General features: G+C 57.6%; 1 protein-coding gene across 1 annotated transcript; it reads left to right on the top strand.

Annotated features, from left to right (window-relative positions):
• The first annotated feature begins 103,783 nt into the window (after positions 1-103,783).
• COL22A1 (collagen type XXII alpha 1 chain) lies at positions 103,784-279,956 on the top strand. Its single transcript, XM_037048599.1, has 63 exons — positions 103,784-104,152; positions 117,211-117,374; positions 120,734-121,300; positions 138,816-138,890; positions 142,682-142,793; positions 144,082-144,205; positions 148,156-148,431; positions 150,750-150,830; positions 151,845-151,961; positions 155,469-155,513; positions 156,541-156,603; positions 158,040-158,087; positions 169,267-169,320; positions 170,285-170,329; positions 171,382-171,435; positions 172,185-172,229; positions 176,755-176,808; positions 178,573-178,617; positions 181,241-181,285; positions 181,536-181,565; positions 181,858-181,911; positions 185,369-185,422; positions 195,124-195,177; positions 201,125-201,178; positions 201,799-201,852; positions 202,326-202,379; positions 203,334-203,387; positions 207,026-207,070; positions 207,606-207,668; positions 208,129-208,182; positions 210,365-210,406; positions 216,500-216,553; positions 216,820-216,873; positions 217,673-217,726; positions 218,497-218,550; positions 219,645-219,698; positions 222,143-222,247; positions 222,988-223,032; positions 225,750-225,827; positions 229,761-229,796; positions 230,553-230,606; positions 231,780-231,824; positions 235,909-235,956; positions 240,850-240,963; positions 241,274-241,327; positions 247,320-247,373; positions 248,950-249,003; positions 252,039-252,092; positions 254,945-254,998; positions 256,387-256,440; positions 259,400-259,453; positions 262,026-262,070; positions 262,539-262,592; positions 263,477-263,530; positions 267,436-267,489; positions 269,132-269,203; positions 269,806-269,841; positions 271,740-271,784; positions 274,482-274,661; positions 276,195-276,261; positions 276,813-276,995; positions 277,189-277,266; positions 278,846-279,956. Exons 2-63 carry the CDS (start codon positions 117,281-117,283, stop codon positions 279,031-279,033), a joined length of 4,785 nt encoding a protein of 1,594 aa, XP_036904494.1. The 5' UTR covers positions 103,784-104,152; positions 117,211-117,280; the 3' UTR covers positions 279,034-279,956.
• Positions 279,957-280,944: the final 988 nt, after the last annotated feature.

Here is a 280,944-nt window from a genome sequence, read left to right as displayed (position 1 = left end):
AGTTTCAAGGAGGTAACGGAACCTGTTACCTCCTGGAGGGCTATAACCTAACTTCCTCAGACTACAGCAGTTACTGCCTTGACCAAGTGCCTGTAAATATTAACAATACCGAAGAATCTAGGTTTCCCCAAGCACCTGAGGGAGTATGGTTCATTTGCACCCAAGGAATATTCAAATGCCTAATTCCTACCCGACCCGCGCTATGCGTTAGCGCGTACATTATTCCACAAGTATATCTCTATGGAGGAAACCCGACCTTTTTATTAGAACTGCCTCTCCAAGGCAGAAGGACTCCCCTCCTCATCCCTATCATGGCCACCATTGGAATATTAGGTTCTGCCGCCGTGGGGGGGGGGGGGGGAGCATATATCTATAGTGAGAACAGTTTAAAACTCCTATCTCAGACTTTTTCTAGGGACATATCCTTACTCCAAGACCAAGTAGTGTACTTAGAAAGACAAGTTGATTCCTTGGCAGAAGTAGCTTTACAAAATAGACGAGGCCTAGATTTATTATTCCTCAAACAAGGGGGTTTATGCGCCGCCCTAGGGGAGGAATGCTGTTTTTATGCGAACCACTCCGGCGTCATAAGGGAAAGCATAAACACACTCACCAAAAGACTTAGAGAAAGGGAAAGTGAACCAGACAGCCCCAACTGGTTTGCTTCACTGTTCAGAACTTCACCTTGGCTTACCACCTTAGTGTCGGCCTCAGTAGGTCCCCTCTTACTCCTCCTGCTGACCCTAACCCTAGGACCAGTCATTTTCAAAAGACTCCCAGCATTTATCAAAGATAGGATAGATGGGGTCAAACTTATGGTCCTGTCCCAACCTTATGCAATACTACCCCAAGAGGAACAGTCAATGGTTTGACTAATAACCTTGAGAAAGGGGGGAATGTAGGGTTACGAGGAAAAAAGATGGAAAATGCAACAGGGTGTAAAGCAGGATGTTATTGCTTAAGGCTGTACTCCCCGCCCCCAGGAGGTTCCAGGAAGATGGGGTGAGTGGTTAGCCAAGTGAATAGCCAAATAAGGTAAATATGTGGAGCAGGGCAGACCGCCAGAATCTGCCCGCCAACAAGTAACCCCGCCAATCAAAGAAAAAGCTGTGTTCAATGGCACCAATCGCTAACCGCCACATCTGCTTCTGGCTACTGCTTGCTTGCTGCGCTCTATAAAACCCCTGTAGTCTGTAAGCCAGGCGCAACTTCCATATTGTAGCTCAGGGGAGCTACGTGACTCCGGTCACAGTTGGGGAAGTTCGCCCCTGCGCAGATAAAGCTTTTGGCCAATAAATAACATCAGGAGCTCTGAGTGCCTGGACATTTGGTTTCTCGCGATTCGAATACAACAATGGGGTTGGTTCCTTGTGGGGGACAATCTATTCCATGGCCATCTGCCACCTTCTAGTGTTTGCCTGGCCATCCTTGCCTCCCTGGGCTTCACCTGGGTCAGCCCTGCCCTCTGTCCTCACCTAGCGCTCTCCCTGCGTCTCCCTGTCATCTTCTTCCCTCTGCACGTGACTCTGGGTCCAATGTTCCCCTTTTTAAAAATATGGACACCCGTCATATTGGACTGATGCTCACCCTCATGGCCCTGTTTTAACCAGGGACCATGGACCATCACCCTGTAAGGACCCTATTTCTAAATAAGGCCCTGTTTTGAGGTACTGGGAGTGAGGATTTAAACGTGCCCTCTGTGGGGGACAGAACCCCATAAGACTGGATTGTTCTGCCTCCAGAGCCCGTGCCTTCCTGAGGTAGAAACTGCATATAAATAGGGGGTGATGAATTCTGTGAGGGGAAGGATGGGCCGAGGGATGGGAGGCCTTCATGAGGGAGGTGACGCTAAGCAAGTGCTTGGTGAGGGACGCGGGGGCCCTGGCAGAGCCTGGAAGGGCATCTGCCAGTCTTCTCCTGGCAGTCAGGAGGCTACGTTCGTTCCCCGTTTCCGCTGCCTTCCTCCGGGCCGCCAGAGCCGTGGGAATGTGGAACCCTCCCAGGTCCCCAGAAACACCCATCCCACTGGGCACCTTTGGAAAGGGGTTGGTGGGCATTTGGGGCAAGAGCCTGTGGTCACACAACCCGGAAGCATAATTTTTCTTCAGTGAAGTGTAAGAGGCTTCATGATCGCCTGCTTCCCCCCTCGACTGTTTCCTGAGTAAATTCGTTTCTCTGCTCATTAGAGTGATGGAGGGGCTTTGGGGCAGTTTCTCCTCCTGGCTGAGCGGAGATGCATGGCAGGACCCTGGGAAACAGCCCTCTCCTCGCCTGATGGTGTGCATCACGCGTGCTCCGTGAAGGATGGCCAGGCGGAATTCTAGACGTCCCAGCCAGCTTAGTTTCCATGGTTAACTTGCTGTATTTTTCAGAACAGTGACAAGAGCTCTGGCTCAGAAACCCTGCTTTTCTGCCGAGCCTATTTGTCTAAGCCCATTCGTTCATCCACCCAGGAGCGCTGTGGGTGGTGTGTGTTGAGCAGGTGCACGGGGGAGTCAGGTGGGCACGAGGCTGGTAGCCCGCAGGGACCTCTGTCTGGTCTTTCCTGGTGGAGGGACGCGGGTGATTAAAGGCAGTAATATAGGGATGCCTGGCTTGTGGCAGGCACCTAATCTGTCTCCCACCCTCTCCCCTGCCTCCCCATGGGGGCTTCCACCCTTAGCTCTGTTGCTGGGTGGCTCTGTGGCCCCGAACAATGTGCCACCTCGGAGCACGTTTTCCAAGCTGGAGAGACAAGGAATGATGGGAATATTCCCCACCTGCCCACTTCTGCTCACTGCTGTAGAGGTCAAAGCGCACCCTGTTTTCTGCCACCAGAATCAACGGGAAGTTGGAAAGAAAAGGACTGATGGAGAAGACTTACAGACATTCCCTGTGCTTGGGGGAAAGTGCAGGGAAACTGCCCAGAGGGTCCTGAGCGGCTTCTCTTCCTCCGCCTCCTCCCGCTCACTGGCTCCCAGGCGCCCAGGGCTGTCCTTGGCTGATGGCTCTTCTGCTGACGGTTCCCAGGCCTCCCCCCCCCCCCCAGACTGCTTCTCCCGAACACCACCTGTAGGACTCGAGGCCCTGGGATTCACCTTCAGGGATGTGCCACAGACGCCTACAAGTCAAGGTGCTTGAACCTGAACTTGCTCCCTGGCCCACTCCAGGCCCTTGTTTCCTGCCCCATGACTGGCCCCCATGTAGTCAAGCCAGACACGCGCTCCCTGGAAGTCTTCCTCCTTCAACACTTGACCTGTTGCCACGTCCCGGAGTCGTCTTTTCGAACAGGAGCCTCACCCCGATTCCCCACTCATCCAGCCACTGTCTTAGGATAGGCTCTGGGACAGAAAGTCACAGTTCAGTGGTCTGGACATGGCCACGGCATGCTTGTCACAACCAGTGCCGACCCTGAGCACCTCCCATCACCTAGCCACATGTCAGCAGCACCTTGTGCCACCCGCTCCCCACTCATTGGGAACAGCCACACCCTCCAGACCAGACAGAGCCCCCTTCTGCCAAGGCCCCACCCCCTCTCTGCTCTGCTTTCTGGGGTGGCTGTTGGCTGCTATGGCGACAAGCTCACATCTGGAAGGAGCCTGGGAATGATTTTTGTGTCTTCAAGGGACCAGGACCAGGACCAGGACTCTGCTTCCCAGAAGTCCCAGGTGTGGTCTGCCCCCTCCCAGCCTCCACCCCTTCATCCCTGGGGACAGTGTTGGGCCCCTGCTGGAAGGCCCCGGTACGTGATGGGCTGCAATCTGTGGATGGGGAGAGGGGCCGGCAGTGAACTCAGGGGCCCTGAGCACCTTGTTTGGGCCGGGATTTCTCTGGACCCTTCACACCCCCTGTTCACTCACCACTGAGCGTCCCTGAGGTGGAGTTGACTACTTGTCTTTGTGTCTTCAGATAGAGGAACTGGGGCCCAAAACACGTCACCCTGTGGCGAAGCAGCAGACCTACGTCTGACCCCCAGCTCTCCTGAGTCAGCGTGGATGCGAAGACACTATTTTCAAACGTCAGTCTCCCGTGCAGGGAGCGCACGTCTGGAATTTACTCACCCTTGTTCATTGACACTTTATACCCGCTAGTCAGCAGCCCCCACCTCGCCTCCTCCAGGGGCGCTTTCTGCTCCTACGAGCTTGGCTACTGTAGGTTCTTCCGGCGCGGGGAACCCTGCAGGACTTGTCCTTCCTCGACTGGCGGGGTCACTCAGCACCATGTCTCCAAGGTCCGGCCATGGTGTCCCAAATGGCAGAACTTCTTTTTTGTGGCTGAATGCTATTCCATTGTATGTATGTATGCACCACACTTCCTTAAATCCACTCATCTGTCCACGGGCGTTCAGCTGGTCTCCTCGCCTTGGCCACTGTGAGCAACGCCACTGTGAGCAGGGAGTGTGGCCATCCCGCTGAGCTCCCAATCTCCGTAACTTGGGTGAACACCCAGAAGTGAGATGGCTGGATCCTGCGGTGGTTTGGTTTTTCACTCGTGGGGCTGCCCACTCTCTTTTTACGTTCCCACAGTGGCTCACCAGACTTGCCCTTTCTCCACAGCCCTGCGGGCACTGGACATCCTTTTTTTTTTTTTTTGGACAATGGCCATCTGCCTGGTGTGAGATTGTATCTCATTGTGGTTGTGATTTGCATGTCCTCAATGAAAAGATGTTTGTCATCAGTAATCACGTGTCTGTTGGCCATTGAGGTCCTCTTTGGAGAAGTGTCTATTCAAGACCCAGCCCTGGCTGGTGAAGCTCAGTGGATTGAGTGTGGGCCTGCGAACCAGACGATCGCGGTTTGATTCCCAGTCAGGGCACATGCCTGGGTTGCAGGCCAGTTCCCCACAGGGGCCAGTTCCCTGCAGGAGATGCACAAGAAGCAACCATACATTGATGTTTCCTTCCTCTCTCCTTCACTTCCCCTCTAAAGATAAATAAATTATATATATTTTTTAAAAAAGACCCTTGCCCATTTTTAATTGAGTGTTATTATTTCTATTAAGTTGCAGGAGTTCCTTGTATATTCTGGACATGAACCCCTTATCAGATGCGTGGTTCACAGGTATCTTCTCCCACTCTGTGGATAAACTCTTCATCTTGTTGGTGGTTTCCTAGGCAGGGTGGGAGCTCTCCGGTTTGCCGGAGTCCCCAAGTCCCATGTGTCTGTAGTTGCTGTCCTTTCCTGTGTTTCGGTGTCCTACTCAAGGAGTCATCATCAAGACCCATGTCACAAGAATTGCCCCCTTTGTTTTCTCCTAAGCATCTGAACATTTCAGGTCTCACATTTACGTATTTAATCCACATTGAGCTGATTTCTGCGCACGGTGCAAGACGAGGGTCTGACTCCATTCACTTGCATGTGGATCTTCAGCTTTCCTAACACCGTTTGTTGACGAGACCGTCTTTTCCCGTTGCGTATCCTTGACACCCTTGTTCAAGTCAGTGGACCGCGTATGTGTGGGTTTTGGGGGGGGCCTCTGTTCTGCTCCACTGGTCTGTGCATTTGTCTTTATCCCAGGAGGATACTGCTTTAAGTACCATAGCTTTGTGATATAGTTTGAATCAGTAAGTGTAATTCCTCCAGCTATATTCTTCATTATCAAGCTTGTTTTTGTTGGTTTGGAATCCATGGTACCATATGAAATCTGGGATTGGATTGCCCTGAATCAATAGATTACTTCAGGTCGAATGGATATTTTCACACTATCAAGTCTTTCGTCTGTGAACACAGGATGTCTTTGCATTTATCTGTATTTAATTTGCCGTGTTAGTGGGAAACTCATCCCTTTCCCCGCACGACGCCTTTGCTCTCGCACACCTGCTCTCTGAAATTGTTTCCCCGTGAACCTCCCTCTAGAAGCCCAGATGAACACAATCTGACCACGGTCTCCCTAATTGCCGGTGACATGGAACATCTTTTCCTGTGCTTATTTGCCATCTGTATATTCTCTCTGGTGAAATGTTTCCTCACGTCTTTGGCTTGTTTTCTAATTGAATTGTCTGTCTGTTTTTCCTGTTGGGTCTTGAGAATTCTTTCTGTACATTAGACACAAATCTTTTGTCTGATATGTGGTTGGCAAATATTTTCTCCCAGTCTCTAGTTAGTCTTCTTTCGAGGAGTTCTTTTGCAGAGAAGTTTTTAATTTTGTCATGTAGCATTTTTTCATTTTATGATTTCTTTTCTTTCTATAGATTCTGCCTTTGGTGTCGTATCTAAACACTCTTCACTAGCTCCCTCCCCATTGAGTGGGGAGGAAGTCCCAGGTCCCGAGGAGGTCCTCACAGACACCAGGGGGACTCTGCACTGCCCAGTGGGGATCAAAGCCCTGGCTCCCACCTGACCTATGCCCCCCTGGCGGGAGCGGTGGGAGGGAGGAAGGTAGGGGTCTGGGCTCTCTGTTGGGCCTTTGCTGGTGGGGTGGAGGTGAAGGCCACGGCTTCCCCCCCAAGGCAGAGCAGTCGTTGTGTGGAAGCCTCCCTCTCGGCCAGGCTGTGAATCTGGCCGGAGAGAGCCACCACATTGGGCTCTTGGCGGCTTCTACTCACTGGCATTTCTAGGTTGCCATTTTTTCCTAGGATCCCGTCTAGGATTTTTGGAGCGAAAAGGAAACCAGTTGTTTCTTGGATCCCGACATCCCTAGCCAGCTTGCCTCTGTTGTTTTATTTACAACATTCAGGGCTTTTGGTTGTCCTGAGAGAGATGCAGAGGGGAAAACATGTCCTCCCCTCTCCCCAGAACTCAAGCTGATCAAAGCAGCCTGCCCAGGATGCAGGATGGTGGAGGGGAGAGTGTTGCTGTCTGCCCAGCTTTCCTTTCAGCCTAACTGCCTGACAATATAGCCATCGGATAAAAGCCCTGGGCTTTGACTTTGAACTTCCCGGGTTGAAGTCGGGGCACTGCTGCCCCTTGCTGTTTTTCCTGGGCCTGATTGTTTGACCTGCCTGCCTCCTGTTCCTCGGCTGTCCCTGGGGAGAATAGCAGCATCTTTCTCACAGGGAGGAGTCTGAGGATGGTCTTAGATGACACGTGTCCATCAGACAGAAAGTAAAATAGATATTCCAGCCTCTGGCAAGGCGATTCATAAATATTAATCATTTTTGCTGAAAGGAAAATGTTTAGCAGTGCAGCACAGTGCACCTGGAGGCCGACAGTCCGATGCCCAGACCTCCCCGATTCTTCCTCTGTGCTTTCCCGGACCTGCCAACTTTCCATCTGCTCCCCTCCCCCCTCCCCTCACCACAGGCTTGTTGAGCACCAGCTGGGTGGGGCTCTGGGGGGCAGCGTAGAAGTGGGGCACCCTCCATGCCCTTGAGGGGACCGGAGGTTCACGGGGGCAACAGAAGTGTGTGTGTGTGTGTGTGTCATGGCCACCAAGAGCTCCAGCCCAGGCCTCCAGGGGGTGCAGACGTCGGGACTCTGAATCTGAGATGGCTGTTTGCTCTGGATTTTCCCATCACTTTCAGGGGGACATTGAGAATAAACCCTTCTGGCCCTGGCCAGGTAGTTCAGTTGGTTCGATTGTTTTCCCAGTACACCAAGGTTGTGGGTTTGATCCCTCGTTAGAGCACATATAGGAAGCAACCAATGAATGGATCAATAAGTGGAACTGACATCTCTCTTTCCCTCTCTAAAGAAAAATCAATGAAAAGAAAAGAATAAACTGTCCTGTAGGTAGCTTCGATGTTTACAGTTGAGCCCAGAGGCGCGCTGTGGGGGCACTGACCCCACGGAAGCTACTGAGGATGTGGGGAAGGAGAAGGGTTTCTGCGTGGTCCGAGTCCAGTCAGCTGCTGTCCGGCTGGGGGTGGGGTCACAGAGCCCGGGAGCCTCTGTCCATTAGATATCGCAGGCACCTCCAGCCAGTGGTATGGGTGTGGATTTGGGAGAGTGCTTTGAATCAACCTAACAGAATGGAGCCCGAACCAGACGTGCTTTGTTAAGGGGAGGGCCACGCATCAGAGCTCGGCAAACAGGGAGGGTGGAGCCCGGCAGCTGGGGCCCCCTGCTTGGTGGCCAGCTCTGGGCTGGGGACTCCTTGTCCCCTTTTCTCAGGATCTCGGGCTGCTCAGTCCTGCTGGTTTCCAGCAGCTAGAGCTTGTTGTGTGTGCAAAGCAATTGCATATACAAGGTCTGTCCAGACGGCGTCCAGCCTCGTAATATGGGAAGTCGTTTACTGAAGAAGACACAGATTCAAGAAACACTGCACATAGAACAATGACGCCTCAGTCCCCTTCCTACGAGGCATCTGGGGACCTCACACAGCTCCCAGTTGCCATCAGCTGCCCCGTGGTTTTCTCCCGAATCTCATCAATGGTCTGAAATCTCTTCCCTTTCAAAGGTGATTTTAGTTTGGGGGAAAGCCAGAAGTCACGGGGCACCAAATCTGGGATGTAGGGGGGCTGAGTCACCTGGGTGGCTTTTTTTTTTTGCCAAAGAACTCTTCATGGGACATGTGTGGGTGAGTGCATTATTGTGATGAAGCTGCCAGTCACCAGCTGCCCGTACCTGTGGCCTCTGCGTCACCTGAATAGTTTCCGAGGAGGAATGTTCAAGTTTAGCGCAAAATCTGATGCAGATTCATTGCTCTACTCGCTCATTTTGAATGTGACGGCCACACAGTACGCATGCTCACTCAATGGTGTCTACCGCCCCCACTGACTAGTGCAGTGAAGGTGTCATTGTTCACGCATGTGCGTCCCAGTCCACTCTCCTTGGCTGCCAGGTGACATGGAGGTCGTGCAAACTGTTCTCATATTAACAATGGCTGGACTTTTTCTGGACAGGCTTCTTATGTACGTTCAAATAAGATGTATTCATTTCCCTAGTTGTTTAAGGTGAAAAGTAAGTTTTGTTCCTTTTTCCTCTCTCCTGGTCATAAGTGAGAGTGTTTTTTATTTTTTCTGGTCCATCTTGAAATCTGCATGCTGCCGAGCTGCCCAAGGCCCCTGCCCCGCAGAGCTGGTCACTAACAGGATGAAAGTGTGTTGAGAGTGTTTGCCCTGTGGTTGGCCTGAGATGGTTCCTGCGAGCTTTTCTTCTTGACAAAAAGCCTGTCCTTCGTCTTGGGGACAGTAACATCTCGGTGCTTTCAGGACAGTTGGGGCTGAGAGCCAGGCAGGGCTTAGTCCTGGGGGCTGTAGCCCCACAGCAAGTTTGCGTTAAAGCTACACCAGGTCCATGACTTCAGGAGGCCTCGCCCGAAGCACCCTTCGGAGCTTTCACACATTGCCTCCCAGAGGCCTGGGGAGGGAGAAAATCGGAGCAAGTCAGAACAAAGTGTGATGTGGCAGGGACAGGCGTCTTGGCCCCTGGGCTGAGTCTGAGGCACGTGTGACTTAGGACGACTGGCCACGTCCCCCTGGGATACCGTGTTCCCCTCTGTGGGAATGAGGTTCGGGTAAGATGGTCTCCAGAACCCCTAATACGGTGTTTTAAAGATCTGAATTTACGCTTGTGCTCACATTCGCCCTGCTCGTTTCTGGACAGGTAGGTGGACTTTTTACCTTGTATGTCCCTTCAGATTCTCCTGTGATGGCAGGACACTGCTGGTAACAAGAGAAAGGCAATTTTACACAGACAGCCAACACCCAAATCATTTCAAGTGCCTAATAGGCACCCAGCAGATGCGTATTGTCCTTCACGCTTTCAGTATCTGAGTGCACGCCATTGTTTTCTCCCTGGGCCACAGGGGGTCCCCAGTGCTCGGGGAATGCCGGCTACCTGGCTTGTGGGGGGCAGTGTGGGCCTTTTAACCAGTTCTCTGACCCCAAAGCAGAGGCTGGTGTCTTCATTCACCATCACGCCGCCCAGGTGTCCTGAACTTTCCTCCTCCTTTGCTCTCTGGCAGTAAAGTTCTCCTACCACCTGGTTGCCACCTTACACCTGTTCCTTCCAGGGGGTGGACCTCATCAAGGACAGCCCCTGCAGCACCCTGGGGACAGGAAGACCAAGGTGGGGGACAAAGCTCCGTGGACAGGGTGCCACAGGGACCACCCCTCCCAGCCTGGGAGCTGGGTCACATCAGCCTCCAGAGAAGCTGTGATTTGGTGTCCCTGGTAGGAGCTGCCTGGTGGTGGCCATGAGCTTGGAGCCCGGGCGGGCTGGGTCCCATGCTTTCCTGGACAAGCCCCATGTGTGCCCAGCACAGAGACACTCAGCATGGTGCTGGCATCCCCTGTGTCCCCAGGCGGGAACAGAGGGTGCTGTGATGCATCCACTTCCACCGCCGTGGCACACACGAGGCCCCTGTCACAGTCCACAGTGCTGGGTGACAGCCATCAGTTCACAAGGACAGCCTGTGTGCTCCCGGGCCCCTGCGCACCCAGACTGCCTCTGGTGCGTCCTCGCCCCATGACTCCCAGGGAGGCACTGTGACAGAGTGGAAGGCGGCCAGGCCCGCATGTGGGGCTTTGTGTTGCCGCTCCCTGGTGGTGCGCCTTGGGTGAGCCCGTTAGCTGCTCAGCCTCAGTTTGCCCATCTGCAAAGTGACGGGGATTCTGCCCGTGGTGGGGGGTGCATGGAGAAAGACAGAGCCGAGTCAGCACCTGGGGGAGGGCTGCGGGCAGCTGATGCTCACGGAGTGCTTTGTGGCTGAGGGCTCCCACGGGGCCCACGCCAGCGGGGCGTAGGCTCCCAGCAAATACCAGCTCCCGCTCTCTGTCCGTCCTTCGGTGAGGCAGCAGCTTAGTGATGGTCGCCGCCTGTGAATGTGACCTCCTGTAAGAGGCCCAGTGGCCATGCTGGTGTGGAGTCCACTCTAAACCCGCGTCTTCACAGCGACTCCAGTGCAGTCAGCTTCAAATGGAGGTGTCTGTTACTGACAGTCCTGTGTCCCTCCCTTCCCTTCCAAGGCACTGGACGGGATTGGGTACCGGGCCAACCCCTGCTTCCTGAGCCTAACCAATGAGAATTCTGCTGTCGAGCAGGCGGGTGAGAAGGCTGTGGGAGCCACTAACTAGCCGGAGGTCCGGCGGCTGGCCTCCCTCATCAGGGAGCCAAATGGCCCTCCCGCCCGAGAAGGGCGAGTCATCAGGATGCAGGATCGCATCGAGTGGGGTCTCGGGGGGTTGGTTCTCCCCACTGAGGGTGACAGGAAGGAGCATCTTCTTACAGTGAGCCTGGTCACCAGGTCGCCTCTCTTCCTAGAGCCATGTTTGTGACTCCCCAGAGGTTTCATGTGACTAAAGCCCTTCCGAAATCCTAGAGATGAAAAACGATGCCCTCCCACAGGAGGGAGCTCCCTGTTCCCACTGGCAACCAAGCCCTGGCTGGAGGCACGTTGTTCCCAGCTGCTCCTCTGAGGAAAATTCTGCTGCCACCCGGCTGTCCCACAGCACCGGGCATCAACGCTGTGACCTGTGGCGAGCACCTTAACCAACTGGAACTTGTTTTCCCCAGTGGCACAGGGTGGGGGGCTGTCATGCAGGTGAGCAGAGGGGAGACCCCGAACTGCATGGGGTGCCTCTGAAGACTGTCTGCGCTCAGCCACCCTCAGACAGTCTTTGTGCTGAGCACACGGCCCTACCCAGCCCCCGGCTCCGCCTCTGTCCCCATTTCTGCACTGCCTGCCCAGCCCTCCCAGAGTCAGACAGCCGGGGAAGAGCCCACACAGAGAGCGCGCCGTGGGCGCTGGGAAGGCGCTGCCCAGACAGCCGCATCGCAGCAGGTGGGTTTCTCGTTGTGCCAGGGAGAAAAACACGTTCGGGGCTTAGATAGTTCAGGTACCTGTTTTCAATATCTCCCAAGGGGAGAGTCGTATTTAAAATTCAGGTGCCTTGGCAGCCCAGGGTGGCAACGAGGCAGGGGGTCCCCAGGGCCAGCAGAAGGAAGGGGAGGGGGCCCGAAGGCCCCGCTGGGGACCAGGCGGGAAGCAATCGCTGCCCATCCGTCACTCCCGCAGCTGCCGCTGCAGACAGCTAATCCCAGGCGAGGTGCTGCCTTTCGAGTGGGCAGGGAGGAGGCGGAGGTGAGTCAGACAGCGGCAGGCTCCCCCGGCCGCTGGCCCACGCCGGGGCAGGCGGGAGGGGCTGAAGTGGCAAAACCAGTGGCCACACAAGGCTGCCCGGACAGGACCTCAGAGTGATGCCTGCGGCAGCCCTGGTGGGACAGTGCAGAAGGGAACAGGGGCTCCAAGGTGTTAGCCTGCTGCCGATGTCACCAGTGGCCCGGGCAGCACCTGAGTGTGGGTCACCTGCCTGCCGCTGTGCCCCCCACGGCTCTGCTGTGGCCCGGGTCCCCGAGAACCCTGTCCTTGAGCCATCTCGCATCTCAGATTGCTCTCAGATTGCTGTGCACATTGCTCAGTCACTCTTTTCTGCTCCACGCGAGCATCTCTCAGCCCTCGACACCATGCTGGGCCGGGGGACCCCAAAGAGGCAGGTTTTCGAGGCCCTGACTCCCAGGGGGGAAGCGAGCAGGCAGGGCCGCCCGCCACTGTGGCTTGTGAACATTGGCAGGCAGGGAAGGACAGGTCCACTGTCCTTCAGGCTCAGCTTCCCTCAGACCTGCAGAGCGACAGTGGAGGATGTGAAGCTCAGATCTGCCACACACTTCACACACACACACACACACAACTTCACACACACATGCTTCCCCTTGAACCCCAGGCCTCAGCATGGTGTCGGGCTCCGAACCGTCACTCACACGGCATGCGGAGTGGATGCGTGTCAGCAGGCTGGAGCTGGGTGTCTGAGCAACCACAGACTGTATGCCACCTGCATCACTGCACCCTGCACGCCTGGCAGCATCCCTGGGCTGTGGGAAAGACGTCGAGCCTGAGGGGGGCTCACACCCAGCAAGGCCCAATCAAGGCCTCTGCCAGGTGACCTCGGGCCCTCTCGTGGTCTGAGCCTCGTCCACTCGAGGCTTTTTGGCTGGAAGGAGGGAGTGTGTGTCCAGTCCCTTATATAGGTTGGAGGTCACCGGGGAGTTTACGGTGCCCAGAGGCAGGCTGGTAGAAGAGGGAGGGACTCTGGTAACGAAAACAGCTCGACTCTAATGCCACTGGCGGGCCCAAGGCAGGGGTGTCACACTCGTCCTCTATCTCCTCAACACCTTCACCTGAGGGAGCAAATGTCCAGCAAGACGTGTGGTGGGTGACAAGCCCAAGGGGCAAGATCAAACCCTGGGCCTGTGACACCAGCGAGGGGCCTAGCCACCCCTGTCAGTGGGTGTCTCTCTTTGCAGTGTCTGAGCCGACCAGGGCTGCCATCCCTAAGGGCCACAGGCAGTGGCTCGGACCACAGAGGTTTGTGCCCCAGAGTCCCGAGGCCGGCTGTCTGAGAGGAAGACATCAGCAGGCGAGCACCTTCTGGAAGGAAGTGCCAGGCGCCCACCCTAGGCCCTTCCCCGGCTCCTTCCCATGGCAGCGCCCCGCCCCCCCCCCCCCTGCCGTGNGCCCCCCCCCCCCCCCCCCCCCCCGGCCGTGTGCTGGTCTCTCTGTGCAGAGCTCCCCTTTGGTCAGGGTGCCTGCCGCCCTGAGTGGGGGCCCGTCCCACTCCACCAGAGAGGAGCACGGCCACACTGGACTGGTCACACCTGCAGAGAGCCCACTTCCAAGTGAGGATGCACTGAGGTCCCGGGGGCAAGACTTCAACATGGACGTTTGGGGAGGACACAATTTGGCCCCCAGACACAGTAACCCCAGTTTCTTGGGCTTGTTACACTCGGCGGTGCCTATAAGGGTAAAGGCTGGAGATGCCATTTCCCGAGCAGGGACCTCTTGACTCTTTGACCCCAGCCGCTGAAATAGCAGTGTCCAGAGAGGTGGGTCAGATGATGAGGCCTTTCCCCATGGGACGAAAGCACCCCAAAATAGCTGCAGGAGTTGAAGGACCACAGGTTGCTCCAGGGGCATCATCTTGCCCAGTCAATAAAACTACGCCCTTTCGTGGGGTTCTAGTTTTTAAGTGGGAAGCACAGAACTTGAACTCAGGACATGATCCCAGAGCTCCGTGGGCCACACGAAGTGGGTTCCGTGAGTTCCATTTGTGTTTTGAACCAGGATGCACCAGGGGGCCAGGCTCCGGTCACAGTAACTCAGTGCACTTGGCGATGGCTTGACCTGCCCTCTGGTGTCCATGCCCTGCAGAAACGTGGGCGCAGTGCAAACACAAGGACAGGGGTTCTGGTGGGCTGAGGTGTTATTGGTGGGCCTGCGATAAATTGGTGGTCTGCAACATGGATCGTTAGCTCTCAAACCAGAGCATGATTTGCTGTGAAAACATGTTATCCGAGGAGAAACCTCCATGGATTTAGCTTTGTCTTGAGAAGACAGTGGTCACAGACAAGAATCCCGTCCACCCCAAGAATAACGCTGACTGCGAAAGCGCCCAGGGTCCTCTCAGCCCCTTCCAAGGCTCTCACCTCGGTTCTTACCACGCTCATGAGTTACAGTGATGGTTTCATTCGCCCATTTCAGAACCGTAAACAGAACTCCTCGTGGGGCACAAGAATTTCATAATCTGAATTTTGCTGGTCATTTTCATCACATCAATAACTTTCACGTTAGTGGAAATTCTCTGTCCATAACTTCTCCTGAAATATTGTCTTCTTTATCTCATAGCCAATGCTATTCTTCCTTAAAAACAAACCACCAATGTCACCTCCTCCAGGGAGTGCCCCCTGCTTTACTCAGGCAGGATCAGGGCTTCCCGGGTCCCTGCCTGCACTCGACATGTCGTCGGAGGACATGGACGTGTGCCCTTGTCTTTGATTGACTTTGCTGGATCCCTACCACAAAGGGTTGAATTGTGACCCTCTCCCCACAAAAAGACCGCTATCCAAACCCCCAGCATCTCAGAATGTGACCTTATTTGAAAATAGGGTCATCAGAGGGGTGACCAATAAATGTCCAGGCCCCTTAGGGATGAATGAACATACTGTGCCTGCCCCCACCTTCAGGGCTCCCCAAATAGTGGGAGGGAGGGAGGGAGGGAGGGAGGGAGGGAGGGACATGGGGAGGAAGGTTCCCATGCACCTGATCCCGAGCCAGTCCACTGGCAGCAGCTCACCACACGGGGTGGGGTGGAGTGGAGTGGGGTGGGGTGGGCACGGGTGGGCACGGGGGGGCATGGGGGGGCATGGGGGGGTACGGGGGGGGCACGCAGGTTTCCCCTGCACAGACCACCCGAAGGCAGCACAAAAGAGCCCCCCAGCAGGCGTTGACATGGGGAGACACGGCCCTCCACCAAGCAGCCAGGACCCCCAGCACGTCTGTGGCGGCAGCAAGCAGCCGACTGGACAAGGCACTGTCTTTTCTCGTTAAAGGATCGCTTCTCTCGAGAGGTGCCCTGCACTGTTGTCCTCGCACCTCGGGAACATTTTTCACTCTCCTTTGGGCCCTTGTTTATTTCAGGCAATTCATCTTTTCTCTGGGTGCCCTTTGCTGCCACCTAGTTAATTGGTTATTGTCCAGAGTTTTTCTTTTCATGCAGTTCCCAGAAGCAGAGTTTTTTAAGTTGTGGTAGACTTGCTAGAAACACTGCCTTTCTTACCCTGGCCTCTCCTGCTCGTGAATGCGTTCAAGGGGAATTTAGCGTAAGGCGAGGTCTTTGACTGTTTTATTGCGTTGTGAAGGGAGGCCCCCGTGCCCAGACCCCACTTGGGAGGGAAATAAACTCAGGCTCTGTTTTGTTGTGGGTCTTTGAAGTTCCCAAATGATTTAACACGCTCCATTATTCGAGGTGGGGCACTCAGGAAGAAGGACTGTTGGAAGGATGCGCTGCAGCCATTTTCGGGGGACAGGGTGGGCCCTGCAGACGCCTGTCTGCCCTCCCACCAGCAGCTCCAGGCCCCCTCTGCCTGGAACCCCCGGTCTCGCCATCCCGGACCAGGTCCTCCGAGGGTCAGGATGCGGCCCCCGATCCCTCCCCAGGGACATCTGCCCTGAACATCCCCTCCTGGATCCATCCCAGAGCCCTCACCCAACTAAGAGGGGCACCATAGCTCCTGCCTGAAAGGCCACATATGTCCTTATTGCCGTACTTATTTCTGGTACCACCCCCAAACAAATCCTATAAATTCCACAGAAGCAGGGACTTGGCCTTGCTGCCCACTATCTCCACGGCGGGCACTTGGAAACATCTGGTGAATGAGAACATGGAAGTGCCATGTCTCACACATCACACTTCTTTATGCAAAAATCACAATGTTATTGATATTAATAAAATAATAACCCTTAAGTAAACCGGTTTATTGGCTATGAAAGAAATCTTAGATATTAGATAAAGGAACTCTTGTGTACGAAATGAGTTACGCTTCATAACAACCCTATGAGCTTCCTATCACTGTTGTTCCCATTCCACAGATGGGGGAACTGAGGTTCCGAGAAGCCTGGGAACTCACCCAAGTTAACACAGGGCGGAACTCGTGGACGTGGTGCCGCCTTTCACCCCAGCGCTGAACCCAGTGGCTCCTTGCCTGTGGTTTCTTACACATCGGGGACCTGGAGCTCTGTGCCCAAGGACAACCCCAACGAGTCCAAGGTCAGACCTCTTGGACTGCCCACGACACAGCATGCCTGTCACCGTCTGGATGATCTGTCTGAATGGTCCATCAAGCGTCCTCTAGAACTCACAGCACCTCGGCAGGGAGTTGCTTGGGGAAGGAGGTCTCAGGAGCCAAAGCCAAAGGGACTCCGATCTCAAGAAGGGCAGCCTGCCCGCCGCTGGCCGGAGGGGTCAGGGCTGGCTTGGCAAAGGGTCGTGGCACCTTCGCACCAGAGGGGAGGCATCGTGAGGACAGTCAGGTGCAATAATAGTGAGATCGAGGGGGCTCAGACTTGGGGAAGACTGTTTGTTCAGGGCTTTCTGCGTGCGGTTTCAGCGCACTCTGGACAGCACCCCCGCCCCCTGCAGGCAGCTTTCCTCCTAATGGTGTGGCTGGCAGGCAGGCCCTGGGCGGTTATGCAAGGAGGCGGCCGCCCAGCTCGTGGGCCTCAGTGCCTGCACTCCTGCTCCCCGCCGACCTGGCCACTTCAATTGCTCTGCTCGTCCGAGGCACGTTACCGCCTCTATTATCACGTTTAAAAGGGATCTTTCGCCGTGTGCAGAGCTGAACGAGCCCCGTCATTTTTCCCATTCTCCTGCTTAACACAAAGCAATGACCTTAAACACTGCCGAGCAATCAGAGGAAAATTCAAGTGAATTAAAAGGAAAATAGAAGGAGAGATGGCAGCAAGGGAAGCCAGGGACTGCCGCTCTGCTCCAAGGCTACCTCCTCTGGGTGACACTAATGTGAGATGCTCTGCCGCCAGCGTAGCTCGGCCTTGACCCTGACCCAGGGCCTCCCCTTCTGCCTGAACTTTGCCAGGAAGCTCGGCGGCCTCAGAGAAAGGGAGCTTACCTGTCTTCCCACCGTGTCGTTTACTTTTCACGACGAGTGTGCTTTTGCACGTGTCTATTCTGGTCCCTATTTCTTTGGCAGCCTGGTTGAGATGTGATTGACATATGCAGAACTGCACACATTTGGTGTGTACAGTTGGGTGATTCTGGACAGGGGCCAATGCTCAGGATACTGTCGTGACAATTGAGGACACAGATACCCATCAGCTCCAGAGTACTCTAGTGTTACTTGAGCGTGTGTGTGTGTGTGTGTGTGTGTGTGTGTGTAATCGTGCTTCAGAGACCCTCCGCCCCTCATTCTGGAAGCACACGGGGTAGTATGCTTAGCTGCAGGCCAGAGTTGGCACCAGTCGCCAGCATGACTGGAACGGCATACCTCCTTGCACTGCTGACTGGAATGACTCCCCGGCTCTGCACTGCCTCCCCGTGGCTGAGATCTCTCGAGGTGTCTGAGGCTAGTTTGACCTTAGGTTCATCCCAACGCACGCCTTCCTACAGATAACCTTGAGGTGACTCAGACTCATCCTCCTTCATGGGCTGAGGACTTCTGACCTCTTGGCATGTTGGTGTCCCCCCTCTTCAGGGGCTTTCGGCCGCGCCTCGCAGGCTGTTGCCCTGCTTGCTATGAGAAGCCGGTGCACGCTGGGCCCGCTGCTCTGTGCCCTATTCTGCATGGGGTCCGGGACCCGCCTGAGCCCTGGCTGTGTCTACGGCCCCCTGTCACCCTCATCTCCCTCGTCTCTCCAGCCCTATGGGACTTCCCATCCTGCCTGCTCCCCGGGAGTGCCTTTTCGTGGCATTTCCCCCCCCCACCCCACGCCCCTGGGAGCTCGGATCGGCAGACACACACAGGGAAAAGCAGGTAGGGTGGGCTTTCCCCTTGCATTTCCCCCTCAGTGATCTTACTCTCCGAGACCTGAATGCTGGCCGGAGATCCCACACCTTCCAAGGGAGCGTTCAGGGGTTCATGCGACTCTTCCCTCAGCCCCCAGAGGGAGCCTGGCTCCTCGGGGGACACTTCCCAGCAGGGGGCGGGGCTTCTGATGAGCTCTAGAAAGAAGCTCCTGCTGGCAGGCACCGAAGCAGCTCCGGGAGAGGTGGGGGTGGGTGGGGACAACGAGCAAGATGAGGGGTGGCGAGCGCAGAGGCAGGAAGTGAACAGCTCAGAACCAACCGTGGGAGGCCAGACGCTAGTAAGCAGTGGGAAGGGACACACGGAAGGACCTGAATGACCAAGCAGAGCTGGGACTCACCTCCCCCCACCCTGGGGAGCAGGTGGAGGAGGTGGAGGGGTCTGACTGAAACTGGGGTTTCTAAGCCGAGTTCTTTCATGGCTGGTTCTGAGGTTGAAGCTGCCAGTGGGCTCGAGTTGGGGGAACCTGGGGGAGTTTGGGGGGTAGTCAGGAGGTGAATGTGGGAGCTCAGTGTGTTTTCAGGGGGGAACAGCAGGACTCGGCAGAAGGACAGAGGTGGGAATGGGGGGGTCCTTGAAGGTCACCCCCCGAGCTTCACGCTGCAGCCCCTTTAGCTCAGCGGCTGTCACCGAGGCGTGTACATCTCGGGACGCCCCTCCCTCCGAGAGGCGCGGGACAGCTGGGTTTGTGGCCCTGAGTGTCTGCCGAGGGCAGAGGCCTGTTAGATGCCACTTGTACACGCCGACTGGTCAGCAGCCATTGCTTCCCGCGGACAATGGTTCCAGCTGGAAAGCAATCACCTGGTGATTGTGTGGCTTTCTCAGTGGAGCCAAGTTCACAGGCAGGCAAGCAGGCAGGCAGCCTCACAGAGGCCTTCACCTTGATTAATTCTCCAGCTCCGGGGTTCACAAAAATAATTTCCACAGCCTGCAGGGGTGTGCGTTTTTGCTCAGAGGGCGCTCACATTAGCTCATCACTCAGGAGTGGGTACGTGAACTAAATGCCTCCTGATTGAACTCTAGTGGGAGGTGGTCTGGTCCCACCGGCAGACCTGTGTCGGCGCGGCGGTCCCCGGTCTCCCTCTGGGCAGGGAGGCCTGCGGGAAGCCACGGCGCACCCTGCACATTTGAATGAAGCCACAGCAGTAGAATGCCACGGTCAAGAAGATAACCAGAGACAAGCACGCGTCTCCCACGGTGGCTAGAAACAGGAAGCCTTGGGGTGGGAGAGCGGCTGCAGGCCATTGCAGTATAACTAGTGAGCCAGCACTCGATGACTGTTTGTACGTGTGTGAAATGCAGACACTGTAGTCCTTTTACAGAGCAGACTAGAAAAGCGTGGGTCATCGTGTGTGTGTGTGTGTGTGCGCGTATCTGTGTGCGGGGCTGTGTGTTTTGTGTGTCTGTGTGCGTCCACATGCGGGGTGTGTGCGGGCGGTGCACACAGGTAGAGGGGGAGCCTGGGCAACACTTTGTGCTATTTATCTCAGAGTGACAGTCCTTGTATTCGTTTGAGTTTTCTGCTTACTGTACGGTGAACACAACGGTTAGGTTTCGCTCACAGGAAGCACGGTTAGCCGCTGATACTTTATGACCTGGATGTTGACACAGCATTTTTGAAAACAGGACGTACGGAAGGTAAAAAAAGTTTGAGACAGCGGAGCATCCCAGGAAAAAACACTTCTTAAGCGAGGCTGCCCTTGTTTAAACCGAGACTGCTGATCACTAGGCTCCGGGTCTCAGGTCTGAGCACGCCGTTTCCCTGAGGGTCCCACTTCCCCGGGCGGGGGTTGCATGAGCCTCCCCCGCACACAGACTGTGAGACAGCGCGCCAAGCACCCAGTGCATCGCTGGCGCTCAAGGGAGGGAGCTGTTCTCCTCACGTTGGCGATGCTCTCCCGGGGTTCTCCCAGGCGCAGACCCCCACGGTGGGATTTTGTGCGCACAGCCTGGCCTCAGGGCGCACCAGTCTCTAGGCCTTCGTTTACCTCCTGCCTGCCCTGCCTGCCAGACCTGTCCCGGGTGTGTTTGTGAGCGGTCAGGGCCCTGACGGCCCAGCGGAGAGGCCTCTGCTTCATCCCTTCTTCTCTTCCTTCTTGTGGACACCCCCGTGGCCTCAGATGTTACTTTATCACCATATTCCATACACAGGAACTTGCACTTAACGCCTCCTCCAAGGCGGAAGGACACCCATTCAGGGGCTGGCTGCAGTCACTGCCCGTTGGATGGGCTCTGACCCCCGCCTGGTCCTCCCCTGCACACCTGCTCTAAGCGGTAGTTAAACTCAGGCTCTTCCCCAGCTCAGCCCTGTGATTCGAGCTGAGTCACTCCCTCCTGCCGCCCAAAACTCAGACCTCCCCACCTGGGGAGGCCTTGGTGCGTCATCTCGCCCAAGCTCCTCGTTGTGTCAGATGAACAATCCCTCCGCCTCCAGCCCAATCACTCTGCAGTCCCATGGATCAGCCCCCACCCACTCTCCAGCACCCCCCCCCCCCCAGAAGGCTCGGGCGTCCCAGGGCAGAGGCAGCCGGTGACTCAGTGCAGACTGGGGGGCGGAGGGGGGGTGCTCCTTGGCTGAACAGCCTATTGGTTTCTACATGCAGAGGAAATTCACCAGCAGGACTCTGGTGCCTGATGAGCTGTATTTCTGGTTGCAGGTTTCTGTTAGCATTGTTTCTTGTGTCAGTTCCAGGTGTGACTAGTGTTTTGGTTCCCTAGTCTGTGCTGAGTGCTAGGTGTGCTAACTCTCAACACCTAATTCTTATTCACTGCTATGGGAATGTAAATGGTCTCCTCATTTCGAGGATGAGGCCACCGAAGTTTGGAGATTAGCTTTAGAGATTCCGGGCCTGCCAGCTGTCACACAGTGGCTATAAAATGCAATGGTGATGATTATTAAAATAAGGTGGAAAGTTTCTCATTTTTTCCTTTATGTTTTTTAAAAATCCTCACTCAAGGACATTTTTTGTGTGTGTGTGTGTGGCTTGGAGAAAGAAAGGGAACAAGAGAAACATCGATGGGAGAGAGGAGCACAGATCAGTTGCCTCTTGCACGCTCTCAGACTGGGATGGAACCCACACCTTTCAGTCATGGGGACGGCGCTCCCACCGACAGAACCACACCAGCCAGGGCTCATTTTTACCCTTTCACAGGCAAGGAAACTGAGGATTAGTGATGGCCGAACAGTAGTTCCCAGACCCAGACCTCCTGCTGCCCCTTCCTTGATGTCCCCCATCTCAGCGTTCCCTCCAAGACACCTGCTTGACGCCTGTGTCCCTGGGCTGCTTCTGCTCCTCACTCAGGCAGTGAACCCCTCTCCGGCCTTCCATGTGTCTGCAGACTCACCCTCACTTCCAAGGCTCTGCCTCAGTGACAAGGTCAGGAAGGGCCCCGAAGGAGACACCTGCAGCCTGAGCTGGGCCGTGGAGGGCGGGAAGGAGGGCGCAGACCCAGGCGGCCCTGGTATAAGTGGGGTGGGAGGAAACCTTCCTTTCTGAGCACTGCAAAGCAAGATCCACATCTCTGCTCGTTACTCTGCGTCACTTCCTTTCCCTTGTCACCTGTCGTTGGGAGTTGCTCTGCCTTCTTGGTTCCCGAGTGCTGGGAACAGCTCTGGTCTGAGAATCGCTGGACTTATTTAGGTCAGATTGCGTTGTCCGTGGATTCAGGGTGAACAGGCAGGTGGCAGGTGTTTGGGAAAAGCAGGGCCAGGGGAGTTTTATGGTGATGATTGTTTGAGATCTTCTTTCTAGATGTGGGCAATCTAACTGTACATCCTCAAGGAACTCAAAAAATAAACGAAGCCCAAAGTTTGCAGAAGGAAGGAAATTACAGATAAATAAAGACTAGAAAAAGAAGAGAAAGGATCAATGAACCTAGTAACTGTGCTTTGAAAGTGAAATTGACAAACTTAAATGAAGAAAGACTCAATTTGAGAAGAGGAGCTGTGGCCAGTGACACCACAGAAACAGTCTCATGAGGTGACCATGAGGATGAAACGGCAGCAAGACGAGTAAGTCCCAGAGCTCTGCTGTACAGCCTGGTCCCTGTGACCTTGACAATGGTGTTGTGTGCTTTAAAATATGCGAGGAGGACAGACCTCAGGTGAAGCGTTCCTGCCGACCCAGAGCCCCACCGAAGCACCCAAGGCGACTCGGGGAGGCGGTGGGTAGGTCCACTAGTGCCCTGGCTGGGGCGATGCCGTCCTGGGTGTGCGCTGCACCCAAACCCGTCGGGGCGTGTTGTTCAGTGGGCGTGGGCAGTTCTGTCTATCAAGCAGACCTCAGCGAAGCAAGTGGACGCGTTGCTGCTGAGCAAGTGAATGGCGGTCCCAACTTCCACGCGTCCAGGTTGCAAACTCAGGGGGAGCAGGCTGTCTTGGGTGCCAGACTCTGGTACCCCACAGACTTGACTGAGTGCCGGCTTAGACTCCTCCGTGGCTTCACTCTTTGGGGTCCGTTTCCTCGTCTCTGCAACCGTTCTGTGTAATGGCTGGGAGGAGAAGTGTTTGCTGGTGTTGATACTGCTCACTTGTCTTTGTAATTTTCCATATGATGAAGACGATGACAATAATGAGGCATTGTCACAGGGGCAGGGGATGGCCGAGGGGCTGGAATGTTTAGTCCAGATACATAGTCTTTGATATTCAGAAATGTAATAAAAAAAAGCCCACGGTGGGTGTTGGTATAAGGCTGCCTTCTGGGGGCAGCTGAGTCATCCGGTTTAGACGGATGGGGCGGGTGGATTCCACGGGGATAAGCAGTCCAGGGGCAGACAAGGATGTGGGCTGGTTTTGTTTGCTAAACTGGCTGTTTCCACTGAGCTCTATTGCAGTGACCGCGAGAAACCCTCTGCCTGCAGACCGAGCCAGATTTGGGGGAGGAAACGGGCACCTTCCCCTCTTCCTGGGCCCACAGCGCCCTCTAGTGGCTAGTCCCCTCCGAGTTCCCTCTGCTCCGGTGTTCTTGCTGAAGGGATGGATGGACGCTCCTGAGTTCTCCTCCCCTACGGGCTGTCCCTCTCCCCTGGGAGCCTGGAGCTCTAGCAGGGAGGGAAGGAAGACAGGTAGCCACCCCCCATCACGTTCAGACATGGCTCCTGCAATGGGTCTCAGCTGTACCTCCAACTTGCTGGATGAGCTGCCCTTGTTTGCCGGGGCTCTCTGAGCCTCAGTCTCCTCCTGGCTGTGTTGAGAGGCAGAAGCACCCAGGACATTTCCTGATGCCCAGTCGGTCACATGATGACACTCGTCACCTTGACCCCAGTGTTCTCCTGTCTCTGCTGGACGACATTGCTGAAGTTCGGAAAAAGGGGGTGTTTGTTCTTTCAAGAGAAGCTCGCTGAGCGAGAAAGAGCGGTGGGCCCACAGATCCCTAAAACCTGTGTCTCCCCCCAGGGAGCTTGCAAACCCACTGGAGAGAAGGAGCTAGACAAGAAAGGAGTTTTTAAGGTTTTATTTTTAGAGACAGGGGAAGGAAGAAAGAAGGAGTGAGAGAAACCTTATATGGTTGCCTCTCACGTGGCCCCCACTGAGGACCCGGCCCACAATCCAGGCATGTGCCCTGCTTGGGAATTGAACCGGTGACCCTTTGGTTCACAGCCCATGGTCAATCCACTGAGCCACCCCGGCAGCTGGAGCAGAAGCTTTGATTTTGGTTTCTGAGAGTTCATCTTCTTAGTGTCCCTCCGAGCTAGTTAGGCCATGTTCTCACCATTGTCCCAGACGGGGAAGGGGTTGATGGGTCCAGTGATCATCCTCTGGTCTATGGGGTACAGCAGGGAGGGTGGTAGCCCCAGAAACAGAGCAAAGTACCTTCAGGGTTAGCTAGGATCCCTGGAAGTCTACTTCACTGCCAAGGGAACAGTTAGAAATGGAATCCAGCACGCCACAGCCCTCGACCCAGTATGATACTCCCAAGGAATTATTCTAAGCAAATAATTTACATAAACATTAAAAAATTAATATCCTATGCAGAGAATATTGCTGTTAGCAGGCCTTTGGGAAGACCACACACAAAAGGAAATAGTCCAACAGTTAATAGGATCACATCTGTCAGAGGGACTATTATGCAGCCATATGAAATTTAATGAGGGAGGCACTAGCAGGTGGCAATGTGTGTATGATCATGACGTGAACTACGAGTGGCCTATGAAGCTGCACCTGCTTCCACCGAGGAGCCGGTAGGCACTGGGGAACACGCTGGAGTGTTAGGCATATGTCATGTGGGAGGGGAACGTCTTGCGATAAAGGATGAGAACTGGGCTTTTACATGAAGCTGCATACAGGCTTTAGGTAGAAAATCTTAATCCTAACACAAAACAAAGAATTCCGTTTGCCCTCGGTTGTGTGAGTGAGGACAAGGTGTGACCTGTCTCTGGAAGGCGAGAGATGTTGCCTAAGGAGGGCTGGGTGGCCCGTGCCCACACCGCAGAGAGGGCAGCTACCTGGCCCAGTGTGGCAAGTCACCGGGGAAAGACAACGCAGGGGGCAGGGACTCGGATTTGGGTGCCAACACCCCTTGATCTGAATCTGCACTTGTCCTGCTGTGTGGCCTGTAGCAAGTGACTTAAGTCCTTGGTGACGCAGGGTCCTCGTTGGTAGAGAGGTGGCTGATGGGACCCATCTCACTGGGTTCTCGTGAAGTTACATCAGGTGATGCTTGGAAAGGGGTTAGACCAGTGTGTTGAGTTAGCGTGTCTTTGTGTCTCGTGATTGTCACACTCCTCATCGCCTCTGCCATCCTGTTTGAGTTCCGTGAGAGGAGGAGAGCTTTGATCCGGAGACTGGAGAAGGCGTGGGGGCGGGGCTGCCTCCATTTCTGAGCAGTCCCGACTTCCTCGGAGCAGAGCCCTTATGTGGTGGGGGTTTAAGGGCCCAAGTGACTCTGGATTTTGTCCCACAGGGTCCTCGGAGACCAACCGGGAAGACTCGAGGACAGTCAGGCTACACGCCCCTCGAGACAAGCTTCTGTCGACAGGAGACTCAGGTTTGGTGGAGGCCGCATGACCAAGAGGCTGTTCCCTCAGCACCTCCACAGAAACGCGGATGGCAATAAATAAAACCTCCTGCGGATTTTATGCCCCAATTTCATGCTTGTGACCCTGGAAAAAGTTCAGCAAGCAAATAAAAGAAATTCAGCTGAATTTTATTGAGTGAGTTGACTCAGCAGCAGACAGAATTTTGGATTGAACAACCCCAAGTTCATTGTCTTTTACGGTTTTATTTCATTTTCATTGGAGCCATAAACCTGATAGGTGACAAGCATGAAGGGAGAGGAATCTGAGCTGAAATGACAGTCACAGTTGTCCCGTGTCCCAGGAGAGCCACCCTGCTGTGACCGCTGCTCTGGAGGGCGTGTGAGTGTTGTGCAGCAGGGGTCGAGGCCTGACGCCATGGTCCCCCGTGCAGGGGAGGGGCCACTTAGAAGGTGGGGGACGAAAACCGAGCAGGCCACCCAGAGAGCAGGCTCGTGCCCATTGGCCACAGGCCACGGCTGTGCCCTGCCATCAGACCCTCAGGCAGGTCTGGTTCTGGGCCTGTTCTAAATCCAGACCCGAGATCCGTAAAACATCTTTGTCCACTTCAAGTTTTGCTCCAAGGTCTTCAAGTCATCAGAAGCGAGGAGGGTCCTTCCCCCTCTGCTGTGGACTTTGAAGGCAGGTGACCTCTCAGAGGCCAAGAGACCCCAGTTTGGACACGGGTACGAACAGGAGACCGCAAGAGAGACCCTGCCACCCGCCTGGTGTAGCCCTGCTGAGAGTCCTGCTTCGGGCGTGGCACTGGGTGCCCTTTAAAACTTTGTTCTTCATGCTAAGTGGTTGTAGCGGGGGTGGGGGTGGGGAAAGAGGAGTTACAATCTTCAGCTGTGCCACTGACCGGACAACTATTTATTGAGTGCCTGCCACAGGCCACAGCTGTGTTAGCGGGTAGAGACCAAGTAAGATGCATTGTACTAGTTCGTTGGTGTGAAGAACTCCACACTGCCTTCTCAGGTTTTCTTAAAAAACAAGAAAGGCAAAAAGGAACTGATCCTGCCTCTTTCCTGGCAGGACCTTTCGCCAAGAGCAGGAGACACAGGGCGTCCAGGGGACAGCTGCTTCATGACGTCAAGGCGTGGGTGCTCCAGAAGCCCTCTGCTTGTCTGTGCGCGAGCTCCGATCTAGGGCACCTGCGTCCCCCTGGGAAAGAAGCTTCCAGAAAGCTGCTTGGAAGAGACATTTGAGCTCAGTAGAATTTAACTGAGTTTCTCAGTTTTAACACCACTGGCATTTGGTATCTTTTGGCCGGATAAATCTCCGTGGTGCGGGCTGCCTGTGCGTTGGGGAGGTTGAGCAGCATCCTGGCACTCTGCCCACACCGGGAAACAAGGAGGTCTTCCCAGGTGCTTCCCGATGTCCTCCCAGGGGGCAGGCAAGGCGCCCCTCACATCTGAGAGCCGCGGACGGAGCCACAGGAGACGGGGGCGGGGAGTGTATGAAGCACGTGGAAAGCAAAGGGACTTCAGCTTTATTTGTACGCAGTAGGGACTTCTTGTGAAGCTCTTAGTAGAAAAGGCTGTGTTTTAAGAGGTCATCCTTTTGCCGGGTGGCTCACGAGCAGTGGCAGTCGCAGGTGGTGGTGAGCCCCCTGAACCCAGTTTCTAATTAGAGGGGAGACCTCGGGCTGGCCCTGGTCTGATCCGTGCCAGGTGGGTTCCCTGCAGAACAGCTACAGTGAGGCCTCGGCCTTCCTTCAGGTCCTGCTTGGCCAGGCGCCCTCCGCGAGGTCAAGGTCTCCAATCTCAAAGTGACGTGGCTTCCTCTCCCAGTGTGAGCCACACAGGAGAGAAGGGGCTTTGAAACAGAACCTGGGTCTTTCTCTGATGTTTTTACAAAGCAAGGCTCTGTTTGGAATCGAGATTCAAAGACATCTGGGAGCTAAAGGGATCGAGTGGAGGGCGTGTAGGTCTGTTACGACGCGGGTGGGCTGTGAAGAGGAGGGAGGGGCCCGGGAGTCCTCCGTGCCTCAGCGGTGACTAGGCGTGGGCTTCGCACACCACAGAGGACTCGCACTTCCCCGGGGTGATGGTGCAGGTGAAGTACAAGGCGTGGGATGGACGATCGATGCGTGTTCTCTCCCACTGACCACGGCAGGAGTGTGGGCAGTAACGGGGCAGGTTTGTGGACCATGGGAAATCGGCTGGCCCACACTTTGATTTTATGGGTGTAGAGTGATTTCTTGCTTAAAAGGCATGCCTGGCTTTCACTGAGCAATCACTGTGTCATTCTACACTGTGAGGAGGAGCAGACCCCTTTTCGGAAGCTCCCGATAGTTGTCAAGAGAAGACACAACCCGTCCAAGGTCACACAGCTAGTAGGTGACGTGGGCGGTGCCGTCTGACGCTATGCCTATCTTATCTACCCCTGAGACGTCTTTAAGGGCTGGCAGAATTACTGACATTTAAAGTTATCTTGAAATAAAATAAAACTGTGCCACTCAGATGAAATAGCAGAACCCTCTTGGGGGACTTGTTAAAGCAGGCGTCTGGGCACCACCCCCAGAGTTTCAATTGAGGGGCCGCTGCCGCCGTTGGCCCAGGGACTTTGCAGCCTGAGGCATTCTGCCTCTGAGGCACATTCCAGGAGTCCCACACGCACAGTTCCCGATCCTGCGTGTTCACGGCTGTCTTCATCAGTGCCCTGTCTCCTATTCTTAGCCTGTGCATTAGTACGCATTATTCATGGTTATCGCGTTGGATAACTGTGGTTGAGGGCCTTCTCTTTTTAGAGTAATTAAAGGGTTTGGGGGAAATAAATCTAGTTGCCCACGTGCCCTCAAATAGCCTTGTCGGTTGTGGGCAGAGTGCCAGGAGTTGAAGCGGCTGCAGGCTCTGTCCATGGTGCTGAACGAGCCCTGAACGCAGGGGGCCTGTTCAGACACAGCCCCCCTGTGCCTTGCATTCTTCCCCTGCAAACTGACAGTGACGACAGTCACCTCAAGACAGCTGGTATGAGCCAGAGGTCTCTTCTCACTGCCATCGCTCCTGAGAGGCAGCGCAGACCTTCTGAGACCTTAGTGTGCGTACAAATCACGTGGGCGTCTTGTTAAAATGCCACCACCCGGCGTGCAGGCAGCCTCGCAGCCGCGGCAGGTTCAGGCCCAGGCCACTCCTATGAAGGGAATCACAGTTCTCTTCTGGGTGGGTGGGTGGGTTGGGGGGGGGTCCTGCCTTCAGTCTGTGAAAAGCACAGCATCTGTGAAGTCCAAAAACGTGAGGAGCGGTCCAGGAACTGGGAGCCGTGGCGTCACTGGGGAGCTTGTTAGGACTGGAGTGGTCCAGGGATCCACCCCAGACCTGTCACGTGGGACTCTGCCCTTTCACCGGCCCCCAGGGGGCTCCGAATGCACTTAAAGTCCGGGCTCAGAGAATGCTACGGGGAGACGCGAGGCGGCAGGCTGCGTGAGGGGCACGCCGCTCCNGTCTTGTTAAAATGCCACCACCCGGCGTGCAGGCAGCCTCGCAGCCGCGGCAGGTTCAGGCCCAGGCCACTCCTATGAAGGGAGTCACAGTTCTCTTCTGGGTGGGTGGGTGGGTGGGTGGGTGGGTGGGTGGGTTGGGGGGGTCCTGCCTTCAGTCTGTGAAAAGCACAGCATCTGTGAAGTCCAAAAACGTGAGGAGCGGTCCAGGAACTGGGAGCTGTGGCGTCACTGGGGAGCTTGTTAGGACTGGAGTGGTCCAGGGATCCACCCCAGACCTGTCACGTGGGACTCTGCCCTTTCACCGGCCCCCGGGGGGCTCCGAATGCACTTAAAGTCCCGGCTCAGAGAATGCTACGGGGAGACGCGAGGCGGCAGGCTGTGTGAGGGGCACGCCGCTCCTTGGCTCGCAGCTCATCTCCTCCACCCTCATCCACTTTACCTCCAACACTACTGCTTCCCAGCACTTGTGGTCAGGTGGCACATGTATTCTTCAGGACTTTAATCCCTAGAGCAATTCCGTGAGGTAGAGATCACATTCTGCAGGCCAGCGTGCTGGGAATGAGTAATTATGTAACCTCCAGCCAGTAGCGTTCCCTCCTCCGCCAATGGCAGGCCCAGGGTCCAGCTGAAGATCTTTCTTGCTGTGAGGTGTGTGTTTCAGTGCTTCTTTGCCCAGCAGTTACGCGGGAAAGACCTTTGTCATCTGGACAAGCCACCACCAAGATGGCTTACTTGGTGTCTGATTCCCAATAGATGAAACGAATTCTAGGTAATGTCACATCCTAACAAGGAGCAGTTTCTCTGAACATCCCCCACGGTGAAAGCTGACACGGAGCTGAAGGATGAGGAGACCTGACACCTGGCTGTTTTCCCAGGTGCTGTCCGTCCCGAGGCAGCTGGGGGTCCAGACAGTCCCTGGACCCTGAGATGGGGAGAGGGGGGTGGGTGTAAGTTTCTTTCTTGGTGTGGGCCCTCCAGTGAGGAGGAAGGGGGGGAGGACACTTCGGTGGGGCCTGGAACAGTTGTCCTCATACCGCACAGGTAAGACAAGCCAGAAATACTGTTTGTTTTATAGGAGAGAAGTAGGGGCTCAGACGTCACCCCCCAAACACCACCACCCAATGTCATCGCCATGTCAGTCTCCAAACACCTCCACAGGCACAGTCAGTGAAAGGTGTGCAGTTGTGGTCCTTGTCATTATGGCAGTGGCCGACTAGGTCCTTCAGCCCCAACAAGGCCCCTTCAGCTGTCAGCTTAAGGAGGTCTGTTCAGATTCGACTCCACCTGGGAGACTGAGCCATAACTCATCCTCTGTGGGGAAGGGCTGGTGTGGTTTTACCGTGCGTCACAGTCCCCTGTGAGGCCCACACCCGAGATCACTGGAAATCGATGGTAAGGCACGTTTTATGACTGAAACGGGAGAGCAGGTGCCTTAGGCAAGGGCACAAAGGTAGGTCACAGCCCCGACCAGAGCACAGTGGTTCCAAAGCCACGTGTCCACACCAGGGTTACTCAAAGGAGAGTCCACAAACTAATCACCCACAAGGGATGACTTCCAGCGCTTATTAAACTTCTGGTGCCCTGGTTCCTGCAAGGTGACACTGAGTCAGACTCTTGGGCAGGGCAGGGCCTGGGGTCTATTTCCCACAGCTCACCAGAAGTCTTCAGGCACACCCAGTGCTGGGAAACACCCTCCGCACCATTTTGCCTTCCACACTGTGCCATTATTTTTCTCTGGAATGTTCGCCCCCTCTCAACTGCCTCTCCCTGCAGCCACTCAGGGAGATTGCTGTCTGTCATCCTCCTCAACCACTGCTGATGCTCTCGGGCCACTCCCGTGGGCCTGTTCCGAGATGACTTGTCCTCGAACCTCAGTGATTGAGAAGACAGGGATCAGTAACCCCAACAACCAAGAGGTGTGACAACTAAGGAACGAGAAGAATTTCCACGAGGCGTCCCAAATAAGGAGAGATGGGCTGAACCTGGACTTCAACACAGGTGCATCAGATCCCAACGTCTAATGTTTTTGAGCTGAACTGCTCCAGCTGACGACACAGGACAGAGCTTAGCACATGCTGTGTTTGTTGAATGGCTGAGTGAGTGGCGAATGGCTGTTGGGAACCGTCCTGCCTGGTTTCAGGAGATGTAACCTCACCAACAGGTGAGAAGAGCGCACAGCTAGGGGGCCTTGGGGCCATAAGCCACTAAGGTGACAAAACGTAGTCTCCTGGCAGGGGTACAGCATCTGTTCCCTTTATTTCACCCTGCTTGGACCCTGGAGGATGGCTGGATAGTCAATGATGGGTAAGACTCCTCAAGAGAGGAACAACCTAAGACAGGCATGGTCATGAAGGAGCCATTGGGGAAGGACTTAGATTATAGAGGGACAAAAGACCCTCACCCCCTTGGCTTTGTCATAGCCTGAGTCCTCAATTCTATCTGTAAAAAGTCTCTTAATCTCTTGGCTGCTTTCCTTCCTCCACTTGATTCAGGCCTAAAACAATGCCAAAGGGGGTGTAGCCCTGTGTGGGGATGATGGTTTCTGGGAGCAAGGAGACCTGAGAAAGAATGCATTAAATCCTGTGAAGCCTGCTTTGCTAAGAATGGACCCTTAACATTTAAATTGCAGGCAAACAAAATGAGTTTGTTTCCCAGGTTTTATAGCCAATTGGTGTCACCCTGTCTACCAGACCCTGACTCAGAAGGACACCCCCGATCCCAGAAGTGTTATCTGTAAAGCCATACCCTCCTTTCTTTGATATGTGTCCCTATGCAAGCCAAAGCCAATACAAGCCCAGAGAAAGAGGTACTTGAGGCCCTTCTCTGAAAGACTGGTTGGCCTTTTCTCCCCCTGCAGATCGTGTCTTGGTAGGCTTATTCTCATCTGCAGCCACCAGGAGAGCTCTGCTGGATGGAGCTCTCCTACGAATGGCTGAGTGAATGGCTGAGTGTATGATCTTGCACTCGGATTACTCGTTTATTCTGAGATCCCTCATCCCATGTTAAGTGACAGGGCGGTGATGCCTGCGCTGTGGGGCCCCGAGTAGAGGACGCTGTTTGGTGTAGAGTACCTAGCACACGGTCTTTATCTCCCCACCCCGCGCTGCACCTGGCTGTTTGAACAGGTAGGTGTGTCAGCAGCAGAACTGCCCAGGAGAGCAGCAGCAGGAGGGCTTGAACCTGGGAGCGATATGACCATCGTCTCCTGGAGCCAACGAGCTTCCTACAGGGGAAGGTGTGGGTCCAGGGAGCTCCTTGTAAGTCGGTGCTTGTGGGTGGCCAGACCCATTGGCGCTCACCTGGAACAAGCTGTGACTCCATGGGCTGAGGCTAGGCTGACTGCTCGGCAGAGCTGTCCTGTTGCCTTTGGCATCGCGGGTGAGGAGGGACACCTGGGGCAGCTCAAGGCTGTGTTTGGGAGAGTGGGGTCGGGGCCAGCTGAGCAAACACGGGCATAAAGGAGCACTGTGAGGGTCCTGGGGGTAGAAGGTCCACATTGACTTTTAGAAACTTTTGAGAGTGTGGAGGACACTTTCTATACTTCAGAGCCAGGTTCCAAGAGTGCCCCGGTTGGGGCACAAAGGATGCCGCACTGGAAGTGGAAGAAACTCTTGACTTTGCTGAACCTGTGCCCATTTTTTCCCGCTCACTCCACCGTGTAAGTGCTTTTCCATGTTGTTAGGGTTTCCTTAATTCATTAAACGAGTTGCCAGTTTGCTGAGTGTGTATACCATAATTTACAAACCCATTTCCCTGTTATTATTTAAGGCTCTTTCTAGTTTCTCCCCCACTAAGAACAGTGCTTCAGGGAACAGATGTATACACAGAGGTTACTTTTGTTTCTCAGTCGTAACGTTATATCCTTAGGCTTCGTTCCCAGAAGTGAGTTATTGGGTCAAAGAATATAAATATTTCTGTGGTTTTGGAAGTGTGTTGCCAAATTGCTTTCCAAAATAGTCATTACAATAAAGAGGCAGGGAGAATTTTACCAACTCCACCAGTAATAATGTTTTTCTTCTTTAACTGTGGATATTTTCACAAGAAAAACCTCATTGATTGAATTAGAATGTCTTTGTGAGGTTGGCCATCCCTACCCTCCATAGTACTGGCTCCCTAGTTATACTTTCCATAAGTCCTGTATTTTTCCTTATAAAGTGAGGCCCCTAAGAGGCATTTGGTGTCTCTGCTAGCTCAGGCACAAGGCAGTTATGGCCAGCTGCAGAGACACGGGGGCCATGTAGTGGGGACAGTGGGGACAGCGGGGAAGATTCGAGCCTCAGGCTCTGTGGTGAGTGGGTTGGGGGAGCTGACCAGCTGCAGAAGGGCGAGGGGGGCGTGGAGACCCAGGGGCCACAGGGTGTGGTGTGTTTGGTTGTGATTTGATTCCCAAATAGCAATGATACCTGGGAATGAGGAGGTAGACAGTGGCCACTGCCCAGAGCGGGTTGTCCCTCACCCAGAGCGTGTGATGGGCAGAGTGACTCAGCCTGGGCATGTCTGCTGTGCCCCTGGGCCCAGCGGTCCTCACCGGGCTGGGAATGCCACTGCCGATGCTGAGACACAGGCCTGGCCACCAGGACCCAGTGGCCTAGTGGGCCTGACTGAAGTCCAAGAGGAAATGTCACGCATGTCTAAAGTCCCCAGAGCTTCCACACACTTGTCACAGGGCACACCCTGAGTACCTGTCAGATGAAGTAGCAGGTGAGCAACAGATGGCTGGGTGGCTAGCATCCTGGAGTCAGACCCCCACCAAGGACAAGAAGGAACCGCTGGCGCTGAAACTAGGTAGGCGGTCCTGGTCCATGACATGCCAGGCCAGACAGGGCCAGCCGCTCTGGAAAGACCGGAAGGAGGCTACGGCAGACCACCACTGCAGGCAGAACTCCCAGTAGCCGAACCCACAAATTCTTCATTGAAGGAAGGGCTGGGTGGCACCTTCTAGAACCATGGTGACCGTCCAGTAAACAGTCATTTTCCCTCTTGTTCTTCAGCAGGAACCCACCTGTGCACATACATTTAATTGGCGAAGCTGAAATACTACCTTGAAGGCATAAATCTGAGCATTATGGAGCTGGTAGGCATAGAAAAGACAGTCCAATGAAACCCTGGATTTTAGAGGTGGGGAGACAGAGGCCCAGAACACTCTGCTGTGCCCCATGTCACATCGTGAGTTATAAAGAAAACCAGGCTCGTGTATCCCAGGTCTCTGGGTTCCAGCCCTGGACTTGACCTTCTGTGGCCCATTAGAGTGTGAAGCACTAGGTTGGCCCTACCGGTCATCTCTCCCTCATCAGACGTGTTTCCCTACATGCCTACGCCAAGCCCTGAGTGGGCCTTGGAGGTTTACTGTGTCACCTGTGCTCAGCACCAGCCCCCACAGGGGTCCTTGGGTAGCAGAGGTGCCCCCCAGGGATGGAAAGGCCCGGGAGATGTGAACAGGAGATCAGATGAGCCCATTTTCGCTCCCCTGAAGGGTGAGGCTCAGTGGCCCTGACTGCACGTGGACATGCCCAGGTGACGAGAATGTCCCCATCTGCACCCTGGAGGCAGGGACACATCGTAGCAATGCAGGTTGCAGGTCAGGAGCTCTGGCTGCACTCAGCCTGGGCACACTTTCAGCTCTACCTGAGGTGCCTGTGACATGCCTCAGTCTCCCCCTCAGTCCCGTGAGGCGCCTGCAGGGAGCGCTCTCCCCCAGGCTCCCTTTCTGGCTGCGGTTGACTGAGCAGATTGACCGTGGAAACACTGTAACCACCCCAGCACCTCCTGTCTGAAGCATGGGGGTCAAGGTGAAGGGGTCAGCACCTACTTAGCTAGGGCACTCACATGTGAGAGCCGAAGCTTTAAATAACTTGAGATGGCCGATGTGGATTGTTGAAGTTCTGGCTGTATTTTCAGGAAAACTTGCTTTTACAACTGGCCCACTGTACAGTTTCAACAAAGAATGACAAGGTTTTTATGACACCACTGCATTATTCGGAGCGTGCTGGTCATGGACATGGTTTGATCAGTGACATTTGGAGTGTGGGGCCAACCAAGGGACCAGGAGGTAAAGCACTGACTTTGAAAGACCCACTGGATTGCTCTGCAGGCTGCCTGTCAGGAGCAGAGTGCTGGTTTCCCATCATGCATGTGGAGGGCTGGGGCGGGGGCCAGCTTGTCCGGCCCTGCCCGTGGAGTTGTCATTGTCGAAAACCCAGCAGATTCTGTGAAACTCGGAGGAGAGTCGTTCCTCAGGCACAGTGAGGAACGGCAGCTCCACCGCTGGGTGGGGATCACCACAGGAGCTGTGCGAGCAAGTGGGCTGTTCAGTGGTGACTCCCGGCTCTGTCTGCCAAGACGTCAGAGGACGCCGGGTGGGAGGACGCCGGGTGGGAGGACGCCGGGTGGGAGCAGATGCGCTCAGTCTGCTGAGAGAAGGCAGGGCGTGCCAAGTGCAGGGTGGACGGAAGGAGTCGTTGGGCAAAGAACCTATATGTTCAGTCTTCAGGGATTATATCTGGGGGAGACTGCGGGGAAGGGGACATGGGGACACATGGGGACAACTAGTAGCATAAAACAGTATTAAAAAGATTTCTGGATGAGGTAGGCCATGGAACAGGAGATCTGCGCCTTCTTCGTGGTGACAGTAGAATGTACACACACCGTACACTTTATCACCCACTACATGTCTGGCATTTTCTTGTGGTACCAACTGACCCTGAACGCCTGGAGACGAAGACTCATTTTACCAGTGAGTATCGCTCCGAGATGTCAGGCAAGTGTCCCTCATCATGCAGCTTGTACTGTCAAAGCTTTGGAAACAAGGCCTGTCTGTCCCCAGCACAGGCGGCCCTCGCCCACCCTGTGCTGCCTCCCAGTCCTGATTGGCTGATAGAAAGATGGAATGTGGGTGTGGCCAACGAGGGAGGCGGGCAGGATCAGAGTGGCTGATGGTGAGGTGGAGGCAGCAGGTACCTGCTGGGCCTGCGGGCAGTGGGGAGCCACAGAAGCTTGTGGCAGAGGAGGGGCCGGGGCCAGGTGAGAGTGTGTCCCGTGGAAAGCTGGGAGACCAGGCAGGGGCTGCAGAAGTGATCGCAGGGGGACCTCGAGACCTGAAGAGGAGGGGCCGGAGGGGCGCCATGCTTTCCTGTGCCGGGAAGCCTGCAGTAAGTGCAGCCGCTCGCTGGAGAAGCGGTCAGAACCTGCCACCCCCTGCGTGCTGCTTGGACACGTTGATTGTTTTGAGATGAAGGGCTCCTGACCTCCCCCCCGATTCTGCCCAAAAGCAGGTCGGCAGTGTTCCTGGAGAACACTGCCCACCTGCGGCAGGAGAAGGAAGTCCTCAGCACTGGAGACTGGGAGGGATTAGACCTAGGCAGGTCCAGGAGGAACGCAAGTCAGCAGGTGAGAAAATGGCACCGTGGGAAGCTGCCTGCAGACCCTGCCCAGAAAGATCAGGGTCTGGGGCCACTTATCCGCCATGACAGGATGCAGCTTTTTGCCCAGCAACCAAGCTCTAGCCAGTCAGACTCTAACACCCCAGCGCAGGTTTTTGCATTTAAAAACCGTGATTTAAGAACAACCGAGAGAGTCCCAACCTCGCTTGGCTGGCTTCACTTTCCCTCTTATTCCCCAGCTAATAAACCCCGTTTTTCTTCGCTTTCTGCTTCCATCCGGTTTCTTCAGCGACCTTGACCTAACAAGAGGGAAAGCCCGAATGGGCCTGTGCAAAGCAACCTACTAAACCCCCCTTCTCTTCTGCCGGCTTCCCCCCAAGTACCTTCTTGCCGTCCCATGGACTGCACTGAGGCAGAACACCCCCTTGTCTGGTCACTTCCCCCCAGTTTACCACTCAGTGGGTACAGATGTACACGTTTTGGGGACTGACAGCTTCCTTTGGGTCTTTATTTCCCTTCTCAAGACTCCTGTTGTGATTTCTAATGTTGTAGCTGATTGTATGTCATGGTGAATGTAAAGGTAACGTCTGTATTTTTCAGTTACACACTGACATAGGGGGAAGTCACATATTTGGAATTTGCTTAAAATTGCTTCAATAAAGAAAAGGACAAAAAGCTGGGAAGGGGAGGGGCAAAGAAGCCAGTGTAAGAAAGTATGGCTGTGGAAATGGAGAGATTGAAAGTCTTCATAGTGAGGTAAAAGTAAAACATAGTAGCGTGAATCAGATTGTATTCATTTAAGAAGCTGCTAGTGCTGTAATGAGTAAAATTCTGTGTGTCAGCTCGTCTGGGCCCAGACATCCACTTAGGTGCTATTTCTGGGTGAGTGTGTGGGGGTGTTTCCGGAAGAGATTGGCATTTGAAATGTGGACTCAGTAAGTAATGTGGCCGATTGACATAAATCGCCTTCTGTCACTACCACTCACTGCTGACACCAGCACAGACTAGATGACTGTGGGGACGATGGAAGCTGCGCGGGGGGCCGAGCTCCCCAGGCTCCCGCTGCCCAAGGCTGGTCTGACTACTTGAAGTTGACACCCAGCCTGCTGGCACTGGGGCAAGTGTCACTGGTGGGCACCGTCCATGTTCTGTTCAGCCATGAGCCACAGCCTCCACCTTGGAACATTGGGCTGCTTGCGTCCAGAGAGCAGCGGACAAGAGGAGACGTCACTGCCGGGGGAGAGCAATGGGTCCTGGCCAGCAGAAGCAGCTGGGACTGCCGCCTGTCAAGAGCAGGATGGGTACAGCCCGCACCCATGGAGGCCGCAGATCAGGGGAGGCTCGGGACCAGCTGCCGTAGTGAGGAATGCAGTTCACCTTGCCCTACCCTTCTAGGTCTCTGCCCTGGCCGCCCTGCAGCCGCCCAACCCTGTGTGAAGACCCCCACGTTGCTTCCTCCCCGAGGCCACACCCCCCGCCCCTCTGGCACAGGCTAAGGGTTCCCGTGAACTTAATCCCTGCTTGCTTCCTCCTTCCTGCAGGTGCCCGTTCTCCGAGCCCTTTCCTATGGAAGTTCTACCTGCTGAGCTCTCCCAGCATCTGAGTCCTGAAGAGCCCGGGGAAAGCCATTCTTGAACGTCCCCAGAGTGCCCACGGTCATTGTGTGGTCACCTCTGCAGTGGATGGCCACGTTTCAGGGACTCAGTGGTTTAACGAGGTTACAGCTGTGTTCTTCCCATTATTCTGTAGACAGGCATGTCCCTCCCCCCCCCTAGTCTGAGGAAACTGAACTCAAAGCTGCAGGAAATTGTCCAGTGAGCAGGAGTTGCAGTTGAAAATCAGATTTATTGGGATGTAAACAAAAAAAATTTTTTGCATGAATGAGTGGAAAAGTGAGACGCTGTTAGCTAATAAGACTTTTACTGTGTGTAGAATCTTACAACTCATGAATTGCTGTTTTTGGTTTGTACAAGAGTCCAGTGAGGCAGCACCATGGCTTTTGTGTTTCTGTCCTAGTGATCAGTCACAAACGAGGACCCCTCGGCCCCCCCCCATTTCTTCCTCTCCCTCCCACCAGCCCTTGGCATTTGGAAAATGATTGATCTCAGTAACGAAAACCCTACTTGATTATTTATCACACCATTTACACATTTTAGCGCAGTTCATTGAGAGAAAAAGGAGTGAGTCAGCGACTTGGAGATTCCAAACCCCCACTGAAAAAGCTGCGTGAGAACTCGTTTGCACACTGAGACGCAGTGTGTGCACTGACCATGGAACCTGACAACACAGGGACAGTCCCACGTAAGCTGGAGTCTCGAGGCAGCTCCATTTTCACGGCGAGGCTGGGGAGAGAGGTGGTGTGCATGGGGGTGGGTGGTGAGACACAGCCCCATGTTTCAGGACAAAGGGGTTCTCCCCCAGGTTTACCAATGGCCCTTTAAGAGAGATGAAGCGCCACAGGCTGGGGGTAGTTTATAAGATGGATGAGTTGTGAGCAGGTGGAACCCAGCTGAACCAAGATGGGTGAGCTGGGGTGTGTGTCGGGGGGTACTCATCTACTCATTGTCACTCGGCAGAGTTCAGGGCATGGTCACAGGCCGGCTCAGACCCGGTCCCACCATGTGCTGATAATCAAGAGGAGCAGCTTCGTCTGACACCGTCCAGATGCAAACAGGGTCCAGGTGTGCGCAGGTCAGTCCTTTGTTCCTGCTGGAAACCCTCAGACACGAGGAGAGAGCCTGCTCACTCTCCCGCACGGCCTTGCTCCTGGTTCACTTCTGGGGACTCGGTTCCCCCTCGTTCTAGGGTTTGTTTTTCCAGTGCTGTGTTTTGTGTTACTATATGTAAAAGCCACTATTAAACCTGGCAGCTGGTATGTCTGCAAACTCCTGTGAGGATTTTAACGTGCTCGACTCGGCTGTGTGGCGAGAACCTTGGTTTCTGTAATGCTGCTGGGTGTGTGCATGTTGCACATGTGTGTATCCACTTTCCCTTCTTTGACTCATGTTGCTCCTACTTAGGAACCAGATGCTCCAATGCACCACAAAGCAGGGGCAGAGGTGGCAGTGGGGGGGTGACATTTTTTCTAGGTTAGTCATTCAAATATTAGAAATGTCCTTGTTAGCTTAGGAGACTGAGTCTTGCAGGTCACCAGATACAGAGAGAATAACAGATACCTTACAGTTTGTCTATTCCCACCCCTCTCAGGTTCACAGGTGAGAAGACTGAGCACAGGTCCAGGTGACTTCCGAGGCCACTGGGATGACTCCTCGGCAGAGGGCTCAGGTTGCTCTGCATGGATGAGCGAGGACACAGACCCACACACGGGCTGCCTGCAGTTCTGTGCAGCACGCAGCCCACCGTGGAGATATGAGAACACATCTCCCGTGTAATGGAGAAATAAAAATGTTCAAGGAAAGATTCTGACCTCAAAACTTGCGCTGAGACTGAGAAAGTCACATGGAACCACAGGGGCATTTCAGAAGCGAGGGAGTTGATCTGTGTGGAGTGGACCCTCCCCCTGCTCACCCGGAGGGCAGGAGAGCCCTGTGGCACATGAGAGATGCCCTAGGCAGCTGGGGCGGTGTGCTGGCAGGTCCTTCCTGCATGGAGCTGAACGCCACACCAGGCCAGGAGGATGCCACATTGTCCTGACAGCACGTGTCAGTTGCTGGCTGTGGCCACCGGAGGGAGACAAGCTGCCGGGCACTTTCAGCCCCCTGAGAGTCCGGGCAGCCCAAGTGGCCCCAGGGCTGTGAGAGCTGCACAGTGACCTGCCTACCTTCCAAATGGCTCAGCCTGAGGCTCCGGGGGCGCTCAGCTCTCCCCGTCCACGGGGGCTGATGACGACCATTGGGGCCGGGCCACATGCTCCGCCAGGCCTTTCCACCGGGTCCGAGCACTGAGAGTCTGGCTGCCTGCTGACGGCTCCCATCCTGGTAAGGCATTTGGGAAGGGGCTGGCAGACGGGGCGGCAGAGCCCCATTCAGCACCCACCCTTTTACTCCAAGAACCTAAAAGCCAAACTCAGAAAACAATCTTGGCAGTGGGTGTGTGTATTCACTCAGCCATTTTATAAGGGCTCCGAGTTTCCGCCCTTCACCCTCTGTCCTATGCCCTTGGGGACTCAGGCTGTGTTCCTCTCCTGTGTGGCCTCCTCACAGGGGGGTGGGGAGGGGCTAGTGCAAACTATAGATTCTCTCGTAAGGCCTTGCTCCCACTGTGGGGCGGGGTGCCCTGAAGTCATCAGCTCACGCCTGCACACCCACACCTCTAGAAGTAAGTGTTCTTCCCCACTCGCCAGGGATGTGAGGAAGCAACTGCTCCTTTGAAGAACGAGAAAGTCGCTGCGACAGATGATTTGTCCAGGTTGCATTTAAATCACTAACTGCAGCTGTTACAACGCTCGGATGAATAGACTTCTGCCGTGGTCCGGCCGCAGCAGCGTCCAGGGGTCCCTCGAGGTGAGGACAGGCGTCGGCGCTGGGTAACAGGCTGGGTAACACAGCTCAAAGGCAGGTGAAGCACTGTTCCGTTTATTGCCAAGTACAAGCAGGTTTTTACATTTTCATTTCTGGTAGTGAATAACATTTACAGGTGCATAGCATGATCAGTTAAGCAGAAAAAGTCAATACAAAGGTAACCAGGAAAGTACAAAAGTTTTCATAGTGTCAGTTATGTTAAACAAGTTATTTTGACCAGGAGAATCATTAATCAGACAATTTGAAATAGCTCTATGTACACAGTTTGAATGTCTTGTTTATTAAAGTTCTCAGAGTTTGTCATGGGCAACAGGTACACTAGACTGAGCAGAGGTTAGGAAATTCATTATAAGCCTTTGTAATGTCTAACTTAGCTATCTTTCTATCTAAAATATTTCTGTGTATTATAAACTATTTCTCTAGTAACTGTTTTCTACATGCTTAATAGCTAACTAGCTTTTCCTATTTCTTTGCCTGTCTAATTCTAATAGATGTATGTCCCTATTCAAGGTAAAGGAGGGGCTGTTATTCCAACAACTTTAGACATTCAGGGGCTGTTTCATCAGAGGGGATTTGCCTCGGGACTTACTTAAGGGGGCTGCCTTGGGTGTTCCAGGCCCCCTACCAGCTGATACCATCTTATCCTACAGCTGCTTAATCAGGTCAGGGAAGGAGGGGTTATTTTGGGGAAAGGCCAAGGTGATACTGTTCTCAGTCTGACTTAGTTGCTGTTCAGCTCTGAGAATGGTCAGCATTTTAGGAGATTCCAAATTATCAGAAAGGTAGAGGTTAGAACACCAAGAGACAGCAAGATTAAAATCAACACCACACATCTATTCATGCCACGTCTGCCAGGCCGGAACACGCTTCTGTGAAGTCGTCCTCCCCATGGCTCGGACTTCGTCAGACAGCACGGTTGGCAGAGCTGGACGTGGCAGACTTCTCTCCCACTAAGTCCACGGTCAGGCTGAGCTGGCTCAGGGCTGCCAGCTGAGGGAGGGATCAAGTACTTCCCCGCAGCCTCCTGTTCCATCTCCCTTTCAACACGTGCGTGTGTGTGAGACAGGGTGTGGTCAAGGGGGGCCCAAATAGGGATTTGGAATGGGGTCCAGAACTCGGTGTCCAGGAAGTTAGAAAAAAAAATATATATAAGGGTGTCCTCACCCCAAGTCTGAGCTGGGGGATGGGATGAAGGAGCAGAGCCATGGAGAGTTGTTTTTGAATAGTAGCAGTTTCGCAGACAACCTCTAGAACGATCATTTAACATACCTGTGACCTTTAACTGGTTCCATGGATATATTAAACGGCTGTGGCCATGCTTTGAGCCAGGGGGTGGGAGTGACTTCAACCCAGGGTGTAACTGGGAGGCAGCTCCCCCTGGTTACAGCGCCTGCGTGAGAGCTTGGAGATGATTGGCTCCACCCCACAGGCCCACACCTGCCCGGACTTACTATGGCAGCCCAGTAAGTTTGGACAGGTATGGGAATGCTGGCAGGTGTAACCGATTGTGGGTGGAGTCAGAAATAGTGTGGCAGAGAAAGACTGGCGCAGGGATTTAAATCCAGGCACGGGGGGGTGGGGGCACGCGGCTTGGGCAAAGAACCAGGGTCTTCTATTTCATTTCCTGAGATACACCCGAACTGGGCAGAGGGGGGAAGGAAGGACTGTGTTTGTGGGTATTCTAGAGGACTTTGGGATCTCAGTGAAGACATTAAGTCATTACACTTACATTTGTATAACTCTTTAATCCCTTTCCTTCTCACCGATCGCTGGCATTGAGAGACGTCTTTCCCTGCTGGTAGGAAAGGCGAACCTAGAGCATGAGGGCAGGTCCATTTGGTAGTAGTGTATCCTTGGCCGCCCCCCAGCCCCTTCTGTAACATGTACAAATGCATTTATGTATCTTCACACAGTTATTTGTTGGCCACTTGATCTCGTGTAAGATGCATGTATGTAGTTCTTTTGTCGGCTCCCTGTGCCTCTTGCCCTTAGGAACTCCATAGTCTATGGGATGGCTGTGAGCCATGGCCCCAGTCACCCTGGTCAGCCCTGTGCCGTCCAGCACAGCCTTAGGTGAGCCTGGATCTCGAAGCTGGTTATGGTCCGTGTTGCCCTGCCCTGCAATCCCGTCAGCCCGCTCATGCTGGGGACCAGCTCCATAGCCACCCCTCCCAGCACCACCCTCCACCTGGAGATGAGATGCTTTCTCAGCAGCACCAAGGCCCTTCCCCACCTACACACATCACCAAAAAAGCTTTCTCCAGCCTTGGGCCCCTGCCCCAGAGTCATCAGCTGATAGGCTTTTTAGTCTCACAAGGTAGATTCTCTGCTGTGCCATCTTGCTTGAGCCTCTTGGGTCGCCTCCCTCCCTAGACTGACACTGTTGTAGCGTCTCAACCTCCTTTCAGCTCCAGGCTTTTCCCCTGCAGCCCCACCCAGCATGGAGAACTGTTGGACCCTTGCCAGTGGAGAGTGTCCTTTGTCACCACCACTCACTCCCCTTTCACACCTGTTCCGGCCCAGCACCCTGGAGCTCTGCTCCTGGCTATGCAGTCCTGGTTCCTAATATGTGTGGGTGAGGCCTTGCAGCTGCTTTGATAAACAATTGCTACTCTGAACAGTTAGCTGTACCCCAACTGGGTCATCGTGAGACTTGACTGCAGGGGTAGGGCAGATACTGCAAGGGCAAGAGTTATTACAGGGTGTCTACCCCAGGGGAGCTTCTACATGTCCTCCAGCAAGTGTGGATGGGCCAAGTCCTGCATGCCCAGAGGCCCAGGGGGAGCTGGGTTGCCACCTCAATGCCCCGTGTGGTGCCTTTCCCCACAGACCTCCTTGCGAGCTTCAGGATCCATTTCTTCCCTATCAGGGCCTTGGCTCGACCTCCACCCACTGCAGAGACAGCTTTCTCCAAAGCTTTGCTGCTTTTACATTCATGTCCTTGGCCTCAGCCATCTGCCCAGTGATCATGAGATGAGGGTCTTAGGTGCTGTCACGAAGGTCGTGCGCACACGATGGTACAGCTCATGCATCTGGGCTGCCTCCCAGGGCACACACCTGCATGGCACTGTGCCCTGAGGTGTATAGGGGTGTGTGTGGACAGATGGACTCATCTGTGGGTTTATAAAGCTGCGGTTTGACTGGTAACAGACAGCCTTCCCAGCAGCACGCAGCATCCCTGGGAGAAATGCTCTCCGACAGGGGGAGAGCATTAAACAGGTCTAAGTAACTTTCTCCACCGGATACTCTCGGCAGCCTGTGCGAGGCTCGCTTGGTTCACCTGAGTCTACCTGCTGTGGAGAGTGCCTACATGCTCACAGGGACCAGTGAGTGGGGCCATGAGCCCTTCTGCCCTTCCCAGGCTGGGTTGTAGGTCTGCAAGCACCCATCCTGCAGTGGGGACGATTCGTGCTCCCTTGGGAACCCTAAAGCAGTGCTCAGCAGGAGGCTCTGGGTAGATACCTAACCTTCAAGTCCTGAGAGTCAGTTCTGAGAGGCCTGGTGTCTCTTCTCCGTGTGCTCAATGACGTTCTCACTGCAGACATGCAATGTGTCTGTCACCAACCCTAAGTTCTGCCTCCTGAGAGCACCTCCCAAGTCACCCCCCCTCCAAAGTCACCCCCCTCCAGGTTCTGCTTACTGAGGACATGACTTGAAGGGAGCAGTGGCTTCTGGGTCTAGCCCTGACTCACGGCAGCCTTGAAAATCAGCATGCTTGTCCCGCAACAAGAACTGGGCTGACCAAGAACCAGTGATATATTTGGACTTTGGGAGGTCAGAGGGCCTCTTTAATTGAAGTTGACCTTCAGGTAACTTCTTGCATTTGATTGAGAACTAGCCAGCGAATGAATTCACACTGTGTGGGGGTTCTGCCCACAGAGCTCCTCTGCTCTCATTTGCGGATGAGAATAGATCTACCAAGATATGATCTGCTTGGGGAGGAAAGGGGACCAATCTCTGAGAAGGGTCCTGAACACCTTCCCAGCATCTGAGTTCAGCTCACACAGACACATAATATGCACATAAAGCTCATCAACCAATGTCCAAAATGCTACAGTCATGAGAAACTGACATTTACAGATAATAGTTGAAGAAACAGGGGTTGTCTCTGTGGTCAGGGTCAGCTTTAGCTTAAGTGTCTTGTTTCATATACTAACAGGGCATAGCAAGCCTCAAAGGAAAATGTATATTCTTTGGCCAGACTCGCTCCCGGGAGCTGTCTCTTCCAGTACAAGGCCACAGCTGCCTTTGGCATTGGATTCAGGCTGAGTCAGGCAGGGAGAGCAAAGCAGCCAAGAGATGAGACTTTTACAGAAAGAATGAAGACTCGGGCTATGCCAAAGCCGAGGGGCAAGGGTCTTTTTGCCCCTCTGTAGACTCCTAGTCCTTCCCTGATGGCCCATTGCGACTGTGCCTGTCTTAGGTTGCCCCTCCCTTGAGGAGTCTTACCCGTCATTGGCTAACCAGTCATTTGCCTGGGCCAAGTTGGGGGAAGTGAGGGAGGCAGGGGCTTCACTCCTGCCAGGAGGAAATGTTCTGCCTCCTTAGTGGCTCATGGCCCCAAGGCCTTTTCAACTCAGCCCCAGCCATGGGACCTTTTTGTCTGTTAATGTGGCTATAGTCCCTGAAATCAGGCAGGGTGGCTCCCAGCATCAAACCATTTCTTTCAGAGCCAGTAAGCTACAGAGAAAAAGTATCAGGCCCTAAAAGACGCCAACTTCACAATGAACAGCTGGAGTCCTTCATAAGGGAGGGGGTGGGCCGTGGGTGTTGAACTTGTCTTTCTCAGGATCATTTTAGGGAAGCACCTGGCCATGACGTGACTGCCTACAAAAGCCTTACCACGGAGAAGTCACAGGGAAACACTCAGCCCACGCTGAGCTCCCCAGCGAGGTCCCGGGTGGCATGCACAAGACGAGAATACTGTGCAGCCCCAACACAACACCCTGAGTCAGGCGTAGACATCGGTGGCCCTTGTCCGAATGGGATACCGATGGTTCTCCCCCAATACCGCGATTCCTGGAAGAAGGCCTAGGAGCATGCCTGCATGCTTTTACAAGCAGTAAAGCCACAGGTGAGAGACTAACGTTCTGAAATTCTGCAGAGCAAACGGGCGACAGGTCATCTTGTGTCCAAGATCAATCCCCTGCTGCCCGGCCTCCCAGGAAGGAGCTGGCCCTGTACCACGCTTCATGGCAGCCACCTGCGCCCTCAGCTCACACCCGTCAACACCCATCAGCAGGGACTACGTTCTGTCTCCACAGAAGTCAGAGGACCCGTGACGCAGCTTCTACTGTGAGGCCTGTGCCGTTGCTGTGACCAGGGTAGGACCCCTGTCTGGACATGTTGGGAGGAGGTACGTGAGTCCCCAGCTCCTCAGTCCCTCCCATGCAGGAGAGCCCCAGGGCCCCGTGTTGGTCTGGAATGGAACAGGTGAGGACCAAGTTTCCTAGTCACACAGCTTAAAACCCCCAACCCAACCCCAAGCCTCCCCGCCACTGCCACATGCTGCCCCGGGACACAGGGGCCACCCGCACACCGCCATGGTGCGTTTCCTCAGGAACGGGGTGCGTTCAGCGAGGCACCACCGTTAGTCCTGCTGAGCCAGGGGCCTTGGGCTAGTCTTGTCACTGTCTGGACATGTTTTTCTCAGATTGGGTCAAGGTGCTAGGAGCAGATGCCGGAGAAGGAAGGAGGCCCAGCTGAGGGCAGCACAGGGTGCTGGGGGGTGTCTTGGGTCTGGATCCCAGGATGATGTGAGCCCAGGAAACCCAGGAGTGTTCAGGCCACTAAGGCCCAGAAGTCACCATCTGCACATAAAGTCAGAAGACGCTCGAGCCTGGGCTCTGAGAGCCACAGGACACACAGCCACCACCTGCCACTAAGATGGAGAGAATATGTAAGTCCTTAGATAAAGCGGTGAAAGGTTGAATAGGAAAGCCATCAGGTGTTTGGAACAAAAGTTTGAGTGGTGTTAGCTATTGCAACCCCATGCAGAGGGGAAGGGTCTATGTGGACACAGCTGACCCCCAGGAGGGCACTGGTGAGGAGATACCACTCTGAGCTGTGCCAGGCTTCCCCCTCCTCTTCCCACCCCAGCCAGTGGTCACCCCGGCTCCCCCCGCCTATGAGTCACTGCCCTGGCCCCTCCAAAGGCACTGAGGGACAGGAGTTCAGAGCTTTGGGCCCCGGGGGTCCCATGGCCTGGAGGACCATCGCACACCACCCCAGCCCTAGTCACAGCCAAGCCACATTCTGGCAGACTCGTCAGACTGAGAAATAGAACTTCTGGGTTCAGATGCGGGGACAGACCAGCTGCTGGGGAGGGTTGTGCTGAGGGCCCTGATCCCCTGGGCCAGCAGAGTTGGTACACGAAGGTGAACCATCAGAAGTGGGTGCTTGGAGGCGGGCTGAACCCGTCCCACAGCCCAGCTCCAGCCAGTGTGGCCTGGAGATACCTGATGGCCTGGGCTGGTCTCCGGGAGCCAAGAGGTGAGAGGACTCGGGAATCAGGGGCCCCCAGGGGAGCTCTGGGAAGCCTTCGGAGAACGCGGGCAGGCGGGTCTGCGCACCACCTAGCAGCCACGTCCTTTCCGTCCCTCCTTGCTATCTACCTTGTCCCTTTGAGGACAATGCAGGGTGAGAGGAAGAGGCTTGTCACACGTTATGACCAGCGGGAAAGTCACTCTTCCAAGGTGAACGGCAGTCCTCCCTGGTGGCAGCTGTACCCCTGTTCCTGAAGCCGCGCTCTGTGGGGTGACTGCAGAGAGACAAAGAACTCGCCCGGCTGGCAGCGCTCTGGGGCTGGGCTTGCCTGGAACAAGTGGGTGCTGGGCACTAGCTTGAAGCAGGAGCAGGTGTGGGGGCAAGGGGTGATGGAGAGAGGACCCTAAGTGAGGCCGTGGACTGCATACGCGAAGAGTCAAAGAGGACCTAGATTTAGTAGAAATATCCAGGAAGAAAGAGCTGAGTGTTAAGAGGAGGAAAGCAAATAACGCCAGTAGGAAGCCGCCCCTCACCACAGCCTGCAACCCACCCTCCTGTCCCGGTTTGTCACCACGAGACCCTCCTCATGGTAGGGTGGAGGACAGAGGGACCTGGTACTTCCTGTGGCTCTACCCCCAGGGCCAAGAGCAGTGTCTATGGCCACAGACCCAGCCTGGGCGGGAAGAAACGGCACGGCCTGCAGACAGCAGCTGTGAGCGTGGGCGGCCCGGTGGGGCTCCGCATTCTCACTTGGGCTCAGCTTGTTTCAGGAAGGGGAACCGGGCTTTCATGCAGAGACCCCCCCCCCCCCCCCCCATCATTCCTGCCAGTGGCTCTCTCTACAACACACCGGCCCCCGGAGGAGCTCAGATTCTGGGTGGGAGACCTGGCATAAGAAACAGGTGCACATGGGGAAGTTTCGAGAAGGTCTCCCCCCTCCACAGCTTCGCTTTCTCCCCAGTTTCTCACCGGGGCCAGCTCTACAGCTACTCACACTGGGCAACGGCCATCAGAGTGGAGCGAGCCACCTGTCAGGGGTGGGTGGAGTTCTAGTGCTCCTGGAAGGGGCGGTTCCACCAGCTCACACCTGCAGGGCCCGCAGGAGGGCTGGGGCGGCCCACTCACTGTCTGCTCTCCACCCCCTGGGCTTCCTCAGGCTCCTGTGGTTCTATAGGAGCCCCCCGGCCAATCCCAGTCACCACGGCTCCCTGAGACATCAGGCAGTCACGGCTGTGAGATAGTGGGATAAGGCACGCGGTGTAGTGGTTACACACGCTGGTGCGGTTTGCCAAGTCCCCCGAGCAGCTCTAGAACCCGCCTAGCACCATACATAGTTATTACAATGTTACTGGGATCAGGGACGTTTTAAACCACTGGCCCCGAAGGGCCTCAGTCCACCCTCTGGACCCCCCAGCCTGTGGTCATCCTAGAGACAGTGCTCAGCCCTGTCATCGAGTCCCGCATTGTTGCCATGTGACAGCTCCCCTCTCAAACCCAAAGCTGAGCTCTGCTTCCTACCAGCCCCCATCCTGGCTTCTCTTGAATCTTCCCTCTGGTCAGCAACTTGTCTCCCAGCACCCCAGGCCTCGGGGGTTGGAGTCTCCCCACCCACCGAGGAAAACAAGTGTCAAGGAAGCAGCAGCAACACCCCTCGTCGGGCCAAGAGACCACATCCCTCATCGCAGGGGAGGCTGCCTGAATCACAGTTCACACAGCTCGGTAGCTTCCCCCCAAACCGCCTCCCAGGGGTTTGCGGGCGTTGGGGAGACCGCGTGTAGACACTCTGGCCAAGCCTTGCATTTGAGCAGAGTAAGGCAGCAGGATAGCAGCACTTTGGGCCCTGGGTGGGCTTTCAGTGGCAAGTTGTTTGCCCCCTTATTTAACGATTTGTGGAGGATTTTAGTCGTGTAAGTGTGAGGGCGTAGCAAAGTCCACCCACACCCCCCCAGGTGTCCCGTATGGCCCCTGCCTCGCGGTTCACGAGCACTCGTTTCTGAGAGGATGCCGACCCTGGCTCCTTAATAACTTCTGGATTATAACAGTCATCGTGCATTTTGTTATATAAGTATAAATAGATTTGTGGTGTTTCTGAGGTTTCGCATTTCAGCACACACTAGTAATGAACGTCTCTCTCAGATGCATATGACCTATGTTGTAACTTTCTGAGCTGCGGCCTCCACGGGGTTCAGTAGGGACCAGAGTTTCCCTGAGAAGCCTGCAGCTCCGCATCGGGGGCCATTTGGTTTTTGTGGCTGACTGGCCGCTGCTCAGCTGGCCCAGCTAAGCCCCCCAGACCTCGGACCTCGTCATTGTGTGGCTCAGTGAGGGGTTAGCCTGAGCGGGCTCCAGAGCCCGCCTCACCCCACCCCACCATCTACTCCTCCATGACACTTGGTGCTTATTGGCCGTCAGGGTGGAAGCTCGCCCTCCCCCGTCTTGCAGAGACAGAACACGAAGTGTAGTCGAGTTTTTCGGCTGAACAACCCCTGCCTACAGCACTTTTCTCTTAACACTACAACTTTCCTTCTGAAGCTGCCAAGTTTTAGAGGCAGCCAGGCCTGCCTGCGGCTTCCGCAGACCCAGGCAAGGCCAGGCGAACCACCGGGCCTGGCAGGACCTCCCTGCTGCCGGAGTTCCCCGCCCTGGCTCCTCCCGTCCCGCACCCTTTCCCCCACCCCAGGCTCAGGCCGCCTGGTGGGCCCCCCACCTCACCCACCTCACCCACCCCAGCCTTTGCTTCCACAGCAAGTTGAATCCCCCCCCCAAAGCCCCATCTGCTGCCCTCCAGGAGGTGAGAGATGAGCTTTCTGCCTCCCTTTCAAACGAGGTGACCCAGATGTCCCCCTGGGTCCACTGAGCTAAATACTGGCGGCTCTTGGGGTTGTTTTAGGGGAGAGGAAAGTTTCCTTTGTGAAGATGAGGCTGGAAGCAGGCCCTGCAGACAAAGGGCCCTTCTGAGGGTCTTGCCCCTTCATGGTCAGAGAGACAGAGTCTTCTAGGTAGAGCAGATTCAGGAAGGAGAAAGCCAGAAAGAGCTTTAGGAAGAAAGAGCAGCAACTTCACCCCAGTGGAAACCAAAACCAGGCAGCCAGCCCCCCCCCCACCCCCGAGCCGGCCAATTCCTGCTGCACAAACTTAGCCCCAACCCGCCCTCAAAGCGCAGCCTCCTTATATACCTCTCGCGCCTCCCCCCATGATCAACAGCAACAACGCCCACCTGGGCCAGCAGGCCCCTGGCCGCCCGCCCCCGCCGGGCCAGCTGGGGCTCAGGAGGGGGTGTTGCTGTCAGCACGTGGCCACGTGGCGAGGCGAGCCAGGCGCAGGTCTCCGAGGCTGAGCGGGCCCCTCTCCACGAGAACGCCATTCATCTGCGAAACCCGGGGCTCATTTAGAGAGCCAACAATGTGTGGCTCATCCCGAGAGTGTCGGTTGGGGTTAAAAGGACAAAGACTATCACCTCAATTTCAGAAGAAAAACTTGAAGCTTGACCTCCCCCAGCGGATGGTATTTGACGGTGTCATATGGTCGCAAATCTGCATGGATTAAACTTTCATGAGCTTCCCTGAAGTGTCGATTGCCACCGCAGAAGTACCTTTAAAACGTGCTGTGATTCTTCAAAAATATGAATGAAGTCTGACACCTTTCAATTCATGTTGTGTTTACAAAGAAATAATACCCAGGGAATCTAATTTTAACAATTTCCCTGGAGAACTTAGGTTGGTGTTATATGTGGTAGTTGGTATGAAAGTTGGGTGTAAATTTTATTTTTTCATTTGCTTTTATTAAGGTGTGGAGGTTAACCTCGTTTGGAAAACGACGGAGGCGTTGTCCAGGCGAGGGGCCCCCTCGGGTCCTGGCAGTGCGCTGCAGGCTTTAGATAAATTGTACGTTTATTTTTAAAAGGAGAAGGTCAGAAAGCCTCATGGAGGGGCAGCTTGCCGGAGGCCTGGACATTATTTATAGCCGATTCAAGAGCCCCAAATGTGACAGAGTGCCACATGGTCTTGGACCTGGGCCACCCTGGCCCCTCCCCCACCCCGGCTCTCGCTGGGATGGCCACCTTGTCTTCCTCCTGCCATCTGGGTCCGCCCGCCCTCTGGTTTCCCGATGGCTTCCCGCCCCCATGGTTGTACCGTGCATCCCACTGCCTCCTGACTTCTCCGTGTGGAGAGGAAAATGCTCTCTTTGGCCAAGAACCTCATAGGGGATGGCACGGGGACTGGCCAAGGATCCCACGGCAGCCAACGGAGACCTCGAAATGGAGAGAGCATTCATCACTGTGTACGTGGTGCCGTCCCTGGGACGGAGCTTTACGTGGGGTGTCTCACGCAGCCCCGGGTGTGCTGCACAGTCCTGCATGCAAGCTGGTACCTGAGAGTAACCTTTGAGATGGTTAAAGCCAGCAGGTAGCAAAGCCCTCCGTGGGCCCACCTGCCTGCAGCCTTACGGACTTGCCTGCTTGGGTTTATTCTGCAGGCCACCCCTCAGCAGTCATCCCTCTGCGTTCATGGCCAAGGCCCCGGTGGCAGCTGGCCCTAAGCTGACTCAGGTGCTCTTGACCAGCTCGTGCGGGGAAGGTAGACATTGGCCTCTGGGAAAACCTTGTTCCTCCCAGTGGGGAGACCTAACCTGAGGTACTGTCCCTTCTCCCCCCGGGTTGCATGTTTGGGGCTGAGCCACAGAATTGTTGCGGCAGACTTTCTGTAGGGGCAAGCAGTGTGTCACTCTCGTGCCTGTCATGTCAGGCTGACTGAGGAATTTACCAACACTGCCCCAGTCACCTCACTGGGGAGGGCCACTGCCCCCCGTCAGCCCCAGGGCACCTGTGAGGGGCCTCAGGGCCCCCAAGAAATAAATGGAAAGCTTCTGAGATGCTCCAAACCTTCTTATAAATGCAACACAATGAAAAAAACTGTTACTTGTGAGAATTCATTAACTAGGTACAACAACCATATACTGTCTTGAGTGGTTTTGCTTTTGTTTTGTACCTGGGTGGGTTATAGGTTACTTTGCTCTTTTATATTTTCACTCCTGTTGTGTGATTTCATTTCACTGGGCTCAGATACTATGGGCTATCTTTCAGTTACTTCGACCTTATTGAGGTTTATTTGTGATCTAGCATCTGGTCAAAACCCCAGTGAGCAGATGTCCTGGGGTGTTGGGGGCAGGATGACGAAGGTGGCGCAGGTGTGGAGGGGACAACTTAGTGAGTTACCCCATTGCCCAGCTAGGGAAGCAGCGATCAGAACACAGGTTTTGTGAGTTAATTTACCCCCGTGTTTCCCCACTACCTCCCATCCAAAGCCCTGGGGGTGCCGGCATCTTCGCTTTCAGCTGAGGGTTGAATGTGATGGATGTTCTCTGGACTCCTCACTCTCAGAAACCTTGTTCTAATCTCAAGCCGAAGCCGAATTCGGAGGCAGGTGGGGCACGAGGAGAGTCCGACCTGTCTGTGGAAGTCCCCAGGATCACGCCTAGATCATGTGCCAAGTAGTTGACCCTGGGGACACCGAGGGACCCGGCTACCTGTCACCTCTGTGTCCAGGACAAATCGGCTTCTCTGAACCTTGCTTGCCGACCTGCGAACAAAATGATGGTGATAACACGCGGTGTGGGCTTCCTAGGGGCCCGCTGCTCTAACGGCTACTAAGACCTGGAAAATATTCGAATAGTAGTCCGTTGTAGGTGCTTCTTCGCTGTGGTGCCCCGGAAGCCTCGTGCCATGTGAAGGGTGTTAACAGAACGACTCCCACGGCTCCTTCCTTGGTGTCTGTATGAAACAGGACCCTACAGAAACGCAAAACAAAAAAGGAAAGACATACAGGCAACAAGAATTCCAGAAGGATGAAAAGACAGCAGGGTCCTACTTCAAATACCAGGACACACGCAGCGGTCGGTACCTTCCTCGCCTGCCGGAGCCTTCTTCCTGCGTTGACCGGCCAGCGTCCTTCGTCCACCCTTAGCTGCTTCTGGAGGCCCAGCTGGCTGCCTGGAGTTCGGTCTAGACCTGCAGCTGAGCCTCCGGTGTGCAGGGAAAACGTGTAGCCTCTGGCTTACCCAGCAAGTGGCTTTGGACCGCATTCCCACGCGGGGCACAAGGTAGCCACCCACATCCACAGAGACCCACGCAGCACCGCGGCCCCCTCTGTGGAGTGATAGAGGAGCAACAAGCCTGCCCCTGCCACCTTGAGAAGGGTCGTTTAACCGGCGATACCCTGGGTCCCCAGAAGTTCATGTACTTGGCAGAGGGCTATCCTCCCGTGAGACAGAGTCAGCCAGACTCCGCTCATCCCACCCGCCCACCTTCGCCACAGACTGAGGGTGCGGAGTGACTCAGCGAGTCCGGAGCCTGCGTCCCGTGGAACGTCTGGGAAGTTCTCTTTTTCTGGTGCACGGTTCTCACGGATAGCCATAGGGTTTTCTCTGGCCGTTGTCCATTTTTAATGGAGTATAATCATTGTTTTCAGTACTTTTAAATTTGATTGAGAAGTCTGGAACCGTGATTCTCCATGATTTAAAAATGGACACACTTTAATCTCTCAATCATTATTATGCCCTTCCCTCAGATTGCTAATTTGCCTTAATGCTTTTAACCTCGGAGGCTTTCCTCCGAGACCCGAGGCACCCCTGCATTTGTATTATCTGAAGGATTCGAGTCTCTGCCAACTCCCTCTCCGCTCCTCAGCCTCTCGACCTCCCTCTCTCCACCCAGGCTACTCTCCCATCTCCTCCGTCCAGGCTATTGTCCTAGATTTTGCTCACTTTGTGGTTTTCGGCTCCACTTTGTAGACACTCTGTCTTCCGTGTGTTTGGAAAACCCAAGCAGATTCATTCCCATAGAAATGCAATGATATTTCATAGGTGAAGGAATGTTCTCTTCAGTCGTCACTGAAGGATGGGGTTCTTTTTCCAGGCCGGGCCTACCCCTCCGCAGTGGGGGTTCGGTGTGTGGCGCCCCGCACCCGGGGCACCGGGGCTGCACGGAAACTTCCCAGACCTGCAGACCCTGCTCCGCCCTCTGGGCGCTGTCTCGGGAACTGAAACGCTTCTCTTTCTTTTTTTTGACCATCTCATGGCTCTTGAGTAGAGCGCTTCGCCTTTATGGGGTTTAGAAATCGAGACCTAGGAGTCCTCTGTGGTACTCGCTGCCATGTGTTACCGTCCTGCTCCCTCTCAGTGGGATGCGGGTCTGCACGTCCCCCCTTCACCTCTCCGTGTTCTCTCTGTATCGGCTCATCCATCTTTACACCAGAAGAGGTTTCAACACCACAGGGTCTCTTTGCTCTTCTCCCCTCCCTCCTTGTTACCAACGAGACGGCTCCCGTTCCCGACACTGGCTCAAATGCCTGCCACGCCAGTCGAGGCCCCTCGGGCCTGCCCGTTCCTGGGTCTCTGAGACCACGGTTTCGGTCAGCACTGGCCCGGCTCCGCAGGCTGGCTCTGGCCTCACCCTGTGGGCTATTGTTACTGATTCTTGTTGGTCTTCACGACTTTGGACTGAGGAAGAGAGGGAAGGCTGGAGGTGGAGAAGAAGGAAAGAAAGGGAACTCTTGTCTATTCAGATCTGACCTGACCTTCAGGGCTCAGCTCGGGGAGCTGCCCCCAGTCCTGCCGCTTCCAGTAAGAGCCCCTCTCTCTGTTCGGAGGCCTCCCAATCTACCGCCTACCCCACAAAGTTTACTATCAGTGTTTTCCAGGTCGTTCATGTTTCTCCGTTCAAAATACATAGGATACCCTGGAACATTTTTTCCCTACTCCCCAGGATTCATTCTCATAGCATCCCAGGCCTCTGCCCCTGGAACTTAGCACAGGGCAGAGTCCACATGGCTTTGGTGGTCCTCTGATATTGCCCCCTCTCTGCATTGTGAGCTCACCCTAGGCAGGCCTCCTGCCTATGTTTCTCACCTTCTTGTCACCGAAGCCCGGGACAGTGCCTGTCGAGTGAACTCGGCGTGTCCTTCCCGACTGATTGCAGGTGCAAATGCATGGTCCCCCCACCTGCGACCTCCTGCTGAGGCCGAGCTGTCCAGTGCCTGCTGCTGGAAAGCAGGTAACTGCCTTCCAGTGATGCCCTGTCTGACCCGCAGAGCCTGTGAATGTGTCACCTTGCATGCAAAAAAGACCTGCAGGTATGATTCAGTGACAGATCTCCAACGAGGAGTCACCCCGAGTTATTGCAGTGGGTCCACAGTAACCATGGGGTTCTTACGAGTGAGACTGGGAGGCAGGCGAGTCGAGACAGGTGTGAGGATGCTATGCTGCCGGCTCTGAAGACGAGGGAGGGCCGTGAGCCTAGAGACGCGGTGATCTTTAGAGACAGGAACGGGCAAGGAAATGGATTCTGACCCGGAGTCCCCGAGGTGCCCACGCCTTGGGGCCAGTGCAGGGCCATCTGGCTCTGACCTGGGACCTCATGAAATGAATGCATCTCTCTTGAGCGACATTTGCATGGGGGCTCTTCTTAGGGCCCCCACTGGTGTTCACGCTCCACAAGGCCGGGGCCACCTTTGTGCACATTGCGTCCCAGGGACCGGGCCCGTCTAATTGTTTAACTTTGGAGGTGTTCCTCTGTGGATTCCAGACCTTAGAGCTTCGTGAGAATGGCAGGTTAGGAGAAATGATGTTTGCCGAGTCTCTGAGCCCTACTTCATTTTGAACCAGGCCATGAACATGCTGCTGAAAAAGGAATCCGGCCAAGGCCTGGTCCCCTAGCCCCGCTGTGTGCTCTTGTTCCTCCACCCCCGCCCCGGTGCTAGCTCCTTATCCAGCACGCGGGGCCCCTCTCGCCTCCCCTCTGGCCACAGCTGCGAGAACGAGCATTCAGAGTGCGAGACTCACTCGCCTCAGGCCTCAGAACTCATCAGAGAAGAAAGCTTCCAGGGAGCCCCAAGGTTACAGTCAAAGTGACACGCAAACCATTTATCGGTGGCTTCAGGAAGCGAGTTCATCAAAGGCACGGGGACGAGGAGACACTGGCGTACCTGCTGAGGTTCCCTGTCACAACGACTTCCCGTCCCGAGAAATTGTCTCCTAACAGGGTGGTAAAAATTATAATGGAAACATAAAATGTTCATAACTCAGAGCTAAGAAAAAAATATCCGGACTCATTTAGGGTAAAGAGGGACACATTTTCATCTCTTTTCTACTCATTGAATTAAGTCTTATAAATTCAATAATCTTAAATCAGCATTTTTCGTTGCTCTGAGGACCATCGATGAATTACAGCTTTGCATTATTCATGGGTTTGTTTAATCAAGATTTTCATATTAAAAACACAAAGGGTGAGGCAACTTTGACCTTTAAACTCCTGTGTGTTGTCTCAAATTTGGGTTTGCACTCATGAAAAAGGAAGAATGGCGTTGGAATCAACTGAAATTTAGAATTGTCTTGCTTCCCTGTTCACACATCCTCTTCTCCTGAAATGCCTGCATTTCTTCCTTCTGCAGCAATAAATCCTCCTCTGCAGAGGCCTGGGGGGAGCGCCAAGTCCCCGGAGGAGGGGGAGCCAGCTGGGAACGCCAGGAAAGGGCCCGTTCCCCAGGCAGACTCTTCTGCAGTCCGGCAACCCTGCAGGTCGGGACTTACTCCGGGACACGAACGCTCTCTAGGCCTTTATCACCGTTATAAGTCGCACTTCACTTATTCCACTTACAAAATGTCATTTTCATAAGTGTTATTTATCCAACATTCCTGCAGAGAAATTGCTGGTTTCCCCCCCATCATTTTCAAACACAAGAACTTGAAGCTTATAAAGAGGAGGTGACTCACCCACGGTCACCGCTGGCTCAGGCCGTGTGGGGTCAAGATGAAAACTGCTGGTCTAACTCAAGTACTTCATTTTCCCAGGAACAAGACTGAGGCCAGCTTAGGAAAAGTGAAATTTCAAGAAATGACTCCCTGAGTTAGGACAGAAGAAGTTTTGGGGTGCAAATTTCTGGACTTGGTTGCCAGTCTGTTTCCCAAGTTGGGGGTCAAAGAGCATAGGCAAGTAGACCAGGAATGACGTGTCCCTCTGGCGGGGCTGGTCCCTCCCTTTCTCTGCGTGCTTGAGACCACGGAGGCCCCCACGGGAGAGGTAGGGACACTCGGGATTTAGAGACACTCCCCACAGCTGAGCCCCAAGCCAACCGTCAGCTCCAGAATTTGGTGAAACTGAGCAAGCAGGGCTTCTACGTAATGTCAAAAACACTCTTCGTCACGCATCACTCCACTTTCCATTTTCCTAATGTCTTTTCTGATTTTAAAACATTTTTTGTGATAACAAAAACTGAAATTGTCTTTCTATTCCATCTCCCCAGCCCTAGTTCGCTACCTAGATAAAATTGCTTTTGGTAATCCACTGGGCCTTCTTCCAGACACCGTTCTGGAACGTGAGAGCACGCACACAGAGTGTCGCTGTTTCAGACCGTGACGAGTGGCCCTCCACCATGCTGCACCGCGGCCACGTCTGTCCGTGTCTGCACATCCACGCCGCCCTGTTCCCATGTCAGGGCGTGAACACAGCGCACATCTGTTACAGGGTGTTTCACGTCTGAGGGTTTCAGGCCCCCGTGAAAGAACATGTCCAGGGAATCTGCTGGTCCACCTTCTTATAACTGTGTCTTGGACTCACCTACTCACACTTAGTGACGAGGATAAGGGGGTGAAGGCAGACACTGAGGTTTGGGCCTTTCTGTATCCACCACCCCGGTCCGACCCAGAGGGCTCTCATCTTCTTCCTGTGGTGGGAGTGGGGTGCTGGGGCCCACTGCCAGTTTTTAAAGGTGAACGTGAGATCTCGCAGGCGAAGGTCCCGGCACAAAGGGGCGCACGGGGAAACACTGACGGGCTCTACCTCCGCACGCACAGCCGAGTGAGCGCCGCTTCCCGCCAGACCGTGAGTTACAGGGAGGGGCGGCATTTCCTCTTCTGTGGGTCCCCAGGGACCTCATCCAGCCCCAGGATGCAAAGACTCTGCGACACTGGCCACTCTCGGATGATCTCATTTCCAGGCCAGATCTCGGCCTCGGGTGCCGGACTCCTACGTGCCACGACCCACTTGGGATTCCAGCTGCATGTGCACCCCAGGTCTGACCGGGACCCCCTCTGTCCGCCCTGGATGCCAGCTTTCCGTGTGTGCCATCTCGGCGAAGGCCCACTCGTTTCCTGGCTTCCAGGGCCAGTGACCTTGCAGCCCCTCCTTGCTGTTTTTGACCCTCGCACCCAGGGCCCCTGTGACATTAAATTCAGCCACCCCTCTGTCATGGCAATGGCGTCCTGTCCGCTCAAGTTCCCTTGTCCGTGCCCCTGTTGTCTGTTCTCAGAAAAGTTGCAAGCGTGACCCTGTTAGGAGTTGAAACACCGTGCTACCCGTCTGTTCAGACTCACAAATGTTCGAGGAAGAACTCGGGTTCCTCCAGCGGTTTGCGACTGCCCTGAGAAAGGGTAGGCGTGACAAGTTCCAAGGAGAAGAATCTCCCCCATGGGGGGGTTAGAGGAGGCTTGGCGGACACAGGGCGGACCTGGGCTGCCTCCTCAGGAGCTGCGTCTGGGGAAGGCGTGGACACGGGAGAGCGGGAGCTCCTGGGGGAGGGGCATAGGCCCACAGCACTCCCTCCCCACCCCACTAATGGGCCAGAGTGTGCGTGGACCTTAAGGGAGTGACTGTGGGCTGGCGGTGGTGTGCCAGGGGGCAGAAACATTGGTGACAGACACGGAAGGGAACACAGAATATTCTGGGCTGCTTTTAGTGAGCAGTGGGGAACCACAGAGACTTTAGTCCAGGAGGGGTGGCAGGATGAGACCTGTAAAGAGCAGAAGAGAGGGGGCCAGTGAGGAGGCCGCCCCGAAGGCACAGGGGGGGCTGACCTTGGGGACAGAGGGGCTGGGCGGACGGAGCCTTGGCCGAGCGGCATGCTAGTCTTCCAGACGGGAGGGGCCGCGGGTTGTAGGGGCGGTTAGGGGGTTGTCCTCCTGGTTACTCTGCACATGAAAGTCCTACCAAACCTCTTCAGTTTTTCCTGCTGCTCCCGTATTTAGAGACGCCCTTACTGGGCACTCGGGTCAGAGGTCTCTTTCTCGGATCCTGTTGTCCTGAAGCCACTGGGTGTACAGGAATAGAGGCCTGGTCCGTGTGGCGGGAGGCAGAGGAGGCAGAGGTGACCCGCACGAGGGCCAGGGGAGGGACAGGGCTCACAGGGACGGGGGCGCCGGAGGCGACTGCTGAGCTGGAGGCATTGACATTCCAGTCCATCTTTTCAGAAAATCCTTCTTTGTACTTGGCTTCGGCAATGCTCATCCGCAGACTATTATCCAAGAAAACATAGTGGGCCAGTACCTGGCTGTTGTCATTTGGAATATCTTTTTAATACGGAACAGATGGGCCACGCAGTAAAGCATCCGTAACTTTGTTCAAGTCAAGATGGATTACCTCTGCCGCTGCCTCCCGCCTCTAAGCACCGCAGTGCTGTCATGGGAGGTTAGATTCATCGGTACAAAACGTTCTCTCGGGAAGCCCATCAGGCCATTAGCTCTCTGTGCTCTCCTGTGGCACCGCACTTTGTGCCCAGCAGGTGCTGGGTGATGCCCGAGAGGGGAGCGATCTGGCTTACAAATACTGTCGCTTCTGATGACAGATGGAAAGCTAATTGGAAAATCTATAAATCCAAATCGTCTCCTGGTCGTAACCTGGTTGCTACAACCAGCCCTGGACCCTAATGCCCACGTTTCAATGACCAGAGCCTCTTGGTCCCTGTTCGGAGCCTCGAGCTATTCCCAGAGGGCCCCGAGTCCAAGCCTCGCCTTCAGGCCCTTGTGCCGAATCCTCCAGCAATTTGTTACCAGTCCCTCTTCTGACTCCTGCTTGGTCCTTGGCCGTGGCCTGTCCTGACGCTTGTTGGCAGGGGAACTGGCAGCGCTTTGACGATGGTGTGGTATGACGTGGGCCTTGGCAGTGAAGGAACTGTGGCCAGGAAACAAACAAGGTGCCGATGGTGCCCCCGGTCATCCCTCCCCGGCTAGACACGCGGAGCGATGTCCACACCCCTAGGAGCCCCAACACGGCCCTGCACATGGCCATCTTCCCAAGGCGCCCACTTCCTTCCCAGGGACAGCCTCTCCTGCTGAGTTGCTTCCCCGTGGCCATGGGGAGCCAGACCCACCGTGGCTCTGCACGGAGGGTCCCCTGCCCACTCAGCAGGTGGCGGGTCACCCCGTGGCTGCTTCGCAGGTCTCTCCCGACACATCTGCTCAGCAGAAGGCCGCTGGCTGGTGCTCAATGCCCTGTGCATGTAGATTGGCTTGAAAAACATGCCTGCTTCAAGCAGTGCTTGTCTGTCTCCAAGGCCGGTCCTTACCTGGACTGGGCAACATCTGCAGAAGGAACGTGGGAGCATTCGGTCACAGCGCGTGGTCGCCTGGCCTGGAGCAGCAACGGGCCCGCGCAGCGGGGCCATCCCCTCTGAGAGTCGGAAAGACTCCCTGATACTCAGGGAAACACTTCTTTGATGCCACCTCAAAATTTTGAATTGGGCCCAAGAGATTCAAACATTGAAGATGATATTTCCTTTTTATTTTGTGGGATATATGTATTTTTCACCCCAAGGAGTTTTAAAAATTAAATCAGCTTCTAGGGAGGCAGTGAGCTCCCTGTCACCTCTGGTGTCCAAGCAGAATCGGATGGTCACCGTGAACCATCTGAGGAGGGCATTTGTCTGGGACTCACCTACTCACCACCTGGGAGCAGTGATCATGCAACGCCTCGACCACTTTAGAAGCCTCAGAGAAGAGGGTAAGGACCCCCGTCGTTGAAGTTGGACCACTCTCAATGCAGCTGCCTCTGCTAAGTACCGTGTGACAAACAGCTCCTGAAAATGGGCGGATGCCCCCCAAACTCCCTGCGCACTGTGTCCCGGCACAGGCTGGCCTGCCGTCTCCGTTTGCCTGCCCTGCTTCCGCCATGGGGCCCCTAACAAGCTGTGTCCTTACGGGCTCTGTTTCCCTCCAGAGTCCAGCACCCCTACCTTCCAGTCCCCCCAGGTGCGGAGCCCCCTTCAACGCTGACCCCTGCCCGACCACCGCCTCAGAGCATCAGGAGCCCCAGCAGAGGGGCGCGGGTTCCCGGTGGTCTCCTCCTCGGAGGGCTGTGGCTTCACTTCTGGCTCCGAGGCTCATGCAACTTTGTCCCCTAAATAAACAAACCGTTCTTTTCTGAGGAGCCACTTCGCCATCTGATTCAATGAGTTCACAGAAAAATGCCTGCACTGCCTCGCTCCTAAAATGATTCATTATCAGGACTTAATGATGTAAAATGTGGGGCAGACTTTCTCAGGGCTGCTTAGGGGAAAGACTTTAAATATTTGAAAAAGGATGAGGACAATCACAAATTTCCAAAGATGTGTCTCAATTAACGAGTAAACCGGCGAGCCCCACGAGAGAACTCCAAGTGCATCCCAAGTGCAGTGGCCTGAACCGTGTTCAGAGGCTGAAGCCCTGACGTGAGGGCATCAGGGCCCCAGGCCTCTGGGAGGTGGGTGGTTGTGGCAGCCGGAGCCGCTGAATACGTTCTGGGCTCAGAGCCCGCAGGCCTGACCGCCAAGCCACTCCTACTCACAGCTCGGGGGAGCCCGGCCTTCACCTGCGCGGTCACTCTCTGTCCCCTCTTCACTGCAGTCACTGGTCTGTGCCAGGCCGAACCCTAACGAATTCCATCTGTGGGTCCGCGGCCCCTGACTTCACTGGGTGTGGCCCTGGGGGTCACTGGTAGAGGTGAGAGGGTGGGGAGAGGCCCTGCGGGGCCCCCTCCCTCCCTGACCACAGCTCTGCGGCAGCCTCCCCTGCCAGCCCCAGCTCTGCCTGAGATCTGAGCCCGCTGCCCCTGCCCCCTCCGGCTGGATGGTGGCTGCACCCCGGGTGGTCTGCTCAGGCGCCCCCATACCTCGAGTCAGGGCCCGCTGCTCCCCTCGCCCCCTCAATGCCTCCTTCTTTGCGGGCTTTTTCATCAGATCAGCTCAGTGCAAGTTAGTTCCTGCCAGAGCGATGCCCCTGCCAGGTGCCTTGCCCAGCACCCACGAGAACGATGTCACGATGGTTCGCTCCTGGATTCCAGAGGGCGAGGTCGGCCTGTTCCCTGGAGGCTAACAGGAAACGCGGCCACCCTGCTGTGCCCGAGATGTCAAAGACAAGCCAGAGTCGCTTCAGCCCGAGGTCCAGGGACCCCAGCTAAAAAGACTCAGGGCCCTCTGTCCAGGTCTCCCTCCAGCCTCTCAGACCCCTGTGCGCTGGTTTTGGGTGATCCAGTGGGAACAGAATCGTCCGTGTGTCGGACAGCTCCTGGTTCGAACCCCAGCCCATGGACTTCTCTGCTGATCTTGGGGATGCTCTCACACCACCCCTGGTCTTGGCTTTGTGGACTCGTGAGTGTGATACACTCAGGTCCCAATTCCTTATCCAAAACCTCTAGCCCAAGTAACGTGTCAGATGTCAGAATGTTTTCAAACTTGAGAAGTTTAACATAATGCCACACATGTTTCTAACGATGCAAAATGCCCGCAGAGGGTCAGGAGTGGACTTCAGTAAAACTCATGCCTGGAGACACGAATGTTCATGAGAACAAAGTAAATGAAAACTATAAATAATGTCCTGCCATTTCTGGCCAGGTTTTTCTACCACGTGATTTACAAAATCTTTGGGTTTCTAACCATTTCCCAGAGTTATTTTGAGATCATATTAATTAACCCGTTTCAAGCAGGTCACACGGTGTCTGGGATGCAGCGCACACTCGGTACCTGTCAGCTGCCGTCATCGCTGATGGGGTCCCTGCAGACACCAGCCCCGCTCAGTCACAGAGGGCTTCCCGCATCCTCGCCTCCCCTGGGGCGAGGGGCTCGCTGGGTTCTCCCCGGGTTTCCTCAGGCGATGCCGGAGGGGAGTCCTGGATCTCACAGGGTAACGTTTCCAAGTTTAGGTACTTGTGAGTAAAGCTGGAATCTGAGTTCAGGTCTTTCATCTCAAGTTCTGGGCTCTCTCCCTACATGTATCCACGCATTGGAAATAATGTCGCCCCTACCGTGTGTCTAGAAGGAAAAGCACAGCACAGGAAAAGTCCAGAGAAAACAGAGGAAGCTGAGGATGTTGGGTGTGGCAGCTCCCGTCAGCCACCATAGGGGCAGGGGACAGCGGCCACCAGTGGACTGAAGGGGCCACCAGCCCAGGCAGGTGGGGGAACCGGTCTGCACAGGAGCGTCTCATCCCTGGGGGAGACACCTTCATGTTCATCCCATTCCCACAACACGGGGCAGGGGCAACAGAGGAACAGGCATGTCTGCAAACAGGGCCGTGGTCGGAAGGCGGTCCCTGTATTCTGGGGACTGACCAGTGGGGATATGCACGCTTGATGTAGACTCGATTGTGACAGCCACAGCTGTGAAGGTCAGTGACGTGGGCAGAAGAATCATTCACGTGCTCATCAGCCTAAGGCGACTGCCCAGGCATCGAAGGCCCGGGTCCTGCCTGTTGCCCTCTGAGAGGTTCATGTGGCTTTGGGAGGGCCTGTCACACTGGTGGTGTGACTTTATCAGACACCAGGGGAGGGAGAGAAGGCGTCCCACACACAGGAGCTGGAGGAGGACGTCGGCGGCCCGGGCCCCAGACAGGGTCGTGCTCAGTGCCGGCCAGAGCCAGGATGAGAGGCGTGTAGCCACAGAGCGCTTCCTGCCCAGGTGCCCTCTGAGGGCTCAGCTGGCTTCCAGACCTCAGTCACTTGGCGTCCTTGTTTGAAAATCCAGGTTCCTGGGCCCGGCCCTGGCCTGGGCAAACCCCAGGTCAGCAGCCTTGGGTTTGACCCAGGAATAGCGGCGGGGGGAGCTGGGTTTTAAACAAGAGCCCACTGACTCTGAGGGGTCTGCAGTCCAGGGGTCACTGACGTGGGTCGACGCCGACCCTCTGAGATGGGGAGGCTGAAAGGAGGAGCCGCGCTGGGCACCCTGATGGTCCCGTTCCCACCTAGGGTGTCCCTCTGCTCACCCTCCTGCGGTGGAGGCTGCCCTGGCCCCGTTTCACAGATGAGGGTCCTGAGGGTCTGAGGGGACCAGAGACTTGGCCAGCCACACAGCCAGTCAGTGGTGAGCGGAGGTTGCATCCGCACGTCCTGGGGGTTCCTGGGAGGGCCCCTCACAGCACTCAGGTCAGCGCAGACCAGCTCTGCCTGATCCTCCTCCTGAAACTCTCTCCACCTCACAGGTGGGGCCCCATATCCTCCACGAACTGCGCCAAGGGCTTCCGGTCTCGGGGCCTTTGCACAGGCTGTTCTGGTTGTCTAGCCAGCTACCCCCCCGATTCTCCCCACAATCAGCCTCCGTCAGCCACGCTGGAGGCGGAGTGATCTCCATCTCTGGGCACTCGCGTGTGCACACACACGCACGGTGCTCTCAGGATGACAATAGTCCTCAGCAGGACCCGGGAGGTTCTGTGTTGCTGGGCCCCGTCCTCTGCAGCCTCGTCTTGCATCTGTCTACCCGGCCCCCTGCACCCTGGGCTTGCAAACCCTCGAAGCCCCTGCGGGCCCTGGTGAGGCCTCGGTGCTCCTCTGCACCTTGGCTTTGCTTTGTTTGGGGTCCTGCGACGCTCCTGGGACCCCCATTCCTTCCAGCTGCAAGCATTGCTTCCCTCGGGAAGCCCTCCCTGACCTCTTCCTCTGCGCTAAATGCACCTCCCGGGACTCTCAGCACACCGTATCTGTAGCCATCGTGACCCTCGCCATTTCTGTCGTCTCTGTCCTGGACAGTGTAAGGCTTCCCCTTCGGAAGTCCCAACACACAGCACGGGCACGGCGCACGCTCGGCACGCTGTAAAACCACGTGAGGTGTGGCCCTGACCAGCCAGTGGGGTGTGTGCCTAAATTCCACCTCTGTACCAAGCCCTGCCCCGACCCTTTCCCAGTTACTTACTTGTCTCATTCACTGCAGTGATGACAAGTCACAATACTTGGTTAACTTTCGACTTTCCGTCTTCCCCGCAGCGAAAGAAGCCGCAAGAGGGCGGGACGCACGCCCACCTCACTCAGGGCGTGGCCTGGGCGTGCTGTCTGGTGTTTGCCATTGTGTGAATCGGTAGAGACCGAACTGAGACTTCGGTTCACAGGTTTCTCCTTTCATGTGGCCTCAGTCCCCTGCTGGGACACTCAGAGCCACACACACTGTCACACTGGGAAGATGACCCCTTCTCTCTGCACTTTAGTCTCCCACACAAAGGAAGAAGGCGTGAGAGCAGACGAGCGTGGAGTGGCTTGCCTGGAAGGACACTCAGAATTTCTGGGTGTCACCACAAGGAATGTTAAGGAGACACCAAGATGCAGCCAAGTGGGCAGTTGTAGAGATCGCCTGGAATCGCTCTCAGTCACTCAGAAAGTGTTTGATTTGCAGACACCAGCAGTGTTACGGCGGTCGGTCCCAAACGACGGTGCATCTCTCCACTCCTGGAGGTGCAAGGAAGTGCCCTCGCTGCGCGGGGCAGGGACACCAGAGAAGGTGCAGGAGAGGCCCGGGGACCGGGACATGCTCTGCGTGATCTTATTCCACGTTACGGTTCTATGGCCATGTAATACGCCACCCTAATACATGCACATGCACGCACGTACATGCTTTCTGTGATGGATCAAGATCCACCCCCAAATCTGAGGCTTAATCAAGCCAGAATAACTTGTTTCTCAAGATCCCGCAGTTAGGCACATGGCTTCAGCCTGGGAGGCTCCCGCGGGGCTGAAGACCCCTTTCCAGGAGGGCTCACTTGCGTGCTGGGCCGGTCAGCGCTGCCCGCTGGCTGGGGCCTGAGCCCGGTCTGCAGTTCTCTGCATGGCCTCTCTGGGGGCTAGCGGCCTTCTCACGGTGAGGCATCTAGGTTCTGAGAGGAAGCTTCCCAAAAGCCCGTGTTCCTGGAGATCACGCCTCGGGGTCCGGCAAAAGTCAGTCACGTGGCCAGCCGGACCCAGGTGTCAATGCGAACAAAGACCGCAGATGTGCACGTGTGCCGGAGAACTCGAGGTTCAGGGCGTGTGCAGGTGTGTATATTGACCAGCACAGAAAATCTGCCCAGGGAGTTAGACTGCAGGGAGAAAAATTTTAGAGGAAATAAGGACAAAATTGAGTGAATCTAAAAATGGAGCAGATACTGCTTCTTTTATCTGAGTCTTTCTGATGTAAATACAAATGACCAGGAGTAGCCGGGGAAACCTTGAAGAAGCAGAATAAACATGGAGGATTGCTGTTATCTCATATTAAGATGTATGTGGAGTCACCTAATTAAGACGGGGCAATAATAGGTGCAACAACCAGCAAGCAGAGAAATGGAATAGAATAAATTTTCTGCTGAATACACAGTGGTACACATGCATGCAGTAAAGAAAAGAATTATTCTGAATCAACTGGATAACTGCATTTTTAAAATGTGAATATTGAGGGCTTCTTGACTTCCAGATAGACTATAGATCCCAATGTAAGAGGAGAACTGGTGTAAATTCTAAAAGGGAGCATTGGAGGATGGCATAACGCCACGGTGTAGGCAAAGATTTTTCCAACAGGAAAAATATGCACTAACCACACAGAATCTTTTAAAAGAGATAATTTGTCCAGGATATAATTAAGACTTTCTATTCATCAAAACATGCTGTAAAGAGAGGGCTTTGGGGAGCAACAGGTAGGAGGAGATGATTCTGTATGAAGAAGGACTCGTCCAGAATAAAGAAATCTTTTACATCCGTAAGAAACGCAAAGAAAACTCAATAGAGAAACGGGCAGGGGATTGAGCAAGCGCTTTGCAAAATTCTCATCCAAAAGGCCGATACGTACAGAAAGCGTTCGACCTCTTCTTCAAATGCAAATGAGAACTAGAAGGAGATCCCCATAAATGGCCTCACGGGCCCTGGAAGCTCATATAAAATGATGGACAGTCCCGGGTGCGGGTGGGGACCGTCAGCCGCGACGCCTGCTCTAAGCTGGTCCCAGCTCAAATCGCTGCAAGTATTTGCTAAGACTGGTTGGCGACCTACACGGAGTGAGCAAAGGGATGCTGTGTTGCCCAGAAACCCCCTTCCCAGGCAGTAACAAGCACCAGGTTACCGGGGCCTGTCCAGACGTTTGTCGCCAAGCTGGAAACAGACTGGTGCAGTGGATGAACCTGTGTGGTGGGGTCACACAGCGGAGCAGCGGGAAAAGGACTGGCCCCTGCCGTGCACGGCCACGCAGGTCAGTCTCCCGAGCGAACGGACTGGCCACGCTGGTGCACACGGCAATGTGTGTGGGTGTGTGTGCACCTGGGCTTCAAACGCAGGAAGATCATCTCTGGTGATAGAGCAGGCTCTGTTTATCTTGTAAGTGGGTGTTGGGACCAGAAGGGGACCCATGGGGGCCTTGGAGGGGGCACTTACTGCTTTTAGGTTTCCTGTGACCTGAGTGGTGGGTACACAGGCAGTTATTGCTCTGTGAAAACTCGCCCAGCTGGCCCGGGCTGGGTGGCTCGGTTGGTTGGAGCATCCGTCCCCGTACACCCAAAAGGTTGCAGGTTTGATTCGCAGTCAGGGCACGTGCCTAGGTTGGGGGCTCAGTCCCCGGTCAGGGTGTGCGTGTAGGAGGAAACCAATCGATATTTCTCTTTCTCTCTCTCCCCCCCAGCTTCTTTCTCTGCCCCCCTCCTCCTTTCTCTCTCCCCCAAATCAACAAACATATCTTTGGGTGTGGATTAGAAGAAAAACAAAAAACAAACATCTCCTCGGGTGAGGATTAAAAGGAAAAAGAAAAACTCCCCAGCTGTACATCTCTGCCCTGTAAAAGACACCCAGAGAGCCGGCTCCCTTCCTATTCACGGTCGGATCTCAAATCCCCAACATTTTCGTTGCCCCCCGGAGGGGAGCCCCTGGCAGGGGTGGGCCCTCTGACCGCAGGCCTCCCCTCCCCACCTCCCTGCCTGGTCTTGGAGAACGGCCCCACACCTGCCTCCCCTTCCACCCGGCCTGTCACTGGTTCCTGCTAAGGAGACCTGAGCGTCTCCGTCATCACGAGGAAGGCGTCACTGACACGGAACACTGAAAACAGGCAAGAATTTGGCAGATGTCCCACTAAGCTCCTTTGTAACAACCGCCCGAAGGGGTGCTGCCCTTCCTCACCCAGGAAACTGAAGCCGGCGGGGGGGGGGGGGGTGCCTGCTAACGAGCACGGCACGCTTGTGCAGTGGCCGGAGAAGACCCCCACAGGCAACAGTACCCTCCACTTCCCTCGCCGAAACCAGTGCGGCCGCCGCCCAGGTGAGCTTCCTGAAACACCCGAGAGCTAGTCCATCCCTCCCTGAAACAGGCCCGACCTCCCATCTTCGGAGACTCTAGGAGACTTCGACATCCTTCAGCCCCTGCTCCCCGCCTACCAACCAGCCCCGGGTCCTGCTCCTGCGGCAGGGATTGCAACCCATGGAAGCTCTTTGCTGCCCCCTGCTGGCCACCCAGTTGGCTCAGAGCCCTGAATTGCCGGTGCGAAGGACAGTAGGGCTTAGCTGGTGACGGTTAACATTACAGAGGGAAACCTATGGGGACCCTATGAAGTGGGACAGTGGCAGGTTTCCAAGACACCTGCTGGGAGACATGGGTCACCCCCCCGCACTCCCGTGTGTCCACCACCACTTGTACTTCCCCCCTTCACTTGTCTCCATTCCTTCGCTTTCCGTTTTGTTTCCCTCTCCTCTCTGTCCCCTCCCTCCCTTTCCCTTCTGTCCCCTTTCACGGAATGCCAACAGGACAGGCACAGAACCAGGCCATGGGAGGCAGGGCCCTCCCAGTGAGAAGCTTCCTGTCTCTTCACGTTGGAGAGGCATGAAGGGAAATGACCGTGGAAAGTCACTGCATTCAGTCACTCCTGGAGGTGGCCTGGCCACAGTGAGGCACAGACAGTTCCCCGGGTGACAGTACTCCCCCACGCCCCGAGTCAGACCCAGACAGCCAGAATACAGCACCCATGCATATAATGCAAAACTTGTTTTTTCCCCCCAAACCATTGGTAGGTTATTAATGTAACAAGGTGCGTTACGTAACGTCACCGGGCATTTTGAGTGTTCAGTCGCACATTTCACCGCAGTCAACGGCCCTCACCTTCCACCTGACGCAGCAGCCGGCCATCTCAAGGGAGGGCTCAGCGCTCCTCACCACCTGGCCCCAAGCGAGCTTTTCAGCTTTACTCCTTCTCTCAGCCGTAACCGGTTTCAAATTGGCCCAGCCGGGGCCACGACCCCTCCCTGTGGTACCTTTCCTGCTGGGGATGGCCATTCCCCCATTTCTATTTCTCTTAGTCATTCGGAGGGTAAAATCAACGCACATCTGTGCCGAGTGTCTTCAGACCCGCCCTGCCCCCTCTGTCCGCACACCTCACACTCTCCTGGGAAAGCACGCCCCAGTTTGGAGAACAGCCTCAGCCGGGTGAGCAGCGCGGTTCTGAGAGCCCCCCCTCCGCCTGGAGCAACATCTGGATTTCATGGCTGGTTGGGGATGTGATGCTGAGCGATGCATTTAATCTCTCTAACACTCTGTGTCCCCTCCCTGAGTGTGACTATGATCTTGGTGGCCGCTCCAAGGGTTGTAAAGGTTAAATGCAGCAAAATGGGCAGCTGTCTGAACACAGCGCCTGGTTCGTAGCTGCACACTTTTCCTACCCACTGTGATCACTGACACCGCCATCATCACCATGGCGTCTCACCATCACCATCATCACCGTCACCATCACCACTGTCAACATGGTTATCTTCCCCATCACCCCCGTCTTCATCCCCACTGTCCCTCACCAACACCTCCATCACCATCACTGTCAACGTCCTTGTCATCCCCGTTACCATCCCCATCCCTGTCAACATCATCATCCCACCAGCACCATCACCATCCTCACCGCCACCATCACCATTATCATCTCCGTCGTCGTCATCTCCGTCGTCGTCTGTATAACCGACAGCAGCAGCAGCAGCATCTCCGTCATCCTCGCCGAGGCCGACCCCGCCATTGTCACCAGCTGAGCTCCCAGGCCAGTTCACGCCTCAGGTCTGGGAACTCCTTGCAAGCAGCCCCCTGTGCCATCACTCCCTGAGACGTGTGATCACAGCAAACGTCCAGGCCTACACACAGAAACACGGCCTTGTTTTGTAGGGTCAGGGCTGCTGTGCTTTTTGTCCCATTTACAGGTGAAGAAATGGGGGACCAGGGGTGAACTGATGGCCCAGGCCCACGGGTTCTCCCCAGCAGAGCGGACACAGCATGGGACTCCCTCTGGTTCCCGTGCCCCCACCCGCCTGCTCCTAGGGCAGAGGCCCACCCACGGAAGCAACAGGGCAAGGTCCAAGGCCCTACAGCTTCCAGCAAGAAATGGTTTTGAACATTGGTTTTCAACATTTCAGTGATAATTAGCTGAAAGAACAAGATTTTTTTCCACTGGGAAGCCTGACTATACCAACAGAAAGGCAATGGCCAGACCACATATGACAACACTGTCCCCCCAAACCTCTGTAGCACCCAGTCAGGAAGCCATGCCACCCTGTCGGTAACTGGTCCACAACGGCTAGGACTCGGTCAACAATGGCCGGCTTGGCTCCTTTCCGCCCTACTCCTAACTCAGGCCCACCTGGAAAAGGCCAAACGTGCACTGAACCAAGCTCATGAAATGCCTGTTTGCAGTTCACCAGTCAGCTTCCCCGTGCCAACAGCTGCCAGCCGGGCACAGAAGGCTGGGCCACTCTTCTGCCTGCCTGTGCCTCCCTGACCACAGTGGGAGAGAGCCGAGCCTCTGGCCATAGCGCGTTCTGCCTGCGGGGAGCCTCTGTGGGTTCCCAGGCTGGGTGTCTTTGTCCGGTTCTGCACGTCTGGGGCCAGGAGGCGCTTTCCGCAGGGCCAGACTAACGCGAGCGCTTCTGCAACGGGGGTGGTACGAATTCACGGAGTGAAGCTGGCCAGTGGACACAATGAGCCTCAGGATGGCGACGCCCAGGAGACCCAGCCCTCTGCATCAGCTGACATGTGGAGGTCACCTGTGCCCTGAAATCTGTGCTGCTGTCTCCGTCCCCAGCGGGCTCCCTCTTCCTTTGGCCCTGTCCCCGAAGGAAGGTCTTGCTCTCCTTTCCCAGCAAGATCCATCCCTATCATTTAGTCCATCCTGCATGCGTAGATAGGTGATTTTCAAAGACACATTTTTACTTAGTTCGTTTTGTTGTTCTTGTTTTGGGGGGCGGTGGGGGCAATCTCCCAAGATTTTCTGCATCCTCACTGGAAGCAGTTGTGGTTCAGCGATCACATCCTTCCCTTCCCTTCTTCCCTTCCCTTGTATCCGGAAGTGGTGCCTCTGAATCTAACCCATAACTCAGAAAAACAAAACAAAACAAAAACAAAACGACCTCATAATCTCGGTTACCCTGTTAGATATTTTAAAACAGAGAGTGTGGATTTGCCCGGCAGGACGGGTTGTGATGAGTCACCACCAATCGGCAGGTGGGCTGGTAGAACGGAACAGATTCTTAGAACTCAGTAACCCCCCGAATCCCAGTCCAGAGTGTAGCAGACTGGCCCGGACTAGGGCCAGAGCTCCGACTTACAAGCATTCATCTCTGTACCTTTGAAGTCCCTGCCTCTTGGGGCTTCAGTCCCCTCATTAGTAAAATGAGAGACTTGGGTTAGGGAGCGGCAGGTCCCTCCCAGCAACACGGTTCTATTTTTTTCCTTCTCCGTGCCTGCCCACGCTTCAAGGACATCAGCAGTGTGATCCTCGGGACACTACGGGCGACCGTTTTATTTTCGCTTAAAGGTTTGTCAGACCACATTTAGATCACGATTCCAGGGAGGAAATAGGCTTATGGTGAAAACAAAAGAAGTGAAGCCCCAAATGCAACAGTTTTGTATTTTTTCTCCCCACATGTAAATGTACTCCGATGAAATATTCATAAGGTGGTGCCAAGGACAAGAAAAGCATTCCAATTTCTCCGTTTTTCCACTTCGGCCCTGACCGTCATGAAGAGTTCAATACACAGGGCTCGTGACTTTTACCGGCTCACATCACACCCCTAGGCTTACTCCCTCCACGAATCCGCGCTGATCTTCAACCGCAGCCAGAGCGCGCCTTGCGGCCCCGGCAAGGCATCTCCTCCAGGGGGCTCCACCTTCCAGCGGCCCGGGCACACAAGGGGGAAGCACGTGACCGGCGTCCCCCAGGCAGACAGTGGCCGCGAGGGGGGCTACTCTGGGGAGGGTGATCGGAGGATGTCTTTGTAACCAACTGAGACCCAAAGAATACGAAAAAACCAGGCGTGTTGAAGCCCGAGGTAAGAGAGTGCTGGGCAGGTGTCCGGCTTGGTGCGCTTAGCTGCCAGGGTGCGTGGCCGGGCTGTGCAGGGGGAGGTGGGAAGAGATGCAGTGGAGCCGCAGTGAGTGAATTTAAATGAAGTCCGAGTGCAGTACAAAGTCATCGCAAGGTCTAAGCAAAGACTTCAGAGTGTAACCCGTGATTTATTGATAAAATGTGGTTCAATATAGACTTCTATATATAATGAATGCTTATACTAAAATACCTGTGTATTCATAGATATACACACATTTCTACATGTACATTTTAAAAAATACTTTACTATTTTTTTAGAGAGAAGAGAAAGGAGGAAGAAAGAGAGAGAGAGAAACATCAATCTGTGGTTGCCTCTTGAGCGCCCCCCATTGGGGACCCAGCCCACAACCCAGGCATGTGTCCCAACTGGGAATCAAACCCTTGACCCTTTGGTTTGTAGGCTGGCGCTCAGTCCACTGAGCCACACCAGCCAGGGTATGGCTGTTATGAGAAGGACACACTGTTATTGAAGAAGAACCCCTGGTTGTTTTAGAAGGATAGGACTTTTCTGCGTGTCCTTCTCACTTATCTTTCAGCCCAGCTGTCCCGGGCATCCTCGCTTGTCGGTTTGCATGGATCCCGGTGCTTTTTTTGCAGCACGCTGTGATGTGTTTAATCATCTCTTCAAGGAGGAAGGTTCGCTTAGACGGTGCCCATGTTTATACCAGTTCACTTTGTTTACGGTATTAATGGTGCCCTCATTCGGTCACCCAGCCTTCTTGAGCCTCTTCGGTGCCGGAACACTGGTTGGTCATGGACCTGGTGGAGGGGCCTTGTGCTCAAGAAGCAGCGGCCTGGAGAAAGGTCACACCGAGCATGTCCACCTCCTCGGGGAGGCAAGACCAAGCAGAGTAAGAGAGGTGGTCTGTGGGGAGGGGTCAGTGTCAGGACATCAGGACCAGGAACGCCTTTGCAGAGGAGCTGGCTCAGGAAGGGGTTCCGAAGGGCAGGGGCCAGGGAGGGCCACTAGTGTGACAGACATTGTCATTAATTCTTAAGAAAATTTAAGTTGATTCTAGAGAGAGGGGAAGGGAGGGAGAAAGAGAGGGAGAGAAACATTGATGTGAGAGAGAAACATCAGTTGGTTGCCTCTCACGCTCCCCACCTGGGGATCGGACCCACCACCCAGGCACATATCCTGACTGGGAATCGAACTGGTGACCTTTAGGTTTGCAGGACAATGCCCATCCCACTGAGCCACACCAGCTGGGGGCGGCTGTCACTCATTCACCAGGCGGCTTCACAGTGAGGAGAAAAGGGAGTGAGGACATTAGGGCTCCCGACTTCCTTTCTCACTAAGTCTCCTTGTCGTCACAGGAAAGTCCCTTCCCCTCTTCGTGTCCGGGTCTCCACATGTCAAAGGAGTCTATTGGCTTTCACATCCTGTGACTTTAAGAAAAAAAATTGACATAGGAGATGTTCTTGGGGCAGTGGTGGGGGATCCTGCTTTGACCACTCCTGAGCTCTGAAATGCTGCCAAGTCTTTTTCCCAGCAGACAGTATTGAAACAATTAATGCAGTGAGAAATGCTGACCTCAGAGAGGGTACTTCCACGAAATATGGGGTGTGGTTACATAATCCTGTAGTTACAGAGTCAAAGTAACAAGGAGGCAGTGGGGTCCGACTCCCACCTGCTCATTTGCTAGTGCTCAGCAGCGCCACCTCGTGGTCATCTGCCGGGGGTTCGCTGCTCTCCAAGGAAGGAAGCGCACCCTCTGCCAGAAAGGTGGTCTCCCCTGGGGTGCGGGGCAAGATCAGCCGCATCGTAGTAAAGACAACCTGCCCGTTCTAGCAGCCGGACACACCCCACATCCGTCACACACCCCGGGAGCTTCTCAGGCTGCAGTGCCCGCTCTGGGGAGCCAGATGCACCACAAGAGTGAGCCCCGCAGTCCGTGTTGGACCCATCGCCCAGCGGGAGAATCGGGAACGCGCAGCTGTGCGCTCAGTAGCCCCACGTTCTGCACCGTGGTGGGGGTCGGTGGGGGGCGCGTGCCAAGACCCGGTGCTGCGGGCACCCCTGAACCCTACATTTGCTATGATCTTTTTCCTACACACGCATACCTATGATGAAGTTTAATTTCTAAATTAGGCACAGTGAGAGATTAACAACAATAATAAAATAGAACCATTATCGGACGTGAAACCCAGTTCTGTCGTCCTCCTGCCTAAAATTCCTCGGTGGACCCCGTTGACCCACGCAGTTTCAATCTGAATGTCAGAATCTTTGGGGGCAGGTTTCCTTTTCCCTTTTTAACCAGAGTTCCTAGGTCCTGACCCACAATTATAGGCTGAGGCTCTCAGGGTTAAGGTTGGGGGCTCTCATTCCAGTATCTGGTTCACACGTGGGACTGACATCCTCCCACTACACCCCATGGTGCCTGTGGGTGCCTTCCAAAACTCAGAGCCTGGGGACGGCGCCTTGCCCTCTGGGAGGTAACAGCGGCCCATCATGCCAGCATCTTCTCCCTGGCTGGGCCTCACGTGCCACTGGGGGAACGCTGGGGTGTCTGTTCTCTCCTGGGATGTCCAACCCGCAGCCCGTGGATGGCTATGAATGGGGCCCAACACAAAACGTAAAGGCACTTAAAACCTTGTTTTTGCTCATCAGCTTTTGTTAGTGTTTGTGCATTTAATGTGTGGCCCGAGACAACTCTTCGTCTTCCAGTGTGGCCCAGGGACGCCACAAGGTTGGGCCCCCTGAATTCTATGGGATTGTAAGTAACCATAAGCAAGAGCTTGGCCGTTGCCCAGAGGTGCCCATGGCAGCTTCTGTAACAGGAGTGGATGGAAGCTTCTGAGCCTGGGGTTTAATGCCCACGTGTTCACTGGGCGACAAACCACCCCAAACTCAGTGCAGCTTAACAAACTCAGTAATTTATTATTATTATCATTACTATGACTATTATTTCTCGTGATTTGGGGGTTGCCCGGACTCAGCGAGAGGTGCTCACCCGAGCTCTTTATTGAGTTACAGCCCGAGGTGGGGACGGGGCCTTTCTGAGGATCCCACCCCAGGTCCATCTGGATTATTGATTATGCCATTACAGTTGTCCCATTCCCCCCTTCACTGCCAGTTGTGGCCTGGGCCTCTTGCTGGGACCATCAGGGACACTTACATGCGTAGAAATGAACGTCTGTGCCCAGGCGACGGAAGAGTGCGGCCCTGACTACTAACGGGGGTTCCTCCACTCCGTGACGGAGCAGTTCCCCTCAGTGCCCCCCGCTCGGTGGAGATAAATGCATGTGTGTGTTAGCAGAGTGGATGAGGACGTCTTAGGTGGCTTCACTGAGAAACCAGAAAGCAGAAGAGATGGGGATGCACATCAGGGGTCACCAATGCAGATTCCAGCCACGTGTTTTTCTGAGATGTCGACACCCCTCCCTGGGAGGCGAGGGTGGTTTTATTTCCTCTCCTTGAACCTGGCAGACTTGGTGGTGGCCTTGACCCGTAGAAGGCAGTGGAAGTGATGCTATGTGACTTGGGAGGTAGGCAGTAAGAGGGGCCCAGCTTCTCCTTTGCTCTGCTGCCCCCTCAACGCACTCGGTTTTGAAGCCCAGGCACCAAACTGTAAGGAAGCCCAGCCCAGGGAGACCCGCAGCCAGTGCCGAGCAGGGTGGACTGCCAGACCCGAGAAGGTGGAAGGCGGGGAGCAGACAGGCCTGCCACTCTGGGCTCTGTCTGAAGTCCGAAGTCTGGAGCTGCTCTCCATGGTCGTGCTGCGGGACTGAGTTTTGGGATGACCCGTTGTGCAGCCACAGTAGCCGGAATAATCACGCACAGAAGCATGAGCAGCTCTCACAAACAAAAGAGGTCAAAACTGACAGCCAGCCCCAACTCTGCTCCCTCGCATCCCGCAGAGTTCCAAGAGCTCACCGAGGCTGGAAAATCTGGTGACTGGGCTCCCTCTCAGTTTCGTCCCGTCATCGTTGTGTGTCCAGGACCTGCCATCGCGTCTGATACACAGCAGCTGCCTCCGCAGTGCTGAGCTCCTTGACCGGGATGAGTGAGTGGGAGACGGCCTCTATCTGTCGAGAGTTTTCCTGGCGGATGGAGCAGAGACCCCTTCGGAAAGCGCCTGGAACTGCACTAATTCTTTCAGACATTCGGGGAACACATTCAAATCGTCTGGCAAAGGACTCTCCATTTCACAAGTTACTGCCCGCTTTTCAGTTACTGTCTATTTTGTAGTTTTGTCGCTCCCCTGTTGTCCAGTGGAAGCTTGGACGGTGGTTGTTTCATCCCATTGAGTCCCAACTGCTATTTCCACACTGATGTTTGTGGCACTGGCCCCCCGCCCCCACCGCTGCCCAGGGCTGTTCCAAAGAGGTGCCAGGTGCACTCGGAGAGCCAAGGGAACAACCATGTGTTACCCACTTTCTTCTGCTTATGGAAATTTGTATTTATTCTTTAAAACTGGAATGAAGTATCTTATCCTTCTTAACGTCTTTTCTAAACTCTTTAGACATAATTGGTAGTCCCCATTAGAGATTATATGCATATATGATGGAATCTCACACATATATATAGTCTGTTCTTTAAAATATATTTTATTGATTATGCCATTACAGTTGTCCCATTCCTCCCTTCACTCCCCTCCACCCTGCACACCCCTCCCCCACCATTCCCCCCTTTCGTTCATGTCCATGTGTCACAAGTTCTTTAGATTCTGTATTTCCCATAGTATTCCTGCCCTCCCCCCTTCTATTTTCTACCTACCATCTATGCTATTTTCTGTGCCTTCTCCCCCCTTCTCCTCCTCCCACTCCCCTGTTGCTAACCCTCCATGTGATCTCCATTTCTATGGTTCCACTCCTGATCTAGCTGTCCTCTTGGTTTGCTTTTGTTTTAGGTGAGGTTGTTAATAACTGTGAGTTTGCTGTCCTTTCACTGTTCATATTTTTTATCTTCTTTTTCTTAGATAAGTCCCAGAGACCATATATAGTCTCTAATGGGTTCCACTCTGTATGTATGTGACATATGTGTACATACATGCACTCCACACTCACACACATCATATACAGAGAGAGATTCTATTAAAAGGAGGGTGAAGAGTGTTAGAGGAAGTATCTACCGAACACCTCTCATGCCCCAGCCTCATATAAAAAATACAATAGAATACAATTCGACGAAGTATGATTTGTTCCAGGAATAAAAGTTTGGTTTAATGTTAGAACTATAATCACTTTAATTTGCATATTAACAATACAGGAGGAGAAGTCTATGATATTCCCAATGGATGTGTAAAAGCCATTCCACAACATTTGATGTCTGTTGGTGATAAAAAACAGTCAACAACCTGAGTTAAAGGAACTTTTTTTTATTATAAATATTTTTTATTTATTTATCTTTAGAGGGGAAGGGAAGGAGAGAAGGAGAGAAATATCAATGTATGGTTGCCTCTTGTGAGTCCCCTGCTGGGAACTGGCCAGCAACCCAGGCATGTGCCCTGACTGGGAATCGAACCGCGATCGTGTGGTTCACAGGCCCGCGCTCAATCCACTGAGCTACACCAGCCAGGGCTAAAGGAACTTCTTTAACCTGACAAAAGACAGCGGCTAAAACCCTTCTGCTTACTTCGTGCTCCACGGCAGAACATTCGATGCTTTGCCTCTGAGAACAGGACCAGCAAGAGGATGTCTCCTGCCATCATGTTAATCAGCTTTGTGCTGGGGACATTAACCAGTGCAATTACTCACAAAAAATAGATAAAAACAATAAAGATTAGAAATGGAATTTTAAAAGCTATTTATCTTCATAAACAGCGTGATTATGAATGTAGAATTTGCTCAAACCTAAGGTTGGAATTAGTAAGTCAATTTATCAAGGATGCTGGGAACAGCATCCACAGAAGATCCGCATAGAAACCATTGTGTTCACACTTTCCAGCAGCAAAGAGCAGAAAAACGAAGTGGAAAACACTACTGTTTACAACTGCATAGGATTCTCAAGAACATAGAAACAAATCCACAGAAATATGTGTACTGTTAAAAATAGCCAATAAATGGCAATCACTCAAAGGGAAGGTGTGTGAGAATTCCACTCAGAACCCAAAACTGCTGAGAAAAAGGAAGGAGTCTGTACACACATGCACAGAGAGTCCACGTGCTCCGGGTGGGGATACTCAGTGTCATTAAGATTCGATTCCCCCCCAATTCATTCACAGACTCCGTGTAATTCCAGTCAGAATCCCAGAAGGTCATCCTTTTTTTGTTAGTGCTGTAGATACTGATAAACAAATTCGAAAGTTTTATTGAAATGCTATGGACAGAGAACAACAGCCAAGACAACATTTAAAGAGAAAAAATTAGAGGATTCGTAGACTCCAAGACTTAGAATGAAGTGGAAATAGTTAAGTCAATGCGGGTATTAACATAAAGATAGATAAATAGAGCAGTCAGTCAGAACAGAGTCCAGAAACAGACCCCTCCACGGACAGCCTTTGGTTTTCATGGGGAAACTGTATTTGAGTAGCTTTTGCCCCCAAATTCCAATATGTGTGTGGGGAAAAATGAACTTCCCTCCCTAGCTCACAATTTCATTTGGGGACAGTGATAAGCACAGGTCTGAAAGCTAAAATAATCGAGGTTCAGAATAAAACAGCCGAACAACTTCGTGATCTTGCTTTAAGAAAAGATTTCTTCAATAACTACAAGCCAGTAAACATAAAAAAATAAGACAAAAGGGAACTTGCTAAAACTAAAACTTACTGCAACCCAGAAATCTGCACCCATCAGCCCTGGTTGGTGTGGCTCAGTGGTTGCGTGTTGGCCTGAGAACCAAAGGGTCACTGGTTTGATTCCCTGTCAGGGCACAGGCCTGGGTTGCAGGCCAGGTCCCCAGTAGGGGTTGCGTGTGAGGCAACCACACATTGATGATTCTCTCCTTCTCTTTTTCCTTCCCTTCCCCTCTATCTAAAAAGAAATAAACAAAAATAAAATCTTTTTAAAAACCTGTGCTCGGTAGAGGCAGCATTTTGCACAGTGACTAGGGGCTCTGCCTGGGGCAAGCCTGAGTGACCCATCCTGCATAGGGGGCACGTGTCCCAGCCCCGCCCGCAGCCCCGCCCACAGCCAGGACACATTCGCGCTGAGGGAAGGCCTGCTTTCTCCGTGGGCCTCTCCCTCCCCCCACTCGGTGGTCTCTAGCTGTGTTACGCTGACCCCAGAGCCCGCTGCACTAGCAAAAGGGTCACAGGACAACCACGCCTCACGTGAAAATGTGAGTGGAGGTCTGCTGTCTCCTGATAGTGTTTCCTTTTGCAAATACTCAACGGGAACCCCTCCAAACCACAAGGATGAAAGGCTTAATCTGAACGGGGGAGCAATGGTCTCAGCAGACCAAGACCCACGTCCAAACAAGACCCACTCACCAAGAGGGCTCGATTTGGAGGTCGGACGGATGGGCACCCGCATTCCTGGGGCGGGATTCGCTGGCTCTAGACAGACCACCATGTCCCTCCGGGTCTCGCTTTTCATTTCTGTGATGGGATAACCACTTAGCAGTTTGTTTTTAATGATTAAAATATCCAAATCTCTTCCAGGAAACATTAATTCCCATAGTGCTAATAGACATTTAAAATAGAAAGTATTGCCTTATCACGTATGATCCAACAGTTCTGAATAGAAATTAATTTTTTAAACTCAGTGCAATGGACACTATGGACCTCCAAGGAGGGGCTAGGACATTCAGTGTCCTACCACACCACGGACCCTTGGGCACGCCGTCCGCGGTGCAGGGCTGGGCTGCGGGAACCCCCTCAGAGGAACAGTGACGTAGGGCAGGGCAGACCTTCCGCAACGCTCTCTGCTACTCAAGTTATTATTGTTATTGCTAACAAGCATTATTGCGTTATTATTATGACTTTGCAGCAACAATAATCAGACCAGAGCCTCAAGTCTGAACACATCCAAGCCGCAGTTAAAAATTCATAAGGCATCATTTTTTCCAAACAGCGTTCTGCATGTGGATTTTGCTGGGCACATCTCTGAATTTTAGAGCAGAGGGTTTGCAGATAGATAGCTCCCTTCCCCCCTCGCTAATTAGCAGGATGGATCCTTGAGATGGGACTGTTCCATCGCAGCAGCGATGATGCCCTCACACTTAATTAACCATACAGGGACTTGAAGTGATTCAAAAGGAAAGAAAAATCCTGAACATGCCCACTTACTGGGTTAGCGATTAGAAAAGCCAGAGAGAGAACATAGCCACGGGCCCCTACTTTGTACCGAGTTCCTCCACGACAGCAGATTTATGCCTGCCACTTTGCATATTTGTAATTGTCTGTGTTTCCTGGACGTGGGGCTGACTAATGAGAGTGCGGACGGAGAAAGCGGTGAACGCACAGAAGTCTTTGGTGCCAGCACTTCCTCCCTCCGCCTCCCTGCTGTGGATTCCTGAGAAAGTTTGATTCATCGCGGTTGCTAGGTGATGGGCCAGTCTCCATTATTCATGAGTGCATCCTCCTATGCAAACAACAGCCCCTCTGTGCAGTGCCTGTTCTACTCCCTGTGCCATGGGCCCCAGACCATGGCACACTGCCTCTCGGCCCTTCCGGTGGGTGGCCCAAGGTCTCCAGGTTGCTTGGAGCACCAGAGAGAACTGAGGCCGAGGGGGTCTTGCCCAGGGCTCTTATCTGGACTTGTCCCCCCGGCAGGAACTGGGGCAAGGCTGTTATCCCTCTCCCCTGTGCTGGCAGGAGGCCAAGGTGAGTGAGCTCCATGGTTCCGATTCTAAGATGGTCTGACTCCCTGTCTCCCCGGGATGGATTTAAGCAAAACCACCAGGTTTGGTCTGTTGCTGGCCCCAACTACCGGACATGTGTTCAGCAGGCATTCACTGAGCATCTAGCTCCCTGGCTATGGGCTAGACACTGGAGACACTGAGATAAACACGGGCCAAGGGTACGACGCGGCGTGCAGCCTTCAATACTGACGGGGCTGCTGCCAAAGAGATTCTAGCGGACAGAGTGGCCGCGGCAGGCCCCACGGAAGAAGTTACACCCTCGCCAAGTCCTGAAGTTCAAATGCCAGTTTGGCAGCTAGATAAAGAGTAGGGGCGGGTCTGTGGGTGGGGAGAATCCCCCAGGCACGAGTGGAGGCACGAGTGGTGAACTGAATGAATGAATGCAGGGACCGCGGCTGGCTGTGTATGGAAGCAGAGCGCCGACCCACGGCCGGCTGCAGCAGTGCAGGAGGCCACACCACTGTCTGTAGCAACCCACCTGGGCAGCGGGGCAGCCAGACAGCCACCCGGGACAGTCAGCCCCACGCGGCCAGATCTGTGTACATAATTTGCAGCTTCCCCAGTTTTGTCCCCACTTCCAAATTAAGGCCCGCCAAAGGAAGCCTGTTCTCCCCGCCTAAACAATCACCCAGGGTGTCCTGCCTGTAGCCAGCCTGCCTCCAGCTTCCTCAGGCCAACGGTGAGCAGCCAGACGCTGCCCCAGCAGCCTTCTCCTTCCCCTGGAAAGGTCCCCGCCACATGCTTGCGCCAGTGGCCGACACCCTCTGCCCTAGAGCCGGGGCAGAGTAAAGAGCTGTGCAATTCTCACTTCAATGCTCTTCATTTATTTCCACAGCACAGAGGTGCAGAACCATTTATTTTGTGCAAAAGAACTAAACGTGCATTCGTATTGTGAACAGTTGTGTGTTTCTGTGAATGGACACAGGCATGGGTTCACCACAGCTTCACACGTCGGCCTCATCGTTGCCAACTTCCAAACAGGAAGAAACTGCGAGGCCGCGTGGGGTTGATTAACTAGCCCCTGGGCGATAGGGTTGGTAAGGGCAGAGCTTCGATCCAACACCCGCCTTCAGTCCACAATCCTGCAGGCGAGCTATCAACGTGATCACCTGCTTTTCCACTGCACCATATCCAGAGCAATGCCCAGCTTCCCCAAGCCATTCCCAGCCCACCCATCACGGAGCGAGTCACGGAGCGAGTCCTAGGTAAGTTACTTCTTCCGGCATCGCTGCACGGAGACACCCCAGTCCCCTGGAGTGGGGTGCTCTCGCTCGTCCGTTACAGAAGTGTTCCTGGTGGTGGCCGCTGGAGGGCACAGACTGGGGGTCTCTCCAGAAACCAGGACGAGGCCAACGTGCCTTTGGGTGTATCTCCTTTGTGAGGCAGCTGTGAACAGTGAACCTCACCTCATAAGGCGCACTCCGGCGAGAAGCCCTCGGCCCGCCCCCTGCCACGGGGAGCAACCATGGACTGGGAGCAGACCCTCGCTCAGCAGCGGAGCAGGGCTGGCGGGCTCTCCGTGTGGGCCCTGGTCCTGAGAGCTGGGCTGCGAGGCTGGCCTGCCTGCCAGAGGGAAATGGTGCAATTGGAAGGCAGTTAAAATTCGCCAGGCTTTGTGTCTCGCCAGGCAAATGACCTAAAATTGCTTAAAAATATGGTTAGGGAAATAATTACAAAATTGCATAATTTTATATCTGCATATACATACTGTCATACTTCCTCCTTGTAGATAAGTATTTAACATTAATAAGCTATTAATGAATTAATTTATACTTTAAATAATTAATGTACTGTTTAGCACTTTCTATATTTATATGCCATTATATATGCATGCATAGATATGCATATGAAATGTGGACGTACAAATAACATTGATTTATAATGTAAAACATATATGGACATATGCTATGCCCATAGATACATCCTACTCCATGTAAATCACTCTACTGTATATGAGGAAGGCTTAATGGTCAAGCATCGGACAGATTTGAACTTGAAGTCAGACCCCTTCTAACTCTGCCACATTGAATGAGGTGCCGAGCCACTTCTCCGCAAGCCAGGGTCACCCTCAGTAACGACCTCAGGAGCTGTGATAGCCAAACGAGATAACGGACATGCGCCGTGGGACGGCCCACAGCGCACGCTCAAGGACCAGCGGTCCTCGCTGACTTCCTCAGGCCCTCGGCCGCTGCGGTGGCCAGATCCCAGCCCACATGCAAAACCTGCCCCACCTGGCAAGCGAAGGCACAAAGGAGGTGTTGAGGGCACATGACCCCCGAGCAGCAGGGCTGTTTGCCCGTCATTGTTTGGGACACAGTCACCCCAAGGACAGGAGGTGGAAGGCCCTGGAGCACGCTGTGGCCCCAGTTCCCTCCGTTCAGGGAGGCCCTCGAGGGAAAAGCCTGTCAAGGCTGAGGAAGCCTCTGGAGAGTGGTGGAGTGTCTGTCTGTCTGTCCCCGGCAGGGCTGGGCTCCGAAGCTCAGCCCCTTGACATTTGACCCCTCAGTTCAGCCCAACCGATCCAATCAATCTGCCCAGGCAGTCCCTCGTTCATTCGTGTAACCCATTCATCCAAACAGATATGAGCACGTCCATTTATCTACTAAGGCACAGAAATATCCTTTTATTTGCTCAATCAGTCATTCACTATCACATCCATTCATATACACCTATAGTAATTATTTCTATGACATATCCTTTCATTTATTTATCCATATATTCTTTATTTATGTATGTACTTTCATGTCCTTTAGTTTATCTGTCCAGTGAATAATAAACTAGACCATCCATACACACAGTCATTCACGTACTTATTCCTGCTTCACTCAACGATTCATAACTCGTGTACGCACTCACTCATTTACAGAAAAATCTATCCGACTGTTCGGCAATTGACGCCTACATTCATCCGGACATCCTTTCATTCGTTCATGGAGTCAGAGTCATGTCCCCTCTGACCCACCCCCCTGCCCGCCCACCCTTCCCCTTGCTGGTCTGATCTCTAATCCAGCTCCCGTGCGCCCATCACCCTTCCATCGCCCCAGTTACTCATAGAGCACTTGGAGAGTGTTGTCCGTCAGCACTGGTGACACAGGCGTGGAAGAACTCAAGCCTGAATTTCTTGAAGTGCTGCTTTGGAGGCAAAATGCTACAACAGAAAATTCGAGAGATTTCGGTGCAGGGGGAGATGGTGTTTGTAATTAAATTAATTACACTTGGCCATTTCTTACCAGGGCGATGTCTATTAGCGTCTTGAACCTAAATTTCTCATCCTGTACAGTGGGAATTGTATATCAAATTACATACCTGAGCTTTCAGGACAATTTTGGGCACAGTCTCATGGAGGTAATGAGTCCCTTCCTTTCTCCCCATGGTGAGCGGGACCTGGTCTCACCTCCTGGCCTGGCATTGGTCGCTTCCTCTCCCAACCCTCCAACCCTAGAAAGAGTCAAACCCTACACAGGCCTTCCCCCGATATCTCTTTGTTCATCTGTCCATGTGACTGCTCCCTACTAGGGCACCTCCTCTGGTTACTGGCTGTACGAATTGTCACAGAGCGTCGACAACGGCTCATCTTTTGACCTCTGGGTTGGCAAAGGCCAAGACGTAAAGAAATGGTTACNATACCTGAGCTTTCAGGACAATTTTGGGCACAGTCTCATGGAGGTAATGAGTCCCTTCCTTTCTCCCCATGGTGAGCGGGACCTGGTCTCACCTCCTGGCCTGGCATTGGTCGCTTCCTCTCCCAACCCTCCAACCCTAGAAAGAGTCAAACCCTACACAGGCCTTCCCCGATATCTCTTTGTTCATCTGTCCATGTGACTGCTCCCTACCAGGGCACCTCCTCTGGTTACTGGCTGTACGAATTGTCACAGAGCGTCGACAACGGCTCATCTTTTGACCTCTGGGTTGGCAAAGGCCGAGACGTAAAGAAATGATTACAGCGAACGGTGACACTGTTCTAAACGGAAATAGGGCTGAGTCCTGTCTGTGACTACTAAAGGAAACCCTCACCTGGCATCAGTGCAGGGTTGGGGTGGGGCGGGGGTGGGGCCTGCTCTTCACCAGGACAATGAAATGTGAAACCATTGCTCTTGGTTAGTGCTAACCAGAAGGAAGACCACTGAGGGCACGGGCATCAGGTTGGTTCAAAACCCAAATGTCACCCGCACAGCAGGGTACCCCTGGCAACCCCCAAGCTTCGTGCTGGGAGACGCCATGTCACCTGTGGGGGCAGGGAGGGTACGGTCGCAGCACTGTGCCCTCCACACCATCACGCCCGCCTTCTTGCCCTGAGTGACCTGAGTGTCCCGCAGGCTGAGAGCCAGGTGGACGGGCTGTTGAAGTAGCTGCAGGGAGTGGCTGGTGTGACCGCCTCTGCCCCTGCGCTGGACCAGACCTCGGCACCGCCCTGGAGTCCACTTCAGAGCCCTGCTGGAGGAGCAGCCACGTCTTCGGTCACACTGGGCTGGTGCCATGGCCTGCAGGTGGCTCCGATGTCTTGGGGGGAGGGGGGAGCCAAAAGCCCAGCTTGAGCTTTGGCGGAAAGTAATTATAATGAGGACAGTGGTAGGAGGATCCAGCTCACAGCCGGCTTCCCGCCAGGCCTTCAGGCGTGGCTGCCTCCACACCTCTCCCCAGCCGCCGCTGGGCTGCATTTGTTCAGCGCGCTTTACAGAAGACAGTGGGCGGACATTGGCGGGCTGTTTACCCTCCTCGGCCAGGAGACTACGCACTGGAATGCATGGCTTCGTTTAATCCTCGCAATAACCCTGCCAGGAAAGTGCTATGGGATCTCCGTGTTGCAGATGGGCAGCCGAGGCTGGGGGCTCTCAGGGTTTGCACACAATCACACCTGCGAGCTGGGTTTGACCCCACGTGGAAATGACTCGACCTTCAGGAAACTGGGGGAGGGGAGAGGTCAGAGAGGTGGAGGGCTCGAGGGCAGGAGGGAAGGCAATGGTCCCTCTTGGGTCAGAGGACAGGCCAGCAGGCAGAGAAGCTACTGCACTTTCCTGGTGGCCTTGGGCAAAGGGGCTCGTTGTGCCCTAGCCCCCCGCTTCTGCAGTGGGGATGGCAGCCCTCCTCTAGCGACAGGGAATTCCGCCCCCAAATCTGAGCCGCACGGCTGCGCCCTACAGCAGAGTGGGCCTGGGAAACGCTCGTTAGCTGGAGGAAACCGGACGAAGAAGGCAGCCTGCTGCTCGGTGCTGTTAATGTGAACTGTCTGAGGGGGCAGCTCTGCGGAGAGGGGCGGGAGGCCAGTGACCCCCGGCCAGGGACTGGAGGGCTGTGGGGGGAGGGGCGACGGCAGCCAGGCACAGGGCTGCTTCTCAGGGTGATGAGACTGTTCTGGAGTTAGAGGCGAAGTCGTACCACTCTGTCAATGTGTGAAAACCTGAATCATATACTCTAAAATGATGAATTTTTGAAAACATTTTATTTATTTATTATTTTTAGAGAGAGGCGAAGGGAGGAAGAGAGGGAGAGAAACATCAATGTGTGGCGGCCTCTGGTGCACACCCTTCAGGGGCCTGGCCTGCAACCCAGGCGTGTGCTCTGAGTGGGAATTGAACGGGCGACCCTTTGGTTCACAGGCCAGCGTTCAGTCCACTGAGCCACATCAGCCGGGGCTAAAATGATGCATTTTATGGTATATGGATTCTAGCTTGATGAAAGGCCAGCTTCTTTTGATGTTCATGTGCATTTGTGTAAAGAACTGAAACCCCAAGGGTGAATATTACTGCGTAAATAAAGCATAGCTTCAAAGAAGCCAAGAAGAAGAAAAAGTCAAAAAGCACTTAGTTAACTACCCACTTTAAAAAAAAAACCGTTAGACCAGAGGATTGAGACTTAATAAGAATCTTGGGTAAATAGATAAGAATATCCCAGAAGGAAGTTTAGTTTCTCCCCTTATTGTAGACAATAAACTCTGAAGAAAGAATTTTCTATTTAAAAAAATCCCATTTCCTTTGTCCTGCCTTGTTCCCGGTTTCTTTGTGCTGTTTTGTAGTGGTTCTCTAGACACAAACATGCAAATGTCCAGCTACGACACATCACGGTCTAACTTGGAATAACTTTCAGAATAATGTAGGAGCTTTCTAAAAATGTCCCGTTTACAATACCTGTGACACTTTGTGCTCGTTGTCACATTGTTTTTTTCCATTCTAACCCGTGATGTTCAGAGTCCACGATACATTGTTATCATACTTGCTTTTTGTATGCACACCGATGTGTGTGCGCACATGCACACACATGCGTGCCTATGAGAATAGGCACACACATGCACACACATGTGTTTGTGAGCACAGGCACACACACAGGTAGGTGATCATGGAAAAGATACTTTGTATGTATGTATATACTTGCCTTTCCTCACTCTCCTTATTCCTGTTGGTAGATGTGAGCTTCCTTTTAGAATCCTGTCCTTAAAGCGGAAGAACTTAGTTTAGTATCTCCTTTTTAAATTGAAGAAAAAAGTGAAGGAAGCCCTGAGCAGTGTGGCTCAGTGGGTTGGGCGTCATGCCACAGAGGGAAAGGTCGCCAGTTCGATTCCCAGGGCGCGTGCCTGGGTGGCAGGTTTGGTCCCCATGCCCCAGTCTGGGCGCGAGTGAGAGGCAGCCAGCCCGTGTTTCACCCATTGCTGTTTCTCTCCTCTTTTTCCTTCTCTACCCCTCTCTCTAAACATAAATCAACAAAGTCTTTAAAAACTGAGTAGGATCGACTTTTAACATTATATTACTTTCAGGCGTACAACATAATTATTCTATATTTGCGTATATTGCAGAATAATCACCACAGGTCTGGTCAACATCGATTCCCACACCTGGTGCGGTTTTCCCTGGTGATTATGGCTTTCAGGATCTGCTCTGCTAGCGACACCCAGACCCGTGACACGGTGTTCCCCAGAGTCACCTGGCTGCACATTACAGGCCCGTGGCGTGCGTATTTTATAAGGGAAAGTTTGGACCTGGTATTTCTTACAGTGGGTATCTGCTGAATATGAATTCTCTCAGTTTTTACCTGTTTGAAATGTTTTCCCTGTACCTTTAAGGGCGATAGCTCCCTAAACCAGCAGGTCTTACAACTTCCTTCCAACACGTTGAAAACACCGTTACATTTCTATTTTAAAGTAGGTAATACTGTATTTTTAATGTTTAAATCATTTTTTATGTTTCAATTACAGTTGACAACAATATTATATTCTTTTAGCTGCAGGTACTTTGTTGTACAACAGAGCTCTCTCATCAAAACAAACAAAGAAAGGAAAAGTCACCCACCACGACCACAGAAACCCACCCGAGGAAATCTGGGGAGGTAATGGATACTCGTACCTTAGCAGGGATAGTATCATGGGTGTGTATACACCCAATACACTAAATGTGTTTACTTTAGCTCTGGATGGTGTGGCTCAGCAGGTTAAGCACTGGCTTGCAAACCAAAGGGTCGCCAGTTCGACGCCCAGTCAGGGCACACGCCTGGGTTGCAGGCCAGGAACCCAGTGGCAGGTGTATGAGAGGCAACCACACACTGATGTTTCTCCCTCTCATTCTCCCTCCCTTCCCCTCTCTCTAAAAACAAAAAAATAAAATCTTATAAAAATGTGTGTACTTTTTTGCACATCAATCATCTTAACAAAGCTAAAAAAGCAAACAAACAAAAAGATGCTCTGCAGGAAAAATCAGGAAAAAAACCCCTTCCATTGTTGTTTGGTTTCCACTGCTTCTAACGAAAGGTGTGCATTTATTTGTTCCTCATTTCCCCTTATGTGAAACGTGTCTTTTTCCTTTGGCTTATTACAAGACTTTCCCTGTTTTCAGCACTTTGACCACGTGTGCCGGGGTGTGCACCTCTGTGCCGTTGGACCTGCCTGGGGCCCTTCTGCTTCGGTGGGAGGGGAGCTTTCAGCGGTTCTAAACTCCCGCAGTGTTGCCTGCCTCTCCACAGCCCTAACCCGCTCTCTCTCTGCTCTTCCTCTGCTTCTCCCATTGCACCCGTGGGGGATGCCTGGGGCTGTTCTCTGCCCCTCAGGGCTCCAGGTGTCCCTGCCCGGCCCCTGTTTCTCTGCCTGTGTCGGTGTGGTTGTCACAATGTACCTCTGCTCGGTTCCCCGGCTCCTGGGCTGTGGGTGATCTTTTTGGTTCTGATACTGTATCGTTCATTTCTAGTATTTCTATTTTGGTCTTTTCTGATAGTTTCGATGTCTTCACAAAGATTTCCCAGCTGTTCATACATGTTATACCACTTTCGCCACTTTGGACTCTGTGGCATATTTTCCTATTTGTTGTAGAGTCTCTGTAATTGTAGAAGCCCAGCACCTGGGCCCTCTGTTCTGCTTCTATGGGTGGCTCCTCCCTTGGATCACAGCGCCTTGCGCTTTGTTTCATCTCGTTCGATGCTGTGTCAAACAGGGCGTGTCCGTCAGCCGTAGACGTGGGGCTTGAGGGCGCTCACCTCCAGAAAATGGCAGGAGAAACGCCAGCAACTACTGTCGACGACAATGCCATATTGTTTGGAGGATGAAGCCAACTTCATCGGCGTTTAAACTGGGAATGCCCTTCAGATCCGGTGCACAGCTGCGTCAGCTTTTTGACTGTGGTAGGTCTCTCTCTCTCAATTCAGACCTCACCTTTTGGGGTCTCTAGGAGTGACCTGGGTTCTTAGGGGGTCCACTGTCCCAGCTTCAACCTTCAGAGGGCCTCTGCAGTGCCCTCTGGGAAGACTCGTGAGACACAGAGTGTCTCTTCATGTCTCTTCGTGTGCATGTGCGTATGCGTGTGTGTGTGTCCGGAGTGCGGAGCACGGCACCTGGCATCTGGCAGGTGTCCGCAGGCACCGAATCCCCATCGCTAGGGGTCCAGAGTGCTGAGAAGTGTCAGGGGCCATCAGGGGTTTCAGATTTCTGTGCACAGCTGAACCGTCCTCCTGAATTTGCTTAACAAATGAGTTACCTTGAGGGTTTGAGGTCTGATTTAATGCCCATTTTTTATTGAGGAGGAAGGGAACGATTCTCACAATGACCAAGGAAATTGGGATGAAGTGACATTTAAAGGGCACTGCCAGGAATCTGGGCCCCAAAGACAGAGGAGTCAGGTGACATTCTCCAAGTTGCAGTCACTTGGCTTCCAAGGACTAAGCGGGGTCTTGCAGCGGTTTCACCCTGCACCTTCACTGCAGAGAGGAGGAGGCTGGAGCCTCCGCAAGGTGGTCCCCCGCCACCCCGAGAAACAGCAAGTAAGTGCAGAGGGGAGCCAGGACTCCCCTCCCTAGTCTGTAAGACAGCGATTCCTCACATCTAGTACCACGAGTGTCCCCACCACACCCTGGTTCCCGGTCACTCTCTCGTGGTCGCCCAACTCCTGGCAGGAAGAGGCAATTATCCCACAGTTACAGGGGAGGAAACAGAGCTGAGAGAGTTTAACGATCTTGAGGGAGCCCGGCAGGTGGAAGTGGGGGACTAAGATGGTTGTGCGCAGGTGATGGTGTACACGTCACAGGCCCAAATGTGCATGCATTTATATTATGTACATATACGTGTCTGTAGGTGTACACACACGCACGTCTTCAAGGGTGAATACATGCAAACCTTAAGTTGCTGGTGCGCTGGGGTGGCCACACCCCCCAGGTGTTCGTCCTCACCAGTGGGCTGTGGTTGGGGCGTTGGTTCTGGGGGGACTCTTCCTTTGGCAGGGACCGGGAGCAGAAACTGTCCAGAAGGGACAGGGGCAAGCACGAGAGACCAGGTTGTGGCAGGAACGCTCAGAAAGAAACGACCCCCGCCGGCTCAGGCCGCCCCCTCGATGCATCCTACTGAAACGGGTGCCCGCCGTCAGGAATGCGGTGCCCGCGCTTGCGCACAAGGCAGCGAGTAGGTCGTGGGCCCTCCCCAGCCCTGCTGTCCGTGGCCAGTTGCTGCCCGGAGTCCGGGCGTGAGTCTCTCTTCAGCATCAGAACCAGACCCCAGAGTGGGAGAGAGCAGGGCCTCTGCCTGCGCCCGGGGGAGGGGATCCGCGGCCCAGCAGCAGAGGGTGGATTTCTGGGGAGAGTCCACACAAAGGCCCCCTGGGGGGTCTTCCAAATATAGCGAATGACCCCCTCCCCACAGTTAATTCCGGTTGCATATGCTTTGTCCCAGGATCCCTGACAAGGCTTGTGCTCTGGGGTTTCGGACCGTGCACACCAGGCAGTCCCCGCCCGCTGGGACCAGGGGGCTCAGAAAAGGGCCACAGCCCTGGGCAGGGGTCATTACCCATGCAGCCCACCAGAGGGCCCACTCTTGTCAGGAATCAGCCCAGGCAGAACAGGCTGGATGGAGAGCGGCCCCCCTTCCAGCACCAGCCAGGGCGCAGCTGCCTCTCCCACCGTTCCATCTTTCTCCCAGGGCCTCCTCTCTCCACCCACTGTCCCCTCTGCCCTGGCTCAGCTTCCAGGGGGAGTCTCTGGGAGGAACTGCACTCTGGGGTCCCAAATTGGCCCCGAGTTTCCGGGGACCGGGAGCCACTCCCCTCCCATCCTTTCTCAGGGCTCCTCAGCTTTTCAGGCTGCTCCGCGTAGGCAGGGGCAGCTCCTTCACGGAAAAGCAGCATGAACAGGAGTGGGCTTTTGCTGGGCACCAACCGCTTCATAGCCAGCCCTGGCCTTTCAACAGCTCCAGCCCTCGTGGACACTGCCGGGGTCATGTGACGGCGGGGCGAGGGCTCCGGGTCCGTGACAGGGAGTGATGGGTGCCGGGGGCTCCGTAACTGGCTGCAGTCTTCAGTGTACAGACCGGGACTCGCAGCCGACAGACAGCTGGGTGAGTGGTCACAGGCCACACAGCCCTGGAACCCACGGGGCCTGACTGGGATCAGCCTCCCGGGTGGGTCTGCCCATCATACAGTAGACCCTGAGAATCCCCAGCCTCCAGAATGTGGGGGAGCCGCTTCTTCAATAGATAGATAGATACATGGATAGATCGATGGCCCAGGAGATTCATGGGTAGTCAAACTGGTTCTCTTCCTCTGGGGAACCCGGACTAGTACAGCCTCACATTTTGCTGTCATTCTGCAAATTGTCATTTTGTCTGGACATTCTTGGCGTTTTACGTTTGAACTTGTGATTTGTGAGGGACATCTGCTGGCACCACAGAGCGTGTGTGGGTGCAGAAGGCACGCATCTCGTGCCACCCCTGCTGTCCCATTTGCACCCCACTCTCTGATGCCCCATGGAGACAGGGGCTCCCTGGACCTGAAGCCTGAGGAGCCCAGGGGGTCCCCCGGAGAGCAAAGGGAGATGTGCCCCATCTACACCAGGGTTAGAGGAGACACAGAGTTTGCCCCAAACACAGAGGCAGCCGCTGGCATTTCGGAAATGCAGCCCACCACAGAACAGTGTCCACTCTCTCTCGATCCTGTCACTCCCTGCCCTGTTGGAGGCTGCCACGGAGGCCCAGGCGGTGGCACGGAGGACGAAGACGGCATGGCTCCTTCTCATCCCGGGCCTCCTCCCTCCCCAGGCTGCAGAGGGAGGGCGCTGGAAGGCGCATCCGTGTGGGAAATGAGAGCAGCCGAGAGACTTTGGGGCGGCTCTCCCTTTGGTAATAGCCTAACACATAGGCAGGTAAGAGGCTTCGAAATACAAGTCCCGTGATGTGGGTCGTTCTGCATGCTGGTTACAGGCTCCTACATTTGCATTGCAAACAACATAAAGAGGGCTGGTAAAACTCATGTTAGCAATGTAAATTTTAATTTTTCCTCGCTTAGAATGACATTAGCTAGCAAACCCCAGGGGCCGCTTGAGAGAGTGATTGCAGACCGAAAGGAAAAACTTCATATTCCAGTCTCTCTGACAGCCTTTCCCCTTGCTTTTTGAACAAAGGTGCTTTGCATTTCATTTTGTATGAGACTGTGAAGATTATGTGGCCAGCCCTGAACCGAATATTTTAAAGCTGAAAGGGAATCTGGAGGATTGTATTTGAACTCTCTTGTCTCACAGACGTGGAGACAGGTGTGAGAATGGGATGCTGCTCATACCTCTTGCTCACTGTCCCTGGTGGTTGGTCCCACGCGGGCTGTGCATGGCCCAGCTCAGGCTCCACAGGGCTCGCAGGCCCCAGGGGCTTTTCTCAGAAGCAGCCATGGGCCCAAGACCCCGGCCTGCCTGGCATTCTCTGAGGGCCTGTCCCAAGCGCAGAGACTGCCTGCTTCACTGTTGTCTAAGAGGGTCCCAGCAACCCCTGCCCCGGCCCAATAAAGTGTCTTTAGTCATGTGCGTGCCCATGCTGTGAGGCCCGTGGCCCACCAAGCCCCCCTCATTACGGCCGACACAATGCAGGAATGTCCCACTCTGCCTGGAATCCTGGCCTTATTCACTGTATTGTACTCAGAGAAAGAAGGACGCCTTTAACCACAGAGAAAAGAGGGGGCATGTCTTGCGCTGAGTGTGGAAGACGGGGTTCACCCTGTAGGTCGGGGGGCCCTCACTTTCCCACGGCTCCTCCCTTTGGATTTGGCCTCATCCCGTTGGCTTAGAATCTGAAGGTCATTTCCAAGGTTGATCTGTTTGGGGCATGTTTGATGAAAGGTACTTCTGTTGGAGGGGCAGGGCTGGGAGTCTGGAAAGCTGGGCTGGGCTGGGCTTCGGGGGAGGGCCCTGGAGGCCAGGAGGCCCCAGGCCTGGGCCATGGTCCAAATAGCCCAGGTTTGTAGAAGTGCTGCTGGCTTCCTTTAGAAAGGTCTTTCTTGCCCTGGCTGGCGTAGCTCAGTGGATTGAGCGCGGGCCTGCGAACCACACGATCGCGGTTCGATTCCCAGTCAGGGCACATGCCTGGGTTGCAGCCAGTTCCCAGCAGGGGGCTCATGAGAGGCAACCATACATTGATATTTCTCTCCTTCTCTCCTTCCCTTCCCTCTAATGATAAATAAATAAAAATTTTTAAAAAAGAAAGGTCTTTCTTAACGGTAGTTTTCCTCCCAGACTGAAGTCTTGTTTGTTCTAACCCTAATTGAATAAGACTGCTCTCGCCTTAAAATCGTCCCTCCTCCTTCCATTTCCCCACCTGACCCACCTCCTGCTCCTGGTGGTGTGGGGACAGCAAAGAAGAGTGGCCACCCCCAGGCCTGGCCCCGGCCCCGCAGCTCTCCACTCTCCTGGTCCCTGACTTCACGTGCAGGTCTGACTGGGTCTTTTTTTTTTTTTTTTAAATTTATTTTTAGAGAAAGGGGAAGGGAGGAGAAAGGGAGAGAAACATCAATGTGTGGTTGCCTCTCTTGCGCCCCCTGCTGGTCTTAATAGTTAGTACGGTGCTGACCTCCGGCCTTACGACTAACAGGTGTCTTGTGGACACTCGTTTTTTCTTTCCCCAAAGTGAAACTCCTTCCTCAATGTATGTGCTGGCCTCCTGATGTGTAGGTGAACCCCGATCCAGGTTCAAGCTCCGGACCTAACTGCTCTGGGCCTCCAATCGCTCACAACTCTGAGGGTCACTGTGAGGGTTGGATGACTCAGACCTTCCAAACCGAAGCTGTCGGGGCTGGAGGCTTTAAATCCCCTTTAAGTTCTCCCAGGTGAGTCTGAAGGCCCAGGAATTCTGGAACACCTCATGGAACAGATCTGCGGACAACTAGCAAAGGAGCTCAAAGGAGGTTCCTTACAGTTCTATCTTCGGTTCTCAGAGCTTCCTTTGACAAAACAACAGTGTGCAGGAGGAAAAGCCATCGGAGCCTCTGTGGGTCACTAATAATGCGAGTAAAGAAGAAACCCCAGCAGGAAAACGGCAGTGAGGTGGGGTGAGGAGGAAGCCTGAAGGGGTCCCAGGGCCACCGAGCTAAGAGAGGGGAGGAGGGAGGGCCCTGGTACTTCTCATTGCAAACCCAGAGTCCCAGCTGCCAGTGTCTAGCATCAGCTTCTGCATCTATGAAGGTGAAGGATAAATGTTCATGCTCCTCCAAGTGTGTTCCAAAGACTAATGCATAGAAACCATGCAGGGACTTTGTCCAGGAGCACATGACTGGGAACCCCCACCAGGCCCCCACACCACCCTCTCCCATGGGCCTCAGCCAAGTCTGAGACCCCCTGAAGTTGGAGAGGCAGTTGCCGGACATTGCCAAGCCCTTCCTGAGCTCCGATGCTGCAGAACAATGCTTTCTAAAAGGCCCCCCTGTCGTGGAAAAAAAAGCAGAACACTTAGCTCCGTGCATGTATTTGATTTTACAAAGTATGTTGGGTTGTGCCTCTCCTGACTAATGTGTTGTAAGACATATCCACAAATAAAAAGCTCAAAGCAGTTAGAAAAATAAACAGAGGCAACATTTATACAGGGAGGCTGAAGCTCCAGAACTGCCGAGACAACACCGAAGGGGCAGGGTGCGGCGGGGGGACTGACACCCCGGACTTCGGGACCAACTGTGAGATCCCGGTGATCAGGACAGGGCGGTGCTGGCGGAAGAACAGACACATGTATCAGCGGGACGGAGCAGAGAGCCCAGAAATAGGGCCACATAAATGTACTCCACGGGGCTTGGACAAAGGCACAAAGGCCATACATCAGAGCAAAGATAGACATTTCAACAAATGGCACTAGAACAGCTGGACAGCCGCATGCAAAAAAAAAAAAAGAGTCTAGACCAAGACCATGCGTCCTTCCTAAGAACTAATGCAAAATGGACTGCAGACCCAATTTACAGTTTACACATACACTGCAAACTCTGGAACTCCGCGGGGTAACACAGGAGAGAGTCTAGATGACCTGGGGTTTGGTGAGGCCGTTTCAGATATAAAACCAAAGACACAATCCATGAAAGGAAAAATTGATGAGCCGGACTCCATTAAAATTAAATACAAAATTTCTATACTGCAAAAGACAGGGTCAAGAGAATGAGAAGACCCACCACGGACTGGGAGAAAACATTTACAAAGGACACATCTGGTTTAAAAAGGTATCTAAAATATACAGAGGACTTTTAAAACTCAACAGTGAAATGCCACTACACAGTGAGAAAATGAATAACCCAGATAAAAAAAGGACCAACGATCTTAATAGACACCTCACCAAAGAAGATAAACAGGGGCAGATGAGCGCATGCAAGGACGTTCCGAGTCTCTGTCGCCAGGGACGTGCAGACCCGAGCCGCGTGAGGCAGAACGGCCCGGCCCCAGAACTCTGACCACCCCCGGTGGCGGCGAGGTCGTGGGGCGGCAGGAGCGCCCACTCCTGCCAGTGGGGTGCAGGGGGACGGCCACCCCGAGGACAGTGCGGGGGTTTCGTGCAACACTGAACACGCCCTCAGCGTGCGGTCCAGCGATGTGCTCCTTCGTATTCACCCAGAGGAGCCGACGCTTACGTCCGCACGAAAACCTGCAGACAGACCCTCACGGCAGCTGCGGTCGGAATCGCCAAAACCTGGAAGCAGCCAAGATGCCTTTTCCGTGGGTGATGGGCAAATAAACCGAGGTCCGGCCCGACAACGACAGAACATTATTCAGTCCTGAAAAGAAACGAGCTACGATGCGGCAAAAAGACAGGGAGGGACCTCAGCTGCAAAGGACCGCGTGAACGAACCCAGTCTCAAAAGGCCACATACTGTGGGATTGCAACTCTGCCACATTCCAGAAAAGGCCACACCGTGGAGATAGCAGTGGGATCGGTGGGTGTCAGGAGTTGGGGGCAGGGGTGGAGGGCTGAAGGGGCGGAGCACAGGGGCTGTTTGGGGCAGTGAACACATGGTGTGTGGCACTGTGATGGTGGACACGCATCATTACACATTTACGGGGACCCACAGAATGCGTGAGAAGAGTGAACCCTGAGGCTGACTCTGGACTCTGGGGGCCACGAGGTGCTGTGCAGGCCCATCACCTGTAACAAATGCGCCACTCAGGTGGGGTGTGGATCACGAGAGGCCGGGCACGCCTGCGGAGTGGGGTAAGTGGGAGGTCCCTGTGCACCTTTCAGCTTTGCTGTGAGCCTGTGACTGCTCTAAAAAAAAAGACTTTAAAAAATAAACAGAAAGCAGATACAAGTAAAAACTACCATTATGAAATAAGTAAGGGCTCCAAAAATTAAATCATGTAAACCATGGGTCATGTAAAAGCAGAGTTAAAGAAAAGCAGTATTTTAAGTGGTCTGAAATGAAGTAAAAAAAGAAAGTGAGACTTCAAGTATATGCAACGGGATGAGCAAAAGCGCCCGCAGTGACAGCTGCCACTCACCACCGAGTCCCCTGCGGGCTCATGTGTCTGGTTGGCTGGGGCTGCCCCGTATTTTCTCCTGTGCCCACGCGTGTTTTCTCGTTCTCTCTCAGCCCTGCACACACCCTGGGCATGTGCAGACCACTCTTCTCAGACCACAGCTCGTGAAGAGACCATGATGGACTTTCCCGAGCACCTACTAAGTGCTGGCACTGTGGCCCATTTCATGTGAGGGACGTCACTGACTTCGGGGAGCAGCAGTGTTGTCCCCCTGGAACTTCATCCTTGAGCCCCTGTTATGGGGCGGATGACACAGGGCAGGGATGATGGTGGCATAGGGTCCCGGTTGTGCAGCCAACGTAAGTGGCCGGACAGGGGTTTGAAGCTAAATCTCAACTCTCCGCCCTGTGCCCTGTGAGCAGACGATGCTCTGACTTCCAGGCTCTGCTCCTGGATGACAAGTGGGGCCCCTCCCCTCTCGTCCTCCCCCAGGGAGCCTGAGGTCGGCGCTGGCCTGCAGTGTGCCGCCTCCCACCCCAGCTGACTTTCACTCCCAAAGGTTTCGGAGCCTTCCAGGAGGTGGGTGAGGGCGCAGCTGGGCTGGGCGTGGCGACGTGACAGGCACTGCTGAGCCTCAGGGCCGGGCCGTGGGCGCTCGCCGAGCAGCTGGGGAGGACCGTGATCTCTGTAATCCGCACGGAGGCGTGTAATTTAGTGGCTGTGTGTTTCAGGAACAACAGGGTCGAAGAGCGCCGCTTGGTCGTCAGGGCCGTCTACAGGAGGTTCAGACCCTCATTACACTAGTCCTCGGCCCCGCCTCTCACCCTGGCTCCCAGGCGCCCGGCACGGGACCGCAGAATCCCTGGCCCCTAGCCGTCTCCTCGCCCTCCGAGCTGTTGCAGTGCGGACACACACTGATTTCTGAGCCGCTGTGCACACTGCCTGGCCGTCCAGCAGGTCTTCCCCTTTCTCGCTTGCACAGTGGGGACAGCGGTGCCCTCTGTTCTGCTGTCACTCACACCCAGTGTGTTGGTGCACCTGGCACCTGCCCTCTGAGTGGCGGCAGAGTTGCCTGTGAGCTGTGTCCGGGCACCTAGGAAAGTGCCAGATCAGGACTGCTCCCTACCTGTGAGTCCTTCAGTCCCGTCTCCCCTGAAACTCCTTATCAATCAGCTCTTGTCTCCAAAGCCCCCTGTGGCTTCCGACCCGCACGGGTTAAAGTCCAGGCTTCTTCTCCCGTGGCTCTAATGTTTAAGATCCCCCCAAACCGCATCTACTACAATTTAAATGGTGCACACACTCTGACCACCTATGGCCACTTCCAGGACCCTCCCCCGTTCGTAAACACAGGCACAGAACAGAGTGAGACGTGCGCACAGAGGTGTTCATCACAGCACGTTGTAACTGAGAGAAGCAATGGAAGTAACAGTCCATCAGCTGAGGGACCAGGAAGGAGCTCGAAGCCTGGCCACACACGGTGCCCGGGGAGCTCTCCCTCGCATGGGGCCTGCAGGCGGTGAGCAGCGGCATCCCCGGGGGGAGAGCAGAAGCAGAGCGACGTCAAGGCAGCCATTCGAGGAGTCGGGCAGAGCCGAGTGAGCTGACCCCGAGTGGTGCCCCACGGGCATCGTGAGGTGGGAAATGAGGCTGCCGCAGGGGCCACCGTCATCTCTCCAAATGGGATGTTTCAGGACATCTCTGAGGGGCAGAAAACGCCCAGACAGCCACGGAAGGGTTGCTCCAGTAAACACTTTTGGGAGGAGACGTGTAGAACCCTGTTCTACTGGTCTGTTTCTCCATTTCCCCTCTGAGCGCTCCAGCGTGGACGGACCTACACAGGAATAAGCATAACCCCCAGGGGTGGACATGCAGGCCATCGCGAGTTTTTCACGTTCATCGGCAGCGCTTACTGGAACATCCTCAGGAGAACGTCTTCGCTGTCCAACGGCACACTCCTGGAAGCACAATAGCTGTCATCGTCACTGATGCTAATTCTGTTTGATCTCTCACCCCATCCGAGTGATTTCTGAAGCAGGGCATGGTGCAGCCTTTTGTGCCCTCAGAGACAGGACAAATAAAGCTCCGAAGCGCACTGTCCTCACCTGGAAAAGGGGAGTGTGTGACCTGAGGGGCTGATGAGAGGAGAAGGGCTGACAGGGAAGTTCCCTGGAGGGGGAGTCACATGTCCCAGAGACATGTCCCAGAGACACCCAGAGACACCCAGGGTCTTAGGACAAGCCTCTGCGGAGAGGAGGTGCCGCTGATTCGACTGCTAAAACAGGACACCGAGGGCGTGGGCTTTGAACCCAGGGCAAGAGACTGGCCCAGGAGTTGGCTAAGCGTCTTGGGCAGGGCCACACAGTCCGCCGGCTGGTGACGCAGTCTGTCTGGTTGAATTATTCTGATTGGACTATGGGGCAAGGCGGAGGAGGAAGGGGGTTCTGCGTTGCCAGGAAACAAGAATTTGATTTCTCCGCTGACAATCGCAACTAAGTTTTCAGGCATCAGGGGATCTTGGTGATAAGGAGGACACTTTTAAAGTCACACAGAAGAACATGCAAGCTTCTGGAGGAAGACAGCGGTAGATGTGAGGTCAGGTGAGCGAGGCTGGCAGGCTCCTTCACAGCCCCAAGCCTCTGTTTCTGCCTTCGTGGAGGGAGGGTGTGGCCACCGCCGCCAGGTGGGAGGTGCCTGAGCGTCAGGCAGGGGCTCTAGCGCTCAGGCACTTGACCAATGCCCCCTGGATCTGGCTCCTGGCTGAGGGGGGAGGGTAAACACACAAGTAGGAAATGCACGGTCGGGTAGCATTCACCCAGCAGGAAGCGGGGAGATGTGGGGCTGCTTTCCACAGGGTGATTTGTAACAGTTTCACTTCACTGCAGGAAGAACATGTAACGGGAGATCGACCCCCTTCCCTGGTTTCCCAGCGCGCAAGTCCCCACGGCTAACCGTGGGCACACGGTCCCGCCGCAGATTGCTGGCGCTCTCTCAGCCCACATCACGGAACCCGTGTTTCCGTCAAACAGCGGCTCCTGCTCCCCCCTCCCAGGTCCTGGCGACCACCATTCGGAGCCTCTGCTTCTAGGACTGAGTTCCAGGTCCCCTCCGCAGGTGGGCTCGCCCAGTATTTGTCCTTCCGCAACTGGCTTGTCCTGCTCAGCACGAGGTGCCCCAGCTTCGCCCACGTTGTGAAGCTCCCTTCGTGTTCCGGGCAGAGCGGTGTCCCCTGCAGGTGCAGACCACATCTTCTTTGCCCACTTACCCATCAGGGGACATTATGCTGATTCCCCCTCTTGGCTCTTGTGCCAATTGCTGCAGTGGGTGCAGGTGGGGTGGTCGCGGGGGACAGAACACACACCAGGGGGCTCTGGTCACAGAGTTGGCCACTGGGAGGTCCCGGACCAGAAGTGGGGCTCTGGTTCGAGGAGGTGCAGCGAGGCCACCGCGGCTGGGGCCTCTGGGAGGTTCCCCGGTGGTCGCAGGAGGGCTGGGCAGGCCTCGGGCAGCCTGCGAGGGAAGATGGGGCCTGGGGCTCAGATCAGAGTCCCAGCGGGAGGGGAAGCCCCCAGAGGTGTCCAGGGGGAGTGGAGTCTGGTTGACTTCTCAAAGGACCCCTCTGGTGGCTGGTGGGAGGGCAGCCCGGGAGAGGGAGGGAGGAGACAGACCAGTCTCTGAGTGGGTCATCCATTCCAGGTACCTCCCCCAGCCCACACCCTTCCAACCACGCCAGCCTCGTTCCCTCACTTTTCTGTGACTTCCATGTTTCAACCTCCCAACGTGCTGCTGGGATCTGATTTAAAACCTACGGGTGGCCACGTGCCGGCCACTCACAGTGGGGCCTTCTCCCTGCACTCACTCACCTTTCCCTCATTTACTCTAATGTCATGCACGTCAGAGATGTCATTGCCGCCTGTTATATGCCAACGCCACACTCGGGCACGTGGCGGCGAACAAAAAGAGAGCACACATTTACTGTCCTCACTGAGCTTAAAGTCAAATAGAAATGCAAGAAACAAACACTTTTTTAAAGAAAAATAATTTCAAATTTTAGCAAGTGCAGCATTTTAAAAAAGTGGGCATGGTATGTCAGCCTATGACCCTTGGGGAAAATGTCCCGCCCCGCCCCCCAGAATGCCAGAATGGGAAGGTTGGCTCCCGTAACTGTGTCCTGTGACGTGGCCCCACTGACCTTGATGGAGGGAGGTTACCCAGGTGACCCAACTCTAACCACAGGAGCCCAAGAAATCAGAGAACTTTCTCCCTCATGGCCCCAGAAGGTAGAAGAAGACGGAGTGAGGCATTGTCTGCTGGCTTGGACGAGGAAGAAGCCGCTGCCGGTGGGGAGGGCGCCGTCTGGAAGCTGGGAGCCTCCTTGGATGCCGACAGGTGGGGAGAGGACGGGGCTCCCAGGGCGGCAACCACAGGAATGAGTGATGCTGGCCAGCCCGAGAGGAGCCGGGAGCAGACTTCCCCAGAGACTCCCGAAGGAAACCGTCCCGCCAGCCCCTGCTCTCAGCTCGGCGAAACCCCCGCAGACGGCTGGTGATGGAGCGGGCGGACTTCGTGCCCACACAGAGTTATCCGTGAAGTCATCCCTCGAGGGACCCCAGCACTGGTTGTTATCAGTGATAGAATGGGTGGCAGAAACGGGGAAACCGGGTCGTGGGGGGCGTTTTCGCCCTTGTCGGTCGGTGCAGAGCCATGCATTTCTGGTGTGGGGAGCCGTACGCCCACGTCCTCTCTGTTTAATACATCTGAACGGTGTGTCATCCTGGCGGAGAAGCGGCCCAGGAGGGGACGGCAGCGAGCCAGAGAGCACTCTGGAATCGTCTTTGCAGAGCCCTCTGCTCCCGTTCCGCTGTCTCACGGCCTCAGACAGGGAAGAACCGAGTGGCTTCCAGTGCTGGGGACAGAGTGCCACCCACGTGCGAGGACAGGCTCTGTGCGGAAAAGCCGGGCGGGAGGTGCTGGGGGCGGTGCCGGGTGTGCGGGGCGCCCAGCCTCTCCTCTGGGCCTGGGAGCACTCGGGTGACAGGGGAGCCACAGCACGGGGTCCCAGAGGGGGTTCTAGAGGGGGTTTCTGGTGCTGGAGGGCGACTCTGTCCTCTGAGCCAGGCCTCCACATCGGACCTCAAGGGCCATTGCAGAGAGGAGCTGTTCTGGAGACCCCTGCGGTGTCCTGGCTGCATCGTGCCTGTTTCCACCCTGGGCCTCTGCACTCGCTGTTCCCCTGCCTGGCTCGCTCTTGCCCGGTCTTCCCATGTCCCCTTCCTTCACTTCCTTACTGTCTGTCAGGGCACCCGGGACAGCCAGCCATTCACTGTGGGGTCCGCTGCCCTGGTTTCTGTCTCTCCCACCCCCACCCCCACCCAGGATGCCTGGAGGCACGCCCAGGCCCAGCCCCCAGCCCCCAACCCCAGGTGCCTAGTGGGCTAGCAGCCTCCTCACGCACATGGCACCTCACTCTCCGCTGCCTCCACCCCCCTGTGGCTCTGCTAAGCGCGGCGCCATCCCACGCCAGGACCGCTCCTCACGGCACCACCTCTGCTCCGTGTAGCCAGCTCCCCACGCTGCGTGGCCCCAGTGGGTACTTCCTGAACGCGGGCGGGGCTGGGAAACAAGGCCGAGGGGAAGGCACGGACAGATTGTTGAGAACTCCCTGGGCCCCACATGAGCCCCGTGCTGCGTGTTTATTAAACGCTGCTCCCCGGCAGACAGCCGTGTAAAGGTGTCCCAGAGTTTAGGGGCCACCAGGGGAAGGGTGTGAGGGGTCACAGGAATGAAGCCATGTTCTTACCTACTTCAAAGTCCCCCTGCCGGGGCCACTTTTAGGACCCAGGTCAGAAGAAAAAGGGGAGGAGCCCCCTGGGCTGGCAGCATCTCGCCCTCTGTTCACTAGGGGGTGGGGGCTGGGCGGAGCAGCCCTTTAGGGAGGAAAGGGTCCTCCTTGCCGTCCCTGCTCTCTCTCTGAGGCTTCCCAGGGCTCACTAAATCGGAGGGGCTCAACCCACCCTCCCCCGGGTGGGGCGGGAGCAGAGAGGCAGGTGGGGGCTACGTCTGGAGTGGGACTCTGTGAGCAGGACAAGCGAAGCTGCCCCTGCCTTCCTCCCCCTGCCCGCCAAGCTGTCCAGACTGGCCACAGTTGCTGCCTAGGACGGGGCTATTTCAGACCCGGTGGTAAAGGGCCCCGAAATATCCTGGGAAGTCTATAATTGGACAGAGTTGTCGGTCTGTGTCCTGGGCTTCCTAGGGACGCCGCTCGGCTGCCCGGAATCCAGCACAGTCCCTGCCACCCTGCTTTTCTTCTGGGGACCTCCCCTGCCTCTCTGCCCTGAGGGAACAGATCTCCCTAGGGGATCCACCGCCCCTTCCCGGCTGGCCCGGCCCCACCCCCGCCCTCCTCGGAGCCTGCCCACCACTGGCTCCTCCCACCACAGCTCTGGGCTGGGGATCCCACCACTCCGGCCACTTTGCCCCTGGGGGGGATCCAGCAGCTGCCTCTGCTGCCTTTCTCCCTGAGAAAGTGTCCCCCCTTTCCCCATTCTTCTGTTTCTCCCACACTTCCTACTTTATTGTCTAAGTTCTGAGCCTTAACTTCTTGCTATATTCATTTAGTTCCTTGCTTTGAAACTGGTTCTGTCGCATGACCTCTGGCCTGGAGGAAACCCCCAGGCTTATTACAAGTCTGGTCTAGAGAGTAAGTTTGCCAGACTGGCGGGGGGGCAGGGCCAGTGTGGCTGCTGGCAGGTGACCCCAGGAGGGGGCCCAGGGCTGCATCTTCTCCAGGACTCACTGCTTCCAGAGACCCACCTGGACTGGAGCCCCAGCCGGCGCCCCTACCAGGTAAGGCTGGCTGTCTCTGCTGGGGCTGCTGGTGGTCAGTGGGGAGTCTCGGGCCCCCACCCTCTCTGGGGACAGGCGGGCAGAGCCGGGGGTGCGTGAGGGAGGGAGTGTACCCTTTGCAAACTGAGCTATTCCCTTCTGGAGCCCAAGCTTGTCAGGAAGTGAGCCGGGCCCTGAGTGGAGGGCTCTGTGATTTGCCCAGACCTCAGAGTCAAGTGGAACGAGGTCCTGAGAACCGCCTGTGTGATGCCCGCGGTGCATCCCGGGAGGCGGGCAGGGTGCGGGGAGACTGCCGGGTGCCAGATGCGGGCTTCCTTCGGAGCCGCTGCTTTCAAAGTTGCCGAGACTGCCCGGCCTGTTTCAACTTTTCATTACGAGCTTTGGAGTAAGAGCTAGAAAAATGGGAGGCAGAGGGAGTGCTGGCGGGGGTGGGGGGTCCTCTCTCTTCAGTTTCGCATTTATTGTCAAAAGGAACCCCACCGTTTGGGTCTAAATTTAGATCTCTTCCTGTCCAGCACTGTATTCCCACTTTCATTTTCTCCAGCCCAGGGACATGTTCTGGTCCTTTCTTCTGCACATTGTCCTCGGTAGCAGTTCATGTTCATGTCCAGGTTATAAAGCGTAGGTGGGGAAACAGGACCTCACTTGTCCCTGAGGAAGCTGACAGACTCAGAGATGACAGGGACACGCTGACCAGGCATCCCCGGGAGGAGGCAGCCCTCCGCTGTCCCGGAGCTCTCTGCCGGTGTCCCCTCCCCAGAACTTCACACCTGTCACCTTCCAGGACCTCAGGCCAGCACCTCTGTCCCTACACAGCTCAGTCCAGCCCCCAGTCTGTCCACCCCTCCTGACCGTGTCCACCTGGCAGAACCCTACACAGCCAGACCGCTGCCTGTGAGGGCCACGTCTCCAGGCCCCTTCTAGGGAGTTCACGGAGCTGTTCTATCCAAAATTCCAGGCCAGCTGTTCAGAATCCCCGGGCTTGCATGTGGTGAGAGGCTGGCTGACAGGTGTGCTGCCCAGAGGTGCGGGAGGGCAGGCGAAGGGTGGAGACCGCTGTTTGTCTTCTCCCCCACCCTGTCACTCTGTCCCTACACCGGGAGCTAGAAGTCTGTGTCCCGTCGTGAGCCTCAGTTCCTCCTCTGCCCAGGGGAGGCGCTGGACAGGACAAAGTGAGATACCCGGTACCCGGTCAGTGTGAGACTGGCCTTAGTTTGCTCCTGCTTCCCAGGCCTGGGGAGGGGCCAGCACGGTGTTCCTGAGGGAGAAAGCATGCCCCTCCCCCGCTATCCTGGCTCTTTTTGTTGCTCTGCGGCTCAGGGGCCTACTGTGTGACTTTGGGAAATTGTCGCCTTGTTGCTGGGCCTTCACATAAGGCCAGAGGCTGGAAGGGAAAAGGGTGTCCTTTAGTGGGGGTCCAGGAATGGCTCCAGGGAACCCACAGGCCTTTGGAAATGTTTGGAGAAGAAATCAGCTTGTACCTGGTTTTTCCAGGGTGTCTTCAAAGTTTCATCAGCTTCCCAAAAGTTTTTGCACCCCCACAAGATGACGGAGTAGGAGGCCTGTCCGCTGGCCCAGCCACAGGCAGGGGTTAAGCCTCATGGGCGACTCTGACTTTATTTTAAGGGCCTGCTGACGTAGGGGGTGCAGGAGGGTTCCTGTACAAATCTCAACCTTCGCTTCTCAGAAAACAAGCAGATGGGGACTTTCCCTTGATTTCCTGGGAGGCCGCCTGAGCAGCCGCCCACTCTAGCCAGGCGTGTGCCCTCTGCCCTCCAGGGGCGTCCATGGGAACCGCAGGGTCTCCCTGGGACTGGGTAATCTGGGTTCCCTCCCTTCCTCTGGTTCTCCCGCACGTGGGCTGCAGAGAGGGGAGCCGTAGTTCATGGGGAAAGGTCAGTGCCCCCATAGCAGACGTCCCCCCGTGGGGAGGGAGGAAGACATGTGGCCACAGTGGCCTGGAGGGCTTCCATGACCAAGAGGCAGCTGCTCTGTCCTCCGGTCCCCAGAGGGTGGAAGCAGGAGAACTAGTTGGGGAAATGCTGCTGGGCACGGGATTCCAGGCCAGTGCCAGGGCCTCCCACTGGCAGGGCTTGGCTGGCCATCTCCCGGGGCTGATGGAGGGCTGATCTGAACCCTGGCTGCTTGGGCCAGGGCAGAGTGGAGGGCCCTCTCTCAGCCTGAGATCCTGCCCTGGGAAGGGCTTCCTCTGCGGCGCCCGGGTTCTGCTGGCCTCGCCCGCTCCCCTCGTTTGGCGCTGAGCAGCGGACGGGGCTCAGGCAGGCCAGCCCAGGCTGTGAGGTCACTGTGTCCAGGAGCGTGGACAGGGTGTCATCCAAATTGCTGCTGCAGAAACAAGGAAGGGAAAATCGGAGAGTGGGCGGGTTACCTGAGGACAGGGACAGGGGACACGAGGAGGGAGGGTTCCAAGTCACACCTGGGGAAAAAAGCACGTGTTGGCAAAGGCCTTTTCCCTGGAGCCGGGGAAGCTCCCCTCAGAGGAGGGCATCGTTATCAATGGCAGGCCCACCAAGGACAAGCGGAGCAGGAGGCAGGCACGCGGGGACTGTTTCAGGGTGGGCGGGTCTCTCCGGGTTTTTCAGCCAATCCCTGACTCAGGAGTGGGACACATGCCAGGCTGCCCAAGATGTGTAACTACCCAGTCGAGGAAGCCCACGCTCTGGTGAGCTGGAAATGCGCGATGCCCCCCGGCATGGATGAGGGGGCCTTATCTCCCCCCAGCGCCAGTCAGCTCCGGGCTGTGTGCTGGGCCCTCCCACAGACGCCATTCTCTGCTGTGAGCTGGCTGTGCTGCCCCCCCACCCCGATCCCCCCACAGATGGGCAAATGGAGGCTTATGGACGTGCAGTCCCATTGCTGGGGTTCGAACCAGCGTCTGAGGCCAAGGCCATGACCTCGACCAAAATTCCCAACTTCTTTAGGTGTGTGCTTAGGGTAAATGAGTGGAATTTATACAGAAAGGCAAACATACCATTTGAAATCTCTTTTTCTTTAAAAAAATATTTCTCATTAGAATGTTTTAAGTGGTCCAAGTAACAAAAGCACACTGGTACACGTGACAACATGGGCCGTCCCCCTGAGCTGTCATGCCCGCAACTCAGCCAGCAGGTGCATCCTGGCAAACGCCCTTTCACAGCTTCGTATACACACACACACACACGCACACACACACACACACACACGCATCAAACCCGGGCTGCGAACAACTGAGGGACAGAAGGCTGCAGACTGAACCAGGTCCGTCCAGCATGGCGTCTGGGTCCTAGGAAGTGCTCCGTCACTGCAAGGCTGATGTATTATAAGTGCTTTCTTCTGCCTGGTCGGATGTTGCTGTGAGTCCCCAGGGCAGGGTGTGACGGCCCCCACTGGTCTTCAGCAATGGACAGAATGAGGCCCCCAGAGAAACCCCTCACAGCAGCCCGACCCTCGTTCCTGAGCCGCTGCGGGCAGGTCAGCACAGCTTTTCCCAGCGTCTAGACTTTGGACCCACTGTGCCCCCAGCGCCCCGTGCTGCCGACGGTGCTATACCACCCCCTGCCATAATCTGCTATGGCTTTGTCTGTTTGTGCCATGAGGCATTGGGTTCCTCAAGTTCACGGGCGTTGCCTTACTTTCATGGGAACTGCCGCTGTCTACCAAGTGCAGGCAGGACACAGTAGCAGCCGCACGGATCTTTGTGGGGCAGCGTCAGTTCAGAACGGTGGTGACCCCGTGCCGGACGCACAGAGTTGGAGGGAACGAGACTGGATTTAAGTCCCAGTAAGTGACTAAAGTCTCAGGGTCGGGTACATCCTCCGGGTCTGCATGGTGCCCAGCTCAGGGACCCCCATGGGGTGTGAGTGCCAGGTGCTGCCTCTCCCCATGACAGCTCCATCCTGGGGAGGGCTCTGCCTGGTGACCAGGTGGCCCTGCTGAGCCTGGGGCCTGCATCCAGGGCCTGGGCTGTGTGGGTCAGTACAGGTCAGGGTCAGGTGTGGAGGCGGCCCTTCTGTTTCTAGCTGTGTGGGTTCTAGCTCTTCTCAGTGCTTCTCTGTGCCGAGCCCTTCCACTTGGAAACTGTGAGGAGCGTCAGCCAAGGGCCCCGGGAGCAGGTCTGGTGTCCTCATCTCCTGGTAGGTCACTCTCTATGATGGCCCCAAGACTGCACAGGTCCCAGCATCCCCCTCAGCCGCACCAGCCTGCCCCTACAGCGAGAAGGAAAGTGCCACGGCCCCCTGGGTCGCTCCCTCCTTGGGTGACTCAGTAGCTGTCCTCCATGTAACTAGAGATTTCAATAACCCCTGGCATTTTGGTTGGTCATTTCACGGTAGCTCTTCCTCCGGGGTCTGGTTGTGCGTGAACACATGCTGCTACATGCGGGTGTGCTCAGGGAAAGGAGGGGAAGCACGGCCCGGTGCCAAGGTGCCCGTGGTGCGTCCTGGGTGAGGGAGAGCGCTGGCGCCGCGTGCTACTGACCACTCAACATGCATCGAATTCATATCAGATTTCAGACCCTGGCACCGCATGTTCATACCGGCACCCCCCCCCCCCGAATTCTGCAACACCTTAGAGGCATTCAGTGGTCCCTGCAAGTACGAGGTTGTAGGACCTGTCCAAGGACGAACGGCCGGACGAGGAGAGCTCCTCCACTCTACACCACTCGACGCTTCTGTCCTCTGCTCTCTCCTCTGCTCCGTCCCGTGCTCCGTGTCGGGGTTGCCTGCTAGGGCTGCGCTTTCACAGAAGGACTCCTGGAGTCCTCGGGGGAAAGAGGAGAATCTGCCACCCTATTTTTAATGTATTTGTTTCTCCTTTGGACGGCTCCCCTCCCATGTGGTCCCAGGGGCAGAAGCGATTCCTTGTCTAGCTCCTTCTCAATGGGTCTGGTGCAGCCGGGGAAGGGAGGTGGGTGGGCACAGCGCTGGTGGCACAAGTGTGCATTTGTGTGGAAGTATAGGGGGTTAGGGGCGAGTGTGAGAGGGAGGAAATGCAGAAATGCGTGACCGCACGGGTGGACGGGTGAGCGAGCAGACAAAAAACGATGAGAGAGGCGAGAGAGAGATGTTCCTCATTCAGGGATGATGAATGAGGAAGCAAATGTGGGGATGGATGAGTGAATAAGCCAGGGAGCAAGCTCATTCACCTCGCCAGGTGGTGGTTGGCCCGGAGGGATGTTCAGGTGGAGAGGGGAGAGGAGGGGATTGCCTTGGGCCCCCTTTGGAGATGAGCCAGGAGCCCCATCTTGTGGTGGCCGAGCCCACCTGCCCCACTGTGCTGGGCGCATTGGGGACTGCCCCCCTGGGAAGGAAGCTCATCCCACAGAACCCACCTCGCCGGGCCCCCCATCCCTGGTGCACCTCAACCCTCGCACGCTCGTGTCTGCAGAACCACGGGGCTCAGGGAGCAACAGGGGTGATTTCTTGGGAGAAAAAAAACACCCTTGGCGACGAGGCCGACACAGTGGCCTCTGCGCTAATCCACAGGCTTGCTCTGTTCACAGGATGTAGGTGCTGTGAGATTGTTTAACGGTTTTTCATTTTGGACAAATGAAGGAGAACGCCTTCTTACCATAAAGTGAGTGTATTATTGGTGTCAAGCAGAGTTCAGACACCTGACACACCAATTCAGTTCTCTCTGTTGCTCTGACGTGCTCCGTGCCGCTCGCCGTTCCAGGCAGGGAGGAAGAGCCCGGAGACATACTGCCTGCATCTGAGGAGCCCCCTGGGAAATACGGATCAACACGTGGGAAGATCTGAATGCCACTTCTGGGGGGATGGAAACCAGGGGTCCCGTGGGAGTCTAGAAAAGACAGGGACCCACGCCCTGCCCAGGGAGACAGGGAGGGCTTCACAGAGGGAAGGTGCGCGGGCTGGGTTCTGAGGGATGAGAAGGAGCCTGCCTGGCAAGGCAAAGTCACCGTCCCGGAGGTGAGGGCGCAGATGCAGGTGTCAGAGTCAGGAAAAGAAAACGCTGGGGCTCCGGGGAGAGAGGGACACTGTCTGGGCTGGAGAAGGAGGTCCCAAGGCCGGGGTGGATGTGCACCTGGGAAAGGAGGTTGGGGCCAGCCTCTTTGATGCCCCGGTTCCCCGGGCTCTGGGGGAGCAAGGCCCTTTGCAGACTTGCAGAGGATAACAAACAGGAACTGTGACAAGGGGCTTGGCAACCGGTGTAGCCCCAGGCGGCTGGCTCCTTGGAGGGAAGCTGCCCTCCCCCCACGCCCCGCACCCCCGGCCCAGTTGTGTGGGCTTGTGCCCCCCATAGAAGTCTCCGAGCTGGGTTACACGCGGGTGCAGGACGCTGCCGGGATGGAAGGCATGCTGAGAAGCACTCTCTGCTAATAACAGCTTCCTCTAATTGAGTGTGTGTAGCATCTCTTATTTTTTATGACCGCCACTGCCGGTCAACAGGGCACTGTGCTGGGGACTGTCATCCCTCCGGGGCTGTGAGAGGCAGCTGCAGTTTGGAGAGGGAGGCTGGCTAAGACTGCAGCCGGGAGTGCAGCCCCGTGTGGGGGCCGGGGGTCATGGCCGGGAGATGGGAAACGCTGCCTCCTGTCTCACGGCTGTGGGGGCGGGGCACTGTCTGTGGGGGCCTCTTACGCTCCCCCAGGAAAGGGGGGCCTGCCAGGACAGCACCTCCAGAGCCAGTGTGGGTGCTGCCCCACTATTTATGCACATGGCTTCATCAGGCCAGACGCTGCTCAAAATAAGTAAAGCAGAAATGTCTCCGTGTCCTCAGGACCCTGAAATCTGAGACAGTCTCTTGTGAAATGAGAGAGCAGGGTAGTCAGGAGGGGGGAAAAAAAGAAAGAAGAAGATGAGGACGGACTCAGTCCTGAGAAGGGGAAAGGACTCAGAACGGGCTGTGACCACTCTCAGGTGTGTGACTGGACCCACAGCAGCAGGAGGAGCCTGCCGGTTCCTGGTGCTGCCGGTGGGGCTGGCTGAGGGGAGCGCGCTGGGAAGGATGCTGCAGGGGCCTCTGCCTGGGTTGGGAGGTCGGTCCTCGCCTGGGAGCTTGAACAGGGCTGAGCTGGGAAAGCCTGTCTAAACTGAGCTGTCAGTCAAGGGTGGGAGGGGAAGACCAGACTCGGAGGGAGGGAGGGGTTTCAAGGGGCCAAACACACCCTGGGGTCGGGGAGCCCCAGGGCCAAGGCGCCCCCACCTGCTGTGGTTGGCTGGGGAGGAACCACTCGCAGCTCACACCGGCTGAAGTTTAAAAACGCGTGGTTATCTGTTCTCACCAGAGGAATGTGTTACAAAATTGTTGCAAATGAAGTGGATCTTGGCGTGTGTAGCTAAAAATATAGGGAAAATACAGCAGGAGTCAGGCAGTCAAAAGAGATTTTTTTCTGGAATTTTTTGATGTTTGTGGTCTCTGTCAGCTTTTTGAATTTTGCAATTTGTTGTCATTGCTTTTTTATCCTAAGGAAATATTTACTTTGGTTCTTAAAGGAAGCAAACAAACCAAACCAACCAACCAAACCAACCAAAACAGGGCGGGAAATGTTTGCCTCATGCCCCACAAAAACTCGGGCGCCTCTGGCCTTTGGGAATCTCAACGTCATGCCAGGTGGCCTTCGGCATCTCCAGAGCGACCTCCCCTCCTCGGCTCCTCACAGCCGCAGCTCTCTTGGTCGGCACCGACCCAGTGACCAAGCCGAGCTCCTGTCTGTGGCACGGGCAACTCACTCATGTCACCATGTCACAGCATCCTGGGACTGCAGGCCGCCCCGGCCCTGTGCTGCTCTGCTTGGCCCACGCCCCTCCCCCACCTTTGTTCACACGGACACACACACCTGCAGTCTGGTGACAGAGCCGAGGCTAGAGAGGCGGCAGGTACAAGCCAGCCCCTTGCAGGTCTCTGAGGGGCAGGGCTCCGAGCTGTACCCAGAGGCAGTGGAGGGGTCACTGCAGGGTCCCTGCATGAGCCCTAAGGTCCTGTTTGTGTGCAAGGAGCCTCAATGGATCCTTGTGAGGGTGTGGGGACGGCGGGGTAAAATTGTCCTACCCAAGTCACTGCCTGTCACATGACCCCCATGTGTTCAAATCAGTGATTACTCCTGGAAATCAGATTGTTATTTGTGTCCTTCTTTGGTTATTGTCTTCTCTCCCCGGAATGTCAGCTGGAAGCAGGATGTTGCCGTGCCCACTGGTTAAAATGATGCCCGGCACCTCGTCCGGGACTTGAGAAGTGTTTGCTTAACTAGTTAATCGATGACTCCAAAAGATGGTGCAGAATACTGAAGCAGCGAGTCACGGCTTCAGGATACGATGTGCCTTCCACGTGCTGTGGGTCTCAGCGTAGGAATCTTCGTTGCTTCAAGGATAGGCCGGCATGGCTCGAGCTTCATCCACGGCTTCAGCAACTGTGGGACACAGCTGGCATCTGGCCTCTTCTTGGGGAAAATAAGCGACCGGCAATATTTTTGAATTCCATGGCATAAAAGAGGAGGGCAGGAAATCACATCTCTCACCCGATTTCCATCTCCTTCAGTCAAATGAATCCTGCGTGTTGGTAGCATAAGGCTTCAGCTGGTTCCGGGGAAACCCTGGGTGTCTGAATGGAGGACACAGGACAGATGGGTTTTCTCTCTAGTTAGCAGGACCAAAGACTCCTGGAGCCTCAGCTCTGTTCTACGCTCCCTGCGTGAGGGTACCCCTGAGCCCCGTCTCCTGTCCCCTCCGCACTTCCCCAGTGTCTCTTCCGAGCTCTAGGCTCCAGCACCTACCTTCCTTCGATGTCGATTCCTGGCTGTGTTCCCAGTGCCTCAAAGCCGCTCTGTTCCTCCCGAACTTGTCCTGTCTGACCTCCTCCGTGACTGGCTCCCAGATGCTCAAACAGTCATTCTGGGCTTCCCTCGAGCCTTCTCTGCCCTCGGTCCCTCTGCTCTCTGCCGGTTACCTAGTGTCTCGGGATCCAGCTGCAGCTGGACCCCTCGGCCTGCTGGGAAAGGTCGACAGCATCTCTCCTTAGATGTTGCACGGATGTCCTCCTTGGCCCCCTGGTGGATCCACCCTCCTCAGGAGGGTGTCCTAAATCACAGCAGTAGATGCATGAGAACAGCCACTGGTACCAGGACCATAGTCAGACCCTTGTCTCTGGGTCAATGCACACACCCCTAGACCGACTCTTTACACGCTGTTTCCTCAGACTTGAATGGCTCCCTCTCCCCAAACTCCCACCACCTGCTCCAGCCCACTGTCGCACCCCTTTCCTCCCCTCCACCAGAGCACTGTGCCTCTTGCTCGTGAAAGACACTGGAAGGGAGGACGGCTGTTCCTGGTACAGGACACCCTTGCCTTCCTACCTGCTCCCCACCCCTCTTTCCAGGTTTGGCTCAACTCAGGCGTACCTCCTCCAGGAAGCCTTCCCTGACCCCCAGGCTTGCAGCAGGTGCTCGTCCTCCCCTCTCCCAGTGCACTGACAACAAAGAAAAGCAGGCATCCGCCTGCTTGTCTGTCTCCACCACTAGGCTGCGAGCCCCTGGACAGTGCCCGGCACTCAGTGTTTAACAGGCATTCAGGGCATGACTGAACCGGAGATGGAAACGACGAAGCTCCCAGGCCCCTGTGCAGCTGACCTCTCTCTGCAGGTCACACTGGCAGGGCCCCCTTCATACCTGTCACGGCAATAATGGTCAGCACTTTACTTGACCAAGAATCACCACGCGCACTGACTCGTGTAAGCTCCTCTATGGGTCTGTGTGGCAGGGGATGTTGTTCCCGTTTTCCCGGTGAGGAAACGACCGGACAAGGACAGCGGCAGCATGCCCCGCGCACTCTCTGTGCCCAGGCGTGGCTCTCAGCCTTGTCCCTGCAGTGGCTCGGCCAGCCCTCCCAATGGCCTGTGACGCAGGCGCTGTCACCCTCACTGTGGATGTGCCAGAGGGCCAGAGGGGTGAGTGGCTGCCCCTGGTTTGCACGGCTCATAAGAGGCAGGACTGGAATGTGAACACAGGGATTCCTACGGACCAGCTCCATTGAGACGTCAGCGGTCCTGGGAGGAATCGGCGCCTAGGACAGTGCCCGGGGTACAGAGGGTACCAGGCACATATTCGGTGACTGAGGTCACACAGAGAGGAGTGTGGAGTCCAGGCCTCTGACCTCTAGCTCTTCCCGGGCAGTCGGGCTCTCAGGCAGCTCTGTGCAGACAGGAGCCACCCCGCTCCCTCCTCCCATACCTGACCGGCAACCGCGGTTTGCCGCACACACGGCTCAGCAGACACGCAGCAGAGGCCCGGCACTGGGCCTGCGGGAGAAGAGCCTGGCTCAGAGGTCTGGACACAGTCACCCTGTGCTTTAGGGCTCAGCCAGATTCCTGCCCCGAGCGTCTCCTGTCATCCCAGCAACACATCAGTGGTGCCTCGTTTGCCCCAGCCCCTGCCCCTGGTGGGCAGCGGCAGGCCGTCCGAATCACACTGAGCTCACCCTCTGCCCAGGCTGCCCAAGCAGTGTGCCAAATCTCATTTTCTCCCTCTAAATTGCTGTCTGCTCTGTGTCTTTCCTCCCCCACCTCTGGGTCCCTGAATAGGGAATGCTGGTTACTATGGTGACGGGCTGGCTTGTGGACGAAACTCAGCTTAGTTAAATTAATTGCTGGACTTTTGGAGACTAATGGCAGAGCTCTGCCTCCCAAAGATGGGGTGCGGCCTATGTCATGCCAGCTGGGCAGCCAAGCCCCGGAAAGAGCTCAGGACTGGTGAGAGAGAGGACATCGTGACGCCCACTGCGGCATGCGGGGGCTGCCGCCTGGGATGGGTGGGGGTGGGGGCAGAGATCACCCTCATTTTATGGAGAAGACATGCTCACTGGCACCGCTAAGGAGCACGAAGGTCCCCACACCAGGCCACACCCAGGGAGCATTCACTGTGGTCTCTCCTTTATCCCTGGGCTGAAGGCCATTCTCTTCTTTACGGTCTTTTCCACAATAGAGGAGTTCAGGGAACATTTCAGCACTCAGTCTCTGATCCCAAAACCAAAGAAAGACATTCCGAGAAAAAGAAGATGACAAACCAAAATCTCTCGTGAACATGGATGCAAAAATCCCCAAAGAATGTGAACAAAGCAAATATTATAATACAGAAAGGAATTACAAACCATGACTAAGAGATTGTAGCCAGAGCAATTAGATAGGAAAAAGAAGCCAAGGCATCTAACTTGGGGAGGAGAAAGTAAAATGATCTCTACAGGTGACATATAGGATTGTTGCCAGATCCTATATGTAGAAAGCCCCAAAGAACTTACAAAAAGCTATTATAATAAATAGAATCAGCAAAGTTCCATGGTACCAAATCAATACTCAAATCTGTAGCATTTCTATTAACTAGCAGCAAATAATCAAATGAGGGAAATTAAAAATGTAAGGCTATTTACAATAGTATCAAAGACTAGCATAAAATACACAGGCATAAATTTAATTAAGGAGGTACAATACTTATACACTGGAAACTATGAATCATCACCAAGAGAAATTAAAGAAGCCCTGAATAAACCAAAAGATGGCCCCTGTTACTGCTTGATGGTTTCAGAGTTTCAGTCTGGGGTGATCAAAAAGTCCTGGACGTAGCCCTGGCTGGTGTAGCTCAGTGGATTGAGCGCGGGCCTGCGAACCAAGGGATCACAGTTCGATTCCCAGCCAGGGCACATGCTTGGGTTGCAGGCCATTTCCCAGCAGGGGGTGCATGAGAGGCAACCATACATTGACATTTCTCTCCTTCTCTCCTTCCCTTCCCCTCTAAAGATAAATGAATAAAAAAGTTTAAAGAAGTCCTGGACATAGTGATGATGGTTGCACAACATGCCACCGAATTGCACACTTAAAATGGTCACAATGGCGAAATTCACGTGATGGGTTTGTCATCACACACAGAAAAAGGTGTTCACACCCCAGTTTCTGTGAATGTGTTATGTCACATGGCAAGGCAGGGTTAAGATTACAGGCAGAGTTAAGGCTCCTACCGACCTGGACATTAAACTGTGGACATTAACCTGGAGTACCTGGGTGGGCTCACATAACCTCAAGGGTCCCTGCAAGTCAGAGTCAAAGAGATGGCAACCCGAGAAAGGCGTGATTGGCCATTGCTGGCTTGGCAGATAGAGGAAGGGGCCGTGAACTAAGGAATGCCTTCCAAACTTGGCAAGGCTGGTGCTAGTCCAGGAAGCCAGAACTTCCTCTGAAATGATCATGTGACCCCTCCCCCAACACACACTCAGTGCTCCCATAAGCCCTTGCACTTCCCTCTACCTGCGCTCGCTCATTGTATCCTACTTTCCTGTGGCCCGAGTTTTACCCATCCCCCAGTGTCTTAGAGTGCCCCGGAGGGTGGACTGGGTGTCATTCACTGGCCTGCCCTCAGCACCTGGCACAGGAGGGCTACTGGTAAGTGTCTGTTAAGTGAATAAATCAATTGTGAAATCTATAAACTGCTTTTTCTTTTCCGGATCTTGCATTGATAATGATAAGTACTTTTTGAAATGGACATGAAAGTAAAATGCGGAGAAGGGAAAATACACTTAGCTGATGAACCTCATGAATCAAAGAAATGCACAGGAAGCAAGAACCAAGCTCCTATGGCACTGGCAAAGTGTGAAGGGACGATCAAGCTCGCTGCCGCCCGTGTGGGACCCTGGGGACACCCCCACACCCCCAGATGGCTGGAGGGGCAGAAACCAGTGCCACTGCTGGTAAAGCAGTTTGACGATCTCAACAGGACCCTTTCCAAACTCACGGGACATCCTAAGCCGTTTCCACAAACCTGCCCTAAGACGCCAACTCAGTATACACAAAGACAGGTGCAAAGCTGTCCTCTTGTGACATATGAAACTGATAAAATAGCCTATTAAGTGCCCGGAACATCGTAAATAGAAAACCCGATGGAGACAATGGTGCTGGTGCGACAGGTGTGGCCTTGGGTGGTCAGCCCCAAAGGGGCCTGTGGGCCTGTTCGCCAGTGGGTGGGTGGGTGGGTGGGGGACAGATGGAGTCAGGGGAGGGTCACACTGTTGGCGGGCAGGAGTGTCAGGACCTCCTCTAAAAGCGTGTCTTTCTTCACACAGGAAATGCTCCCGTAGAGCCTGACGGTGACTCCTGCTGGCCGGCAAAAGCGTCTCCCCAAGCATCAGAGCCATGGCCCGCCGGCGAGGCCACGCCGCGCCCTTCCCCCTGTGGATGCTGCTGCTGCTGTGGGGCGGGCCCCCCGGCTGCCGGGCCCAGAGGGCAGGTGGGGCTGCCAGGCTGTGTCTGGCTGGACAGACAGGGCGCTCGTCTGTGCGTATGGGAGCATTCGGCATGCGGGTGTGCCCGTGCGTGTGCCGGTGACTGAGTACATCGGCTGCCCAGCCAGGGCACGCCTCTGTGCATATGCGTGTGTGAGTGTGCGTCTGAGAAAAGTGAGCTATCTGATCCCGTCTTGAGTGAATCCCAGAGTGTGTCGTGAACCTGTCCCTCTCAAGTGCCTGTTGGGTTTGGGGGCAGTGGTTAGGGCACTGTCGTGTTGACATATCCCATTGCCATGTCCTGTAAAGGCTTTGGGGCCATTCCAGGGAAAATGGACACACTGGGTCCGGCCGGGAGAGGTGGCCAGGGCAGGTGTGCAGGTGATGCAGGAAGCAGGAAAATTCACTGGAGAAGAGGAAGAGGGGTGGGTGGGGAGCCCTGACCTGCCAAGCTGGCTCTGCTCACCTGTCCCAGGGCCTCCTGGAGGAAGGCACCATGGGTGCGGAGACACGCAGGACCAGTGGAAGTACTGGGCACTTGTCACTGGAGAGCTGGATTAAAGCGTCGCCCTTTGTAGAGCGCCACCTGCACGTAAAGCTCAACCCAACTTATAGCTCCTCTGCACCAAAGCTCCGCCCCACGTAAAGCTCCGCCCCACGTAAAGCTCTGCCCCAAATGAAAAGTTCACCCCATAAATCCTGCCCCATTGAAAGCTCTACCCCCAGGTAAAGCCCTGTCCCACGTAAAGCTTCAAATCCACTGGCAGATGAGGAACACAGGTGAGGAGAGGCCAAAGCCCCATGAAGGTGAGGCTGGGGACACACATTCTGAGCTAGACCGCTGCTGTTTTCCCTGAGCCTGCAAGATGGCAAAAAAGAAAGCAAAAGACAAAACCCCAAAGGCTTGTGTTTCTGTGTCATTGCTACAACGTCTGCTGAGTATTTTCCTTTGCCCGAGACTCTCGAAGTGCGACTTGCTGGATACCTGTGGACATCCGGTTTTGGGGGAGTCCTGTGGATTCATGTGCACCAAGACAAGCCGCACAGCACAGTTGACACGCAGGATTGCACATTTCAGCCGTGGGAAGGCCGAGGACCGGCTTTTCCAAGCCGTCATTTCATAGGGGAGAAAATGAGGCTCCAGGAAAACGTCATCTGGTGGGGTCACTTGGCCTTTACCTGTGGCCCAGCAGAGGCCAGGAGCCAGGGCACCCGCCCCCAGGGTCGGGGTCCTTCCCCAGGCCTCACACGTAGCTCTTGTGTGCCTGCAACCCAGTTTGCTGTCCAGGCACCAGGAGGAAATGCACGCAGAGCTCCCAAGGGCCCCTTGGTGAGGTCTCCTGAACAAGTGAACTTTCTGCAGCATTGAAACTAATTTGCTCAAGGATCACAGCCCACGCGCCAGGCCCTGCCTGGCCTGCAGCAGTGAGTGTGGTGAACAGGCTGGGATGTGATTGTCCTGAAGACAAAAGGATGCCGTTTCTGTCGAGGAGAAAGACTCCCCAGGAACCATCCAGAAAGACTCCCCAGAAAGACTCCCCAGCAAGCACGGTCCAGAAGCTCTAATTCTGTTGGGGATCAATCCCGGCTCCCCACAGGCGGGTTGCAACTTGGATCACAGAACAGGAGGGCAGGGTAGCGGTGGAACGGTCCAGAGCGAGTGCCGATTCAGGCTGGGACAGGGAAGTATCTGTGTGTGTGTGTGTGTAGCTTTATTGTTATTCTGCTTTCTGAACTTAATCCGTTGTTTATAAATAGAAAATCAGCCATACAAAATAACAAAATTGACTCATGGTTCTGCTTGCCAGAGGTAAGCAGCGTTTCTTTTTGCAGGGTCTCTCAGGCATGCATACACACTCCCACACAGACACACACGCTTTTCACCCCTGATGATGCACTGGGAACGTGTATCCGACAAGGGTTCCCTGACAGCCGTCCCGGTCAGGCCCGCCCGGCTCTCTGAATGTGAATGCAGGTGATCGGTGCCTGCGCCCTACCACACGGCGGGCATGCAGCTCGTCTCCAGGCTGTTGCTTGTCAATGCTGCCCTGAACTTCCTTATATCTCTCATTTCCTCCCCTTCTATTTATCCGGTTATTTTCCTGGAGTAAATCACGAGATTTGGAATTGGTGGATCAAAAGATTCATGAGGCTTTGAAGACCCCGAGAAGCGGCGTGACAAACTCCACAGCCACCGGCCCAGGACACAAGCGCATTCCCTTCACCTTCCAACCGCTGCCTTTGGTCTTTGAGAGTTTGGCCAAGCTGACAGCCGGGCAAAATGTGTGTGTGTGTGTGTGTGTGTGTTGGTTTTTATTTTGTGTTTACCGGCCAAATATCTGTGCCCGGTGTTCCCAGAGGCTTGGTCAACTGTCGCTCCTGGCATGGCCAAGCCCCAGATTCTGGAAGAGTCGAGCGTGGGACTTCTTGGCAGTGCCCTTGGGTGTTCGCACAGCACTTTGGTATTTAGAAAACACTGCTCCTCATCATGTAATTATAAAATGAGGGTGAGCAAAGTCAGTCCTCGCTGCTGTGAGGGCCGGAGATGAACTGTATAATATTGATTCTTGTTTAATCAAAAGCATTGTATAGGTAATACGAAATTTGTATTTGTATAGTTATTATAAAAGATCAGCATATTTTATAAAGCGTTATAGAATTCTTCAAATTTGCATTTAAAATATATGAATGCAATATAGTTCATGTGATTTCTAACAGTGAAGTACAGTAAAACTGTTTTAATATCCAACAAGAGAGCACTGGCTAAATAAATTATGTTTATCCTTGCAGTGGACTCTCTGTAGCCATGGAAACCGGCATTATCTCACTGAAAACGGGTTTCCAGCACGTTGCAGGGAAAACAGCTTATGCATCAGCGTGTCTGGTACAATCCCACTTCCGTCAGTAACTACGTGGAAATAAAGGGAAAATGATCAAGTGTGCGCACCGTGGTTAACAGTGGTTCTCTCTGTGTAGATGGGAATATGAGCATTTCACATATTTTTTGATGGCCTTTCCCGACTTTTCTGAAATGGGCATGCATTTTTTCCTTTTTGTGGCAGGTTTAAAAAATAATGAACTTACTTGTAACCACGTAGTCAAACAAATGGACACAGTGTTGGCCCCTGAATGTGAGTCACTTTCCCGTAAGACTGTCAGCTGACCTCTCCATAACCGAGGGGACACTCATCACGTGACAGGAAACTGCGGTGTGCGCTGGACAAGGCCACCTGCCCGAGGGGGCCGGAGTGGGTGGGCGTTGGAGGCAGGCGGGCTGAGCCCGTGGCCGCATATCCAGGGCCCCCAGGACAGTGCTCTTTCCACACCCCGCTGACCCAGCTCGCCCTTTCTCTTGCCCTTGCAGGCTGCAAAACTGTCCATTATGATCTGGTGTTCCTGCTGGACACGTCCTCCAGTGTGGGCCAGGAGGACTTCGAGAAGGTCCAGCAGTGGGTGGCCAACCTGGTGGACACCTTCGAGGTGGGCCCCGAACACACCCGCGTGGGGGTCGTGCACTACAGCGACCAGCCCACCACGGCCTTCGAGCTGGGCCACTTCGACTCCGGGGAGGCAGTCAAGGCGGCCGCACAGTCCCTGGCCTACCAAGGCGGCCACACCAACACGGGGGACGCTCTGCGCTACATCACCCGCCACAGCTTCTCCCCGCTGGCCGGCGGCCGCCCGGGGGACCGTGCCTTTAAGCAGGTAGCCATCCTGCTGACCGATGGCCGCAGCCAGGATCTGGTGCTGGAGGCGGCGGCCGCGGCCCACCGGGCGGGCATCCGCATCTTCGCGGTGGGCGTCGGGGAGGCGCTGAGGGAGGAGCTGGAGGAGATCGCCTCGGAGCCCAAGTCCGCTCACGTCTTCCACGTGTCCGACTTTGACGCCATCGACAAGATCCGGGGCAAGCTGCGGCGCCGCCTTTGTGAAAGTGAGTCTGCTCGCTGGGGACGGGGGCGGGGCCGGCTGGACAGGCTCGGCTTCTTGAGCAGGGATGGGCTGTGCAGCCAGGTTGAGCCAGGCCTCTCTGCACACGACTGGGGGTGAGGGTAGTGGCCCGAGGCCACCGTTTCCTGTGATGTAAGAAACCCAGTTGTGCCTACACACAGCGGGTGCCTGTCACTAGGGTCCCGTCCAGTCCCCTCACTGCCAGGGCTGCAGTAGCAGCAGGGCAGCTAGGGAGGGCTGGGGTCCGGCCCCACCCACCCGTGGAGGTGTTGCCGCCAGGGCCTCTGCACCCAGTGGGCAAAGGTGGGGCTCCCTCTGCTGGTGAGCCCGCCTGGAAGAACATGGGCACAGACGGGCTTGGGGACTGACCCAGAGACCCTGACTCAGCCCCTGCACCATGTCAAGGGGGCTGCTGTCCCAGAGGGCTCAGCTGCTGACCCATACCCTCTGAGGTAACCCCGGTCTTCCAGCTGTCTGTTTGCAAAGGGACTGTGGCTGGGGGTGGGGCAGAGGGAGAGCCCGTGACCCTAGGGTGCTGACCTCTGGTAGGGTCATCCTGAGGGCAGCCCTTCCCCAGGACGGGGAGATTGACGTGGGTTCTCCCAGGCCCGCCTGCCTCTGTCTCTTCATTAGGATGACACGTCCACCTTGGAAGTCACTCACTATGGGGCCAGTGCTGGGTGACTTCCCATCCGGGGCCAGCAGATGGGGGCTGGGAGCAGTCTCAGCTTCCCCTGCCGACTTCTTCCCTGGACTGAGACCCTTTGGTGGAGGAAGCCCAGAGGGTCCTCTCTCGCAGGGGTGGTGGAGGAGGGGCCAGCGGTGGAAGCTGCTGGGTGTGACTTCTGGTCACAGGGATGCGCCTGGCTTGCAGCCCGGTGGCGCCTGAGACTGAAGGCTTGTGGTTTCTTGACCACTCCATGACTCTTTTCCCTGTGTCCGCTCGCCTAAGCACCAGTCATTCACACACACTCCCTGGGGATCTGCTTGTGGGTGCCCTTGTGCAGGCTGGGGTCTGTAATGAAAATGACACAGGCTCTGCCCGCAGGGTGGTCGCAGTCCAGGTGGTTAAGGAGAAGACGCACAGAGGGTGCGAAGCTGCCTGGGAGCAGTCCTCACTGAGGGGCCGTGAGGTCGAGGAGCAGCAGCAGGGAAGCAGCTGAGACAGGGGGTAGCTGGAGCCCTGTGGGCGTGGGCAGGGGCCTGCCCGCAGGGAGCAGGAAGATGCCCCTGGACACTCCTGCTTTCTCTCTCCTCCTCTCTGGGTGCTGGTGCCCCACACTGGCCCGACCCCGTGAACCAGCGGCCCACAGAGGGCCTGGCAGTCAATGTCCTGGGACTCACAGCAGGGTGGTGGCAGAGAGAAGGGACATCACGGGGAGCTAAGCGGGGCTGCCCACACGAGACAGCTCTCGGTGCCTCTCAGGGCTGTGTGAGCCTGCAGGCCTGGGACAGGGGACTGGGACAGGGGACTGTGACCAGCAGCGTGGATTCAGTCCGACAGGAGCGTGGGCCCTGTGCACTGGCACTGCAGCCCGGGAGCGGAGACAGGTGCCCTGTGTGAGGCCCAAAGCAGGAGCCTGTCTAGCATTTGGGAGTCGAGTTGGATTATACCCCACTCCCTCAAGGAAAGGGGTTTGATCCGTGCAGGAAGACTGGGGTCGGGGGGCAGAACCAACGGAGTGGGAAACAGACTCGAGCCGGCCGGGCCCGGTCCGGCCCAGCCCAGCTGAGCCCTCTATCCCCTCGTTGGAGAAGCTCACACTCCACCCCGGCCAGCCTTCTCCCACTGCCTGAAGAGACGTAAGATTTAAGTCATACTCTGCCCTTGGGGGGATCTGTTTTGGTAAATACAGCTGTCAGCTGACAAGGGCCAGCTCTATTCTGGTGACAGGGGGAAACAAAATCGGGTCATTGTCACTTCAGTTAGAAACAAAGCACAATGAAATAAAACAGCTGACCATGACCCACTGAATGCACATAGTAGGATGGAATGAGGAAGCGTCACGAAACCCCAAACAACCCGGGATCCCGTGGTGCGTGGCAGAGACCTGCGGGTGACGTCACCACCAGAACAGCGGCTCCTCTCAGTGGGCTCCTGCGCTTTATCCGCGCTGGGCCTGTCTTCCGCTCAAGGGCTAAAGCTTCTCCAGGGCCCAGTCTGCTCCTTGTGGTGCCCCAGGGCCTGGGACAGAGCTGGGTGTGCAGGAACAGTTGCTGCCATGTCATTTAAAGGAAGTGAAGGGCAGGGGCCAGGCGACCAGCTTTGCACCTGCTGTCGTCCTTGCTTGTAGAAGGAATCATGATTCCAGCGAGTCTGGAATCATAACCAAGGATAATGGAAATTTTTAACCCGTGCGTATTTTGGCGAGCAAATGAACAGTTAGGTTTTGAGGGTCCGTGAAGGTCCGGGAGAGGCGCCAGGGTGGGAGACACCTCCCTGCCTCCCTGCCTCCCAGCCTGGGGCAGACACAGTGGTGGAGGGCCCCAGCTGACTCCACTGGAAGCGACTAGAACTGAGGGCCAGCCGTTCGCAGGGCACCAAACCCAGACAGCACTTTGCGTGGCATCGCGTCGCACTCTGCCCCAGCCCCGGTTGTCGGCACTGGGGCTCACACGTGGGGAAACCAGTGCTGGGACCTGCGCTGCCAATGCTCGTGGCCACTGACCGTTCGGGGCCGATCCAGGCTGAGAAGTGCCCGGGGAAATACATGCACTAAATTTTATAGATTTAGTAGGAAAAAGAGAGTAAAGCCTTTCACTAATATTTTTATATTGGTTATGTCTTTACATGATGATTTTTGGAAATTTAGGGTTAAATGCAATATATTCATAACATTAATTTCATCTGATTTTTTTGTTTATTTTTTTTAAACATGGCCACCAGGAAATCTAACATTTCATTTCGCATAGGAGGGTCCCCCTGCGAGCAGGGTCCCCTCCAGCTCCAGGGGGGACCCATAACCGGCCCCTCCAGGGTCCCAGGGCACCAGGTGTTTAGCCCTCATTCAGTTCAGAATCCACTGCCTGGGTGGGAGTCCTTCCCAGTGACCCTTCCATAGCCCTGGCCCAAATCTAGGCGGGAACCTGCTAGAAAAAAACACCCGCAAACTTGGGAGTAGAATAACATCAGCAACAGCAACCAGCAGCCGATGCTATTAGAGACGGATTTCTGAGTGCCCGGGGCCTCTCCCTGCGGCCCCTGCGGTCTGCCAGGGGGCTTGGCCTGCTGTCCCCTGACCTGGGGCTCACCCGGGGAAGCCGCACAGGGTCACGGCATCAAGTCCTGCCTCTCCTCGGCCTGACAAGGTCTCCAGGGGACACAGTCTCGGCGTGGTTTCCTGCGGCGTGTGGGGCGGATGCTGACGATGGGCCCAGCCCGAGGACACTGGCTGTAATTAAGAGCTTTCTCCACCCTGGGCTCTGTCGTGGCCACAGAACAACTTTATATAGCTTATCAGCTCGCCGTCAGTGAGCCTGCGGAATGCCCGCTGCTGCTGAGAGAGCCGCCGCCTACTTCTATTTTGAGGACACTGCAGTGGTCCTCTATCCCCCCCCACGGACAAAGGACACCTTCCTGGGTCCTGTCTTTCGGCTCTTGGACAATTGGGCTGAGATGTGAGGGTGGATTGTGGACAAGGAGGGGCCCCTCCCATGCTTTGGGCGCCTTGTCTCGTGGCACGTGGTCACCCTCTGGGGCCGTCTTGTGGGTGTGGTTGTGACCATCTGTGTCGCCGTTCCGGCGGAAGCTGTGACCACTGGGTGTCACACTTACCATCCTGGCACAAGGAGAGGCAGACGGACGGACAGGACGTGGAGGTTAATGTGCTGTCCTCCTACAGTTCTCACCGGAAAACTGTGGGTGTCTGCACCCCAGCTCTGCGTTTGGATTCGTGCCAGCCTCAGCTCCCTGCAGGGGGCTCACCCCTCCTCACAGACCTGCTGGAAGGAGAGGGGTCGCTGGCCTGGGGGTGGGCAGGGGTATTCATGGAGGGGTCCAGCCTCGCTCCTCACTGTGGCCGGGGACAGCGCGCTTCACCTGCTGAAGGAGGCGGTTGTTAGGTTCACATGGAAGTTTGTAGCTTCTTTTGGTGGAGGGAAGCATGTCTGGGGGATAACGGGACTTCCTGGTGTGGCTGGGCACAGAGGGCATGGGCCTTGCAGATGCCATCTCCCAACAGCGGGCGTTGGAAGGGGCCTGCTTCCAGGGTGCTCTTGCCCAGAGAGGAAGGGAGGTGGGTGATAAAAATTGATGGGTGAGGTGATTTCCAATAGTGGTAGGTGCTCTGAGGACAAGAAAGCAGGACCATGTGACAGGGTATGTCAGGTCACAATACGGGAGGGCCTCTGAGAGGGGAAAAAGTTAAGTTGAGCTTGGAATGACCTGACACGGCCATCTGTGCAGAGACGTGGGGGCCCAGAGTCCCCTTGGAGGAGACAGTGAAAAGTAAGGGCCTGGGGCAGGCGTGGAGCCGCCTGCGGGAGGGGTGGAGGTGGGGGGCAGACCTGGGGGTGGGGGGCAGCAGCCGATGTCCCCAGGAGAAAGCAGAACTGACCCTCATTTCAGGGGGCAGCAATTGGGCCCAAGCCCTGTGGCTCGGCTTCCCCGAGTTCCCACGACAGAAGGAGGCGGGTCCCGGGCTCGGCTGCTGTCTTCCTCAGACTGGAGCGGAGTCCACCTCAGCGCCCTGCACTCCTCTGACCCCTGGAAGGCCCAGCGGTCACTCCCAAGGGCCAGCTGTCAGCAGGTCCGGATGGCACATCCAGCCCAGGAATTTCTTTGGGCCCAGAGTCCCTGTAGGTCAGACTGTTATAGTCATCAGAGAGGGTACAGCCTTGCTGTGTCACTGTCCCCATCTCCAGTGGACACACTGTGTCCTTCCTGACCACCCCTCTGCCTCCATCCTCATGCCCCTCGGCCTGGCCCCGAGTAAACTCAGAACACACGCACACACACCAAACACACATGCACACACCACACACATCTGGGAACATGTGTGTGCCCGCGAGGTGCCCCACCCAGCAGGAGCCCTGGGCGGGTCCAGGCCCAGAGGAGTTGGTGGTAACACCAGCTGTGGCTTTGGAGCCGCCACGTGGATGTCTGTGGCTTGGCCCCTGGGACTGTGCCGGCCTCAAGAAGCAGTTCAGGCCAGGGCCCCACCCTGTTCCTGCAGGTCACTGGGAGTTCCTCCTGGCAAAGCCTGTCCCAGTCAAGGTCACCGTAGAAATAGTAATTGGGCTAATTAATTCTGGTGATGTGTTGAGAAATTTTATTAGAAAAATGACCAAGACTGACGAAACACTAAAAACCACCCAAATTATTTTTAATTTGTTTATACCACAGCTGGCTCTGGTCAGCCAGGCCCAAGCTGGAGCTGACCCCGGGGGGCACTTTGGTGCGTGTCCCCGCCTGGCCCCTGTCTGTGCCAAGACTCCGTGACCCATGTGTCAGAACCCTGAGGGCCTGCCTGTGGTTCTGTGGGGCCAGGGAAGGTGGCCTGCCTCACTCTCTATGACGAGTATGTCCCACTCAACTGTGGGAGCGGGTAGCCTTGTGTCCTCAGTCCTCCCCAATGACCCGCTGTCCCTTTGCTTCTGGGATGCTGCCAGGCCAGGCGCTCCGGCTCACGGAGGTTTGATTGTGTGTTTCACACGGTAGTTCAGTTCTGAGTTGGTAAAGGGACAGTGTACAGTGGCCACCGCAAATTGGTACTTGCAAAAAGTATCTGTGTGTGTGTATATATATATACACACACACACATATGATCTTGTGTAAGTGGATGCCTCTGTAATTAAATACACGGAGAAGTTTTGCATGTCTGCGTGCTTCTCACGTCCTGACTGATCCTGTCTCACACTTTCCGGGGCAAGTGGCAGGCTGCGGTCACATCATATTCAGGGGCTTTCCAAGAAATGTGGCTGATTAATGACGGTGTTTCCGACACAGCCTCACAAGGCCTAGAAGGCTGTAGGAATGTGGCTGTCAGAGTGGCAGTGTGTTCTCGTCTGACTGTGAAACGTGTCAGTCTCTGCCCTCTTAGTTATAGACTGGCTTCTCCAAGTGCGCCTGCACCCAAACACATGCACACACACACAGCTACACTCACACGGAGAGATGCATACATGCTCAAGCACACAGGGGCAACACACGCCACTCATACACACGCTTGTATGCCTGCACATCCACACACATGCACACATGCACTTAGGATCTAAAAATGGGGTGCTCAGCCCCCTGCCTTCAGCCCCTCACCCTGCAGCAGCCTGCACGCAGCTGCTTCCTGAAAAATACAGCTTCATAAAAATCAGCGTGTTTCGAGTGTCCGCCTGTGCTCGTGAAAGCCCTGCGTGAGTTTTCTGGACACCTGACAGGCTGGTTGGGCTGCTGCTGTAACAGACGCATGGGCAGAGCATTTTGTTTGTTGGTTTTTAACCACACAGATTCTTATTTACGTTTGTAAACAACCAGGTGTGAGAAGGAGTGGGCAAGGGCGATTCTGTGTGAACAGTGCCCTGGGGCCGCCCCGAGGGAGCCCGGCAGGCAGGAGGCAGTGCTCCCTGGCAGGGAAGGTTCTAGAAGCCCTCAGCATCTGCTCAGCATGTGTGCCTTCTGCAGCCACCTTCTGCTTCAGAGGCCCGACTCCCACCTTGTGCCCCACCTTGTGCTCAGGTCAGGTGGCTGGCAAGGTGCTCATGGGTGGGAGCAGGGCTGCGAGCAAGGTCTGGGGCTGTGAGTGAGGTTGGGGGGCTGCATCAGGCCAGAATGCAGAGCCAACACCCCCACCCCATGCTCAGCTTGCCTGAGCCTGCTCCACACTCGGGCAGCCCTGACCCGTGAGAGGCCTGGGCAGGAGAACAGGAGGGCCTGCCTGCTCCCTGCTCTGTGTTTACGGGTGAAGATTAGAAGGCACTCCAGAGAGGATGCTCGTTATGCTAACCTGGGAGGCTGGCCTGTGCTTGGAACCCTTGGGCCCTTTGCACAGCACGCAGGGACACTGCCCGGAGAGCCACACCCTGGCCCTGGCCCCGAGCCACAGCCTTGCCCACTTCTCTTTACACCTCCTGTTCCATTGGTCTTGCACCATGGGGGCCTCAGGGACATGTGAGGACACCCTGAGACCGAGTTACAAGATTAAGCTCCATCCGAGACCCCAGCCAATTGTCCTCCCAGCCAGCAAAGCTGTAGGGAGGACAGGCGGGCTAACACGCTGGGCTGGAGGGGGCACTGCTTTGCTTCCTTCCATCCTAATCCCTGGGACCCAGCCATTTATATCCCAGTTCACAGCCTGGAGGGTTAGGCTGATGGGCCTGGGTTTGAAGTCCTGTCTTTGCCATTGATCATCTCTTATTATTTGAACTCTGTGCACGGTTTCCTCATCTGTAAAATGGGTGGGCCAGTGCCACTCGCCCCCATGAAGGTTGGCATGAAGGTATGAAAAGAGAGATGGAGGGGGAACTGGTGCCCAGGGTGAGACATGGTGGAGGGGACAGTTCCCATGGGGCCATGTCTGGAGAAAGAACAGGGGGGTGCAGGCCAAAGGGAGGAGATTCAAAGCTCATTCCTGAGCACATTCAAGAGTGACATTTCAGAGTGGGGGACTGAGGGAACAGTGGGTGGCAGGAGAAAGTGTGTTCCTGTTCTGAACTCAGTGTGTTTTAAGTGGTTTCAAGGCCATGTGTGTAGAAAATTCAAAGAGGGCACCGGAGACCTAGAGAAGCAGGGTGGGAAGAGGGTGAGGCCGTGAGGCACCCGGTTTTAGGAGATGCTCAGTCTCGGGGGTCCTGCAACGTCATGGTGGGCACTGGCAGTGAGGGCTCTTAGATGAGACGCCCTGGACCCTCGGTGGCCTCCCCCGGCCCCACTGCAGGGGGGACGTAAATGGGGTGCCTTACACCGCACAACTGGACGGAAGCAGCTGGAAGACCAAGTCAGGGTGCAGTGGCTTGAGTGTGGGGTGGGTGCAGGGGCTGGAAGCCAGGAGATGGGGGTAGAGGCTTGACCTGGTAACCAGCACACGGTTTTGCCCTCCCGAGGACACCGAGGTTGGAGAGAGTGGGCAGCGCGTTCGCTAGAAAAAGGAGGGGGAGCCACCTACAGCTGAAGGGGGTCCTGCCTCCAGCAGTTCACTCTCCAGGTGTGGGGGCCGGTCGGCGCCGGAACCAGGCTGCGGGCAGGAAGTCCCCAGCCACAGAGGGCACAGTGCTGACGGCCCTTCCCTCATACCCAGCCCAGGCTGTCCCCTTTGGCTGCAGATCCTCGGAGAAGGTGGCAGATGGCAGTTTCCAGGGCCAGGCCAGGTGGATGATGACGCTCTGGATAGAGGCGGCCCTCCTGGGCACGGCCCCCTCCTGAGTGTGCGCACCCTCCTCGTCCCCCAGCCCTAAGCCCTTCTCTGGTTCCAGCCCTGCCTTTGCCAGCTGCGCTGGTCTGGGGGAGGAGGGGGGGCTCAGCTGTTCCTCATTCACACATGGCTGTGGTTCCCAGTAGCCCCACCGGAGTCCCCGCAGGAATGCAGCCGGGGGCCAGTCCAAAAACCCACCTCCACTCACCCTTGGGGATGGGGCTGGCTAGGTCCCCCTCTGCCCAGGGCCTGGGACCTGGCTGTCTGCTCCTATAGGGCGCTAGAGGGCTGACCCCGATGCCTGCCCACTCCTGGGGGCTCTGGCTGTCCTGTCCCCTGGGCTTGCCTTTGTCATTGGTGTTCGGATTCTGGGGACATGACCCTGAGCCAGGACACAGATAGGGCTGATCCCAGGAATGGAGAGCATGTGGCCGACTAGAAAAAGCAAACAGTGCCATATCTGGTTTGTCCATCTCCCCGAGAGCCACAGACTCGCCAGGGAGGAGGCAGGAAGGACCCTGAGGGAGGAATTTGGGGCTTTTTCAGTCATTCCGCTGTTTTTCCGAGACTGAGGGGAGATGGTTTGGCTGGGCCATGGTGTGACTTAGGGTCAGCACTGTCCCGGAACCTGGGCATCCTTCACGCAGTTTCTTACCTTCTCTCCCCTCCTTGGCTCCAGAGTGGGCGTCTCATCAGCCCCCCCAGATTCTCAGGACGCACTGCACTTTGCCACTGCATTGTCACCAAATCCACGTGGGACAGGGGAGGTTCTGTCCCTTGCCTGTGGGTGGGCCCCGCAGTCCTCTCCCTTAGGACCCTGCCCCTCACGCTGAAGATCCTGGGGTGCCCCCACCCTGCTGATGCTCTGGAGCTCAGGGTTTGTGGGTGAGGGATGGCAGACTGGGTGCAGGTGATGTCGCACTCAGCACCCCGGGCCCACGACGAGAGTGAACAGGAGAGAAAGGAGGCCCGCTGTGCGGTCGGGGCGGCCTTAGGCCAGAATCTGGCTCCTCAAGCACTTTCTCCTGACCAGCCCCTTTGGGGACCTGAAGGGTTGATGTAAGCATGGGTTCTGCAGCAGAGCTGGGCCCACTGGCCTCCTGGGGGCCTGGAAACAGGTGTGGTGCTGCAGGCAGAGAGCACAGGTCCACCCCATCCCCTGGGGGGGAGCACACAGTGCAGAGACCGTGGGGGTGGAGCTTAAAAGGCTGTTCGTTCCCACTGAGCTGACGGGATCCCCACCCAGGGCATGACCTTGGGTCAGAAGGTTGGCGCCGGAGACAGAAGGCCAAGATGGTGCGAGGGGGAGAAGGTCAAGTTAGGAGACACATGCCCTCGCCCCAGGGCTGGCGTGCCGGTGAAACTCACCGACAGAAGAGGAGGGGCGCACTGCACGACCCCTCAGAGGGTGGTGCTTGTTGGCCCTGCCGCCGCTGCGACCTTTGCGGCACAGGGTGGAGGCTGTGGACAAGGGCCTGGGTCTGGTGGGGACGGCTCTGTGGGGCCGGTCAGGCTTCGTCCTGATCCTGCGGCCTGACTGTACATTGTCAGAACATGAATTCCACCAAGAAGCGCCTTTCTCATGTGTTCCCTCCCAGCCCAGCTCAGCCACCAGCCATTCCGGTGACAGTCATGTGCCGCCTGCCAGACTTTAGCATGCGCTGGGCGGGCCGTCGTGGGGGCTGAGCATTTCAGCCAGACCTGGGTGTGAATCCTACCCCTGACATTTCCTGCCAGAGGGATTGTGGATGGGCCGCCCAGCCTCTCTGAGCCTTGACGACCATACACCTCAGTGCTCGTCAGCTTCAGAACTTGTCAACCTGGCACTTGTCGCATTTTGATGAGAAAAAACCGTTTCAGCACCGGGCACTTGCTCGGGACTCGTTGCACTTGCTGGAACTTGTGTGAATTGTGATGCTGCCCCAGGAGAGAAAATGCCGCATCGTTCCGTACTCCCCATTTTCAGCACGCCTCCCGAGCTCAGACGCGTTGGCGACCGAGGTACCACCATACGTGTTCATCTGTAAACTGGGAAGGGTGCAGCCCCCAGGAAGCCCACTGAGAGAATTAAATGGAACCCCCTGGAATGCCGGCTTCAGGAGAGCAGGACCTTTCCCTCCCCAGTGGCCTTTTTAGCATCCAGGCTACAGTCCTGTCCCAGCGGAGGGCAGACACTCAGGACGCATCACGTCCTACACGTCCACTCCCTAGTGAGGCCTCCGATGCCACACTCAGGCCCCCACCCATCACATGTCATGTGGCAGGCCCACAGGTTCTGCTCATCAAAGGGGTTCTGGGGGGGTCCCCACAACCCTTGTGCTACAGATGAATCATTAACCCCACCCCGGCCTTTCCTCTCCCCCTCGGCCGTCCACGCAGCACGCACCAGGATTGGACATCGGGGCACCGGTGGACAGGAGGTGGGAGATACCGGGTCACATCATCCTGGGCCTGAGCCCTGGATCCGGGCACGTGGGTTCTTTCCCTTGGGGACCAGTCACTGGATCTTTGAGCCTCTGCTTTCTGTCCTGAAAGTCTCACTTGGGGCTGGAGTTGCAAAATGGTATGTGAATGCGCTCGGTGCCCGAGAGTCAGGCACAGGTCTTGCTTTTTCCTCCCCCTCCGAGCTACCTGCTCCTCGTGCTGAGGTCTCTGGAGGTCTTTCCAGCACGGCCGAGTCCCTTGGAACAATGGGCTGGTGGGTTTCAGGAGGAGCAGGAGGCGGCCAGCGCACAAAGCTGCTCATGGACCCCCAACTTGGAAATAGAGTAATTAGCATCTTTCTAATTTTCTTGGTGAAAATAATTTTAAAAATCACTGGAGAGGAAAAACATTTTTGTGGAAATGAGACATGTTTTGGGAGCGGCGGGAGCAGTGTGTTTCCCTGGAGAGTCCTCATGAATCACTGCTAGAGGCAACATGGGTGGGCGATCACTCCCTGAGTGGGGGGGCGGCAGGGAACGAGGGAGGAGGCTCACCCTGGCAGCTGCCCGCCCTGCCCCTGTCCCCTAGGCCCCTCCACTCCGGCTGCTGCCCCACCGCTTAAGCCCCCGGGATCTGTGCACCAGCCTCCCATCATTTGGTGCTTGCTGCCCTATTCTGGTGGTGAGTGTGCAGGGCTCACACACCATGTGACCTCCATGTGACCTCCGGACCCTTCGCCTTCCTCTTCCGTCTCACCAGCCTCCCCTCCTTTGCCTTTCCTCCTCCTCTCCCCCATGTTTTAATGCCGGAGGCCGGGGACCTAGTTTGGAGATGCCTCTCCCTCTCTCTGGGTTTCTGAACGATCTGCTCCGCTCCCACAGCTGTAACCACTGTCTGTGCACCAGCTGCTCTCCAGGCAGAGGCCTTGAGCCTCTGCTGCGGGAGGTCCTGCAGTCTCTGGTGACACCTACTGGTGCCTGATCTGAGGACACTCCCCTGGCGGAAAAGGAGGTCCAAGGGATCCCTGACGACCACTGCCTTCTACCTGGCGTGCCCTCTCCGGGTCACCCTGAGTTCCAGAGCCCGACCCAGCATCTCCCTGCCTGTCCCTCTCCCCACTCATTCCCTGGGGGAGCTTCCCTCCCAGCCCCCAGGGCAAACCAGCCCCTCCCTCCCCAGGGCCTGGTCCTGGCTGGGTGGGACCTGCTGCCTGTTTGCTCTTCCCCTGGCTCTTCACATCCGCATTAGCTCTCAGTTCCGGTGTTGCTCAACCGAGAGGTTTGTCCAGACCAGCATACCTGACCTGCATCTTGGCCTCCAACCCCATGGCCCCATCACATCGCCCACGGACTTCACCCACTGCACTGATCGCGTGACGACCAGCTTGCGGTTCTCTCTCAGTCTCTGTGTTTGGCACGTGGACACCAAGAGGGCAGAGCCCTCTGTCCTGTGTGTTTGCTTGCTGACTCCTCATGCCAGAATGTAGGGGCTGGCACTTGGCAAGCATGTGATGGTGGCATGAGTGAAGGAGCGTGTGTATTAGATGCCAGTGTCTGATCAGCGACTTCCCCTCCACTGTGCCATCTGATCTCCAGGATGACCTTGGATGGGAATTAACCCCCCCCCCCCCATGGACTTTTACACCTGTTTCTGGCCTGGAACCTCAGACACAGGAGGAGAAGCTGACGTGGTCTAGGTGAGGTCTGCAGCCCTCGGACCTGCTCCTCCCACCTGGGGGACGATGCTCCCCTTCGGGGCCTGCTTCAGCCTCCCTTTGCCCCAGGGAGCTGGAGCATGCTGGGGCTCGGAGAGGGGCGATGGCCCTGTTGGGGCCTCTCTTGTCACTGCATCCTTTGCCTCTGGAGGCTTCAAACGAATTAGCACGCTTTTCAACCCACACCTGTGCCAGCTCCTCCTGGGACAGAGGACGTGTGGCTCTGATCTCGAGGACCCAGGGCTGTCGGCGGGTTCAGGGGGTGTTTCTTTCTGGCTGTGTTCTGTCACTTCCCACCGCTGGCTTTTATGGGAGAGAACGGGGACTTGTTCTGGGTTGGTGCCAGTGGGGGGCAGGCTGGTGTGTCTGCGGTGTGCCCGCCCTGGGTTCCCAGTCCCCACTGCATGCATGTAAGTGGGCACAAGTGGTCCAGCCTTAGAACACACCTGAATTCTACTGGCTGGGAGCAAGCCCCTTCTACAAGTTGGGGCCTCCACAGGAGGCAGCAGGCTTTGGAGACAGACCCACTTTGAGCCCCAATGGGCTGGATGACCTTGGGCAGGTGACCTTGGAGAGACTGTGTGGGGTCGTGGTCAAGAGCCTCTGCCAGAGCCAGCAGGCTGACTGTGCCGTCTCCTAGTCTGTGGCCTTGAGCAATCCGTCTCCTAACTTTCCTGAGCCTTTCTTTCCCCTTCTGTAACCAGGAGCACCTACTCGATGAGGCTGTAGTGAGGGTTTGATTCAATGTGGTAATGTATTCAACACCTGGTGCAGAGCAAGCGTGTCCATCTGCTGCTCACAGCGGTGACTCTGTCCCCCAGCAGGGCAGACACAGTCCCGCACAGCGCCTGGCCCTGTGGCACTCGGTCCCCGGGAGTGAGCCGTGAGGGTGTGATCATTATTCACAGTGTTCCGGCAGCCCGGCTCAGAGTCTGCTGGCTGCACAAAGTGGGGATGTGTGGACGGTCTCCCCGCTGGCCCGGGAAGCCGGCTGCTGTCTGACTCACCTCCCCCCTCCGCCTCCTCCCTGCCCACGCGGAATGTCAGCACCTCGCCTGTGGTTAGCTGTCCTCAGCAGCGGCTGCCGGGGGGTGATAAATGGGCAGCGGTTGCTTCCTCTCCCTGCTTACCCGCCTGTGGGGCTCCGCTCCCGCCTCCTCTGGTCCTGCCAAGCTCCTAGACAGGGGCCCCCATGTCTAGCCCTAGGTTCCAGGGGCAGGGATGCGTGATTTAAATTCAGATGCTCCCGTCTCATGAGCTTCTTAGCCTCAGTTTTTACATCTGTGTAATGGGAACAAATTGACCTCCTCGGATGGTTGTCGTGGCTAACGTCCCGATCAGGGTGGTGGCCACACAGTAGGGGCTCCGTAGTTGCCAGGACCCTCTTCTGCCAACTGGAGATACCCTTGGCCGAGAGCCCGGGACGCCATGGCTGTGTGTTCTCCAGGCAGAACCATGGGTGTGTCCGTGCAAAGCAGAGGGACACCGGAGACCATCGTGTGCCGCTCTCCTCCGGGGATGCGCGGACGCACTCTCCTCTTTGCCATTTTGTAAACCAAGGACGAGCTGACGTGTTTTTCCAGAGAAACTGCAGTGAATTCCTGGGGTGTCCCCTGGGGCAGCAGCTCGGACCAACTGGAGTCTGGCCTCTGTGGAGGGCTGCTGGTGAAACAGAACCTGCCCTGGGGGAGGAGAGGCCGTTTTTCTGTCCGGAAGTCTGGGATGTTCTACTCACCCAAAGACCGCGGGGAAGACGGGCATCGTGGGCGGCACTACACGAACTCTGAGAGAACAGGGTCTTTGTAATCAGCCATGTCCTTGTCAGTCCTTCCCAGCGTCCTCGTGCTTTTGCGGAGGAAAATCAATCAACTGGGCAGGAACTAACTGCATACACTTTCTGGTTCCCGAGGACGTACCCGTCCTTCACTCCAGGGCTGCTGCTTCTGTTGATCCTCTGTGATTACCTGACGCATCCATATTTATTGGGGTAGTGAAGGCAATGCGGTCTGTCAGCAGCCCTGTCCCCAGAAAAATAACGGGCCTGTTCTCACCACCCTCATCAGCTATCCTGGGTGTGGGAAGGAGAAGCCGGCCGTCACGCCCTTCGGCCTGGATTATCCATGCAGCTCAGAGAGCAAATGCCTGCGAGTCTGGAGCACACTCAGCCGCGAGTAGAGAAAACCTAACCACAGTGGCTTGGGGGAGCGGAAGCTCACTTTTTCTGTGCTTTACACCTTGGCCAGGGGTTGGAGTCCTTCTTGCCTCCATTCTTCTGGGTAGCTGCCCCTCCCTGACCAGACAACTTTTGACGGAGGCTAAAGGGAGCATAAACTTGCCCAAACCATCCGCCTATTCATCCTCCTCCATTCGGAGAAGCAGACACTTCTTAAGAGACCACGCCTCTCCCAATCAAAGCAAACTTCTCTTCTTGGTTTCCTTGTTCAGAACCGGGTCACCTGTCCATCCCTAGCTACAAGGGAGGCCGGAAAGATGGGGCCGGAGTAATCGTAATTGGCTTAGACCAACCAAGCACAGCTTTTCTCCTTGGGCAGGAAACTTGGCCATTCTGAGCAAAAGTGACGTTCTTTTAGCCAGGAAGGCATGGGGAAATGACGTTAGGTTGGCGACAAAGGTGTCTGCTAGCCTGCACAGCAGAGTCCAAGAGCTGGTGAGCTCTCTCACTGGCTCATCGACATCAGGATCAGCCCGTGCCCGGAAGGCTGTCTAGTCCCCTGCTCAGCATTTACTTCTCAGTTCAGGTGCCCCCAGTCATTTCTCTTCTGCATGAACTCAAGACCCATCCACGGGTGGAGGGTGAGGGCAGCGTCGATGTAGGGTTGCACTGAGACCTGGCCAGGTCCACAGATGCCCACTCACCGGGGAGGCAGACGGGGCGACAGTGCCTTCAGAGCGACACCTCAGCTCCAGGACACGGGCGGGGAAGAGGGCCTCCTCCCCCAGGGTGCATGGACCTCTCGGCCACCAGAGTAAGGTGACCCCTGGTGGGGGCTGGAGGCTGAGGAGCCTCTCAGAGGTTTCGAAGGAAGAGCCCGTGGAGCGAGGAGACATGAGGGTGTCCTGCAGCTCTGACACTTTCCCAAGTTTCCATGACCCAAGTCTGCCACCAGGGTTAGTCCACCAGTGCCCTGAAGGCAGGGGCTGTGACTTACCGGCGATCCCTTTAGTGTGTCCCCAGAACTAACTAGCTCAGTGCCTGGAACATCACTGGAGTTCTATGAGTGTTTTACTTTGAATTAATGTGCTAATGTGGAAATAAACAGATCATTATCCAGACACGGGAATATCTTGGCCAAAGGACATACTCACAGGCCGAGAGGTCCTTCGGATGCTAACCTGCCTCCCTGCCCAGCAGGTGACCCTGGGGCCCCTGGGGAGGTGGCTGGATGGGGTATTTTGGGAGCCCTTTGTCCTGACTTAACTAAGTCAGCTATAAATTGCCCCTTAAACCTCTGTGAGCCTTAGTGATGTCCCCACAAGGGGGTTGGCAGCCGGTGTGGGGGAGCTCTGACATCTCGGAGAAGAGTCCCCACCTTTTCTGGGCCCAGGGTCTTCAGACTGTCCTTGCCCGCTGGGCTTGGGGACCGGGCGGCTCCCCTGGGACATTTGCAGAAACAAGCTCAGAGGCTCTGCCTGCTCATAATCAAGGCTAGCACCTCTGAGTCAACTCATTTTAAGTGACGCACCATCCCCAGCCAGCCGCTCTGGCCGGCTGCCAAAGTTACAGTGATCGATGGCCACCCCACAGCTGCCGCTGGCCTGGGTACCGCCATCTAAATACTGCACAGCGCCTGCCTCCTCTGCAGCGTCTGGTCCTGGATAGACGGCTCGGTGCGTGCTCCAAAATAGCCTCTTCCACGGGGCCTGTTAGACCTCCTGGTGCCTTTGAGGATAAACACCGAAAATAGCTCCTCTCAACTCAGGAAGGATCGCACCCAATTGCCCTCACTGCTGATGGGCGAAGGGGCCCTGCATCTTCCGCAAACTTGAATGTTTACGCCCCAGATTATCACAAGAGGCCATGGGAGCTGGTGGGAGGGTGACATGCCTATTGCTGTGTGGCTATGACACGAGGTGTGTGACCAAGTGGCTTTGTGGGCGGGAGGGCCCACGCCAGGTTGCCTCAGGTGTTGAGAGGGGCCTCCACTCCTGTCCCCGTCTGGCTGTGGGCGTGGCCTTGCCTGGCGCTCCCAGCAGCCCTGGGGCCTGCGTGCTGCGGGCTTTGGAGAGCTGCCCATACTTCAGACACTCTCTGCAGACCTGGAGGTGAGGAGGACTCGCAGGGAGGCCGCACCGGGCCCAGGACCCCCACATGCAAAGCTGGTGCTCGTTCTGGGGTGTTTGGGACAACTAAGAGAGTCCTCTTTCCTTCCAACTTTTTCCTTTTAAGTGGGGAATCGTGAGGACAGTTGGGTGGATGTTCACGTCACATCCTATGATGAAGTAAATAGTCTTCACTGCATGAACGACTCACTGTGGCCTGTGTGTGACCAAGCAGGGTCTGCGTCCTTCTGGAACCATACCTGATGCTCCAGGGCACCTTCCTGGCTGCCCCCACACAGCACGACCTGCTCACGGACGTCCCGCCAACTTGGACTTGCCCATATAGCTTCAGGCCTTTGCTCGGAGGTCCCCTGCCTGTGTTTCTGGGACTCAGTCTGGCTGAATCTGACCACTCCTTTCAGAGGGAGCCGCATCACCATTGCTGCTCCCCCGACCTCCACCGGCCGTGCCCTGAACCCCCAGCCACCCTCGCCCTTGTCTGTCACTTGTCACCCTGTTGATCACATGGGTTTGGTGTCTGGCTCCCTGCCACCGAGGACACTCTGTGCCCCTCCTGGTAGGGACCAGGCCTTGTTCATATTTCCTTGGCTCCGGGCACTGGACACCCAACATGCTGTAAGATCGGGGGCAGGGGGTCCGTGGGAGGTCACGCCCCACAGCCTGAGTGTGGGTCACACCGGCTCACCCGCCTCTCTCTTTCCTCTTGCTCTCCTCAGATGTGCTCTGCCCCAGCGTCCGTGTGGAAGGAGACCGCTTTAAGCACACCAACGGCGCAACCAGGGAAATCACAGGTAAGAGGCGCAGTCTGCTGGCCTTTCCTTGGCGCTCGCAGGGCCTGAGCCGATCCCCCTGGGTGCAGGGCTGGCCTCGCCGGCCCTGTGCCCCCGCCTCCTGCCTTCAACCGAAGACCTCACAGGACGGTCCGAACAGTGCAGGTGGCAGCTGCCATCCGCACACTGCCCAACAGTCGGAAGTGCAGGTGTTCCCTTTGGGGCTTGGTGGGGACCCTGTGGGACTCGCTGAAGACTGTGCTTGCATGAGGGAGTGGGCGAGCAGTTGGTGAGTGGGGAGCGAGTGATTGTCAGGACGAGCAAGAGGCTGAGTAAACAGAGGTGGCAGGAGTGAAGCAGAGAGTGAGTCAGAGTTATAAATACTCCGGCGAATCTATGGCTGAGAGAACAAAGGGACGCGTGGCCACGGCCACTCCTCACGGGCTCTCTCTGTCTGAGATGGGACCTGCTGGCGACGTCATCATAACTGGGGGCCCCAAGTGGCCTCGCCATCGTCATCGTGAGAAGGGCGAGCATCCATTCACCCCTTGCTGCCGCCCGGAGTCCTGCAGAGCACTCTGCTGCGTGATCCGGGGACGCGTGCTTCCGTGGAATCCACGGTGTCCATCGGGAGCCCTGAAGTGTCCCCTCCCCTCCGTGGGCTCTGAGGTTCTGGGGAACAGGCCACACTGCCAGGCGGGTGTCAATCAGCACAAGGGCACGCCCGCTGTGTGTGCAGCCCCGAGGGCACAGAGAGCTCGCGACACCCAGCGTCTCCTCTCCTCACCCCCGGCCCAGAAAAGAGATGCAGCCTGGAGTAGCCGAAGTGGGGGTCACGGAGAGGTGATGCCTCGGGCTTGCCGACTGCATCGTGACGGGGTGACTGGAGGAGGAGCTTTTCTGCTCTGGAGCCTCACCCCCAGGTTTTCCCTTAAATGACTCCGGCTATTTTTAGGGCTTTTCTGGGCAGGAACAGATGAGGCAGCTGCAGGCAGAGAGGGTGGACTGGCCCGCAGCTCACCACCTGGGGCCTGGGGTCCATGCCCTGACATCCCCGAGGCTCCGTTTCACCGACTGTGACAGTGGGTCTGACCTGGGGTCTCTGAAGATCCGTCTCGGCACTGACAGCAGATGCGAGCGGCTGAGGGTGTCCCGCACTTTTCCTGGGAAGTTAGCCACTCCACGCTTCGAGACGGGCCCAGGGCAGCGTGGGTATGCAATCTGTCCTGGGTGTCTCTCCCCTTCCACACAGGCCTCCGTATCCAGATAGCCTCCAATCCCAAATAGTCAGCAGCCCCACGGCTTCTTCCCTGCCCTCCGCCCCCACCCCTGCCCCATCTTTCCACGTCTTGTCCTCGCAGCCTCCCGGCTCCTCCATGTCCGGCTGCCAGAGTCACCTTCGAAAATGGAAACCAGATTATGTTTCGTCCCTGCCGTCAGGCCCTTCCACGGCTCCCCAGTGCCTGCAGAAATACATTCAAACTCTCCCATGTGGCCGGAGGAACCCAGCCCTGCTTTCTCTGAGCCAGCGTCCCCTCGCCGTGTCCCCTGACATCCGATGTAGCCAGGGTTCCCAGAAGGAGCCTGGCTGACTCGGGTCCAGTGACCTTTGCACGCCCAGCTGCCTTGTGAGGCCTTTCCTCCTCCTCTCTCTGCTCAGGTTTCACTTGTTCTCCATGTCCAGGCAGCGCCTTGCCTCCCCTGGGAAGCCCTCCCTGATTGCTCCTCGCGTGGGCAGAGAAAATAGTCCCTGTGCTCCTATACAAGCCCAGCCATTCCCCCTCCTTATCATTTAGCAGCGCCGCTTATCTGTGTGTCTGTGTCCCATCAGGCACCGAACTTCGGGGGCTGGGATTTTGTCCTGTCCATGATTGGAAACTGAGCAGCCGGTGGGGCCCCGACTGCGTAGGAGTCGTGGGGTCTGCGAGCCCTTTCCTTCTCTCCCCGTCTGTCCCCACCAATGGTGCCACAGACAAGGACGGCTACAAAAGCTCCTGACTGACTCAGGCTGGACCCCTGAATCAGACCGCGTCCCATCCCTCAAACTGCTCTCCACCTCTTGGGGGCAAGTAAGCCATGTGTACCTTGGCCAGGCCCCCAGAGACCCGGGGCACAGTCGTGTGCCTGGTGCCGTCCACACCTGGCACAGTCTCTCGAAGTGCGGACAAGGAGGGCAAGCAGGGAGCAGGTGCAGCCGGTGGACTCTGGGTTCACGGGGTCCCTGATGCCGGCGGCACCTGCTGACTCTGACTTCAGGGAGCCGCGCCTTGCAGGTTTGGCGTTAAACGGTTGCTCCTCTCTCTTGCGGTGCCTTGCACCCCAGTCCATTCACCTCGGGAACATTTTTCACTCTCCTTCGGGGCCCTTGTTTATTTCAGGCAATTCATCTTTTCTCAGGGTGCCCTTTGCTGCCACCTAGTTAACCAGAGTTTCTGATGTTTAAGTCTTTGTTTTTGTCCATTGAAACCAGTAAAAGTGGAGCCAGGAACTAGAGCACGGGTTTATTTTTATAAAACTTTGTTTTTAGTCCTCCCGCATATAACTGCCAGGGGGTGCCCCCCTCATGGGGGCGATTTCTGGGGGCCGCTGTGAGGCACAGGGACACGCCTGCTGCTCTCACCCCTGACTCGCATGGGACGGTGTTGGGTGCACGTCCACCAGACTCTGAACACAGGCTGACACTTCATGGGGGCCTCCAGGGGCCAGGCCTCCACACGCAGCAGTTGCTATTATTCATTCCGTACAGACAAGGGGCAGGGTTTTAGGGGCTGAGTCATTGTACCAGAGTCACGGAGTGGCAGGGCCTAACCAGGTGTGTCTGGGTGACCTTCTCTCTTCTCAACCTTCGCTCCCTAAATGAAGCTGCCAGTATCTCATGACCAGCACCTCTTGCCTCCACTGCAGAGCTCCCAGGTGTTGGCCGCTTCAGAGTGCTGCCCACCTGAGCCAGGCTGGTGGCCATGACAGGTGCGGGTACCTGGGACGTGCAGCCCTGCCCATGGCATGCACTGAGTCCTTGAGGGGGCAGGCCTGTGTCTCTGTCCGGCCACCTGGATGAGGAACGCCTGAGCGTACTGACATGCCCCTCCCAGTGCTGAACAGCCTCCGTACCCAGGCCAGACTGGCTCCTGCACCCGCTCCCGCCGACTCTGCCTACTCTGGAACAGGACCCGATCCCTGAGCAGCCTTGATGCCCTTGACTGCTTGGGGTCCCTACCATGGAACCTGGAATGTGGGGCCCTGCAGGGTGTACTTGGCTGGTCACCCGTTCCCAGCCCTGGGACACTTGCAGCTGCAGGGCCTGGTGCACTCAGCAGCCCTTCAATCTTCTCCAATGTGGGTGACCCATCAGTGCCACTGGCAGGCCCCAGTTGGGGATGCCGGGTGCTGTGAGGTGCCAAGCCCAAGGCTCCAGGGGCACCTTGTGCCTTCTGTCCCCAGACAATGCTTGAAGAGCAGCCTGTGTGAGGGAAACGTCCCCTGTGGGCTTCCTGCCCAGGGGTCACAGCCCCAGGGGTCACAGCCCCCGGGGTTGCAGCCTTCCACTCCGCTGCCATCCTGGACCTCTGCCGGGCTCACTTTTTGGTGGAAGGCCCAGCACTTGCCTTTCTCAGCACTTTTTCCTGGGAGAGGAATCGGACATGGAGGCTGAACCTCTCCTTGCTCACTGTGGCTTATGCACACGCCCGAATATGCGTTCGAACAGGGTCCCCAGGGCAGGCAGGCAGGCTGCCTCTGCGGAGAGGGCTGGGCTTCTCCTTGGTCTCGCTGCCCCTCTCTCTGCTCTCACCCCAGCTCTTGTCTTCGCACAGGTTTTGACCTGATGGATCTGTTCAGCGTGAAGGAGATCTCGGGCAGGAGAGAGAATGGGGTACAGAGCTCCTACGTCCGCTTGGGCTCCTTCCCAGTGGTGCAGAGGACCGAGTGAGTGGCCATCCCTCCTTCCAGACCAGCCCAGGACGCCTGGGCAGTCGGCCTCGGCCACATCCTGAGCGCCCAACAGGCCTCTCCCCTCTTCAGTGCCCTGGAAAGCCACTCGGAGATGACACCACCCAGCCCCTGACCTGGAAACTCAACCTGGCTTTTAGCAGACTTGTTGCCATGGCCTTTGTTGGCTCCCTGGCCCGTCCCCAAATCCCTCCATACAGTCCCTCGTCCACGCGTGTGGTTCTCTGTCAGCGTGTTGAACAGAAGACATTTGCGGTTACAGGTCCAAACCTGCGTGACATGGCAGGCAGAGTGACACCCAGCGCCACGTAGTTGCTGTGGCCAGTGAGGACCCACTTTCAACCCTGACTGGGCGCCTGGCTCTGCACAGGTTCCCAGGTGGCCCTGTGCCTGTTGACAAGTGGGCCCACTCCCAGCTTAGGTCTGTGCACTGAGACTCAGAGGGGAAGGACCAGGCTTTGCCAAAGGCAGGGTCCCCGAGGGTCCGCAAGTCTGAGAATCAGGAACCCAGCCGCCTCCGCATTTCCCCTCCTGGCGCCCTGGCCAGACGGCTGATGGAAGCCAAAGCCGTGTGCGTTCTGGCAGCTCCCTGCACCCTGCTCCTGGAGGTGCAGGGCTGGTGGGTCAGGAGAGCGACGGAGGCCAGGCCCCTCTGTGCAAGCCGCCCTTGCCTGGCTGCCTCAGCTACAAAGAGATCAGAACCCCTTCTTCACAGCTTCTTAAGAGGGACAACGTCCCTTCTGAATTGGAGTGGAGCTGCAGGGAGCTGGGGAACCTCCCTAGTTCGGGGGCTGGCTCCATGCTCACGGGAACCCTGGGCTCTGTGGAGATGGAGGGAGGATGCCTGGGTGCAGGGACAGGGACCAGGTGGGACAGGATGTCTCAGGTGGGCTGGGCTGCCGAGTAACGGCAAGGAGAGGTGGAGGCTGGGACACTCTGCTGCCTTTGACCCCGGGGAGTGGCAGTGTGGCATTTCTCGTGGGTCCTGTCAAGGTCAAGATGCTGGAGCTGGAGAGATGGACTCATCTGCCGGTGGACTTGAAGGGGCCGAGGGTGGGTGAAGGGGCCAGTGGAGGGGCCACAGGGAGGTCTGCCCGGGGCCTCCGGGAGGCCCTGGTGGAAGGAGAGGCAGTGCAGGCAGGTGGGATTTAGAGACGTTTAGGAGGTACCGTGGGCGGGACTCAGGGCCCGGGGTACGTGGGCTTCCACTGCAGCTCTGTTGCCCTCACTGAGCCTGGCACCCTCTGTCTCTGTCCCCCTCCAGGGATGTGTTCCCCCAGGGTCTGCCTGATGAGTATGCCTTCGTCACAACCTTCCGCTTCCGGAAAAGCTCTCGGAAGGAAGACTGGTACATCTGGCAGGTCATTGACCAGTACGGCATCCCACAGGTATGAGCCGCTCCTGGGCCTCCGGGGTAGGGGGGCAGTGCTGCCCCTTCTGGCGTCCTCCTCAGGGGGCTGGCCAGGCCCACCAGCCCCTCTCTGTTCCTGGTCTTGGCCTCCGTCCTGGGTCCAGGGGCTGGAAACGCAGGAGCCTGGGCCAGGAAGCCTGCGGGGAGCATCACACCAGCAGACAGGTGCAGCTTCTCCCAGGGCGGGTCAGGTGCCGGCACTCCGGTGGGGACGAAGACCTGGGCCTGTCTGGGGTGGCTCCGCCTACGGGGTGGCAGCCCACCCGCCCGCCCTGCTGGCCTATGGCACATGCTGTGCCAGCAACATGAACGATCTTCCTGGAGTGGTAGGTGGGTAGAAGACTGTGCCCAGGGCCTCCGAGACCGGAGTTCACATTTTGTGTCCACCCCTTTCTGGGTGTGGGCTCCGAGTCTCAGCGTTCTCAGCGCTAAGCTGGAACTCAGATTCTGCCAGGAATGGTTGGTGGAAGCATCTAGAACAGGGCCTGAGAGCCAGTGCAGGTGGGTCGCACCCTGAGACTCCTGGCCTTGCCCTGAGTGAGTCCTGAAGCCCCACCACAGCCTCCGGAGTGGCATGTGGCCGAGAGGGGCAGACCTGCCTCAGTGTCGGAGCTGTCAGCACTGGGCATTGGTTGGAGATGCAAGCGGCCCTGCTCTCGTGTCCTCCAAATCCCGGTGCCCCGGCTTCAGCGTTCCGGGACCACTCGTTTCTCTGTCTGTGGTCTACCCCATTATTTCTGGAAAAACAGACCATGTGAAGACATGCCTCTCCTCAGCTGGGGGATTTAAATACAATGGAAGCGTGCTCAGCCCTTCCTCGGCTGCTCTCTGGGAGAACGGGGTCTCTGTAGCTGGTTAGAGCTGGACTCTGACATGGTGTGCAAGGGCTTGTCCACGGGAGCTTGCACGTGCACTTAGTAGGACTTCGGGATGGTCCTGAGTGCTTCACACATCTCAGCCCCCTCACCCCCTGCCAGTGGGCCTGCTGTTCTCACCTCACCGAGAAGGGAGCAGAACCGCAGCGAAGCCCAGGCCTGCGTTGTCCCAGCTGCAAGGAAGGGGGCGTGGGATTGGAACCCAGGCAGTCAAGCCCCAAGTCTGCCTTTTGTCCACTGTGAGCAGCCGGCCCCCGTCTCTCTCTCTCTCTGCCCTCCTGGTCGTGGCTTTGGTTGCAGCCCTGGTCAGGCTGACTGACTAGATTTCTGCCGTGGGGGAGGCTACGCGGAGGACACGGGACTCTTCCCCAGAGGCGTTTCTGGAGAGCAGGCAGCTGGTGTGCCCCTCGCCTCCTCGTGCGCAGACCTGGCTGCTCCCGTTTCCCACATCTGCATGCGGCCCTGGGACTGGGTCCCTGCCATAGCATTCTTGGGGGCCAGCCCGCGCCGCCCCCTCAGTCTGGCTCCTCTTCCTCCATGATGCTGGCCGAGCTGGGTGTGCGCCTGCCCACCGCGGCTGCGGAACAGGCCGTGGGCTGCGATGCTGCTGAGCCACGCAGAGGCTCGCCAGCCTTCGGGGACCTCGGGCTCGGTTTCACAAAGGTGCCTGCCAGTTCAGCTCCATGACGGAGGCCTGGGTGGAGTGCCCTTCCCGAGTAGCCTGTCGGGGAGCCTGTCTCCATGCCCTGGGGGCATCCTGGCTAGACACGAAATGGAGCGGGATGGTGTTAGCAGCTGTCCCTTTGCCCTTGGTTGTTATGGATCTGTCCCCCGAGGGTTTCAGATTCATGACCTCATTTAGTGTCTACAACCACCCTTGAAAGTGGTCTTTTTTCTCATTGTCACTTGGGAAAATCAAGGGCCATTCGCTGATTCCCGATGTGATAAAGGGACGGGAAGGAGGCTGGTGTGGCTGGGGCAGTGTCTGGAGGCAGTTAGAGATGAGGCGTGGGTGCTGGGAGGCCAGGTTCCATGGCATCATGGGCAAAGGTTGGGACTTCTGTCTGAGAGCAGGCCTTGGGAGGGGGCCGGCCTAGGACGGGGAGGCTGACAGTCACCCAGGCAGGAGGTGACACCGAGTGTGACAGGCAGTGGGAGTGGCTGTGGAGACGCGATCCGATTCTGGGTGTGTTTGGAAAATAAAATTACCGTGTGTGAATTCTCGTAATAACCACTCTGTGGTGCAGGCACTCGTGTTGGCTGTGGTTTTCAAAGCGAGGAACTGGTACAGAGGCGAAACAGCCTGCTCCGGGCCACACAGCCGGGCAGAAGCTGGAATTCCTGAAGCCTGTTTTCATCAAGTGGCTGTGATTAGGGGAGCCGAGGGGTGAAGGGTCCGGGTTAAGGACATCGGTAGATGACTTGGGGAGCGGGAGAGGCCTGGCCAGAGGGGGGGAGGCGGCGAGTAGAGATGGTGACGCTGGAGTTCCAGGGGGCGGACGGGACAGGAGGAGCACTGCCATCGGGAAGCATGGCGAGCGGGAGGGCAGGAAGAATCAGTATTGGAGCCCCCCACTCCAGGGGTCTGCCCGTGGCCCAGAGGAACCAGGTGCCAAAGGGCACGGAGCCCTGGCGAAGGAGCCCTTGTTGAAGGTCAGGCTCCAGGAGCCGGAGGCCGGCCAAGGAAGGTGGAGCGTGGGTGTCGGGGCCAGTGGAGGCTCGCCCACGGAGATGGAGTGCTGGAACTCCTCCGACCGTTCACTCCAGGAATTCCGATTTCCCGTGTGCCACGGGTCCACCTTCATGCACTGGCCGGCTGCCCATCTTGCCCGTGGTCACATTTCTGACACTTGGCACATTGCTAGTGGGTCGCAGAGGGTGCTTGGTGAATACTGTGCAGGAGAAGGCAAATGAGCGCATTGTTCATTCTAAGGAAAACAAAAGTAAATCTTGCTCCCAGAGTTTCCAGGTGTTTTGCAGAGGGCAGGGCATGTCAGTGAACAAAGCAGGCAAGGTCCCTGCTGCTGAGAGACTTGAATCTGCTGGACCTTCTGCTGTGTCCTCAAGGTGGGAGATCTGTCAGTATAGATCTGGGACTTGAGGATAAAAGCCCTCACCTTCAGGGTGGATGGATAGATTTTCACACTTGCACTTGGCCTCTGGCCAGATAGGTTCTGTTTTGCCAGTGGAGGTTTTAAGCAACACGGAAACCAGTTGGGGTTGCGGATGGGTCTCACAACCCAAGCCCCTCTGCACCAGTTGTCTGGTGGGCTCACGAAAGTGCTCTTGTCTGCTTGGATGATGGCAGCGNCCTTCTGCTGTGTCCTCAAGGTGGGAGATCTGTCAGTATAGATCTGGGACTTGAGGATAAAAGCCCTCACCTTCAGGGTGGATGGATAGATTTTCACACTTGCACTTGGCCTCTGGCCAGATAGGTTCTGTTTTGCCAGTGGAGGTTTTAAGCAACACGGAAACCAGTTGGGGTTGCTGATGGGTCTCACAACCCAAGCCCCTCTGCACCAGTTGTCTGGTGGGCTCACGAAAGTGCTCTTGTCTGCTTGGATGGGGCAGCGGGGGACTCTGTTGGTTGGAGGTTGCAGATTTGATCCCCAGCCTGGGTGTGTACAGGAGGCAACCAAACCATTCTTCTTTGTCTCATTGATGTTTCTCTCTTTCTCTCTCTTCCTGGCTCTCTAAAAGCTATGGAAAAAATGTCCTTGAGTGAGGATAAAAAATTTTTTTAAATGAAAGAAAAGAAAAGAAAGTGCTATTGCCTGTGAGTCCCTCCAGGCAGCCAGGATGTGGCTCTGGATGAGGGTACAATCCATCCGTCTGTGTGATTCAGGGCTCAGAAGGGCCTGCCAGGCAGGTGCTACCGAGGCCATTGCCCGGGGGAAGGAGCAGAGCTTACACACGGGGTGGCCTGCCCGCAGCTGGCCAGCTGGTGAGGGCCACAGCCAGGACCCGGCTCAGGTTCATCCGTCTGACTCTGCAGCACCCCTCCCGCTCAGCCCCAGGCAGCTCAAGGAATCCCTGGTCCTGTCCTCCCCAGGTCTCCATCCGGCTGGACGGCGAGAACAAGGCGGTCGAGTACAATGCCGTGGGGGCCGTGGAGGACGCCGTCCGGGTGGTCTTCCGCGGCGCCCGGGTCCACGACCTCTTTGACCGTGACTGGCACAAGATCGCCCTGAGCATCCAGGCCCAGAACGTCTCCCTGTACGTCGACTGCGCGCTGGTGCAGACGCTGCCCATTGAGGAGAGGGAGAACATCGACATCCAGGGCAAGACTGTGATCGGCAAGCGCCTCTACGACAGCGTGCCCATCGACGTGAGTGCACGGCCCCCAGGGCCCCCACGCCCGCCTGCAGCATGTATCCCCTCGCCACCTTGGGCTGTCTTCAAAGAGAGGGCCCCGACTCAGGGAACTGCCATGTTGGAACCCAGAGTTGCCGCCTCTCAGTCACTCACTCACCCATCTACTCACTCACTCATTCACTCATTCAGCCGTCCAGTCAGTCATTATCACCTATACACCGAGCACCCGTTGTGTGCCAGGCACTGCGCTCAGCACTGGGCACACGGTGCGTCTGTGTTTACCTATCTCTGTCCACGTCTGTATCTGTATCCGCATCTCCGTGTAGCCAGTGGAAGGTACAGGAGACTGTGTAGCCCTGATTATCTGTCTGTGTGCGGAGCCCGTATGCACACCGAGCAGGCAGGACTGGCGGACAGCGTTACTGTGATTTAGTTGGGCCGATGCAGACTCATGTGGGGTACGGTAGCACTGATTCTGTGTCCACCTGTTTGGTTTCGGGTTCTAAAAATATAATCTGATTTGGTGCTCATGATGCCTTTGAAATTTCTAGACCATTTCTATGTTTTAAATAAAGAAGCTTTGTCTTGCTTAGGCTAAGTTAGCTCACACAATTAATACACATTTTGTTTTTTCTTTATCGAGGGGTAATCACATAAGAAAAATGAACAGGTTATAGGCATACACTTTGATGGGTTCCGTGCAATGCACATACCTGTGTAGCCCAATGCATACATGTACACACATAATTTTTACAGTTGCCTGGAAGCACCCAGTAGTGGGGGGCGGGGAAGGAGCTGTCAGCAGCACCCCAGACCCGTGTGCTCTGCACCCCAGCCTGGTCCCTCGGGTGCAGGTCAGCGGTGCCTGTGGGATGCCTGTTGGTACGATGCCTGTTGGTACAGAGCACTGTGCTAGGGCGAGGGGTGGGGGTTCTGTGATGACACAGCCACTGTCATCTGCCTCTGGAGGACATGAGCCTGTGATGGTGGCCGCTGTCTCTGGCTTGTCTGTCACTTTGACACACAGACAGAGGCTCTCTTTGACTTTAAGACACTTGTGTCTCGGAGAGCAGAGGGGCTCACACTGAGGTCCCTTCGGTCTGTTGAATAAATGCCATGATGGCACAAAGCATCAGCTCTTACAGGACCCGGGGAAAGACACCCACCTTGGGCGAGCAGGGTGGGTGATGGGGAAGGGAGGAGGGATCAGCAGGGGTGGCTTCCTGGAGGAGGTGATTCCTGGGATGAGTCTTGGAGGATGAATACTTTTGTCTGAGCAAACAGCCTGAACCCTCTCAGCATTGTGTGCAAAGCCAGGTGAGGCGGCAGGAGCTGGAGGAACAGCGTGGGGTGAGGCTGGGTAGATGGCAGGGTCAGGCCTCTCCATCCACAGGCCTGGGAACCCACCTGCAGGGCAATGGTGGGAAGAGTTGAGGCAAGGCAGGGGAGTCAGGACCTTACTTGAGGAGGTGTCTTGGGGCTGCAGGGCTGGTGGAAGGAGGAGGAGGCCGGGCCCAGGTAGAGATTAAAGAGAGAGGCTCTGGGCCTGGTGGGTGGGGCAAGGCCAGTGTGCTGGGGGAAGGGCCTGGGGGCTGCCCTGGGGGTCAGTGCGGCTCCCGGTGACTCAACGCTGGCTGCTCGGTCTTCCTTCTCCTGTTAGCTTCGTGGGGCAGGTGTGCACCCATGGAGACTGCGCACTGCGCCCTGGCACCAGCGCAGTGGCCACCCGACTGCTTTTACTGCTTGCTGGTCGCTGGCTCGGGTCCACACTAGTCACGTCTTCCCACTCTGGCCCCATGGGCTTGCTCCCCTGCTCGCCCCCCTCGGTGAGGAAAAGTGGGCCCAGAGAGACGGACGGACAGACCTCTGCCGGGAATGCAGCCTTCACCGTCTGCTAGTCAATTCTGCACATTACACCCTGACTCTCAGATTTGGGGATCATGGTGGGCCCTCCGGGGAGCCCTTCTAACCCTCTGTGGGGGCCTGGGGGCTCAGCGTGTGTGTGTTTGTTTAACGTTACGGACCCTTTGGACAATATTAAGGGGTTGTGGTGTTAAAGGAGGAGAGAGAAGCAACTTTTCACTTTAAGAAGTTCACTAAGCAGCCGTGCGGGGCGCCCTGACTTCCAGGGACTGCTGTGGGGCACCATGGCCAGGCTGTGGCTCAGCGCTGGGCCAGCTCGTCTCCTGCGGTTGCGCCCCACGATTAGAGAGGTTCAAGTGCAGCTCGGGGATGGCCGTGGTGGGGTCAGACGGGGACGCCCAGCCCGCCCGGAGCTGGGGAGGGCCCTGGGCTCTGAAGCCTCACCCACAGACCTGCCTCTCTCTGCAGTTCGACCTGCAGCGGATTGTGATTTACTGTGACTCCCGCCACGCGGAACTGGAGACTTGCTGTGACATCCCCACGGGCCCGGTGAGCCAAGTCTCTCGCACAGAGGGGTTGGGAGGAAACAGGTGTTGGCCTCCAGAAGGACAGGGCTGTCCAGGGCCTAGAAGGGGCAGCTGGGGCCAGGGACACCCACCATCCCCACTGGCACCTGGGAGGGAGCCCGGTGATCATTGCTAGGGATCCATGTCTGGTCCCACAGGTGAGCAGGATTATGCGGGTGCCTGGGGTCCTGGTGTTGGTCCTCAGCGCACTGAGGCCTCAGGCCTGCAAGGAGGCCCAGCTCTGGGGGGTGGGGTGCAGAGCTGGCAGCGTGTCCCCAGGAGGGATGACGGCCCTTGCCCTGGGTGCTCTGAGGAAGGCGAGGCTGCAGTGCCCTGGGCTGGGCAGCCGGACAGGAGTGGGGCAGGTCACGGGTGGGGCAGACGAGAGAGGGCCCTGGACGCTTTGTGTGGCTCAGCCCCTCTCCATGGGACCTGTCCCCTCCACCCCTCTGCAGGCCTCTCCCTCTCCCACCGCTTTACCCAATCCCAGCGCCAAGGGCTCGGCGAGCGCTGGGCCAGTGTGCCTGTCTCGACACGATTATGGGGCCCAGCACGCAGCGTGAGGGGTGCCAGGCCGGGCCTTGGAGCAGACGGCCTGAGTGACCAGAGAGGGAGGGGGAGGGGAGGAGGGGAAGGTAAGGAAGTACGTCCTCAGTGAGCACCTACTGGGTGGGAGCCGCCCTGCCCCGCTGCTGCCCCGCTGCTGCCCGGCTCCTGCAGAGGTCAGCACTGAGGCTCGGTGTGGTGAAGCGGTTCCTGTGGGTGCCCAGAGGCTACGGAGGTGGCTGACGCTCAGGCCCCTCGGTCTCCAAGGCCTCGGAGCCCCGGGACCTGTGGAGAGACATGCCTCGCCCGCCCAGCTCATGCTCAGGGGTCCCGGGGATCCCCCTTCCCCTTTGCCTTCTTGGCTCTGAGGAAGCTGCAGGTGGAGCCCCTGACTGACGGGGAGCGGTGCTGGGTGAGATCCAGGTGCTGACCCATGGTGCTTCCCTTCCAGTGCCAGGTGACCGTGCTGACAGAGCCCCCACCCCCGCCGCCGCCGCCGCCCACCTCCGGCAGTGAGCACATCGGGTTTTTGAAGACCATCAACTGCTCCTGCCCGGCTGGAGAAAAGGTACCCTCTGCAGCCCACTCCCAGCCTACTCCGAGCCCCAGAGCTGAGCGGGGCCCGCTGGCCAGCAGGGCTGACAGCGGAGGTGGGAATTTCCCGTCATGCACACGTCTTTCCCAGGATTCTCAGGCAGGGAAGCATTCCTGCTCCTTGGGCCTCTCGTTTCTTGGTTTCGTGCACGCTGGGAGCTGGGACAGGAGCTGCTCAGACCGAGCACCGTGGTACATCTCCCCGCGATAATGAGACGTGCCCGGGGCTCTCCTGGCCCCTTGCAGGCATCCCTCCACTCACGTGTGACGAACTCAGAAAGGACGTGGCTGGCGGATAAGGCTCAGAATGGTCCTGGGTGGGGGTTTAGATGGGCTTAGGGGAGCATGCCCTCTCTCCTTTCTTCTTGGTGTTTCCTTCAATGAGCCGTGCTCCGCAGTCTCAGCGCAGGTGCGAGCAGATTTTTGGGTGTCTTTTTCTGAGTTTAAAAACGAGTGTGTTTCTGTGAACAGCGCCCCCGCCCATTATGGAGAGGAAGTGTGGTGGGGAGAGTCTGGTCCTCCTGTGGACCTGAGGGCCTGTGATAGGAGGAAAATTGTGCACTGTTTGAGCAGAACAGACACGGACAAGTTCACAAGGGTGACAGAAGCAGAATTGTGCTGGAGAGTGTCTCCATGAAGGGCACTGGACCCGCAGTCCAGGGCCTTGACCTCCAGCCTGCGGTCAAGGCCGTGGCTGTGCCTGCACCGCTGGGCTCCAGGCCAGCATGCAGTCAGGGCTTAGTGGCTTTGGGAGGGATGCGGGGGACACAGAAAAAAGTGTGAAGTTACGGGTGAAGTGCGCTGGAATGTACCCACCTGCCTGCGGGGTTTCAGTGACAGCCTTCTTTCCGTGAGCCTGACCTGGCCGCAGCTCCACACCCCCTTCTTTCTACCCCAAGAGCCCAATCCGAGATGTGGGGAGTCCCCAAGGAGCGCCGAGTCAGTGGGGCTTGAGGAATGCTGGCCCGGCACTGGAAGGCTTGCTGCCAGCCGAGGCTTTCCCGGGGCAGAGGGTGAAGTGACAGAGCCTGGGTCCTGGTGCCGCTGGTGACAGGCAGGTGGGGAATGGTGGATGGACAGCAGGGAGGGGCTGGGTGCATGTTGAGAGCCGGGCAGCGGCCCCGTGGCTCAGGGTAGCCACGGACAGTCTGGGGTTGCGGCTCTTGCCTGTCAATGAAATAACCAAAGCAGCTGATGAACCCCAGTCCTGTGGCGCCCTCATTTGCGCTAAGAACCCGGAGGAGAAGGCTGATGGCATTGTGAGGATTGGGCCGCTAGCCACTGTGCGTGCATGCAGCCTGCACCCGGGAGGGTGGCCAGTCCCAGCTCTGTCCAGCACAGGGCTATCCCAGCCCCAGGCCTGTGCCCTGTGTGTGTCCTGCTGAGACTTCTGTGGCCCTGACTTGGACCCCGAGAGGGGAGTCTGGGCTGGAGCAGGCCTCCACCCTCTCGGTCCCACCTATCTCCCCACTCCCAGCACATGGGCTCTCCCGGCTCCCTGCCCCCCTCCTGGGTGCGGCTGATGGACCTCCGCATCCCCCTACCCTGAGTGGCCCACAGTGAGCCCCCAGCTGCCTTTCCAGCCTCATCTCACTTGGGTCCCCTTCCTGAGCCGTGCCAGGCAGGAACTTCCGGTTCTGGAGGGCTGTGCTCTTCCTCACCTCCTGGCCCACCTCCCCGCCGTGTCCTGCTGTGCCCCTTCCTGTCTGGCGAATGATGCTCGTCTTTGAAGAGGTCCCCAAGGAATCCCTCCCTAGCAAGAGCTGCCTGCGTGATTTCCCTCCTGCCCGCGCCCCCTCCGATCATTCACCATCCACCCACTCAGGAACGCTTTACCAGGCACCTGCTGTTTCCAAGACCCCGTGGCCCCTTTCCCTGCCGGTGCTTCCGTCTATTGTGGCAATTATCACATCGCAGTACGGCGCCTGCTTGTCTTGACTTCTGCAGACAAGTTGCAGCAGATGCAGAGACTGAATGCTGACGTGTCTGTACTTTTAGCTACTGAGAGGTAGCTGCCATTAAGTCACGGCTGAGTTGCTGGATAGGTGGACCAGAGTATGAAGCATGGATGGGCAGACGGACAAATGGATGGATGTGGATGGATGGATGGACGGATGGGTGGGCAGGGAGGATGAAGAAACACGCCCCCTCCTTCTCGCTGGCAGGACGAGGCCTGGCTCTTCAGGGTTACCCAGTAGCCTACAAATCCTGAGCCTCAGCTGCTGGGCGGCCTCCCCCGACAGGCTGTTCCTGCATTCGGACAGCAGCACCTTGTTCTGATAGTACACACCCAGCGCCCAGGACACACCGTGGGCCGGGCACTGAGGTCTCAAAACACATAGGACACGGTCCTCCAAAGTCCTGCGGTGTCTTCTCTGCCTGGGGCACCAGCCACGGGGCGCTTGCCACCTGGTTTGCGGTGCAGAACAGTCTTCCAAGCACAGGCCGTGGGAAGGGGGGCTGTTCACCCTCCCCCGAAAGATGCCCTGTGGAAGGGCCCCACCAGCGGCCTCCACAGACAGAGGCTCCCTGGCACCTCCATCCTCACCTCCGTAGAGAGTGCAGCGGGAGGGGAGAGAGTCCGGGTGCCCTCTCCCAGGAGGCAGGGCCCTGGCCCCAGGACCTCGTTTCCGGGGGGTAGATCTTCCACTTGGCTTGTCGCACATTCCCCTTGCTCACCGAGGCCCCCGTGCTGCCTTTGGGTCCATGTTCCCGTCTCCGAACCAGCTGTCAAGGTGAGCGTGGACTGCACACAGGCCCTCCTGCAGGCTCTGCCCAAGGCCGAGCGCTCCACACCATGCATCTCCGTTTGCACCTGTGAATGGCACCTGTGAACACATGTGTGGCAGGTTCCCGAGGCAGCCAAGGGCATGATGGTGACGGGAGTGAGGACATCTTTTAGTGACGGTGGTGCACACGTGTCAGTGCCACTGTGTCACCATTCTTTTCACGGACGGGGTGGCATCTGCGCAGACACAGAGGTGTGAACCGGGCTGCACGCGTGTCCTAGTCACCTGCGTCCACACCTCACAGACCACACTTCTGTCCAGCCGTGAGGCCTTCCACATGCGTGGCTCACATTTCAACGAGTGAGTGGTGTCTGCAGTCAGCCGCAGCCTCCCCACGCGTCTGCTTTGTGTTTCAGTGAATAATAATTGTTTGAACCTTCAGCAGGCCACCCTGTCTTTATTTAATAGAGTGGTGGCGGCATATTCAGGTAAACCTCCCCCCCTAGGGCACCCTCTTGTTCGTCTCTGGCTTGGTTCCACTGATATCTGCCCTTGGAGGTGATGCTCGAGGTCCCCAGGCAGGTCTTCTGTTCAAGGCCAGGGGCTGTCGCCCCAGGAAACCCGACCAGCTCGTGGGTCTGCCCACACTCTCACGGAGACTGGCCGATGGCACGTGGGGCGGGTGACCAGCGGCGAAGGGAGTCGGGCGAGGGGAGGCAGTACCTCACTGGCTCCTGTCTTTTTCCCTTTAGGGAGAGAGGGGCTCGGACGGCCCGCTGGGATTCCCCGGCCCAAAGGTCAGTGCTGGGGCTACCAGGGTGGACTCGGGAGCCTGAGCAGCCCTCTGCTTCGCTCTCTGTGTGGGAAAGAAAACTGGGTGTGTTAGGAGACTGTCCTGTAGGGTTGGGCCCCCGAGCTTGTTGGGACAGAAGGAGAAAGCAAGTGACATAAAAGTCAGCAGCTCTGACTCGCTTTGCTCAGAACCTCCATTTCTCAGTCTGCAAATGTGAGCAAGGAGGGGCCCGTGGACATAGCCCCCACCCCCAGCCTATTTGCTGCAGGCTTGGCTCCCAGTGTCCGGCTGTCAGACAGAAGGAGAGGGTACGGGGGCCTGGGGCCCATGGGCAGTGGTCAGCGCAGTGACTGTCATGCTGCAGTTGACCAGGCCCAGGGCTGTGCGGGTGTAAGGCTCCACCCTTGACCCTGGGAGAGAGGATGGGGCCGGGGGGAAAGGCGTTCCAGGGAGGGACGCTGCTCGAGCCCCCTGTAGACAGGCCCCTCCCACATCACCGATTCACAGTCCAGCCCTTTCATGCCCCTTGGATCGTCCAGCTGCTGCGGCGCAGGCTCCGAGGGGGCAGCTGTGGTTCCCAGGGGCCCCGTGCACCTGGATACCGCCCAGGCCGAGTCAGCAGCCCTGGCCTGGTGTCTCCTGGGTGCCAAGGCCCCTTCAGGATGTGGGGACACAGCTGTGAATGTGAGAGTCCTGTCCCTAGGTCTCACAGGCCGGGGAGAGACATGAGAGAGGAGTGGGGTACCACGTGAAGAGCTCAGGGCAAGTGGAGAAGCCCCACGGCTCCCTGGGGAGGCCCGGGTGCCTTTCTTCGGGGGGCCTCCCTCCTCCAAATCCTGCTGTGAGGAGGTTGGGAGACTGTTCAGATCTGCGCTCCTCGGGGCGGGGGGAGGTGTGGCCTCGGCGAGCAGATGACAGCGACAGAATCGGCTGCCCCTGGGGAGCCGGGGTGTGGCGGGTGGCGGGCAGTCCGGGCGGGGAGCCCAGTCGGAGCACCTGTGTGAGGTTCATCTCTGGTTTCAACTCCCCAGGGAGACATGGGAGCCACTGGGCCCGTTGGAGCTCCTGGACCCAAGGGAGAGAAAGGCGACACGGTGAGTGAAGGGCCCCCTCTGTGTGGCTGGTGGGCGCTGGCACCGAGCCCCTTACGGTGCGGCGCAGGCTCCTCTCCGTGGGCCAGCGTGGGCTGCTCTGCCCTGGTCCTGCCCCACCCCACCCTTGCCCCGGCACTCTGCCCTCCCCGCACCGGCCACTGGGGGGCTCTTTCCTCTCCCAGGGGTGTCTGCCCTGCACCGGCTCTCTCCCTGCACCGCTCACTTTTCTCTGGCTCCTGTTACCTCATTGATCAAGTCAGCTGTGTGTGGTCCCCAGGATGCCTCCCGGGTCTGGACAGCCCCCCACCTCCGTGCTCCCGCATCACCCCCACTTATTTGGTCCCAGCACCTGCCGACTCCCTGCCACCCTGCTCTGTGGTTCCTTATCACGGCGTCCCCAGAGCCGGGCCCAGCGCATGTTGTGTCCACAAGTGCTCAGCTGACGAGGGAATGACGTCCATGTCAGGGAGAAACTATAGGGACCGGCAGCAAGTCACGCTTCAGAGCACGCTCTTAGGAGCCGAATGTCTGGGAGGGGATCCCTGACTCCCCCAAGACACGTAACGCTTCTGCCCTCAGTCACCTCACCTGTACTGGGGGGGGTGGCGTGAGCTGTCCAGCAGTGTGGCGAGGATTCACCCGCTGCGTAAACAAGTCACAACAGTACAGAGGCCGCAGCCAGTGCTGTTGGGGCTGCTCCTCCCCGGCCAGCAAGAGCACCCGCCGCCCCCGCCCCCGACATCGTGGTATCGACAGCACAGGTTGGGAGACCGATGGACCCCGCAGTCGCCCTTGGCTCCAGACGTATTTGCCCTGTGACTGTGAGCGGGTCTGAGTCACTCGTCACCTGACACATGACTAAGTAATAGGCGTGTTCCACGCACCCAGTGACCATTTCCTTTGATGAGTGACGTATCGCCACGTGCTGCACGGTGGGCGAATCTTGAACACACTTTGCTAAGAAGACGCTGGCTCTGAGCCCGTCCTGAAAGCCCAGGTAGACGGATTCCATTGACAGGAAGTGTCTGGAACAGCAAATCCTGGGAGGCAGGAAGCAGATTGGTGTTGCCCTAGGGCCGGGGGGCAGAGGGGAGCAAGGGGCACGACCTCGGAGAGGTGGGAGCTCTTCCCAGAGGTGATCGCACAGCTGCACAGACGGTCCACTCCACGTAGGTGACGCGCCGGGTGTGTGGCTTACGTCTCAATACAGCGGACAGGGAGAGAGAGGGCAGTGCCTCACTACTGAGCTGCGGAGAACTTAAGTGAGCTGGTACGCGGGGGAGTCCACGTGCCGTGCAGAGCAGCTCTCATGTCTCAGGGGTTCTGGGGCCGAGCTGTGGGAAGGCACCCACCCACTCCCCCCTGCCCAGGGTGCTGCCAACAAGATGTCACGCCTGGGCCTGCCTTGTCAGCCTTCCCTTCTGCTTCCTTTCCAGGGCCGAGGACCTTTTGTCCACGGAGAAAAGGGAGAAAAGGGAGAAAAGGTAAGCCCCTCCCAGAGCGGGGTGGGGGTCTCAGCTGCGGGGAGGTGCACTCCCTTGCATTGCTGGTAAGGGTTTCGGAGGGGAGGGGTCTGATGGTCTCATGAGGCCTCACGTTTGTCCTCCCGGGACACCACCAATGGGGTGAGGCGGGCACCACGCTAGTCAGGGCTCCCTGCAGAGGGCAGAGCTGGGCACAGGGCAGCGGGAGGAGGAGCAAGGGCTCCCTCCCGAGGGCGCTGGGTGGCCCTCCTGGGACGCCGGACACAGAGCCACAGAAAGGGGCGGGGCCAGTACAGAAAGTGCTCGGTATAGAAACACATCTAGGCGTCCTGTGCGGTGGTGGGAAGCACGGAGGGGGCTGTGCGTGGTCAGACGGTTGGAATAGCAGGTGCTGCGTAATTGGGAGGAGTGGGGGAGCCCAGCGGGATTTGGGGGATAGTCAGAGACGGGTGCAGAAGTTTAGGGGAGACGATGCGGGACAGAGCCGTGGGTGGTGGCAGGACCAGGCGGGCAGCGGGGTGGAGGAGACTCGGAGGAAGGCCTGTGAACGCCCTCCCCAGATACGGGAGTTGTCCCTTCTTCACCTTCGTCGTAACGCGGGTGGGCCGCGAGGAGTCCGGGCGTGGGGGCTCCTTCCGAAGAGCAGGGCTTCCTGATGGTGTTCGCCTGGAAGGAGAGGAAAAAAGCCATTTTCCACTCCCGCCAGCTATTGAAACCATATCTCCCACGTCCCAGCAGAGGCAGCCCCCAACCCTAGAATGACCGCACCTGAATCCGTGCGCCTGCCAGCCCAGAACGCAGGCCCCCGAGGTGGCGCTGCTCGGAGGGAGCGCATGTCCGCCCCTCGCAGGGGGCCGCTCCGTTACATCACTGTGGAAACAGCTCTCACATGGCCGGCCCCTTCACGGCCCAAGGGTTTCCTTCTATTCCGTGTGTTCACGCCCAGAGATTTCTTTGAAGGAGAGAAACCAAGGGTGCATGTGAGTTCCTCCCTGTGTAATCCGGAGTGCTTTGTGAGCAGACTGCAAACAGCCGTGATGCTCTGCCGAGGGCCGAGGGCTGAGGGCTGAGGGGGAAGCGGGTTACTGTGAGCTAAATGGCGCCTGCCCCCTGGGGCTGCAAAGCTATAGCCAGATGACGGAGGGCATGGAAGACACGCTGCAGTGTCCACGCAGCACGACCGCAGTTGCATGTACACACATGTGCAGGACACAGAGAGAGACATTCTGGAGGCAACCCTCCCATTCACCGCCAGTTTTTGTGGGTGGCAGAGCTGTGAGTGCGTTCACTTTCCCCATCGCATGTCTTTGTGTCTTCACTTGCTCTGCACCAACGTCTCTGTATCCCACCCCTGCCCGCAGCACTGGCCCCCAGTGCAGCCACTGCACCAGAACGCAGAGCAGTTTGAGGGAGCCGGACACGTGGCATGACACAAGTTTACTCCTGGCCAACCCGGTCCAGTAACTGGGCCATTGGTTTGAGTCTGGGGCCCATGGTGGGCGCCTTGTGCCTCCTTTGTGATCCAGAAGCACAGCGCCCGGAACCCCATGTTCACACTCGGCACCTGCTTTTAATCTTGCTAGCATGCTTCATCCCTGGGGACCCAGAACCGGGGCACAGGGCATCAGCAGGAGACCCAGAGGACCCTCTGTGTCAGCACCTGGTCTGTGTGCTGCCTGCTGGGCAGTGCCAATGTGCAGCTCCCCTGACTGACAGGTTGGTGCCACTGGGCAGGGACGGACGGGCTTCTTGCCTCCCATGAGCAACGGGTGCATCTCTGCCTCTGTGTTCTGACTGAACGCCGGGCGTGCAGTCTGGAGGCCCCTCCCTGGTGCCGCAGCCCTGCCTGTGCACCGCAGCCGAGACCTGGATGAAGCTTTCGGGGCACAGATGCTGCTGGGGGACCTCGCACACTCAGCGCTGGCAGGAGAGCGGGCAGCCGGGCAGACCCAGGCCCTCCTGCTCTGTCCTTGGCTGACGTTCTCTGCAGCCGTGCATTTGGAGCCAAGTCTGAGCCTCGGCTCTGCCCCAGAGGAGCTGTGCGATGGGGGGTGAGTCACCGCCCTCTCCGAGCCCGTGCCTTCTCAGGTGTGAGAACAAGGGGGTGGGACGTGACGATGCGTGAAGGCCCTGGCAGGCACAGCCCGAGTCCTTGGGGCTCCTCCACGTCTGAGGAGCGGAGGCCAGGCGGGCCGAGGGGACCAGCTGGGTCCGAGAGGGGCGAAGGTCACTGGTGACTGTGGCGTGTGAACATGGGCTCGACAAGCTGACTTCTTGTCTGGAACATTCTCTCCAAAGTCATTTGCAGAGTGGAGGGGAAGGGAGAGGGGGGATCGAGGACTGGCGCCGAAGGGTCCAGTGTCACGTGACTCTGATTCCGGCTGCGGTTCTCTGCAGTTTCAGTGTTGTAACTCACCTTCGTGCGTCAGCCTGTGCGAGGATGGGCACAGGGTGAGGCGCGTCTCACCGCGGAGACAGTGCTTTGGGGAAGGCGCTGCCACGCCCACTTCTCCGATGAGGAGGATGTGGCTTAGAGGTCAAGTGACCCACTGTCCAGGTCGCACGGTCACACAGATGGCGAGGAAACACATCACTGGTGATCACCGAAAGGGAGTTATTCCTGAAATAAACGGATTGCGTCATCCTTCCCCACAGCTGAGCAGACCAAGGCTCAGAGAAGGGGACAGAGGACTTGGCCTCCTGGCTGTGCCAGGCCCCGGCCACCTCCAGGGCCGCCTCTCTCCTGACCTGAAGCTGGTCTCCGCTCTGGGGCCCGAGCTGCCCCGTATTCACCGTGGGGCTCATGAGCGGCTCTCCTACGTGCCTTCCCATACATGAACTTGGGCTACAGAAAAGCAGCTCTCAGCCCAGGTGCAGAGGGCGTGGGAGATGAGGGGTTGGGGGCAGGAAGGACCCTCCTTCTAAGTGCTGGGGAGACAGCGGCGCTTGGTGGGTGTGTGCTAGATGGTGGGGGGTGGCTTCCCTCACCCGGGGCCCAGGGGCAGCAGGGTTCTGTAGGGGGACTGCTGACTGCAGCCCGCCGGGCCAGCTCCCAAGTCTGGCTCCCTGGTGTTAACCGTGGTTCCCTCCCTGGGCTATGCTGAGCCTCATTCTCCTTTACTGAAAAGGGGAGACGGATGACAACAGTTCCTGCCACACAAGGAGAAGGGGAGGGAGAAAGAACACGACCATGCCTGTCCCAGCAAAAGTGACCCTGGGACAGGGTGTTCTGCCTTGCTGTCCTGGCTCAGGGCTGCTATAGGCTCTCTGTCCTGGCTGGTCTGGAGCCCTGTGGAGGGGTGGGGGGGAGGGGAGTGGGGAGCAGGCAGGGGGATGGGTCGCCTTCATGGCCCTCCTGCCATTGGCTCTTCCCTGGTGAGAAAAGTCGTGCACGCAGTGAGGATGTAGGTGGAGGTTTTGTGAGTGGGCGTGGGTCAGTGACACTCTGTGGATGTGTGGTCCATGAGCCCCACGGGTAGAAAAAGGTTTAGAAACAATGAAAATAAGGCCGGGGTGTGCAGTTTCCTGGTAGCTTCCCCGTGGTGCATCCCAGACTCCTGCTCTGGATGGCCAGAGCCTTCACAGGAGGAGCCGGCAGTTGCTGGACCCACAGCGCCCTCTGGTGTCGGGAAGCCAGGGCGCTGACTCCCCTTCTGCTGGGCAGGTCTCCTGCCCTGTGATGGGGGCCCGAGAGATCTCTGTCCTCCATCCTGTCTGGGGATGGCCTTCTTTCCTGGCCTCGGGGCAGAAGAAGGAAAAGGCAGCCTGGGTTGTGTGCTCAAACGGGGCACCAGTGATGGGGAGAAAGCGGGTTTGGGGAGTGGGCAGACCTGGTTGGCCCGCTGCTCCGCAGTGGCTGGGCGAGCCTTGGTTATGTCTCTCTGGGCCCCAGCGACCTCCTCTGTGACGTGGGGCCACGATGTCTGCCCAGCCCGGCTGTGGTGGGGAGTACAGAGGGCTGCTGGTGCCCGTGGCAGCCCCTGTCCCTGGCGCGGGCGGCCGCACCCAGAACCCTCTCCCTTGTCTTGGTTCCCCTCCTTTTCCAGCTAGACGCTCTTGCTAAAATGCGTAAGAGTGACATGTGTTTCCTCGATACACAGCATTTACACACTTAGTACGTGGGAGACAGCGGCGGTCTCACAGGGCTCCGGAGCCTGGACTGGGCCCCTCCAGGGCTCACTCACCACTTCAGCAGAGGAGATGGGCGTGCAAATTCCAGTCATGTGGTCATCTCTTAAGAGTGTGATTCTTCTTACTAGTCCTCGAGCGAGTTAGCTTGTGCTGCCTTTGTCCCCTGCACTGTCACACATACAGGGGGTGACAGCTGTCAGGAGACCCTGCCTAGGCTGCACGATGTCAGGGACAGAGGAGCCAACAGCGGTCTCATCAGCAGAGCACTTGAAGGGTTCCTAGGACCCTCCAAATGAACTGTTGGGGGTGCTGAGAAAGAGAAACCCAGGCGTGTCTGGGGCTTTGTCATAGCACAACTCCAATGAGGGAAAACCAGGAGCAGAGCGGCCACAGCAGACTCTGTTCTGTGTAAGTCCCCTTAGCAAGTACGGCACAGCAAGGATGGGGCAACCTAGCAGAAGACTGCGTTGCACCAAGCAGATGGACACAGGCGGGAACTGGGAAGACCTCGCACTATGGGCATGGGCACGCAGCACCATGTAGATGGAACCGTGGACCAGGAAGCCGCATGTCCTCGCACGTGAAAGGGCACCTGTGCCGTGTGGACACCTTGCATGTCAGGCTATGGGGTTGGGGACATTTTTGTATGCTGCTAATTGCTCTGCATGGTGCTACAGTATTAGGGCATCTTAAACATTTAACCAGAGAATGGATCTGAATGTTGGTATAATGAAAATCCTCTTACATGCAGTATATTTGTAATTGTTCATGGGAGACATCCCAAAGCAGCATGCTTTGGAGGGAGGAGCCCCCTCTCCCAGCATGGGGTGATGGCTGATGGGTCCAGAGGGCAGAGCGTGGCAGTGGCGGAGGGCCCGACTCTGGGATCCTGGCATCGCCCGTCCTGCCATGGATCCTTGAAGAGGTCCTGTTGATTCCTGGGCCCCCATTCCTCACCGTGAACTGAAGACCACAGGATCAACAGTGTGCTCTCGTGGGATTGCTGTGAGGGTGCCTGGGGGTGTCTGCAGGAGAATTAGCAGGGCACCTGGTAGACAGTGACTTCAGAAAGTGCCAGTGAGCATCTGCTCTGAGCCCTCTGGGTGCCGGGTCCCCAAGTGCACTCACTGACTTGGGCATGTTTTCTAAGCTAGCTCCTACCCAGCAAACGGGGTACTTCTGTCTGGAAGTCTGGGGATCCGTGCCGGAGGCTGGGAGAGGCCGTGCCAGAAACCCGTGCTCTGCACTGTGGTGAAATGAGGCGGGTCAAGCAGGGGGAAGGTGGAACTCAGGCATCGGCCAGAAACGGGTCCTCATAAGTGACATGGCCGGGTGGCGTCTTGGCTCACCTGGGCCAGCATCTCCACTGGCTCAGCTACAGCAAGAAGCGTGTCTGGGCCATCTCGGTTTTCTCCAAGAAAGCAGCTGGTATTCACACTACATTTGAGTCAGGACGTAGAAGGAGGCCTTCAGGCAGGCACTGGCTGAGACCAGGGCACGGGGCGGGGCGGGGCTGTGTGCACAGCAGACTCAGTTTCCCAGGAGCAGAGAGCGACAGAGCACAGGGTCCGCAGGGGGCTCTCTGCCCCTCCTAGAATCTGCTCATATCCCACAGACACCCTGAGGCCCTTGAGGCCCTCGGGGCGAAATGGGGGCACAGTGTCCCCTTAGAGCTGTGCTGGGTCAGCAGCTCCTTACTCAGCACTGGCTGGAGGGGAAAACCCCGAAACAACAGCAACCGAAAAGTCCTTTCTGAAGCGATTTCACAGAAACCCATATGGCAGTAAATAGAGCTTCCTGTGGGCTCCGCGTTCAGGTTTCACAGTGAGGTGCACAGAGAATGTGCAAACAGAAGAGACGCGGCCAAGTTTCCCCGGGCTGGCCGTCCACTCGGCTGCGGGGGAAATTTAGGTCACACCAACTTTGCTTCCTTGTCATTTATGGTTGTCTTCAGTTTTTACCAGGACCATAAAGCTGACAGGGGACAAGCTGGTGACAGTGAAGTCTGAACCAGACATGTAGCTCAGACTGTTCTGACTTCCAGGACACTGCCTTCTGGAAACTTCCCTGGGTGTCCTGGACAGGCCGAAGTTTCGTGGAGGCATCGGAAAGGGACTGGAGGTGGCTGGGGAGGGGGAGAGCGCTTTCCACAGACAGATGTTTCCCCTGGAGCTGTCTCTGCTCCCAGGAAACTGAGTCCGCTGTGCACACCCCAGAGGTCTCTGGGGCCTGCGAGGGGCTTCTGCCTCTGGAGTCTCCAGGCTAGTGATGTGCGTGCGTGTGCCCTAGCTAGACGTGATGGGCACACTTTTATCCCGCCGATCCTCTCTGGAAGGGCAGGCTGGGAGCATTACTGATAGCAGCCACCTGGCTCCTGTGGCCAGCACTGGGTGATTTTCTCTAGGGTGGTAGAGTGACTTTGCCACAGAGGAAAGGACTGTGATATTGGCCTGTTACTGACCTCTAGATACGCGCCAGGCAGTTCGGTCCCTGAGGGTCAGCCACTGCAGCCCCTTCCAGGAGCCTGGGGCACATCTGGGCTCGCAGAACTGGCCAGGAGGAGCCATGTCTGTCTGTCTGACTCTGCATGTCCACTCGAAACCAGCTGGGCCACAGCGCTGCTCATCCCCGGAAGCCCTTGGCCCTTGGGAGCGCCTTTCTGCGGGAGCCAGCCCGTTTCATCCGTCCGAGGGCCCTCTCAGCCATGCAGCACACACCCGTGTGCGAAGTTGTGTGTGTGGAACTTCCGAGGTCTGTTCGCGCCTGCCAGCTCTGGGCCCCCTTCCTCCGTGCACGCTGGCTTCATCAGCTCCGTCTCCTATTCTTAGCTCCTGCGCTAATGCGCATTATTCATGGTTTTTGAGTCCAATGACTGTGGTTGAGGGCCTTCTATTTTTACAATAATTAAGGAGTGTAGGGGAGAATAAGTTGGCTGCCCGCGTGCCCTCAAATAGCCTTGTAGTTGGGGGTAAGTGCTGGGAGTTGGAAGGCGGGGCTGTTGCCCCTGTCCGTGGTGCTGACGGACACGCTGGGCAAGTTCTGAGTTCATGGAGCTCCCAGCCCCCCCACCCCCCCCCGCCCCCAGGGCTGGGACAGGAAAGCCTGCCTTTCCCCCAGCTGGGTCTGCCATTCAGAGGTCCACCAAGTGGCTCAGCCCCATCCCAGGACCAAGGGCTGCACCCAGGAGGTGAGAGCCGTGGAGGGGTAGCGCAAATGCTGGACCACTGGACTGGAAAAGCTGGGGGTGTGAGGACATGGTCCTGGACCACGGAGTCCAACTGGCTGCGTCAGACTCGGCTCGGCCGTGTCCCAGCTGTGTGACACTGTGCAGCTACGCCACCTCTGTCACCCTCGCCTTTCTCATCTACAAAGCAGCTGCTGCCTCACAGAGTGGAATGAGCCAATGAACATAAATGAGTCATATTTGTAAAAAGCGCTCATACGAGTTAAGTGTAATTACCATTACGGCAGCATGGGCTCCATTTTTTATTCAGCAAATGACATCATCTGTGTCCCCTGCGTCAGTGAGGCTGTCTCCCCGGGGGCAGCCAACAGCTGTGAGGTGTTGGGGCTCCCTGTCCCCCCCAGGGAGGACGTTAACTCCTGAAGCCTCAGGAAGCCTGGAGGGTGTCGTTGGAAAGCGTGTTCCTGGTGGGATGCCTCACAGGGTGAGGGGTCCTGTCCTTCCTCCAGTTCATCTGAAACAGTCCACAGAGCGGCGAAGAGGAGCAGCCCCACCCGGCATTGCAAGTACCGCTGTCTGCGAGGACGCGCGCGCCTGCCCTTTAGTTTCGGGGGTGCATGTTGTTCCCATTTTCAAGCTTACTGGCTGCGGGGCCGGGGTTGAGTAAGTCGGCCCTCTCCGCCGCGGCCCAGCCCAGAGCCGGGCGCTGTGGTCGGATGCCTGGCCCTGTGGTCGGATGCCTGGACCGCATCTGTCAGCTGCGACCGAGCACCCAAATCACCTGGAACGCTAGTCAGGCCAGCTCACTGCACCCCCGCCCTGTGTCTGATTTGAGGGCTGGCTGGTCTCTCTGCAGAGGCCCAGGCGATATAGGCCCTGCAGTTGCCAAGGCCTCTGCTGCTCCGGGGGGCTCCTCAGGCCCCACCTGGAGGGCCTGCCCTGGCCCCCAACACTGGCTGAAGGGGAACACTAGTTTGTCATACCTCCCGCAAGGCAGTCACTCTGTCAACCTCCAGACAAAGGCCTCGTAGTTAATTCACGGAAAGAACAGGGGAAGTACCTGCTCCCTCTTTTCTCCATGTTTTGCCCATGAGGCAGCCCTGCAGTCTCTGGCCCTTGCCTGCTGGCACCTGGGCAGGCCCTCCTGCCAGAGACCCTGGACTGGGTGTCCCCAGGGAGGTCATGGGGGCAGCAGGCGGGGTTGGGGGCAGGGAGGTCAGAGCCGCGACCGGAACCTGGGCCCAGCCTTGGAGTCAGTGTGAATGGGGGCTGCCCCTCTCCCCCAGCCCTGGCTCCATCGGTAGTGGGTTGCATGTGCATCGTCTCTTGCCATCCTCTGGCCCCGGTGGTGGTTTCCTGTGTGTAGGGGAAGACTGAGGCTTGACTGTGTGCTCAGAACAGCAGGGCTCAGTGCTGGTGTCCAGTGTCCCTGTACGCGGGGCATTTCCTCAGGCGTGTCTTGAGGCATCTTGCCAGTCCCCCGGGCCAGACACCATTACTCCGGGTGTTCCAGAGACCCCTGTGTTCCTGGGGCTTTGATCCTGGGGTGCATATGGCCAAAGCTCATGTTACCGTCGGAGGGTCCCCCCATTGTTCCCCTGAAAGCCCACAGTGGCTGAGCCCCGACTGCCCTCCTCACAGAGTGCCAACAACAGATATGTGATAGCTGTGGGTGGAGCGAAGGTTCTGGAACTCTCTGGGGCTCCCTTGGGCATTGTCTCGGGGCTCTTGCCTGGCTCCCTTTGTGAGACAGTCCTGGGAGCCCCAGGGCCCTGCCCCCAGACAGCCCTCCTCCGCCTTCCCAGGACCTGCCGTCTCAACCGGGTGACTGGCACCTGGGGCGAGTGCTGTGTTTCCTCCGGGGGGTCTCTGTTCTCTGTGACAGTCCCCCTGTGGGGAACACTTGAATTTGGAGCTAGCAGGTGGTGTTGCTGCCATGCCATTTGCTCAGGTCAGTGCAGGGAGGGGCTGGGGTAGATGTGGAACTTGAACACAGATGGGGGGCTGGGAGCTGAGCCCCCCACCCCCGAGCCCCGGTGTCCTGGCCCAATGCCTGGTTCCCACCTCCTGTGGGTCAGGAGAGGACACTCCGGAACCTGCCTAGGAAGTGGGGCTGCTGAGGCTGCAGGGGGGGAGCCCCCTGGAGAGGGTGAGTGGGACCAGGTGCTCAGGCATTTGCTGGCCCAGCGACAGGGACCACGGGTGGCCCCAAGAAAGTCCCGGTCGGTGCCTGTGCCGCAGGCTCTATGTGACTCGGGGATGGAAACGCAGCCTGTGGGACTGCCGAGCCACAGTGCCCTGCTGTGAGGGTGGGCTGCGCTGCCCAGGGTGGGGGACACGTGGAGAGGCAGGCTCCGGGGCCCAGAGTCTGCTCTCGGTGTGAACACCACGCCTCTGGGTGAACTGGAGGGCTCTGTGCCCCCACTCCCTGAACTGGGAGGGCGGAGAAGAGCCACATCTCTCTTCTGAGTCATTGTGGGGAGGAATGAAACGTGCCGACTGGCGGGGTCAGCGGAGAGAGACACACTGCGGACAGCGGTGGCGTCACCGTCGTGTGCCTGTCATGTTTTGCAAGCATCACCGTGCCATCGCTGTTACCTGCCACCGTTAGTACTGATGCTGCCCTCACCATGTGCAGTCACAGGGCCGGACCGCAGAGACCACTTCCGTCCATCTGTCCTGGTTACCGCCCTCAACCTCTGGGTGGCTGAGTTTCCAAATAGCTGGTGGGGGCGGGGGGAGCCATCCCTGTGCTGACGTAAGTGGAGGCTGAGGAGTTGCCTGCCCCAGCTGCCCCGTCTCAAGGGGATGGCGGTGGGGGTTTGACCCCAGGAAATACCCCATAGACCCCCCACTTGCCCCAAGGATGTGCTGCCATGGGAACTGTGGGCCCCTGACCTGGAACAGCCCTTCCCTCTGTGGGACATCCCAAAGGACATTGACGAGGATTGGTGAGCGAGTCTCTCCCTCCACACATCCCGCTGGAGTGTGGTGCTTGCCCATCGGCCCTGTGTCCGCTCACTCCATGGGCGAGGCCGACTCCCCTCCTTGGCTGTCTGGGTCCCCTGCCCACGGCAGCCTGGCCCCCGTACCTGAGTGTATCAGTTTGCTCGGTGTCACACGGGAAAGTGACAGGGAGGCTGGATCCTCGATTTCAATCCAGCTGGCCTGGGAACTTACACATCTGTGGTTAAGTCGCCCCTGGTCCCTCCCAGGGAGAGGTCCCTCTGTGGGCCGGGACGTCAGCAGCCAGGCACGTATCCCCTTTACCCCCACAGCTGCCCCACAGTGTGCTTGTCACCAGCTCCGCTGTGTGACTCATTCCAATGGAGTTTGCCCCAGCAAACTTTAAAAAACTAAGCACCTGTTCTAGGCCATTGGTTCCCGAGGGGGTGGGGGGGGGCAGCTTTGCCTGCCGGGCAGTGGCAGTTCCAGCAGGCATTTCTAGTCCCAACTAGGGGTGCTGCTGCTGGCCACCCTACAGTGGAGCAGTCCAGCCCAGTGGCCGTCGGGTCCCGGTTCTGCGGTCCACGTGTGGCACTGAGCTGGGAGGGAGGCGCTGCACTGTGCGTAGGGCAGCGCTGTGGGTGGGGCTTCTCAGGCTGGCTGTCGGGTGTGTTCAGATGCCTGGGGTCTTGTTAGAACGTGAGCCCCAAGCAGTAGGGCTCTGGTGCGGCCCGAGGGTCTGCATTTCTCTCACCATCTGGGTGGAGCCCAGGCACGGGTGGCTGGGCCTCCCCCGAGTGGTAGAATCGGGGTCGCAGCCCCGTCTGGCCTGTCCCCACAGCACCAGCCTGCCAGGGGCCTGTGCGCAGTGTCATCCTAAGTCCTGTACCAATGGCTGTTCTCTTTCTGTCACCCTAGGGTTCCCTGGGCCCGCCCGGCCTCCCCGGGAGAGACGGCAGCAAAGGCGTGCGGGTACGTGCCCCCCCTTCCCACATGACAGTGCCGAGCCAGGGGCCCGGCCAGAGCCCGCTGCCCTCCATGGGGGCCCAGCCAGAGCCCGCTGCCCTCCGCCTTCGCCAGGCCGAGGCCCAAGCTGGGGCTTGTGTGTGCGAGCATCTCCCAGGTCCCTGAGGTCGGCCTCACAGTGATAACACCACCTGCAGCTGAGGCCCCCCGCGTCATCTGTGTGTCCTCAGAAGCTGTTTCTCAGTCAGTGGACAAGCAGTTCAGTACAAGAGGTCTCCTTGTCCCCAGTGCCCTGACTTGGAAGCAAGTCACAGTCCAAGGCTAAGGATTCACCCGGGACCCTGGTTTGTTGCTGGAGGAGCCGGGGTGGGGCCTGCGCAGCACCCCGCACCCTGCAGGGCCAGCTGCCACCCTCTAGTCGGCCTCCCACTGCGCCTCTGCACAGGACCATCACACTCGTCCTCCACTGAGAACCCAGTGGCAGTGGGTCCCGCTGCTCCCTCTGTGACTCAGCCACATGTGATCGGGCCTCACAGTGGGAGCCCCGACTCCTGCGCCTCCTGAGCCCTCAGCCTGTAGTGCTCCAGGGGAGAGCTCTCTGGGGGAGACGAGGAGAGAAAGAGGGTTCCACGTGCCTCCAGGCCCCCTCCCTCCCCTCCAAGTGCCTAGACTCTTCCTCTGTGAACAAGGCCTGCACTGGCCGTCACTCTTGTGGCCCAGCTTTCCCACCCTGCTGTCCACACTTGGCCCTGCTGGCCTCTGCCCAGGAGCCCGGGTGGCTGAGATGGCACCGCTGACCATGAGGATCAGCTGCTTTGGTCACAGAAAGGGACTCCTAGGGGCCTTGGCCTCTGACCACTGGGGGTTGCCGCATCGGTGACGCGCTCTGAACCCAGGAATGGCTGCCTCGGCTTCGGACTGCCCCGTGTGCTGGGCCCTTGGGTGGTGACCATGAACTCTCTGTGTGCAGGGGGAACCTGGAGAGCCGGGGCTGCCTGGTGAGGTGGGCATGCGGGTAAGTGTCCTTCCAGCTGTGTCTGCTCTCATCTCCAGGGGGCAGGTCTGGATGCAAAGCGTGCTGCTTTAGGAGTGGGGGGATGCCCCCATGCACCCCCACATAAACGCCTCACGTCACTGCACACAGCTTGGGTGTGTGTCTGTATAACTTCCCCTAAATTCTAACAGACGTGAATCCTGCCACACCCTGTGTGTGTGCTTTTTGTGCCCTGGGAGGTCAGGGGCCCCTGTCCACCCCCCCAGCCCGGAGAGCTGCCCCCTCTCCCCATTGAGGCTCGCTGTTCCATGGGGTGGCCGCTCCCTAACTTTCGCAATGCCCCTACTCCCGGCCCCGAGGTTGGGTCCAGTGTCACCTGTTTTTTCTGAGTGGCTAAAGCAGCAAGTTCGCGTGCCTGTGCGTGTTTCTCCGTGGGTATGACTGTGCTTTCATTTCAGCGGGACAGGCTGCAAAGATTGACGTCCCCTTGGCTGAGGAAACGCACATTTTAATTTTAATAGATTTTCACGGATGCTGCCAAATGAATCGCTTAAAAGCTGCAGCAGTTCAGGGTCCCGGCCACGGGCCCCCCGAGCTTTTCGGAGGGCTGCTGGGCATGGCCAGGGCCTGTCCAGGCTCCAGCCCTGGGGCCGGTGTGAATCCTGAGCTGCAGGCAGAGTCATGCTGATTGGCAGCCGTGTACCTGTCCTGGCCAGGTCATGGCACAAGGGACATAGGTCAGGGGACAAGGGGCACAGGGCTGGGGCCTGTGGGAGTGGAATCGTGGCGCTGGCCCCTCAGAGCTCAGAGCGGGCCCCCTGCTAGCCTCCCCTTGCATTTGAACAGATCGGGGGTGGGTCCTGGCTCCACCAGGCAGGGGATGGCGTGTGTCTCAGTTGAGACGACAGTGGCGGCGGGGGCCTCTCGGGGCAACCTTGTGGAGCGGTGTGGCTGCACATGGCGGGTGGCAGGCCGTGGGTGGGTGCTGCCTCATGCCCGGTGCTGACGGAGTGTCGCCTCTGCTCCCACTTCCCCGTCCCGTTCCACCCCTCCTTGTGAACACGGCTCTGTAGGGACCCCACGGACCGCCTGGGTTGCCCGGGGCCCCTGGCCACGTCGGACCTCCCGTGAGTATGGGCGCTTGTCTGGAGGGGTCCTGGGCCCTTGTCCGAATGTGAGGCCCAGCCTCTGTGTGACAAGGCCCCCCACCAGCATCCATCCACAGAGGATCTGCCGTCTTGCACGTGTTGACGGCAGTGGGGCGGTGGTGGCCAACTTCAGGCTCTGGCCAGCAGTGGGGACTGACTCTGAAGCCACATTCCTGTCCTTGGCCAAATGAGCTCAGGGGTCTGGAGGGGGGGGGGTCTTCCTTTCTAGCCAGGAGGCCTGGGATCACCCAGACCAGAGGACCAGACAGGAGAGCTCACCTCCATCCTGGCCGGGGCCAAGCTGGGCAGCCAGGCCTGAGGGAGGAGAGCAGCCCAGTGTGTGCGGGGAGGCTCCATGGGGCCCTTCCCCAGTGTCCCAGGCAGTCTGTGCGCGGGCCCCCAGTGGTGAGGACAGAGAGGCTGGCTGAGAGGCTGATTCTGACCTTCCCTCTCCCCCAGGGTCTCCAAGNGGGGGGTGGGGGCGGTCTTCCTTTCTAGCCAGGAGGCCTGGGATCACCCAGACCAGAGGACCAGACAGGAGAGCTCACCTCCATCCTAGCCAGGGCCAAGCTGGGCAGCCAGGCCTGAGGGAGGAGAGCAGCCCAGTGTGTGCGGGGAGGCTCCATGGGGCCCTTCCCCAGTGTCCCAGGCAGTCTGTGCGCGGGCCCCCAGTGGTGAGGACAGAGAGGCTGGCTGAGAGGCTGATTCTGACCTTCCCTCTCCCCCAGGGTCTCCAAGGAGAGAGGGGGGAGTGGGGAGCCCGTGGAGAGAAGGTATGTACAGGCAGCTTTCTGTGGGGGGAGGGGGCAGGCGCCTGGGCCCATCCGCCCTGTGCTGGTTTGTGTGTGCACACACCTGCTTGTGTGTGCGTGCGTGCCCGTGTCTGCTTGTGCAGTGAGTGTACCTACTTGAGTGTGTATGTGGCGAGTGTGTGCTCACGTGCGTGCACCCCAGGTGAGGTCCCCAGGAGGAAGCTCAGCCAGCGTCCTTCTGGGCTTCCCCACGACTAGGAGGACTTGTGTCCATCGCAGGAGGGTGTGATGGGCATTAAATGAGCTCGTCTTCGTGAGTCCTTGAACCTCGCTGAGTAGCGTGTGCCATCTATTCAGAGCGTGGGAGACGGAGACAGTGAGAGAGGGAGGCATGAGCCTGGCTCCGAGAGCTCGGCTCGGGGTGTGACTCTGACTCCGGCGCTAACTTTCCGGGTGGCTCCGGGACAGCTGGTCCCTTCTCGGCGCCTCCGTTTCCCCATCTGTCGGAGAGAAACCTGGGCTGTGTGAAACCTTAGGCTCCTTCCCAGTTCTTGTATCTGATGGTCCTGAAACAGTCTATTTCATCACGAACCTGACTTCTTACATCAGCAAGAAGGAAGTTTCCACTCTCCCCTGAGACTGGCCCATCCAGCTGCCTGGCCTTGGCCGGCGTGGAGCCGGGCCAGAGCCAGCCGCCACCATCCGTCAGCGGGGCCGGTGCCTGACAGCCCCATGGCCGCTGGGTGTTCTCTGTGAGGGGGTGGCCCTCGCTCCAGGCATTTTCTGGAAGGTGCCTTGGGGGCACAGTGAGGTGTGCAGGCTCTGTGGGACCTCCTAGTGATGGAGGGGCGGTGGGACCTGAGTGGGCTGTGCAGGGGCCACTGAACATGGGTCTGTGACATACTGTAAGGGGATCTAGTCAGTCATACAGAGGGGTCCCCTCACAGTGGGCCCCAGCTCTATCTGAGAACGTGCTCCCAGGACCACATGGAGGGGCTGTGACAGCCGAGCTCCTGTGGCCCCAGACGATTTTTCAGGGGTCCCGCCCTGGGCAGCCTTAGCAAAGCGGCCAGAGCACTGGCTTCGGCATCAGCAGCAGCAGAGCTGCCCAGAGGCCCCCCCGTCCCAGCTCCGGGGCTGTGCCCAGGCTTCCAGACTCTGACATTTAGGGTCACACTGGCTGCCTCCAGAAGTGGCTCCGACAGCCGGACGAAGCCAGCTGTGAAAGCAGACCCGGAATTGTCATCCTCAGTGCACGTTATTCCAGAAGGGGTCGTTGGGGTCGCCCACCAGGCGGGACTGTGGTCCAGTATTGGTTTGAATCCCTGCCGTGTGCTGGGCGCACTGAGGTACGCTCTTGCCCTCATCTGGCAAACCTTTTTGGAGCAAGCATCGTGGAAGAAACGCACGGCACAGCCTCCCGGGGGATGTGTCCACCAACACCCAGCGCTCAGACTTCTCAAGGCATTAGCCCAGAAGAAGGGCTGTAGGTGGGGTGCGTGTGCCCTCTGCTGTCGGGACTCGGGGCCGCAGCACGGGAATCCGGCGCGGAGAAATTGGGATTGCGAATAGGTGAAGATGCCTCCCTGGCTCTCTGAGACCTGCTGCCTTTGCCTTTCCCGAAACCAGGGGCCACCTGTCATGGGGTCGATGTGAGTTTTAAAGATCACTCCTCTTTCTGCACCTGGTACCAGAAGGTGCTCTGGACGGGGAGAGCATTTCACTGGATGTGCACACACACCTCCTAGCAACGGGGGCGCGTGACCGGCAGGGGCGATTTTAGCGTTCCTGTGTGGAAGCCGCCTGTTTTCTTGTTTTGCGTCTATTTCCACGCAGCTAGGAAACCAGTCCTGGGGAGGTCTCGGCCCTCTGCAGATGGCGGCTGGCGCTGGCCGAGTCGGATGCGGCTCAGGCATCTCGACCACTGGCCCACACTGTCCGCTCCAGGCCCTCCTGTGCCCGGCGCACACCCTTCCTCTCTCGTGACGCTCTCCCGTCCCCCGCTCACAAAAAGCCACATTTGTCAGCACCCAGCTGTGTCCCTCTGGCCCCCGCTCTGTGCTGACTAGCCCTGCAGACTGCTGACACCTTGTCCAGCCAGGCCCTCGCCGTGCGCCCACAGCTGTGCCTCCTGGCAGCCTGGAAGAATCTTGGCTCCGGCCCCACTGACCTGGAAGTGCCAAAGCAGGAAAGTGAGACACAGGCACTCGGTGCCCGGCTGGCCCTCTGCTCCGGGCAGAGTGGGGGCAGTGCCTGGCTGTGACCCCGCTGAGCAGGCTGTTCTTTGCTGAGCCCCGGGTCGGGGGGCCATGCACCGGGAGACAGGCGGCCTTGGCTGTGGTCCTGACCCCATCACTGAATGTCCCTGGGACCCTGGACGAGAGACCCCCCTCAGGTTGTCAGTTTCCTCGCCTGTCATGTGAGCCGTTGGGTGCTGTGGGCTTGAGGCAGCACCAGCTCAGCCACGGGAGAGACGTGCCTGCTGCCCCAGGGCCTCTGTCCAGACCCCGTGGCAGGTAGAAATGTGGACCGAGGGTCAAGGGCTCCGGGTTTGGGCTCCAGTGCAAACACACCTCACTGGGGGCAAGTGGCTTTACCTCTGGGCCTGTTTCCTCACCTGTCATTGGCCCTCAGCCCGCCAACCTCAGAGCGTTCAGATGGAGAGAAGGCGAAGTCTCACGTGGAATCAGCTGGCAGAGAGATAAAACACAACCGCTTTGGCTCACCCAAAGCTGGAATGAAAAGACTTTCTAAAGAATCAGTATGTAGTGATGCTTGCACACAGAAATGTGTTTCTCCTTCCTCTAGGATTTTGAAATAATTCCTGAAGGATAGAGAATCTATTATGATTAGGTTTACATACGTATGAGTCGGGAAGAAACTACAGACTACACTGTTGAACTCGGAGAGGTTCTGCCAGTGAGGAGGGGGTGGGGTCCTGGGGCAGCTGGGGCCGGGATTCACTGGGGCCGGGAGCGTGGAGCAGCTGAGTTGGGCTCCTCACCACCGCCTGCCCCGCGCCCCCCAACTTCTGCTTGACCCGGCCAGTGGCAGCTTTACTTTTTGTCCCCAGACTGAGAGGACCACTCCCCAGGGCATCTATGCAGGGAAGACAGCCCGCTGCGTCCTCCCAGCTCTCTGACTGGAAGTCTTGCTGTGCCCGCTGTCACCAGGGCTGGGCCAGAGGCCCGACTCGGCCCCCCGGGCAGGCAGCCCAAGGCGCACACAGCAAAATGAGTTGGAATCCAAGCATCCAACGTCATTCAGAGAAAAACAGCCTGAAAGGGATGCACCAACTTAAGAAAAAAAAACACTGCAAATAAAAATAAGCAATGAGTCATAGAAAAATAAAAGGAGAGTTCAAAATGATTTTCCCCGGCAGTCTTCCAGTCGTTCAGTGTACGTCAGCTGGGGCCACACTGCCTGTGTCTGGACAGGGCCCCGGGGACATGCTGATGTGTCATGTTCTCATGTGAGACGCAGGGGGAGTGACCCAGGTAGTAAAGGCACGTTGACTCAGAGCAGGGGGAGACCAGCATGAGACCACGCAGGAGGAGAAGAGGGCTGATACCCGAGGTGAGAAGGGCACAGAGGTGGCACTGACCTGAGCCCTGCAGGGCACTGGGGGGCCAGCAGAGGGACGAGCGAGAGCAGCAGGTGGGAACACGGAGACGTCGCTGTGTTTGAGGAACTCGGCGAGGGGAGCGGTGGCTGCCCGTCCCACCTGAGCCTGAGCGCACCTCGTTGAGTCGCCTTCCTTCAGCTGCAGTTCGGAGGGCCGACTGGGAGCGGACCCCGGCCCGGACCACGAGACACAAGGAGTCGCCTGTGCTTGGGACACAGTGACCTCCGTGGGCTACGGCCCAGAAAGCCAGTGTGGGGCTGGGGGGTCACCCACAGGTGTCTTAGGCAGGTTGTCACCTCCCCCAGTCAGGTGCCTTCGAGGACAGGATCATCATCATCCCGGGAATCAGTCACTGGCCAGGACCACACAGCTGATGACAGGTTCACACCCAGCTCCACCTGGGTGCCAGCAGATGGGTGGGCGTTGGGTGGTCGTGTGGACGTAGGGTGGCCCAGCCTTAGCCAGGAACGGACTCTTAGGTCTACTCCACGCACTGGTGAGGTGGAGGATGCTCACACCTGTGAACTGGGTGACTGGATGAGGAGTCAAACGTGCCCACAGGTAGGAGCTGCCTTATAGACCCACGCAGGTGCTGCTCTGACCCCACGAAGACTGGGAGGTGAGGGGGCTGTGCTTCAAAGAGGCGCCGTGGCCTCTCCTTGGTCACAGATTTGGAAAATGAGAAGCAGAGATAGGGACCTGGTTTCTCTGACTTTTGGCCTATGCCCCTTGACCCCCCAGTACACTAGGGGGGTGTGTGTATGTGTGTGCGTGTGGCGGACCCAGACCTGAAGATGCATGGTGGGGGGTGGAGCTGAGGGCAGTTGGACACTGAGGGCCTTCGTGTGCCTTCCCTCTTCATGTCATTGGTCTGGGGATGTCCATCTGTTCTGCATTTCTTCCTTTTCCTCCTTTCTCCAGGGGGAGCGAGGCCTGGACGGGTTCCCTGGGAAGCCCGGGGAACAGGGAGCGCAGGTAGGTGGGCACTGGCATGGGTGGGGGCTGGGTCTTGTTGGAGGGCAGGGTGGGTGGGCGGACACAGGGCTGTGTAGGGGCTGGGGGCCTCAGCCGGTCCTGCTCCGCTGGAGGCTGCAGGAAGCCTGGACTGGAGGTGGCGACCAGCCCCAGTTCAGGGTCTCGGGCAGGCCCCTCCCAGCCAGGGTGCAGGGGCCAAGACGCAGCACGCTGGACCCCTCCTTACCTCGGAGAGAGGACGTGTGTTTGAGCTGACGGTCACGGAGGGTGGGTGCGTGTGCCAAGTGGTGCATCCCCTGAACTCACGTCCACAAGAGCAGGTGGCGGTGGCGAGCAGCCCGAAGGCGCATGAGGGAGGAGCTCGTTGGGTGAGCGCAGGGGACGCCAGGCAGCTGTGGGGTGAGCCCCACCCCTGGAAGGCGCTGCCCGGGCTGCGCTGTGAGACGCACCTCGAGGGGGATGGTAGAAGCGAGGTGGTGTGGTGTGGAGCAGGGCCCCCTCGGCTCACAGAGGTGTGGACCGTCCTTGGAAGGACAGTCAGGAAGCTGCCGCCTGGCTTTCTTGGTTGTCCCGGCAGGAGGATGCTGGTGGCAGCGGATGGGATGGGAAGGACATCTGTGTGCATTAGTTTCTCTACATTAATATAAATGAAATTATAGTTAGTCTCATCACTGGAAATAGTGTCATAATTTACCGTTATTGTTGCTCACCAAATGGAATTGTGCCTTTTTACATCTCCTTCTCTCTCACCTTAAGTCATTAATGTATGACCATTTCCTGAACGTCCACCAAAGGCGTGACTCACCAGGCTGCCTAGCCCTCTGCCGCGTGGCTGGGCCATCTCGGGTGGTTTTCTGCTGGGCCGGGCCGGGCTCTGCCCCCGGAAGTGCCCACGGGGTGGCGGCCACGGAGCAGGGCCGGTCCCCGGGAGGGCGGCAGGCAGTGAAGGAGGGGATGAGATGCAGTGGCACCGAGGGACACGTGAGGATCCCGAGGGACAGGGATGTCTCAGAGGGTCTGCTCCCACTGAAGGACGCTTGGTTCTGCCCAGATCTCGCTATTGTAGTAAAATAGGAAGTGAGAGTGTATTTCTAATTACACCGTGAGAAAGAATCCTACAAAAATCTCTCCTGGTCGGGGGATGAGATTGGTTGTGCCCGCCTTCCGGGTCCTTCCTCATTGCTGTGAGTTGGGGCGGGGGGCTCCTGGGCTGCCCCTCACTTCTTTCCCCGAGCTCTGCTTGGCCACTCCAGGAGGCTTCTCCTGGCAACAGTGAGGAGGAAGGGGACTCGCCTCCAGCACGTCCACACCAGCCCCCCGGGGCCCAGCCTTCTCCATCACATTGACTAGTCCAGGCTCAGAGTGCAGGTAGCCCTTGCCCTGGTCCCTGGCCCCAGAGACCCCGCCAGCCCTCAGCACCCCAGGGTTCCAGCCCACACGGCCGACTGACTCGGCCCTCCCAGCTCCGTGCCCAGGGCAGGCACAGCTGCCTGCCCCCACCCCCTAGAGCGCCAGGTGCTCTTTCGTCCCTCGTGTCCCCAGGAGAGGTCATGGCTTGCCCAAGGGGTGTTTTCCCTGCCCCGGCCCCAGTGTGGGTGCAGAGGGGCCGTGTGTAGGTGTCAGCTGAGGAAGAATGTGCTGGAAGTCTGGTCTAGGGGCCTGTACCTTTGGGGCAGGGGGAAGCAAATCAGAGCTTTGGGCCCCATCCCCTCACCTGTCTGCTCCCCTCACCTGTGCTGACAGTCCCCCTTCTCTATCCCCTAGGGGAGTCCTGGCCCTCCCGGCGTGGCTGGGCCCCAGGGAGAGAAGGTAAGCCGGGGCCAGGGGCAGGGTGCAGGTCTGGGCAGACGGGTGTGTGACCTGCCACCTGGACAAAGCGGGGCCCAGGGGGTGGTGGGTGGGGGGCCATGGGAGGCCAGGCTGGAGTTTTGGGAACAGAGCACAGACGAACCTGGTGAGTCGGCATCTGGGGCTCAGCTGAGAAGTGACTGCTTGTTGCTGTGTTTAAATGTGTTTTCACTCTCAGGAATAAAAATTCACTTAATAAACAAATTCCTACCGTGTCATACACAGGCACAGTAAAATACTATGCTGCTTAAATTGCTTCTGGACTAGGGCAGGATGGGATTTTTAAATACACAAGCCTTACAGACCCCTCTGCCTCTCCCTGCCCGCTCTGCAAGGCCTGCAAAGTGTTTTGGTGTTACCAGGGTATCGATTCCGAAAGTGTGCTGGGTCTGTCGTGGACAGGTGACAGAGTGTCTCTTGTCACTCTGGCCCCTGTTTTAGCATCTTTTCTGACAAGGCGCAGCTCAGGCAATGGGCTGCGGGGCCCTTCCGCCTCCGGGCTGAACAAGCTCCCTGTGAGACTTGCTTGCAGGCCCTGAGGAGCTTTGAACATGACCATGAAGGTAATGACCTTCCCAAGTGCTTGGGTCACAGGGTGGGCGGTGGGTTTGGGGTTACAGCAGGAGGGGTGACCGGGTAGAGCCCAAGGCTCATGGACAGGCCCCCGGGAAGGACAGGACACTCGGGACTTCAGACGAGATGGGGAGAGGGAAGGCAGAGCAGGAGGGACCCAGGGACACTCTGATGGGGCGGTCAGAGGCACATCACGCCCGCTCAGTGTCTGAGTGCAGGGGAGGGCCACTGGCTGCCTCGGATGTGCTCCCGGCACACGCTGGAGACACAGGAAGGGGGAAAGGCCGCCCAGGCTCGGGCAGCAGACCGGGCGGACGTCAGAAATAAGCAAACGGGCCGCAGGCTGGGCAGGCCTCGCCACCTCTGCGGGTCCTGGCGCGGCCGAGCTCGGTGTGTGCTGCACTCCCTCCCTCAGGCTGCCCTTCAGGCTGAGTGAGCCGTTCTCTCCGTCTGAGTGTTTTTGGAGCTGAAATTCGCATTGTTATGCTCTCTTGGTGTCGGGATTTTAAAACGTTCTCGTAGTTCTTTGACATGATGCTAAGTCCTAAAATAAGTAAGTGGTTTATTTCATGTCCCTAGGAAGAAGGGATCTTTGACGTTCAGGCCTGGCCCTGACTACCCGCTGCAGAGAGAGAGAGAGAGAGAGAAAGAGAGACAGAGAGAGAGAGAGAGAGGGAGAGACGGAGAGAGGGAGAGGGGACTTGAGCATGAGAAACCCTAAACTGCCTCTGTGGATAGCTTTCCTGGCCCCTCCTGGGTGGGAAGCAGCCGAGTTATTGTCGGTTACCATGGTGAATGCTGCAGAGGTGGGGGTCGAGGCCCGGTCCCGGCATTATTTGGAGTGCTCGGTGGAATAACTGGGAAACCCAGGGGCTCAGGTGATGGTGCCTCACAGCTCATTTGGGGAGTCGCATCCTGGGTCTTGAGAAAGTCCTGGGACCACGGAGCTGAGCTCTTTAACCCCTCACTTTACAGGAAAGGGCTCAGGCCAGGGCCAGTGGGGCGTCTTGTCCAAAGTTAAAGCCTTAAACGATGGGATCAGTTGAGACTTTAGAATCACACCTGACGCTGTGGAAAGAGAGGTGACTTTTCCCCGTGCTGGGCCGTAGCGGGGACAGTGAGTGGTGACCCTGTCAGTTTCGGTATCAGAGGAAACCTGTTCGAGGTCCAGGTGACAGAACCTCTATGGTGACCGGGGGGCCGTGAGTCACTCATTCGCGTTCCTCAGCCTCAGGGTTTGATGGGCGCTTCCTATTCGCTCAGCAGCGCCTTCATTCTTTGTCAGCTTTGTCAACTGCTCCCTGAGCTAGCCCCCGAGAAGATGAAAAGCTATGTCCCCAGGCCACGGGTGGGGACATTGGCTGCAGGTAGTGTCCGTGTTCCAGCCAGGGGGAAGCCAGTGGCAGCAGTGAGGCTGTTCCCACAGTGACACACAGGCCCCGCGTAAAGCCAGGTTGTGGCCCCCAGCCTGGGGGTCCGATCAGCCCCAGGCGTCCCCGCTTGGCCTCCTGGAGGGAATGAAGAAGGAGACAGGACCGGTCTTGTTTACTGTGACTTGTTGAGATGAAGGAGGATCAGCACAGGGTCTGTGTCGGTTCTTTCTCTGGCAAACAGTCGCTGCATGCCGACCATGTGCCAAAACACGGACTTGGAAGGAGGGACGCGCCGGAAGGTGTCATCTGTGCTCTTGGGGTGCCTGCTACAGGCAGGTGCCCGTGCAGCTGTGCACGAAGGCTGCTCCCAAGCAGGACGTGGTTGAGAAGGGACCCACCTGGGCCCTGGGCTGACGTGACAACAGACAGAACCAGTCTTCTCCCACAGAACATCTGGGTGCACCACAGGAGGGAGCGCGGCCAGCGTGGTGGCCGTGTGTCGTGGCGTGCAGAGGAGAGATGGCCCTGTGGACGTGCCTGAATGTGCAGGGGCCTCAGAGCAGTGCGGGGCAGGAGGGGACAGCGGGGGAAGGTGGAAAAACATGGCTTCTGTTGAGATGGTTGTCATTTCTCTGCAGGGTGACATGGGGCCTGCGGGACCCCCGGGCATACCAGGCTCCGTGGTAAGTGGGACTATCCTTGGTGGCTAGAATCTTGGGCTCCCAGGCTGGTAGCACTGAATTGGTGGAAGCATCCCTGCCTCAGCAGAACGCTGGGGGGGTGCAGGCTGCCCCCACTGAAAGTGGGGTGAAATCAGAGGATGGTCGGAAATGACCACACTGCTGTGTGCGTGCGGACACCCTGAATGGAGCTGAGTGAGTCTGACCACTGAGAAAGGGCCGCCCCCTTCGCTGACGCTGGTTTGTCCCTCAGGTGCAGAGAGAAGGCCTGAAGGGCGAGCAGGTAAGGCAGGCGTGGGCCCTCCCATTGTGGGGCTTTAGGTAGGAGCAGAAACAGAAAGGCCACGGCCACGGGGTAGAAACTGCTAGTTGAGCTGAGAAGGAGCCTGGCAGAGACATGTCCAGGGGTCTTTCTGCCAGGAACGCTGGTGTCCACCCTGTACCTCCCTGTACCTCGGGGTCCCTGTTGGGAACTGTAGAAGTGGACTCTGGGTCAGCAAAGGGTCATGGGTGGGGGTGGCCCTGGTCCTATGGGAGGGAGTTGTGGCTGATGCATATTTGGCTTGTGTCACCAGGGGGCTCCAGGACCACGGGGTCACCAGGGCCCCCCCGGGCCTCCCGGAGCTCCGGTAAGTGCCCCCTCCTTGGCCCAGGGTCTGTTCTGAGCACCTGCAGGTGGGGGAAGGCAGACCTCTCATGCCCGAGCTCCGCGCCATTTCAGAAGCTCATGACACCACCCCTAGGGGTTGGTGATGGTGTCGCCATCCTGCACGGCAGAGGCGGGGTGGGGCGGGGCAGCGACTGAATTTTGGAAAAGGGAAGAGACCGGCTGTAGGTCATGCTGTTCCAGGTGTGAAGCCTCGGTACCTGCCCTCAGAGCCCCTGGTCCCGAACAGGCCACGGCCGGGGTTTCGGATGTTCAGTCTGGTGTCCATTCCGACAAAACGGACAGAAATATCGGGCGCTGCGCTGCCAGCGGAATCGTGTGCAGTGGGCGCTAGCTGCTCCCGGGTTCTGATCGATGCTGACTTTACAGCGGCCTCAGCCTTTGGTTCGGTTTCTCCTCCATTGGGGACTTACTGGTGTGTAAATAACCCCGGGGGAAGAGGCCACGGGCAGGGCCTCTGCGATCGTTCTGGGCTGTGCATGCCGGCACGCGGGGTAATTAACAAGCACACGGAGACTCCTCGGGCGGCAAGCTGCGGTCGCACTCAGGTGATGGGTTTTCCTGCCGGAGATAGCACAGTTTGCGTCTGAAATGCCCATAAATCACTTCTCCATTTCGCCGGCTGGGCCCGGTCCGCACTGGGACAGAAGTGTCCCGCGTCATTGGGGTAACTCAGAAGAAATTTAGAGGCTGTTTCATTCCAGGGGAAGCGTATCAGCTCCATATCAGAGGGTTCAGGTCAGGAAAGCCACTTTCTGGGGCCATAACCTCCTGCGGGGCCGGTTCCCAGGGCCCTCCCCTGGGTTACCGCCGTCGGAAACGTAAAGCAGGTCCTGCGGTGTCTCCTGCCTAGTGAGCTCTGCGTGCAGTCGGCCCTCGGTGAACGTCCGCCCTGTGGTGTGTTTTCACAGGCAGACACGTGCAGGTGAAGCGTGCACGGGGGAAGGTGTGTTTTCCGCTCTCGCCGGTGAGGCCACTGGTGCAGAGGTGCGGAGTGGCTTGCTCGGAGGCAAACGTCTAGTGAGAAGCCACACTGAGCCTTGAACCCTGAGCTGTGTGTCAGCCCCGGAGCTTTCTGACAGGTGCGAAGGGGAATCCCTTCACCTCCCGGTGCCCCGGGAGGAGGAACAAGCTGGCAGTGCCGGCCAGCTCACTCAGCGGGCAGCCGCCTGCACTCCGGGGTCCGGGGTGCAACAGCGGGCGGCCCTCCCCTGCAGGCGCATTTGACTGTGATACTCGAGGACGGGAGAAAATGAAGGAGCTTCACACGTTTGTGCTCCCCTACTTCACATCAAGCGAAATAGCAAGGCTGGTGACAGGGGATGACCAGTCTCGTGGTTTACAGAAGGAGACCTGAACGACCTAACTGGGAGCACCGTGCACCGTCTTTAGGGGCCGGGTGAGAATTCTCTCTCGTGTGGTTGCTCCAGACCAGCGGACAGCGAGCGAGGAGGGAGACCCCAGCCTTCAGCCTCTGCAGCCTGCGGCCCCGCAGAGCTGGCCGGGCTCCCGAAGAGGGGCCCCTGGGCTAGGGGCCCTTCCTAGACCGGATGCAGCACCACACGTGGGTGGCGGTGAAACCCGCCTTGGAAGGAGTCAGACCAAACAACCAGCGCCTCCCCCTGCAGCCCCAGTTAACGGGGGACAGCAGGTCTGTGAGGGTCAGCGTAAGGCCAGGGCCAAGACCTCTCCCAGCCCCAAACTGAGTTTGTCGTGTGCTGGGGACTCACACACCCGTGTAGGGAGGGGCCCGCAGCGTGGGTTCAGGTGGGAGCTGACTGCTGCGTGCTCTCGTGAGGAGCGACGTGGCTGAGGAAGGCACTTGGCATCAGGAGCCAGGACCTCCGGTTTCAGGTTGCAGGTCTCCCGCCACGTGGCCTTGAGTCTTGGTGGCATGACGCAACCTCTCTGGTCCTCCTTGACTTCACTCCCTCCTTGGAGACCACCACCACCCTCATCATCGCCACCATCGTCTTCTCCCCATCAGCGTGCTGTGAGGGTTCAGGGAGCGGCCGTGCAAGGTGGCTCTCTGTGCGGCCTCATTACTGCCCCAGCCCCACTCCCACGGCCTCGTCTGCCCCTTTGGGTCCCCAGCAGCACCAGCCCAGGGCCTTCCCCACAACACTTGCTCCCTAACCGTTCATTGGATTGACTCCATTGGGGAATCTGGGGTCAGTGCTTCTGCTGGGAATGGAAAATTTGGAGTGTGTGTTAGCGATCCCAGTGAGAGGAAGGGGTCTTCTGTTTTGGGGCAGGAAGAGCACACCCCCTCCTGCCCCTGGACCCTGGAGCTGCCGAGGAGGCCTGCCCCCTCATCCTTCCCCAGACCAGGCTGGCTCAGGCAGTGGGGCAGTGCCTGGCTGAGTCTCGAAGGAGAGCCGGTGGCGTTCCTTGTCACTGCTGTGGGGTCTTGCCTCCCTGTGTGCCCCGAGGACAACAGAAGAACCCTGGGAGGGAGGGAGGTGGACACCTTGGACCACTGCCGTTGGTCCGTTTCCGTGTTCATCTCCACGGAGTGGTTCGGAGAGAGGGCCTTGGGCCTAGACGTGGTCCCTCACGAGTGATGCAGAGTCTGGCAATAGCAGATGCTTGTGTGGTGGGGACATTTGTCGAAGAGGAGGACACTGGAGCACAGAGAGGGGGTGTTTCTGAACACAGTGCACCAGCACGCTATTGATAGAGTCACAGCTAACACGGAGGGTCTCACTGGCCGTCTCATGCGCCATGCCTCCTTCTGCGTGCCCCCATCTGGGTGCGAATCACACACTGTCAGGTGGCCTGGGTGCTGTGTCAGGGATTTTGTGCCCGTGCTTCTTGTGGCTTGCACAGCTGCCTGGCAGTGGGTACGACGCATCATCCTCACACCAGAGATGAGCTCACTGAGGCTCGGGGATGGATGTCTGAGGTCACGGTGCAGGTGCATGGTGTGGGCACTGGGGACTATGACCTCTCCCTGCACCCATCGATGGTCTTGCTCACCTGAAGTGATCTTTCCTGGACAATGTCACTTATTTGGGCCTACTCTCCTGTATGGCACATCACTGTTGCCCAGGAGTCGGATAACCCCACCAGTTCTCGCTGAGCCCGGGGAAGAGCAGAGGGCTCAGCGCTGGGACACTGGGGCTCTAGACGCTGCTTCTGTGCGTACTTCACGCCAAACAGTAACGCAGGGCATGTGGTCCTCACTTCTCTCCTCTAAAGTGGGCGCGGTGCTGCCTGTGTCTCGCGTATGGTGAGGTAGGGTCTGAAGTCCCATAGACCGGAGGGAAGACGGTGTTTTCTCCCACCTGACGTCCTCATTGGAGGAGGCTCCCCATTGGAACGGGCCGGCGTCTCCCTGCCCAGGGAGAGCGAGGGCTGGGCTGTGGCGTCCAACCCTGGATTTACCAGTGTCTTCTGTTCTCTCTCCCCTCTGGAAGGGTCTGATGGGTCCCGAAGGCAAGGATGGACCTCCGGGTTTGCAAGGGCTCCGGGTAAGTAACCCGTCCTCCCTGCTGTGCCAGGCTCACCCATTCTGGCCCCATTCAGTAGCTCAGACCGAGGGAGGGAAGCCAGCTCGGGAGTGGAAAAGGATGGATTGAAGGGTAGATTTAGTCCGTCGGACATGACTTCAGACCTCCTGTGCGTTCAGCCCCGTGTCAGATCCTGGGGAGAGGGGCATGAGCTTGTCATCTGTCCACGTGTGAGCAGAGGCCCCACAGAAGGAGGCCCAATGCTGAGAGAACACAGACCAGGGGCGCCTGGCTGACCGACCCAACCTGGGAGAGGCCAGGGCTCCTGGGACAGGTGATGCTGTAGCTAAGTCTTGAGGGAGAATGAGACACCTGGGTGGTGGAGGGTAGAGAGCTGCCCGCAGGCTGGTAACGACTCTCAGCGCCTACGTGGTCGCCGAGCCTCCCACGGCCTCGTGGACTCCACTGAACCCTACTTTACCCCCGTCCTGTCCGGACTGGGCTCGCCTCATGGGTCTGATGGGGAGCTCAGCACTTGACAAAAGGTCACGTGCTCTGAGGGGTGTTGTGGTTAAGGGGTCCTGTGATAGAGGGGTGTGGAGTTTCCCTCCCTGGCGTCCTTGGAGGAAACGGGGACTGACCCTCCACTCTGCACCCCAGCCCTCAGCAGGGAGCCTGGCTCGGGGGGCCTCCAGTCCGCATTTGCTGGCCTACACGGAAGGCGTAGCAGCTTCTCCCAGTTCACACAGGGAACAGCCCAGGGCACCGCCGTGCAGGGGGATGTGAGCAAAGCGAGCTCACTGCCCCCGAGGTTTAGGTCCGGAGGCCAGGTGACCGCTAGCCAATGGGTAGGAACGGGGGTCGTGGCCTCGGACAGAGGCCACCTCAGGCTCCCTGCCAGGCAGATGGGTCAAGGCCGGGTTGCCCTCTCTTCTGTGCAGTGGGGGCGTCCCGGACTTTGCAGGGAGATGCAGCCTTCCCCTTCTTGGCATCTCTGCGACCCCGGGGTCCCTGTGTAGACATGAGCCCACTGACTTTCTTACAGAGGGGAAGCTCCCTACCCGGTGCGGCTCTGCCCGGGAGGATAGCAAGATGGGGTGGCCGTCTCGGCCTCCGTTCTCCCAACTTGCTCGACGGCAGTTCTGTGTGCTGCTGGCGTGCAGGGGGGCTGAGCCTCGTCTGGCATTGATCCGCCACCGCGTGACTTTTCCTGGTGGGGTGTTGGATGGTGGGTGGGACCCCGATGTGGGGACGACTGGTGGGGGGGGCTGTGTAATCAGCGTCTTTCCCCAAGTGCGTCTCGTTTGGGGGATGGACCCATCTTACCTGGAGCTGGCTTGTCGAGGGCCATGCCTCCTTGCCCACGACTTCTTAGTCCCCCAGGATTGCCCATTGTTCCCCAGCGGTGGCACTTGTTATTCCCAGCAACACCCTTACCCTAAGAGTGAGGTCCAAGCTGCTGCTGTGCAGCGCCCACCCCTGGCCAGGGCCTTGGAGCAGCGCACCAGGATGGAGCCCTGAGGAGCAGGCAGACCCGGGGAGCTGCCAGGTGGAGGGGAGAAAGGACGGGGGGGCGGCGTTTACTGAGCTGCTAGCTCCTGGGAAAGCGCTTCCATGCTCCCTCCCACCAGGGCAGAGCAGGGCCTCAGAGGGGACCCGGCCACAGGGGGCAGCGGAGGCTGCCCAGGACTGGCCATCTCTGAGGCCTGGCTTCCTCCTCCCCCCTCCTTCCACGTGTCCGTCTGTCCACAAAGCCCAGCTGCGCTCCTGCTGCACCAGCACCGGGCGAAATGCTTCTGGGGTCTCCCGGGACATGAAGGTCTCATCCTCCATGTGCTCACAGCCCCAAGGGGACAGGGGTCTCACAGAGGGATGGCACTGAGAGAGGGAGTGGGCACTGGGGACAGGTGGCATCGGAAGTGGCCTTGCTGGAGTGAGCGGGTGTCCGCAGGAATTGCTGGGGGCGCTGCAGGGAGTAGCTGGGATGCAGGAAGTACCCCGGAGAGGATGCTCTGTGGCGAGTGTCAGCGCTTGTCCAGACCCCTGTCCTCCGGAACAGAGGGTGTGGACTGGCCGGGGCACAGCTCTGCCCGCTTCACACTGGGGCCCCGGGCGACCCCCTGTCCTTCCCTTTTCTGTTTCTTTTTCTCGTCTTTGCTATTTTCCTTTTCCCTCCTTTGCCTGTTCACTTCTCCCCTTTCCTTCCTTCCTTCCACAATTTCATCCATTCAGCACGTGTTTCTTCAGCATCTGCCGGGCTCTGGGCATCATCGTTCTAGGCAAGTGGGGTCCTCTGGTGAGAAGAATAGATCCCTGCCTGGTGATGTTTACACATCTGGCGGGCAAGGTGTGAACATAACAGCATTTAAATAGACAGTGTGGGACATCCCCACTGAGAAAGTCACATTTGAGCAGGCTCCCGGGAGGTGAGGGAGTCAGACACGCCCAGCCGGGGGACAGCACAGCGGCAGAGGGAAGTGGCCCAGGCAGTGCTCGCTGTGTGTGTCTGAGCCCGGAGACCTGGTGGTGGTGAGTGAGGGCCCGACAGGAGGAGGTGGGGTCAGGACAGTGGGGATCCGGTTCATGCTGGGCCTCGTGGGCCATGGTGGGGATTGTGGCCTTTACTGTGTGTGAGACGCGGGGCCATTGAATGTTACGGGAAAGTTAAACATCTAAAAATTAGGGAGAAGAGTGAAATGAACCCCCACAGACCTGAAACCCATTTGAACACCATCAAATCACTGGTCAAATCGCTTCATTTACTCCAGTGCCCACATCCACCTGCCCTGGGTTAGTCGGACACGTCACATCCCTGTCTCTGCATACTTCCACGCGTGTCGCTCAGAGAACAGGACACGGGAAAGGAGCGAAACCCCCATGCCATTCCCCGGCCTAAATCTATGAACCGTTTCATCGTATGTCCTGTGTCCTGACCTCCCCTGACTGCCTCACACATTTCTGGGCGCAGCCAGGTCTCGGTTGGATTGGGGTGCAGGAGTGGCGTGGCCTGGTTTATGCTCCAAATGCCTCAGTGTGGTTGCTGTGAGGAGAACAGACGGCAGGGGAAGAGGCCCCTTAGGAGACGACCCCATGACCAAAGGGAAGGGTGGTGGCCCAGAGCAGGGCACAGCTGGCCGGGCAGTGGGACCCCGAGGCAAAGGCAGAGCTCATGGCGTGAAGGACCCCGTGTCTGGCAGGCACGGTGAGCCAGGAGTCATCAGGCAGGGTGATGACAGGTGTGCCTGGAGCACAGGAGGACCCTCTCTTGTCCTGCTTCCCCTGGTGACCTGAATGGAGGACAGTGACCAAGTATGTCTGCAGGGACCCTTGGCCCTCCAGGGGTCATTGCGGGTTCCCTGACTTGGGCTTTGTTTTGGCCCGTGGGTTTCACCGGGTCAGTGGCCATACCTGTGGCAAAGCCGAGCAGAGGCCCAGCTGACGTTCCCGTGGGCTCTGAGCCTCTGGCTGAGCGGGGAACCGAGATAGTGACTAACGAAGAAACTCCTCTCTCCTTCCCTTATGGTGACCAGTGCCTTCCTCCGCATTAAGGTCAGCTGAAACAGAGGTCCTCCGTGTCACCGCACATACCTGGGCCGTAACCNTGTGCCTGGAGCACAGGAGGACCCTCTCTTGTCCTGCTTCCCCTGGTGACCTGAATGGAGGACAGTGACCAAGTATGTCTGCAGGGACCCTTGGCCCTCCAGGGGTCATTGCGGGTTCCCTGACTTGGGCTTTGTTTTGGCCCGTGGGTTTCACCGGGTCAGTGGCCATACCTGTGGCAAAGCCGAGCAGAGGCCCAGCTGACATTCCCGTGGGCTCTGAGCCTCTGGCTGAGCGGAGAAAACCGAGATAGTGACTAACGGAAGAAACTCCTCTCTCCTTCCCTTACGGTGACCAGTGCCTTCCTCCGCATTAACGTCAGCTGAAACAGAGGTCCTCCGTGTCACCGCACATACCTGGGCCGTAACCAGGGTGGAGGCGGGACCATGACACCACCCAGGGGACCTGGGAGTTGTGGCTGGACCTCTGGGCAGGGAGAGGGATGCGGGCCCTTTGTTGTAGAGGTTAGCTGCAGGCAGACAGTGTGATCCTGGCCAGGTAAATACATTCACTGGGACAAAGCTGGTATTTTTCCACCAGGACAGGGAAAGGGGAGGGCCAGAGCCAGCCACCCTCTGAGCCTTCAGTGCAGCCTTGGGAGCTGCACGCTGCCCCCTGCTGGATGATGTGAGGCAGTGGTGCCCAGCTGGGCCTCTGCCTTAAAAAGGCGGAGAGGGTGCTGCCTTTCTCCGTGGGAGCCCCCCTTTCCTCCTGCTGGTCTAAGCCAGGCAGTAGGCATGGCCGAAGCAGGTGGTGCTATGGTGGCTTCTGAACTCCCAGGTTCCAAAGGGGAACTAGCCTGACTAAGGGCCACTGAGCACCTGAACCCTCCCCAGCTTCCAGGGGGCTGATTCTCCCCCCCCGGAATCCAGTGGTGCCCTAGCCACCCACCCCCAAACAGGAGTCCTGTCGCTTTGATGTAAGGGCGTCTCGACTTCCTGCGGAGGGCTTCCCTGTCTGAGAATGTGCCTAGTCTCCTTTGGTTCCCCCCTGGACAGTGAGTCTGTGAGAACGTGGAGGGGGCCTCTCACCTACCACACTCATACATTGTATACATGCATGCAGTATACAAACATAAAGCATACAAATATAACTATGCATAACTATGTAGTCGTTAGCGCACATCTGGCACAGTTAGCGCACAAGTGTGTGTGAGTTGCACATGAGGCCGACACGGCCGGGTGGTGGGCGAAGTTCAGGGCCCAGAACTGGGCGTCCGGGGCCCTGGGTTCTGGCCTCCAACACGCAGTGTCCAGTTTCAAAGAGTGCCTGGTCTTTCCTGCATCTTTGCTTTGACTCTGCCTCAGCCTCGTTTGGTGGTGCCGAGTCCCACCTCAGTCAGCCTGGATAGCCTCTGTCCTCTTCTTAGACCAAAAAGAAAATAGGTTGTTTTGTTTGAGAGAGTCCTGTGTTGTCAGGCATTTAAACTCAATGTAGAATCTGGGCCACCTAAGCCATGGGACCAACACGGTGGAAGGGGTTCCCGAGCCTGACTGCGAGCGATGTGATGCCCAGAAAGGCCGACTGGCCGGCCTGCTCAAGGCCACCCAGGCCTCTGTCACTGCTCTTCCCACAGCCAGCGACAAACCCTTTGCTTCCTTTGGTCGTGTTCGCCGTGGCTGCGTTTTCTTCTCTCTCTTCAGAAGCGAGAACTATTGTTGTCCCTCTCAAATGTGATGCTCCCTTCTTTCTAAAAATAGAGCACCCCCCCAAGTGCCCCCTCATTTGCCAGTCTGTGTCAGCTGCTCTAAGACCATGTTTTAAAAAGCAGAATCTTCCTGTGAAGGTGCAGAGCTCACAGAAGGTTGGAAAGAAATCGTGGACCATCAGCAGGTTCTAGGCCAGGAAATGGTTGCCACTTGGGTTTCTCGCTTCATTCTCACCGGGATCTCAGGGTGGGTGGCAGCTCTAAGCCCCTTCTGCAAATGAGAAAACTGAGGCTGAGAGGCGTGAATCAAACTACCTTGTCCCAGGGATTATAAATGGTGGGCAAGCGTCCGCGCCAGGTGTGCCTGGCTCCATCCTGCACTATCTTTGCCGCAGGGTGTGTGTGTGTGTGTGTGTGTGTCCACGTGACCGCAGCGTCCTGAACTGGACGTGAGCTGTCATGTGGCAGATGCCGTGGAGAGCTTGAGGACCCCTTGGTGGTGGCAGAGTCTGTTCTGCGGGGCGGACTGAAGACCCACGGCTTCGATCTCGGGCGGCCGCCCTCGGAGCCGAGGGTCTCCTGCTGCCAAAAGCGTCCAGGCGCCTCAGCCCTGCCTTTCGCACACTCCGGGAGAGGGACACGGGTGGTCTTTTGTCAGTGGCAGCCTGGGTTGGATTTGTTTCACTTTATAATTTTTCAAGCCTTCTTTCCTGCCTTTTCCTGTGCTACCAGATGGTAACAGCATCGTTTGGATCACAGGCTATTGTTTGATTCAGTTCGTGGCGTGAGGCCAGGGTTCATGTGAGGATAGCACCTGGTTTCGGTGCTCGCCGGTAGAATGTATCACGTTTGACATTTGGAGGCACGGAGAACCGGAGCTGAGCGGGAGACCGCACGGCCCACGGGAGAGCCCCTTGCACAAGCAGTCCTTCTCACTGTGCTTGGGCTTCACGCAGCCGTGTTACACACCCTGGCTGGGGCGGAATGCTGTTCTGGATTTGCAGACCCCCTTCTCCGCGGCAGGTGGGCAACGTGGGGCATATCAGCATCCTGACACTCAGAATGGCTTGAATTGTTTGCCCTCCCGGTACAAGACAGACACTTACCAGATATGTGTTGGGGAGCAAGAAAAACAACAAGCAGGCTTATTGTTAGTGAGACAGTCATTGTTGCAAACCTCAGCCAGCACTTTGCAAATCCCCACAGCCAGGAATACACCCAAATGCAGGGGTTACATAACTGCTACATTCACTGCTAGAGCTACCTTCTTCACCACCACCATGGCCACCAATATCGCCATCACCACCACCACCCCACCACCACCATCACCTCCACCTCCACCACCACCACCACCTCCACCTCCACCACCACCACCTCCACCACCACCACCACCTCCACCACCACCACCACCTCCACCACCATCACCACTACCACCTCACCACCACCACCACCACCACCATCACCATCACCATCACCACCATCACCACCTCCACCATCACCACCTCCACCACCATCACCACCTCCACCTCTACCACCATCACCACCTCTAATACCATCAACATCACCACCACCACCTCCACCACCATCACCACCTCCACCACCACACTACCACCATCACCACCACCACCACCACCACCATCACCACTACCACCTCACCACCACCACCATCACCATCACCACCACCACCATCACCACCTCCACCACCATCACCACCTCCACCTCTACCACCATCACCACCTCTAACACCATCAACATCACCACCACCACCTCCACCACCATCACCTCCACCACCATCACCACCACCTCCACCACCATCACCACCACCACCACCACACTACCACCATCACCACCACCACCACCACCACCATCACCACTACCACCTCACCACCACCACCATCACCATCACCACCACCACCATCACCACCACCACCACCATCACCATCACCACCGTGACCACTCCCCCCATCACTGCTGTACCTCCCTTACTGTCAGGTCCCGTACTCAGACCAGTGAGCGTTATCGCCTTCACCGCTGCCGCGCTGCCAGGAGGCAGCTGTTGTGAAACCAGGTCTGTGGGACATGTGGTCTCGCCCACGATGGGGGTGCAGAGGAGCTGGGAGCCTGCTGTTCTTGTTTCTTCGTTATCACCACCACTGTCTTGCTCCTCCTGCTCACAACGATCTGTTACGTTTGCACACTTTATTACGCGTCACAAATCACCCCCAAACACTGAATTACGTCTCCCGCAGTTCTCTCTTCAGATGACGACAATGACTCTGATTGTCCACAGGACAAGACAGACTCAGCGAGTTGCCTGGTGCCCTTCCCCACCTGCCTTAGGTTTAGAACTCCTTTCTCTGCCCCAACCTGCAGAGGGGAGAGTCGGGGAGAGAGCGCGGTGACCCCCTTCCGTGGCGGTCAGCGGCAGAGCCCTCGTGACCGCCTGCTAAGAGCCTCTGCCCCATCCCACAGGCCTAACTCTTTAGTTCTCAGAAGCACAGGGGAATTTCCACCTCAGGTGTGTGTTTGTCATCTTTTGGCATTATTTCTCCCTATTGCTGGGGCTTCCTAAAGAGGTGGCACTGGGCTGGGGTGTGACTGTGACAAACTGAGCTGGAGGGAGGGGTTCCTGGCGGAGGCAGCAGTGGGGACAGAGTAGCAGAGGCCAGATTTGGGGCGTCAGTCTATGCAGCACACCAGAGCTGATGCTTTGAGCACGGGCCAGCTGGGAAGGCCTGCGGAGTTGCTGGGCCCGTGGTTCCCAGCTAGAACCGGGTTTCTCTTGTCCTTCCGGGAGGGTCACCTGCTAGCATAGGTTGGCCCAGGAAAGTCCCGAGGGGAAGGACCGGGTGTGTGAGTGGGGCCCATCCCCACGGCTGTGGCTGCAGGCCGGCCAGAGGTGCCATCCTGCTGTCTCTCTGGGGGACGCCATGCAAAACGATGCCTTGCTTAGGGGAGAGGCGCCCTACCGCACTCCCTCCGTCTCAGATCCTGGCTCTTTTCTGTCTCTGGACTCTGGTCACCTTTTGGTTGAAAACCAGACTCTTGGGACATCTGCTTCTCCAGGTGCGGTCCTGGCATGTCCCCCTTCCCCACCACCGCTGCTCCCTGCCTCCATTGCTCCTTTTCCGGACAAGGGTCCTGACTTCCCTGGCGTGGGCGCCGCCCCTGATCCCATGCCTTCTCCAGATTCCCTTACCCTCGAGGTCTCCCAGAGTGTTAGTGATGTCATTATGTAAGATCCCACGCAGCCCGGGAGGCAGGGAGCTGCTGAGACCCCAGAGGACCCTCAGAAGGTAACTGGATCACATAAGGGGGGAAACCCACATGTCCCCAGTCCAAGTGGCATTTAACAAGTAGTTCTGCCCCATCGCAGCCCTGACCTCCGCACCCCTTCTCCTCCCCTCTGATCCTCCCCACCTCCCTCCCCACCTCCCAGTCGCTCACTTCCCTCAGCCTTTTCCCAGACCGTGACCTTGAGGCCCAGGTTCTGGATCCCGATGCTCCATCAGCCCGTCCCACCGACCCTGTGGGAGAAGGGTGTCATCCTGGTGAACGTAGCCGGTGCCGCTCTGTGGAGGGCCCTGGAAGCCCGCGGATGGGGTCCGTGTAGATGGGACATTGACCATGTCTGACTCCTGTTGCTGGGGCGGTGGGAGCTCTCAGCTCCCTGTGGTCAGTTCCCCAAAGCTGGCGTTAAGTAGCGGGCTCAGGGCGGCAGAGACGGGATGTTCCGGGGCTGGGCCCACGTCAGAGGGTGTCTGTGGCACCATGGTTTGAATTTTTCCTGACGACCCAGGAAACTCCTTCTGGCCTGGGCCTCACCGCACCGTCCAGGCTGACACATCGCAGGGCCCGGGGCTGTGGAACGAGGGGCTTCTCAATCCGACCACCAGTCTTCCAGAGAGTCCACAGGCGGCCCGGGCACGTGGTTCCTTCCTCACCGTGCCCAGCTGTCCCTCACGTCGCCCTGGCTCAGGAGCATGCTGTGTGTGTGGTGTGTGATGTGTGGATGTGCCTGTTTCTGGTGTGTACGTGTGTGTACGTGTGTGTACATATGTGAGGTGGGTGCATGTGTGTGTGTGCTGTGTACGTGTGTGAGGTGGATGCGTGAGTGTAGCTCGTCTACACAGGAAACGTCCCTGAACGATGTGGCACCTGGTGCCATTGGTCACTGTCATGGAAAGGAGCTGTGTGGCTGAAGACTGGATGAGGAGGGCATTTCCTAGGCACCCCTCTCTGGTCCCCTTGAATTTGGGGCCCAAAATCACTGAGGGAGCAAGGCTGGGGTGCTGAACCGGACTCCTGTCCCTGAGGCTGAGCCTGGTCCCTGTCCCATGCTGCCTCGAAGCAGCGCCCCACGGGGGGCTGTCTGGCATTGAGATGGGGACACAAAGCCCTCGGTTTCCACGGAGACGTGGCCACGGGCGTCTTGAGCCTGCCTGCTAATGTTGCCTTCTTTTTCTGCACGCAGGGCAAGAAGGGCGACGCGGGCCCACCCGGAACGCCAGGATCACCAGGGCCACAGGTAACCGCTGTCCCCCATCCCCCTCCTGCAGTGACGCTGCTCTGTTTGTGTCAGTGGATGTGCAGGTAGCCATCCCAGGTCGGTCACCAGAATCTTGTGCGACCACCTCCGCAAAAGGCCACTCTTTCTCCCGTTGTCCTGGCCGCCCGTCCACCATGTGTCCACTCCTGTGTGGGGAGAACGCCCACTGTCGGCTCTCCTGGGGGAAGGAAGGGCCAGGGGAGGACAGACAAGCAGGGCCTGGGGGTGTGAGAGGGAGGTGGTGGGGACATGGGTGGGGCACGGGGACCCGTGACCAGGGATGCCAAGCGAGCAGCGAGCCAGGCTGAGGAGGGGGCTGGGGGCTCCACCGGGCAGGGCCGGTCAGCGTGTAGGCTTGGACAGGCCCCCGGTGACAAGGAGAACACAGTACCGGCGGGGGGTGCAGCGAGACCACGATTTCAGAATTGGGAGGGGCTTGGCCGAGGGGGCCCGGAACACTCAAAAGGGCAGTCACTCTAGTGGGGCCGAGGGACTCACATTCTGCTGTCAGTCAGACATCTGCCATCCTGTGACACTGGCCCCTGTAGGCCTCAGTTTCCCCATGTGTAAGATGATGGGGGTGGGGCTCCAATCACAGAGGCCTCCCTCTTCCCCTAACTCTCACCCCTCTTTCAGGCTCAGCTCCGGTGTACCTCCTCCGGCCCCGGGCTTTGCCCAGCTCCCTGTGCCCCTCCCTCCCACACGTGTTGTCAGTGGTGACCTCCTGTGGGCCCCCCAGCCACCTTGTGAGGCTCAGGGTCACCATCCCCATTCCACAGATGAAGGGCAAGACCCCTTAGATGCAAAATGCGGTGCAGATTTGATGTTCTGCTTGCTCAGTCATTTTGAATGAGACGGCCACACTGTGCACATGCTCACTCAATGGTGTCTGCCACCCCCACGGACTAGTGCAGTGAAGGTGTCACTGTTCACACATGTGCATCCCAGTCCACTCTCCTTGGCTGCCAGGTCACATTGACATCGTGCAAACTGTTCTCATTGAATTAGCAGCAGCTGGACTTTTTCTGGACAGACCTCATGTATTTCCTTCTTTGCAGGACGTTTTCCCTCAGCAAACGCTTGCTGAATGCCAGGCACCAAGCCATAGTTACAGTTATGATCGGGCTTTTGTAGGCCGGGATTTTGGCAGATGTGGGGCACCCAGGTATCTGGGGGGATCTCAGTGGTTCAGAACCAGGAGAGAGACAGTTTGTAGTGCGTCCTGCTGGCACCCCGAACCTGACCCCTTCCCAATGGCACAAAGGTACATCCGCGCAGACCGTGCGCGCCTGTGCCAAGAGGTGCGTGCTGGTCTGGTGGGTGTCTGTGCCCCTTCTCATTTGCTCCTGCTGACCCACCAGCGTGCCCACCTTCCCTGGGCCTGGCTTCCCCGCTGGCCGTCCATGTGTTTGTTCGCTGAGTCACCGACTGCACAGGCAGTCAGTGAGTACTCACTGGGATGTGGCCAGTGAGAGCCCTACCCATGCGGGGGGAGGGGGCACTGGGGGTGGGGGGAGCATATTTCTGAGGGGCGGGAGGAGGCGGGGATGGAGCAGGACCGTGCAGTGAGCGCAGCTCTGGGACTCTCCTCCCTCGGTGCTCAGCCCCCACTGGGGGTCCCCGGGGCTGTGCCTCTGCCAGTCTGGAAAGTCAAGGCTGGTTCTGCTGCAGCAGAATCTCAGGGGCAAGAAGAGGAAAGGGGGACCTCCGTCCCTGGTTTCTGTTACCGTCACTTCGTTGTTCATATGCAACTGTGTCTCTTCCTCATACCCACCTGGGAGAAAGGAACACTTGTCCCACTTAACGTCCAAAGAACGGTGCCTGGGGTTCGGTTAGCTGGGCATTTGTGGGAGGACCCAGCCCACAGCCTCGGCTGCCGGGAGCCCCGGGGTGGTGGCTTCCTGTGACATGACTTGGGTGCCTCTTCTGGATGGTGAACAGCGTCACTGCCAGGATGTTTTAGGGTAAAATGTGCATGTCCATGACGCCATGGATGGTGGCTTCTGTATTCCAGCAGCCCTTGTGGAAAAACGGACGTCTGTGTCGTGTCTGCTCCAGCATTTGCCAAGGCTGCCCTGTGTGGCACTGCTGTCCAGAGGGATGGACAGGCAGATAGACAGAAGTCCCTCCAGTGGGTGGGAACACAGCCTGGCCAGGGGCTGCCCTAGAGGGCTGGGTGAGCTTGTGGGCCCGGGGCTCTGCGGAGCAGCGGTTGAGAGGGGCCGTCAGGGGCATGGCCTGGGGGCCACAGCGTGAGGGGAGGGCTCATGTGATGAACAGCTTCCCGAAAAAGCAGCGATTTCCCGGCCGCACAGAGAGTGTGGCTGCCGCGCTATTTCGTGGGAGTCATCTCGTGCATCTTCAAATTCTCCAGCTTCGTAAATCTGTTCCAATTAGAACCAGGTGGCTATTAGGAACAACTATTTGCCATTCATTTATTGATGGTAATTAGGTTAATTGGTCATTTATGCATCATTATGATTCCTAATCACATTAAATAGCTGTTGGGTCACTCTGGCATTAGGAAGATCAAATATTGTTTCATTAGTAATTCGACTGATTAATTAATAAGTAGAGCCCTTCATTACTTAGCTATTTTCATTAGTAATAATTAAAACAGTCATTATTTTGTTGTTAACATTTAGGTCTAGTGGCGAATTTGTCACTCTCATTAATAAATAGATTAATTGACTATGTTTGTTAATAAGACAGTGAAGTCGCATTTGGGAAAGCTGTCCACGTGCTGGGTCAGTTTGAGTCCCTTAGCTAATCCTGGCCGCAGTGTGTGTGGGGGGGTGTCCCCACCTTTGGGGGGACCGAGGTGCTGGGAGGTGATGCCCATCCAGGTGGCACGAGGTGACCCATACCTCCTGGAACTGGATGTTTCCTCTCCTCACGCCGTCATTGCTAGCTCTAACAGGGATATTAATAGTCCAGCCGCTTCAGTTTAAAAATAACCTTCTAATTTATCTTCTTTGATCCGAATGCTGAAGTAGCAGCAGGCAGGGCGTTTTGTCCGTGGTCAGGAGCCCTGTGCGTGTGCCCCCCCAGGCGGCCTGTCTCCACCTTGGCGACAGATCGAAAGCTCTGGTCCACATGTCTCCAACCTGAGCCCCTCCGTCGGCCCACAGATGTGCTTTATTTGGTCGATGCAGCTGCTTTTGTTGTTTTTTAATGCTCAAAATAGTTGCCAAATGGATTTTTTAAAATAAAAAAGAATATGCCTCCAAGTCTGGATTCCCCAGTTACCTCCCAGAAATAGCAGTAGCCTGGGCTTGCCCATGTGTCGGGGGCCCCCCAGGCCCTGCTCCATCTGAGGGCTGCTGGGGCTGGGCAGGGGCTGAGGTCCACCTGGCGTGGCACAGGTGGTGGCCATCACAAGGCACGGGTGGCCCTGGGAGCAGGGTCCGGAGGGTGCCGGGGGACCACGTGGTTGAAATAGCATCCTGATTGCTGTTTGCTCTCCCCCCACGCGGTTCTGGTTTCATTTGCCCCCTGGATTTGCAAGAAGCTCCCCAGTCCTTGCAAAGGGCTCTGCAGGCAGCTCACTCTGCCCTGTGACCCCAGCCGGGGGCGGTTTCCTCACCCGCAGCTGCCTGCACCTGCCGCCAGCGGCTGCCCCTCTGCAAAAGGCCACTGTACTCCTTAGGCTGATCGCTGCGTGGGAGTTTGCTCTTGCTCCTGAGCTCACAGCGTCCACCGAGCAGACTGCCACCAGCTCCCCACTGTGTGCACAGCCCGGAGCCAGGGCCTGCGGGTGACAGAGGAGGCGGACTCCATCTTCCACCCGTGTTCACCCTGGGGGCCCGTTCCACTTTGTGTGCGGACAGCCTTCTCAGAGAGCGCCGTGTTCGGGGGTGGAGCGGGCTGTGACCCGCGGGGGTGAGCCCAGGGCCCCAGGCCGAGCAGTGCAGACACTTCACACGGGGGAGGCAGGAGGGACCAGGGCCATCGCCTCTGACTGGTCCAATGTCAGCTTGTTTTCCTCCAGTGCCGGCTCTTCCTCAGCATGAGGACTAACAGGAGCCGAGTGCCCAGCGGACCCTAAATGGGGGGTGGGGCTATGCTTTCTTTCAGGGGTCCCTTCTGGCGCCCTTGTGCTTGTAGAATCATCAGCGGTTAGGGTGGTACGTAGAGTTGGCCCAGCTGGGTAATTGGTGGGCCTGGTGGCTTGCCACGGTTCCCTGGGGAGTGTTCCCAAAGCCTCTGCCCCTCAGATGTGTCCCCGACCCGTGTCTCAGAGACCGAACAAGGGCCCATGCACCTGTGCTTAGGACAAGCTCTGCAGGTGATTCCTCAGGTGCCCAACCCCTGGGACCTATGTCAGAGGATGGCTGTGTGACCTCAGGAGGGGCCCTTGCCCTCTCTGGGCACCGGTCCCATCAGTGCCCCACAGGGAGGTTTAATTCCAGGAGATGATGACTAGAGAGACCTGCGTCCCCTGATGGGCTGTGGAACCCTAGAGCCCGCTGGCGGCAGCAGCCCGCAGGAGTTTGCAGGGGACAGAAGAGAAAGGAGGGTGGGGCCAGCATGTGTCTTGGTGGAGTGGACAGAACAAGCCAGGGTGGCAGCCTCCCTGGAGGTGTAAGGAGGGCAGAACCAGCTACCCAAGTGGCCCTCAGGGGCAGCCTGTGTGATGGGCAGGGACCTCGGACAGGCTCCGTGGGGCCGAGCAGGCTACGAGAGCCTCTGAGGTCAGCCTGCAGTAAAGACAGCGCCTGGGACATCCTTCTGGAAGGGGGTCCTGTATTCCCCGCTGGGCTGCTGCTTGGCCACGAGAGGGGAGCAGAGCCGCGCTGGAGCAGCGTGTGGGTGGCGCACGGCTGAGTGGCCATAGGGGTGAGACTGGGTGCCTTCTTTGGTGCCTCCCCCGCTCGTCCATTGGGAGGGCGACTCTGCATGTGCACCTGCCCAGGCCACCCACTGTCCAGCTCTGTCTGGCTCCTTGGTGGCTGCAGCTCAAAGCAGATGTTCGGGCGAAAGCATATGCTGCCCCCATAGACCGTCCAGGACTGAGCGATCTGCAGAGACAGGTCCAGAGCCACCAGAAAGAAGCTCCGGTCCCTTTCCGTGCCTGTCATGGGCTTGCGTGTGCCCCAGAGGGGGAGAAAGGGAATTGTCCTCGGAAGCCGCAGTCTTTGCCATTTTTAGGTCTTCACCGCCCTCTGGTGGCGATGTGGTAGTGTGCTCTCTGAAGGCACAGCCCTCCCCTCAGAGCCGCTGAGTCCGGCTGACTGGTCCACGCTGACAGAGGCCCGCTCTGTGCGGAGTCCTGGGGTGGTCGCTGGGTGAAGTGAGATGCAGAGTGAGCCAGAGGGGCCTGCGCCTTCCAGGGGTCCTGGGTCAGATGAGCGCAGCCTCGCTGGCCTTGAGCACGGAGGAGGGTGTGAGGCGTAGTTCCGATGGGGGTCTGGGGGCCACTGCAGGGGGGGGGCGCTGGGGAAGGAGGTGAGGGAGGAGGGGGCACCTGGGAGGACTCTGAGCAGCTGAGGCCTGAGCTCCGCCTCCTGGAACCTGCGTGGGGCCTGTGATCCTGGGTCCCTGCCGGTCCTTCACCCTGGTGACTCGGCCCTGATCCTGTTCGGGAACCACCGTGGTAGAGGATCTTTGTCAATGGATGGATTTACCCGCTGAGTGAGCACGCACACGAGCTCATGCCTGCGTATCTATTTTAAATGCTCACATAATTAAAATGAGCACAGAACATTCCCATCCCCCCAGATGACACAGTAACACTTGGCAGCCTTGACTTTAGACCTTTGCTTTTTGCTTGTGCTTTTTTGCTTTAAAAAATAAGTTTCTACAAAGGCAGCTGAAGCCCCACCCCATCACTGTGTCCCCTCCCCTCCTCCTCTCTGTAAGGACAGCTTCCTCAGGAGGCTGCTGCACTGGTGTCTGTGACCCGTTCCGTGCTCTTTCTTCACAGGGCCCCCCAGGACCACCTGGCATTCCCGGCCCCCCTGGACCTGGAGGCCCCCCGGTAAGGATGGCTCTGCTCTTCTCTTCCCTGGGCACATAGCTGGAGGTTTGGTGGCCCGTGGGTGGCAGGAACAACGTCTTTGTGTGTGTCCGCCCCCTACACAGGAGGCCCACCTGCAGCCACCCCACCTCCCACCCTCCGGCCCTTGAGCCTCTTAGAGGGGACGTTCCCCTTGGGCCTTGTCGGAGGAGACGCCTGCCCCTGGGTTTGTCTGCCGGGGTGTCTGCTAACAGTGTGGGGTTGGGCTCCAAGGCACGAGAGGGCCAGCCTAGGTGTGGGTCCCTGCGTCCTCTCCCCCAGTCAGGTGCAGCTGGAACTTGCTGCTGCCCGGAGTGGTGGGGAGAGCGCCAGGGGGCAGGCCCAGCAATCCTGTGGGTGGTGCCACCTGTCCCACCAGCCTGCCCAAGGAGACTGGGCAAGCCCTAGACTAGCTCACTCCAGTGCTGTGACAGTTCTGCTTTCCACAGCGGCCCACACCAAGGACAGTCAGATGCCCCCGGGGTACAGCCCCCCTCCAGGTGTCTTCGTTGCAGCCAGGGGCTTGGGCCTGGCTAGGATGGTAGGTGGGGCAGGACCTCTGAAGTGGTTGGACTGACGGCCATGTGTGCTTCCCTTCCCAGGGGTTGCCTGGAGAGATCGGCTTCCCCGGAAAGCCCGGGCACTCCGGGCAGGCGGTGAGCGTCCCTGCCCCTCCCTCCCCGTGTCCCATTGCTTCGTGCCAGGAGTGAGGGCTGCTTCCAGAGCTGGGACTCTGGTGCCCTTTCCTCCCTGGCATCGGTGTCCAGGGCAGATGTCAGGTGTGGCCGGGTGTTGGACGCCCAAGGCCCTGATGCGGACCACCCTTGTCCTGACGGTGGCCTGGGGAGGCCTGGCCCTACGAGAAGGGTTTCCTGACAAAGGCTTTTCTGGTGGGCCGGTGGGTGGGAGCCAGGCTGGGGGACGCCCACAGCCCCAGGCCCTGGAGGGGCCAGACCCAGGAGAAAGGGCAGTGGTGCTGAGTCAGGTTAGGCCCCTGGATAGAGGACCACAGAGCACTGATGGCCATGGTTCCGGCACCAGCACCCACGCAGTTCTGGGCTGGAAACTGCCAGCAGGAGCCTTCCCCACGCGCCTCTCACTTTTGTGTGCTCTTTCCCCTCCTGCTCAGGGGCCGCCAGGCAAGGACGGGCTGAATGGACTCCCAGGACCACCAGGACCCAAGGTTGGTGTCCTCGGGGTGGCGCGGGTTTGGGAGCCCAAAACACAAGAAGAAAAGAGAGTTTTGATTGTGGGGGACTTCTAAAATAACTGGGTCGCAAAGCCCCAGATCAGGACTCGGACATGTTTGGATTTACGAGGTCAGGTGTGGGCAGGTTCTTTATGTCCTCAGAGGTAACTGGGAAGGGGTTGGAAGATGTGGGCTTTAAAACTGACATCAGAAATGTGTCTATCTCATTCCCAAGGATGAAAAACTTTCAGAGACTCTTACTGACACAATCAAAGACTTCAAGTTTAAAACTATTCCAGAGGGAATCATTATCATAGGATTATGAGGAAAAGAATCAGAGGTTGAAAACCGTAAAATTGGGAAGGAAATCGACAGTTTTCAGGCTGTGGACAAACACAGCACATATTTTAAAGCAATGAACGTAATTATTTGAATGGCAAATGTGAGCCCGGTAGGCAGGTCACAGCCCCAAAGAGGCGGCATCTGACTATCAGGAGAGAACACGCTGTCCTCCTCCGTGAGCAGACGCAGGTAGACTCAGGTTTTAGGGACAGAGTGAGTGTGGGTTTAACCTAATTCTGCAGACACGCTCCCCATCCTTCTCCTTTACGCTGTAAGGCAGACGGTAAGGCTCACTATGCACTCTGGGCTCTAAAAACATTCGCGTAACATCTCTCTCACTCTAAACTTCTCAGTCGGTGAAGCACCATTTTTGACTCCATTGTGTTTTTGTGAATAAAGCCACAGTAGGCCTGGGAACGTGGACCCCGGGGGTGGTCAGAGTGGCCAATGCCGCCCCCGTGGTCCCCTAGGATGACGGGCATGAACACCCCCAAGTGCAGGTTCTCTCCCCGAAGCCTGAGAGGCAGCCTGTGCCCGCCTAGCCACCCCGTGACCGTGACTGTGACCGTGACTGTGACCGTGACTGTGGCTTTGCTTTCCTTGCAGGGACAGCCGGGTGACAGAGGGGAGGACGGCCTACCCGGGAAGCCCGGCCTGCGGGTATGGACTCAGCCCCGCCCCCACCCCTTCCTGGTCCTCGGTGGTGTCTGTGGGAACTGGTGGGAACCTCGGCTGGGGAGCAGGGTTGTCAGGGTCAGCTGGGGTTGGGCTGGAAACAGGACCCTTGAAAAGGGGCTCCAGCTGGGACAGTGCACATGTAACACAGGTGTGGCAGTGACGGGGAGGCAGCATCTGCAGGACAGAGGGGCAAGGGACCCCTGTAGCTGGAGGGGAGGCCCCCTCTGCCCCTGGACCCCTGCCCCTGCCCCGGCCCCGGCCCTTGGCCTTTGCTGTCCCTCCGCTACCCCCTCCCCCCCCACCCCCGGATGCTGGCTGACTCCTGCAGGAAGCCGGAGGGCAGGACCAGCTGCTGCTACCTGTGGCTCAGACTCCCCGCTGCCTGTGGGTGGGGCTGTGGCAGTGGCCCCCGGGGGAGGCAGGGGCCTCTACACGTGCCCTTTGGAGTGGGGTCCTCCTGTGGGTGCGAGGACCCCGAGCACTGGGTTTGGGCTGCTGTCCTGACTCCTTCCAGGACCTTCTGCTTCCTGGTGGGCTTTCCTGAGGGTTTGCAGGGCCACTTTTTGCCTGGAGGCCCTCAGCTCTGAGTCTCAGGCTGGGCCTGGGCTCTGGACGCAATGAGAAGAGACAGAAGGACCCTGGGTGGTGTGTGGTGTGCGGTGTGCTGTGTGCAGTGTATGGTGTGTATATGTGAGTCCATGCAGCTGTGTCTCAAGGAGCCTGTCCGGGGAGGAGATTGCATGGGGGGCAAGCCCCCCCCACTGTGCTCCCCATTCTCCTGGGCTGTGAACTAGGTAAGGGTGGTGACTGGGCCGGGCCCTTGCTGGGTCCCCAGTGAGGGATCCCGGGATGGAGGGTAGATGCCAGCCCAGCAGGAGCACAGGCAGGGCTTGGACTCACCCCAGGATGACCCTGCCCTCAGGGATGCAGGGCTCAGACCCCCGTGCTGGCCCAGGGCTTCTGCGTGAAGCTGTCCTTCTGCAGGAGACGAGGGGGAACGGAGCCGAAGAGCAGGTTGGGTCGCACCTCACGCCTGCCCCGGTGGACNGCAAGCCCCCCCCACTGTGCTCCCCATTCTCCTGGGCTGTGAACTAGGTAAGGGTGGTGACTGGGCCGGGCCCTTGCTGGGTCCCCAGTGAGGGATCCCGGGATGGAGGGTAGATGCCAGCCCAGCAGGAGCACAGGCAGGGCTTGGACTCACCCCAGGATGACCCTGCCCTCAGGGACGCAGGGCTCAGACCCCCGTGCTGGCCCAGGGCTTCTGCGTGAAGCCGTCCTTCTGCAGGAGACGAGGGGGAACGGAGCCGAAGAGCAGGTTGGGTCACACCTCACGCCTGCCCCGGTGGACTCAGAGGTGGGGAGAGCACCCCAGACACCCCGTCTCCTGCTTGGGGTGCTGAGGACTCAGCCTGCAGGCTCTCTTGATGCACAGTGTGGCTTCCAAGTGCCACTGAGCAGCTCCGCGACCCTGTGTGTTTTAAAGTCGCCATGCGTGTTTTTAAAAAATACTTACTAGGACCCCCAAGTCATTGAGATGGGCTCGTGGGCAGTTTCCCGTGTTCTGTGCCCCGGTGTCCAGGTGGCTGTGTGGGGCCGAAGCTGGCGGTCGTTGGACCATGGGTGGAAGTGCATCGTTTCCGGGACGGTTTCTGCTCTTTTCACTCTGACGCCGTCGGTTGTACGGAGGCCCCCACGCCTGACAGCGTGGGCTCTCTCTGATTCTGGGCGGGCCCCGTGTTCAGTACCCACGGTAACGTTGCAGTGAGTGGCCTTTAGGAGCACTCGGTCCCCGTGGAGGTCCCGGCGTGCGGCTCTGCAGGTGAAGGCGGTGGTGAGGAGAGTCGGGAGGGAGTTACAGGTGTCCTCGGGGGTTCCTTCAGCCTTCCGGGGCTGGGCTTTCTGTTTCTCAGCATCGCTCGTGGCCGAAAGGTTCACACAGAGCACCTGTTTCTCCAGCTCACGTGCCGCTTGGGTGCGATCTCCAGTGCTGTGCGTTTAAAGCATTTCTCTGGAAAAATCAAAACTACGGATTTCTGCAGTTCCAATGCTTTTGCAACATATTCTGGCTTCAGAGGAGGCCATGTTACTTTATTTTGACAAAATGCCCGCGGAAGATGTGAGTCTCCCGGGAAGATGGAGGCGGGGGCAGGTTCAGGAGTGCATTCGGCGGGGCTGGTCAGCAGGACGGGTGAGGCGCTGGCCTCTCGGGCTCGGGGCAGGAACCCCGGGCCGTCCAGGACTGTGGCCAGCTGGGGCTCACAGCACAGATTCGGGGGGCCCTGCCCATGGTCCCGGAAGTTGCTCCCTAACCACACTCTGCCCCTCCACACCTCCCTCAGCACGTGTGGGGCAGTTCCCACTGCGAGGGCGTCACCGCCCAGGCAGATTTAACGTGACAGTGTGCGTGGCAGGTATTTCCACAGTTTGGCCACAGCAGTTCCAGCTCAGTGTGCTTGTGCGTGCTGAGGGCTGACGGGTGGCTTGGTGTGTCTAGCATGTCTGTGTGTGCTGATTCCAGAGCTGTAGGGACCTGAAAGGATGCTCTGGTTCCTTTTTTTTTTTTCCTTTTTTCTTTGCCTTCCTCTCTGGTGAGTGATGGGGGTGCTGGCCCTCGCTACCAATGCCTGCTCACCCATTTGTTCATTCATTCATTTGCTCATTCATTCAGTGCTCACTCTTTCACTCACTCACTCACTCACTCATTCATTCACTTGCTTATTTATTCACTCACCCACTTTTTCATGCACGCATTCCCTCACCAGGAAGCCACATTTCCTTATGGAAATCTTCATTAAAGCTTTCACCAAATGGCATGGATGTTGGGCAGAAATTGTCATCAAAGAAGTTAGTGATTCTCAAGACATGTGGTTGGTTAGAAGCTACAGTCCCCCTCTCCCCGCACACACTCACCTCTTTGCATCAGCAATTTCTAGGGACCTGGGAAGCCCAGCAGCTCAATGCTCTGGGTTCGAAACTCCAACCTGACCACAGAACACTCGTCGGGAACCTACTGGCCGAGGACGAAACTCCATCCAGCCTGCTAGAACCACGGTGTACACCTGCTTGGGGGCTCGCCTCTTAGATCAGTTTAGGTGTTAGTAGAACGTCACACTGCCACACCTCGGGGGATGGGCATGAAGCCCTTACCCGCCTGCCCCCAGGCTGCCTGTGTCTGCGCAGCCACCAGGGATGGTGGCCGGCGTGGGCCTGTCCACCAGCAGCTTCCCCATCACCGCAGCCGGCGTGGGACCCGGGTTCCCCAGAGGTGTGATAGTTGTGGACTTGGCCTGAATGAGGTGGCAGGTTTCGGCCGGCCATTGTTTTGAATTGTTAGCATTTAGTCTCAGAGTGAGTGAGTCCCCCCTGCTCAGACCCTGAGGGAGTGTCCAGATATCCTTTCCTCTGGGGGAGGCAGGAACCACACCAGGGCATGTGGAAGCCCCTCCAGAAATGCGAGGCGCTTGGCTTCCCTGGCCTGTGACCCAGGCTGTCGCCGTGCAGCATGTTTGAGAATATGGGGTCGTGGCCGGGGGAGCTGTGGGTGTGGGGCCAGCAGGGGGCGACAGCCAGCTCTGCGAGTGTGATGGGACGATAACTGGTGTCCATTACTCTCCCCACAGGGCGAGGTTGGAGAGCGGGGCCTGGCAGGCCGGCCTGGAGAGAAGGTCTGTGTTCACCTCTCCCTCCCTCCCTCCTCCCTCCCTCCATTCTTCATCCCAGGCTTTTGTTCATTAACGCACACGAGGCCTGTAGCTGCCGTCTTCCGGGGCCTCGCTACCTTCACCTCATGCATTTGTTCACTCACTGAATAATCACCAGCATGTCCTACACCTCCGCCACTGTTGGCCACGTTCATGAACAGAGAGAGAGGCTGACCGGAGTGAGCAGTGGGGAGGGGTGGAGAGATCCCTCACTGAGGCCTGGGCACTCTCGGGATGGGTGGTGAGGAGGTAACATTGTGTCTGAATCCGAAGGACGAGGAGTTAGACACCGAGAGAGGCCAAACAGGGTTCTTGGAAAGAGAGGGAACAGCCAGAGAGAAAAGGCTCTTGGACACACCTTCGAGCAAGTTCTCTAGAACCCCCGTTCTCCATGCACTGCCAGGTCACCCCACAAGCCAGAGACCTCTGGGGGCTGGTGCACAGCTGGCCCCTCCCCCCACCCCCAGGAGCCTGAGGACAGGGCTTGTTGTTTCCACAGGGCCAGGCGGGGCTCCCAGGTGACCCAGGATTCCCAGGCCTGCAGGGAGAGAAAGGACAACAGGTAAGGGTCGGCAGCCTCTGTCCCTCCAGGCTTGTGCCCATTGTCCCTAGAAAGCAGCCCCTTGGGGAGTCTTGGTGCACAGGGGGATGGGCAATGGTGGGCAGGGATCAGGGGGTTCTCCCCAGCGTTTATGGGGGAGGAAAGGATCAGGCCCCTCTGCTCCATGAACTAGATCAGAGGACAGTGACTGAGAGACGGCTGTGGGAAGGGTGCAGCCTCTTCAGACGACAAGGGTCAGACGGGGTGGGGGGCGTGGTCTGTCAGGTGCCCATTGGAGAGCGAGGTGCTTCACACTTACTGACTGGGCGTCCCTGAGTGCAGCGTCACCTGTAGCGTGCTGAGGGGCAAGGGCAGGTCACAGAGACGGAAGGGTCTCTCCAGGGTCCTGGGGTCCTTCCTGAACTAGGCAGTGTCTTCCACAGCTGGGTTCCAACGCTCTCTCGCTTTACCTTTGCCACAGGGAGCAAAAGGTGAACTGGGCCTCCCGGGACAGAAAGGTGACCGCGGTGAAAAGGTAGGAGGTGCCATCAGTGACCGCAGTGGCCATGCCCCTTCCTGTGCAGGGAGCTCCCCGCGGTAGTGGGGAGGGCTGGGGCCTGTCCTTGGAGGCAGAGTGTTGGCCTGGGTCCTGACCCTGGTGGCTCTGCCAGCCATGGCTCTGAGCGTGCTCTCTGGCCACCCTGGGCCTTGGCTGGCAGCCAGGACAGTAACGGCCCACCGAGGGGCCCTGTGTCCCCCCCTCTGGCACAGCACCCACACAGGTCCCTCCATCTCCCCAGGTGTGTGCCCTTCCCCTCCAGCTCTCCTTTGCCCTGGTCTTCCTCAGCTCCAGGAGGGCCTTTCCCCACCCCCTTCTTGCTCTGGGGCTGAGGGGCCCGCGGTCCATATAGAGAGTGGAAAGGAAAGAGTTTGCGTGGATGCCACGCAGGTCCCCTGCTCTCAGGGGCTTCTCAGAAACGCAGTTTTCAGTTGAGAAACTCATTTCCAGGATGCAAAGGACTCAGGGAGACCACAAAACCCCTTTATTGCTTTGGCAGAATTGTCAAGGTCGGAGCGGAATTGCACTTGAGCTCCCAAAGGGTCTGACCCACCTCTCTTTCCCCCAGAGAAATAGGCAGTCATAGCCGGTTCTGGTTCAAGTGCGCAAAATAAGGCCTTGGAGCAACCTTGCGACTGTGCCTTGCCCTCAGCGCCATCCCTGCCGCCCAGGTGCGCAGGGAAGCCCCTGGCATCTTGGGGAGCTGGTCAGATCCTGCTCCCTGGGACGGCTCCTGGGGGACCTGGGACTGAACCTCAGCCGGTCACTCTAACTCCAGACCCACAGGCCCTTCTGCAGCCAGGCCTCCTTCTCTGAGTCAGAGTCACCAGGGTCTCCCCGCCCCCCTACCCCCACCCGCCACAGGTCCTGCCCTGACCCCCTTGTGCTGGGGAGAAGGCTGCTCTGCCCGGAAAGGCAGCTTTACTTACGGCCTCTGGGCTGGAGACACGCCCTCCTCCGACCCCCCTGTTGTCTGTGCCCTGCGCCCTGTGTTGGGAAGGAAGCGCTCAGCTGGGACCCTTTGCACTTTTTAATGCAGGGTCAGCTGGCTTAGATGAGATGGGTTCAGCAGGGTCTGTGGTGTGGGGAGGGAGTCGGTTGGACCCCAACCACTCTGCAGACTGCGCCGTGGGGTGTTTTTTCCTGCTTCAGGTTCTGGGAGCTCCTGCAGGGCAGTGCCGTGTGGAAATTAGGGCTTGGGTCCGGGGGGCCAGGCTAGGCTCCGCCACTGGCCGGCTGTGTGACCCCGGGCTGGTGGCTGGGGGTCACTGCCTCGGTTTCCTCACCCGTGGGCTGGGCATGGAGGTGTCTGTGCCACACGCCTTTGATAGACAGCCGCTGAGTTAGTGTGTGGGGCCTTGGAAGCCAGCACCGGGAATGAAACACCATGGGGCAGTAGAAATAGCGATAGAAAACGATAGAGTGACCACTTTTTTGTTGTGCAGCTGTGCCCTGAGGGCAGCCTCGTGCCTCGCTAAGCCCACTCTATTCGCTCACTTGTTCACTAATCCCCACGTGCAAGGGTCTGCAATAGGCCTAAACCTGGGCAGAGACACCTGCGTCCTGACACCTTTGTCGCACAGGTGAAAGGACAGGTTTGGGGGCCGTGCTTGCGCAGTAGCCCCGAGGTCACCTCTTCTCAGGGCCAGCGTGAGGGCGGTGTCCTCCTCCCTGGGGCCTGCGGAAGGTGATCTCGGTCCCCACCAGTGCTGAGAGCCGAGTGCACTGTTTTTAGTGTTTGGCAAGGAGGAAAAGGAGCCCAGAGGTAAAATATTGCAGCAACTGGTGGAGCTGGGTTTCCAGCTCCGGAGGGTCAGGCCTGTATCATTTACAGGAATGCGCTGCTGCCCCCTTAGGCCCCTGAGAACAGCCCGTCCCCTTCGAGGGGGGTGGGGCAGGGCCCGGGGGCCTCTAGGGAGCCGTGTGCAGCTGCGGTGCTGGGTGGGGCGAAGGTGATGGAAGCGATCAGCGGATCACATCAGCATGGATACTTCTCAAGCATGAGCCTTTTACATGTCTGACACTTTATAATGGGCATCTGTCCGTCCATCCACCCAGGCAGGCGCAGAGCGGGAGATTCTGCTGCCCAGGGACGGGGCCCACGGGCAGGCAGAGTCTGCGGGATCGCTGGTGACATGCTTTTCGTTCCCTCATCCAGGGCGAAGCTGGTCCCATGGGCCCCCCTGGATCGCCCAGTGCCGTAAGTCCTTCTGCTCCCAACCCTCTCTCCTTTCAACGCCTCAGGCGTCAGGGCACCCCCTTCCCACACACACCACTTAGTTGTCAACACGCATGTCACAGAGTCTGTCAGCAGCCAGCCAGATTCCTAGGTTTCAGAATCCAAAATGCAGGCTGTAAGCTTCTCTCAGGACGGCCCATGTTTACTGATTTCGAGCACCCACCCAGCACGTCACCGTGGGTCAGAATGTCGGCCAGTCCCTGAGAACACGTGCCCCTCATTACCTGGTGAAACTGAGGTCCAGAGTCCGGAAGCAGTTCGTGGCTGGCCCAGGGTGAGACCTACAACCACGAGCCCCGATCCTGACCCCTGGCCCCCACTGGCCGGTAGGAAGGCAGGCGTGTGAGTCAGGGTTGAGTCGTGAGCGGGAACTTAGGCTTTGGAGTCAGAGAAAAAGTGGGTTTGAGCCACGGCTCTCTCACCTGCCAGCACTGTGGTCTCAGATCCATCCCTTCTTTCTCAGGACTCAGTTTCCTCCGTTAAAACGGTGCCTGTTACATCCAGCCATCTTACACACCAGCAGTGAGAGTGCACTGAAACTGTGCCGGGGCACAGGACCGAGCCTCGTACATGAGTGCTTACTAGTAGTGAACCTTGGCAGAAGTGTGGGGGCCCCGTGTGGGTTGTTTTCATGTGAGCGTTTCTCCCCAGCCTGGGTGTCCCGAACAGCTGACCCCAGGGGAGTGGGGCATTGTGGCTGCAGTGCTGGGCCTGACGGGGGGGGGCGGGGGGGCAGGGACTGGCCGGGTGCCCGCCAGACCAGGGAGCTGTCGCCACGTGGAGGCCTAAAGATGGGGTGCTGCTGGGCACGCTGTGTGACCAGGGACCTACCTCACTGTATGGTTTTGTGGGGCGTTATTCCAATGCTCGGCCACCTCCCCCCCTCCCACACACACCTGTCTCAGCGAGGCTCAGCCGTCCCACAGGTGTGTCCATGTTAGAGTCAGGACTGACCACACCGGTTTCGCCTAAGACTGATGACAGTAATGCTGCCGAGAACCCAGGGAGATGAGCGCAGCGTTCGGTGGGCGGTTCAGCTTGTCTGAGAAGTCACTTAGTGCCGACATGCGGCGAAGGGTCCACCCGATAGTGGAGCCACCCGTCTCCATCTGCGTCGTGTGCACCTGGAGAGCTCGTGTGGGGTGTGTGGGCCGTGCAGCTGCTCCCAAGGAGAAGTGACAGGCAGGCTGCGCGACCAGGAGTTCGGGATTGGGTCAGCCACAGACTGTCCATGCTGCGGAAACCCTGTTCTATAAAAATGAACATGCATGTGCGTGCTGTAGCACCAGAGAGACATAGCACCGGAGAGACACCAGCGTTTGAGAGCACTGAACCGGGAGCCCATCTCTGAATCGTGTGTGTGAGAGAAGGGGAGGAGCCCGGGCCCACAGCCAGTCCTTGCTGCAGAGCCCCAAGCCGTAGGGACGTCCTGGAGCTGCTGACCTGCTCTCCACCGTCCTTGCCCATCAAGCAGGGTGAGAGTACGCTCTGGCCTCGGGCTGGTGTGAAGGGCGGGTGAGTTAACCTGCGCATACAGCCGTGAATCCGGTGTGCTTACTCTTGTTACGTGTGTGGCTCTCGTGCAAGGCGACATATTTCCATCCGTTGGTAACGGTGTGCGGATGCCCAGAAAACGGTCCGAAAGCTTGTTGAACGGAACACAGTGGCCTTGCCTAGAAAGGAGACTGGGATTCGACCCCCGGAGGGCAGGGGGTAGGGGAGTTCTTGTTCCCCTTGCCTTATGCATTCCTCGTGTCTTCGGGAATCCAGGACGTCCTTCGGGCCGTTCACTTTGCTGGCTCCCTGAGCACCTGCAGTGAGCCAGGTGTGGCAGCTTGCAGACTCGGCGGAACCGACAGCCGGGTCAGAGAGCAGCCTTGGGGGTCAGACGAGGGGGGTCAGATGAGCACACTTTGCAAATTATCTCCAACGCCGCCATGAAAAAGGACAGGGTGCACTGGGGAGAGGGACAGGGACCTGGTGGAGGGGAAGGGGTGTCTTTGAAGACAGCACTTTCAGATGGGCCCTGGAGGCCGGACCCTAGCTAGTCAGATAAAGGGGGTGTCCCAGGGAGGGTGTCCCTGGGAGGGTGTCCCTGGGAGGGTGTCCCTGGGAGGGTAAGCAGAAACCTGGAGTCTGGAGAAGACGTGGCCCGCACAGCCCGGATGGGGTGAAGTGGGAGGGCCTGCCGGGGTCAGTCTGGGGGGCTTCCTCTGCCCAGATAGAGTTTGCGGAGCCGCTCACCCTGGAGTCCTGGGCAGCTGCGTCACTGTGAGAGATGCTGCTGGTGAATGGACATGGTGGGGGCGAGGCCGGGCACAGCTCTGTGACAAGCAGGGACTTCGGCCCCACCCCTCCCTAGGGAAGACTGCCTCACCCCCCTGTTATGGATGAGGGTGGAGAAGCTGGCAGATGTCCGTGGTCACACAGTTTTTAGGTGGCAGTGACTCCAGGGTTCCTCGTCTAACCACTGTACTTCCCGGCCTTACCTAACACTCGGGGCATTTAGCAGATGTCACTCCGTCCAAACGGCCACTGAAGGAGAAGCCAGGCTGTATTTCACGTGGCAACCCCCCCAGAGGCAGCTGTTTGAGGTGAATTCACACCTTTCTCGTCTTTGTGGTTCCCTCTCAGGCGTCCCTGTTCACCCCGTACCCGGAACGCCGGTGAGCAGAGCCGCCCCTTGGGGCTGCTCCGTGCCCCGACATGTGACACCCCCAGGTGCTCCGGGGGCCGGATCTCGGCTTGGTCCTGACTCTCTGCCCTCTGTGCTGGTCGCTGACCCTGGCAGCTAGAGGGGTGCAGGCCTCGGGCGCAGGCCGCAGTTTTGGGGCCCAGGGCAGACCCTCCTGGGTCGAGTGCACTGCTTCCCTGCACACAGAGCCGCCGGTGGTTTGGGGGACAGAATCATGTGAGGTGGCAGGAAATGAACAGGCAGAGTGTGGCACTGGCCTGGGGTGTCAGCAGTGACGGGGACCCAGGTCTCAGAGAGGCCGTTTAGGGGACGGGGCAGAGCCGGCCTCCTCAGTGCGTCAGGTAGTGGGGAAGTGTGCCTGCCTGTAGAGACAGACGCATGGTGGGGAGCCCGCTGACCTGCTGCAGCCTCTAGGTGCTCCCTCCTCTGTCCGCCGGGGGCTCTGCGAGAACCAGCATCCCCCGGTCTCCTCACGCTCCTGCGGCCGAGATGGGGGCAGAGAGGGGTCCTGGGAGCAGCCCCCGCGTGTGCGCTTGGTGCTCACAGTGGACACGGCTCTTCTGCTTGGGGTCCCTGCTCTGGGACACACCCTGCTGAGTGCCTTGGATGGAGAACCCTGTTCCTGTGGGGTTTCAATTAAGAACATACGACGTGAAAAACTGAGAAGCGAGCAGGCGTGATGGAGCCCGTGCTGCAGCCGTGGCGGGAGCAGATGGGACCCGGGGCGGGTTCCCAGGTGGAAAGTGAGGCGTGAGGAGGAGGGACCCACTGGGCCAGTGGGCCGGGGCATGCCTGATGGAAGGACCCGCTCTGGGGGCTCTGGCCCCTCCCTGAAAAGGAGGACTCACAGGGGCACAGCGTCAGTGTCTNACACCCTGCTGAGTGCCTTAGATGAAGAACCCTGTTCCTGTGGGGTTTCAATTAAGAACATACGACGTGAAAAACTGAGAAGAATCCCGTCTATGGAGGAAGAGAAGCGAGCAGGCGCGATGGAGCCCATGCTGCAGCCGTGGCGGGAGCAGATGGGACCCGGGGCTGGTTCCCAGGTGGAAAGTGAGGCGTGAGGAGGAGGGACCCACTGGGCCAGTGGGCCGGGGCATGCCTGATGGAAGGACCCGCTCTGGGGGCTCTGGCCCCTCCCTGAGAAGGAGGACTCACAGGGGCACAGCGTCAGTGTCTCTACCAAGGCCGCACAGTGCGGGTGTCGTTCGCACCACCCCAAGGATGAGCCCACTGCACCCATGGTGAGCCTGTGGCTCGGAAGCCAAGCAGCTGCAGGGGGCCTGCCATGGAGATGGAAACCGAGACGGAGCTGTCAGCCAGAAGGCCCCCGAGGTCCCCACCTGCCGCTGAGGTGCAGGGCTGACCTCGGGGCAGCTGCTTGCTGCACTGCCCCTCCATCAGCGCCCTCTTCCGGGGCCGCCTGCACCCCCACACTGCCTGCCAGTCATGCTCTGGTGTCCCTCCCTCGGACCCCTGCTGAGCCCCTCAAGTGCCACACAAGCCTCCGAGTCCAGCCTGTCCATGTCCGGCCTGTCTGTAAAGACGCCGCTCCGTGGGAGACGGCTTCGGAGGCATTTCTTCGGGAGGCGCAGGACCTGCCTGGGCTGCCCATTGAGTCCTGGGCAGGACAGCTTTCTGTGGGGCCTGAGCTTTGCAGGACAGGAAGCGATCCCCAGATGCAAAGCAACTGAGTCTGTGGGTGTGGAGGAGGGGATTATTGCCTGGATCTCTCTGGGACCACCTCGTCGCCACGGTAACCGTGTTTGTGGTGGTGTGTGGATGGTTCGGAAAGCGCTCTGTGGATGTGTGTCTGCTCCTCTCAGGTGTGCACCTGGGGAATAGACAGAGGGAGGAGGGCTGGGCAGGAGCTCCCGACTGCAGAGTGGGGAGGCTCCTGGGACGGCTGGGGACTGCCCCTGGGGAGGCCTTCTGTCCTCGGCAGCCTAGTGGGGGCCACTGGGTGGTGCGCGCAGGTGTGGAGATGTCAGAGAGACGAAGGGACCCATCCCTTGGCCTCTGACTTGGAGAAATCACAGCTGAGGATCCTGAGGGGCTTGGTCACCTGCGGGCCAGTGGAGGCTCAGCAACAGCCACCTGGGGAGGCTCTGGCAGCCTGCCCAACCCGGGGCCTGCCAGGTGTCTGCCAGGACTCCAGGCCAACGCTGAGCCTGGAGGCGTGACGTGAAGCCTGAGAGGGAGTTAGCCTCAGCTGACACCCTGGTGGGTGGGGATGGGGCGAGGAGGGAAGCCAGGCCTGCTCGGGCACCCAGTCAACATCTGGCAGGGCGTCCTGGGCCACTGGTGCGGACGGCCCTGCTCCCAACTCCAGGTCCAGGATGGAGGTGGCTGAGCATCTCGCCTGTGAGTCCCCAGGGTCCCGCCTCCGGCCTGGCCCCTCACAGGTCTTGAGCCTGTCCCCCTGCCACCTGCAGTCCCTGGCAGACTTCTCCCAGCTCCTCAGCTGAAGTGGTCCTGTGAACACTCGTCTTTATGGATTGTTTTGCCAGTGACTTGAGAACCGCGGAGTTCCACGGTCCCCGCCACGGGGGACTTTCTAGGAGGAACACAGGCGGGAAATAAGGGCATGGGTGTCCCAGGGCACTGGAGCCCCAGTGCTGCTCTGAGCCCAGTGTTGGGAGCTGAGTCGCTACACGGAGGACGGAGCTCGGGTCTGGAACAGCTGCCTTGTGCCCGGGCCATGGCACACTCTGCAGGAAGGCGCCGTCTCATGGAGCTGGGTCCCACTCCGTGTGGTGGACCCAAGCAGGTGCCAGAAGACACGCAGAGAGAGGGAAGCAGCCCAGGGCCCTGCGACGGCCCTGGGGGCCAGCAAGTAGCTCAGGGAGGATGCTGGCAGGACGTCTGGGACGGGGTCTCCAGATCTACCCGTTCGAGAGAGGAGACATCGGGGCGCCTGTCTGTGCCGCCTCTCCACCCACGAAAACTTGACCAGACATCCGGGCTCCTGAACCCAGATGCTAGAACCAGTCTTCCAGACCCTTCCTGGGTCCCCTCTGCTTTCTTTGCATCATTTTTCATCCACGATGCGCTTGCCAGGCTCTGGGCTGCAGGGGGTAGAAATGAGTCACGCCTGTACAGGCAAACCTGCTCCACAGCTGTGCCTGTCTGTGGCAGGAGGGCTCGGCCCCGTGTGGGGCTCGGTGATCTGGAAGCAGCCACTCCTGACCTTAGATCTGAAGGGCCAGTGAGAATCGACCCGAGTCTGAGTGGGGTGGGAGGGAACCACCTTCAGTGGGTGGTGCATTGGGTGCGTCTAGAGGGCTGGAGGGGTCCTGTGCCCAGGCCCGTGGGTGGGCAGGGCAGGTCTGCTCTACCTGGTGCTTCTCCGCCCACAGGGAGAACAAGGACTGAAAGGAGAGAAGGGTGACAGCGGCGCACCTGGGGAGCCGGTGAGTGCCCCGCAACCTGCACCCCGCGCCCTGCACCCCGTGCCTGGAGACAGGACACTCAAAGGCCGAGCTGCGGCAGGTCTGAACTGCACTGTCCACCCCCAGGAGCCCAGCTGAGCCGAATGTGGCCCCTTCCTCCTCCCTCAGGGCCCCAAGGACGAGTCCTTGCCTGTGGATCTTCTACCCACGGTGCATGTCCTTGCCCTGCCCTGTCCACACAGGACAAGGGTGACAACCTTGCTCACGGATGGCATGTCTCATTGCAGGGACCACAGGGCCATCCTGGAGAGCCAGGGCCTCCAGGCCTCACGGGACTGCCGGTAAGAAAGCCCTCGCTCTGCCCTCTGGCCCCAGGCATAGAGATGGCCACACACCCTTCTGTCCCTCTGTGCCCCTGGCCCTGCTGGTACTGCTGGTCTGCCATTTTGGAAACGTCCACCAGAGGGCGCTGGCCTGGGTCCTACTGGGACGTTCAGCCCAGCACTGGGTGGGAGTCCCACCCAGAGTCCCCAGCACACAGCCCCCCTGGGTGGGCCCTGCCCGGGACCCCTAATGTCCTTGTTCTGTCACTAATGCGCAGGTCACACTGCCGTCCTTCCCCGACTCCATGCCCTGAGGCTCGTGTGCTCAGTCAGGGCTCAGCTGGTCCCTGGCTCCTCCAGGCCTTTCAAAGGCAGGGACCCCCTCCCTCCCTCCCTCCCAGCGCAGACCAGTGACCCCCATCTATGCCAGCATTTGTATCCTGTGGTCCTTGTTCCTGGCTTTGGTGTCTCAGCCCCCTGTTCCTGAGGCCGCATTTGGGTTTTCTGGGCAGTTCTGGTGGGAGTGACCTGCCTGGACTCAGGCCCCAGGGCCCCTGGCTGGCCATGTGCCGGGGCCACATGTCCTTCTGAGGCTCTGTCACGTGAAGACAAGGTGCTCTGTGGACGCCTGTGTCCGTCTGGGGCGGAGAGGGTGGAAGGAAGCATGTGCACCCACAGACGGCTGGGAGAAGGGGCTTTGGGGGTTTCCTGTTTAAATCTTCGGCTCTGATGAGCAGGTGTCCCTGGGAGTCCCTGCAGGGGGTCGAGGACAGTGTTGCCTCTGATGTCACACCTCCCCCTTTTGTCTCCCGTGCAGGGCGCCAAGGGACAGGAAGGAGCACGTGGGGGGCCTGGGACGGCTGGAAGCCCCGTGAGTCCCGCCCTGCCTGCCTCCTTGGGTGGGGTCACACAGAGGGGACCTTGGCTCACAGCTCTGGGTAACTGGGAAGAAGGACGGAAGGAAGTGCCGGCCACCCGTGAGGGGAGGGGCGGGCCAGGTCGGGGAATGTTTGGGCAGCAAAGACCGGGAGAGACAGTCTGGGTGGGGCTGCATGACCCCCACCTCATCTGTCCACCCAGGGATGCACACAGACACACACGCCCCCTCACAGACAGGTGTGACTCAGGGGTGTGCTCACCTGCACACTGCACACACGCGTTCTGTGATGCACATGCGTGTGTAAGCTCCCGACAGGCAGAGGCAGCCAAGAGCGCACACACAGACCCGCCCTCGCGCACAGGCCCCCTGCGCTCCTGCTGTGGCGGCTCACCACATCTTCCGTGGGGTCTTCCCAGCCCGCAGAGTCCAGTTCAAGTCCCTTTCCTCCGGGACCATCCCCTGATTCGCCAGTCACAGCCAACTCATGCACACACATGAACACACACACACACCTCCCTGCCCCGAGGAACCTTCTGGAGTCCCGCCCTCCTGCCCCCCACCTCCCTGCCAGGATCTTGCTCCTCCAGGCCTGGCTGGTTGAAGCCCCACAGGAGGGGTCCATCTCACCCTCGGGGGGCAGTTTCAGGTTAGACCCGGTCCCGGCAAACCTCGGGGATGTGAGTACGAGGCGGGTTTCGCGAGAGACCGGGGTCACTCCTGTCCCAGTCCATCGGGCTGTCTGAACTTCTGCTTCTGAACAGGGTGCTCCTGGACCTGCAGGTCCTCCCGGTCCCAGCGGCCCCCCAGGAAGTGCGGTGAGTAAGCAGGGGTGGGGCTGGGGCCCCTCCTTGAGGCCTCGACCTTTTCGTCTTCGTAGTGGAGCGGGTGGTCCGGCTCATGTTTCGTGTCCGACACACGCCAAGGTCCTGCCCCTGTGTGTGGGCCCCAAGGTGTCTGCGAAAGGACATCGATTTCGACCTCTGAGCAATGAAACACCCGGCAGCACCTTCTCGAGGCCGCGGTGAATTGTGCTTCCCCAGTAGATGGGTCAGTCCCATTTGGCCACCAGCCTTTGTGGATAATAATCGCAGCTGTTTACGGGTGTTTGACGGGCCAGGCCTTGCTCTGAGCACTTCTCAGGGGCTGACTCATGGGGTCCTCACCGCCCTGGGAGTACACAGGAGGAAACTGAGGCACAGGGGGTTCGTGGCTGCTGTAGATGGTGCTGGAGCCTTGCCCGGGTCGTGTCACGCCACCCACCCCACGCTTCAGCAGAGCCACCAACTCCCAGAAGGGGGCAGTCCTTTGCCTGAGGGTTTCCTCTGGGTCTTAGAGACCACACCGTCCAGCCATGTGACACGTGGCCACTGGCTCCAGCAGGGGCAACCCCGACTGAGGGGCGATGATGCCAGTCGCTCGCCCGCTGGAGCCCCTATGAGTGTGTGTCCCACGTTGGCTCCTGCTGCCCTCCCCTGGCTCCGTCCCTGGGTCCCCATGTGTGTCCCTGGGACACGAGCCCTTGAGCCTTGTCTCGGGGGTGACCTGGGCAAGTGTTTGCACAGCTGGAGCAGGTTTCTGCCAAGCCCCCATTCTCAGCCAGCCTTGTCCTCCCTGGGTCCCCTCTGAGCCAGGCCCTGCCTTGTCCCCTGGGAGCCACAGCTGGGGCCTAGTGTCAGGCAGTCCCGTGCTTGTGGAGAGCTCTGCTGTGTGTGGGTGTGCACTGGCCAGGGCAGGCAGATGTGGTGGGGCAGTGGGGGGGGGGGGTGAAGTGGAAGGTGCAGCTCCAGGCCTCTGGGGAAGTCCAGTTAGGGAGGGGGATGAGAGGGGACAGAGCTGTAGTCATTGACTGAAGAGGGACCTGGTCACCCCTCTCTGGCGACCAGCACACCGATAACCTTTCTTTCTTCAGGGCCCCCCAGGGATCAGAGGCTCCCCCGGGAGAGATGGGGAGCGAGGCGAGAAGGTAAGACACAGTGGGGTCCCTGAGCCCCAGCCGCGGGTCTGTCTCTGAGAAACACGGACAGTGAGCCCGCGCTGCTCGGGCCTGGCTGGGGCCCGGGACCCAGGGCCTCCCCGAGGATGGCGAGAGCAGGCCCTGCGGCCGTCTTCCATCCCCCTCGCATCAGACCTGGAGCCCCAGGGGTCCCCGTGTGACAGATGTGGGGCCCTGAGGTCCCTCGGTTGGCCCCTCACCTCCCAGCTTGTTGGCCAGGCCCGTCTAACACGGACTCCACTTCTTCAGTGACGTGCGCACTGTGGCGAGCAGTTAGCGCGTCCCACGCCTCAAGAACAGGCTTTACTCACTAGGAAGAAGGGAGACACAGGGTCCCCCAAACACCAGTACCCCAGGGGCCGAAGGAAAGAGCCCACGGCTTTTGCAGCCCCACTCTCTGTGTGTGAGCTCCACTTCAGGAGGCGTCTCTGAGACCGCGGCTGTCCTGCAGCTGGAGGGACAGGCCAGGGACTCTGCTGAAGTCACGCCAGCCCAGGGCAGGGACCCTCCCCTGCAACACAGACCGCCCTCAATGTCAGTGGGCGGTGTGGGGGGACACCCTGACGCCAGGCGGCCTCCGTGCACTTGGAGTGCTGCCTCTGTCACGTAGAGCAGTAGCCAGCTCATCTCGGGCTGCAGGGATTCCCCACGGACCGATGGGCTCCTAGGGCCCCGCAGAGCCGTGAGGTGGGCGGTGGAGGTCCGCTGCCCTCATCTCCCGGGTCAGCGCATCTCACACTCACGGACAGGTGTCCCAGGGACCCCCCAGCTTCCGATGGATCACCCGCAGAGCCCCCACCCACCCCCTAGCTCACAGGTGTCTGAGCTTCTTAACGCGCTTTCCTTCTGCTCGGGAGTGACCATCTTATCTTTGCTGTTTGGGCAAAATTTAACTAGACTATATGTAAATATTTGCATTCTGGCAAGAAGGCTCTGTTCTAAACACTCAGAGTCTAAGGAAACAATTGATCGTGGAGGTGATGATCAGCCGGTCTGTGGGGAGCGTCTTGGGACTGGGGAGCATACGAGCTCAGTGACATCCCTTAAGTGAGGCAGGGGCTATTATTCATTGATTGATTTTTGACAGGAAGACAATACTGTCTTAGACTGCAGTGATGCAGGTGGAGCACCCAGGTCAAATGGGAGGGAAAAATCCTGGCCACCTGCTCTGGCTCAATCAGACCACCTGAGTTTGAAGGATTGCGCTCCATTCTGGGCATATAATAAAAAGGGCACTGACTCCAGAGAAGGGGTGGCCAAAACGATGGAGGTTTTTTGAAGACTAATGCACTGAGCAGATGAGGAAATCCGTGCGCAGTTAGCACTGTCCACCTCTAGAGGGAGCCAGACACCTGGGCTTGGCTGAGCAGGAGCCCAGGCTGAGGGCCAAGGCCAGGCTGCTCAGAGTGCTGCAAATCCCTGCCACCAGGGTGGGTCTTTCTCCGGGTGTGTCCAGTGGCTAGCAACCCCCCTCCCCGCCCTGGACCGTGCTTGGGGAAAGTAGATCCCGCCCTAGGCTTGGAGTCAGTGTTCATCCCCCCTCCCTGGCTTTGCCCCTGCTTGCTCACCCCCACCTCCCCGCTCTCCACTGGGGACTGCTGGAGACCTTCGGGTCCTCACTGAGGCCCACGGGGGCCCTGCCAGGGAGAAGCAGCCCCTGCAGCCTCCGGAGTCCCACCGGGTGTTGCACAGCTGGAGCTGCCCCTCCCGCGTGGCTTTGTGGTCAGAAGGGGTGGGCGTTTGCCTGTGGCAAGGAACCCAGCTCCCCCATCAGAACCCGAAGAAAACAGCCGGGTGAGGAAGTGAGAGTTCTATCCCCGCTAGGGTCCTAGCAGGAATGGAGGGCTGCCTGGAGGAGGAGGAGGCGCCCCTGGGGGGCCGGCACCAGGAGGAAGGCAGGACTAGAAACCACAATGTCCTTCTCGTTCCTGGGCCCCAGGCTATGTGAGTGTTCAAAGGCAGTCCCAGCAGAGGATGGCGCACTGGCTGCCCGCCTTCCGTGCGACCTCGCCACCCTCTCTGTGTCTGGGCGTCCTACATCAGGGCGTCAGCGTGGCTGGTTCCCAGAGGGTAGAGAGCACAGGCTCTCTTCCAGCCTCTCTCCTTGGCTCATGGTCCCTGTGTCCTCACAGTGTCTTCCTCTATGCATGTCTGTGTCCAAATGTGCCCCCTTCTTATGAGGACGCCAGTTCACGGTGGGCTACGGGCCGCCTGCTTCGCTACCACCTCACCCTAACTTAACGAATTAGACCCTATTTCTCAGTCAGACTTCAGCCTATGAATTGGGGGGGGGCACAGGACCACCTGTTACAAACCATCAGAAAGTGCATCCACCCACTTCAGGCTGGGCCGCCACCGAAAGGCTGGCCTTCTGCATGTCATCAATGCTGGAAACTGTCCTCGTTCCTTTCCAGGGAGCGGCTGGGGAAGGAGGAGGCCCAGGGCCAGCTGGCCCCCGTGGGGATCCTGGCACCCCCGGGCCCCCTGGGCCCCCCGGATCAGGGAAGGATGGAGAGCCGGTGAGTCGGGTGCTGGGGGCTATATCCAGGGCAGCCAGGTCAGATGGAGAAAAGGAAAAGGGGAGAAAAGATGCACGGGCCAGACTCTGCAGACAGTGAGCCATGGCTGATGAAATGGGGCTGGTTGGGAAAGGGTGTGGGGGGAGGGGCGGGGAACAGAGGCCTCTGGTGCACTGCAGGCCAGCGGGGCAGGAGACCTGGGTCAGGCTCAGGGCCATCTGCTGGGGACGCAGAGCTGGACTGGTGTCTGACGTTGAGATGCTCCGGAGACTGATGAGTGGACCTGTCCACAGCTTGGGCCAGGCATGGTGTGCACGCAGAGGCGGGGCTTCCTGGGCCACGTGTGAAGTGGTGTTTGTGAAACCCTCCAGGTCCCCCTGATCTGGGCCCCGTGGGAAACGGGGGAGAGACTCGGCTTTGTAGTCAGAGGGGTCTGACCTGGGAGCAGGCCCTGCCCCAGCTGGCGGGGCCCGTGGAATAAGGACCGTAGATGGGAAAGGGAAGTGTGAGACCCAGGGTTTTGCCCGAGGCCCCACCGAGGCGGTAGGAGGCAGTCAGGGTTCTCACTCAGGCCTCCTGGCTCCAAAACAGGTGGTTTCCTTTGCACAGCAAGGCCACGGGGGCCTCCGGGACATCTGCCCCGGCCCCTACAGCACAGGGCATGCCTAGCTGGCCCGTGGTGGGTGAGGAAGCGCTCACTCAGGGTTCCGTGACCATCCTTGTGTCTTTCACTCCCCCAGGGACTCCGAGGACCACCTGGATTACCCGGGCCTCTTGGGACCAAGGTGCATGTCCATCCGAACACGCTGTGGGTGCCATGGGTGCTGTGGGTGCACTGGGAGGGAGACCTGGTATTGGGTTGGCCAAAAAGTTCGTTTGATTTTGAAGTAACAATAAGACACATTTTTCACATCCTCCAATACCTTCATTGGACAATGTAGTCGCGGCATCGTTCCGCTACCTTCTGCCATCTTTCAGGCCACTTCGTGATTCCATCTCCTGAGAACTTTTGATCTTTTTGACCAAATAAATGTTCTAGGTGTCTTTTCCATCTTCCAGGGAGTTGAAACTTTCCCATTAAGAGGATTTCACTGTGAGCCCCCGTGGTCCCCTCTGTGTGCCTCGGTGGTCGCGTCCTCCAGCACGGGGTCTGATTCCCGCTAGTGTCTGGCCCGTGTTCGGTGGCTTCATGGGTGAAGGAGGGACTGGGTGGTCTCTGCTTTCGAGAAGCTCACACTGCAGCAGGTGGTCAGGCAGGCACCATGGGAGGGCAGCGTGACGGGGTTAATGAAGATGTGCACGGATGTCAGCCAGAGGGCCTAGCGGACGGACGGCAGAGGCTTAAGGCAGTGGGATGGTCGGGGCCGTCTAGTGGACGGGCAGGGGCTGGGGAGCTCAGAGTGCAGTGGGAGCCCGTTCCCTCAGCAGGGGCATGGCCTGTGCGGGACGCAGGGGTCAACGGCTAAGAAGGACGCAGGAGTAGTGGCTGGTGTGGCTTAGCTTGTAGAGCGGAGTCAGGGTGCAGATGGGCACGGACTTCTACGTTTGGTTGGTTCACTTCGTGTTCTAGGTCTGCTGGTAAAATGAGGCTGATACGCCTGTGATACCCGATGTTAGAGAGTCTCTGGTTCTTCAAGTGAGTCTTTCTGAGTGGGATGCATGGGAGTTTGGGAGAACGTTCTTTCTGATTCTAATGGATGAGGGTCCTAAGGTACGGACAAGTTATGGGACTTACTCAAGGTCCCAGGACCAGCAGGACACTGTGTGAACTGGACCTAGAGTCTCCGACCGCCAGTGGGAGCTCTTTCTGCCCAATCTTCCCCCGGTGGCCGTAAGCTGGTGATGGGGACCATGCCGAGCACGTTCACTCTGAGCTCACTGCACTTCCCCGTATTTGCCTCATGTCTTGACTCCCCGCTCCCTGTCTCCCCCGCATACAAATCAGAGTTCCCAGCACTCCAAGCAGCTTGTATTTCCCAGAATCAGTCACCCCACGGCTTTCCAAAGGCACAGCAGGTGCCAGCTGGGACGATGAAGCGAATGTCAAGAGGGGCCTGGGCAGAGGCCAGGGGCACTGTCCTTCTCAGGGGGTGTGCCCGCCCCCACCATGGGCCTGGAGGATCAATTGTTAACGGGGTTTTTCAAAGCTTAAAACCCGAAAACTTACCAAAGCAATGTGCTGCCCAGTGGCGTCAGGCCTACCTGAGCAGCTGGCTGCATTTGCCGTCTCCTCGGCTGTCCTTGGCTCTTCCTGATGGCACCCGAGGTGCTGTCCCTTATCACACAGATCGGCTCTGCCCAGAGGTGTGAAAGGGCTGGAACAAGGTCGCCTGCCCTCGGGTGTCAGGTCGGTGCAGCGAGCCGGCTGCCCTAATTCAGGGTCTCGCTCTGTTGCACAGAGGCGCTGGGGCCCTGTGTGTTTGCGATGCAGTGTCTGATGGAATGTGGGAGGGTAGCGACGTGCACACTCTCTGCGCGTGCAATGCTCCCCGGTGTGAGAGGCAGCACTCCTGAGCAACTGCGTTCGTATCGATGCCCCAGACTCCGTGTCCACCCCTGAGAAAATGGGGTGACTGAGGCCCATAAGAAACCTGAGTCAGAACAGCTGGGGGTCGCTGCCCACTGGGGCTTTGAACTTGTGAACACAAAGGCACGATCGCCTTGGTTTCCTTCTCCCAGAAAAGGCAAATGCAATTTCTTGCCTTTCTCTCTCTTCCCACCCAAGTCCAGGATGGCAGGCACGTGGGAAAAGTGACACCCAGGGCCACCGCTGCCCCCCCCGCCCCCGGCGCTGCGGCTGGGTGCTGGGCTGGGTGCTGGGCTGGGTGCTGGGCCGGGTGCCAGGTGGGGCCCTCCGCGTGCACAGTTTCCTTTACTGTGTGGGACAACTGTTGACACACACACACGGCAGCTCCCGTGATAAAGCAGCTGCGGATCAAGGGACTTGTCACACCCTTAGGGTGACAGTTTATCAGTGTTGAAGTCCAAACTGAGACTCACAGTCTTTTAACCACCAAACTTGAAGCCAAACGTCCCATCTCACACACCTCGCCCCTCCCACCCCCTGGGAGCGTGACCCACCACAGAGAGATTCTGAGGAGGTTATGGCTGAACTGATGAGTTGATTCAGTGGTGACATGGGAACTGAGCTGAAATGGGGGTGCGGGGTCCCGTCTGGGGGGTGGGAAGGGTAGGGACATGGTGAGCTCTGGAGGAAGCCCAGGAAACTTGGGTGCTGTGGTCACGTGGCGGGGGTCAGTGTTGTAATGGCGTTTGGAGCCATGGGCGTGGTTAGTCGGCCTGGAAGGTGCAGGATGGCCCTTGGTGGCTGAGGCCAGGCCTGTTAGCCTGGGTGGGACAGTGAGCTACTTGGGTGAGCTCTCCAGGGACTGGGAGGGGCCCGCTGAGGAGCCAGTCGGGGCAGCAAGAAGAGCACGATTCCCTGGAACCCGGGCCCTGCCTTCGGGGAGCCAAGCCGTTGATGTTATTTTTCTCTTTCCAGGGGGACCGAGGCGCGCCTGGGATCCCTGGTTCTCCTGGCAGCCGTGGCGACCCCGGCATCGGACTCGCTGGCCCTCCTGTGAGTCCCGATTCCGCTATCACTCCTTTGCCCTGGGGCTGCCTGGTCTGTCTCTGCTGGCCCCCGGGTGTGCCCTGGGCCCACCTGTGGAGACGAGCCTTCCCAACCAGCCTCAGGGAGGGGTGGGCACCAGTCCTGTGACTAAAGCAGGGTTTAGGCCTTTGTGGGGACCAAGACCTGCCCTGTCCCCTCTGCTTGGAAGAGGAGAGAACAAAACTCACTTCAGACAAAGACTCTGGACAAGGTTTGAGAAAACTGAGCCACAGCCAGTGGCCCTGAATCTGCTGGGGCAGGGTGCGGGGGGAGCGATAGCATGCTTTCCCATGTCTCCGGCAAAAGTGTGTTCATGACCCCCCCCACCCCAGCTAGTGCGCAGGTGAGAACTGACGTACAATCAGGAAAGGTGTGAATACAGCCTCCAAATCAGTGCTTTGATGAATAACACTCATCAGTCGGCTAGTGTGAGTCCGCGGAGTCCCTGCAGGTGGTNGCCTTCCCAACCAGCCTCAGGGAGGGGTGGGCACCAGTCCTGTGACTAAAGCAGGGTTTAGGCCTTTGTGGGGACCAAGACCTGCCCTGTCCCCTCTGCTTGGAAGAGGAGAGAACAAAACTCACTTCAGACAAAGACTCTGGACAAGGTTTGAGAAAACGGAGCCACAGCCAGTGGCCCTGAATCTGCTGGGGCAGGGTGGGGGGGGGGAGCGATAGCATGCTTTCCCATGTCTCCCACAAAAGTGTGTTCATGACCCCCCCACCCCAGCTAGTGCGCAGGTGAGAACTGACGTACAATCAGGAAAGGTGTGAATATAGCCTCCAAATCAGTGCTTTGATGAATAACACTCATCAGTCGGCTAGTGTGAGTCCGTGGAGTCCCTGCAGGTGGTGGCTCTCGCGATGGTAAGATCTTTGAGTCGTAAGGGGTCATAGAGACCAATCCAGACCCCTGTCCCTGCTGAAGATTGCTGTCAGTATCTTCCGCCAGCCTGCGCCCCTCTAGAGATAGGACATTCCTTCCTTCAAAGCTGGTACCTCTGGAGTCGAAATTTAGACAATCATTTGCACAGAGAGTGGACATTGAGAATTTGGTCTCCTGTATCTTGTGCCATTGCTTCTGATTCTTCCCTTCGCAGCCCCCCCCCCCCACCTGGTAACTGGATGATGACCTGGGTGAGGGCCTTCGGAAGTCCAGGCCTGTTTGCAGTCCTGGGGTTTGGGGTTACGTCCTCCTGTTGGGTCTCTCCTTTGCAGACACCCAGTACCTTATTCATCACCTTCACTGGCATTTGCTTTTTCTCGACGGTCAGGCTGCTTTAGTTCATCTGGGCTGCTGTAACAAAAACACCAGCCTGAGTGCTTGTAAACAGCAGGCACTGGTTTCTCACATTTCCGGAGGCTGGAGGCCAAGGTCAGGGGCCCGGCAGGTTCAGTGTCTGTGGCCCTCTTCCTGGTCCCCACATGGTGGTCTCTGCTGTGTCCTCACATCGTGGATGGGAGGGGGCTCCTGACGGATTCCCATCGGGAGTGCCCAAAGCCCCCGCCTCCAAACACCCTGGAGATTGGGTCTCAATATACGGCTCTGGGGGGAGACATGAACTCGGAGTCTGTGGCTCCTGTCTCACTGGTACTTAGAAGAGGCTCAAATGCCCAGTCCTTTGCGAATGCCGCTGCTGAGCCTCATCAGATCCGGACCACCCACTGCTGTCGTCCTCGTCACCTTCGCCCAGGTGCACAGTCTGACCTGACTCCTATTAAATGGAACCCGAGCACAGCCGGGCAGACGAGCGCGTGACCTGTCTTTGCTTGGTTTCGCTTTCCAGAAATGCCGACCACGCCCAGAAGTAATGGAAACAAAGGCATTCTGCACTTATCCCCCCAAGAATCCGAAAGGAAATCTAATGCACGAGTAGCCACAGTATCGCTTGTAAAACCAAAAATAACCCCCTTTTCTCTGTCCGTGGTCACCTTCGATCCCAGAGCTGGTCTGGGGCTCGAATCCCCCTGGACTTCTGTGGTGCCCAATCCCGCCTCACCCCCCACTGGGGACGACTCCTTCCTTCTGCCCCACCCTCGACAGGGGGACTCATTTGAAGTGGTGGGGAGGGCCCGGGCTCTGGGATTTCCCAAATGGGAGAGGGCATATGGGATCTCTCGGGAAGGTCTAGTTTTAGTCTGTCTTAGCAGAAGTTCTCAGCTAGAATTTCTGAGGAACACAACCCTCTGCTCTGTTACACCGACCTCCTCTTTGCCCAGGGCTCTCTTTTCACTCCTTTGGTAATTGGAGGGAACGACACGCAGGGAACGAACACGGGAGTTCAGACTTTCCCACGTGGAACGGCCTGCTTCTCACGGGGCCAGTCTGCTGCCCTGAGGGCTCCGAGTCCTGGGAGTTGGCCCTTAGGACAGAAACTGACCTTAAGTGACCCTGGGAGCTGTGACCTGGGTGCCAGCCGCCTCTGTCATCACTTAGCAGGCCTCTGCCTGTCCCAGGTGCTCCCCTGAGCATTCACGGGACTAAGCCTTTGGTCAGAAAGCCCAGTGGCAGAGGTGGACACAGTCACTGCCCCACCCACCGCACCTCACACTCAGGTGCCGTTGCCCTAAGTGACCCTACCTGGGACGTAACTGGCAGCTTCCAGCCCAGAGGCCGGCCGTCAGCTGTGTGGTGTGTCTCCTCCACTTTCCTCGGGGAGCGCTCCCGTGGTGGGCGAAACCTTACTGTGTTTTTGTAATTCCTGCCTTTGGCCACGAGCCTATGCTCCCGACAGTCTGGACATCTGGGAGGAGGGTTTGGGGCAGGTGTGTGCAGAAGGTGAAGACAGGTGTGAGTCCCCCAGGGACACGGTTGCCCCTTCCCAGGAGAACTGCCGTTTGCCAAGTGGTCTGTGCCTGGGCCACGCCTCCCCTGTGGAACTGTGAGCCCTGGCTGAGTGCTCCGTCCAGGCCAGTGTCCCTCAGTCCAAGGCGAGGAGGGCATGTGGGAAGTGCTCTCAGGAATCAGCACTGAGAAGGGGGAGGAATTAATGGGCGGTTTCTGCTGTGGCCACAGGGGCTCATCCCCTCACGCCCCTGGGACATGGGGGCAGTAGAGAGTTGCCCTGTGAGAGGGGCAGCAGGGCTGCGTGTTGGACGGCCCCTGCTGGTCCCTGGTTGGAGGCTGCTTGCTCCCCGGGGAGCTGACTCCCAGGACCTCTGGGCCTGCCCTGTGCCCGGGCCAAGTCCGAGCAGGAAGAGAACAGGTGGCCCTTCTCTGACACCGACAGTCTGGCTTGAAGGTGGGAGGAAGTTCACGCCTCCTCTCCTCCATTAAAGGCAGGGCTTAGAAACAGCCACCACAGCACCCCAATGTTCATAGCAGCACAGTTTACAATAGCCAAGAGTTGGAAGCAACCTAGGTGCCCGTCAGTAAATGAATGGATCAAAAAACTATGGTACATATACACAATGGAATTTTATGCTGCAGAAAGAAAGAAGGAGCTCCTACCTTTTGCAACAACATGGATGGAACTGGAAAGCATTATGCTGAGTGAAATAAGCCAGGTGTTGAAGGACAAATACCATATGATCTCACCTCTAACAGGAAGCTAAACAACAAAACAAACAAGCAAGCAAAATATAACCAAAGACACTGAAAGAGAGAACAGGCTGACAGTGACCAGAGGGGAGAGAGGAGGGAATTTCAGGGGAAATAAGGGGGGGATTTAGAGGAACCTATATAAAGGATACATGGACAACAACTGAGAAGGGTGGAAATGGGAGGGAGTGGGGGAGCACGGGGGTGGGATGGGATGGGAGTAATAGATAGAAAACTGTACTTGAAAAATAATTAAATAAAAAAATTGAAAAAAAAAAGAAAAGAAAAGAAACAGCCACCACAGTGTGTTCCAGGGAGTGCCTGGTCCCTGCTTTGCCTACTTACTGTTTGTTGTGTTCCAGGGCCCCGCCGGACCCCCAGGAGACAAAGGACCGCTGGTACAGTGTGATTTAAATAAGGGGCTGGGTTTCAGTGGGAGGGACTCTGCTCTGATCAAAGCAGTTTCAGGTGGGAGCAGCCAGGGCTAAGGTGCACGGGACTCTCCCCAGGAAGCAGTGACCTGTGGGGGGCAGTGGAGGCAGGGGTCACACTGCATTCTGGCTGCTGTGCCTGGCTTTGCTTGGAGCATCTCTGCATTGCAGGATGGCCATGGTTTAATGGATTCATCAAATTGCTGGAGGTGCTCCCCTAGAATCCTGGCCTCATCACCTCCAACCACAGAGCTGGGCTTGAAGGAGGGCGTGGCCGGAGCCTTAGCCCGTGGGGAGGTTGGGTGGACTTGGTGCAGAAGCTGCCACGGGAGGGCCCCCAGCAAACGTTTGTCCTCAGGACCAGCGGGGCAGCCCTGGCTGGTCAGCACAGGCACACACAACTGTCGCCCAAGTGCTGGGCACTGTGCTGGGCCGTCGCCAGGTTGACTTCCCCGGGGCCGGTTCTCCATCCAGGACACGGAGGGTCAGCTAGGGCTGGAGCCCAGGCCTGGGTCCCTGTGTCACTGTCCCTTCCACTCAAGGCTCCCAGTGTGTTCTCTGGGCGCATTTCCACGTCCACCCACGAGTGTGGGGACATGAGTACACTCTGAGTGGGATGAGTCAGACCCCCCGTGACTGACACGGGGAGAAACAGCTGTGGTTAAGGGGCGAGGCTGCCTTCAGCTTCCGCCGTAGCGGGCGTCTCCTCTTCTTTCTCCTCAGGGACCTCGAGGCTTACCTGGGTTCCCTGGCCCCCAGGGACCAGCAGGTCAGGACGTAAGTAGAGGGAGGTGGTACGGGCTCGGCCAGGTGACTTCAGACCCCCTGGAGCCCACCCCCAACCCCCGCCGTCGCCAGGGAGCCCTGGAGAAGCAGGTTTCCAGCACGGGTCCTGCCCTTCACCGAGACGTTCTAAGTTATTGTCCTCTGTGGGCTGTGGCCCGTACTTTTGTGTTGTGCAGTCTGATTTCTTTTGCTCTTGTGTTGCACTTTCTGAAGCCCCTGGTGTCCCACACAGCCCCTCCTATTTTGGCCGATTCTGTTTCACGTCTTGGGGGTCTGTTCTATTCAGACCGGGTCCGGCTTCTCCCGGGACTTGTCCCCGACCCTCCCAGGAGTGCTTTCTCCGTTCGGGAGTTCACAGACTTGTCCGATGTCCAGCGGCTGCGTCCCCTCCACTCTTACTCCGTGGTCTGGCCTTTGCTCAGACAGACCTGAGCGGCAAGGAGCTGGGGACCCTGTGTCTGAGGTGTCTGTGGGTCCCTGAGGCTGAGCAGGGTGCCGGGCCCATGCCTGTGACTCGGCACCGGCGGCTCGCTGCCCAGCCACATGGGTGGCTGTGATGATGAGTCCCTACCGGGCCGCCACACCGGGCTCCATGGTGGTCGTGGCGATTGTTCAGACTTGTGCCCCTGTCTCTGTCCTCTCAACTCTCCCGGGGCGGGGGCAGCAACCCCGCTCCACTCCTTTCCTAGGGATCCCCCTCCGGAGAGAAATGCCCTTCCAGTCCCTGCCCCCACACTTTCAGGCCCCCTCATCGCCCCTCCACCACCTGTGCGCTGAGGCAGCCCCGCAGAAGGGCCCGCCTCCTCCACGAAGTGGGCCTACCGCCCGTGTCTGGGAAAGGGTGGCAGAAGTTTAGGACAGGCGTGTGTATGCATGCTTGTGAGCACACGCATGTGCACAGTGTGCGTGCATGGTTTTCAGCTTTGTGTCTGGTCAGGAGTTAGAGGAGGGGTAGCGTTCCACCCTCGACGTTTCCCAAACTCAAAGGTCTCCTGGGGAGCCTTCCGTGGCCCGCTGGGGTGGGAAACCCGGAGAGTGTGCTGGTGCCAGGCTTCATGGTCGGGGGTTTCCTTTTCCCAGCGAGCCCCTCGGCAGAGGCAGGGGTCCGGGGAGGGTGCGGGTTGAACAGAACAGGTTGGTTAATGTTTTCTTTCTTCCTCTCAGGGCGTCCCAGGAAATCCAGGAGAGAGGGGGCCCCCCGGAAAACCAGTACGTCCTCTCACTGTGCTGCCTGAATGTTGACGATTGGTCAGGGCTCCAGCAAGATTAAAGGCGACTCTGATGGTTCAGGAGACTCTGAGAAAGGGACTTTTTCTAAAGCCGTGATGCCCAGAGATACAGACTAGTGGGGACCTGGTGCCTTTGCTGCTCCCATTTCAGAGCCGAGCAGGAGGGACAGTGGTGGGGAAGGGGCTGAGAGGAGCTGTAGTTGTGGGTTCAAAGCCAAGGCCAGACGGGAAAGCGTGGCCCAGGCAGGAAGGGAGCAGCGTGTCCCCACCCAGCTTCCTGATGGTGCCCCTCAGAGGGAGGCCCCTGGGTGGGCCTGTGCGAGGGTCTCCAGGTGCAGCCCCTGGCACAGGGCAGGCAAGACGGGGGTAGGACGTGAGTCTGGGGTGAGCAGATGGGCGTGGCAGGTACCAGACTTCCTCACCGGCCACTGCCTGCTCTTCTCAGTCACCTGAACGCTGCCCGGGTGCCCACCTTCATGGGGATGAAGCCTGGGTGGGAGAGGCTGCGGCAGCCTGAGCAGGAGTGGTCAGTCCTGAGCATGGTCCTTGGAGGTGTAGCCACGCGTCAGCCCAGGGTTCCTGTAGCTTCCCCAAGGGGAAGCACTATCACTTTCCGGGGCCCCCCAACCTGGCGGCCAGTGCCAGAGAGGCCCCAAGGCTTTTGCAAACTAACCAGCTGCAGGTGGGTGCGACAGAGAAGGTGCAGAGCTGCGAGCAGGTGTGGGGAGCGGGGGCAGCCGTGCAGAGTGGGGCGGGTGAGCCCACTGGAAGGCGTTACCGAAGAAGGAAGGGACAGGGCGGCCACGACTGGGCAGTCCCAGGCCTCAGGACTGACACCAAAAACTCTGGATTCAGGAACTAGTGCGCCACCCCCCCGGCAGAAGCCCCCTCCCCCAGGACATGGCTCTGGAGGCCCCGGGGCCTCCTTCCCAAGCTTGGCTGCTGCCCGTCAGATGGGCACCTGAGGCCCAGTGGCCCCGGGTGGCGTGAGCAGCTGTCCCCGCTCNGGCAGTCCCAGGCCTCAGGACTGACACCAAAAACTCTGGATTCAGGAACTAGTGCGCCACCCCCCCGGCAGAAGCCCCCTCCCCCAGGACATGGCTCTGGAGGCCCCGGGGCCTCCTTCCCAAGCTTGGCTGCTGCCCGTCAGATGGACACCCGAGGCCCAGTGGCCCCGGGTGGCGTGAGCAGCTGTCCCCGCTCAGTCCAGGCTGCTGGACACAGCAGGGACCTGGGAGGCGCTGGTCTGTCTAGAGGGGCCCGGGACCTTTCATGGCGCACCTCCCAGTGGGCTGCGTGAAAGGTCTGTGGAGGTGAGGAAACTTCCTCCCCGCTCCTCCTCCGTGGGGTGCGCTGCACCACCCACACGCCAGGCCCTGGGCAAGCGAGGGACAGTGGTGGGGAACCTGAATGTCAGGTTCAGGCCAGAGGGGCTCGCTGACCCCACCAGCCCTAGACCTGGACACCTCTGTGCAAGGGGAGCTGAGCCACGAGTCCAGCTGACAACGTGGACAACCAGGACAGTGTCACACAGCAAGAGAGAGGGCATGAAAGAGAGGGGGAGGGGGATGAGTTATTTTAACTAGCCTTCAATTCACTGAACACAGACTCAGGTGCCTCTGATCTTGCTAATCAGTTAAGTCCTCTTTCAGGGGTCCCCAGACCAGCCTCAGGTCAGTGAATCGCTAGAAGGACTCCCGGAACTCAGAAAGGCTGTAACCCTGGTCGTTTATGACAGCGAACAGAGACACATGAAAACCAGAGAAGCAGTGAGGGCAGGGCAGCGAGCAGGAGGGACCGGGTGTGAGCCTCCGGGTGTCCTCTCCCCAGGACCTAGGGCATTTCGTCCTCCCAGCAGCTGTGTGTCATAGAGAGACCTGTGAGATGACAGGGAAAGTGGGCGGTGCGGCCACCCAGGAAGCTCAGCCCTGCCTGGGTGCCCAGGGTCTACCCCAGGGTGACGTCGGAGCATGAAGCGCTGGCGTGGCTGAGTGACTCAGTCTCCAGCCCTCCACAGGCCGAACCCGTGCACGNGACCGGGTGTGAGCCTCCGGGTGTCCTCTCCCCAGGACCTAGGGCATTTCGTCCTCCCAGCAGCTGTGTGTCATAGAGAGACCTGTGAGATGACAGGGAAAGTGGGCGGTGCGGCCACCCAGGAAGCTCAGCCCTGCCTGGGTGCCCAGGGTCTACCCCAGGGTGACGTCGGAGCATGAAGCGCTGGCGTGGCTGAGTGACTCGGTCTCCAGCCCTCCACAGACCGAACCTGTGCACGGCCCAAGGCCCCCGGTGGGTCACAGAGCTGGCACGGGTGCTCCGTGCGGCCCGGAGCAGGTAAACAGGACATTTGCTGGACGCGGCTTTGAGGTGGCCCCTGGGAGCTGGCAGGGCAAGACCTGTCTTCGGAATGGGCAGGGCTTGGAAAGCCTGGGCTGCTGAGTTCATGTTCACGGGGCTGTGCTCCTCCCTGGGGGGCGGGTAGAGAGAGGGGCTGGGGCGTTGCTCAGAATTCCTGTACCAGTTCGCCCACTTTGGGTCGGTGCCCTGGAAGCAGAGCCTGTGGTGGGCAGTGCTGGGCAGGTGACGGGGTGACGGGTGCCCTCAGGAGAAACCTGCAGGACGTGGTAGGCGACGAGCCAGTCAAAGGTGTGGGTTTTCCTGGGGTCCGGCCTCAGGCCCCTCCATAGGCAGGTCTGGGTGGGGACAGGGACTGTCCTCTCCCCCCCAGCAGCAGGTCACCAGCCGTGGAATCCCCTGACATGTCTGGGCAGTGTTCCGGCACCTGGAGGATGGGCACACCTGGGACCCTTCCCCGTTTGTTCCCTGTCCAGTCTGCACGTGTGGCCAGCCCCTCGGGGGGGGCATGGCAGTCTCCCTCATCCCGAGTCCCTGTGGGAGGCCACCGCCCCCACGCCCCCAGTTCTTGTGGGTCTTCCAGACACCTGTCCCGTCAGATTTTCCGAAATCATTGGTCAGAACAAAGTCATTAGTTAAATTACCCCAAGGCTGCAGGCCCCCCCCAGACTGGAAACTCACTCCTGTTCTCGCTCCCTCTGTGACTAACGCCAGCTGCGGTGCCTAGCAAAGCTCGCTCTAATCCTATATGGGCCCTAGCAAAGCTCGCTCTAATCCTACACGGGCCTGCAGGACAGCATGCTGGAAAACACAGTGCTTCGCTAACTTCCCGGGGCAGGGAGGGAAGCCCCAAAATGAAGCCCCCACTCTCCTTGTAACTTAAAGCTTCAGGAAGTCAACATCGCAGAGGTTGGCCTTCCTCTACAGACTCCCTGCAGGTGACGAGGGACGGTCTCGGCTTTGTCCTAAGCAGCTGCGGCTCAGGGAGCTGTCCCCACAGGGCCGGTTGTTCCTTGAGCGCCTGCAAACCCAAGTCAGTCCTACACGTCTCCCTCGGGTGTCCCCAGGCGCCATAGTCTGGGGGTTGGCCAAATACTCGAACATATTAACACAGAGCACACACATTCAGGCCGATACCAAGGTCATGTTCTTCTGGGCAAATGTGTAAGATGCCACCATCACATGACTTTGTGAGCCATGGGGCAGGGCAGAAACCCCGTGGGGCCAGGATGAGAGGAGTAGCCGGGAAGATTGGAGTTCAGCCTCTCCAAGGTGCTAGGCGAGGTTTATAATTGGTAAACCTGAACTCCAACTCAGTGGGAAGAAGGCAGCCAGCAGAAGTTCGGTGGCAGCCCCAGGTTCCCACGCCAAGAGGCGGTGCATCACTCCCCCCAGCACCTGCGTGACCTGCAAGGTGCTAATGGGCCGGGGTTAGGAGGGACCACCAGGAGAAGGGAAGCCAGCGGGAGGACACTGGGGACCAGAAAGGCCCGGGCCAGCCAGACTCGGCGGGGACTGGCCTGTGCTGTCCCTGCCCCAGGACAGTTCTGTCTGTGGCCTCAGGTTTGGGGCATGGCCTGGGCTGTGTGTGGCACAGGTGTGTGCACAGGTGTGCTACGAGGCACAGCCTGCGGGCCCCACCGTCTGAGGCGGCCCGGGGCGTGTTGCCTGTGTGCACGCATGTCTGTGTTCACTTGTGTTTGCCTCGGCAGGGCCCCCCATCGGTGCTGTCTCCGGAGGACATCAACCTACTGGTTAAGGTAGGAGCGTGAAGTGATGACGTCACGTGCGTGCGCTGTGGCGGTGATGGGGGGGGATGGGTGGTTCGGTCAGGTGTTTTTTGTTGTCTGAACAGCTGTTACGGCTTTAACAGCAACCGTGCGGAGAACTCACTGTGTCTGGTGAGGCACTAAGCCCCCCGTCCAACCTGGCCGTGACTGGCCTCGAGTCAGTTTAATTTAAATAAACAGCAATAGAACTTCAGGTCCATGGTCGCACTAGCCACATTCCAAGGACGAAACAGCCCCGTGTGGCTGGCTGCTGGCTACCGCCCGGGACAACACAGGTGGAGGCAGTCCCTGCCCTCACAGAAGGGGCTCGTGGGCGGTGCCCCACTCACAGCCTCTCATTCGTCTCTGGCTCGTCTGCACGGGAGTCCGTGAGGCCGGCGTGGTTGGCGTGCTTGTTTTTCATGTTAGGAAACTGAGGGTCAGTGACTTCCTGGGAATCAAATCCCTGCCTCACTGAGCCCAGAGACTGACCTTTGACCCCCACCAGGATCGCCTCCTCCGGTTCTGGGAGGAGTCCCACAGGTTGGGTGTGGGTCCTGCTAGTGCCCGGGCTGCAGCTCAGGTGCAGGCAGGTGCAGGCAGGTGCAGGCGGTGGGGGCCACTGCTGGGCCATGGGGCCCGGGAGTCCGGGTTTGGGCGGAGCCTCGGCACCTGCACACTCTCTCCACGTGGGTCCGAGACTCGGGGAAGGGAGCTGCCCACGCAGGCCAGTGTTCCCTGATGCCCACAGGCCCCAGGTCCCAGACGGTAGAGAGCTGGGAACAGCTGGAGCAAGATGGAGTCGGGGCTAGGTTTCCCGTCCCAGAAAGGTCAGTCTTGCTGTGGTGAGTGTGGAGGACGCTTCTCTGCCTCCACTGGAAGCCTCTATCTAAACTTCGGGGGAAGCCAGGCTCTGGATTTAGGGTGATGTACCCCTTCCTTTCGTTCTGTGCTGAAACAACACTCAAACAGCTAGCTCGTGCCTGAGAGCAAGGGAGGGAACCAGAAGGGACAAGAAACCTTCTCAGAAGTCTGGGACGTGTCATCTCTCTGCACGTGGGGATGCCTTGATGGAAAAGCACACATTTTATTAAAAATTAAGTAGCAGTAAACACAGTCCTTCCCGATTTTATTGACGAGAGAGAGCGCTTTTTCCACAGTCAAGGACATGACGAGAAATCGTTACCTATCGATTCAGTCCTGTGTTTATACCAGCTCTCATTAGCCTGCACTGTTTTTCATAATGCCACCACTCTGGGGGGCTCTGGGTTTGCATCAGCCCCGGATGTCAACCTGCAGACAACCTGGTCTTTATGCTCGTGATAATGAGAGCAGGTGCCGCGAGGCCTGCGTGTCATGCTTTGTGGCTACGGCATCGGGACAGGTGTTTAGTGAGACCAACATTCCCGAACTGCTGAAGGATGCGGCTGTGTTCTTCGGAGAGGCGAGGCATGCCGCCGGGAATGTGGGCGCCCACCCGCGGGCCGGCCCCCAGAGACTCCCCGGTCCCGTGGAGCTGCGCAGTGTCCAGAAGCCCAGCAGAGAAGAGCCTGTGTGGTCCGCCCGGGACTGCAGAGCTCACTCTCCTCACTCCCTGCCTCTTAGTCACCAGCTGCGGGTGAAGGCCCGTTGGTGGGGTCCAGGTGGCAGGTGGCAGGGTCCGGGTGCTGGGCAGGCCTGTTTTATCACATGGTATTGGCCTCCGCCAAAGAACCGGGTCACGCAGTGGCCTCGTTCTGCTGCTTGGGAAAGAGCCTGGGTAGGAAGTTCATCTCCCCAGAGGCCCTGCCAAGCGAACGTTCGAGGTTGGATCTGCGCCCGGGGAGGCCGACCTCTGGGTGTGGATGAAGGTGATTCCCTCTGATCCCCACCAGCAGCCCTGTGGGCGGGGCTGTAACTCCCTGCGTTTCACGGAGTAGATGCTGAGCACAGGTGAGCCAGTCACTTGTTCGAAGTGACAGAGCTGGAGAGCAGCAGAGCCCAGACCCAGACTGGGGGTCCAACTCCAAACCGGTGCCCTCGGCGCCCTCGACTCTCTGACTTCACCTTTGCCTCAGCTAGAACTTCCCACCAGCCACCTGGTGAGCACAGGCAGGTAGTGGGTCCCCAGCCTGTCACCTAGGAGTCTGAAATATGGACTCCACAGCCCTGGGCCATGAGGGTCCTGGTGTCGAGCGAGAAGTTGGATAAGGTGCTCTGGGTTTTATTTCTTTTCCTGGGCTGCACCAATGGCTTTTGTCCACCTAGCAAGGGTTACAGTCGTGGTCCCTCTGGCAGGCATTTCCTGAGCACCTACTCAGTATGCGGCACCCCACCATGCGGCACCCCACCATGCGGCACCCCACTGAGTACAGTGATGGAGTGAGCGGGTGTGTTGAGAATATCGCAGAATGAAGGAGGGAGGGAGAGAGACTGGAGGGAATCAACATTACAGATCGTGCCCGAGGAGCCGCGCAGTGTGCTGCGTGCTCTCCTGCATTATGTCTTTTAAATGTTGCCACAATCTCCTAAAGTAGGAAAGCAGCCTTGTTAACAGATATGGAAGTAGCCTCGGGGGAAGTCACTGGCCCGAGGTGACTCGGTCTGGTGGAGGCATTGGGGGCTGGTACTGAGGATCAGGGCCTTCTGACCTGTGAACGGGGTGAGGCAGCAGGTTTGGGGAGGGAGATACTAACATGCAGCAGCTCGAGGTCACTGCGCTCTCACTGTGTGCCGGGCACGGCGTCAGAAGTTTCCCATTCATTGTTGTTCACTTCTCACCAGACTTTGGGGTCCCCGTGTCACAGATAAGGGGGCTGAGCCTCAGAGAGGTGGGCAACTGTACTGGTCTGGTTGGAGACAGAATCCCGTCTGGTCTCTAAGCCTCGGGAGCCCAGGAGCTCAGGAACCAAAGTGAACCTCAGGGTGGGGGTGGGGGTGCCGCATGGAAGCCAGCCTCGCCTGTGCTCACGGGGCTCCGGGACCCTCCCTGGCCACTCAGGGGCTACTGGCAGCTCTGGTCTTTAGGGGACAGCCCTTTACAACGTCTGTGGCCAGGACCGCCCTGGGAAGAGAGCCCTGCCAGGAACTGGAAGGATGTAGGACAGTGTGAGGTTTTGTGTCACTCGGGTGCTGTGGGTGCCGCTGCACTGCTGGCTTCTACTCGCCACTGCGCTCTCCGAGTCTAGCAACATCCCAGGGGCCAGGGTTCCTGCTGCCACCAGGCCGGCTCCAGTCCCCTTCCCGCTGTGTCCCTTGTGGTGTTTCAGGGACGTGTCTCACTTTGAAACACTCTAGGGGAGGTCTAGGAATAGGTAAGTTCCTCCCAGCCAAAGCTCAACAACTAAAAGCAGTACCCTCCAGCTTACATCCCCCACCATTGCTCCATACGCCCCAACAGTGGGCACCCGCCCCCTGCCCCCAAGTTCAATCAGCTTCTCGAACCAGCCTCTAAAGGAACATGGCGCAGGGCCACAGAGGTCAAGCGGCGAGTCGGTTTACGGAGCTGATGCTCCGTGGAAGGCCATTTGCTGTGCGCCGGGCATGCAAAGATGAGGCAACTCTGCCTCTGTGTTCGGAGGGGCGATAGTTTCTTTTGGCTTGACGTTGAGGGGATGGAGCTGTAAACAGAGCGCTTCAATAGCAAGACCAGGGCCCACAGTCTGAAGCCTTGAGGAGGGCTTCTTGGAGTGGGAGACTTCTAAGGAATCTTCAGAGACGAGTATGAGTGGAGCCGATGGAAGGAAGGCGGGTCTTTCAGCGCAACTCTGTGGGGAAGAGCCCGCCCACCCTGAATCGAGACCGGCGTGAACGTCAGTCACCGGAAGCGTCACCTCTCCAAACATGATCAAAGGCAGCCCCACGCGCCTTCGGAGCATGCAGGAGTTCATGCATTGGCTTCACGTCAGTTGGCACCAGTGAACCACGAACTCCCCCAGATCCATCCTCCCTGTGGTCTCCCAGCAGAAGGGCCCTGGCTCTCAGAGTGGCCACTTTGCAGGAGGCATGGAGGGAGTCACCGAGCAAACGTGTGAGATGGTCGCCTGGCTGCCCGGGCGGGGAGCTGTCTGATGCTCTTCTAGGTGCCTTGGTTGTGCTTCCTCCCTTCGCCCCTGTCCCAGGAGTGGAGAGGGGAGGTGGAGCAGGCGGGGCGGAGGGAGGGCACGGCAGATGTTTACCGCAACCCTGAGATAGGACGTGGGCTGCAGAGGGGTTGGCCAGCGGGCACAGCTTTGCACACGCTGTGCTCCGAGCCTGAGGATCCGGGGACAACACAGACAAGCTGGAAAACATGTTCTGGGGCTGAGAGAGGGTGGCATTCACTCAAGGGGCAGCACTTCATTGCCTCAGAGAACCCACGCCAAGATCAGCTCCGGGCACAGTCACTCAGCGCCCGCCCGGATGAGGAGGGATGCTGGGCGTGGTCCGGTTGGGCTTCGGGCCCAGCCGCAGGGTCCCGAGGGCCCTGCCTCCCTCCTTCTGCTTCTCTGGAAACCCTCGGATGAGGCCTCAGCTTCCAACGCCGTTTCGTCCGGAGCCTTGGGGACAGAGCCTGCTATCACGATCACTAAAGATTCGCAGTAAATCTGTGCCGCCAGTATTTTCAGATGCTCACGGATGTCTGGGCACTTCTGACATCACTGTCCTGGGCTGGCCTCCCAGCGGTCTGGCTGGCCAGAAGTAGGAAGACACAAGATAGTAATTCACATGTATGGGTGCTGAAGTCTGAGTTAAGATTAGGACAGAGAGAAGGGCAGGTGGGCCTCAGTGGGTGTGTGGGAGGGACAGCGCCCTGCTTGCGTTGCCATTGTCACTGGCTGGCCTGCTGTCGGTCTGCAGGGGGCAGGGCTGTGGCCGCCTCCCGCTTCACCAGTAACCGTGTGTGTGTGGTTGCCTCCCCCACAGGACCTGTGTCATGACTGCCCTCCGGGCCCCCCAGGCCTCCCGGGTCTGCCAGGTTTTAAAGGGGACAAAGGTCTCCCAGGACGGCCAGGGAGAGATGGCACAGAAGGGAAAAAGGTGAGGAGGAGAGGGACATGATGTTTTCATCGTCCTGGGGTCCCACTGCCACCTCTCAGGTGCCAGGGGGACAAGCCCAGTCGAGGGCATGGCTCCGGGAGGAGGAAGGGGTCGTCAGGTCATCTAGTGACTGGATGTCATGCTAACTGTGCGTATGGGTGTATCACTGACACCCTCTGCTCAGATCCCTGGGGTGGGGTGGGGTGCGATGGGGTGGAGGGGTCCCAGTGTCAGGGCAGTGCCTGCTGGTGACACTGTGAATGGGCTCCAGGCACTCATCCTTGTATTTTTCTCGTTTTTCCTGCTACAGGGAGATGCTGGGCCCCGAGGCCCCCCAGGGCCCCCAGGAATAGCGGGAGCACAGGTCAGTGGGCCTTCTTAAGGGCCGCGCATCCATTCTGCTCATCCCGATGGTTAATCTAAATGTGAGGAGGAGAGATGTTCAGTGTAAAGGAACAATGGCGTTAAGATCAGAACGCACATTCAAGGTCTGACCTTGGCACCGATGCTCTCCGTGACCTTTGGCAGCAGGGCCATCTCAACCAGTGTGAGGTTGTTCATTTACAGACGCCACAAAGGGTGCAAGAGTGTGGTCAGCTGCAGGCTGGACTGTGTGGTGCTCACTAGTTAAGACAGCAGCCTCGGGGCTGTGTGGCTTTAGGCAAACCCTTGCCCTCTCTGGGCCTCAATAACCACTCTCACTGACGAGAGTGAAAACCATTCTGAGCCAGGCGAGAGCTGGACGGTGGGATGACCTAGAAGAAATGGTGATTGCCGCTAGGAAGGAGCCCTGCCATGTGCAGAGTGTCACTCACTGTCCCATGAATGACTGGGCGCCCTTCCCAAACCACAGGATGCTCCGTGGGCTCACAAAGCCAGTGTGGGAAGCTCTGGCTGCCAGGGTAAGCATCCGAGGCCATGGCCACTGGCGCTCCCGTTAGCTCTGTGAGTGCTGGCATGGGGACAGGGAGCAGTGGGGGCCAACCTCCCTGCCTCCTACCCCTCCCCCAACACTGGGGCTCCCTGGGGCGCCCCCTGGTTCCCTGTGCCCTCTGCTGCTGTGAGCTCTGCACACTGCCAACCCCACATGCCAAAGTGCCACACGGCTCTGCTGCAGCCTGCCCGGGACGCGGTGAGGCTCATGTGATGGGAGCTGCAGCACAAGCTTGTCAGTCGAGAAGCAGCTCAGGGGTCAGCCCTGCAGGACTGGAGTCCCCTCCGTGACCCAGGACAGTCCTCACCTCTGCACCCTCCACTTCTCGGGGTACACCAGGGAGTGTAAGAGCAGTGATCCCATTGGCAACATTGCAGACCTCCCCCAGCCTCTGGGTGCTGCCCTCTGAGCCCGGGGGCCACAGCCGCGTGCACGGCCAGGTGTGGGGTGAGGCCCTGGGCGGAAATGTGGGAGGAAGCCAACACCTCAGGAGCCGAGAGAAATAAGAGTCAGTACTGTGGTTTTAAAAGTTTAAATTGGTGCAATAGATTCATGAGACACAGAAGATGAAAACTTAACGTGAAGGTGGGGCACAACCCTATGCTTGAGTGACTTGCCTCTCACACCTTCCACCCCCCAAGCCCAGCCCCGTGGGGCCTGTGGAGTTGCATGTTCTTCATCTTGAGTTACGCGGCATTAATGCTGACATTCGAAAGCACTGACTACACCCACGGCTTCTACGCCCAAGGCGAGTGCCTCACTCGCGTCTCCTTAGGCTCAGCCCTGGGGACTGGGGTGGGGGCTGTTACGTTTGCTATTGAAAGGCAAACAAACAAACAAAAATACTGGAGTGTTGGGGCATTATTACGGAAAACATACTGGCCCCCCAGGCCCTGGCTGGCAGGTGGAGACGCCTGGAGTCTGTCAGCCGTGGCCATGGGGGGGCTCTGTAGGGTTGCGATGTGCCTTGTCGGGTTGTGACGTGCCCAGGACTGCCGCTTCGGAACTGCAGTGCCAGCCTCAGTGCGGACGGCACGAGAGCCGTCGTCTGGGGCCGCGCCCGTGGCGAGACGCCCGTAAAGTGTGCAGCATCCGCGGCCTTCCTGTGTGTTGCCCTCCCTTTCTGGGGTCACCATCGGGGCTGAGCTTCGCACTGGGGGGAATTCTGCACCCGGTAATTCTAGCCGACCCCTGCGGGACCTTTGGTCACTTCCCTGCCGTTGGTTTGCTGGCCGCTGGGTTTAGCCTCTGCGAGGAATGGCCGTTATTCAGGGAAACAGGAGCCAATCAATTACCCAGCGCGGGAGTTTTCGCACTAAGTCGGAGTCACGCTCCCTGCCTGGCCGACCTTGCTTGAAGTGCCGGTGTCTTGGGATGATGGATTTGTCTTTGTTCTTTCATAATTGGATTCAAGAGAGTGTTTGTTCCTTCACATATGTGGAGAAAGCAAAGAAAGCTTCCATCTGGAAACAGAACAAAAGTTTATTCGTGCCGCATCAGAGTAGCAGAGTCCTAACTTCTCCACTTGAGAGTCCGTGGCAACCTTGAGGCATCCTCGGGGCTGAGGTCCACCCCCCACAGCGAGGCCACGGGCGGTTACAGCCACAGGCCTGACGACCTGCGTTGTGATGCGGTCTGCTTCGATGTTCGGCAGCGTCCTGGGAGGTAGAGACACCATCCCACTTCACAGAGGAGGAAACCGAGGCTTAGCAAGGTTAACATGCCAGTGTCAGGAAACCTTTAGGTGCTAGAGCCAGGGTGAGGCCCTGCCAGTCCGACCCAGGATTCCCACTCATTAGCACCCTGTTACCCCGGCACTGGGACCTGGGTGTCAGCACCAAGGACAGCCCCCAGGGCTCCTTCCTTCCGTCTAATCCCACCTCCAGTGAGGGCCCTAGAGGAGCGTTACCCTTGGTCGGGAGAGTGAGTCCCAGAGAAGTTGTGTCCAGTCAGAGGACTCCCAGGCCTGCCTTGCTCCTTGACTTCCAACCCACGCCGGTCTCGACACTCTTCGCCCATCGCACAGGCCTCTCCAGGCAGCAGGTAGGAGGGCGGGGTCATGGCGGTTGAGCTTCACGGTCAAACGAGAGCTCTGCGAGATGTGCGGACCTGAACGTGGATCTGTAAACTGAAATGCTACCGGTGGCGAAGCACTTGGGACTGTGGCTCAAGCCCTTTCGCAGCCGGGGCCCTGGGTGTGCACTGGTCAGGGCTGGCTGCGCCTGCTTGCCTATGGTCGTCGCTCAGCGTGCGGCGGGTCAGCCTCCCCAGGATTCGTCTTGCGGATTTGCAGTGGCCCTTGCCCGTGGCCCGGTCTGGGGAAGTTAATGCCGCGGTCGGTTACAGAGCTTCATTCCAGGCCTTCAGAGTGCGGGGCGAGGTCTGGAGGGAGCGACTGCTGTCAGGATTGCGGTTCAGATGGAGGAGGAGGAAGGAGCAAGGTGCTCATCAGAGCAATGGCCCCGGGAGCATGGATTTCCACGGAGTCAGATGTGCAAACCTCTCCCGGGTGGGAAATGCTGGCTATTTTGTTCCCCAGGAAAAGTGTCTGGTTCCCTGCTCATCCACATACCCACCAGCCGGGGCAGGGGCATGGTGAGGATCAGAGAAGCTGCATAAGCAGAAGTCCCTAGCTCTGCGGACGTTCTGGACGATTCTGGGAGGCAGAGCTCACCCATGCTCTGCTGGTCTTAGAGCTGCCAAAAGAGGCCCTGGAATCCCATAGTGCCTGGAAGGGGACCCAGAGCGGTGGTCTGCATGCTCTTTCCGAGAGCAGATGTCTCTTTTCACCCATAGCTGCCTCACCAAATGTCCCCTTAACAGTCCCCTTCCGAGTCAGGAGGTATAAAGACCGGTCAGGTATGGGCCATAGCTGCCAGGGCCCGATGCTGTGTTGGAGAGCACAGATGTACAGGCTGGTGACTCTTGGAGAGGTCAGACTGGGGCTGGAGGCCCCCCAGAGCGGCAGGGACAGCCTGGGCCTTGGAGGTCAGTTGGTTCCCCAACCTGGCTCTGCCCCTGATGAGCTGAGTGAAATTTGCTTACTAGTTACAGGATTTGGAAAGTTTATTTGGCTTCCCCGAACCTCCAGTCTCTCACCTGGTCTACCTTGCAATGAAGACGGAAGGAGCAGTTGCCAAGCATGAGGACTGGCCTGGGCACAGAGGCGTGTGGGCTACGCGGAGCCCCGAGTGGTCCCCGCAGCTGGTGCTTGACAGTTGTGACAGGCGGCCTCAGATTTCCTATCTGAGCACTCCATCAATGACCCTACCTCGTGGAGAAGTCTTCCTGGTGAAATGCAATAACGTAGATGTATTAAACGTTTTTCTCCATCAGCCCAGGCTGTTCCCAGAGCAGGACGTGCCATGGGGCCTCATTCGGAGAGCACCCGCAGGGCGCCTGGCAGAGTGGAGGCTCGGTGAGCACCAGTCTTCTCTTGGGGCAGGAAGCCAGTGGGCTGGGGGCGGCTGAGCTGGCTCTGATCCCACCTGCAGGGGCCACGGGGACAGGGACAACGGTGGAGATCCTTGAGCTGCTGATGTTTCCATTGTTGAGCGATGAGGATTGAAACCATCCCAGGCCCAGACTGAAGGCTGGAGCTTGAAAGGAAACCATTTACTTTTAAAGGCGATTGTTGCGAACTGTCAGAGAAGCCGGGCTATTCAGCATCAGTTCTTTTCACGGAGACTATGGTGCGGCCTGGAGGCAGTGTGCTGGCTTTGTAGATTTAAAAGCTGCCGAAGTGATGGCATGCAAAAATGTTGGAACAAACTCTTCCCTCTGAGCCTATTTTCCTGCTCTGCACGATGGCACTCTGTGGGCACCAGCTCGCCTAACCGTCCCAGCATGCTCAGGGAAGCAGGCAGGGGCGTCCTTCTCAGGTGGTTCGTTGCTGATGAATGGCTGCTGGGGGGCAATGTGGACGGAGAGAAGGTCGGCTGGATGCTTCGGGGAGAGCACCAGAGGCTCTGGACTGGGAAGGACCCTCGTCGGTGGACTTCCCTCCCTCCTTCATTTACTGGATGAACAAGCTGAGAGCCAGGAGGGAGCCGTGGTCTCTTCAAGGATGCAAAGATGAGAGATGACAGGCTTGGAACCAGAGCCAGGACTGACTTTCTGCCAAAGACTTAATTCACTGCATAATGCATCCTTTTAGAGGAACTGAATGTTGTTGTTCTCAAATAGCATTTTACTGAAACACACTTTTAGTACAGTAAATGCAGAGCCAAAACAGGTGAGAGTTAAGAGATTGGAACTTTTGAATGTTACTTTTAGGGTTAGTCTGTAAAAAGTGTTTCTGGCAGGTTGTTGCATGTTATGGATGTTTTTATACCCACAATAATGGTGGTGATGGTGGTGGTGATGGTGGTGATGGTGATGCTGGTGGTGATGGTGATGGTGGTGGTGATGGTGGTGATGATGGTGGTGATGGTGGTGATGGTGAGGAGAAGCATTGATGGCTAATGTTTATCGAGCGCTAACAATGAACTCATCACTAGCTTCAGCACAGTGTAGACCTTAGGCCATTAATCTTTACAACCTCATGCCAAAGATGCTCTTACCAGTATCCTCATTTTAGAGGGGAGCAGAGGTGAAGCACCTTGCCCATGGCACGTAACTACTGAATGACAACACCATGGTTCACATACAAAATGACGCAACACGGTCATTTTAACCAACCTTTGTTGTGCTCTGACAGCGGGCTGAGTTCTACAGGAAGTGTTTGCCGTGTTCTGTCTGATTTCATTCCCCTAACATTTCATGGGCTGGACTGTCATTATCTTCTCTGTTTTGTAGATAAAAACGACAGCTTAGAGTTCAAATGACCAGCTCAAGGTTCCATGGGCACTAAGGGTGGGAGCAAGGGGCGCATATCCAGAGACCATCTTCCTCCTGAGCCCATGGCCTGGTGCTGCCTCAGCTTCTCCCCCCTCCCCCCTTCCTCCCTGCATGGTGATGCCCACAGACACTGAGCTGACGTGTGCCGTCCCCTGCCACACCTGCAGCATCCTACTTCCCTCTTAGCTGACCCTCCAGCTGCCCTGTGCCATGGCCCTTGGAACCCTCCGAAGTCTAGGACCACCACACAGCCTTCCAGTGGCCTCCAGGGCCCTTGAATTATGTTCAAGGGTTAACGCACTCAGCTGTCTGTGAAGTGGGCTCTGCCTGTCCCCCCAGTCCCATTTCCACTGCACCCACTAGAAGCCCACAGCCCAGTTACATCACCCCACCAGCTGGTGTTCAACCAGATGGTGTCTGTCTGCTGACACCCCACCTGGGCTAAGGGTGAACTTGACACAAGATTGGTGAGGAGAGGGAGTGAGGTAGTGAGCGGGCAGATGGATGGGCGCAGGCAGCCTTTTGTCTTCGCAGCACAGCGCCAGCAGAGCGTCCCTTGATTGGCTTCCTTTGTCCTCCCCAGGGGAGCAGAGGGGAGCGTGGAGCAGATGGAGAGGCCGGGCAGAAGGGCGAGCAGGTAAGGACTGTGTAATGAATCACTCACCTGGAGGAGCATCGCTGTCCCTCCTCAACCCCTTTTCGCCATTTCTCACATTATCCCTCATCTCCTCTGCGTGCATGGGAGGATTTTTTTAAATCACATTTTCCTGGTTCCTACTGGAATCCTCTGGCTTATTCTTACCTTCCTCCTCCCCAATTATCTGAGGAGCTTGCCTTTTTAGAACATTCTTTTGGACTCTTGCTTTCAGTGCTTCTTGTCCACTGGAGTGGCTGCCATTTATCACAAAGCATCCCTTACTTTCCTACGACGCCCCCTTTGTTTCTCAAGTACCCATCACATGACTAACACATGGGGCTGTTGAAGTGCCTGGCAGAGGCCCCTGCTGGGCTCCGCGCATCCAGCCCGGCTGGACCTCTTCTCCAGAGACACCACATGGGGGCGCCAGTGATGACACACGGCTCCTGCAGATCTGAACACTGCAAGTCCCCTCACCTTCACCCAGAGCCACCAGCTGCTGCTGCCGTCTCAGCTGCCCCGGCTCCCTGGGCAGCCTCTGTGCCGCTTGGACTGACCACCGTGCTTCCGCCTGGCTGCTGACTCTCTGTGCCTGGCTTTTCCTTTCCCCTCTCCCTCCTGCCCTCGTCCTGCACTTCTCGCTCACTGACGCATCCCTCAGCTCGTGCTCATGGGAAGCCAGCTCCCTGCCGGGTGCTGCACAGGCTCGGAGACCCAGAGTAGCGGTGGGTGGATCCAGCCCACAAGCATTCATCCTGCGAGGGGGTGAGGCAGAGAGGCCGAGCTGGGTTCGAGGTCTGAATGACGGGCGGGCTCAGCTGAGCCCCCAGTGAACCTGGAAACCAGCATGCGTTTGTGTTAGTCTCGTAAGGACGGGTGCCCGAAGGTGGGGGATCCATGGTGAGCGTGTGACCCGCTGTGAAACAGCAGCTGGTGTTTCCAGTGGCCGGAGTTGGAGGTGGAGGCCAGGGGGGTCCTTTGTTTGGGGCAGTTTGCTTGCTTGCATAAACCGTTGTGTGAAAGTAAATGTTCTTTCAACACTCTTTACATTGGAACTTGTTTAGCTGTTTCTATGACACACCTGGATCCCTCTCCACGTGGAGACATGAAACTCTGTTTTAAATAACTGTATTATTGTCACCGGGTGGGATCGTAGTTCAGTTAGCCAAACCAGTTCCCCGTGAGCTCATGCTGTGTCTGTGTGTGTTTATTTACCGGCGGGCTTGTGCGATGGGGCATTCCTCGCCGTGAGCCCATCACCCAGCGCAGCGGGTTCATCTGTCACGGCCACTCCTGCTGTCCTGTGTCCTCACGCACTCCCCCACACTCCTTTCTTCACACTGTCTGGAAGCAGACCCACTTTCAGGACGGGCTTGCTTTTCTGAATGTCATCAGATCCTTGGCCGGCCCATCGAAGCCCCAGCAGGGCGTGGAGACGGGCTTCTGCGCATCCTGGTCTCCATCTGCGGTGTCCCTGGAGTTAGAGGACAGGTTCTGGAATGCTGCCGCCTGACGTGTGGCAGGTGAGCAGAGCCACTCGGGAGCCACTGTAAAGGTCTGCCTCTCTGTCTCCTAGGGTCACCCCGGCGTTCCAGGCTTCATGGGGCCCCCAGGGAACCCCGGACCACCCGTAAGTCATCCTCTGTCGTTCCCTCCTCTTTCAACCTTGTATTCGAACACACTCCTGTCCTCAGTGGAGACAGGGCTGAGCTGGCTGGATCTCCTATGTTAAGGAACGAACTGACATCTACAGGTCCCAGGGGCCCTCGGGGGGGAGAGCAGGGGACCTGAGTGGCGTGGACGGGCAGTGGAATCCGAATGCTGTTTGGACATGGGCAGGGCTGGAGGCGTGGTTGGTTTCTTTATTTTCATCCAGCCAGAGGTGGGAGGCCTGAGATACCTGCAGGGTTAGGTCTTGAGTAGGGGACGTAGAAGCAGCCGGCCGCCCCCCATGGGAACCGGGCTCACGGCGAGGGGCTCTGGGAGTCACGCCAAGTCCCGTGAGCCGGCTTCCTGGATTTGCTACAGTCAGCAACAGTCGCAGTAACTGTGTGCTACTGCCATTCACCATTGCGACTTTCAGCTGATCATCCTGGTTGACCCGAGGCACGTGTTGTTATAGTAGCGATAATGACTGCCATTCACAGTGCCCCATCCGTCCCTCTCCGGCTCCTGCTTTCATAGCATCTGCAGCTCTGACACCGAGGGGCCCCCCTCTTAGCAAACTGCCTCCCTGCGGCCTCGGCCGTTTGTGATTAGGCTCCTCTGCCCCAAGTCCGCTGCGGTCGTTACCAACCATGGCCGTGGTGAGAGGCGGTGGGACTCAGTTTCCTCCCCAAGCCCAGGACCGGTTCCAAGGGAGTCCCATGTGTTCCCCAGGAGCCCTGGCCCCCCAGACCTTCCAGAAAGTGGGTGAAAGACCACTCAAAGGGAACCTGCTTCCGATCGGGACCGACCTGTGGCAGTAAATAGTGAAGGAGGGGTTTGGTTAGAAGCATGAGGTTAAAATGTGTGAGATTGAGCTTGCTTTACTTTGTTTTTCAACAACGTCTCATTGACCCTGATTCTAACTTTGTGGTAATTTTTAGAATAAATCACATTGTTTTAAATGCATTTAAAAAATGAATGTTAGCCTGAAAGGGCATATTTATAGCAAACTTGTAACAGGTAAGTTGCCCACAAGGTGTGACAGCTCCCCGTTTCCTGGGACACCCCCCGGGACCTTCGCCACTCAGCTCGCTGTCCCCACACGGGCCTTGCCTCAGTTCCTAACTGTCCCAGTGCTGCCACCTGCACTTTTGTGGGTGGCCTTGGGGGGGATTCATCAGTTTACTCTTGTTTAACTTGTCACCCTGTCTGTGGTCCCCCGGAATACAGACACCAAGCAGACTAGCTTCCCTTCAAGTTCATTTCCTGGTGGGCACTCAGCATTCTTCTCCTGAATCGGTAGAATTTAATCCATCTCAGCTCGGCTCCGGACTCTAGGATGCCAGAAGCTGTTGGCAAATTACTGTAGAAGGATACAGGTTTGCAGCAGAAGCTCCTCATTCGGTGAGGATGGACTAGGTGTGCAGTGCCCCCCTGCAGCAGCCCGGGTGCAGGGCGGCCTGGACCGTAGGCGGTTCATTGTAAATGCTACCGCTATCCCTCATTCCATGAACATGGCCCGGGTCCTTCCCCAGTGGGGCAGACGCAGCCGAGTCAGACTGCATCCCGTCCAGGATTGTTTGATACGGAGCCTTAGACGCATCTTCCAGAGCCGTGACCAGTCCCCCTGTGGCACCGGGCCATGGTGTGGCCGTCTGTGTGTCCCCAAAACTCTTCCAGAACCTGGCGCACCATCGGCACGCAATGCACATACGTGATACACGTGAACCAGGACCGCTGGGACAGTGTCAGTGACACCCCGTGAGAGCACGCAAGCTGTCCCATACCTAGTCTGGGTCTGCAGTCCTGCTGGCCTTGTGCTGGCCAGCAGCCACACACCCCAGACCACTCTGTCGTCAGCACAGTGGCGACGGGAGCCCCCAGTGGGGAGGCCCGAGCGCGTGCCCTATGTGGGCTCTGCGTCACAGGCACTGAGTGCGTGTTGTCAGTGACTCAGAGGGAGCAGGGCGCCTTTGTCTCCATTTTACACGGACCTGAGATGCAGAGGATCAAAACGAGTTGCCTAAGACTGAGCAGCTCATCACGGAAGAACCAGGGTGTGCCCCCCCACCTGGGGAACTGTGGCTCTGGGCGGGGCACTCCTGATGGCACCCTCCCTTCTGGGCTAAGGACATTGCGAGCTTCGCCTCCTGCAGTCCTCCCTGCCTGGCGGCGTGGGAGTATCTCTTTCTGCCCTTTCCTGGACGAGGAACCGAATCTTGGAGACCTTGCTCCCCTCGGCCAAAGCCGCGAAGAAGCCATGTATTAATCAGTCTAGCCAGTCTTCGTATTTATCACCCAGCCTGCCTAGCCCCTAAACCGTGTATTTATTTAAGAAATATTTCCTGTCCACTACCTATAAGACGCAGCTTTAGTTCCCCAATAAATCAATCAGTAAACACTAGGACGTCAGAGGGTGGCCAAGGCTGTGGAGAAGAAGGAAAAACAGGAGGTGCAGAGGCGGAGGTTTGCCGTTTGGACGTGGGAGGTACACAGGGTCCCACTGAGAAGCTGAGCCCCGGGGCAAGAGGCAGAGGGGGCAGGATACGGACTCTGCCAAGTGGGGATCGGGCTGTGGGCGACGGAACAGCAGGTGCGAGAGCCCTGAGGCAGAAGCGTGCAGGGCCCGCCCTGCACCACCGCCCTGTGCCCCTCGTCTCTCCCGGGTTTCCGTCCGTTCACCCCTCCCTGAGTTGGCACGAGTGATGCCTCCTTGTCTCCCTGAAGACGAATCCAGTCGCTCATTTCTTGCCTGCCTTCCTGAAATGTCCCCTGATAGGATTGAAAATGTCTCCTGTGAAGCAAGACCGATTGCTGTTGTCTTAGGGACGATGGGCTGGCACGAGCTTTGGCCCTTCCCGAAGTGTGGCTGCCATCTTCCCAGCGTCTTTGTGTCCTGGAGCCCGGCCCAGCCCCGCGGGGAGAGCTCGGGATGTGGGGGCTGCGTGATGCTCGTGCACGAGAATGGCTCGGGACCTCTGGGCAGGTGCGCGCCAGCCTCACTCTCATTGTCTGTAGGGAGCGGACGGAGTCGCCGGAGCTGCTGGACCACCAGGCATCGAAGGGCCCCCGGTAAGTCCCTCGGTGGACAGGGTCTGCCCTCTGTCTGTGTTTGCCTTTCCCACCCTGTCTTAGGACTCCTGCCTCCGTGGCTTTCACGTCCCCAGGGTCTCATCACTAGCCGTCAGCCACAGGGGTGTCACTTTCTGTTAGGGCCCCAGTCAGAGGCTTGGAGGCATGGCCTGAGAATCTGGGACAGCAGAATGCAGCTTCCAACCCTCCTGAACAGGCATGAGGCCCAGCCACACGTCTGAAGCAGGGGGGCTCGGAGCACGCCCATCCTGAGCCCCCCGGGTCTCGCGGGAAGCCTGCCAGCTGGGAGGCAGCTGCTGGCATCCAGCTGTTCTGGAGGCCGGCGTAGTTTGGAAAGGGGGGGCTCGAGCCAGGGCGGTAACACCGCCACTGCTGTAGCTGCCCTGAGACCCAGGCCGTTTACCTCGGAAACCATAATCGGAGGCGTGGCCCGAAGCTGTGAGGCCCTCCCTCTTGGTTTCAGTGCCCTAAGTGAAGGGCAAACCTCAGGGTATTGGGCGCCAGGCAGTGGCCCCTGCATACGCCATCACTTAGAGGACAGCACAGCAACTGGGCGCCCCGTACCTCACCCGACGGCCCTGCATGTCGGGGTGGTCCAGAATCACTGTCTCCACCTTATAAACAAGGAATGTGGGGGCCAGCGAAGCAAAACTACCAGTTCAGGGTCACATGCTAAGGAAGGGTCAGTGCCAGGTACAAACCCCACCTCCAAGTGTCTCAGGGTCAAGGTCCAAGTCTGGCCCGCAGGCAGGTCAAGGCCCTAGTCTCTCTGGACTCTGGTGCCAAGGGCACCTTAGGAACCATCCAGGAGCTTAGGGGGAGGTCCACTCCTCCTCGTCAGATGAGGAGTTCAAAGCCAGAGGGGGCTAGGTCACCTGTCCAAGGTCGCACAAAGTAATATCCATACAGATGGGCTTATGTCAGATAACCACTCATTCCACGCTGACCCACGGGGCAAGGTGGCCAGGGGTGGAGCTGGAGGGCTGTTGAAGTTGCAGAAAACAGCCACCACGGCTCTTTTCACGGCCATGGTCTGGCCGGGCCTTTCGAGACAGCCCACCCGGAAGTCCCCGGACGAGCAAAATGCCAACGCACAGCGGGCAGCAGCTTGCTGATTCGCAAGCAGCAGCAGCGGCCCCCAGTACAAACGGACGCACTGTTTGCCCAAGGAGGGTCGTAGGTGAGGCCCAGGCGTGAGTCTAGGAATGAAGTCACACAACCTAAGACACTAATTCTGTTGTCCTCTCAGCCGCAACTTAGGGCTATGCTGGAAGCTGTCCGTGGTCCTGATATTTCCCCGTGAGCGTCAAACTAGGAAATATTTGGACGTTTTCTTAGAGCAAACAATGCCTGTGGATGGTTCAGAAATAGCAATTTAAAAAAAAAGTAAAACAGGGCATAGTTTAAAAGGCCCACAACCATAAAACCCTTCGGTATAGTTCGAGTTAAATGATATAAATCATTTGCTGATCTCGTAAAACGAGGCTGTCCCTGGCTTTGGTTCTGGCCGCACAGAGCCCTTGGCCGGCGCTGTGGAGAGAGCACCCACCCGCCTACTGTGTACTGCTTCTAAAGGAAACGGTTTGAGAATCCAGGAACCCTCAAATCCGTGAACATCGTAAAACCCCGAGTGATGGTCAAACATTCGCCCCAAGTGGTTTTTGTTTTGTTGTTGTTCTGTGTCGGTCCAAGTGGCGCTGTGCCCGGGCGGTGTCAGGTCTCGAAAAGTGAATGTGGAGAGTGTAAATCCTTTTGAGAAAAGATTTTAACCAACCAAGAGCAAACCTAGAGCATCGTCCATTCTTCACCAGTTCCCAACGGTCTTCACAAAACGATCTCTATATCTTAGTGCATTACTGCCGTCTTTCAATTTCCTTAGGTAGAAAATAAGACTCAGTGAGTGAGCTGTGGTTGAGTTGAATCAGTACTGAATAAAGTGTGTTTTGGGTCTCCTGATTAGATTTTCTTTATATGACAACACATAAAATCTGTATACTTCTGAAATAAATGTTAAATATTTTTGCTTTTCTTCAAGAGGCTAAACTCATAGCTCTAAGAACACATGGAATAGGGATTGGGGGTAAGACCTGGCCTTGGGAGCCAATGCCACAAGAAGCCTAGACAGGGGATTTTGACAGTGCCGGGCCGTTCAACACTCACAGCACAGACCCAGGGTGACACGCAGTGCTCACCACGTTAGAGTGACGCGCTGGTGGCCTCACACAGACTTAGAAAGCTGTGGGTGATGGCCGTGCGTGTCTTTGATGAGCAAAGTCAGAAATAAAGGATTAATGTGACAACTAATGTAAACACAGTCTTTTGAAACATGAGGTCTGTCTCACAGGGAAAGATACCAAACATGACCATTGGTGGTAAGAGGTTTGGGGACCTCTGGACAGGAGGATGACTCAGACCACCGGGTACAAGTGCCCCTGGTCAGCGGCTCTCTTGCCCTGGGTCCTGTACCCACCACAGCCTCAGTGCTCTGTGGCATGGACGTGGGTCTCTGGCAGTTTGGGGGGAAAGGGCAGAGTTTGGTCTGGACCCGGGTCTGTGAACTCCAAAGTGGTTTTCCCCAGAACACTTCCAGTCGTGAATTCCCGAGTGTGGGTAACAGGACCAGAGTGAGTCCAGGCCGACACCCCAGTCTGTCCCACTATGCTCTGCCCTGGGCACTCGCTGCCAGGGAGGTGCTGCCCAGAAAGGCAGCAGGTGGGGGCAGAGCACCCACTCTTTGTCACCAGAGACCCCTCCTTCCTGTGTGACATCATATCCTTGCAGAAAGCCACTCCAGAAGGTGTAACAGTGTTTTTGTGTCTCGGATCTTTTAGGGGAAAGAAGGTCCTCCTGGCCCCGAAGGCCCATCTGGGTTCCCCGGAGTCCCTGTAAGTGCCACTGAAGGGGGGAAGTCTGGTTTCTCTGCTGCGCAGATCAGCAAGTGACAGTGCCTGTCACCATCTCGGAGGCAGACATGGTCCCTGGGGGTGGGGGTTGTGTGTTCTAGGGCATGAGGGGAAAAATAACCAGTACAGAGAATTAACTTTCAGTGCAGTTCATCGTAGTATTGTTCTTTTATGTGTGTATTTGTTGTTTGCCTGTTTAAATAGCATTTCACCTCTCTCCACATGTGTGTGCATGTGCCTGTGTGTCTGTGCACACAAAGAGAGCCGCCACACACCTGCACAGGGAGATGAGCCGAACGTGCATGTGTGTGCACACGTGGCTGAGGTCATTAATTACTGTGACACTGAACATTTTATGTTTTCCACGCTGGTATCAAGCGTTTGTGAGTCTTCCCCACACTCCGTGTAACGAATGCCCGTGGTGTACACCGTCATGCTTCTGTCGCCTCGCACACCTCACTGCTAGTTGTCAAGTCCAGGACACTAGCGGTGTTGTGGATTCACATGGAGCACTTTTCTAATTCCTGGGTGACGGTCCCTAAAAGTGCGGTTCGCTTGTCTGAGTTCAGTCACGTCTGAGGCTCTCCACACAAGCTGCACGGTCACTGTCCCCCGACATTACTCTGGACTTGTTAGCTCCACAGCCTCCCCCTGAGGCGGGGACCTCCTCTTGGTCAACGAGAAGGCTGGTCCAGAGAGGCCGGGGGTTGTCCCCCATCCTCCACTGAGAACGAGGCCTCCTGCGTGGCTCCGGCCTGGCCTGGACCTGCATCTGGGGCCCTACTGGCCACAGGCCCCGGCCCTGTCCCCAGGGTGCATTCTCATGTTCCAGCTGTACTGGCTCACTTTTGGCTACCAGGACACCTGGCACCCCCCCCCCCCCACAGGGCCTTTGCACATGCATTTCTGTCTGCCCAGGAAGCCCTCTCATCACCCCTGGGGAGCAGTGGAGGCCTTGGACCTTCCAGCCCCTCATGGGCTCTGGGGGCTATGCAAAGGGCTGTCCTGTGGACTATGCAGCCTCCTCCTTGTCTTCCTCAGCACCCATCTCTCCCCTCTTACCCCCTCGGTCAATCCAGGGCCCAGATACAAGGCCCTGTCACCCCACGTCCAACCTCATGAACGTGTCCTAGAGTGTCTTTTCTAGACCAACGGCAATAATAAAGCAACCACTTTGGCGATCTGCTTCTTCATTCTGCACCAGACGCTGCAGGCTGGCGCCCAAGCCAGAATCTGGGGGTCAGGGAAAAGCCAGGACACCCAACCTGTTCTGCTGGGTGAACCCCTTCTGTGTGTGATTGGAGCCCCGCATGTCCTCCCCTCCCCCATGGGAACTTCGTGCACATAACCCATTTGAGTTTCTCTTGCAGGGAGCAGAAGGCAAAGAGGGCAGAGATGGGAAGCCAGGTCCCCCTGGAGAACCGGTGAGAGACTCTGAATTCCTACCATTTACAGGCCAAGTTAGCGCCCCCTTGGGGACACCTGTGCGGCACCCCGGAGCTGCTCGGTACTGGGCACCAGGAGAGGCATTTTCTGTGCTGGCGAGCCTGCTGGGTAATTGCTGCTGTCCCCACTGCTCAGCCGAGGAAGCTGGGTCCTGGGACAGGAGGTGATGGGCCTGGAGTCACGGGAACCAGACAGAATTGGAGCCTGGGCCCTGGCCCCATCTGTCCTCTGCATTTTTTAACTGCCCCAGGCGGCCTTGATCTGAATAATGTGGGAGGGGACCTGAGGCGGGTGAGCCCTGGCCAGGGTGCAGATCTGAAACTTGAAAAGCCGGTCATACCCGCCAAACACCAGAGAGCTGCACCCGCTGGTCCCAGGGAGGGCAGTCTGCCCCTCTTCAACTTCTGCATCCAGTTGTGTGTGTGTCCTTCTTCCTCCACATCGTCTGTCCGGGACGCTGGGCTGTGAGCTGGGCTGTGTCTCTGCAGCCCCGGCTTCCGTACCTTCACCACAGCCGCCCCCAGGGTCCCCACTGGGGTGTGGGTGTCAGTGCTGCCTCAGACAAGGAGAGGAAGGTACAGAGAGGTGGGGAAGGCTGGCCCAGGTCCCCAGCCAGGGAGTGAAGGCCGGAGTCCAGGGTGCAGAGGGCTGGGAGCGAACTGTGGTGCGGTGTGCTATCCGGTGGGGCTGGCGTGACGGTGCAGCGTCCCTGAGGCTATTGGTCCACGTGGTCTGTTTATGAAAGGCCTTTTCCAGAAAGACTTGTGCCAGGCACAGGGCACAGACTGGTCTAAGGCTGGGTCTGCTCTGGGTGAGCTGGCTCACAGGGACGCAGGCTGGTCTCCTGGCCCGGGTGGGACTCAGGGACTCCCACTCTAGCGTCCACTGGTTGGTTCAGTCTGGAACATCAGCCTGTGGCTGTCCTGACATTTGTCACTCTGAGCTGCTTGTAAGGACCTGGGCCCAGGGATAGGGGGTCTCGGAGACCCCCTAAAAGCAGACTACACATGAGGGTTTGGAGGCCGGCAGACTATTGGGGGTGACCCCAGGAAGCACGGAGAACAGGAGGAAGGGTGACAAGGAAGGAAAAAGCCCCTGACAGCAGGCTGGGGGGGCGAGTCTGTCCAGCAGGCAGCTGGCTTGGCTCTGCTGGACACCCGAGAGGACTCGTGAGACAGGCTGCAGCCCGGCTTGCACCCCGGCCGGGGTCCAGGAGGCTGCACTGTTCAGCAGTGCACTGCAGCCCGTTCCGACGGGGGATTTCTCCCAGAGCCATTGGTTTCGTGCCCCGGGCCTTCGCACCCCAAAGTCAGGCACGTGGAGGCCGTCTGTGCACGGCCTTCAGTCTGGCAGGAGCTGTGTGTCCAACAGAGGACAGGTGCCCTCCTGTGTGAGCGAGGATGGGGCTGGGCGGCACGTAAAGGCAGCAGGTGGTTGCTCTGTAGTTTGACTTACTCAGTTTCTATACTTTGGGGACATGGCTGGATAGGTAGACCGTAGGTGGATAGATGGGTGGATGGTGGATGGTGGATGCACAGAGAGATGGCTAAGGAGGCAGCCTTTTGAGTTGCCTGCTGCATCACCTTTATGAGGAGTCACCGGAATGATAATTATGGTACAGAATGAGGTACAGCACCCCTGCTGGCTGACCTGAGCAGATCAGCTGCCCTGTCTGCCTGGGGGAGAGTGACAGCATCTCCCTCTCACTCGGCTGCGGTGAGGAGTCGGTGATGTAATCACACGAAGCATTCGACTGCACCTGGTGTGTGGAGAACCCTCCACCGTGCCTGGCTGTCAGCATTTTCCTGCTGGTAACTTGGGCCAGCGATGGGGGAGCCGCTCCCCCCCGACTAGGGGCCAGGCTAGGCCCCTCTTTCCTCAGTCACACATGCCCACGAGGCAGGATGGTCCTGCACGTGGTCCTGCATGTGCAACCGAGAGACAGGTCCAGGAAGGGAAAGGGCACCCCAAGATCACACAGCTGGGCATAGAAGAAAGAGACTGACCGAAAACCGACCTGGGAACCGAGCCTGGTACTCACCCCCCTTCTCTCTGCAATTTGTTTCTCTGAACCCAACCACACTTTTTTCTCCCTCCTTTCTGGACCAGTGGGCTCCCCACATCTGATCCTTGTGGCTACGAGCTGTGCCAGTGAGGGGCCACTCTGGAAATGGGCAAGCCCCCAGCTACACGGAAGGTGGGGCCAGGCCACTGCGCGCCCCCGTCAGACCTGACTTTTCGCCCGCTGTCCCGCTCCTCCGTGCCCCAGCCCCCCGACCACTTTGTTTAGGCTTTAGCGCTCATCACTCCCCGGCTTCTATTTGTGGCTGGTTCTCCCCAGGACAGTACGGAGCTGCTGGTAGTGAAGGTGGTTGAGCAGCAGAATTGTCCCCACAGCTTCTGCTCAGTGGACAGAGGTGGAGTGGGGGTGGCTGAGGGGTTGCAGGGTCTTGTCAGGAGGGCGCTGCTGCAGGGAGCAGAGCGGCCTCTGGGGTCCCACGCAGCTGGGGTTGGGCTGGCCTGCCCTGCTTCAACTCGGCCAAGTTTCTTCCAGCCTCGGGGCCTGTCTGTGAAATGCAGTCCTTACTAGGTGCCGTGAGTGGTTTTGTGGGCAGGAATGAAGTTGTTTGTAACGAGGATGTCGACATAATTTCTCAGCCAGCCCAGAACATGTCTAAGAACACAAAAGGGCCCACGGACTCATCACCGTGGAGATGACACTCTGTAACCAGAGCCACCCAGGGAGACTAGGATGTAGCCTGCCAGGAGCCAGGGTGGGGACTTGTGTGGATGACAGTGGAGCACGGAGCCAGGGGAGGGCCTGACAGGCGGACAGTGACGGGCCTGTGGGGATGCAGGGGGCCCAGGCAGACAAGAATACATAGGAAGATCTTCAAAGTGCCAACCTCATGCCCTTCTCTTCCTCTTTACTCCCAGGGCAAGGCAGGAGAGCCGGGACTGCCAGGACCAGAGGGTGCCCGAGGCCCCCCCGTAAGTGCCCTGTGTGGGTGCATGAGTATATGTGTGTGCATGCGTGTGTGTGGGTGTATGCGTGTGCATGTGTGTGCACCCCTGGTGGAATAAAGCCATCGGCCTCGTGGCCAACACAGTGCATGGAGGTGTGCCCCCACTGCCCGACCCTGGGGTCCAGAGTTCCTCTCTTTCAAGACTTTGGGGCTCCAATGTGACAAATGTGGTTCTTTCGGAGCCCACAGCTATAGAAGCTATTTTCCAAAGGGCCACCACTGTGAGTAGGTCATTGCTTTGTGTTTTTCTTTGTTGTTGGCCTATTTATTGTCATTTAAATGGGCTTTCTCTGGATGAAAGGACCTAAAAATGAGTCAGTTTTAGTTTTGGAGCATTTTTCATCGCTATGAGTTTTTTACCAGCTGTAAAAGTAATCCCTTCTTGTTGCAAAACAGTAACAATGAGGATAGCAATACTTAGAAAAATACTAAAAATAATGTGATGGAGGAGAAAATCGCATACTTACAATTCTACCACACAGAGGTGAAGCTCAGTTAGCATTCCGAGGTATTCTCCCTGGTCCTTTTTTCTATGCATGAGCCCTGACACTGACACATCCAAACCTGGTTGTCAAACGATTATAGATGTAATATACATAGATATTTTTCTATAAAAAGGAACTCAATCTATGTATTTTGGGGTTGTTGAGTTTCTTTTGTTGTTTTTTTTTTTTTTTTTTTTTTTTTTTTTTTTTTGCTAAATGCTATACTCCATACTTTTAAAATTGTTTACACAATTTCTTAAATTTGTTTTTGGCAAAAATATGATTTTTAATGAAAGTTTAAAAATTTTTAAATCCAATTATCTGCCAAGGAAGTCAAAATGCTAGTTCTCTTTCCTTAGTGTGTTGTTCTGTAAAAAAACCAAAAACAAACAAACAAAAAGCCAATAACTCGCCTAGCTTGCATTTAGTATGGAGGAAATGAAACACAAAACCAATTTCCTTTTGGCTAAATTGCTTTCACCTGACTGCACGGGTGGAGCCGTGCAGGCGGCCACCCGAGAATGGAGAGTACCACTTTCTATTGGGGATTTAAATGCAGAATTGGTGATTTCTGTTAAGGTGGTTCCCCGCCTATTGGGTGGGAGGGGCCTCTTTCCAGCCTTGGAGACCAGTTCGGCTGTTTGGGGGCTGCAAGGAATCTGAGCTCAGTGCAGGGGCGGAGGTTGGAGCCCCAGCAGGTGGAGAAAGCCCCACCTCCTTCAGCCTGTAGGGCATGAGTCAGGTGAAGCTTTCAGCAATGAAGTGAGTCTGAGGCAGACAGACTTGGGTTCAGCCTTCACGTTTCCATGTATTAACAATCGTGGCCTTGGTCGGGGGCCACTCGGAACCGCTGTTTCTTCTTCTATGGATTGAGGGTCAGCAGGGCTCCCACTTCCATAGGGCAGTTGTGAATCCTGAAGGAGAAGAGAAAATATGAAAATTTCCAGCCCAGGGTCCTGCACGTTGTGTGCGTGTCCCTCAGTCGGTCCTTTGGTCCCTGGCTTTGCAGGAGGAGAGCGCAGCAGGTGTCTCTGCCTCCGAGCTGGCTGGATCTGGGACTCCAGTGTCTTTGAGGAAGATGCTGGGGCCCAGGCAGGGCAGGAAGAGAGGACCGGCCTGCTTCGAGCAGCCGAGAGCACAGTTTACTTTTTATTCAGTCCCTTCTGCGGCTCTGCAGAAGCAGGCTCCTGGAAGCTGAGTCACAGCGGAGGGAAGTGGGGCACCCGGGGTTGACAGGCAGAGAGCAGAGCTGTGGTTGCCGCCCAGACCCGCCTCCAGAGCCACCCCGCTCCATTGCGCGTGGCGGTGTGCGAGGCCCGTTTCTGAAGATCGTGAGTCCTGAGAGTAAACCAGGTGGGCGTTTCCCCGGTTCTCATTTCCTGGATGGCGGTGGTAGGAGGCCCAGGGGCGAGCTGACTTCTCCCAGGTCACAGTGGTTGAATCTGGAATTAAATCTGAGATGACTTCCTTCCCCTTGTCCCCCTCCTCCTCATGAGCCACTGATACTTTGTGTCACGGCACCAGGTGACAGGTCTGTGTGAGGTTGCATCATCTCATGTAAGGGTCACACCAGCTCAGCAGGGCGGGACTCAGCCCCGGTGTCAGAGGGAGACTTGGAGCGCAGCCGCTTGCTCAGCTCAGGACTTCGCAGGGATCTGAGGTCGCCCGGCTGGGCTCTGCTCCTCCGTCCCCTGCCTCGCCCAGGATCCACGCAGAGGGTGTCCCAGAGAGTGGTGTGAGGTCAGGCAGATGAGGAACAAGAATGCGGTCAGGGTCAGGAGGAGCTGGGGCAGCCCCAGCAGCCCCGCCCAGGCTTTGGACTGAGCGGGGAGGAAGGGCCTAGTCAGCGGGCTTCAGGGACATTTCTGGGACATGGTCGGTGTTGGACACACAGCAGGGCCTCATACCTTGCAGCCCGTCCATCTGGGGTGAGGGGAGTCAGGATCTGGCTGTACCCCTTTCCCCCCCAACCCCCTGCCCCCTGCCAGGCGCCTGCCCCTCCCCCATGCCAGCCTGCTCTGCAGCGGAATAACTGCATTCTCTTTCTTCTAGGGCTTCAAGGGACACACAGGCGATTCTGGTGCACCTGGCCCCCGGGTAAGTGGCTGTCTGGCCCTGGAGGTTGTCCCAGTGGACCTGAGCTGTCCCTTCTAGACACTGGGCTCTCGGCCTTGCAGGCCAGTGTGGTGCCTGGTCACTTGAGAGAAGCTGGAAGCGGTATTGCTCTCCTGCTCCAGTTGTCCCGGGCATTTCTCCCAGGGGTTGGGGCCAGACACTGGCTTACAGCCAATTGGACCACATCAGCCTGGAGTTCATGCGTGGTCACAGGCTGAGCAATGCACCTGAGGCCAGAGGATGGGGTCTCTCCCGGGGCCCGGAGCACACGGCCTGACGCGCACTGGCCTCGGGGCCCTGCAGACCCCAGCGCAGGGCCTGGACTCAGTGGGCGCTCTCTGGCAGGCCTGTCCTCCTCCCTCTGATGCTCGGAGATGCTGGTGGAGGCAGCTGGAGTTCTGGGCCTTTCTCTCTAACAGCAGGTATTTTGTTTCTGCTTTGCTCACCTAGGGAGAGCCTGGGGCCATGGGCCCCCCCGGCCGGGAAGGGTCACCAGGAAAAGATGTAAGTCTGGGGCCTGGGAAGCGTCTTAGAAGAAATCCAGTTTATTTCCACGTCATTCCCTAGCAGCAGGATCCATTTTACAAAACCGGGCTGCTGTGCGGGGTCCCCTGCCTGCAGCTGAGAGCAGCTGCTTGGGCCCGGCCGGGCTTCTCTCCAGCCTGGACCCCCAAGGGCACCTCAGACCCTCAGGGACAGTTTGAAAATCCTGGCCTGGCCACCCCACCCACTTGCATTTACAGAAAGGGGCTGCCAGGCACTCCCAGGCCGGCAGGGCAGGGTGCCGCTGGGACGGGACCCTAGGACGCCAGACGGCGGGCAGCTTGCCCGTCCCTCCTCGTCGCCGTCCGACTCTCTCCGTTTACACCCCCTTCTCTAGAGTGCTCTGCACTCTGTTTCCGTGGCAGCCTGGCCGAGCTTCTGTTTCTAAGGTCCACTCGAGGTGGCGGTGGTGAATCCCCACTCCTTTGTCCCCTAGAAGGTGCTGTACACGTGGGTGACATTGTTCCTACTACGGGGACTGAGGCAGGGACAGGTCCAGGTGACAGCCCAGTGAACAGGAGCAGACAGACGCCCAGGGGTGCTTGCCTTCCCTGGTGGCTCCCCCCAGTCAAGGTGGCGCTTGTGTAGCCCCCGGGGGACCGACCGGAGGGAGCCCTGAGCAAGCCAGCGAGCAGATTGGTGTGTACGCTCGCTCACGTGCTCACTCAGCTGCGGGAGATGGGCTGGCCATGGCTGCAGTGACCGGCAGTCAACGGGGAAACATGTTGGACACAGTGTGTGGCCCCTTTAAGGGGTGACGTGGTAAGCTTTGGCCCACATTCGACTGAGCCATTGTGACCCTCATGTAGTGACCCCATGATAACTTGACTCTGTCTCTGTTTCAGGGCGACACTGGACCCGCAGGGCCACAGGGCCCTCAGGGACTGAGGGGCCCACCGGTGAGTTTTGCTTGGAGACCTGTCTGTGCCCTGTTTAGGCAGGGCCTGTGACCATGGTGATGGTGACATGTGGCCGGCTTGTCCTGGTAGCCCAAGAGTTGTAAAAGTGTCAGTTCCACTCAGCAGTCAGAAAGCATCACTGCCTGAAGCCCCCTAGTGGCTCCTGCCCCCACCCTGGGGGCTCTTTTCTGGATACCTACCCACCTGGCAGGGGCCGAGGCCCTCTGGGGCGTGTGTTCCCAGGGGTGCCACTCCCAGTGGGACACACATGGGTTCTTGGGGTGCCCATGACTTCGTAGATCAAACAGAGATGTGCCTCCAGACTGGGACAGGCATGCGGTACCGCTGTGATGTCGACGCTCCACAGAGGTCTTTTGGGAGGGAGTATGAAGGCACCAAGGTGGCCCCAGGCCCACGGTGGCACCCCTGATCTGGTGTTGGGCTTCTGCATCCAGGGTCCCGGGTCACGTTATCTGGGTTTGGTGCCTGTCCCCCTCTTCTGCCTCATATGGGCTGGGTGAGGGTCTTCCCCTCTCCCGGGCCTCCGTTTCCTCACCTGTCGACTGGGGGAGGTGGTCAGAATCCAGCGAGTTAGTCTGGGGAAGAGAGAGAGGACAGTGGCCAGTGCCCGTGGTGAGGGCCTGGGAGCCCCACCTGTCTGTTCCGGGGAAAGGCACTCCCCTCGGCAGAGTGGTCCTCAGCAGCCCTGAGGGTACAGGGCTGAGGGTACAGGTGAGGCTGAGGGAGGAACATTTTGGGGACAGTGGGTGCCCCAGGACAGGTGTACAAGGTGCTGGTGGCAGGCCCAGGGGAGGCCAGGAAGGACCTCACATGCCACCTGCAGGAGGCAGGGCTTGCCCTAAGGGCCTGGGTCCCCAAAGGCAGTCTTGTGGTTTTCTAACTTGTCCCCATCAACTTTGAGGGACATCATAAAGAATTTGTAACCAACAATCAATGGCTGCCGTTCACTAAATATGGATTTTCCTGAACTCGATAAAGCGGGGTCCGTTTTTTCTCTGGTTACCTCGTTCTCACCAGCTGGGAGTGCTACCTGGACTTCCCTGACTGAGGAGAAGGCCACTGCACAGCCCGCAGCTGGACACCGGGTGTTTAGGGACTCGGGCAGGCCCTGGGGCCGGGGGCTGGCCGGGCACACACAGCACTCACGCCTGAGTCCTGCCCAAACCCTGGGAGGCGGGCGCTGTTACTGTCACGCTCACAGATGAGAGACACNGTACAAGGTGCTGGTGGCAGGCCCAGGGGAGGCCAGGAAGGACCTCACATGCCACCTGCAGGAGGCAGGGCTTGCCCTAAGGGCCTGGGTCCCCAAAGGCAGTCTTGTGGTTTTCTAACTTGTCCCCATCAACTTTGAGGGACATCGTAAAGAATTTGTAACCAACAATCAATGGCTGCCGTTCACTAAATATGGATTTTCCTGAACTCGATAAAGCGGGGTCCGTTTTTTCTCTGGTGACCTCGTTCTCACCAGCTGGGAGTGCTACCTGGACTTCCCTGACTGAGGAGAAGGCCACTGCACAGCCCGCAGCTGGACACCGGGCGTTTAGGGACTCGGGCAGGCCCTGGGGCCAGGGGCTGGCCGGGCACACACAGCACTCACGCCTGAGTCCTGCCCAAACCCCGGGAGGCGGGTGCTGTTACTGCCGCGCTCACAGATGAGAGACACGGGCACAGAGAGGCTGGGGGCCTTGCCTAACACCACACAGCCGCTGCAGGGCAGAGCCCGGGTCTGGGCTCAGACAGTCAGGCTGACACCTGCAGATTCATGTAGCACCTTCCTGGGCCTGTGGTTTCGAGATTTCCTCGATCACCTGGCAGGAGTTTGGAGCATAGAGCCGTTGAGGGGGCGCTGTGTGTGGCCTCTGGTTCCGACAGTCACAGATCCAGAGAGGGTCCCCGAGATCTGGGCTCTGGGGACCTGGAGGGAGCCAGGTCTCAGCCCCAGCGCACAGGTGACAGGTGGCAGCCCAGAGCTGCCCCTCCGGTGTGCGTCGCTGTGCTGGCCGAGAGCTAGCCCGTCTTGGCCCTTGTCCTCCCTGCAGGCGGAGGGGACCAAGGGAGGAGGAGGGGAGGTATAATTAGCCCAGGGAGGAGCTGGAGCAGGTGTTCTTAGAGGCGCAGAGATGGGTTGGTGGGTGAGCGGAGGGAGGTGTAGGGAGGAGGGGCGGCAGCCTTTCCTGGAAGGGGTGAGTAGGGGCGGTCCCACATGCAGGCTGGCCCTGTGCTTCCTCGTGCCTCAGTTTCCTCATCTGTGCCGCAGGGGGGAAGACCAGCGACATGACGTGGTTCTGGCAGGGTCTGGTGAGATGAGGCAGATAAACCCCCAGGGGCACACGTGCCCTTGTGAGGCACAGGTGGAAGCCGTGTTTATGACCCCTGACAGCCAGGCCATGTCCTCACCGAGGCCGGGGTAGCACGAGGTGGGCGCCGTGTGGGCTGGGTGTGAAGCCCCCCTTCCCTTTCTGGCGGGTGGTGTCCCGTTTCTGTGCACGGCAGTGTTTGCCTCTGCTGTGAGAAGTGGGCCGCTGCACGTGGGCCTGGCGTGTAGGAAGGGCCTGGGCAGGGTTGGCTTCTTTTCCCTGTAATGTGTTTCCAGGTAGCTGGCATATCTGACACTCGCCTCTCAGACTGTAGGGCATCAGCACTTTGGGTGAAAAGACCCGTGCAGAGCGGGCTCTGTGTGTTCCCGGCCACTGTCCTGGCACAGCGCCCCCTGCAGGTCTGACACTGTGCTCCGTGCTCAGAGAGCTGAGGCCCTTGCTATGCCTGTGTGTGGGCTACTCCTGGTGGCGGCAGGGACAAGGGCCACGCTGAAACCGCCTAGCAGAGGGTAGGGAAGTGGTGAGCAGAGGCTGTGACCCTCCCCACCTGGCGGGGCTGAGCTTCTGGGCTTAATAGAAATTCGTCTGATCCTCAAGGTGGGGGGTGTGGAGCCAAGCGCCTTGTTGGACGTACTGGTTTCTATGCTCCCAGGAACCTGACTGGCTAAACGTCTGTATCAAATCGCAGAGGCACACAGAACACCCTNTGCTGTGCCTGTGTGTGGGCTACTCCTGGTGGCGGCAGGGACAAGGGCCACGCTGAAACCGCCTAGCAGAGGGTAGGGAAGTGGTGAGCAGAGGCTGTGACCCTCCCCACCTGGCGGGGCTGAGCTTCTGGGCTTAATAGGAATTCGTCTGATCCTCAAGGTGGGGGTGGGGTGTGGAGCCGAGCGCCTTGTTGGACGTTCTGGTTTCTATGCTCCCAGGAACCTGACTGGCTAAACGTCTGTATCAAATCGCAGAGGCACACAGAACACCCTCTAGTTAGCACATCCAGGAGTGGAAGGGTTGGCCCTAGAGTCTGGAGTGAACAGGCCTTGTGTTGGGTGGTTGCAGGACCCCGGACAGGCCATGGCCCCCACCCCCCATGTCTCAGTATCTGCGTCTGCTTCGTGGGGACACAGGGCGCCCCTGGGGTGGGGTGTGCCGAGACCAGTGTGCACGTATGCTCCCTGAGCAGGCGGGACGACACGGCTGGGGCGTGAGCGGTCGGTGTCGGCCGGATGCTCTGCTCCTCCGGGGGCAGCTGGGCCGAAGGGCGGGGGCGAGCGTGGTCGGGCCTGTCCGTGTGCGCCTGCCGCCGAGGGAGGCCTTCACATGTGTGTGGACCGACTCAGCTGATCCACGGCGATGTTACGAATTCACTCTCATGAGCTCCTTTCACCAGCTCCTGTGGGTCACGAAGGGGCTTACTGAGACCCCTGGGGGCCAGTCACAGCTCTGGGTGTGAAGTCAGCCCTCCCTCCCTAACACCCCCATCTGGCAGCCTCTCCGTTCCATCGTCCTGCACCCTGACATCTGGGCAGAGGGGCCCTGCAGAGTTACCACTTCTGTCTCTTCCGCCAGGGTAAGAATGGACCACCCGGATCTGCCGGGGAGCCCGGCCCCCCAGGAAACCCCGTGAGTACTTGCCCCCGCTACGGGACAGGTCAGGGCATGGGGCTCACATCACAGAGGCTCCGGTCTCCACCCCCAGAAGCAGCGATGGGGAAACAGGGGGTCTGTTGGTTGACAGGGGCCCTGGAAGTGGGAGGAGGCAGGAAGGACCTCTTTTCAAATTCAAAATAAGTGCAACTAAGGGGGTTGGCCCTCTGTGGGCTACCACCCAATGTACCCGAGGGACAAAGCAATTAAAGGCTGGTTAAGAACAAGTCATAAGGTCACCCACAGGTGTTGGGTGTCTTCAGAAAATGAGAAGGCAGGGTCAGGCTAGCCGGTCTGGCCGTCTCACACAGCGAGGTCAGTGGGCAGCGTGGGAATGGCTGTCACACAGATTTGGTGAAGGGTCCTCCTGCTGCTAGGGGTCGGGGAGGGGAGGGCAACAAGGAAGGGCAGATACAGGGAGAAGGAGGGTGGCCTGCGTAGTCAGTGACATCCCGGACACTGGATAGAGGATCAGGATTCGGGGCTCCGGTCTGGTAGAGGGGAGACATGCTGGGAAAGACGGGTCTCTGGTGGATCCTGGACGTGGTGAACTCAGAGCTTGTCTGTGAGTCTTCGCCCAGCCCAGCCCCCTGCACTTTTATTTCTCATGTGGGCAGCCCTGTTCAAAAGACCGCCCTCAGGGTATGGTAAGATGCACAGACCAGCGAGGCCAGCTCACTGTTGCCCCCTGGAAATTGGGGTGACCAGTCCAACTGGTTTGCCAGGAAGCTCCCGGGTTTAGCACTGAAAATCCTGCGTCATTCCCAGGCAAACAGGGTTTCTGGACCCCCAGGTAGGGCCCCATCTTCCTGTGGGCCCAGGGACAGCCGCCCTCTGGCTTCTTGGTGAAGGTGGGGGCCTCCCTCCGGAGTTGTGGTGTGGGGCTTGTTGTTGCTGGTGCGACAGAGTGGGTGGGGAGGTTGGGTCGTGAGCCTGGGCTCACACCCGTGGCGGTCGGCCCCGGCGGAGCTGACTCACATGCGGTGGCTTCCCAGAAAGGTTGGAACTGCAAGATTCCCAAAAGTGTCTCCCAAGAAGTGATGCTTCCAGGGCATGCGCCTGGGTGTCCTGTTGGGAAGATGCCTAGAGCCTCAGGCAGGGCACACACACGGCCACACACGCATCAGAGCGGTTTGTTAAATGCAGGGTCCAGCCGACGTAACGCCTGCGTGAGCGTGGTGGGCAGGGCAGTAACACGGGTGGGATGACTTGCAGTTTTAGTGTGAACATTTCACCTAACATGTCCCATGGTGCACTTGAGTGGGCTCTTGTCATGGGACAGAATGATGTGCTTATGGCTTTATAATGAAAGATTTTGTACTGAAACAGGGGTGTTATTTGCACTGGATCCTGTATCTTGTCCTATTTTATTTCTGTTCCTTCGAATGGAAAGCCACTGTTTACAGAGACACTGCCCATCTCAGTCCCCAGCCGGTGACAGCACCATGGGGACCCACTGTGCCCCGAGTCCCTCCCCGACCCCTCCCCAGGAAAACATCTTGTCCTCCCCCTCGTTGATGTCTCAAGCTGCCAGGGAGCAGAGGGGCCACAAGCTTGATGAGTCTGCTTTCTGAGTTGGCCCTGACCTTGAAGGATTAATCTGGTTTTCCCTCTGTAGGGCCTGAAGGGAAACAAAGGAGAAAACGGCAGCCCGGGACTCCCTGGCTTCCTGGGTCCCCGTGGGCCTCCGGTAAGCAGAGAACCCTGATGGGGCCAAGGTGCCTGGCTCTGGGGTGAGGTTCATGTTCAGGACGTGCCTTGCACTGCTTTATAAGTGTTAACACATTTGAATCTTTTGGTATCCCTATGAGGCAGGTATGGCTACTATTCCCATTGCACAGATGAGGAAACTGAAGCACAGGTGGGTTAAGGACATTATAAGGAGGTTGTCCAAGTCATAGGTCCAGTAAATGGAGGAGACAAGACTTGAACTTTCGAAGGCTGGCTCCAGAGCCCAGAGTCTTCTTGGTGTCTTAGTTGACTCACTGAGCCTCCTCCTCAGAGGGGTCTCCTTCCTGTCACAGTTGGACGGTTTCTACGACAGGCACCCCGGAAGCCCTGTGGAGGGCCAACAGACCAGACTTGGTGGCCCTGCCCCACCTGGAACTTCTCCTTTGTCTGTGCTGTGCAGGCCAACCAGACAGCCCTGCTTGGGGTGTCCTCGGTGGGCCGGGCCATTGCTTGTCATCTTCGCTGGAACGTGACTTTGCTGGAGATGTGGTTTGCAAACGTCCTGTCACTCGCGATGTGCTGATGCTGCCGAGCTCACCGATGCTGTGTTCTGTTTCACAGGGAGAGCCCGGAGAGAAGGGAGCCCCGGGCAAGGAGGCAAGTCTCTTCTCCCCTGGGTGGCCCTGTCCTGGGGGAGATGCAGGGCCAGCTGCGTGGTGGTGGGTGTGGGAGTGGCATGGCTCCCCGTGGGGCCCTGGGCTTAGCCAAGCTCCCACACTTGCTTAAATGCTTTCTGAACAAGGTGTACATTTTAAATCTGCAAGGGGCCCTCAGAGTCCACAGCCAGGCCAGGGAGCCACCTTGACGTGCCTCTCTCACACGCCTGTCTCTCTGGAACTGGTCCAGCGACGGGTGCTTTCCACCTCTGCAGCCCAGCTCAGCCCTGTCCTGCTCTTTCTGTCTCTACTCCTCTTCTGGTAGGGCCCTCTTCCGGTCCGTCACCCTCTCTCACCGGGACAATTGCAAGCACCTCCACACTGGCTTCCTGGTGTCCAGCCCTACCCTCTACTGTCCCCCTCCACCCAGTGGTCAGATGGTTCTTGGGTCTGGAACATACATGGGATCATGTCACTTCCAGTTGTCACCTGAGCTCGGTCCCCAGGGCACCGTGACAGAGCCCCGGATGCTCCGGCCCCACCTACTCCACCTCCTGTCGGAGCTCCAGTCCCCCCAGCCTTTTAGTTCTGAAACACGCCAAGTTCTTTCCCAATGGTGTCTGTACGCTGGGTGCGCATTTCCAAAAGCACTTGCCTACTGCCTTTGCTGACTCCCCTTGGCCACGGCAAGCAAAGCAGACACCCCGCTCTGTTTGCCATGGCTCAGGTTCAACACGTTTGATAGAGTGTGAGTGGAAGAATGAGTGAATGCTAAGAAAACATCCCCAGGCTGTGTGTGTGAGTTCTGTGGGAATCGGCCTGACCATTCCAAAGCCTGCACATGGCCTTTGAGTAAGGAAGACTGTGTCACTCTGCCCGTTTGGGTCCCTTTCTGAACTGGACAAGGGTGTGGTGACTTCCTTGAAGCCAGGTCAAAGGCCCCATGTGCAGGGGGGCATTTGCCCCTCCCCAGCCTTGCTTCCTGCTCACAGGCACATCACTCACTCACTGGCCGTCCCTGCTTCCTCCTGCTCACTGCCAGCCCCTCCCATAGCTGCCCGCTGTGGGCACCTCCTCCTTCTTGGGGTCCCTGCGCCCTCTGGCCGAGGTGCAGGCTCTGAGTAGGCACCCAGCTCCCCCCAGCCCCACTCCCATTTCCAGGGGAGCCCCTGCCTCCTGCTGCCCCATCACACTGTGTCCCTGTTCCCACCTCCCAGATGCAGGGACAGTGTCCTCGCTCGGTTGCTCTAAACTGCAGAGACTTGGCGGCCGAGACAACAGACACTTACTCCGCAGAGTCCTGAGGACTGGGACGAGTGTGACAGACTGGTTTCCGCTCCACCTCCCTTGCCGGGCATGCTAGTGGGTCCCTGAGTCCCCAGGCCCACTCTCCCTAATCCCACTATAGGGGACCCACCCTCATGACCTCATCTACCCCTGGTCACCTGCAAAGACCCCCCACCTCATACCATCACATGTGAACTGGGGTACACAGACATGTGTCCATAACAGATGGGGAGCGTGCTACATGCAGAGGACCCCATGCCCCCCGCATCGGGAGTCACAGATGGCACCCAGTGTGGTGGGAAGGGAGAGGGTCATCTAGAGTGGCAAGGCGAGGACAGCTAGTGGGGACAAACTCATGCAGGGTCCCCAGTGTGCTAAGGAGAGGGACTCACCTGGAAAGGGGACAGGTAGGGCCGAGGTCTGGGAAGGCAGGAGAGTGGAGGAGGTGGACCCCGGCCTGCAGTGTCCAGACACATGGGAGCTCCCGGAGGAGGGTGGACATCGGAGGACCTGGTCCTTGGCCCTTGGGTCGAGTAGGACTGAGAGGCGAAGGTGCCAACGCTGGTGGGACGGCCCGGGGAAGTGACTGCCCCGCCTTGCATTTTATTGCAGGGTGCGCCTGGGAAGTCCGGAGAAGCAGGACCCAAAGGAGAGAGGGTGAGTGGGGGCATAGATGTGGGTGTGGGGCCTTCTCAGGGTGGTGAGGGGTGCTGTCTATGCAGCCCAGCCTGGAGAGCTGGCGCCCCCTGCAGGGCTCCCTAGAGACCTCCCCACAGGACAGTGGGCCATCTGCACTGGGAGTGTTGTTCTGGTTCCCCCTCCCCCCCCCTCCGCTCCCCACCCCCATACGGGAGAATCAACACCGAGGCAGCAAGGGCAAGCGCCCGAGACTGTGACAGCCTCTCTGTGCGCTCGTGCCTGTGTGCGCCAGGCCCGGCTCCCACCGTGCCAGTCTGCCCAGAGGCAGGTTTGTCACCGGGGTGACAAGGGAACAGGTTTTTCCATAATGAATTGCTGTGGCGTTACACTCAGAAAACCTTTCTTTACACGTCATTCCTCCAAAAAAACAACAGAGGGAAATCATTGATTTTCACCTCGACGCCACTGGGGGGCGGGGAGCAGTCTCCCACTGCAGCAGCTGCCCCTCCTTTAGGGGAATTAAACACCTTCTGCGCCCACAGGCCTCCATTGGGTGAGCCGGCCATCCCCCGTGGCACTATTGTGCCGCGTGGATGTCACCACCAGACCCCCCAGCTCACCCCCCGTATGTTCCCCCTGGTCCTGCAGAGATTTCCCTCCGTGTTTCTTCCACAAGGGGTGGGGGTGGTTGGGAGTGGCCGTCTGCAGAGGCCAGAGGCAGCAGGGAAGGAGACCCAGCGTGTCAGCCATTCTTGTGCCTCCTGGACCTCTGTCCACTCCCTTCCCCTGTCCTGTGGCTGTGGGTTTCTGGGGGTGGAGCCGAGGAAGGGGGCTGTGACTGAGAAGGGGTCGAGGGCCCGCCCGGCCCCCCAGGCCGGTGTCACACAGGTGCCTCTGTGAGTCCTTACTGCGGCTTGGGTTTCGGCTGGGAGCCAGGGGACCCAGACCGCAAGTGCGAACCTCCTCTAATGCCTAATCAGTAAGCTGAAACAGGCCTCCGGCTCTAAGTGGTTCTGTGGCCCACTGCCAGGGAGGGCCAGGCTCCCGGCCCGGCACTCCTGGGGACGCGCAAATATGGGACAAGTCCTTGGCCCCAAAGTGGCATTGAGATGCCCAATGAATAGGAGATGCCGAACCACAGAGCCGGGATGGCCTGGGCGCCGGGGTGCACAGAGCACCAGGACGTGCACGGGCCCTGAACTTAGGTCCCTGACAGGTGACAGCCTCCCGGTGACATGATCACACCTGAGACATTTAAGTGACCTCTTCAGGTCTGGCTACTGTATTTTTAGGACTATAAGCTGCACCAGACCATAAGACGCACCTAGGTTTTAGAGGAGGAAAATAGGAAAAAAAAATTTTTGAAGCAGAAAAACATGGTAAAATATTTAATAACCAGTAACCCTGCCGGCCCCCACAGTGAGTCAGGTAAACTACATTGGGACTATAAGACACATACCTCTTTCTTCCAAATTTGGGGGAAAAGTGCATTTTATAGTCCAAAAAATACAATAACTATGGGTTTAAATTCACTGCTCTTTTTCTTTTTTTAAAAAGATTTTTTGTTTATATAATTTTAGAGATGACAGGGAAAAAGAGAGGGAGAGAAACATCAGTGGTTTCTCATCAGCCTTTTCTCTGAAAAGGCGGTGGTTGCCTCTCACACGCCCCCTACTGGGGACCTCACCCACAGTCCAGGCATGTGCCCTGAATGGGAATCGAACCGGTGACCCTTTGGTTCACAGGACAGTGCTCAACCCACTGAGCCACACTGGCCAGGGCCCACTGCCCTTTTTCTTATTGTTGAAAAAACCCATACAGACGCATAGTTAAACAAATTAAAACCCACACAGACGCATAGACCCAAAGCAAATTGAAAAGAAGGAGTAATTGCGATGCAGAAGGCACCCCGCCCCAGGGCCGTGGTGCCGACAACCCACGTGGCTTTGTGTGGGCGCATTCCCAGGCTCCTCCCATCTGGCCCCCACACAGGTCAGACTCACCCACTGATTTGTCTCTTCCCTTCCTCCTGGGCCCATACCCAGTGACAAGGTCCCCGAGATAACTGCTCTGCCTTCCTTCTCCGGGCCCCTGGGGCATGCCCATCGCCAGCCTCTCCTAGTGACCATCCCCTTCTCCTCTCCCCCCCGCCTCTCTTCCACTGCCCAGCCATGGTGCCCTGTTGACCTTGAGGCTGACCATGTGACCCCCATGTTTTCAGACTGACCTCCAGACGACTGAGCTGCTGCTCAGCCACACAGGGCCGAGCGAGGACTGGCGAGTCCCCTGGCTGCCAGGGTTTCCAAATCTGTGATCCAGGACTACAGACTCTGGGTCCACAGTGGGGAGAAAAGGATCCCAGGCAGGGTCATACTCTGTGGTCCCTCTAGAGCTGACAGGTGGAAGCGGGTTACCTGTCCAGGGTGCCATTGTCCCTAGTTGACAGAGGACAGCCTGGACCAGGAGCAGGCCAGCAGCTTGGCCCTGACACTCAGCAGCCAGCCTCTCTCAGCTGGCAGATGGAGCCCTAGACTGAATCCGAGTATTTGTGTCATCCCCTGCAGGCCACCGTGGCCTCCCCTGTGCCAGGACTGAGGTGATCACTGCAGTGCTCCAGGAGGCAGAGCGTTAGGGGTCCCCTGCAGCCGACCAGCCCTGTCTGCACATGGTGCCCCACCAGTCCTCTGCACACTGACACCCTTCTTTCCCCTCTAGGGAGACCCTGGGATCAAAGGTGACAAAGGAGCTCCTGGCGGGAATGGCCAGCCTGGGGACCCTGGAATCCCAGGCCACAAAGGCCACACAGGCCTGATGGGCCCCCAAGGCCCACCTGGGGAGAGTGGGCCGACTGGGCCCCCGGGGCCTCCAGGCCAGCCAGGATTTCCAGGACTGAGGGTAAGGATGTGGGGGCTGTGTCTGCTCTGGGCTCCTTGGGGCCTAAGGGAGGCCAGGGAGGGGTGTGGCTTCCTATGGGTTCCAGGTTCCAGTGACCTGTGTGACCGGTGCCAGGTTACTCCGTCCCCCAGCCCTCCTGCCCCTGTCTGACTGCTGGGGCAGGGAGACCCTCCCTTGACAGGTTTGTTGGTATAAGTGTAGCCTCCCCCCCGACTCTGCTGCAGCGTGAGACCCCAGACTCTGCTCCAGCACTTGGCAGCCCCAGGGCCCTGTGCAGAGGGGACAAGGGGACGCAGCCACTCATTGGCCTGAGCATCACCTCGGGGCTCGCCCTCCGTCCCTCCGTGCCGGCAGAGCCCTCTCTGTCTGCCCGGGGGCCTCACTTCTCCTGAGGTAAAAAGGAAAGGCCTACATAGGGCAGCTTCTTTGTCCTTTGACCGTTTTTTACTCTAGTGACAGGCCTCCCGAGTGGCACACCCTTGTCACGGAGGCACACACCACCTTGGAGAGGTGGGCACAGAGATGCCGGGGCGGTTTCGGTGGGTGCTGGCTGCCTGGCTTGCAGGGCCTTCTCTTCCCCTCTCAGATGCCCATGTGGGCCCTTCGGCCCCTGGTGCTCCTCAGCCCACGGGCTCCAGTGACCCCCAGTGTCCCTGCCAGCTCTGCTTCTGTCCCTGCCCGGTGGCTGTGGTCGGCCTGAGTTGTAGGCACCCTGAGTGAGGCCAGGCAGCCAGAGCCTGTGTCTCAGCCAAGTGTGTACGTGGGCCGGGGGGTGGGCTGAAGGACTTGGGAGGCTCCGAAAGCCCCCTGGGTCCCTGCCACGTTCCCCTAGTCCTGCGGCCGTGGGGAGCAATGGACATTCTGGGATTGTCGTGAGAGATTGCTGACCGGAGGAGAGAGGAGGAATAAGGGAATGGAATGCACCTCCCACCCAGCCCGTGCCGGGTGCTGAGGCTGCGGGGATGGAGAGGGGACGCTGTCCCCAGGGACTCAGATGACAAGGGAGAAGCCTGCCGGATGGGCATGGGGACCCTTTTCTCAGAGTCTTTGCAGAGTCACACGTCACTGCCTGGGCCTTGAGGCCGCACTGCGCTTCTCCAACTCCCACAATCAGCTTCTGCGAGCCAAGCTCTGGGGCTGCAGGGGGTGCTGGTGTGGGGCCACAGAGACCAGGGCAGGGACAACAGACCCCGGGTGCCAGGCAGGCCAAGTGGCCCGCCAGTCAGAGAGACTTGACATGAATTCATGCAGGCGGCGGGCTGTGGGCTGGTCCTGGAGACCCCCAGGCCTTCTCTGAGGAGACTCGGGGCCAGACCTCTGGGTCCAGGGCGGGGGAGCGGCCCGTGCAGGAAGGCGCAGGAGGGACGGATGGGCCACAGGGGCCTCAGCGAGCCTGGAGTCCAGGCCGTGTAGAGAACGGGACGGTGCTGCAAGTATGATGAGGAAGCCCCCTCGGTTTATAGGACACCAGGGCTTTTAGTGGGAGCATCGGGAATTCCTAGGATGGTAATGACCCCACCCCCTCCCTCCCAGGGCGAGCCTGCCTCCCTGGACGTGCTGCGGCGGCTCATCCAGGAGGAACTTGGGAAACAGTTGGAAGGTGAGTGGCTGGCCTCGGCCCCAGCCGTTCACGACCCCCTGTCCAGCCCAGCCTTTATAGTTGTGGAAGATGAAGCCCAGATAGGCCACTGAGAGCTCGCTCCTGCCTCAGTTGCCCTGACTGGCAGCACTGGGCCGATGGCATTTTTGCTGAGGCTGTGGCTTGAGTCGGGACCCTAGTTGCTGTGTGCTGGGCCCAGTTTTCATGCCTTATCCCGTTCGAATCTCCTCCCGCCAACCCTAGGGGTGGGTATGACCTTCCTGCCTCTGTGTCACAAACAAGGCAGCGAGGGCTGAGGGAGGTCAGGTGGCTTGTCCAAGGCCACATGGCAGTAGCCTGGCCCCAGGGGCCGTGACAGCACCGACCGCTTCAGCCCTGGGCCAGCAGGGGCGTGCTCATGTGCCAGGTGGTGGCCCTCGGTGTGGTTTCATGACATCGTGCTGTGCTGGTTAAGGTGCCCTGAGACCCCAGGCTCTACAGTGAGTCACCACCCCATCCTGTGTCCTTCACCCCTGCTTCCTGACGTGTCCTCTGTCTCTCCTACTCCACAGCCAGACTCGCCTACCTCTTGGCGCAGGTGCCCCCAGCGCAGGTGAAGGCGTCTCAAGGCAGACCTGGGCCCCCAGGGCCCCCTGGGAAAGATGGGCTTCCAGGCCAGGCAGGCCCCATGGGGGAGCCTGGACGGCCGGGGCAGGGGGGTCTGGAAGGACCAGCTGGACCAGTGGGCCCCAAAGGTGAGTGAGGATGGGAGGAGATGTGTGCCGTCGTCCCTGGGGGCTGAGGAGGGCCTCAGGGAGGTGCCCCAGTGTCACCAATGCAGGATTTATTCCGTCCTCCTCCCTGCAGCTTGGTGACAGCCAGACTCTGGCTCCAGGGGTGACGGGGGTGGGGCCCCGTCTCCGACCTTATTGTGGGTTTTTCTCACAGGTGAGCGAGGAGCCAAAGGTGACCCAGGTACGCCAGGTGTTGGCCTCCGAGGCGAGATGGGTCCCCCTGGAATCCCAGGTAGGCATGGTGTCCAGAGTCTGCCCGCATCGCCACTGGCCTCAGGGAAGGCTGGGGAGAGGGAGTCAGGTTCAACTACAAGGTCACAGAAACAGGTTTCTTTCTATGCCAGCTCCCAGACTTGGGAGGGTGGCTGTGGTACATCCCATGAGTCCACATCCTAGACAATGGTCCTGAGAAAGTCGATCCTGGGCCGAGCGAGCCCAGACAGCGTGGGGCCTGCGTGTCCCTGGCAGTCGTTCCTGGTGCGCACAAGCTCCTCACACGTGCCGAGGGCGCTTGCCCGAAGGACCGTGTCTGTTTCGTTGAGGCTGGCCTCTCCCACATTTGCATGAACCTGGAGTCTTTTTGTTTCTCTCTGCTCTTGTTAGGACCCCATTACTCTCTCTCAGAATGCATTCTGGGGCGTGCTGGCCCAGGGCTGGGGGGCGGTGGCCCTGACTCGACCTGGGCCAGCCTGTTCCTGGAGCCAGGGGCTTGCTCTCCGAAAGCCTGGGCTAGCTGGCCAGCCCCCCTCACGGCCGAGGGAGGGCAGCAGGCCCGTGTCCCGGGACGCGGCGCCGAAGGGGGAAGTGGAAGAAAATGCAATGCGTGCTATCGAAGTCCATGCCCTGAGATGTCTGGTTTTGTTTAATTTTAGTTCATGTGATTACCTGCGGTCATTTCTAAATAGTAAACCTATAGGTTGTATATATAATGACTACAAAAGCACTCACGAATTTTAATATTCATGACATGTCTAAAGATCTTTTTAAGATAACAATCTACTTTGAATTTATTGTATGGGGGACTCCAATTTTCTAACATGATTATTAAGGAGGAATTATTTAAGAAGAAATTACATGATTACTTAAGAAGGAATCTCACTTCCCGGGGTTAACTGCCGCCCTTAGCCCTGAGCTTCCCGGTTGCTGAAGCAGAAGAGAGCCTGGTTGATTATGAGTTACAGTACAAGGCTAGGTGAATGGAGGCAGGGACGTGTGTCTGTGGGTGATGCTTCCTGGGCCCGTCTGGTCTCTCTGTCAGTTGTTTGCAGTTTATTCACATCATCTTTGACCCTGATGTGCAGAATTGGTGGATGCAGGCCCAGTGTGCAGTTCAACACATAGATAAAGCTGAGAAATTGTGGACTATTTGGGACAAGTTAGTTATTGGGTAATGGCCTGTCACCAGGCACCTCTAGGGACACGTGAATTGGGGCTGGTGTCCCACCCCCAGTGCAGGGCCTCTCTGAGAGGCACGTGAGGACGCCGAGGGCCAGTTTCCCACCCGCCTCACTCGGGGTACATACTGCGTACCTGGCTGCCATCCACCCGTGTTTGCTTCTCCCCAGTGGCGTCCAATTGCTTTCCTTGTCCATACAGTTAAGGCCACCCCTTGTCCTGAAGGTCACAGGACTCCTGCTACCCAGTGTCCATGTGGGCCGTTCTGATCCCTCAGGGCACAGTGCCCAGGCCACGGGCTGTCCCTGTGGGTGTCCTAAGTGCCCGGTTCATCCTGGGTGGAAGCAGTGAGCCTGGGGCTTGGTTGCTCCAGGGGAAACCCGACGCTCTTTCTGTTTCTTTGACCCCTTGGACAGGTCAGCCCGGGCAGCCTGGCTACGCTAAAGATGGACTCCCCGGGGGTCCTGGTCCGCAAGGGGAGACTGGACCCGCTGGACACCCTGGCCCTCCAGGCCCTCCTGGGCCCCCTGGCCAGTGTGACCCCTCCCAGTGTGCCTACTTCGCCAGCCTTGCTGCCCGCCCAGGGAATGTGAAGGGCCCCTAGAAGATTCCAGAATGCCAGGAGACTGCAGTGGATTTCTGAAACTTGAACTCAGAGCCTGAGGAGGTCAGAGGTCTTGACACATTTTGGCCATCGGTTTTCTTTCTTTTTTTTTTCTTTTATTGTTTTATTTTCTTGAGAGACTTCAACGGTGTTAAGACCAACAGATGCTGGCGGTCAGTCAGATTATCATTAACAATATTGTTAATTATCATTTCACCCGTTAATGCTTTGTGAGTTTTGCCCTCGCCTCTGAAGTTGGGAAGCGTGCCTTGGAGGGCAGAGGCGTGCCTCTCGGCTCTCCCGACGGCCCCTCCGACCACGTGGCCCACTCGAAGGAAGCTCTTGGTGCTACAAAGGTGGGCCAGACACTTGCCTACCTTACCTCTTTCCTCCGAAGGAAACTTGAACTGAGCGAGTCAGTGCACTTCTGCTCTTGGCCGCGCCCAGACATCACGGGGGACACCCTCCCCGAGAGGGACAGTGAGGCAGGGGAAGGAGTTCGCACAGATGATGGATGTTTTCTCTTTCCGATGGGAGGCGCAGAGAGCGTGGAGCCCACCCGGCGTTTGTGGAACTGGACTCATGTCCCTTGGGCTGTCAGTGGCCCGTGGGATCCTGTGTCTGGACCAGCCATGGGGAGGCCAGAGTGGAGGGGCAGCCCCCGAGTGTTGACTTGGCTTCTGAGCCATGGCAGGACCTGTGCACACCTCACTGAAGACTCCGCCCACTGTCATCGTCAAGGAAGGGGTCCCTGGCCACTCCCCAGCTCTCTGGAGGACAGGCAGCCGGCCGGCCGGGCCCCGGCCGGGCCCTGGCTGGGGCTGGGGGATGCATGCCTCCGGTCTGCCTGGGGATAGATGGCATTGAGTGTGCGTGTGTCTGCGACGCACCGGCACCAGCGGGCGTCCAATAAATCTGCTGTCCTCCTCCCCGACTCCACGTGGCCATTCCTTTCTCATCTCCGTGCCATTACCAGGTCTGTTAGGGGAGAGAGAGAATGTGGGTAAAAGGCCTGAAAAGGCACATGAAACGAAGCCACACCTACCCAGGCCACGTCCAGACTGCTTTCCCTGCTCCGACAGCCACTCCTGCTACGGAATGGGCCCTCCGGTCTCTGCCTCTCATTCCCCGGAGGCGGGAACCAGCCCTGTTCTGGGAGGGGCGCATGTCAGGAGGCTTCCCCGACAACTTGGCCTCTGAGTGCTGAATAAACCGAGACCCCTGTGTGGCAGGGCAGGCTGTTTCCAGGGAGATGTGGGTGGGGTGCTCGGGGCAGTCTCGGTGGCTTCCTCCCACAGTGGCCCTGAGGTCAGGGAGGAATGCAGAATGGGCAAGTGTCCCTGGGCCAGCTGTCCCTTGGCGCAGCCTCATTCTACAGTGCGAGCGGTGGGGACGCAGGTCCATTCCCAGACATGGGCTCACACGTTTACACTTGGCAGACACTGTGCCAGGTGCAGGGGTGGCAGGGTAACCTGGACACAGGGAGGTCACAGCCTGGACAGGGTGGAATGCAGTGAACTCCAAGCACTGTTTCTGGGCAGCACAGAGGGTGGTGGCCACAGCAGGACAGAGCGTGAGTTTGATTTCCTTGGTGCCACGAAGGACGAAATCCACGTGTGGTGCAGGGGACGCCACAATAGCAATAAAAATAGCAGCATCTGCCAGCCGTCCTGCCACCTCATCTCACAGCATCATTGGGCAGGTGTCTTTGGCCTTGTGTTTGTAGGTGAGGACATGGCGACTGGACGAGTGAAGTGCGTCTCTCCGGGCCCCCCCTCTTCTCCTTGCAGCCCATCACCCCGAACAGCCAGGTTGGGGACAGGCCAGACTCTGTGGGAGACAGGGCTTTGTGTTCACTCGTTCAGGGTGCTGGGTCCGTGTGGGGGAGGCCATGGTGCTGAGGCTCAGGTT

This window comes from Sturnira hondurensis, unplaced genomic scaffold (genome assembly GCF_014824575.4).
Source record: "Sturnira hondurensis isolate 20B ecotype Veracruz unplaced genomic scaffold, ASM1482457v3 Scaffold0006413, whole genome shotgun sequence".
NCBI classification, from domain to species: Eukaryota; Metazoa; Chordata; class Mammalia; order Chiroptera; family Phyllostomidae; genus Sturnira; species Sturnira hondurensis.
Note: the sequence above shows the minus strand (reverse complement) of the source record. Positions and strands in the feature narration are given on the sequence as shown.

Bases quoted from the DNA above. Each gene is read 5' to 3' on its own strand.
- COL22A1 (XM_037048599.1), top strand. From the start codon at position 117,281: ATGGCCCGCCGGCGAGGCCACGCCGCGCCCTTCCCCCTGTGGATGCTG. The intron at 151,962-155,468 runs GTACCCTCTGCA...TTTTCCCTTTAG, and splicing joins CCTGCCCGGCTGGAGAAAAG to GGAGAGAGGGGCTCGGACGG. The intron at 274,662-276,194 runs GTAAGGATGTGG...CCTCCCTCCCAG, and splicing joins CAGGATTTCCAGGACTGAGG to GGCGAGCCTGCCTCCCTGGA.